At 37.9% G+C, this 285,066-nt stretch overlaps 9 protein-coding genes across 19 annotated transcripts; 4 read left to right on the top strand and 5 right to left on the bottom strand.

Moving 5' to 3' along the window:
- Positions 1–8,793: 8,793 nt before the first annotated feature.
- Positions 8,794–21,631, bottom strand: sccpdhb (saccharopine dehydrogenase b). The gene is made up of 12 exons (XM_049481062.1): positions 21,278–21,631; positions 18,448–18,557; positions 18,159–18,239; positions 17,738–17,867; positions 15,334–15,383; positions 14,696–14,826; positions 13,464–13,581; positions 11,064–11,183; positions 10,400–10,456; positions 10,208–10,319; positions 10,021–10,102; positions 8,794–9,861 (listed from the first exon to the last, which is right to left on the bottom strand). Exons 1-12 carry the CDS (start codon positions 21,477–21,479, stop codon positions 9,756–9,758), a joined length of 1,299 nt encoding a protein of 432 aa, XP_049337019.1. The 5' UTR covers positions 21,480–21,631; the 3' UTR covers positions 8,794–9,755.
- Positions 21,632–22,435: 804 nt separating this feature from the next.
- Positions 22,436–44,413, bottom strand: cnstb (consortin, connexin sorting protein b). Its single transcript, XM_049481060.1, has 10 exons — positions 44,256–44,413; positions 36,918–37,159; positions 36,514–36,617; positions 34,431–34,461; positions 33,389–33,475; positions 31,214–31,331; positions 30,524–30,545; positions 30,129–30,410; positions 24,535–24,670; positions 22,436–24,403 (listed from the first exon to the last, which is right to left on the bottom strand). The coding sequence occupies exons 2-10, from the start codon at positions 37,096–37,098 to the stop codon at positions 24,192–24,194; spliced, it is 1,173 nt and encodes a 390-aa protein (XP_049337017.1). The 5' UTR covers positions 37,099–37,159; positions 44,256–44,413; the 3' UTR covers positions 22,436–24,191.
- A 6,420-nt stretch (positions 44,414–50,833) lies between these two features.
- Positions 50,834–75,968, bottom strand: kif26bb (kinesin family member 26Bb). 2 transcript variants are annotated; one of them, XM_049481045.1, is made up of 15 exons: positions 75,904–75,968; positions 73,728–74,036; positions 69,711–70,070; positions 65,456–65,613; positions 65,113–65,278; positions 60,174–60,371; positions 58,552–58,645; positions 57,476–57,735; positions 56,428–56,611; positions 56,166–56,310; positions 55,894–56,053; positions 52,844–55,769; positions 52,570–52,742; positions 52,172–52,322; positions 50,834–51,647 (listed from the first exon to the last, which is right to left on the bottom strand). In XM_049481045.1, the coding sequence occupies exons 1-15, from the start codon at positions 75,940–75,942 to the stop codon at positions 51,448–51,450; spliced, it is 5,523 nt and encodes a 1,840-aa protein (XP_049337002.1). In that variant the 5' UTR covers positions 75,943–75,968; the 3' UTR covers positions 50,834–51,447. The 2 variants fall into 2 exon arrangements, with proteins under 2 accessions (XP_049337002.1, XP_049337009.1); XM_049481052.1 differs by lacking the exon at positions 52,172–52,322.
- A 7,427-nt stretch (positions 75,969–83,395) lies between these two features.
- hnrnpub (heterogeneous nuclear ribonucleoprotein Ub) lies at positions 83,396–92,124 on the top strand. The gene is made up of 14 exons (XM_049481033.1): positions 83,396–84,013; positions 85,349–85,463; positions 86,748–86,821; positions 86,941–87,080; positions 87,162–87,261; positions 87,604–87,716; positions 87,802–88,065; positions 88,170–88,289; positions 88,397–88,525; positions 88,624–88,792; positions 88,919–89,182; positions 89,332–89,612; positions 89,701–89,811; positions 90,084–92,124. Exons 1-14 carry the CDS (start codon positions 83,563–83,565, stop codon positions 90,132–90,134), a joined length of 2,382 nt encoding a protein of 793 aa, XP_049336990.1. The 5' UTR covers positions 83,396–83,562; the 3' UTR covers positions 90,135–92,124.
- Positions 92,125–96,395: 4,271 nt separating this feature from the next.
- lft1 (lefty1) lies at positions 96,396–99,223 on the bottom strand. The gene is made up of 4 exons (XM_049481026.1): positions 98,530–99,223; positions 98,165–98,408; positions 97,818–98,057; positions 96,396–97,024 (listed from the first exon to the last, which is right to left on the bottom strand). Exons 1-4 carry the CDS (start codon positions 98,786–98,788, stop codon positions 96,700–96,702), a joined length of 1,068 nt encoding a protein of 355 aa, XP_049336983.1. The 5' UTR covers positions 98,789–99,223; the 3' UTR covers positions 96,396–96,699.
- Positions 99,224–105,066: 5,843 nt separating this feature from the next.
- Positions 105,067–196,281, top strand: cdc42bpab (CDC42 binding protein kinase alpha (DMPK-like) b). 3 transcript variants are annotated; one of them, XM_049481003.1, is made up of 40 exons: positions 105,067–105,561; positions 133,943–134,034; positions 142,423–142,506; positions 142,875–142,970; positions 146,912–147,060; positions 155,505–155,598; positions 156,688–156,888; positions 158,580–158,828; positions 159,386–159,465; positions 159,729–159,889; positions 163,168–163,290; positions 163,850–163,983; positions 164,520–164,762; positions 165,572–165,682; positions 166,509–166,759; positions 167,606–167,711; positions 169,230–169,354; positions 169,871–169,976; positions 170,150–170,298; positions 171,125–171,216; positions 173,424–173,500; positions 174,635–174,673; positions 175,783–175,899; positions 177,356–177,433; positions 177,564–177,669; positions 177,925–178,061; positions 179,759–179,898; positions 179,994–180,075; positions 180,885–181,104; positions 181,352–181,414; positions 181,867–182,165; positions 182,759–183,053; positions 183,703–183,800; positions 184,808–184,892; positions 184,998–185,121; positions 186,227–186,344; positions 186,513–186,630; positions 188,044–188,207; positions 189,678–189,746; positions 193,695–196,281. In XM_049481003.1, exons 1-40 carry the CDS (start codon positions 105,384–105,386, stop codon positions 193,824–193,826), a joined length of 5,385 nt encoding a protein of 1,794 aa, XP_049336960.1. In that variant the 5' UTR covers positions 105,067–105,383; the 3' UTR covers positions 193,827–196,281. The 3 variants fall into 3 exon arrangements, with proteins under 3 accessions (XP_049336960.1, XP_049336963.1, XP_049336966.1); XM_049481006.1 differs by lacking the exon at positions 174,635–174,673; XM_049481009.1 differs by lacking the exon at positions 189,678–189,746.
- Positions 196,282–196,287: 6 nt separating this feature from the next.
- Positions 196,288–223,335, bottom strand: fzd3a (frizzled class receptor 3a). Of its 2 annotated transcripts, none has more exons than XM_049481017.1 (7): positions 223,045–223,335; positions 221,272–221,750; positions 211,718–211,914; positions 208,269–209,286; positions 201,759–201,907; positions 200,045–200,293; positions 196,288–198,379 (listed from the first exon to the last, which is right to left on the bottom strand). In XM_049481017.1, exons 2-7 carry the CDS (start codon positions 221,464–221,466, stop codon positions 198,127–198,129), a joined length of 2,061 nt encoding a protein of 686 aa, XP_049336974.1. In that variant the 5' UTR covers positions 221,467–221,750; positions 223,045–223,335; the 3' UTR covers positions 196,288–198,126. The 2 variants fall into 2 exon arrangements, with proteins under 2 accessions (XP_049336974.1, XP_049336976.1); XM_049481019.1 differs by having other exon boundaries at positions 200,045–200,290; positions 223,045–223,334.
- A 1,515-nt stretch (positions 223,336–224,850) lies between these two features.
- On the top strand, positions 224,851–241,770 carry fbxo16 (F-box protein 16). Of its 2 annotated transcripts, none has more exons than XM_049480995.1 (9): positions 224,851–225,183; positions 225,549–225,670; positions 226,039–226,074; positions 226,839–227,045; positions 227,467–227,631; positions 228,313–228,545; positions 228,820–228,925; positions 230,274–230,499; positions 241,067–241,770. In XM_049480995.1, exons 2-9 carry the CDS (start codon positions 225,578–225,580, stop codon positions 241,093–241,095), a joined length of 1,095 nt encoding a protein of 364 aa, XP_049336952.1. In that variant the 5' UTR covers positions 224,851–225,183; positions 225,549–225,577; the 3' UTR covers positions 241,096–241,770. The 2 variants fall into 2 exon arrangements, with proteins under 2 accessions (XP_049336952.1, XP_049336956.1); XM_049480999.1 differs by having other exon boundaries at positions 224,852–225,183; positions 228,313–228,539.
- A 1,163-nt stretch (positions 241,771–242,933) lies between these two features.
- Positions 242,934–272,446, top strand: fam49a (family with sequence similarity 49 member A). 6 transcript variants are annotated; one of them, XM_049480966.1, is made up of 13 exons: positions 242,934–243,044; positions 258,489–258,543; positions 266,162–266,241; positions 266,587–266,666; positions 267,615–267,736; positions 268,081–268,186; positions 268,278–268,414; positions 268,841–268,918; positions 269,023–269,139; positions 269,859–269,938; positions 270,988–271,114; positions 271,236–271,306; positions 271,696–272,446. In XM_049480966.1, the coding sequence occupies exons 4-13, from the start codon at positions 266,594–266,596 to the stop codon at positions 271,757–271,759; spliced, it is 975 nt and encodes a 324-aa protein (XP_049336923.1). In that variant the 5' UTR covers positions 242,934–243,044; positions 258,489–258,543; positions 266,162–266,241; positions 266,587–266,593; the 3' UTR covers positions 271,760–272,446. The 6 variants fall into 6 exon arrangements, with proteins under 6 accessions (XP_049336923.1, XP_049336926.1, XP_049336942.1 ...); XM_049480974.1 differs by lacking the exon at positions 242,934–243,044 and adding an exon at positions 257,372–257,533; XM_049480969.1 differs by lacking the exon at positions 266,162–266,241.
- The last annotated feature ends 12,620 nt before the right edge of the window (positions 272,447–285,066 follow it).

Here is a 285,066-nt window from a genome sequence, read left to right as displayed (position 1 = left end):
CAATGTATGACATACCTTTCTTTCTCAAATAAAAGAATTGATGCTGAGAAACAACAGACATATGATACATCTTACACTATAAATTGTAGTTGTACACACTATAGTATGAAAAATATTGGGTGACAACACAGCATTTGTAAAAGATGCCAAGTATAAAATATGTTTCAGGCCCACCGTGGTCTAAATCAAAACAGTTTATATTCTAAATACTGGAAAAGGAGACAAAACATGTTCATAATCACTACAATTCCCAATAAAACTCTAACTGGAAATGCCAACAAATTCACTAAGTAGAAGGGTAGAAGGTCTGGTACTAAGTGTAAGTGGGCTAAACTGGTTCGCTGTGGTTTGAATGTAACCCACCTCAACAATGCTGCATTGAACTATGATTTCCACACAATGGCGATGAGAGATGTTGGAGACAGGTGTTGCAATGCGAGGCAATTCACAGTGGATCACATGTATTATTCATTAACATAACAAAACTATTCACTACAGGCACAGAGGGGCAGCAGATTGCTAATACGACTCAATATTTCTGAACAAGGACAGGAATTCTTATATTTACGAGCTTATTTGTGGTCTAAAGGAAAATGTGTATTCATACTGAACCGTCATGGTACATGACTTCACAGATTAGGTCACAGTCAAATGCAGAATACATGGTATGCAATATAAGGGCAAATAAGTGACAAATAACATACAATCAGTCTTTTCTTTCTTTATTCTTTATTGACTTAAACATTACAAACATTACAATACTAACATTTCAGTATAATCATATATAATGATCTGTTCTATCTTATTTCAACACATGAAATATTAAACTTGCAAAGAATTGGAGGAGGAAGGAGTGTCTGTGTTGTTGGACATCTGTAGAGAGAGAGTGTGTGTGTGTGTGTGTGTGTGTGTGTGTGTGTGTGTGTGTGTGTGTGTGTGCAGAAACCCATGGAATATTCTAAATGTTTACATTTTGCTGCTTAATTCACTGTGGACGGTAGATGTCACCTCAGGGGGGGGAACTATACAAAACTAGGTGAAATAAACTGTAACTTGCACAACTGTTTGTTCAACATAAATGAAAAGAAACCTGAGTTAGTCGCATAGGTTTTTAATAATTAATTTATTTGGGAGGAGGAGGGGGTGGGATGCTTGTAACTGAATTGTGGTCCAAATTTGGATGTGTGAGTCAACATTTCTTTACTGTTTACACCCCTTGTTAAACGAATTTGAATATTTATTGTTATCTAGATCTACAAAGAGTGCAATAACTATTTATGACTCTTATCATTATGCATGGTATTGAAGAGAGCATTTCCATAAACTGAATCTAAACAGCGGTGCCATATTGCAGTGTCCCTGGAGCACATTTTGGGCCTTGTGCCTTGTGTCCTCAGAGGCACAAGGGCATCAGCATGCCAATAGACCTACATTCTGACTCAGGCATACCTGCTGCACAAATAGATAAAAGACAAAGACGCTGAATGTTATTAAATTAGAGTCTTTACACGAGACACTGTTTCTGTTTGTAAAGATAGACATCTGTTGCATTACGACATTGGCAGGGTACGACAGTACATGCCTCTGTTTTGTTCCTGGAACAGGCAGATGCATCTGGATGCAAGCATCACATCTCTTCTCTCCCGATTTCTGCTATCTCAACTGTGGGTGTGTGAAGCCCTGGCTCCCCGGCATAGAAGTAAATAGGATTTCCTCTCTCCCTCACACCATAGGAGGCAGATGAAGGAGCTGCGGCTGGCTGCGTTTGTGCTGGTGCGGAGGTGATTAAGGATGATGGTGATTTATGAGAGTGCAGCAGCCTCCTCCAGATGGAGGGACGGTTTCTGTATAACCTAACACCACCTGCCCACGTTCATCTTAAAGGGACATTTCCTCTAAAATTGTCAAAAGTAATTGGCTAATAATGAGTAAGCGGTAAAGAGAAAGGAATATGCTTTCTGTCCCCTGTTCATTTGGTAGGGCTAGCGTTAGCATTTTCGGTGAAGTATCCTTTTAGCACTGTATCCTTTTAGTATACCCCTTTAGCAAGAATGTCTGTATTTTGTGCTTCCAGAGCTCAGTACAGACATCCTGTTTTTTAACGCTCTTAGTTTTGTAGTGTCTGTGTATGTCTGCCCAGTAACATATTAAAAACATAAGCAGTTTAATATTATCTTTTGAGCAATTTTTATATTTTTTGAACAATATTTATTTATCTATATATATAACATTTTATTATATATTCCCTATATACATATTTAGAGAGAAAAAAAAATTAAAGAGACCTGTTTCTGAATCAGTTTCTCTGATTTTGCTATTTATAGGTTTATGTTTGAGTAAAATGAACATAGTTGTTTTATTCTATAAACTACAGACAACATTTCTCCCCAATTCCAAATAAAACTATTGTTATTTAGAGCATTTATTTGCACAAAATGAGAAATAGCTGAAATAACAAAAAAAAAGATGCAGAGCTTTCAGACCTCAAATAATGCAAAGAAAACAAGATCATATTCATAAAGTTTTAAGAGTTCAGAAATTAATATTTGGTGGAATAACCCTGGTTTTTAATCACAGTTTTCTTGCATCTTGGCATGTTCTCCTCCACCAGTCTTACACACTGCTTTTGGATGATGTTATGGCACTTCAGGTGCAAAAATTCAAGCAGATCAGTTTGGTTTGATGGCTTGTGATCATCCATCTTCCTCTTGATTATATCCCAGAGGTTTTCAATTTGGTAAAATCAAAGAAAATAATTATTTTCAAGTGCTCTCTTATTTTTTCCAGAGCAAAGGGCTCTACATATCACAGCATTTTGTGCTGTATCTTGTTGGAGTAACTGTCTTTACATTCTCTACTGCTTTTTTATATTTTAGAGCACTGCTGTGAATATTCCCTTGCACTTAGCACAAAAGCATTAATGAGGTCAGGACGTTAAATGATTACTACCCAAACTTACCCAAAACTCCTCAACTCAGACCACAAATCCTGAAGAGCCTTTTTTGTGTGTATTAGGGAAAGTGTGTAGACACTACTACACAAGTGCTATGATATCTTTTTTCACCCTTTTACATTCTGCTACCTCATCACAGGCTTCACTCTAATTTGTTCAACTGATGCTTCCCTTTTTTTCCCGAATGCAGTGCTGCATATTCCTCTCACTCTGAACCGTGTGAATACAGCATGTCAGGTATGATGGAGTGAGTGTGATGAGGAGGCCTGTAGAAGAGCACATACAGACCTGCTAGTGTTTACAGCAATATATTAACACAGGCCTTCCCACCCTCTCCAAACACAGAAGCCTGGCTATCATGACAAACTGCGAAAGGTCATGCGCAGAAAAGGAACAGGAGGACAGACAAAGAGGGGGCCATGAAAAAGAGAGAGAAAGAAAGAGAAAGAGAGAGAGACAGTGAAAGAGAAGGGAGGGAGGCTTATGTAAGGTTTTCGCAGTGCACAGCAAACGCCAGGCATTCTCACAGACCAAAGCTGAGAGAGGCAACATTCTTCCAGCAAGATGAAGAGAATGAGAGAAAGAGGGAGGAACAGAAGGAAGGAGGAAAACAAGGAGGGAGATATAGAGCAAAGCAAAGCACAAGAAATGCTTGGATAGGGTAGGCTGATAAGGTTTGGCTCACACTGCAGTGCCCACATTCTGGGGAGTAATCTCTAGAGAGGACTGAGGGAAAAGCAAACAGAAATGAGGGAGGAGGAGAGGCGGAAACCAGGAGAAAAAGAAATGTGTTCAGACCTGATGGCGTAGATAGACCATGTTAAAACATATGGCACATTCTAGAATGGGAGTACATCAAATATAGTAGAATTGTCACCTCTGTTATCATTAAACTGGTTAAAACATTTAACAGCTGATGGTAATATAATTTATAGTCTTACACTATGTACATCTAAAAACAAAATTTTAACAGATTATTATTAATTACCAAATCAGTGACTCATGAATAAATCGCCCAATAATTCATATACTGCTGGTGCATCCAAAACATTTACAAAACTTTGATATATTTCAGTGTCTTTTTCCTGCCAGTGGAAGTGACATCACTATGTGCAGGTCACATGTTTTTTCATTAGTACTATTTGCAGATGTTATTTAGCTTTACCTGTGTCTGAAATTTAGCAAAAGGACATCAAGTCAGCATTTCTTGTGTTTCAGACACAAATATCATTACATAGGTAACAGAGCTGACAAGGCATTGGGGACAGACATAAAAATGCTTTTCCTTTTAAATCACTGAAATCAAATAATTTACAAACAATATATTCTCTATGAAGTTTATATAATTGGCAGAAACAATTAACATATAATAAATTAGTTATTTAATAAAAAAAATCAGTAATGTGAGAATCAGTTAATATTTTGTGTATAAACTGTGCTTAAATAAATACATGATGCATCATTTTTTAAATAAAAGGCTTATGTGGGAGACAAAGGACAGTTTCTCAAACATGGCTTAAAGGTACAATAAGTAGTTTTCCTTTATAATAAATCATACTATTCATTCAAACTACTGGTCAAATGTTTTCAAACACCCACAATTTGGTATCTTTATATTTGCAATTTTAGCGCTGAGCTTTGGAAACAGATTTACAAATAATAATAATAATTTACAAAGCTTTTGTCTGTAGTTAAGCAGTGCTGGAACAGACTGTGTTAATGCACATCCTACTGTAGAATTTATACACTTACACACAGCACATTCACACTTACATCATAAATAAAGAAAGACACAGAAACAGAGATAACTCTAACATTTACAAGTATTTCTTTTAGAGGAATTACAGAAAAAGCCAGAGAGCAGTGGGTACTGTTTCCGACAAAAAAAACTCTTAGAATCCAGAGAAAACTGGTATAGGAAGAAGCCTGGCTGACCCACATGGCCACACTTTTAGCTCAGTTTAACATTAGACTAATTCTCAGTTTCAGCAGTAAAGAGAAGAACTAGAGATCTGACAGGAGAAGTGCAGTAATAAATTGATTGCTAAGATGAAAAAAATAAAAAAGCAGCTTGTCTGGGCAATTCAGCACTGCTACTGGACAACAAAAAAAGCAATACAAATGACTGAATCTTACATTGAATCCGTGTATCATTCGTTCATTTGATATTCAATTGAGAATCAAAATCGGAAAATTAAAAAACCAATTCGTTTTTTCGTTTTTGAATATAATACCAAAAAACGAATAACGGCTTGTATTTTGTATTTTTATTTGGTTATCCAAACAAAAATTGGAAATTTAAAAAACGGACCAGGAGCCGAATTTGATTTTGATTTTGAACTTGACCCATTTGTGTGCCCCGGAAGTTACTGATTTGTTTATTCTTGGTGGGTTTCTGTTGCGCGGGAGTTCACTGCAGTGTTATCTACACAGTCTGTATTGCTGTAGGCAGCATGGCCGGACTGGAACCACATTCTGGCCTAATTAAAGATCTTTTTGAAGGTGGTAAGACGCATGAAGAGATTTCGTGCACGTTGCAGCAAATGGGGATCCAGCGATGTTCTGCAATGAGTGTTAGAAGGTTCTGTGTTCAACACGACCTTAAGCGAAAAAGACATGTATCGAACACAGAATTGGAGAGGGCCGTTGAGGATGGAGAGTTTTATCTTGTTCAGAGGAACTAAACGCGTTGCAGTGAAAGAAGACGATATGACAACAGAAAAAATCGGCAGGATCTTTCAGGTGTTTGTCTAACGTTCCGTAGCTAAATGTCATATTTAGTAGGCGGCAATTCACAGAATAACATTAACTAAATATGACATTTAGCTACGGAACGTTAGACAAACACCTGAAAGATCCTGCCGATTTTTTCTGTTGTCATATCGTCTTCTTTCACTGCAACGCGTTTAGTTCCTCTGAACAAGATAAAACTCTCCATCCTCAACTCCATCCAAAGCCTACAGCAATACAGACTGTGTAGATAACACTGCAGTGAACTCCCGCGCAACAGAAACCCACCAAGAATAAACAAATCAGTAACTTCCGGGGCACACAAATGGGTCAAGTTCAAAATCAAAATCAAATTCGGCTCCTGGTCCGTTTTTTAAATTTCCAATTTTTGTTTGGATAACCAAATAAAAATACAAAATACAAGCCGTTATTCGTTTTTTGGTATTATATTCAAAAACGAAAAAACGAAAAAACGAATTGGTTTTTTAATTTTCCGATTTTGATTCTCAATTGAATATCAAATGAACGAATGATACACGGATTACATAGGGTTGTGCTGTGAACAGTTATTTACCAGCTAGTTATAGGGTCACATGTAGGAAAATGCTACATATAGTACATGTAAGATTAGTTTTGGACTACACAGCGTTATGAATGGAGATTTCCTACTGAATGGAATAGGAAAACCGAAGGGGTCCTGAAATGTTCCAGCAGTTATAGAATGACCCGTATGTTGTGGGTGGATATCAACACACGCAGGAAACAGAGATGATGGAGAGAGAGAGAGAACACAGGAGAGAGGGAACTGGGTGGGGCTCGGTTTCCATCCCAGAGACGCCACTGCATCTCTCTTTCTCTCTCTCTCTTCTCCCCCTCAGTAAAGCCTATGTGTGTGTGAGGGAGGGAGTTAACAGGCTAACTCATTATCATCACTTTGTCACCTACACGCTCACGAGCGCGCGCGCGCGGCCAGAGAAGCCCCCCTGACTGCAGATGAAAGTGAGAGTGGGTGGTGGGCGCGCGGGGGGTGTTTCAATCCCAGGCTGACTCATCCTCCGTCACGCCTGTCAGGTCTCTCTCTCTCTCTCGCGCGCTGCCCTGGTCGTGTGCGCTTCCCCTGCATGTCCACCCACACCGCCCCCGACACCACCCCGCCGAACTCCGCCTCAGAAATGCCACCGTCCGCCCCCCCACCGCAGAGACCCCGCACCGCGCCGCACCCGGTAACCTCTGCTGTCAGCTCGGCTCTCGTATAAATAATGGCCCGCAGAGCGAGAGAGGCGGAGCGCGGGGAAATGTCCCCACCCTGCGGCAGAGCCTGGAACTGCACCCCCCGCGCGGCGCGAGCCACCGTACCACCGGAGGAGCAGCCGCGCATCTGTTTCCATTAAGAAAAAGAGAGAGACTCAGCTGAGGAGGATTTACATAACATTAGTGAAGAACAGTACTTCTCTGCTGGCATCAGCGAAACAGTGTATAAACTAAAGAACACAAGAGAAAGGACACACTTAAGTGCTGCTTTTTAGGCAAAATAAGACACAGCAACCTAAAGTTGTGTTCACATTACCAGGCTACAGTCTGGGGTCCTCTCCCCAGTAATGTTAAACACCTATTTTTACCTACAAATGTAAAGTAATTCAATTACCCTTTTAGAGACTGATTCAACAATTCAGCAAGTCCATATATTCATCTGTCACACTTCATTACCATCAGTGACTTAGGTGATTTTATGAATACCCTGCTGTTATTTAAAATAAATAAGGAGTGCACAGTACAGGCCAAAGGTTTGGACACACCTTCTCATTTAATGCATTTTCTTTATTTTCATGACTGTTTACATTGTAGATTCTCACTGAAGGCATCAAAACTATGAATGAACACATGAGTTTTATGTACTTAACAAAATGACCTGGCCTTCACAGTCACCTGACCTGAACCCAATCCAGATGGTTTGGGGTGAGCTGGACCGCAGAGTGAAGGCAAAGGGCCAACAAGTGCTAAACACCTCTGGGAACTCCTTCAAGACTGTTCTAAAACCATTTCAGGTGACCACCTTGTGAAGCTCATTGAGAGAATGCCAAGAGCAAAGGGTGTTTTTTTTTTAAATACATAACTTCACATGTTCATTCATAGTTTTGATTCATTCAGTGAAAATCTACAATTTAAAGTCATGAAAATAAAGAAAACACAATGAAAAAAGAAGGTCCAAACGTTTGGCCCGTACAGTACTTTTAATATTTTCTTAACATTAAATTAACATGGCCTAGGGTTAAAATTGAGGGAATATAACTAAAGAATAAGGTTTTAGCAAAAGCTAGTTTGATCTGAACACTCAATTCAAATTATTTTGCTTTCACGTACCCTACAACAAACAATAACCCTGTAACCTCATTAAATCCAGAGGGAAATGCAAGGATCCAAAAAGAGTGCCAAAATTAAGTTACTGACATCAATCTTCTTAAACATTAACCCATGCAGATACATTTGTGATGTTCAGGTATGTGAATTTGATCTGATCTCATGCAATTAACAGTGTGAACAGTCATTAGCAAACAAATCTGACTTGCCTGAAGTTTGAACATAGACTTTTATGTGTAGTGCTAGATCAGACATCTTTATGATTTCTGGGCACACAATATGAATGTGTGTAGTTAGATTGGATTCTATGCATCTTTTTACCAATTAAATCAGCCAGCAACAGTGCAGTAGGAAATTCTGACTTCCTAACAGAATTGGACTCCTCTTTGTGTCACGTGTATATGCAAAATTCAGTAGTGTGTGCATAACAAATTACACCATAAGATTCCTGCTGTTTCCTTCACAATAAACAACAGATTGTTACTTAAATGGAGTCAAGATAGTGTTAGAAAGGTTAGCACAACACCGGTGTACTTCAATACAACAGAGATGATGTTCACATGCTTACTGATTCAGGAACAGATTTGTTTGAATTACAGACAGATGCAGGTAATTTATATTTATGAATGTGTACAATCAGGATATCTAAATTCGATCCAAGCTAACACAAACCCACAACCCTGTCATCAATAACCCAGTGCCCTAAACTATTTTTTTCTGCTGTAAAATACCATCACCACAAGAGAATCATCAACGTGGACAAATGATGGTTATTTATTTATCAATCAAACAGAAATTTCACTTCACAAATGAATTTAAATGTACTCTTGTAATTTATCCATTATCCAGATAAATAAACTAACACAAAAACTCCCAAACACTATTTTGTGCACATAGCTTGTCAGTAATATTAAACAATTGATTGACTAGCTCCAGAATTTTGAGGCCAACGCACACTAGAAGGTTACACGCAAACACTTATTCTTCATTAGGATACATGCATACAGCTGTTTCTCCTTAGTGTTCATGTGTACATATGTTTTTTTGGTTGCTAATAAAAAGTCATGTGTTTTACTGTGCCCAAAGCCTTAATACCATAAAGGTCCAGCCTTATTGAAGGCCTGGATGTGACTTGAGCAGCTGAGAAGTAAGTGGGCACACATTTACATAAAAAGCATTTAGGATGCTCTGCTAAAAAATAAAACAAATCTTAGCTGGTTTATACCAGCATACTAGTGCTCAAACATATGATCTTTCTTTGTTATTTGCAGGTGATACATTATGCTAATATCAAATGTTTTAGCAACATTAACCACATAGCCCCAGCAATCAACAAGAGAAGCAAAATATTTACACTAATCTTGGCTGATCCCAGATTAGTGGCAAATTGTACATTTCAACAATCATTCCCTACATGGAAGGTGCTTTTATATAGACTCGAACAAGCTTTTAAATAAATAAATAAAACATAAATATCCTATTTTAAACACATGCTGTGTAACAGTACACCAATCAATGAGAGACTGTATGACTATGGTTTTGATAGCACTTCTGATTAATATGTGCAGTTCCTTATAATCCAGAGTAAAACTGGAGGCAAGATGTGCAACATGGCTTCAGTGTTCTTCAACATAAAGGTCTTTTGAAAAGCTCAGCTCAATTGATAACCTCAAATTGCAACTGTGTTACCTAAGAAAAAAAAACAATCATTTATTTATGTCTTTTGAGCATTAATCAAACAAAACTGGACTCCATGCTTGTTGAGACGGTCAATCAAGGTCGTTCCTGCGAATGCAGACCCAGGAGTGTACACACCACCCCTGTTAAAACAAATTATTTATTATTTATTTATAGATACAGATACATTTGACCAGCCAAACAAGCAATACTCATCACTAAAGAACCCTATAGTAAATATATACATCACAAACATATCCAACATATTCTACATTGATTCATAAGAGGCTGAGAGGACATACGTTTTTGGGAGGGACTGTGGCTCATTGAGCAGAGTGATGGCTGCCTGCACCATAGTGATTGGAGTGGCAATGTAACCAGGCTCTGTAAAGCATGGCAACAGTAACCATGATCAACCATTCATAAGAACAATTGACATGATAAAACACCTTTAATTTTACTGAAGCAATAATACAGCTAAAAATATACCTGGGCCTTTTATCTGTGTGGTGATTGCAGCATCAGGCTTGCCATGTGAGGGATCCCGGCCATCTGAGTAACCTTCTCCAAAGAAAGAGAGGCAAAAAGAGGTTCCCTCCATCTGAAATCAAGACAATTTCTACATATAATATATGTTGTAAAATGTATCAAACTGTGATATTTATGATTAAAAGGACGTGCCTGCTTCTTCGATGGTCCAGCCTTAGAGAACACCCCAAAGGAGAAAACCTCTGGAAACTAGAAATAACCAAAAAAAGCAATAATAAATCAAGCTACAAGTTAACATGTCGTGTATGTTCATGTCTCTCCAGTCAGGGATGATATGGTTTCACATTTCCATAGTTTTCACTCACACATGCATTTAATTTTACACCATACACTCACATTATTCTATATTCTCTATTCTATTATGACAACATTAGTCTAGGAGCATCAGTCTTTTTTGTGTGTTCAAAACAAAAGGAAACAAAAGCCTGTGTACCACATAATGGTACCACCATTTCTATAAATAGGCCATATACTTCTTAGCAGGTCACTGTTTACATTTAAGCTGGTTGTTTCCATATTGCTAACTTCGAATATGGAAAAACAAATAAGCTCTTTTTGAGGCCTTTCCCAGCTCTGAGTAATCAGTGTTGCGAGCACCTATTTATCATTATTAGCCAACTATACTAAAAAATGCTTACAAAATAAATGCTTGTTGCTATATTCTGAATAGCTAAATTGCCAAATAGCAGTGAGGTTTTTAAAGAGTTATGGTTCATGGTCATCTCTGGCAGCCGCATATTAAAAGGTAAGGTCAGGTTTGTATTCTGGTTAATGGGCGAAATATTACAAAGTGTACCTGTACCAGAAGACTCCTGCCAATACTGAATTTGGTCATGAACCAAAACATCAGGCCTGCAAAAAGGGTCTTCACCACAGAGAATGCTCCACCAATACCTACATAAGCAGTGTACTGAACCTGAGAGAAAAAAAAAATCAATCACAATGGGGGTATACACAACTTCTTACTAGTTTGGATGTTCAGATGATTAAAAAAAATCACCCGAATAGTTATCATCAGTGTAGAAGAATAAAAAAGAAATTTTATGGCACACAGACAATACATTTTCCTCTTTCTGACATCAGATATAATATATGCAGTCAGTTATATAACGTCTCTCAATTCTAGAGTTAAAAGATATAAAACGAGGCCTGAGTGCATTGACTGAGGCAACCACAACTAATCTAAATCCATATTCATCTGCCCTCAAACCAAAATGTAACACATCGACATGATCTTTTTTCATTGGTATATATTAAATAACAAATAAATACCTGAATTACTCATCCCCATTATCCAGAAATTTAAACAGCTATGAAATGTAATAAAATATTATATTTCCCTTCACTGCATAGTGTGTTCCCTGTTTGGTCTGATACATCTGCTTCAAGACTCGTGTTAAGAAATGATGATGAAAGGTAAAGGTAAAAGAATCTGTGAGCCCACTAAGACCTGGCATTATTTTTTTTTAAATGATTGGATCAATTTTATTTGTCTGCACAAAAGCCAGGTATAAACATTACTAAGACACCGTGTCATCTGATCACAATCAATTAACTCAAAACACATTTGGAGGTGTGGTTTTCATCATCTATGACTGAATACAGTCAGAAAAGCAAAAATACATCAAATACATCTAAAAATAATTATACTGTTTGAGAGTGAAGAATATAAGATGAGTGAGATGAGCACTCAGCAGCATTACAAGCTTATGAATCACTTATCAGCAGCTCTCTCCATTTTCTGAATAAGAAGAGAAGAAGACAAGTCTAATTAAGTCTAATTATAAGTCAAAGTGTGGAGATGTATGTGAGAAAACACTAATAACATGCACAGCAATTCAGGAGGGGGTAAATAAGACTAAAAAGATGTGCACAAATCTCACAGGTTTGGTTTAATTACATTTTTATATTGCTAACCTGTCTTAATGTGAAATCACAGAGAAACATAATATGAAAGAAAACAGAAGAAAGGGTTTTTAAACATAAACTACTAAAATGTATTACTAATTAAACTTAAAATCAAGCCTCAAATGATTAGAGCATTATTAGAGAGGACATTGCAGGAATCCGTTTTATTTGAACCTCATACATTAGTTTGATTTGATCTTAATCGTTGAAGTGAGTAGATCAACATCAACTCTCTGGGGACTTTATAAAGAAAGTTGTAAATCCAGAAAAGTCCAGAAAAGTCCTTTAAAAAGCATGGTTTTAAATTCAGGAGGCATTAAAGGAACAATTGCCAATAAATGTTTAAAAAAAAGCAATTCAGCTGAAGATATCTGCTTTTTTGAGATACCCCTCGCTGCAGAACCACAAGTCCAGGGGGTGGGGCTGGATCTGATCCAACTCTTCCTACGTCGTGTTTTCATTGGTCTGAAGCAGATCGGACTCTTCCCCATCCGGTTTTACTCACTCGCCTTTCGGAGTCAAGTAAACAATCACGAACGGGGAAGAGGAGAAAGAAAAAATATAAATAACAATCTGGCAGTAACAACATCCTCATTCTATACTCTCAGTGTACTGGGCATTTTTCCAAGCTCTTTGGAAAATTATACATCGTTACACTCTTTTTATAGAACTCTGTTTTTTGTTCGCCATTTTGATTGTGTATTAATATCTGTAATAATAAATGAACATGGTAGCTGGTAGATAAGACACTCATTGGCATCCTTTATTTTAATTATTTATTTTTTATTTTATCTTTAGGCCCTTTTTATTAAAGATAAAAAATGAAATAGTTAATATTTATATAGGAAATGTACAGCATTTTATTATGTTTGTAATCACAGACATGTTCCTTCTTTTATATCTGTATTGTGTGATTTAAATGTGCTACGTAGCAAATAACATTTTCCAGGATTTATTTGATAAGATAAAAGTCCTGGTCGGGAAACGTAAGCGACACGTGTTAAGTTTAACGACGAATTGAAATGCGATGACTTAAAACCAATGAAAAGAAGATATGGGTGGTCAGGAGGTCAGGCTCCACCCCTTGGATCAGATCCAGCCCCACCCCCTGGACTTGTGGTTCTGCAGATCCAGCCCCACCCCCTGGACTTGTGGTTCTGCAGCGAGGGGTACTTGGCTTTTTTTGCTTCTTGCGGGTCATATTTTAAAATATATAGTTTAAATTGTATGAGATCTGTTGAGTTATTTGTGTTTCATGCTGCAGAGGTCAGTGAACTAGTAGGCTCACAGGGGACTGCTGGTGCTCCTGATGCAGGTAACGCTGGGTCCTCTTCACCACTGAGGGATCAGAACCCATGAAGGGAATGGAATACTGCCTTATCTCTTTACTGTAGAAAAAAGAACCCCTGAAGAACAAAAACAGAGACAAAAACATAAGTCATACTCATATATACAATGCACTGTGCATCAAGTTAGGGCATTTTATAAAAAGTTTAATTTGCATGTTTTTGTCAGTTAGCAAACCATAATTAAAAAGACGAGGTTTATAATGGCATATGTAAATCACCTTGTGGACATCAATAAAAAACACGAAACATGCCCCAACATGGTCTTACAGCAAGTTTGCAGCATTCTGTGTGTATGTAAAAACGTGTACTGTAAATGAAACAAAATTAAATATTCTTATAGACAGTTAAACTCATGTACAAATTTGTGTTTTTGGAGCCAATACCAATAATCAATCACCTTTCAGTTGATCGCCCATACTAATCAAAGGAGGCGCTGAAAGTAGCATTAACCTTCACAGGCAAAATTGGTGACACATCATTGGGCTTCTGTTTTGCACATCACTCACTGTGAGAGTCTGTAGAATCCAGTGCTAGACTGTGGAGCTTAAACTGTTGTTAATATATGCATTAAATTGATACATTTTGTAAGTCTGAGTCAGATATATTAAGCATTTAGCACTCTACACTGGTTTTAATGGAGTTTTGCCAAAGTGCGCAAAGCTCATATTGCTATCATGCAGCTAAAAAAGAAACTGCAAGGTCTTGTGACCTTGTGTAATGCTGCAGTAACTTGAAAAATATTTAAATCATATGATTTGAATTAAGATAGAATTCAGAATTAATTTTCAGCTGAATGTCCATCTCATATTTAGGCTGAAAATCAGCTAATACTGTTACACAACTGATCAATCCTTCTATCTCATTTAACTATAATAGAAGCACTGGTGGAAACTAGCATCATAGCATCATTATATCATAGCAGTAGTAATAGTTGGACTCAGCATCAAAATGATTACTTTAATTGCTATAATTTGCAATGTTTCTCTAAAAATCAAATTGGTTGTTTAATATATAAAGTTTTCCCAAACTGACTTTCAACTTTAGCTTTTAAAAAAAGGTAATGTCAGAGTTAATTTACAGAGTTTATGGTCAAAAGTACATAAACCCAGGGAAAGCAAGTAAACCACTGAACATTTGATGGACTCTTTAATAGACACAGTAAACCTGATACCTCTTTTTAATGGCTGCTCCCACAACAGGCAGAGGTTTATGGCCAAACTTCTTCCTCAGGCTTCTGAGACTGGTGCTGTCTGCAAAGCCAAAGATGGCTGACTGCCATGTTGCATCATGGATACAACCCCCCTGTTGAAGAAGACAGGCAGATAAAGATCAGCCAAATGCTCTGCGTGCCTCAAGCCAGGACAAATCACTGGACCTGATTCAAGCAACCTGCTATAAGTGCTTCATTTATCATCAACACTGACAATTTCTTTACTGTTGAAGAAGATGCATGTTAATACACATTTAGTAGCCTTATAAAAATCATTTTCATTGTAAAGATTATAAATCTCTGACTTTCCTTTTTAAATAAAAAAGAGCACAGGTCCTAAAAATATTTAGTTTTTATAACTACAATTCCCACAATACAGTGCAGGAGTAGAGGGCTTTAATAACCTTGTAAATTATTCATAAGCAGGTGCAACTTGGAATTCTCAATTTATTTTTCTATGACTAGATCAAACAAGATCTAGCTAGACACATCTTCATAGTCATGCAGAAAGAGATTCTATTTTCAAACGTGAATTCCCTTAATCCAGCCCTGGCAATCTGTCTGGATTAGAAATAGCTTTAGAAAATCTGTCTGCTCACCTCTGGTCCCGTGTTGACAGTTAAAAAGCTCTCCACAGCAGTAAGGGTTCCTATTAGACAGAAATGTGGGTTAAAAGGAGAGACGCTGTATGCACACATCTTAAAATAGCAACACACAATAGCAAAGCCACAACTGCTAATCAGAATTATTTATACTGTGTAAAGGTCAGAAGGGCAGCTGATGTTCAACACCCATGTTATGTATTCACTTGCAATGTTAAAAAACGACAGGTGGTACTAAATTTAACATGCAGCAGCACACAGCTGCATCTCTGAGTGGAAATATGAAGATGTATTATAGCTTGAAATACCTGCAATTGTTCTTATGTGTTTTTAACACAATGACTAAGCAGGATAAGGATAACAACACATCAACAAATAAAGGAGTTTATAGTAGTATGCACAAAGCACACAGTTTTTGTAGTTTAACCTTAGTATTAGTAGTTATCATTCAATACCTAGTTTAGGTAATCAATCTCACACATTAAGCCACGTCAGATAAGCTCCTGGTAGATTCGAATACATCTATGCATTGTTTATGGGCATCAAGGAGAAAACTAGAACCAAATCTTAGTTCTTCTGACTAGCTTAACTGACTGTTCGATAACAACTTATTTGTACACTTTAATTTTTTTCTACAGCTATCTTTACAGACAAAAAAACAGTTATGGAAAAAATGGTTTAACACTATGTATCTCTATTGTTTTAAAAAATATCTTGTTTAATACCAGCTGAGCTTTTTAAAAATATCTCTTTATGCACACATAAACTTAAAATGAAAATCAAACGTGAATTTTCCTTTTGTATAGAGCAAAAATAAAGGTGTAGCAGGACATTTTTAAAACAATTTGACACTGACACTTTCGCATGCTCACATTGTGATGGCAATACAATTGTTACAAGACTGTAAATATAAAAAATATATATATATATTAAAATAAATTAGTGCAAACTAGTGCCTAGAGAAAAAAAAAAAATCTCTTTCTGGATGCCATGGGGTTGTTTATGTGGCTATTCCGCTGACTCTGAAATTATTATTTCTAACTCAGTTTGGGAATCTTGTGTAATTTAATTGTGTTCATGGTTAACAATGCTCAAGTCAAACCTCAAAGATATTTTAAATATTTGCTCAAATTAACTCCTCATCAGATTCTGACACTGCTTGACTGTCAGTTATAAATGCAGTACATTACACTACTAATAACAAATGAAAACAAAAATGTACTACTTGAAGAACATTCTTAGCTAGTTTTCTATGGAATGAATTTTGTGCAAAAAGTTTTTTGCAAAAACAGAATATATGTATATTTATTTATACTTTATTACTTTATTATTCTCTCCAGTTTGGATTTTCTCTGTCTTTGCTTTCACTTTTGTGTCTTTGTAGATTTTGCTGCTTAAGACTTTTGCTTCTGGAATCTCTTGTTTGCTTGTTAATTTTTCTAAGTTCACTGGACAATTGTTTTGTTTATTGACCGATTGTCTGTAAAAATTGTGTACCCGCCTGTTTTTTTTTGCTTGAGTTTTGGCACAGTTTTCACAGGTGGGCGGGCCTTAAAAAGTGGCGTTCCCCTTGAATCTCCATTGGTCACCTGATTTTGAAGTTTTCTTCCAAACCTGGCGGAGTAAACGGGTTCCAGTGTGCAGCAGCAGCAGCAGCAGCAGCAGATACTTTTCCCGTTAAATTTCATACAAACGGTATGTTTAATGTTATACTTCTTTAACTGCCTAAATGCTGCTGGTCCACTCCCCAAGGCATGGACTCTACATGAACTTTGAAAGTATCCTGAGGTATCTGGCATCAAGGCAATGGCTGTAAATTTAATTTTAATTTAAATGCTGTAAATTGCATGTTAGTTCAGTCTTGGCTGAAGGCTGTTTCTGTACAGCCCACAGACAATTTTAAGGCAGACTTTGAACTCATGTTCCTCAAACCATTACTAATTAATGTGTGCAGTGTGGCAGTGTGCATTATTCTGCAGAGAATAAACAAACGTATGAATGCCTGGACCAGGGCTTCATTCAAAATGTTGCCCAAAGCATCAAGCACCTCCACCAGCTTATGTTCATCCCATGATGTAACACTTTACCAAGTAAACAATGCACAATGCATGTGAAAAAGAAAACAGAACCTGGTTGATCACACGACTATCTTTCATTGTGCCAAGATAAAGCCAGGATGACCTTCAATGCCATTAACCTGTTTGTATTTTGTCCGTCCTCTAACCACTGCTGTCCTCATTATTGTATATAAGAGTACCTTTACATGATGAGAATTTTCAATGCCTTAACCCTACGCCTTAGAAACAAAACAAACAAAAACTCAGGATTGATTTGTTGGTTATTACTCTTTATCTCAAGTTTTCCTGGAACAAATATTAAAACACACTCAAACACAACCTACCTTTGAACTGGCTTTTTGTGTAAAATATGCCCATATCTGCTGGGATGGAATCAAAGCCACAGCTCCCAATGACAAACACCCCCTCTGCCTCCGCTTTGCTGTGGAACTTCAGCTGCATCCCTTCTAAAAACTACAAAACATTCACATTATGATATTTTACCTGAGAATATATAGGAATTTAATTAATAATACAGCATAATGTACAACAATGTAAATATATAACTCTTGAGGATTACTGTAGACAATTTGGATCATTTTTACATGTACACCACAGTGCACAGCTGCATTCATAATTAATCTACTGGTCTTTCAGATGCTTTAATATGTAAATTAAAAAACAGGTATGGCAACAAACACTGGCATAAACAGCACATAAATATGAAAAAAACATAACGACTTGGCACTGGATAAAACAACCTACCTGTGGTTCTCCACAGATGTCAATGTAATGAGCCCCATTCTCTATGCAGGCCTTCACCACCGGCTCGCCATAGAACCTGTACTGGGAAGTGGATGAGCCCTAATTAACACTTAGAATTACATTCTGCACCCTGCAGACAGCAGGGTTCAGTATAAACAACTTATTAACCATCTTCACACAAAACAGCACCATCTACGTTATGTACCCAATACTCTCTTAGGGAAGAAAACGCTCTATAGGTGTGTAAATTACCCTCTGTGTACAGCTTCCAACATGCACTGCAACTTACCGGCCCCACGCAGTTGAGGACGATGGCACCTTGCTTGCACATGATTTCCAAAGACTCAGGGTGAGCCACATCTGCCACAATGATCTCCACACTCTTCAGCTCTGGTTTACCTTGGGAACATTGAGGTGTTAGGACAGCTCATGTCTATGTGCATTATGTCCATTACTAAGTCAAGGACACCCTAACTGAAATCCTTCACAACAATGTCATTACCTATAAGCAAGGTGGGATAATACAAAAGTGATATTCTGTGTATTACCGATCAGAGCATAATCAGATTATAATCTGTTGAGGACTTCTGCGTTACTGATAGGACGACAATAAAGTATGCAGAGAAACAGAAACTACAGTCTGTACCATATTTTTTGCTCTATAAGGTGCACTATCAACAAACATGTATTTTTTGGTCTATTTTTATACATAAGGCACATCTGATTATAAGGTGCATTATGCAACACTAGTAAGAAACAGGGGTGTCGCCATATTTTTCTTCTAATTCAGCAGGTCTTACCGCTGGGTGGTGTGACCTGTAAAGCTTAGCTAAGTTAACAAAACTATAATTCTTAAAAAAAAAAAAAAAAAACTCAAACGAGTGCTGGATGTTAATCAATACAGATTTCTCCCATGAAAACTGTTAATTTGGGTGACTAAAGCACTTCCATTTATTTACAGTAAGCTTCGATTTCCAGATTTCCACTAATACCGCCCGACAGCGCTACACCGAGGAACCCTCAATGTTCCAGTAAACCAGGGCGATATTAGCTAGCAGTTCCTCCCATATAGCTTGTTTTAACATGGTAAACAGTCTACAGTCTGCTATACTAGCTTCTGAACGATAAAAGAGCTAGCGCTTAGCAAATAACACTAATACTGATCCTGCCTCAGTTATGGAGAAACTGAAACTTCTTTATTACGCTATATTTCAGTGGCTTTATTGCCCCATACCAGCTGACTGGTAGAATTTATACATAAGGCACACTGTCAATTTTTGGGAAAAAAAATAAGAATTTTCAGTGCGCCTTATAGTGCGAAAAATACGGTTATTATGCTCAGTATAGCTCATAAAATGAACAATTAGAGCAAAAATAAGTTTGTCATAATATTGTGAAGTTACTGTGTATTATGTCATAAAGTCGATTTAACCATTAGTATACCTTTATGATTTGATGTCTTTATGCAGGAAAGGAATTATAAAGCATTAGATGATTCTATAAGTTGGCACACTTCTGCATGAAAGTACAGTTTAAACCCATTTTGGTGAACGTCTGTTAGAAAATTATTCCTGAAAATGATTACCCTTCCTTAAAATAATTTAATTTAGAACTGTGTCCTGGTGCTAAACTGATGCCAGTTCATCTTAGCATTAAGAACATCTTATTATGGAGAGAGAATGCTTAGCATGAAGCTCGCTTAGCCATCCAAGACTAACCTTGGTGCTAAGAACCTTTTGGGAAACGCACCCCAGAGCATTTGAACTATCGCTATGTCTACCTGAGCTGTACTTATCAAAATTCTCTGGATTCGGCACTGATTGTGGTGAATATGGTGATTCCCACCAATATAGATTGTTTAGGCCTACTATAAATCTCTGTGGAAAGTTTTTTTTGGACATGGGTTAAGCCTCATCTTTGATTGTAATGTAATGTGACTGGTTTTCCACTATCGAGGTCTAGGTTTAAGATCCATTATGGTCTTGGCCACCTTCAATGTTTTATTGTTTGTATACTTTCCAGAATTGTAAGAATAAGCTAGCCTATGAAGTTAGAAACCTGGCAGTGCTGGACTCAGCAACACCTTTAATGTTCTTTACTGTGACCAGTGGAAAAATAACAGGCCTTCAGCCATGCCTGCTGTTCTCCAAAGGGGAGATAAATACATTTGGTAGATTTAAGCATGGTTTGTCAATCCAGGCAATTTGAGATTATGACAGGATTGCCTAAATACTCTGCTCTCAGTCAACGACAGCCTACTCCCGACCCCTATAATCCTATGATATAATCTCAGTAAAAAAATCTGCTAAAGCATTTAATCCAATCTCTCTATAACTGCTTGTTCATACTTAGATAGAAGTTAATGCACACAAAGCAATACTTTGATTCTGATAAAATTACATCACAATACTTTCCAAATATATCACAGCACAACCAGAGTACTGTATTATTGATGTTAATGGTTATTTATTATAAGTTGTTTAGAGTAAAGCTCTTAGGACATCCTGCATAGCACAAGTACAATTTAAAGAAAAATAAATTATTAAACAGAGTGTTCCAGGCAGTTTTAATGTTTGCATTTGTGTTTTTACATTAATTACAAACCTAAGGCCCTTAAGTTTAGTTAGAAGGGAAGGGATTGTACTATGCTAAATAGTTTGTTTGGTTTGTTTAGCTTTATTTTGCTGGGTATTATACCTTATAGTAATTGTACTTTTTTTCTGAAAATGGAATACTGCCATACAGACAGCATTCAGCATTCCAAACTGGATTGTACTCCATGCTTGAAGCAGGAAGTGAGTCTATTCCCTGTGTCTCATGTCTGGTTTTCCATGCAGTGACACTGAACATAACATTAGATATTTATTATTATCTATTAAATACACTACAGTGTAGTATGTTTTGGTTGTGAGTGTGGTGAGTGTGTGGTGTGTAAGAGAGAGTTAAGTGTTTAGTGTGTGTGTCTAGTATGTAGTGTTGTGCAGTGTGTGTGTGTCTGAGAGAGAGAGAGTGTGTGAAGACACACACTCAACACACTCTCTCACACACTACACTACCCCCTCTATAGTGTGTGTGTGTGTGTGTGTGTGTGTGTATGTGTGTTTGTTTAGTGGTCGTACTGAGGTCTACGGCGGCCTGCTGCAGGACTCTCTCCAGTCTGTGTCGGTTTCTCCCGGCTACGGCCCACCTCAGACTGCCGCCCGGCCCCTCTGACGCCGCTCTCGCCACCTCCTCCACCACGAACCGGCCCGTGAAGCCCGAAGCCCCGAACACGATTATATGATACGGCCTGTCGCCTCCTGACCGAGAGCCCGCCGCCATCGAGACACCAGCCCGGAGAGACCCGAGAGAAGCAGCGGAGACTCAGAGCTGAAATTCAGGGAGCGAAAACACACAGATCCACACTGTGCAGCACAAGAGAGTCAAATCCGATTATACACAACAAACCCACATGCTGCAGGAGAACAAACCCGTCCCCTGATTAAACAGCGACACCGCGAGGACTGAGGTCAACACTGCAGCGCTGCCTGAATTTCCACTGAGATTATTATTATATCATATTATAACTGCACTGTACCTGACCTTAAACTGCGACTAGCAAGACCAGTTTAACCTTATGTGTCTTTATTCAGTCCCATATGGAAAATAATGGTACTAAAATCTGTGTAGATTATCACCCAGCACTCATTAGACTGTGCAATATATATTTTTTAAGAATTACAGTTCTGTTTACTTAGGCACCCCCAGCAGAGACCTGCTGAATTAGATATCGACACCCTTGTTCTTTACAAGTGTCGCCTAAAATGAGCCTTTGTCACTCAATGTCACTTTCATGTATTAAACTCCTATTATTCATATATGTAAAGGTAAATACAGGTTTCTATTCAACCATTTTGTCACTGTACCTTTAGGTGTGATAATTATTACACCATACCAACCACCTTATTTCCAGCACTGTGCTTCTCTCTCTGATTTCCATGCTTGGATTCAGGATTAAATGTCCCATTTTAGCTTGGGCGGAGTTTAATTGCTGCATTGCAGGATAAATACAAGAATGCACATAGGTAAAAAAAACATGTCTTTTAGTGAGATCACAAACAAAGTGACTTCAAAAAGTGCTGTCTTGTTCTGATTGTTTGAGATTGTTTACATCAAAATATTTAATACAAAAATCAGCAAGGAACATTTGTTTTCATATATGGGTCCTTTAACAGCAAGTTATCCTAATCCACTTCAATTCTAACTTCAAAAATAGATAATACAGAAATACCAAGATCTTTTCAAGAACAACAGATTTTATTCATACAAAACAGGACAATAAAAACAGATGACATAAATCTTTATCATTCAGATAAGAAAAAGAAAAATACATAGAAACCATTCTGGATGTCTTTATCAATTACAAGGAGCCTTTACCCATATGACACACACAAATATAGCACTACTGTTACAAAGATGCAGTTAACACTAAAATATACTCTCAGCCGTGCTACAATTATTTGCTGTGTCCAGAACGGACTGCAGAGGAAGCAATTAATTCATTTGCATCATTAAAATTAGGTGCATACATTTGTAACATAGCAACAGTTATTTTAAGCACCCTGCGTTTGGTGCTTATGTTCAATTGCATAATTAATGAATCAATGAACAAGTCATTCACTATATGTCCAAAAAAGTTCCAGATGCCCCATGTATAAAATAAATTCAGCTACATTATGGTGCACCCACTCTTCCTGCAGGCCTTCAACTTACATCTTGTAAAATATTTTACATAAATAAAAAAGCAGAGGTATGCTGGAGTAGCCTAGAGGGGCGTAAAGCCCCTCCAGATTTGGGCTGTGGAGATGTGACGCTTGTATTCTCAGCCAGTACATTTGAGAAGAGTTAAAGTGCTGATTGTGAACCAGAAGTTACTGTCCAGCAACACTACCTGACCTTCTGAATGCAATTAAATCCTTATAGCAATGTTTCAACATTTAGTGTAAACACTTCAGAGAACAGTAGAAGCTCTTACTGCAGCAAAAGAAAAAAAAACTCCTGAGCTGTGACTGAAACTGTGTCCTGTTCACTATATAATACACTTCTTGCATGGAAAACCCATAGTATTCAGTGCTCTAGCGCAGCTTCTCTAAAAGAAAGACTGATGTTCAGATTGTTTGTGTAATGCACATCTGCTGTTGTACATAACATTTCTAAATTCACTTGTCAAATTCTGTTTCCTATAATAGTATTTTAATATAATGATCTGGATTTACACACGTAGGGAAGAGTGAAAAGGGCATGGTTTTAGACACAGCTCATCAGTGACAGTGTCTGCAAATATTTGGACATATATATGGGTATATCATAGAAATAAATCTAGCACTAAAAAGCACTATATGTTGGGTTAAAATATTATTATGGATATATTCTCAGTAAATAAATTAATAAGGAATGTAATTTCTATTTGCATAATGTGTGCTGTAAATTGTAAATGAACTGCCATCAGTGCATAGAATTATTGCTCACTATCAGATAGTGGTTCATTTACTGTGAATTCTACAAAGATAATGTAGACAATCAGACCAAACCTACTGTATATCTCAACACAGTTTCTATACAGTGGTTTCACTGATGTTAAGGTCACTTTGGCTTGTGCATAAATGCAGCTGACCTAAAGGAAAAAGAGAGATATCCTTTTTACAGCTTTTTCAAAACATAAAGGCAGTAGGCAATACTCTAAAAGTGTGTTTCCAGTTGCCAGTTTATTAGCTAAACGCACCTTGTAGCAGTCAAACCATAGCCTACTGATTTACTCTGCAGGTTTGCAGTTACTAAATTCAGACCATCTGCTGCTGCTGCACACAATGCTTTACACCTCTACTCTGTCCATAAATGGAAAGGAACCACTCTACAACCACTGCAGGCCAGACATTATTTGGTTGATGGATCATTCTCAGCATAACAGTGATCTCATCAAGGTAGTGTCATGTTAGTGTGTGTTGTCTTAATATGATTGTATCAGATGCCTCTGCATTGTATTGTAAAATGAGGCTACGATGTGCTGGGAGTAAACCAGTGTGTGATACAGACCATACTGCGTCGCACAGGTCCAAAGTAAAAGTCAATGTTTTGAGAGAAATCTGTGCAAACGTTTGAATACGCCCCGCTTACAACACAGTAGAGTGCAGTCCCGCCCATGCTGATCACCACAGTTACCAGGCACAGGAGGAGAAAGATCAAACAAGAGGCTCCGCCCACTTCATCTGTAAATGACAACATGCGGACATTCACACAAAATGTAAACATTTCTGATAATGCTCAGAGACACTGTGTAACTCGCGGTGTATATCACTGTCAAATGTAAAGCGTAACAAAATTGCAAGCAATTTCATACCGTTATCATCATCTGTTTCCCTGAAGCGGACTTTGCGTTTGTCAGAGCTTCTGGATGGGGAGCAATTAGCAGAATCGTCTTCCTCTAGACCCGCTCTTCTTTTTAAGATGGAAACCAGGCCATTGGGAGGAAACATCTGTGATAGCAAGGAAAAATGCATTAGAACATGTGCAGATTTTTAGGGGGTTAAAGAGTTACACCCCTAATAAGTCCACCCCAGGCAAATGTAGATGTATGATGTAAGATGTATCATTGGAGCATATTATTTTCACCCTTTAAACCTGAAAATCTCACTCTATTCTACTGTAGCATTGCTATAAGAGGCAAATGGGCCACTGTAAGTATTAGTTTATAAGATTTGTATCTTACTCAAGCATTATATAAATGTACTGTAAACCCTCTTTAAAAAGAGGGTTATTACAAGTTCTTTAGCAGTGACAATAGGTTACAACCATGATAGTTTAAAGAATCTTTTGAATTTGAAAAAGGTTTCCGTTTGTTTACAGTTCAAATACAATTCACCCATATGCTCTATTATACGGAACCCTAAATTAAACACAACCAACCTAGTTATCTAACATTTTATTTTTTTTTACTTTAACTGTAATTCATGCACATTTTCATTTTGACATGTTTTTCCTTTCCCTTAAGCACACTTTTTATAAACATAATTTAGTCAAACATATATTATAATAATGTATATTATAATAATGATTTTAGCCCTCATGATTTGTACAGGTCTAATGAATTGAAATGACTTAAAATGATCAACTACTAATCAGTTTACACTTAAAACACTGACTTCACTTCACAGTGGGAACGTGCCACTGTGCAGAGTTTATGTTTTAATGAAAAAAGTCACCACATGGTGTCAGTACATGCAGTCATTCAGCTGAAAGAAATAACATTTACATTAATTACCTAGACACACTGCTTATGCATAATGAGTAATACTTTCACTTGTTTGCATGACACACAGTGAACATCAAATATTTAGAAATGTGGCATAGTCACATGTAAATAAAAACAAATAAACCTACAGCAGAGAGAATGAAAGATGAGAGCATATGTAAACTGGAGTATATATATATATATATATTTTAAATTGTACATATATATAAATATATATATATATATATATATATATATATATATATATATATATATATATATATATATATATATATGTACAATTTAAAATGTTTATTTTATATAAATGTAAATTAAGTGTACTGGCACTGTAATTTTCCTGTTTCAGATACACAGTACATGTTTTCAACAGCAACAGAAAGCACAGTGCTTGTTTGCTCCTTTTCTACTGAGGGTTGAGTAGTCATTGTGTTATGCAAGAGGCCCACGCCCAGCAGATCTGGGAGTCATACTCTAGCTCAACAAGTTTTCTACAAATTCCTGCAGCTGAGTCTTATAACTTCTGCTGGTGATATCACAACAATGTTGGGACACATTCCTCTCGCTATTTCTACCAATGGGACTTTATAATTAAAAGCAGATGCCTTAAGGCCAGGTTGTCAATGTCTAGGATGTGGTGCTGTTCCCTCCCTTAGACTTGGCCACTGAGAGATATTAAAACAATATGAGCCCCAGAGCTGAGACACACATGGATCTAATGTGGACACAGAATATACTGAATATACTGAGAGCAGTACTTGAAGTGGGCTAGAATTAAATAGTAAAAAACTCTTAAAATATTATATCAACTGTATTCTCCTGAGCTTTCTGCTTCAATCACAAGACATATTCAAAATTGCTGTATCACGGAGAAATGAGGAACAGAGAAGTATCAAACCACCCCATCTCTTTAAACTGCTACTGATGCAATATTATGTTACAGCTCAAGACACTTAGACAAGAACATTACCTACCAGTACAGTTACATCAGCTAACAAGCACCTGAACTGGCTAGCATCACACAGAGTGACGAAAGTAAAGGGACTGATGCCAATTAATGCTCTTTTGAGCCCCTGGGCCATGGTTCCACTGCACATTTTATTCAAGGATGCATTTGTTTATATTTGCTGGAAAATTCCTGGTAAACCGGAGATGAGTTTCTTAGCATGAATAGCCAACAGCTTCTTTATTATGAAACACATACAAAAATACACTCTTTTTCTTTCACAAAAATGAAAACTTTAAAAACAAAGACTGCTGTGTTTTTTATGCACACTCTCACACACGTGTATACTGATTTTCAAATCAATAGTATTTGTCTAGCACTTTTTACAACAGCTGTCGTCATGGGCGTGGTAGTGGGGGGAAAAGTGGACCTGACTACCCAGGGCCCAAGTAGGGAGAGGGGCCCATAAAAATCCTGATTTATTCATTTATTTTTAGTGGTATTTTTATTATTGAATTGGGCCCTCTAATTAACTATTTATTAATTAATCTATCAAACATTATTGATAACATCTACTGAGAGAATTAACTTTAGTTACAGTCAGGGCCGCCGCTCTGCATACGCAGACAACGCAGCCAGCGTTAGGCCTCAACCATTTTGCAGTTGCAGGGAGCCAAATTGACTGAGAATGAAATGTGTTGAAATTATGACATTATTAAATTTAAAACCCAATGTGAATTATTTATGATACGCTCATATTTTTTGTCTTTAAACATTGCATGGGGCACCTACTCTACTACTTAAAAGTGGCACGTTATTATTTTTGTGCATAATATAATGCCCCCACCCCTATTGCCTGAAATGGCACGGCTCGGTTTGCTCTGTTGGTTGTTGCCAGATGTGACATTTTCCAGTCAAATAAATAATCAAAAAATGCATGGAGGCGCTAAATCTTGCGCATGTTTAACCATTTTTAAAGTGTATGTGGCCATTCTATACAAAAACTTGTCCAGTGCAATATTTGTGTAAGTTAAAAACTTAAAATAAAATAAACAAATAGGATGAAAAATCGTAACTTATCTGGCAACCTTAGTCCTAACTAAAGTAGCAACGCTACTTGAGTTTGGCAGGAGACAAGTTCACAGCGCGAAGTTGCTACTAAATGGTAATTCAACTATGAAGCGACGGTTTGAGTCTGGAGCTGAGAAGAAGAAAAAGAAGCAGAAAGATGAGGCCCATGCATCCCTTTCTGGTGAGTAACTTCGATGATAAAGGTTTAAATAGTTTTGATTACTTCATGTTCAGTGGTGTTGCCTGAGCTAGTTACGTTGGCTTTGCTGATTTGGTAGCTTTAAACGCTTAACTAGAAACTAATCTGGGTATTGCAAGGCACGTGGCACGTTTGCAAATAGTAGTAGTGTAGTTTGAAGATTTTTAGTGACTTTAATAAAAAATTAATAAACAGAGTAGCCTACCTATTGACTAATGCCGTCAGTGCACTATCCAAATGGTCTGTATGACAGCAGGATCAGACAGCTCTATAGATTTTGACAGGCTGATATAAATACACCACGAATATAAACGATAATTTCATAACCTTTAAGGCTGGCTTGTGTAAAGGACGTGTCCACTGCTTAAAATAGACATGCATCGTTTCATTTATTATTTATACATTATAAATAGTACTCTTGTGCTGTTCTTCACTGTTATTGGCCTTACTTATAACGTTGTAAATATTCACAGTTACATGTGTAATTTTAATAAATAGTAAAATTTTGCGTAAACCTTTTGTGTTTGTGTGTGTGTGTGTGTTTTTTTTTTTTTTTTTTTTTTTTTGGGGGGGGGGGGGGGGGGGGCCTCCCTGACCAGTTATGCTTAGGGCCTCCAAAACCTTAGCAGCGGCCCTGGTTACAGTCCTCTCAACATATGGGACATTCTGGGAGCCCCCTCCTGGAGGCGCAAGATGGTTTGGTCCGCCCGACAGCGACCCGGCTACAGGTGTACCGTCAGTGAGCCCAGATTAAATGACCTGGGGGGGTTAGAGACTTCATGCTGCCCCTAAAACAGAAATCAGGTTATCAGAAGAAGAAAGAAAGAAGGCAGAGTGAGGGGAGGCAGCTGTTGACGGCTTTCTTTCCCAAAAGTGAACAGAGTTTGCTTGTTATGCTAAGTGTAATTAAAGTTAATGCAGTCCTCTCCACACAGCTGCTGCTGATGTCTGTAGGCTCACGTGAAGCCGTTAGCTTAGCAAATTACCAACCAGGCTGCTGCTGCTGTAAGAATAAAGGTAATTATGAGCCGCGTAATGTTAGATATAGACATTAACCGGTGTTAGAAACTCCCCCTTACGTTGGTATGTTGGTTCGAGAGAGAGAGAGAGAGATTTATTATAAGTTATAAGTTATTATTTTGGTTCAGTGCGTGTGCTATAGCCTATTGTCTACTAACACAGCAGAGCTGAAAGAGAAACAGTGCTGAGACTTAATAAATGATCCACCTAGCAATATTTCTGCTGCATATATCAACATGTAAATAGCCTACCAATATCTCTGTAGGTGCGAGTACACACTAGTAATATATTAAACAATAAAGCAATTGATTATTTTTGTCTGGTAAAAAGACTTAGCATTGCAGTGCAGTGCTTAAAAGCTATTATCAACGCTCAATAAATTCATGATGTTACCAAAGCCAATGAATAATCATGTTAAATAACTGTGATCTCAATATTAATCAAAAATAATTGTGATCATGATTTTTGCCATATATTTTTGCCAGAGATTGTAGCTTAAAACTTTATTAATGCTTTTTATTTTAGATAAATACCGCTTTTTTGCTCACGTTCTTCATGTACTTGATAGGGGCCCACTGACATTGCGAGTGTACAGGGCCCAGAATTTGCTGCTACGCCCCTGGCTGTCGTTACAAAAAAACTATTAAAAATCCAAGCCCACCCTTTTAAAATAAAACTGTATTAAGTATATTTTTTTCAAAAGTATACTTAACATGGAAAACTGCATACTTAAAATTAAAATATGTTCTAAAATACATTATTAATGTACTATTTTGGAACAACTTATGGCAACTTAAGTATATTTCAGTTGTAAATTAAGCTATATTTAAACACAACACAAAAGCATTAAGTTGCGCTTCTGAGTGCTTTTTTCTGTGAACATAAGTATATTTAAGTTTTTTAACATAATTTTTAATACACTTGATGCACATAATTGTACACCTTAATGCAACTAGCAAAAAATACACTAAGGTGCACTTTAAGCAGCATTTAATGCCACTATATATATATATATATATATATATATATATATATATATATATATATATATATATATATATATATATATATTCATGCAAAAATTGCAGCTTTAATTTAGGCCACAATGTCAAAATGTGTTTATATATGTTAATAGAGATAACTAGATAAATATTTAGTTTAAATGTGTACATTGTGTAAACCAAGTGAACCCAATTCCAGTTCAGTGGACTTTATTATTCACCAGACCTGATTCTTCGTAACTCCCAAACTAATAGATAAGCTCCTCATGTACAGGTTGAGGTGTGTTAAATTATAGTAAATAAAATAGGCAGAGCACAGTATGATACATTCTAATTCTGATGATCTACCACCATGGGGTGCTAACTCCATGGTTTATTAATATCATAAAATAAATAATAATAAAAAATTAAATAATCTACTGGTACACTACATCAGAAAATTTCCCACCTCTTTAACTTGAATGAGCTTGTCTCGTTCTTTCCTGTACACAGGTTCCTCTCCAGCATCCTCCTGTAGCTCTTCTATCAAACCGTCATCATTCAGAAGCTCTTCTTCCTCCTCTTCCTCCTCCTCGTCTTCTTCCTCCTCCTGTTCTTCACTCTGTGGCTGTAGGCTATTCTCTGTCTGTTCCTCTGTCCTGACTGGGTTTCTGATAGATGTCTCTTGAACAGTTCCACTGTGCTCTGCCATTTGCTTTAGGCTCTGTTTCAGCGGTAGGTCAACCACGTCCTACAAAACCACAGCCATGCTTACCACAGATGCCAAACCCATGTTTTCCACCATTGTGAAAGTAATTCTGTTTTTTATTTGAAAACAAAACAGAACCTTTTTTCATCTCTCACCTTTTCCGCACTGCGAGTAGGTCTGAAAAAGACAAGAAGGAGGGTTTCATTTGTTTTATTTACAGAATTACTATAACTAGTTCATCACACAGTGTGAAACGCAGCAAAACTGTGCCAAATGATTTTCTCTTCTGCAGTAGATCACAGCCTGCGCATAAAACATTCTAGGTGTGGTAGCCCTAAAGTAAAATGACGGAGTACAAAAAGACAGGCTTGTGCACTGAAGGAAAAGCCTAAAATAATAAAATCAGGAATGTGTTATTAATTAGGTGTGGCTTCTTGTCTAGACATGAACATTTAGTGGGGAAAAAGCTAGGTTCAGCCTTAATTTCATGCTACACTTAAGTGAAGGCTGTTGATTAGCTGTGTGTATTGTGTGTGCTTTTTGTGCAGTTTTGTGTTGTTTTATAGCTCCTGGGATCCCAAAACGGAGTTTTTCTTATGAATTTCTTTCAAAAGTATAGTAAACACCAACTCTGGAGTGTAAATACTCATGCTTTTTGTTTTCTATTTCAATTTGCAGAAGACTTCACTTTAAAAAAAATACATATAAAAGTGTTCCTCAGGGGCTTAAAGTTATTGTTGTCTTTAGGTTTTAAATGAATTCTTTATATAAGATTCATCGATTTAAACTTTGCCTCAAGCTTTCCACTAATTCTACAGGTCAAAGTTCTGTCTGTGTTGTGTTACCTCTGGTGTGTTCTGCAGATGTGGCTCAGAGAGTCCATGCACTTTGACTCTGTGTCAGTGCACTTTGTTTTTAAAGGCGTGCTGCTTTTGGCATCAGCGTCACTCTTCCACTGCGATTCTGAAACAAACCATAACAAGAGTTTAAATACAACACTTACCCTTCTCGCTCCACCTCCAGCAATCTTTCTCACTCCAGATTAAAGCCTATATTTATCAAGAATGGACAGGGTTTAGCTGAAAGAATGGGCCTGGCTGACTTTACTGGGTAAATAGTATGAATCTAGTCAGACTTTTTCTAGTTTGTCTTTTTCTTTGTTTAATTATACTACCTTTCCAGTGACTGTTTTTGACACAAGAATTCTTCATTTAACGATTACACAGATTCACAGTGGTTTGACGTGAAATGATTTATTGTTAAGAAACTTGCCAACTCAACTTTACAGAGGAGGCATCGTAATTGTTGCAGACAATAATCACTGTTTTTTTTTCTAAACCTTAAAAAAGACTTCTTTACAGACTATTATGCCTTACTATATCCTACATGTACCTCTCCTGCTGTGCAAAGTATAAATAGTTATTTCATGTGATAAAGTTCTGCTTTCAGGCATTAAACATATCCCTAGATCTTATCACCAAATGATTAAAAAAAAATTGTCTCTTGGCATGTCCTGGTGATTGTCATCATAAAGTTGAAGATGATGCAATACCAGCCAACTAGTGTTTGAAGTTTCAGTGTCTGGTATGTTTGTACTTTAACTTTATAACACATACTTTCTTTTCAGAATTCTGATTTCAGATTCCCTTTTAGTTTTACAGGGAGATTTCCACTTCTATCCAAGTACATTTCAAACACATTCAATTATGTTGAGGTCTGGACTGTGGGATGGTCAGTCTAGTGTTCTGAGAACAGCATCAGCTTCAGCCTTCTGATTTGTAGATGTTCTTTCTTTTCTCAAGAAGACATTTAAGATCAGCTCCACATTTTTACAGTGCTGAGCCCTCTTCTCAGATTGAAAGAACACAAACACTATAGCTTTAATTTGGACAGTCATTAATTTACTCTTGTTTGACTTTCTGCTAGTTAAGAGTTATTGAACTCTAAATAGCTCTATGCTGTGATTTCCTAAATGAAGTTGGTGTCTGACTTTGGCACAGTATTGTAGATGTATTTTTAAATGGTGTAAATGTTTTCTCTTGCAGCACACCATAGCAAATTCCTAACAACTTTGTGGTTGATGTTGCAACTTGAACTTGAACTCTATTTTCCACAGACATTTACTAACTGCTTCAGTCACTAGCTCATTTTTTTTATAACTGGCAGCATCATGGAAAAAAGTTTAATTGTTAAACAAGGATCAAGAATCAAGAGGACAATACGAAACTGTGAAAATTAAAAATGCTGATGCAGAACCTTTGGTTCAATAATAAAAATTAATCTTTAAATTGGTAAATGAACTGTACATGAAGGTTATTTATGCCTTTAAAAAGGTACTTCATATTCTGTGGCATCACTCAAATAATCAACATATTCAGTTACTGTTTTAATTAGCAGACCTATTTAATGTAATTTGCATAGAAAACACAACCGGTACCGGCTCATGCTCAACAATCAGATATATTGACAAATTATAACATTTAAATCATGTTTTCTACATTTATGTTTACACTAGATTAGAATTTGATTATTATTTGCATTATATTCTTAACAATTCTTGATATTCAGCTTTTTTGTGTTTTACTGTTCTGTTTACCATGTAATGGTCTGTTTATCATTCAAATACATATTTAAATTGTATTTGAAACTTAGTGAATATTTGAATATTTGCCATATTTGAACAAAATGTAAAGAAATCTCTGATCACCGAAACCCCTGATTCCTAACAGTGATTCCTTTTAAACATCTAAACAGTAGTGTACACATGCAGTGTAAATACTATTCATTTAAACATTTGAAAGATATGATGAAAGATAAATCAGACATGATAATCACGGTAAAATTTACATTATGTAACTATTTTAAAAATATTTAGCAGACACTTTTAAAATGTCAGATACATTAAACTATGATTCTATATCTTAAGGACTTTTATTTGTGGCTCTATTTACTAGCAAATAGTTAACAGGAAACATTGTATTGTGTTTATTGTTACTTAGTTTGAGCTACTCTCAGCTTACCCCACTCTTTCTGCAGGGAGGCCAGATTGGAGAGCAATCTTTCATGATAGAGTCGCTCCAAACTCAGAAACTGCACCGCCCATGGGTCTGCCATAGTCAGTGGGTTAAAGAGAACAGTACTGGAGTCATCTGAGGACCACAGCCTCTACCACATTTACAACACTGCATATCGTAAAATTCAAATATATTTACTGTATAAAGAATTTCAGGGGGGAATCCCCCAAGCAAGGCCATACATCACAGTCAATACAATCATTTTATCATAAAAAATACATTAAGCTTAGACTAAACACTCTTACTTCACTGAGACACTCGAAATATCAACATGGAAAACCACGCCCTCAAGAGCTTTCCTCCAGCCACATTAGACCGTGTCACCATGACTACAGCACAAACAGGGTGGTGAATTCTCACAGTCAGTGGCAGGAGAGGAAGCCGAAAGGGAAACGGCATAGATGAGTAGCCTATTTATTACTGTCAACAGATCTGAATCTGATCACGGATAATAGATTAGACTGACGGATTGGGACACAGTCGGGCTTCCCTATTGGGCCCCATCTTCATAAAACTACCTTAATCTCACACAGGTTGCACTGAGGCGGCATGTGCACTGGAGTTTTAATGCAACCCACCACCCAGTCTATTTATCTACTCCTAGAGTATGCATTCAAAATACTGGCAGCGGTTTAGAGATTAAATGTCTGTGTGTTGAGTGATTTTGAAAGCACAGTAAATGTACACTGTTATACAAGCTGTATACTGACTACTTTACATAGTATCAAAGTATCTTTAGTGTTTCCCATGAAAAGATAAAATAAAATACTTACAAAAATGTGAGGGGTGTACTCACTTTTGTGAGATACTGTAAAAAGAAGAAAATAAAAAATATAAATAATATATATATCCAAATTGCTTTCTATTCAATAAGTTCCAATATTGTCCCATTTGAAACAAAATAGGCATCCCCTAACTTTTGAGGCAGTGCAACCCTCTTATCAGCCATGTTTCTAAATGTGTCATCCAAATCCAGGCAAAAGGATACAGTCCTCTTCCAGGAAGTACGCTTCTGCTATCTGCAACAAAAGGAAGCTATTAGAGGAGAAAACACTAAGTTCTCTGCACCCACTTTAACCCAATTTCCTTCAGAGGAAATGTTTGGCAACCGGGTCCTTAGAGTCCCAGCTGATCTTAAATCAAGGCCACGTCTCCTTGTAGACCGAAGCATGTCTGTTTTGTAAATTAGAGATACAGTTCTAGGTCATGTGGTTTAGTCCTAATTTAATTTCAGCTCTTATATCAGGAACATGGGTTCTGATTAGGGCTGTAATGGAGTAATGCACCTGTAATTGTGATGACTGATCAAGTAATCAGGGTTTTAAAGGACAAGCAATAAAGTGAACCTAACAGAACTAAAAAAAACCTAACTGTGCTGAGAAATAAATAGGACAATTTGAATCAAAATTTAAATTCCATCAAAGTCATTCAGAGTGGTTAAATTTGAAATGTTTCACTGCAGAGAAACTCACTGACTTTACAGTGACAGGTTTAAACCAGAAGCCACCATGTCGAAAACGTTCATATTGTACTACTATCCTAATTTTATTTATCCTTCAAAACCACCAGTCAGCATTTATGTTTCCTGAGTTTATATGCAATGTTAATAGTAATAGTAAAATAATAGCCTTTATATATCAATTTAGTTTTCTTTGCTGCAAGACTTTAATTCCTTTAAAATCTGCATTATAACCAAAGCAAATGTATAATACTAATCATTGTGAATTTAGTGAGAGATCAGGTAATCAAGTAACAGGCCTAGCTCTGATTTTAGTACATTCTTACCATCCTAACCTATGCCAGCAGAGCAGTAAAGTCTGACCTTAACCCTAGGATGTTATGGCCACGTGTGAGCTTGATTTAATTCCCTAATACATATGTATGCTTTCATACTGTGTTTGCTCTTTTTCATACCTCGTATTAAAGAGTTAAAGTGTGGATATTATAATAGCTGAACTGGCACACTCATAAATCCATGCTAAGCCCTGGTCATATGCATTTACTGCAGAGCAAATCTCACTTTGCTAACTGAGAGCACCATAAACATACATATTGCCTGTTTGGGAGCGTGCCAGCTTTAAGCATGTGTGCAGTTTAATCTGCTGAGACGCTGCCAGCAGGTCCAGAGTTCCATTCATCACTGCAGCTTTTGAAGAGTATTTTTTTACAGTTTGCATTTTTTTTCTATATAGTTGATGAATAACAAGCAGTAGGATCTAATAATAAACTACCAACATTTTAAATCCATTTACTCACAAACTACCATTCTAAATAAGTTACCAAATGAACAATGTAATTGTGATTATGATAATAATTATGATAAAAATTAGAAACAGTTCTGATCTCACAATCTGATTGGTTGAAAAGTGTTCTACCTGTGCTGATATTTGTAATAAACAGCACAACATTCTCACACTAAATCTGTATCAGATGTTTTTGTATCATCACCTCCAGCAGCAGCAGCATTAGCTTAGCACAGGCTAGCACCCAGCCAAGACACGCTACTTTTTTTAATCTAACATTCGTGATGTTAGTCAATATAAACAATATTAAGTTTTGTAGTTACAGTTCTCATACAGTTCACTTGTTGTGGAACTACTTTTTGGCGGAAGGCACAGTCCCTATTAAAGCATATCTTTTATGAATTTCTTTAACTGTTGTATAAAAGCAATAGAACACTCAAGGTCAATCACTCGCTTTCATCTCGTGTCTACGACCAATTCACAGCCGTGATGTTATTCCCGATAACACACTCCCTCTCGTGTTCTATGGCTAAAATAAAAAAATTAAGGCAATCTGTTCTACTCAGAAATTATAACACTCCAACTCCATTCCCAACATATTAAAAACAAGCTATTAAATACTCTCTCATGCAAAGCACAGTCATTTTCATCCAGTTTTTGATTGCATTAAGAACAATAGGGTAAGGGTATATTATTCTGACCATAAACTTAACACTATAATCCCTGCTATAGACATTTCTATCTACATAACTACTTAACCCTTATGCATTTAATGCATTTAATATATAACAATCAACATTCTATATATTTAATCTGAATCAGACCCACCTGATGTAAGGAGTGGGGCAATAGCATGTAATCACTGTGTTCACCCAGAGAGTGCAGGGCTGCCAGTAAAGAGGGACTGGGTCCAGGAGCCCTACAGATATTACCTTAAAGAAATAACAAAAATGTAACACTGGTATCATTGATAACTGGCATAAACATTATACATGGGAGTGTTGTAAAGCTTCTGCAGCCATGAATGATGAATGTTTGGTATGTATTTGTATGCATGAGCTATTGGCCTGTAGGAAGAAAAGTGAACTTAGCACAACCTTTCAGAAGGTTAGTTATGTAAGAAACACACTAATACATGCCCTTAACTTGGGCTGGAAATGACTGGGTTGCAGACAATACACAGACATGTTTACCCAGCGTACTGCCATCTAAGGAGAGCTTTGTGAATTCACCTGCAGAATTTTCTTCTCGGTCTTCTTTCACTGCTCCCCAATCCATAGCTTCAGTCTCCTTCTGCTTGTTCTGGCTCTTCTCAGAAACAGACAGGTTGATCGTGGCCTCTTTGGATCCAGACCAGACAGTGGTACTGTCCTCTTTTGCCCTTGTGGCCTCCTGTGTTTTGAGGTCTCCCATAATTTCAAAGCACTCCTGTGGGTGACCATGAAGAGCCTCAGCCTTGATCTGAAGTTCAAATCTGCAAGAGATTAAAGTATCATAAAATATTTATTTTCTGTCACAGATAAAATCGTTCCAAAGGCACAGGGTGTCACCATGTTTTCCTTCTAATTTAGCAGCTAGTCCTATCGCTGGGTGGTGGTGGGGGGTAACTTAGATTAGTAAAGCTAAGCTACGTAAACAAAAACATAATTCTAAAAAAACGTTCTTTTAAAGTCAACGGTTTATTTGGGTGAGTAAAGTGCTTCCATTTATTTACAGTAAGCTTAGATTACCAAATTTCTCCAGCACTAAGGCTGGAGCATAAGCATTAGCCGCTAAGCGCTAGCCTCGACAGCGCTACACTGAAGAACCTTGAGTGTTCTGGTAAGCCACTGCGATATTAGCCAGCACTTCGTCACACGTAGCTTGTTTTAAGATGGTAAATGCTCAGTTCGATATACTCACCTCTAAACGTTGAAAGAGCTAGCTAGCACTTGGTTAGTGTGGTTAGTGGCAAATACTAATGCTGCTTCAGCAGTGCTAACCGGGGTTAGCAGCAGGTAACAGTTCAATAATAATACCTACCTCTGATCAGCGAAAGAGCTAGCACTTAACTGTAGACACTACAGGTGCTGTAGACACTAAACCTAAACTCCCTTATAATGCTGTACTTCATCAGAGTGGCTTTACTGCTCCTTACAACCTGACCTGAATTCATATATAAAATGCACTGGATTATTAGGCGCACTGACGATTTTTGGAAAATTAAAGATTTTACGTGCGGCCAAAAATATGGAAATGGGTGCCCATAGTCCTGTATTGGCATTGTGCAGATTAAACTGCTAAATCTACGTACACTTCTCTTCACATATACAATGTAGACAATCCATTTCACTTTTGAAACCATTGGTGGAGTGCAATAGGCAAAATGACAAAAACATATTACTGTACAAATACTTACAGACCTGGCTGTACTGTATGTGGTTTGTGGACATGATATGACATACTGTTTTTCATATATTGCTACGCTTTTTTTTTGAGCAACACTACATCATTCGTTCTATTTTTTTAACAGTATAGCTCTGTCCCAATTAGCACCCTAAGCCCTGTGGACCTCCTGCAAGACTGCATGTAGGTGATGTCATCAACATGTGGATGTAGAAGCATGAAACCTTGAGGGCTTTGGGTTTAAAAGTGTGCATGTGGGACAGACTCATGCAACATGCAAGTGGAGAATGTGATTTAGTCAAAATTGTTTTTAAAATTAGCTAATTTGCTGATATACTGCATTTTAAGCCAGGATACAAACATAATGCAGCTCAATTACCAGTAAAAAAATAAACAATATACTTTTCCTCTGGTTTCCCTGGTTATGGTCAATATTAGGGCTGCACCAAATGTTTGACAACCGAAGGTATTTGGCCAAAAATAGCAGAGTGTGTAAAAGACAATCACATTCATTTTAAGTGTTTCCTCTAATGGATTTTTTTTACCAGTAGTCTGGCTGCATTTATTTGTGTACATTTTAGCGCTGCAGTAACTAATCAAATAACTAGTATAAAACTGATTATTAAAATTGTTGATAGCTAATTTATTAATCAATTAGTCAGGACTAAGTTATTATACACATAAGTACCTAATGTGGGGCAGTAAGCCACCTAAAGCTGTAGCAGGAAAGCAGGAAATTACATGCACTGTTCTGTTATTATTTATTAATAATACAATTAACGTAATGTAAACACTATTTTTTAAACAATGTTAGGTTGTGTGTTTCTTACACAATTACAACATTAGTACAAAGTCAGCTTTTTGTCCTTTTTTTCCAAATAAGAGTCATTTAATCGAAATAATTATCTACAGGTACATTTATTATTAGATAGCACCGCTAAGGTACTTTTATGACTGGGATAGCACTGCTATCATGATTTTCATGATTAGAATAGCACTTCTAATGTAAATGTACTGTGCTTTATTGGTTTCTCTGCTGCGGTTTAAAAATGTTAATTCATTTAACTATGAAAAAGTGGCAAAACTAATAAAAACCTGCAAAATAGTTAAATATTTGGTCTTAATCCTTCGGCCACATGTTTAATCTTGATCGGTTTTGGCCCAAAATAAATTATTTAGGTGCATTTCTAGTTTTGTCTTTTATGCTTTGTCTTTTAAAACTGTAGAATAATTTTAGATCATCAACCGCCTTGTTTGATGGTAACTGACAAATGTTACAAGTGGGCAACTTGAGTATGGAGGTTTTTCCAGCATAAACACTGAGCATAGTCTGGTCATTTTCTTACTCTAGCTCAACTACTGAAGCTAGAATTGAACAAATAATTAGATAAAGCATGCAAAAGCAAGGAGACCACCAAACTGTGCTACATCCCAGCCCCCAGAACAGCAACTGATTACTCCAACCAATATCTTTGAACACCTGAAGATACTATTTTACGGCTATGACACTTTTATGAAGTAGGCTTCTGAGCACTGTGTGTTTTATAAATACATGATTTACAAAATATAATGTATAATACTTTTATTTACACAAGCCCTGTCAAAATAGCTACATTATCACCTTATAAATCAATATGTTTACTGTAATATTTTTGCTATTTTTCTCAATACTGACCGTTATGGTTTACTGAGCAAGAAAAGTCAATCAGCCCATATGTCCACTTCTAGGGATGTAATAGTACGTGTATTTTTTATGAACCGTCACGGTATGGGGGTCATGGTTCAGTTCATGTAAATGCACGCAGAATACACGGTAACATGGTTATAATGACGATTCATTGTTATTATGAAGTTAATAAAGGTGAGGCTATTCAGAATGCCCAGCCTCTTTATTTTTTTACCAACTGTACCGAACCGCAGGGTTTAAACCGGGGTGTGAACCGAACTGTGAATTTTCTGTTCTGTTACACCCCTATCCATTAATATTTGAAGTCGAATTGCTTATCATTCCATTATACATACGTTCATTATATCAGTGGCATGAACTGGTCTTATTAAGACAAATTTGACTGTTTATCACAATTATTTTTAGGACAATTTATCATCAGATAGAAACAGTTATTGTGACAAGCCTATTCACACATCATTCTCCTAGCTGCACCTTTGTGTTCATAGGTCTAGGTTCAATTTTGAACATCACATCAGTTTTGTGCTTTGTGCCTCACCTTGAAATCTCCTTAGGGATCTGTATTGTTTCCCAACCCTGTCCTCAGAGACCCACACACTAACCAAGCTCTACTCTTTCCCAGTTCACAACACACCTCAACCAGGCTCACACCTCTACAGTACTAATACCTGGGACAGGTGGGCTGGTGGGACTTGGGAGCAAAAATGGGCTGGGAGACAAAGCCTGAGGGCAAAGCCGTGCTGTCAAACTCGACTAGCCTGGCGGAAAACACTTACAGGCACCTTCATAAACAAGCAGCCGTAATGGGGGCTCTCTGAATTATTTATGGAGAAGCTTTTGCCTCTTGCACTTTGTCCAAGTGCAGAGTGGCAAGGAGAGCATGCGTGTGAGTGAGTGCTCAGTATAAAGTAACATGTCACTGTCAGGAGCTAGCCAAGGTGAACATGAGAAATGAACGCAGAAAGAGGGAGAAAGGAAAGACTAGAGGCGTGCTTCTCATGCCGTGTGCAGTGATGTCCTGTTTAATATCCAACAATAAGTGGCAAGCACACAGAATACCTTGTATATAAGCTTTTATTACTTGTGCTACATTAGCCTTGTAGCTGCAGTACAAATGTGAAGAAACAAACTAATGTGATGAAAAACCCACGGGTGTCTTGGACCATCGGTTCTGTTTGTAGATAAACTGTAAATGATTGATGTCATATTAAAAACTGGTCATTTGCTTGTTTTGCTTTTTTTTCCTCCATATGCCAATATAAGCTGACTTTAACATTGTATAAACATTTCATATCTAATGTTTTGGGAGTATTGGGCCTTAGTCTTTTCATTTACCATTTTTTGTGTCAGGATTTAAGGAAATTACTAATACATTAAGATAGTTTGATGTGTATACACATATAATGCTTGTATACAATGCTTATAACATTGTTACTATCTATACAGTACACTCACCAGGCAACATTTTAGTAACACCTTTACACTAGGTAATTGTGTGGCTGCAGAGCAAGATGTGCAGTGTTTTTTTTTTCTAGAATACTGGAGTTGTGAAGAAAACCTATCCAATGAGCTGCATTCCTGCAGACAGATACATGTTATTGATGAGAGAGGTCAACAGGGGGTTGTCCAGAACAGAAAGAGCTGACAGAAAGGCTACAGTAACTCAGACATGAGGCAGAGCTCCCCAAACAAATCTGCAGGAACTGACATTATCATGTCATTAACCAATGCTTGTGAAATCCATGCATATAGGGTTCTATATGAGCGTATAATGTTTTGCACTTTCACTCTTTCACTATGATTCAATTTCGAACCAAAGCCAGTCAATTGGAACTGCAGGTGCTCATACTTAAGCACATAATCCAAAACACAAATGGCTCCAGGCAGCAGTAATCATCAGCTCAAGCACTTACACATTGGTATTTGATATAATCCAAAGGCTTTACATGCTGGATGAAGTGAGTCGTGAATTGGGAAGGCAGCTACGAGCCTCATAATTAGTTTGGTAAAGATGACTGTTACCTCTCTCAGAAGTAAAAGTCAACATTCTACAAAGGTTGGTTATGTTCAGATAGTCTAATTATGTATAGAACGATTAAGGGCAATTGGTGGCTTGTACCATGTCTGGATGTTTTGAGATTTAATTAAAGCTCTAGAGATACCTTGAGGGTTTGTAACAGCTGCTGAACTAAAGTAGAGAAGAGCGAGAGAAGGTTTCAATGTTCAAGAAAAGGCACAACTTTGTGTGACAACGTTATGTGACAATCATCTGAAACGCTGACATTTAATTGTTTTATAGCACATGAGAGACCCCTGTCCAGAAACAGCTGGGGAAAACCAGCATGTCCTCATAAAAGGTGCTGCAAAGGTTTTTTAGTAAAGATAAAGTAAATAAACATGTCATATGCAGTAAAGTTTAAATGGTTAAAGGATATGTTCCATTATAGAAATGTTATTGTATATGGATTTCAAACAAATGTTTGATCAGATAACTACATCCCTGGTGAGTGAATATATGCAATGTAATGTCAGCTGTTTATTATGTATGTTTTTTTATGTAAACTCAAAACAGTAAATAAGGTTTAACTTGCCCCTGAGGCTTTGGCCTATTTTGCTCCACAGTCACTACACTCTGGATAATCCACTCACGTGTTTTACACACACTTCATCAGCACTTTTGACATAAGATTTAAAATGAAGGAAAATTACCTTCATGTGAGACTGATTACACTTTGTGCTCCAACAATTTGATGTTTTTCATATCATCCATATGCTTCTTTTCTCTTCAGTGAGATTACATATAAGGCTTACATAACTAAAAAATTATGTATGGTTGCCCAGATATGGGTGGTGATTCAACATACCCACTGACTCATCTTACCCTACTTTCCCTTTCATTTGTAGTTAGATGGTTACATACATTAATGGACATAAATGTTACTACAGTATCATGTTTGTACAGATTTTTTTACTCATTTTAACTCATCAAGGCCCATTAAAGTCATTTGGTGAACATGTTAAAATGTATCTGTTTTTAAAAGGTCGAAAATATATGTATCTGACCATCCCAACCACGTTTCTCTCTTCTGAAACTACACCTGCCAATATTTTGTATTTTGTAAAATAGTATGGTACAATTAATTATCTTGGATCTGCAGTTATTTAGAAAAGGCATCAATAACAATCATCCTTCTCAGATTTGTACTGAACTTTTCAGACTTTCCCAATGCACTTTGTGTTGGTCAATGCAATGAGTGATGTCAATTCAAACCCTTTTTAGCACAAAGAAGCAGCCTGTTATAGTCAATCACGATCACGAACAGGAAGTTAAGAAGTTAAAAGACACTTTGGAACTTTCAGCACCACTGAATAATAGATCCAGGTAGCTGTAGATGTATCTATATGTTTGACCCTGTGCAGATTTTAGCAAACACCGCCAACTAGAACACTCTATTTGGGATAGGCTTTACATAAGTAGATAAAGAGGACCAAGCTCTTTTATGTTAATATGTTTCCTACCATAAACTGTTTGCTGCAAACCTAAGTTCTTCCATAGTGTTTCTATTGGATCAGGGCTTGTTTTTTTTTTTCAAAAACATACATTTTATTCTTATTATTATTCTTACAACTTGTGTGCTTAGGGTCGTTGTCTTGCTGCATGTTGTCTTGAGATTCAGCTCAATGACAGATGTCCTGACATTTTCCTTTAGAATTTTGCTTTTATGGTTCCATCAATGACAGCAAGCTATCCTGGCCCAGTTGCAGCAAAACAGGCCTAGAACATGATGCTACCACCACTAGGCTTCACAGATATTTTTCTTCCTCATAATATAATTCAATGTTTCAATTTATAAACCATTAACAATATATGTTGGTTAATTTCTTTTTTTAGGACTTGTGTGAGGAATTTTAGGTAAAATGTTTGCAGAACATTCTAAAGGCATGCCTGTACATCAATATACCCAATAACAACCCCAGCCCATAATTTCTGAATACGTTTTATAGATTAGTGATAATAGATAGAATGCTCTGATTTTACAGACAGGAGGTGTTATTCTTGCACAGACCTCTATCCTCTTAGAGTGTCATCTGCAGCTAAACAGGCCCAAACCATGATACAACCACCACCATGCTTCACAGATATTTTGACAACAAACAGAGTCTCTCTGTTCAGCAGATCATCATTCAGATCGGTGAAGTGGTGGAGAACAGGGGCTGCTGAAGCTGAGAGGCAGGGCGTGCAGTGCTGTGCTAAGAGTCATTACAGTGCAGGAGCAGCAGCTCCTCGCGTGCGTTGTGTAAACCTGATAACTGCTCGAGCGGCACGAGCCTGCGTGTCTCAGTTTAGCTCCTTTATACACGGTAGACTATCAGCCTGTGTGCTCTAATACTAACAGCGCCGTAAATAAGCCTCTTCTCCACACATATACACACACACACGCACACACTCACACGCAGGCCGCGGCGGGGTCCAGGTTGATGTGTGTGTTATACTCACAGTTAAAGGACGCGGTGATGTGTCGGGAGCTCCGCGGCTGTGTGTGTGTGATGATGTGTGTACTCCGGGTGGTGTGTGTGTGTGTGTGTGTATTCTCCGCTGTTCAGCAGGACGCTGGTCTGGAATCAGCCGCACAGCTGTTGCAGATGTTTTTCAGCGCTCAGAGCCCCGCCCCTTCTGCTGCTGCAGCTCTGCGGGGGTTTTACTGCCCCCTTCTGGTTCACTGGCGCCACTGAGACTCAATACTGATATTCATGATTTGTTTTATACAGCCCACATTTCCAGGCAGTATAAGAGTCCTTCCTGGAATAAGAGACATTTAAAGCCCTATCCGGACGGGATTAGTTTCTCTCTTATGGGGGTCCTCTGTGATTTTGTTCCTGTCTGGAACGACCATGTATGTGTTTTTCTCAGACGTCCTCTGAGAAAATTACAGGCTGAATTATCTACTGTTTTTAAAGGTGAACTCCGTAGTCTTCTGGTAATTTTAGTCCCGTCTGGACACACATCTCTGAGTTTCATTACCTTGTGTTTAATAAAATAGCTATTTATCCACTGCCACGCATGGTAATTACACTTTGGGCACGCGTTTCCATGGAGATCTACATAAACACAACAGCAAGTGGAAATGGAGGAGCTACTGAACGTGATGTCACATAAACCAGAAAGCTAAAAACACTCACTGGTCCTCCTGTCTTTTTCAATTTCAGTCCGGATGCAAGACTAGAAATGTGAAATATTTTTCACAAACGTCCCCCTGAAAAACGAATCCAGTCCACATAGGGCTGAAGTGACTTTTAATCTTAAAAATATAAAAGTGCATGCATGATTTCTTTTTAATGTCAAAACATTTTAGACAATGTCCTTGTGCAATATACTGTAAAAGCCCTTCCAAGAAAAGAGATAAAATTAAATGTCTTTTAGGATAAAAAGTAATTCATAAATGGACTGTGTAAATATTTACTATAAATAGATATTTACAGTACCAGTCAAAAGTTTGGGCACACCTTCAATTAAGTGGTTTTTCATTATTTATTTTTTTCTGCATTGTAGATAATACTACAGTCATCCAAACTGTGCAGAAAAAAAACATATGGTATTATTTAGTAAGCAAATCAAAATACGTATAATTTATAATTTAAATTATAAAACGTATTCTGATTTGTTTACTAAATAATACATTTTTTTTCTGCACAGTTTGGATGACTGTAAGCAAGAGGTGCCTAAATAAAAGAATAAAAAGCTTTATGAGGTAGAGTCTCTTGGAATGGTTTTCATTTAACAGCTGTGCCTCATCAAGAGTTAATTCCTTGACTGTTTTGCCCTCTTAATGAGTTTGAGAGCATCAGTTGTGTTGTGAAGAGGTAGAATTGATATACAGTGAATAGCTCTATTAAATAATGTTCTACTCCATATTATGGCAAGAAATTCAAGAAATCTCAAGAACTTTCAAAGTATCCTCAAGTTTAGTCGAAATGACCATCAAAAATATTATGATGGAACTGTCTCTCATCAGGACTGCCCTAGGAAAGGAAGACCAAAGTTACCTTTTTGCATAGGATAAGTTCATCAGAGGCTGTTTTTTCTGCGAAATGAGGATCTACTAAGTATTGATGCACTTATTTTGTTGTAGTGCACAAATTTATGGCTACTTTTATTTAAACACTTTCTGTAAATCCTATAAACTTCATTGTGTTCATCTGCTATATGATATATTTAACTGAAATTGCTAATCCCAACAACCAGTGATTTTTAAAAGGAAAATCACGAAAATTATCAGGGGTGCTGAAATATTTTCCATGATGCTTGCCTTACAGAGCATTTGCAGGCCTAAATCCTTGAGCCTGGATGGCCATATTACTGCCTTTCCACCCTTTTGTTACGGCCATCACAGTCAACAGAAATCAAAATGTTTGAACACCTATAATGGATTGTGAACTGACATTTTAGACAGCACTCTCCATCAATAAATATTTATTATTGTTTTCCATGCCTTCAGTGCATTTTTAGAGATTTATTGAAGTGTTGAGATCGATTGTTAGGGGCCAGCACCTTACCAAAACACTTCATTTTGGAATGATCTCACACATCATTCTATGCATCTCTGTTTGGTTAAAATGTGCTGAGTCATAAGTATTGAGTGGCTTTCATTGTGCCACAGACTCCAATAAGTCCAGCCTGGCTCTAAGTGAGTCAGCCTCAGTTCATTGATCCTGCATGCATCGCCAGTATTTAATGCACACTATAATATAGAATATTACACAACAGTAGAAGAGTAGTAGATGAACTTTCCACACAAAACACACCAAATACCTGTTTAATAATTCAGTAGCCAGTAAGCAGCATTTAAATGTTGACTTAAAGTACCAATGTGTTGTATTTTTTATGTATTAACTTTTCCAAAAATCAGAATGTGTCGTATGAGATTAAGAAGGCATGGTCAGTTTAAGCACTGGCTTCTCCTCCTTTATGGAGCATCTCCATAAATCTGCTTGTGTTTTAACCTCTCATTCCACTCACTGCCGATTTCACAGTCTTATTTCCACACCATAGGTTGCCAGGTATAGAACAATACATCGGGCAAACACAGCATGCTGCAACCTCAGCATCCTTCCAAAAAGCTCTCTCACCAGAGAACTAGCAATAATAAATATTGGCAATGATAGATGGAGACATCTTAGAGTTCAGAAAGACTACAACATCAATGCCAGGCTAATACATTTTTCCCTAACCATTTAAGCACTGAGCTTTAGGTTTAAATATCTATCATAGCTAGATAAGTTATCACAGTCAATAGCAGAGAGGGGCAAAGCTCTTCAGAGTAATGCTAGTTAATGCCATTGTGCTACAACATGCTAACATGAACTACTGTCAGTCACAGTGGAGGAGTAGATGGGTCACAGCTGTTTAATACATTGGCAGCAACCATCATGAAGAATATACAACAGAAACCAAATTACTGGCTCTTATGTTAACGTATTTTAACGTATTCAGCCCCATCCTGGTAACCTGTGATGCATTAAACACAGCACTTGGAGCTATACTTCCACTGATGCAAAGTGACACAAAGAAGCTCATAACCTTCACTTCTGGGGCTTTTAGCCCAAGTAAACAATATGCCGTTGGGAAGTGTAGGGCATGTGCCTGTGTTTGGACTTTTAAACTGAGGAACAATCACCAGACACCATGACTATTATAATGTCCATCTCAGGACCACTGCGGTTACACCAGCATTTATCCCAGGCACTAGCAATGTTGTAGGAGACCTTCTTTCTTGCAGTCACTTTGCAGAGCATGTTAAAGTTCAGGCAATAAGAGCAAATGCCCCAACCCTCTGTCTCACAAAACCAAGTTTTCTCCCAGTTATACACTTTTATCTCAAACAGCTGGACAGTTCCATAGGAGCAGGTGGGATGCTCCTAAATCTGACAGGAACTGTCCTGCAAGAATGGATCTTGAGTGTTGTTTGGGCTTTACACAGTGGTTCTAAATGCCCTACATCCATGTCTTTAGAACAGGGTACACAAGGGACATTTAGGTATTGTAATGCACAAACAGTGTATGGTGGCTTTCTGATGTTTTCCTACAGCCTGGTCACTCACCACTGCTGGCTCTGTGACATATCAGGTTACTATGAACTTCTTGGACTCCCAAAGGCTTTGAATCACAGAAAACAACAGCCCCCAACTGGTCTCTGCAGAATTCACTGCCTACCTTACCGATAAGGGAATTGTGTCATGTGCACATTGTTTCTACCACTCTGAGGCAAACTGTGGTTTTGAGTGCTTCCATCAGTCAGTGACGAATGGCATCAGGGCACATCTTGCCTAAGAATGCTCCTTAAAACAAGCCATCCACCTTATTCTGTTACATTACAGGCCCAGACGGCATTTGTACGGTGGCCGAGAAAGCCCAGCGCAGTGCAAATTGAAAAGCGCTGCAAAAGCACAAAACACATCCATCAAAATTACAACACAGGCGCAGCAAATAGAAAAACGCGCTGCAACTAGAAAAACGCGCTGCAAATAGAAAAACGCGCTGCAAATAGAACCACAACACAACGGAAGTGAGTCACAACACAACGGAATTTCCCCGGGGGACCTTAAAAGATGCTGTACCAGCTGTATACAAAGGACAATAAGTGGCAAACAAGCTTCTGAAAAGTAAGTTATGTTTATTACCTGTGATTACCACGGTTGTGTGCATATTATTAAAAGTTCTGCTTCACAAAACGCCTTGTTTGCCACTTATTGTCCTTTGTACACATAGTGAAGTCCGAGACGTTACTGAAGACGCAGCTTAGCTGGTACAGTATCTTTTAAGGTCCCCCGGGAAAATTCCGTTGTGTTGTGACTCACTTCCGTTGTGTTGTGGTTCTATTTGCAGCGCGTTTTTCTATTTGCAGCGCGTTTTTCTAGTTGCAGCGCGTTTTTCTATTTGCTGCGCCTGTGTTGTAATTTTGATGGATGTGTTTTGTGCTTTTGCAGCGCTTTTCAATTTGCACTGCGTTGGGCTTTCTCGGCCACCGTACATTTGACCATGTAGTCCTCAATATATATTTAGTCTCATTCCAGCTAACAATTTTTGATTAGAATAATTACAATTAACATTCTTAGAATGTTCAATCTATCAAGTTTTCTAGATGCTCTTAGAATAATTTTCATTTTATCATTTTTTTAAAATGTCTCTGCTGTCAGTGTTTTAATTCATAGGTTTGGGAATGTTTCTATTAATGTATATAACACTAGTATATGTCTAGCTGGGAATATTATGTGAGATATGTTTTAATAACATTATAATCCAAACCATACTTATGGCACGTTTTCAGAACATTCCTAAAATATTGTTTCTGTAATGTTACTGGAAAATGCTATCTCTGGCTTGTAACACTAAAGACATTGCCTTAAATTAAGTTCTCATTATGGCTCAATTGGCCTCCGTCAATTCTTGCTTTGTTCTCAGATGCCCCTCTGTTTTTTTAGTCTACAGCTGTATGACATAATGCGTCTGTGTATTTCTGCTCCTGTCTTTCTTCTGATTTCCCTCTGTCTCAGTTGCCTCAGCCCTGTGCCTATTTCTTTCCACACCATCCTACTCTGTGACCTGTTTGCCACTGTCCATGACCTGGTGACCTTAAAGACTTGACTGGTCACCATATTTGACGTGTTTTACTCATTGTTAATAAACCATTGAGTAAAAAGGGGTAATCCTAGCAGTGCGCCTTTTAGCCTGCACTTAGTTACTCAATGGCTGTATTTCTGACTTGCCATCAGATGGCAGTATGTGGGACTAGGAGAGAAACAGTCTATGGTGTATCAATCCATGGTGAAGTGGGCAGTCTGTAACATTAGAGAAGACTGTTAGTAGAGAAGAATGTTGATCTCCCCAGTGAGGCGTGGCCTTAGTGGCAGTGTGCCCATGTGAGTATCTACAATGTCCTGTTGCTGCAAAAATTAAAGATTCCAATTAAACATTAAAGCACTAACTATAAAGATGATGGCAAACACTGACTTGATATAATTTTTAAAATTAGAACACATTTGTTAATGGCGCAGGTATAAACCAAATAAATGAATTTAGACACATAAAAAACATCCCATGCAAGCTGCTGCCTATTGTAACAAATTTAAACATTTTAACAGAAAAATTATATTAATTTCAACAATATTGAGATATAAATGTAAAACTCAAACTAAAATGTCCTTTTAATAGTGAAAAAGGTAGAAAAAGAAACACAGCTTTCTTGTAAGGAAAAAATTGTGCACTTTACAACATAATTACCACTTAAAATGTCTAAATGTCTAATTAGAATCAGGTACAGCACATCAGCTGCATATGATTAGACAACTGTTAGGACATTGGATGTGTCTGTCTTATTAAAATTTTATTTAAATATTATTTTGGTCTGATCTTGATGTACAGATACAAAGAGCTAAAGTTTGAGGGATTAGGTTTAGTCCTGGCCTATACTGTAATCTGAATGAAGATTAAAATACATACTGTATGTAATCTGGAACTAGGCTTCCTTGTTTGGGAACCTGCTCCTAAATGTTTTCACATAATTCAATGCTAGCATTTAAAATACCTGCACCATCGTTTTTTGCTCCTGAATTTTGAATGTGTCCCTCTGGATTTAAAAAAGGGGACAAAAAAAGACAGTAATATATGCTCACATCTGCAGTGCACTGTTAGCTTAGGGGAGAAATGTTAAATGAGCCCAAATGTAGGAACTGGAGCAGAAAGAGACAAACACCGCCCTGAAAGAAAGGGGAACTGTAGGGTCTTACTGAGTGCTGTAATGACTCTTACTTTATAACAGACCTTTTGTTCTCCTGAATGAACTCCATACAGCTGCTTTCCCTAATCTGAGCTCAGAGGAGTTCTATTCCTTCTGACAGCACAGTGAGCTGGACAGTTGAGTCACTTTATACATTTGAGGTTTACATTGAACATGGCTTAAAAATAATATTTTAATGTGATGCCAAACTTGGTTGTTACATCCACACATTTCTAATGCTTTAAATTAATGAAACGTTTTTTTTTTTGTGTAGATCTTAGTTAACAAAATTGCAGAGACATACATAATAAGTGATTTATTAGTGGGTAAGACTGAACATGAAATCACTAGGGTAAATTGTACACTGCATACTGTATACTTCACATTTAACGTCCAATTTCAAGACCAAACATTTATTAATTGGTTTAAAAAAGATTCACATTAGTGTCACATTGCATAAAACCTTTTTTTCGAAAAAGCGAATCTCCATTAAAAAACCTTGATATAGATACATCTGTTGACCGGCAATTGCTGGCCACAGATCCTGTAGCAGATAAAGATGTGTCGCAGGCACAGTAATTCAATGTTAACAATGTTGCATGGCTGTGCAGGCAGCTCAGGAGCTGAGGCATTTGTAAACTCATTTTATCGGTCAGCTTGACTCAGGACTTCCATCTGTCAAGTTCATTTGTAGCTCTGCACTCCAATATGTTGCTTTGACCCGCATCCAAGGCTATGCCGTTGCCAAAACAACGATTTGTTGTTCAAATCTGATTTGATTAGCACCAATGAGTTCAACATAAGGACATTGGTGGCATTTCAGAGGAATGCATGATATAATGTTGTATAAATAACAGTTCTGTACATTATTAAAAAGGATGAATTTAATTCAGGATGAATTTTCATTTAAACATGCTATATTCCCATAAACATTTTATATTCTACAGGTGGCCTGTAGCGCTTCTTCTGTCTGCGCTTTGGTGTAGCATCGAAACAGGTAACCATCATGACGCATGCTTTGCAGCGGCTGACTTGGCTCTCAAGCCGCTCTGTGACCAACTGCAGTGCCTCCAAGTGTTCCAGAGAGTCTACTTCGAAGGTCTGCCAGAGGTCAACTGTGAAGCCCAGAAGAAATATGTATTAAAGAATAAAATATTTAACAAAAGCAGTGCCTCACTTACAAAACAATGCTGATGGGCAACATTTCCAGTACATGCACTTGCAAGTAGTTTAACGTGAAAACATTATTGCTTCCCGTCGACTTTAAAAACATTGTGACCCTCCAGCTCCAGATTTAATCAATATATCACTCATGATATTTGATTATGTATCTGAATATGTATTTGGGTTGTACGGTAAGATGTTTACAGTGTAATTAAACAAGAAACTAAAAATATACATAATGACCCAGATCAGGCGAGAGAGGTATTTTAAACTTGAGAGAATGAACATTTGTCTATATGTATGGCATTTACTTTTTTTTATTTTGAACAGGTTTACAGTGAACTTCTGTTGATATTGCTGGTAGTTGTTTAAAAGCTAACTAGTTAATAAAACAGATGAAATGAAGCAAAATCACAAGAGTGTTGTTTAAAAATGTTAATAGAACAACCCTAAATTAACTTTTGTCAACACTCACACTCACGGGTCCACCTCCCTGGGTCCACCATGAGATGTTGTTTGGCTAGTTCCAGCTCTCTCTTTAGGGCACTGTACTTGGCCCTCACCTCTGCAATCCTCTGTTGACGATGTTCCAGGAATTTCAGCTTGGCACTGAAGCAGACCACACTCTGACAGCATGGCCGACATAAGGGAGAGGCTGGATTAACCTTAGCCAAGTCTCTAATTATTTGCCAATTTGAACTGAAATGGAAATTGACTTCTCTGGCTATACCAGCACAACAATTTGACCATACATTTAGTTCATTATCACCTTTACAGGGTTTTTTAGTTGCCAGGTTAAAGTGTTAACAAAAAAAGCATATGGATAGATTCATCAAATGACAGGCGATTTCATATTTATAGCTTGAATGTTACCTTGTTTCCGGCTTTTCCTCTCTTCTGCAAGCCATCCACGTTATCAATCTCATAGACTTTAATCTCATACGAATCTGGGGTGCCCCGATCTACCCAACGTATTTTTGCAGACCCACTTGCAGACCTCCTTAAAGTCAGGAGGGTGTCCTGTGATGGACGTCTTTGTTGGAGTCCTAAAAATAAAAACAAGTGATTAAAAAAATCATCATAGAAACTTAATACTAAAAAAGAAATTTCCAATATTGTCCAGTCTTCATATTTCTAGAAAACTTACCTATACTTTTACTTTTCTTAGAGATTCTGGCACCACTTGCTGCATTGAAGAAGCAGCTCTGGTCACTAATAGAGTCATGTATTGAAGTGCTACTGCATGTGGCTTCACTGTCTCTTACCATGCTCTCATAGCCACTACTGACCATACTGTTGCGGTTGTACAGCAAGGCAGTTTTGCACATGGCAGGGGGGAGTTCTCCGCTCAGGACACTGGTGTTGTCACTTGCATGCCCGCTGCAGTGGTTAGGTTTACGTGGGGCAGTGATTCTACTGTACGGGGATGGTAAAGGGCTATTCAGCGACTTCAGTCTTCCATTTGATTGTTCAGGTTCATCCATATCCAAGCTACCTTGGCTAGAGCTCGAAAGAGAGTCTCCACTTGCCCGAAGAAGCTCAATCCGTCCATTCAGCGCTCTGCTGAGAGGCTTAGATGAGATAGAGGCTTTCCCTTGCTTTCGAGATAAAGACTGAGAGGACCAGGAGATGTGTTTTATAGGTAAGCCATCAGGAGACAGACTCGAGCTCCTACTAATTGAGTGTCTACTAGATTTGGGGGATGGACATAGATTCTTAGGGTTAGCCCCAGACAACTTGCTGACCTTTGAACTGGACAACAGTTTGCTTCCAGCTGACATCTTTGATTCACTCCCTTTGGGCAGTTGGGTTGTGTCGTCTGCGACAGCATCGTACATGGGGAAAAATCTCGGAACTCTTCTGAAACTGCGACCTGCCCGAGACACACTGAGGTCCTCATTAAAAAATTCTCTTACTCCAGGTGGAGTCATACATTTGGCCTGAGCTAATGCATAGTCTCCATCCAGACTGGCCTTGGAGCCAAAAGTCATAAAATGACCCTGCTCAATATGTCTCTTCTTGATTCTTGGTGAGGTACAACAACTCCCCACCCTTGATGAAGATCCCTGAGTGAACACAGAGTTGCTTTCCTCAATGAGCTGTAAATCAAAGCACTCTAAATGTGATTTACTAAGAGACTGGTTTCTGTTCGCTAACTGCTCCAATTTGGCACTAAACAGCTTACTGCTCTCTTCAATAGGGTTGATCTTGTTAAGCATACTGTCTAACATAAGACACTGGGCTGAGCTGGGCTGTGGATGTCTTTCCATTCTCTTTGTGGACTTGTCTCTATCTGATTCCTGACCCGAAGACACTGATTCACTATCCTCCGTCCATTCTGTGTGACACAGGTTGACAGAACATTCCTCCCTTTCTAGTGTTGCTCTCGAGCTGTGTGAATTCACACAGGGATGAAGGGAGTCCTGGGAGTCATACTGTTTGTGTAAGCTCTGCCATTCTCCTGCAGGATTGGTCTTTCCAATGGATGAATTACTACTTACTGGATTTTCTGGCATTTTCATTTTACAGTCAGCTGAAAGTCTTGGTTTGACTGTAGAAATGTTACCACCAATCTCTCTTGAAAGCTGCACATTGCTTTGATCACACATTCTCTTTTCAGTAGTTTTCTGCTCTGGTCCAATCTCAGATGAGTACTCCTTGATCTCTGAGACTTCATATTTCAAAGTAAGGCATAAAGCATCTTCAGAGACATCTTTTATGATATTTTGGAAATCTTCTGGAATAGTAACAAGCTGAGAAGAGTCATTAACCTGTGAGCTGTCCACAAAGTTTTGAACAAGAGGTATGGTTTTGCCTCCAGATGATTTACAGACCTGGTCTAAAGCTTGAACTTCAGATAAAGAGCCAATTGAAGGTTGTTCCTTTCCTACACTGCCTATGATCCTCACAGTCTGCATCCCTGGTGGCACCCCCTCCAGACAATGGGGGTCAGTGATGCTCACTATTTTTGCAGCCTTGTTTTTATTATCTGCCCCATTGATTGTGACTTCCTCAATCACAGAATAAATAAGCTCATCGTGTCCATTCACATCCAGTGGCTGCTGAACTGTCACAGTGATCGTGGCCTTCATCTCGCTTTGGGTCTCCATGGGAAACTGTGGATTACTCTCACTTAAGGTGATAGGAAGTGAAACAGGTGACGCCAGTCCAGCAGAGAAAGAAGAGGATGAACTTTTACCCACAGGAGAGATTCGAATCTCAGAGGGCAGAGTGGAATCTTCTGATGGTATTTCCTCCACTGGAAAAGGTAGAGAAAGACTTGTGTCCATTGTTTCAATGAGGCTTTGGCATCCAGTTGCTTGTTCACACTGTACAGAGTTACTAAGAGCATCAAGTCTTGGTGAAAAACAGGGGTTGTTTTCAGGGTTGTTTTTGGCTTGACCAGAAAACCTATGAAGGGTTTCCTCAGTGTCCTTGACAAGTGTATCCTTTTTAAGAAGGTGTCGTATTCCCCTCTCACTAAAGTCTTTTTTAACTGGAGATCTGTGCACCTCTGATTCTCCAATAGGGACTTTAATAACTTTTCTTAATAAAGGTTCGGATTTGGTGACATTCTTTGTAGGCTGCTCCTTGCAGGAATTGAGAACAACCAAATCACTTCCATCTATACATCCCAGTCGATCCTGAAGCTCAGCAAAGGTGTTGCATTTGAGACACTCCAAATCAGGTAATGGCTTTTGGTGAATGTCCTGATTTTGTGTCTCTTTTTTCAGTGTACATTGAGAAATTGGCTTCAAGAAATCACAGTGCTTTAGGAGGGAGTACCCTTTAAAGTCAGTCTTACTCCTTTGTAAAGATGGAATTATTGGCACAAACTCTTGATTCCCTCTGTGTTCTTCATGAAGGCGCACAAAACCACTTGGATCCACACAAATGACAGAGTCACATGACTTCTCACTCTTAGAGTGGTCTTCTGATTCATCAAAAAGACTAGGCAAAGAAAAATCCCGATCTAATGTGCTTGCAGAGTGAAATGCTCTGAGCCTGCTGGAGTCATTTGCTTTCTTTTCTATTCCAGAGCTTCTCCCTCCAGGTGAGTTAGAGGAAGATTTCTAACAATGACAAAAAATGAAATGAATATTGGTATTCTTGGCAATTTACAGGAATCCCTCAATCTCAGATGAAAATAATGCAAACATGTAATTCATGTAATATGAAAGTATACAAAAAACGCACCCTTGACCTCCTTTGTAATCTTCTAATCTGAGACACTATCTGGATGGTGCAGAGAGTCTCTGAGAGGTCTTCAGGTAAGGTGGAAACATGGGCTACGATTGTAGTGTGGCAGTTGACATTGTTTAGAGACTCTTGCATGAGCATGGCCAATTTACTTCCCCTGTAACAAAAAAAACAACAGCAGAACTCAGTGTGCTGAATGCTCATATGATGTTCATACATGCTTCATATTATATGGCAGATTATATGGCTGAGATATTAGCTTGACATACTTTTTAGGTACATGTTTACGCCCATTCAGCTTGGTCATAATGACATTTCCGAGGTCAACAAGGCAGACTGCTGCATTATTCTTGTTCCTCCCTGTCGTACAGCAACCTAAGTCAATTAGGCTCAACTTGCTTTGGTCCACGCTCACTGAAGAAGGGATTTTTTAAAAGAAAGAAGAATGCAGTGGGTATATATGTACAGTATATATAAGAATAAAATATTATTAAATAGACAGTGAGAGTAAGATAAGATAATGTTCCTCACTCCCAGTTTTGGTGCTACCCTCTATGTGTTGCTGGCAAACATGAAGGGTATAGAACATGTGGCAATGATGCTCTGGTGTGCTTCCACCCCCAGCCCCGCCCGAGCCCCGAGAGGCCAGGGCTGCATCCAGCAGAAAAGCTGCTCTCTCGGCTGTAGGAGCACTCAGAACGTTGTTGTTGCAAACCTGAAATGAAATGACAAGTTAATTACCACATTCATAATGAGGGCTTTACAAATGTGTGCCAATGTATATTGATGAAGACATAATTAATTTTAAATGACCCTTTATAAATATATGAATATGTTAGGACAGTAAATGAATAATTCAGCCCATCATATGGTATGTGTGACGATGCTTTGCAGAATCCCATGTTGAGAAACACAAAGTCACCGGGTAGGTATGACTGAGTTGGAGAATGATGGCAAAATACTGATGGATCAGTTCAAAATGTTGTGTACTTATTTAAACTCAGTGATGAAAATATTTCAACAAAAATTTTAATTAAGAAATGAAACTATTTTAAATTATAACAACTGGCTCAGTAGCAGAGGGACTCCACACTGTAGCCTCCACTCCATAACCTGAGCTCTCCCACCAGCAGCAGGTGAGTTCCCCAGAGCTAGTTCCCCTGGCTCTTCCTTCCCCCACTCTTATGGGTCTAGCCCCACCCCTTCATATGGATTCTACCATTATAAATTACCCGGAGGTGGGCTGACCCACAAAGACAGGTACAAGAACAAAAGGTTTAAAATTAGCTAATGCTCTATGGCCTCCTACGAATACAGGTGAATGTATTTTAGCTATCTGTATGCAGTTTATTAATTTACATTTCCCTTTTCATATTTTTCAACCTCACCCCCTATCTAAACTAGCTCCCCAAGGAGTGTGTTTTCCTCCTCCACTCAATAGTAAAAATGACATTAATAACATAAACAGACCATTATCCAGGGTAACTGTTACAGGTACTGGTGATGGGCAATTAATGACATTGTCTTCATGCATTAATCTATTTCTTTCACTAAGTCAGACCTGAATTTGAAACCTTACCTGTATGCCGCAGACAGGGTCTTCCCGGAGGTAAATGTTTGGCTTGGTATCCTTGCAATCACCTGACTCAACATCTGCCAGTAAGTCCCTGATGACCTCAGTCTCCCCACACACCTCAACGGCTGACACACAAACAGAGATATTTGCCCACGTCCTGTCCTTCTTTTTGGTAATGAGCTTGAAAAGCCAAGAGATGGCACAAGGGATTATTCCAAGATTTGCTGAACAGTCGTCTCGCCCAATCATAGTGTAAGATGTTCCTGCAAACAACAGAGAAAAAAAGAGAGAATCACCGACAGAGAGATCATCTTAGTGTAGGATGAAGAAAAACTACCCGGCCATCTTTTAAATTATTTGTTGCTTGTCTCATCATCTATCATTTCTGAATACAGAATTAAAAAGCTTGAAAAAAACACTGCACATTTATGGCTTCTGCCTTTGTGAACACAGTTCACATATTTGAAAAAATGTCATGTAATGTCACCTCCAATTAAATGCACGCCCCCATTAGTCATAGATGGCTGCGATCTAGTTTAAAAGATTTATAACTCCTGGCCGTGAGCCAGGAACCTTTACAGATGGTCAGAAAATTCAATTAGTTAATAGCCAATGACGTAATGCTCCGAGCTGCGAGGAGGAATTGTTTTTCACGATTTTGGGTGGACAATTATTAATAATCTGCTAAGTGGATGTCCCCTAATGACCTCCAGTATAGAGACCACACTAAAGAAAGGACAACATTAATGTATATCCATTAAGAATCACCCCCCAGGCCACTACCAGTGGCATCTGTAAGCAAGACCGTCTCAATCTCAGCCTCTTTTTGTTGACAAGAGAAGTGGCACACAGTCCTATAAAAACACTTGCAATGTATAATTGATTAATCTCAGTTTATTCCTCTAAAACGTGAATGATGAAACAGAGGTCGAAAGCATGCACTTAAACACTTAAACACTTAAACGTGAACAGTAGAGAAATAGAGCAGAGGAAAGAGCAGTTCTCTCATATTAAATGAAGCTCGTGGACAGCAGCTTTCAGCAAAAGGTTTTAATAATAGTATACAGCTTCACACTTACCCACTTTAGTTTGTCCAAAGCTCAGGATGCAGCCATCAGATCCAGCAACCACAGACTGGAGAACCTCAAATAGACTCCTCTCACATACTTCAGCCTAGCGACAGGATTAAAAGGGGTAAAGCTTTTATTCAGAGTGATTTGCTTGTTGCCTTTTGTAATGCTCCCTAGAGTATCACAAACAACCTATATAATACTTTAGTTTAAGTGGCACAGCTGCCATATTTAAAGAACCACATGAAACTTAAATATTGAAGTCTATCAAGTACAAGCCTGGACTTTAGCTCTCATAGCTCTCAAGTTCTCAAAATATAAAACATTTTAGGCAAACTAGTTTAAAGGGTTTTTAAGAAAAACTCAAAAAGCACTATAAATTACTACCCTGCTCACAAAATAAAAGAAAGACTAATCAAGACAAAAGATTAATCAGGATTAATTGTGACATAAATTGTATAGTTGTTGTAGAACAAAAGTAACAAACCCAGACAGTTTCAATTTAAAATCACACCAAAAATAATTAAATGTCCACCAAACAGCATGCATGTTTGGCCTGGATAACCATGGCCATCACAGAATCCTCCTGCCATTCAAATCTGAACTGCTGACTTGAGTCAAACCTGGTCCTAGTAGCAGTTAATGACAATTACAGTCCCAGTGGATTCAGAATGCATGTATGTCATATTGATAATTTTTAATAATATCTATCTTTGTGTTTGCTTAGGACCAATAAAACAGATCCATAAAATGGACAGTTGCAGTATTGGTCGATTGTGCAAAAAGATGCCAGGTCATTTTTGCTGCACAGATCTATACCAGAGTCAGTGCTAAATGTGGCCATAATCCAGTGCTGTGTATATTTGCTGTCTGGGCCTAAATTTCTTCCTCTCGTAATCTAGTGTTGTTCCTCCTCTTCATCCTCACATAAAGGTTGGTTTGATTCACCTCTTATGCTTCTGAACTAGCATCAGTTGGTATACAGTGAAAACCCCTATTTGAGTAACGTTCTAATATTCTATTTTGGTTTGTTTAACACTTAACTCTAAGTTTACTACATGATTTCTTGTGTGTTCCTTCATAGTCTGGATGACTTCAGGATTCATTTACAATGTAGGGAAAAAAAGGAAACAAAATCCAAACGTTTGACTGGTATTCTATATATTAAGAATATAAGATATATTTAAGTATTTTGAACTGCAAAAAGGCTGTTCATTTGAATAGAACTGTTTTGGTGGGTTAGCAAGTTTTGTATGGTTATTATGAGCCCCAATTTATTTATATTTATTTAATTACTTATTGAGCTACAGTTTTGGAAACAGTTTCCTATGTCAGACAGAACTAAATGAAGGGTAGTGTCTTCCACCATGCTGTATACATGCTGTAATGGAAACATTCAGTATTCCCATCTGTGTTTTTGACAGTTGGACTGAACAGATCCAAGCTCAGCAAAGGCCAAATGTCATGTTTTTGACCATGTGGTGCTTTTCAACATGAACGAGTTTTGGTATAAATCCAAACAAATCTGCACGTAATGTTGATCAAATTGAGTTCATCTGAGCACATCCGACGTGTTTAAAAGAGAAACCAGGTTATCAGACAGAAACAACAACACAGTGTGATCGTTTGACCTGGGATGAATCAGGGCCAAAAGCAGCATCAAAGGTGAACGTCTTTGGGGTAAAAGTTGCACCCGCAGACGGTCTCTGTGTGGATTGGGTGGCAGGCTCCAGCACTGTGACCTGTTTCTTGCGTAGGTCCAGCTTGATGGCAGGTGACTGAGATGCTCCTGTCATCAGGAGTGGGCTGACTCGCAGCATCACTTTGACCTGGAATTGTGGAACAATCATAAAGCATCTGTTGGTGACGGACAAATGAAAAGCCACATACTGTATTTATTAGGCTGACCAACAAAATATACACAGTTTGTTGAAAGTTTGCATACATTTATCTTGGACATAAACGGAATGTCTATATTGGACCTTAAAGTTAAAATATTGAGTTAAAGTGATCCAACTCATTTTGATATTGGAAAATGACAACATGAGTGAACACGCAGTATGCAGCTTTTAACATTTTGATGCACAACATCGGTCAAAAATTTCCCGGCTGAGTTTTAATGTTCTTTTTATCTAAAAAATCTTTTTATTTTATTTTCCACCTCTGAAGTCTCCATTGCTCCACCAGCCGCTCACATTTAGTAAAACTCTGCTGGTTACTCTTTCAGAGGCTGCACGTGTGACGTAAGTTTGTAAAGACGTGTGACATGGCCAGAAGAACTCCCACGAACCGACACACCAGTTTTTTGAATGAATATATTATGTTAAGCAGGGTATCATTAAACACAATATTTTGTGCCTTCTTCACTCACAAGTGTTTCTGCTTTCAGTTTAGAAACTAAATAATGCGGACTGTCACTTTAAGAATAGTCTGACTGGAGGTGATTGAGACTAAAAGTTTAAAATGACAAAGTGACCCCATTGAGCTAATTTGCTGTAGAGAATTCTAGCTTGCTGGTGCATCATACCTGTAGCTAAAGCATATTTTCCTGTTTAATAAAAACTCCTGTAACCTGAAACAAGGCTGATGATGTTTTGCACTATTTACACTGATCGCTGTTGTCATCTACATTGGTAATCTATAAAGCCCTGTAAGTGCTTTATAGATTGAAAGAAACCAGTGCATCTCTTGACACACAGCCAACCTCTTACAAAGTAAACAGTGATGTGTGCTGTAGCCACAATTACTGGATCTTAAAGCAGAGCTGACAGAGACTAACAGTTTATGGAAAGTTGCAGATGCATGTCGGTATAACACATCACCATAATACGGAACAGACAATAGCACTGCTTTAACGATCTCTGCAGACCTTGTGTGCAGTGTGTATAATTTTGTGCATTGTTAAACCCATCGTACCAGCAAAAACCTTGGTATCAAGAGTGATGAATCTGAGAAACCCTCACAGTTACTGGTAGCAGCTTTGATTTATACCTCAGAGATGTTGTAATCTGATTTAGCTTCTCTAAATGCACATTTATTGTTTAACTGGCTAAATGTAAGCCATGCTTTATTTCTAGCCTTAGGCGAAGTAGATATTTCAGTGTTGGGATTAGATGTATCTCATGTTTGCTAAAGTGGCCTAATGTTAAATCAACCTCTGGGATTTTGGATGTTTAGTATTATTATTTAGTACTTGATTATTTAGGAAAGCTTGATCGTTAAAATGTTTTAGTGCCCTTTTCTAACCACAATCCATGTGCTGATATTTTACGCTAGAGCTTCTAATGTGTGTGGTGCACATGGTCACTGGTCACTAAAACCCAGGTAAGCAAATTTGTCAGATCTCTTGGATAAAATGAAGTATATCAAGATTGATTTGATGGGGTCTAGTAAATTTGGTCTTGTTTAGATTAAAATCACCTAGGATCAGCATTCCTGAGTTAATTAATAGAGATAAAAGCTTAGCCACTGACTGTTAAACCCTTTAACATGCCTTGTCCCGTATACAGGCTACAGGTGAGGGTGATACAAAACCTTTTTTTCTGCAGTAAAATAGCCTATTTACATTTTGAAACATGTACATGAAACATTTTGAGCTCTTTGAAATCTGCTACAGGACAGTTGGAGAAGCTGCCTGTTTTCTTTCTACTCCATGTAATAATTCCAGATAATTAACAGGAATCAACACAAATTCTGTAGGTTTGAAAATAGATGTAAAAACTAGACAAACATAACAAAACTAAAGGTTTGGAGGACATTAAAATTGTTTGATTTGTATTTAGAAAAATGTTGATTTTAAAATGAAGTTCAGAAAAAGAGCCAGTTTTCTGATTTTATTCATTATATTTTGACATTAGCAGATTTACCTTAAATATGTTGTTATATTTTCAATTACAATTACAATTATGATTTTCAGTAATGTTCCTTATCAAACATTAAAGCTTTTTATGTAATGTTATCCTTAAGATTTAGTGGTGTAATATCAGGCAGACAGTTGACAAAAAAAAACTTGAACTACTAAGAAGGCACTAAAGGAGGCATAAAGATCCTAGAAAACTGTGCCCATGCATGTTTAGGGATAACATTCAAAACACTTTTCTTTAGAAACTGCAATAAGTGTTTTAATTGTATAGTGGATTGCAGGTAAATAGCCACATTGCCACCCCCGCTTTCCTGTTTCCTGTTATCAATTATGGCTACTTCATCATCAAAAAACAGATTTAGCCAGGATTCATTCAGTAATACGATTTTGTGGCTCAGCTTGATAGATCAACCTTTTTTGATGATCCAATCTGTCTTTTCCAATCCAATCTACTCCATTTTTGTCCTCAAGCTCTACAGTCTTCTTGAGAAGCCAGCCAACAGTGACACAATTGGATGAAGAGATGCATGGTAAGGTCACTTTAACATTAGACGTAGAATATAGGATTAAAACCAAAAACAGATATAAGTTAATATAGCCTACCCTAGACTTGTGTTTGTTATCTTGCTCTGTGCTCTGCTCAGACACATCTATTTCACCCCTACTTGAGGTAAGAAAGCTGGTAAAAAAAAGATGAAAGAAAAATAAATAATTTAAAGGATCACAGTAGGGAAAATGCGAGAATATGTCTCACTGTGTGTTACCCAAATAAAAAATCAATGTCACAAAATTACAGAAAATATCTTTATCTCCACGGTGGTGTAAGTGTGTTGTGTGGCCGCTTTTCTCCAAACCCCCAGTGTATTTTACACCAGACTCTAGGACTCCTGGAAACTAGGTCTTATCTTGAGGGACAGTCAATGGCATCACTGCCACCATCATACAGAAACTGCCTTCACACCACTGGCCTGCTAGAGGTCAGCTTGCAGAAGGGTCAACCTTAAGCAGTGAGCTAAAAATAAAAGACCAAAAGTAAAGCCTTTAAATAAAGATTTGGTAAAAGACTGTGATCACATGAGTGCACAATGTTTACAAAAGGCTGATAATTATTCTTTGAATATTTTTTTTATATGTACATTGCAATCAGTACAGTGATATTTATGCACTTCATCACATAAAAAATGCAGTTAGTCAGTTCCTGGTGTCGTAGTGCTGTTAGCCAAACAGAGGCGATATGTGTGCATGTATGAATATTCATGAGCAAGAGCCAAATTCCTATCATCCCCCCACGCCCCACTCCTCCACCGGACTAAAGCAGTGTTATACCGGATCACCGGAGCACTTTTTTTTTCCAAAACCAGTATACATGGCACTCATTAATACTAGAGACCTCAACTAGACATTTTAAAATGAATGAAAAAAATAATGGAATGAGACCTTTAACAAGGCTGATAATAAGCAGTGAGAATAAATAATGTGCAAAAAAGTGAGAAATATAACTTTGCAGAGGGCTATATTTAGGATAACTTAAAAAATCTAATCCTTGAACTACAACAAAAAAAAAGGTTTTTAAATGTCAATAAGAGTGTTTGCTTCCCAACACTCAGAAACAAGGTGGGGCTAAACTGTGTGATGCTAATTGAGCAGGTACAGGTAATTTTATTTGTATTTATAACATCTCAAAAATAATGAATGTTTTTGCTGCTTAGTTTCTGTATATAGACTATATGAATTGTAAAATGAATGAAACACTGAAGCATAACTAAAGATATGGGCCTTTTAAAATTCATTCAGTCAGAACAATAATATTTCGGATGCAGCAACTGGCCCTGTGATGGCAAAAATGATTACCCATTACTGCAAACCTGAGTCCTCCCACCCTGAAAAATCATACTATTAAATAGCATCTCGCTGAATTGAAGTTGATGTTATGTCTGATAGGTAATGCACTCGCTCAGCGACTGACAGTATCTCCAGCTCTTCTGAGTGTCCATTCAAATTACGTTTCTGAGAGATGAATTATTTAAAAGTCCATTTGCTCGGCTGTACTTGCTGGATGAGTCAGGCCGAGTGGATGCTCACCACCAGGTGCTCGCGTGAGAGCTGTCTAATGTGAAACTGAAGAAGACCCTCCATCAGTGTGAACCGTGAGGGTAGTGTATGCACCAATTAAACTGAATTGATTTTCCTGCTCTTGGGATTCAGTAAAAAGAGAAGGACATTAAAAAGTTTCAGGTTAATGGGTATGAGGATATGAGTGTACTGTACATTGAGGTAATTAAAATATCTGGAACATGTAATAGAAGCAGCATAAAAGCTAATTATACAAATACAAAAAGGACAGACATGTTGAAAAGATCAATGTTTGATTAGGGAGAGAGGCAGATGTGTTTGAATAATTTTGGACTCATTCATTTACATCACTGATGTTGTACTGATGGTTAAGTAAATGAATGCATGTTTTTGTATTAGAAAAATAAATGTGAATACTTCAGTCTTAATTCAATTAAGACTACTGCTAATATATGATTCAATTATATTACATTAACATAAGTAAGTTTGTGTAATATAATATTTTTTTATCTTATATTGAAATGGTGTACAAGTTTAAAACAAACAAATAATATGTATATATTTTTTTAACAGATAAACAAACAACCTTTAAAAAAATATATATCTATATGGTCATAAATGCAGGTCAGCTGTACCTTTCCCGTCTCTGAAATGTCCCTCCCCTTGCAGGCTGTTTGTAAAAGGTTTGAAGGTGCAGGAGGCGGAGTCCTTTGTAGGAGGCCGCTGAAGTTGGTTGGATAGCGAGAACAGTAATTGCTCTGCTTCCTCCTTCTTGCGGTCAGGTTCAACTTCTGGACGGCCCTGCGGACATGTTGGGTTTGTTATTGCTAAAAGAAGCTGACAGAACAATGGCAGTTTGTCACACTGAGGCTCACACTACTTCAATCCAGTGCATTTCTACGCACATCAAATAAAAACAGGCTCAGACAGATAAAAACGGCCTCCATTGTTCTGAACAAAAGATCTGTCTGTTGTTACCTGACAATGAAAGATACAGCGGCGGAGGTTCCAGCAGGAAGCAGCGTTGTAACTCTAGAAGCGTTAAAAGGCAGCGGACTGCTGAAGTGGCAGAGAACTGTGGAAGATGATGTAGCCTTTTCATCCTCCTTGTTATTCTTCAAAGCATCCTGAGACGTCTGCAGAAAACCACAGGACCCAGCTGAGACATTTCCACAGTAATTCATAGCCGCGGTCAGTTATTTATTCATTTGGTTACAGAACGCATGAATCATGTAGAGAGCCTGTACAGCGGAATCTGCCCTAGATTGTAGCATTTTCACTGTTATCTAACAAAAACGTAATGTGTTGAATTTGCTTAATTTACTTCAATAAATACAGTAACTAACACATAATTGTATGTTGAATTTTGCATTAATTGTGTTGGTGAGATTAATGGTCCTAGTCTTAGTTTTATCAGTGATTTTTTTTTAAATACACAAAACAGCATTCTGTTTTAATTGATGTTTGTACCGCTGGTAAAATGTGTTGATATTTCATCCTAAAAATATATATGTAGATGAAAGCTAGATTAAACTGTCAAAACTAAATTTGTTTTGTTACATAAACAATATTTTTTTCCAAAGACTGCAATGTACAACTGCTAATATTGTTTATGGCTGTTTAAGACATTACTTAATCAAGCAAAATCCAATGCATCTATTTCTCCCTGTGCTAATTGGGACCCCAGCTAAATTTTGCTTTCAGCATTTTCACAAAATCAAGTTTGACAACAGCTGATTGCATAACCCTGATTATTTTGACCTACTGGCTATTTAAAGGTGTGCACTCATATGAACTGAGTGGAAAATCATACGATGAGCATGAACCGACTCAAAGATGCTTGACTAAAATCGTGAACTCTCTGAAATCTGTCCCACACTGGCACAAACAAAGTGGCTGCCCGAGGCTATGGGCGCTGTCTGAAGTCACCGTCTCTCCGCATCTGCTCTAGCAAAGCCATGGTTCACCCGCAGTCATGCATACAGAGCTGACGATGAACGCTGGGCACTCTTAGGGTTAGGCTACGTCTCATCGATGTTATATTCCAGCCATGCGAAACGAGAGCCCTCCGTTTGCACTTGCCGCAAAATTGCAATGCCATGCTGTAATGCCAATTAGTGCCAGGAGGGACCCTTCGGCTGCAGAGCCTATATGAGGAGAGTGGGGAGGGGTTGGGGTAGATGCTGAAATGGAACTGCTGAGGGTGATTCTAGTGATACTCCCTCTGCTCGACTTTTCTTTCCTCTGGCCTCTGTCTCCTCTCACTTTGCCTCTCTCCTCCAGACACAGGGAGGAGGGTGGGGGGGTTGAGGAAGATTTAGTTACATGCATGCTGTACTCCTGCAGCTGAACTCCCTGAATAGTGAGCATATTGGTGCTGTCAGATGTCATTTAAATTAAGGTGCTGTCACAAGTGCCTCTTGTGATTTACTTTTAGATAAAAGGTGCCACTTATTGTTCTCTAAAGAACCTTTCAGTGAATAGTTCTATAAAATCTATATCTATCCCACTTAGTGGTCATTCTGGCAGAATTGTATTGAAAGTATTTTATGGATATCATCAAAAAAATTGTCTTCGTAGCCTGATGTTGACTCTCTGTTGAGCTGCTAGTGAGCAATGTGGCGTTAAAGAAAAAGAGACGGACCTTGTATTAAAAAAGCTACACCCCATTCTAATGGGGACCAGAGACTGTAAAAAAGATGGGCGCCGTGTCGCCTCTCCCATTCATTCAAATTAAAATCTTGCGCCATGTTGGCGATTCTGAAACCTGAGTCTGCGCACTAGAGACCAAAGGAGGGAGAAAGACTGTGGAGAGACAGCCTACTCATTTAAATAAACCCCCCCTGAGGGCTGCCTCCACAGAGCTCACGCAGTCTATGGTCCCACCCAGGCTAGGTGTAACCCAGCCCTTTTACAATAACCACACCTTTTTTGAATAGAGCTTAATAACATTTTTAAAAAACAATTCTGTGAGGATATAGAAAAATTGACAATATAAGCAGAGGTCACACTAGCTGTTACATTTAAATAATGGAGGTAGAATTACAGTATATTGGGAAAAAACAGGATTGAAAGTTGTCTGTTTTGCCCTTGAAACCTATGGGGATGGGTGGGGTTACACAGCTTTCTGCAACCGAACAGCAGGGGGCGCCTGACCTGTGGTGGCTTCACTTTTGAGAGACGATGCTCTGTCCAGCTATACACAGTCTATGATGGGGACAAACTGCATAGTCCAACTATGGGGCTACTAGTGTATACCCACTTCCTATATTTAGGAAGTTTTATATGTGTTACGCCCTCGCTATGTTTTCCTGTGTTTTCCCCGTTTCCTAGTGTGTTTCTCTAGTACTTTTCCTTCACGTGTGTGTAATTTGTAGTTCCGCCCCTTCCCCAGGTGTTCAGTGTTTCTTGTTCCTATTTATAGCACAGTTTAGTCCATGTTTAGCCGTCGGTCTTTGCACCTTCCCCCGTTGTCTGTCACGTCACGTTATTGCTTTCTCCATGTTTCATATTTACTCGCTCTTGTTTATTGTCATTCACGTTATTTCTAGTCACGTTTATTTCCTGTTTGTTTCTTTGTTTATTTTGTATATATTTACGTATTTATCCTTTGTATATATATCCCTAGCCCTGTTTGTTATTATCTGTTTTACGTTTCTCCCTGTTGTTTGTTTATGTACATAGATATATTCGTTATTCCCCTGTTTGTTTATTTGTTTATTTGTTATTTATTAAAGTATTGGTCTTACCCGCATATAAATCCGCCTCCCGTCTCATCCCCGCGTTACAATATGTAAGAATACATTTTGTCTTCCAAATCAAAGATTCTAGTTGCAAATTCAAGTGCACAAAGTCTCTATGGCTGGTTTGTGTAATGAAATGGGGCGAGGCTAATGGACCGAGCTTGTCGTCATGCACTATATCCAGTGCTACATAGAAACCTCACTGCAGCAGAACGCATTCCTGCTTCATCTTTATTTACGGCCCAGCCCTGCGAGAGTATGAATATTTCACTGGTCATTAAATATTACAGTGATATTGATCAGGCCCCTTTTTTGACCGCCTGCTGTATGACAAGAATAAATCAAGAGCTCCTTTACCATTAACAATAGCCACACTGTAGCTACTGCTCGCAATCTAATTGAGGCCGATTAGAGAGGCTGTGAATCAGCGGCTGAAACACATGTGGCCCAGCTCTCTTCAGAGCACACATAAAATGAGAGCAAAGTGACATGCCATGAGGAGATGCATGGGGATAGTCTTTGGAGATAATGGCTCTTACTGCTTTAGGATGGTTCATGTGAAGAGCAGGGTAATGTAATGGATAATCATTAGATTGCAGGGTTAGGGTCCTTTCAGATGGGAGGTTTCTTTGGTTTATTTGAGGTATCAAATACAATATTCCAACCATATGATCAGAATAAATTATCCATTAAAGATGAGATGCCAGGATTTATGTAATTTGGAAAATAAATGTTAATTTGTAATCTTGTAAAAGACTACAAATTAACATTTATTTTCCAAATTACTTCAAATATTAGGCAGTCACTTGATTCATTACATATAATTATCTAATTACATCTAAAATCCTCTTTTCAATAAATTCCAAAGTTTAAGATTTGATGTTTTTTATTCTTAGTCATATTTTCTAGAAATTTGACTTAAAATAAGATATAAGTAAGTAAGTAAAGAGAAGTATGCTATTATTATTGGAAGTGTTCGAACAATCAAATCTTGTGTATCAGCTGCTTTTTTTTTACTTCAAAAATGCCTAAAGTTTAAAATGAGCATTTTTTTTATTGAATTAATGAATTCAAATATCTAAAAGTAGGCCACTGGACTCAAACACACTACAACCTCACTGAAAGAAACACCTAGCTAACAGCTGAATACCCTACAGTGTGAATCTGCAGTTTTGGGCCAGATTAAGTACAGATATAGATCAGATCAGATATATGATCTAGTAGTTTCTGCTGATACAGTATTTGCCCAATATTGATATCGGTGGCTGATACTGAAACACCACCTACAATGCTACCAGTAAAAGGCAGAGAGGGATGGATGCACCTATTTGCATTTTAATGGGAAGTAATACACATCTTGGATCCTTCAACTAATCATATAAATACTGCACTGATTGCTTGATTATTATCAGAGGTCACAACCACTAACCTTGCTGTTGATATGCATGACTAGCAAAATGACTAGCATTTACTAAAGAGGATCAGCCTACCTGAGCAAAAGAAGGGTCCCCATCTTCTATAGATGCCGGAGGATACAGGGTCTCAAAATGCTGCTGTTCTCTGACCCAGCTGTCTGTGCGCAGGTTGCTGGGTCTGTGGCGGGGGCTGGGTCTGGGAGATTGTGAGCTGCAGGCTCTGGGCAGAGTGTGAGCGCCCGAGGTGGAGCGGCCGGGTGAGACGCTGGCAGGGGAAGGAGCGGGCCAGATGGCCCGGTTTTGGGTTAGAAGCATTCGGATAGCCTCCCGCTTTAGCTGGCTCAGGTGAGTGGAGCAGACATCACAGCGGCCTGCAAAGCTGCTCCAGGCAGGGACCTGCACACTCTCATAAAGAAGCACTGAGAGTTTTGGGTCCTGGAGAGAAAGAAGGACGAGGAAAATTGGAGACAAATATCATTTTCTGTCATTTTACAGAAATATATCCACAGAGCACTTACATTAAGTTTTAATGTCAAATCAAATGTATTTGTAGAACAGTGATGTTGACACAAATGCCTAATGTTTAATGTCAGTTTTTCTGTCATAAGAAAAAACTACTTACATAATCTTACATTCTGTTAACAAATACAGAAGCCTACAAAAGCTAATTATCTTAGGTCCCTGTGGATATATGGACCAATGCAGGACCACCAAAGAAACCAAACAATAGTAAATCTGCCAGTGTTAAATCAACACTAATTAATTAAGTTATTAATTAACACTGCAATTTCTAACATTTAAGAAACACTGTGTAAAATAATGTTCATTGTTTCCCTTTCAAGTAAAGATTTACCACTGGCAAATCAGCTGTGTGGGGAAAAAGCTGCAAGTAAAACATATGTTTGGTATGGTACACAAATAAGTGCTTTACATTTCTGTATTGTTTCCCTGGTCAAATATGCTGTCATTTTAATGTAGTTTATAGTTGTTTAAAGTTTCCAGGAGTTTAGTAGGAGGTTTGGTGGATGGTCTGGGTAAATCTTGGCTTGGTAGATGGGAAAAAGTGAAAGTGATCTGTCTGAATGTACAATGCCAATTATCCCCCCTCCACCAAACGGTGGCCCATTACCGGGAAAGGATCTCTTTTTTTCCACAATTCATGGCCCAGGTCATGGCCAATTCCACCCATTAGCTAGGTCACTCACCATAGGGATGGAATGGCTGTTGGGAGGACTGAGCCAATTCCCAATGGGCCACTGACAGAGTACGAAAGAACACTGTATTCTCAGTGCATGGCCATTGGCCAAGCAGGCAAATGCTATCTATTGTTCCAAGGCAGAATTTTGCTGCCCAGTCCAGCCAGGACAAATTATGCTACCAAACGGGAAGGGTGAAAGCTACAGTATCTCATGCCCCCTCTGATCCACTGCTTCTTACTAAACACTGCTGTTAACTGAGCATTTACCTACAGATCAACAGGCTTGCAGAGAAACACTAAATGTTGACTAAAGGACCATCTGTACTGGCCAACATTGCAGGGGCAATCCACTCCAAGTAGCCTAGACTGTTGTAAATGTTCAACCATGTTTTGCAATTACACCACCGAAACTGTAGTTGGTAGAAAAGGGGCAACGTGAAGGTGGGAATGCAATGCTCAGAGGACCAATCACAGTTGCTGCAGTCTGTGTTGCCACGAGTATGCTTAAGCTACAGTGTTAATTCAATGCAGACACATGAATTGGTCGTAATGCTTCTAACTTTATGGTTGCAGTTTAAGATTTAATAGAAATGAACATGCAGCCATTTTCCGAAAGCTAGCACAAAGTCTCCCAAAAGAATTGCCGGCTGGTACTGCAGCAAAGAGAATATAACACCATGTCAGTACATGTAGATGCTTATGTGTCCACATACTTTTGGCCATGTAGTGTGGCATGAATGCATTAATGTAATAAAGATTGGCCTTGAGTGACCTACATGCAAAGTCACATCCTTGCACATGTATGATTAATGAATGTCTGTATAAATCACTACATACTGTATGCACTTCATTGCAAAGGACATGGAGTCTAAAAGTCTAGCAAAAATGTATTAATATGAATGACGTAGGCTGCTGCATGATCCACTAACCTATTTTCTGTATTAAACATGCACACCAGTAGCCAATGCCCGCAAACACATTTTTCTTTCTTAAATAACATTACATTTTCATTTTCCTCTCTGTAGGAAACTGGGTTTTCATATTCCGCCCATTATATATCTCATGTAATGAGAGTTGGAGGGTAGACATGTGAGCCACGCTCCTGCTACAGAGGCTAATCGATTTAAATTCGTTTCAGACAGAGAGAGAGAAAGAGAGAGAGAGAGGAGCCTTGCTTCTGTTCGTAATGGGTATCTGAGACAGCAGACTGGCTGTCCAACGGGTGTCCAATGTCATTTGAATGTGTCACTGTGAGGGGCTGTGTCTAAAGTGCATGATGTATATTAGCCTTCCCCTTAAAATGTGCACAATTATAGCTGGGTGACACAATTCAATATAATGATATCTTCCAAATATACCACTGTATCAGATTACAGTTGTGTTAATATTATCACATAGCATTATGTTTCCACATGTTTTATGTTTCCACATTATGTGGTTAGTGTATGTATGTGGGTATTAGGTAAAAAAATGGCAAAAGTATCAGTAGCAGACTACTAATAGCTTACCTATTATATCAGTGATTGTCCGATAATTTAGCCAACAATGAGAACTGGCCACATCATATGATACATACACTGTATTTTGTGAATTGCTGTAGTGTTGTGTGAGGTCACAAGACCATGCAGTAAGATGCAATACAGAGCTTATGGACAGCTGCAGAACCCCATTGTAGCCAGTGTGGAAATCCACTCCATGTGCTGAATGATGTAACTGACTCAATCTCACACAAGAGTAAATAATTTTACTTCTAACTGGATACACCTCTCTAGAGTACATCACTTAGCATAGTGCAGGGGGTATCAGCACACAACAGAGATAGTAAATAAGGCTAACAACTCTTTGAGCTCCACAGTCCTATTCTATGCAGGACCTAATTGACTCTTCACAGCATATTAAATGTGGTTGATCTGTAAGGAATAAGGTACATTATATCAAACACTAGACAAACCTTGCATAATTATGCATTTCCAAGTTTCCCTGAAAGGGGTCATGTGGCCTCCAACCCTGTCCTCGATCTGTATCAGCCTCAAAAGCAATGATTAATATATCTTGAATACTTATCTTGTCATTCTGAACAACCAGCAGCACAACGGATTCCACCTGTTAAATCAGTGGGTCAGTCTTAAAACAACTGAAATAAAAATACTGAAACTAAAACAAAAAACTGAACATCCTGTTCTAACCTTCTTAACTTTTCATAGGAGTAAATGTCATAGTTTGGTTCTGAAAGCTGTTTTTTATGGTGCATCCAAATTTAGTATGAATACGCAAATAGACAAGTGCTAAAATGACCTGTTTTCAATCGACTTTCATTGACAGTTAAGATGTTGTTTTTCCCTATTTTGTAAAGTTGCTTTTTTCGAGAAACATGGTGTTATATGGAGCGGAAACAATATGCTGTACATATTATTTACACCATCCAATCTTTGAGGTACATCTTCTGTTCACTGTCCACCTGAGGAGCGCCACAGGCGTGCCTACAGGTCCACTATAGAGATGCATGATTACACACTGTAGCCCATCTGTCATTATGCACAATTTGCCCCCCTCTACCTCACTCATCATTGGTCACTTTCTGACCACACGTCAAGATGTTATGTTGGTGGTCTCAACACATCACTGATACTGACAGTTGCACAGTAACTGTTGGCTTGAGAGTGCCCCCTTCTCTCAGAAGCATCCAGCTAAGAGCAGCACTGTGGTCAGAAGCTGACCACTGAAGATGGGTTAAAGCAGATAACGCAGTGCATCAGCAGATAGAACACAGCCTCTCACTGTAATCCAGCTAGTTGGGACTTTAGATGGAGGGTTGTGTATTAGACTAAATGATTCAGTGAAGCGCTGTATGTGTGTGTTTAATTACTGATACTGAGGATTATGGATCATCTTACGCTGGTGTTAAAGTGTCCGGAGCTGAGCAGCCTCTGCGCCTCTTGCAGCAGTGTCTCCACACGGGACGCGCACTCCACACACAGGCGCGCGCTGTCCAGCCTGCTCCAGCTCTCCACTTTGGTGCCCCAGGGCTCGGTGGGCACTCTGCCTCCGCGAGCACAAACCCGAGGCGAGTGGTCCCCAGCGCCGCGAGGACCGACCTGCGACTCGCCGTGGATGCCCGCGCCTGCGCCTTCAGGGGGTGGTCGGTGTGCGCGCGGCACGCTGCTGGAGCGCGAGGCAGGTTTGGCGCGAGGCGCGCGCGTGAGCTGGAGGGAAAGCGGAGCGAACCCATATAAACACACACACTTCACACAGCAAGCCCCTTTTCCTGCAGGTGCTCATAAGCATACCTGTCAAGTTTTGGACTTAAAAATAAGGGAAATTTTCCATTCACCTGCTTCGAGTCGCCCACCAACCCAACCGAGGTTCAGAATCCCTTATATTTTAAGACAGGTTTACAATAAATCTAAAATAACCACCTGGGAACCTTTAACAAACTACAATTAGATTATCAGAATCTGACAGGTCTATCTTTGTTGACACTGAAATATTGTGGACATTCCTATATATGTAATTCTTATACTACAGCCTAAGTAAAACCCTTTTCTAGACATTTACATGAAATCATCAGCTTTTACAAAAAGGACATGGACCAGATATATTGCATAAGTAAATATTAGTCCAAAGGGGCCTAAACAATTAATAATTTTATTAATACTTCTTTCTATTGATCAATTCAGTTAATTTCAGCCCTCTTCACATTTTCTCTCTCTCCAGATCAACCATCTCTTCTGCCCCTTCTAAATAATAAATTACACCACAATACTCTAAAACTAGCCCCGAACTAATAAAATAAATAAAGTTTCGTTCATTATAGCTTACAGTAGGCCTGCAATCCTAAATTAATAAACACAGTTTGAAAATGAAATAGTTATTGGCTGATCAGGGCAGGTTGAACATCTAATTGTAAAGTTAAGCTAACTGAGTCACAAGCTGTATTTTCTTAAGCACACAGTCGGTTTGATCTGTCTGTTTCAGAAACAGCGTCATCCTAGTTTACATGTTTAGCTCCGTTACCTCGCTGTTTATCCAGATATGCTTTAACGTCAGCTGCTCCGACTAGCTCTCACAGCGAGGGGGGCGGGGCTTTCCTACAATGCGCTCCGCAAAACCAGGAACCTGATTGGCTGTTTCACCTGAAAGGCGGGACTTTCTCCTTGAACCGGCACTACCATTGGTTAAGAGACACAGTGACCAGTGCCCTGTCGCCTCAATAATAAAGTTTATATATATATATATATATAATACGGGAAATTTACGTGAAAATACTATTACGGGAGGACGGCGGGAAAGAGGAGTAAAATACGGTAGTTTCCCGGCCAAAACGGGAGACTTGACAGGTATGCTCATAAGTAAAGGTAAAATGATTAAATGATTCTTTGTTTCTTTAGAATACATGTTATTTGTATTAAAGGAATATATAAGGGAAATGTATAGTAGGATTAAAAAATATTTACTGGACATTTTTAAACAAAAATATATTTAGTAATAAATAAGAAGATTTTCACTTTTTGAGCTACTTATTCTTAGCTTTGAAAAAAAAAAGTAAAAAGCCACACGACTGAGCATAAACATACAGAAAAACACAGAAACGCCATTAAAATAAATGTTAAACATCTAAATATAGGTTATTTCTCAAAACAAGCCTGATACGTCGCCACAATTCCATAAATGCAGTTTAATACTTTACAAATGTAACATTTAATTTTTTGGTAATAGTAATAAAAAAATCTAAAATAATTACTAGAATGGCATAGTGTAAACATATTAGAAATGCAACAGGCAAGCAGGTTTTAGAATAAAATAAAAGCATAGCCTACAGAAATATATTTTTACATATTTAGTGTCTAAAGAAATCAATCAAACCTTAAAACACAAATGATCTAAATTTAACTCCAAAAAGCTCATTTTAAGCGTTATGCAAACTTAAATGCAACATCTCAAACAATTAATTCTACATTCAATTCCTAAAAAACACGCATAACCTACAAAACATACTGTTAAATAGACTAATCCCAATGCATGAAACAGTCACAGTCAGTTCCGTGTATATTACAGAGATAGGCTACTTACGTATCCTTGGCTCCTGGCTACCTCAGAAGAGCCCATCATTTACAAAAATACAATAGTCCAGTTTAGGTCTCAGCTCTTAGGGTGAGGTTTTCTTTAGCAGGTCCTATATTATCGCTCTACGCATCTGAAGTGTCCTTCACTGTCCGCTCAGCCAGGAGAGAATAAAAGAGTAATGTAAGAGAATGAGAGCATCCGGGTGAAGTTCTCACTCACTCAGCTCCCACAGCCTACCCCTCATCCTCTGAACTCTGTTTACTGCTTATATCCCCCTCAAACTGCAGCACGGCCAGCATCACAGCATCACAGCATCACAGCAACAGTTCCTCTGAGCGCCTTTTCACTGCGTGCAGCGGGGTGCCACCCTCTTATTGTCAGGAGTCCAAGCCTGGAGATAGACAACTGTTGTAGAAACCGCATGGTGATGGAGAGCTGCACGTGGAAATAGCGCCCCCTGGAGCAAAGACTAAGCCATGCACAGTCATGTTCAAAAGTCTGCACACACCAGTTTCTCTGTTTATCCACTCTTTCTTCTGAAATCAAATAATAAAATTGTGAATTTATCCCCTTTTGCTGCAGTTTGAATAATCAAAACAAATTCAATCAAATTTAAATGTGCTTTTTCTGTCTACGGTATATTGGTTTAAATTATATACAAACAACACATTTTGTCCACCATGTCATCTTGGGATAACCCAGGTTACTTTACATAAGTAACCTTTAATATCATTGAAATTTTCGATATTTTGAAGGGTTTACACTAGATATTGGAATATTGATGTGGGGGATTTGATTGCATTAAGTACCAATTTAAGGAGATTATATCTGGATCAGAAACACCATCCAACTATCCAATCAAAGATAGTGGATAAAGCTGTTCCAATCACTGTTCCAATACTCCACAATGCAGTGGTGTAAATGGGCATAATGACCTTAGGCTCATGTGCAGTAGTTCCAATATTTTTTTATGAAAACTATGCTAGTTGATTTGCTATTTAAAGGGGAATTCCAGGTGGTGTGCTGGTTATGTACCTCTTCATTATAAATTACTTAAAAACAAGTTTTAGGCCCTAACCTTTTTTTTGACTATACACATTGTAAAGTTGAGCAGGTCCATTTTATGTGTTTTCCTTTCTATATACTGTGAAGTTTATTTGGCAGTAAGAATCATTTATGCATTTATGCTTAACAAGCTTTCATAACATGTAAAATAGTACACTGGAGCCATTTTACTATAGTTACACTTTCCCCTATTCCTAAAAACATGTATCCAGTATGTGATGATAAATGGATTTAATTAACTACACCGTGTTCCAAATTATTATGCTAGTGATATTTTTCCTCAGATTTACCTAAACACTCAATGACGGTTAAGTCATCACCCTTTAAGTATAAATCCATTTTAATTGAACAAAACTCCCAATAATAACAGTATTTTTTTTAAATAAAACCTCAAAACACATTCTAAACTATTAAGCACAGCAGAGTTTCAAAACATTTTATAAGTTGTAAAGAACTGCAAATGGTATTTTCTTTTTATTTGCAGCATTAAGTTCACTAAAATCAAAAGATATTTAAATAAAAAACATCTGAACAGGTCAAGATACATGTTAACATAGGAACCTTTCTTTGATATCACCTTCACAATTCTTGCATCTATTGAACTCCATTGTTTTTGGAGAGTTTCTAGCCTCCCAGAGCTGCTGTTTTGATGTGAATTGCCTCCCACCCTCATTCTCTATAGGGTTGAGGTCAGGGAAAGATGGTGGCCACACCATGAGTTTCTCTCCTTTTATGCCCATAGCAGCCAATGACACAGAGATATTCTTTGCAGCATAAGATGGTGCATTGTCATGCATGAAAATAATATTGTGGCGCAAGGAACGTTTCCTCTTTCTGTACCTGCTATTTTTACACCTTCAGGGACCCCAAAGGAGCTACATCTCTTCCCATGATTCCAGCCCAAAACCTGACTCCACCACCTCCTTGCTGACGTCGCAGCCTTGTTCGGACATGGTTGCCATCCACCAACCGTCCACCACTCCATCCATCTGGACCATCCAGGGTTGCACAGCATTTATCAGTAAACAAGACTGTTTGGAAATTGGTCTTCTTGTATGTCTGGGCCACTGCACCCATTTCTGCTTGTGAGCTCTGGTTAGGGGAGGAATAGTAGGTTTGTTTATAAATGCAAGCCTCAGGAGGATCCTACACCTTGAGGTTTGCGGGACTCCAGAGGCACCAGTGCTTTGTAATGGCATTTTAGCAGCTGCTCTCTTAATCCAATGGATTAGTCTGGCACAAACCTTCCTCATGTTGTCTTTATCTGCAGAAACCCAAATCAGCCACAAATATCTTGAAATATATTTTCATGTAATATATAATATATGTTTCATACCTTGTCCAAAGCATTGCACTATTTCAAGCTTTTCAGCAGCAGAGAGATCCTTTTCCTTTCCCATATTGTTTGATACCTGCTTAACAATGTGGAACAGTGCTTTTTTTGTTTTTATTACAAAAAAATAAATACTGTTATCATTGGGGTGTTCAATAAAATGAATAATTAACGGGTTATGCCTGACATTATACTGACTGTCATTTGCATTGACCATTTAGGAAAATGTAAGAAAAATATCACTTGCATAATCATTTGAAATACAGTGTATGTGCACTTTGGCACTGCTCATCTTATGCTGTTACTTATACTGATCCAAACATTTTGGTATTGCCTATAAATGCAATGACATTATTGCCCATTTAGTGCGTCATTAGTTTCTCTTTTAACTGTGGAGGCCAACTTTTCTGCCTATTGACACCCTCTTACTAAATGAAAAATACTACTCAAATTGAAAAATCTCCATTATTTCTCTCTCATACAGCACCAGCCCTGTAAACAACCTCACTTATCCATCACACAGACTCTATTCACTGATGCCGTCTGGCAGAAGGTACTAGAGCATCTAAGCCTCTACTGCCAGACTTTGCAACAGCTTCATCCCCCAGAACATCAGACTCTTCATTATGACAGTACTGTATTATTCAGTAACTACTAGGTTCATGTGTGTTATGAACTGATTGCTCAAGCCTATATGTCAAGGCTTGTTACAAAAAATTGCATTTTATCTTCACCAACTCACATTCAGTAACAAATGTGGTGTTAAAGTTTTACTATCCTGTTTGTTTACTGTGTCTTTATATATATTTTTCTAGTTTAAAGTTTGAACTTTGCAATAGAAGCTGTATTGTTTTGATTAACTATAGGGATGCCTTTTTACATGTCAAAAGAACATCATAATGATATTGAACCTGTTATTTTAAGTAAAAATGTTACAATGTCCTCAATGCAGACTCTGAATGAAAATTTTAGAAGATTTGCGACTCTTGTAACATTTGTTTTCAATTTACCTTTATTATTATTATCTCCTCTTATTTATTATTTCTTCTCATTGTTTGTAAATTAGATTTTTTATTATTACTTTGAAAAATCCTGTAAATAAAAACTAACATAGAGAGAATTATTTGTAAAAAACTACACATAATAACTATAGCTTTTAGAGGCATTAAACACTTCACACATCTGATGCTTACCACAATCATTCTGAACAAATTTGTAGTAAATAAAGTAAATCTAAAATATAGATTTTCTTTCAAGAATATAGCATTTACCCTCAAACGACTCTATACATATGTAACTATGTAATTCAGTAATTTAGCAAAACTGTCAGAATTCCCCATTAAAATAGCAGAATGGTTATGTGGATACTTAGTACTTATTTTTGCACAAACTGCATTACATAAGAGAAAAAAAACTTAATTCAGCTGTGGCAGAAGGAATAACTTAATTCTCATGTTTTAGTCATTGTTTGCAATGGTGTGTACTGTAGCAGTGTAAAACAATTGCATGAAGGCTGGTAAAATGTATTTCTTTTACGTTGGCTTGCATCTTCATCTCACCAAGCCCTGTTTGTTTATAATGAGATATGCTATATTTAGAAGAGACATGATGACTGCTGAAAATATACCAAACAAACTTCCAGAACATTAATTTGGTTTATTTGCAAAATGCATTTCAATGAAAGCAAATAAGATAATTAATTCAGTAACAGTGGAGGGCTTTCAAGCATACACTTTCTGTTTAGCATGCTGCCACAACATATCAATTGGTGGACCTTTTCTTCAGTTTTGCTGCATACCTCTGCTGGGACTGAGCTATAAATCAAAAACTGATTGCTGCATATTCACCTACTGGATTTTTGGTGCAGAATTCTTGATTCAGTAAATTATTAAAAATTAACCCAGGCCCTGAATCATCAAAGCACCCAAAACATTCATGCTACCACTACTACTTATTATGGAATGTTATAATAACTTTGTGGCAGATGTAACAGAGCAATATTTAATGTCATAATAAAATATGTCATAAATTATGTTATTCTCTGAGAAAATAATTGATGTTTTCTACTTTTTATTCTTAAAGGCTCTAACTGTAGTTTTCTGGACCAGAGCATTACAATATATTTGTTCTGTTGATACTGACTTTACTATGAAGAGATTATTAATATTAAGTAGTTATTTTAAACCAGTGAAAATGTACCAAAAAAACAAAACCTGTGCCTGAATGTCAGCTTAAGGCTCCTCTAGCTTCAACTGCATGTTCTACTGTTAAGTGCTAATTGCTCAGTCTTCTCCCTGTTTCACTAAACATGAATACCCTAATGCGATGAGCCATCACAAGCTATTATTACTCCAGGTACTGGGCCTATAAGACAAAAGAGACATGTCTATCGCCTGTTAAAAAGAGCTCTCAATTGTTCTTTAGAAAATGCAATACTTACATTTTAAACTGACCACATGAAGAAACTTGCATGTGTAAATATTTCTGTGCATTAATTAATTATTCTGTTTTATGATGATTAATCTTCTGTATGAACTCAGACATCCACTGTAGCAAAATTTTTTATTTGCAATTTAGCATTGCATATCTCTGGAATCTCTAAATGCCACGCTAATGATATCATAAAATAGTTTGCAAAAATTCTGTAGGAGGTACAACATTTTTTATGTGACAGTGAGAAGACACCAAAAATATTGTGAACAAACTTTGTAAAAAAAAAACAATAGTCAGGTTTCTATTGAAATAGCTCAGATTGTAAATAAAAACACAGAGGAGCTAAACATATTTTTAGGAGGAGTGCTCTGGCCACACAGAGTTTTTCTTGCATTTCAAAATTACATTAAAAATTATTGGGTATTTTTTGAGAGACTCAAAAATAATACTCAAACTGTACAAATAAATAAACTCAAACTAAGCAGCATAGAAAAAATGGATTTACTCTGTTTTAACTTCTGAATCTTTGCACCTTTTTTACTATATATATGTGATTTTATAGTGGACTTGGTGTGTAAGATATCAATTGAGTTGTCTTAAGTAATGAGAAATAGTTTGTATTTCCATGTAATGTGACCAAAATGAGGAGTTTATTAGGATCAGTTCAGTTAATGATTGATAAATCTTACTTTGTGCCTTTTAATCAGAATGATACTGGCACTATAAATATGTCAGAGTAAGGAAATGTGCATGTCCATGTGGAGAAGTTTTGAAACAGTAGTCTGCCATCCCAGGAGTAGACAACCTCATAAAATATATCCAATATCAATGTTCTAAAACATCCAGTAAGTGACAGGAATGATCACCGCTAACAAAGAGCAGTGTTCATTCTCATCATAACTTTACCAATTACCAGAAACGATCCGTTAAAAGGAAAATCATCTGCAATGGCCTAGTCCTGACTTAAATACTGAAATGTTGAGGGAGTACAGAACAGTTCATGTTTAAAGGCCTAAATATGTCACTAAGCTGAAGTAGCTCTGCAAGAATGTGTAGGCCAAAGTTTCTCTAGGGATTCATAAGACCCTAACAACTAGATACAGAAAGCATTTGGTTGCAGTAACTGCTTCAAGTAAGGGGGTGGGGAGTGTAAATTGCTATTGAAAGATAGGGGGCAATCACTTTTTCACACTGGGGGTTGGGTGTTCAGTATCGTTTCTCAATAAATACATAAATGACATTAAATCACATTGTTGTGTTATCCTCCCTTAAAGTACATTTTAAGAATTGTATTTGTTATACTCACACATTACAACATAAAATTAGACTTTGTTCAAATTAAAAAGTTATGACTTGATAAACCATTGTTGCAATAGCTCAACATTTTATAACCAGGGAAAAAATCCTAAAAAAAAAAAAAAAAAAAAAAAAAATTAATCAATGCCTGGGTCTTTAAGACTTTAGATTTTTTTCAAGAGTAATATTAATAATACTAATAACAATACTAATAATATTACTACTAAAGATAATATTTTGGTAGTATGTAGACCATCTTTAAGACACACCTACTACTACTGAATCAGTTTAACTACTGTAAAACCCCTCCAAGAAATAAGGGCTCCGAATTAGGTTAGGGAAACATGGCCCTAAAAATAATGTTACAATAATTCAGAGTGTTTCTGTGATATGTGCTACTACAACAATAAAATTAGCTACCAAAATACTACTGTGGAGAATATTTTGTGCATGCGCATAAACTGCAAACATAAAAATATATAAAAAATAACATTAAAGTTTTACAGTAAATAGCAAAACAAATACAAAATAGGTTGCTTTTAAGACAGACTAAAGCTAGTTTCACAATATGGATTTTGTCATTGTTTTAAAATTAAGACAATATTATTGTGTATGATAAGACATACCCCTACTGCAGATATAATGTTTATTTTGGTGCTGAATGGTTGAGCAAAATGTGTGTGTGTGTGGAGGTTTTGTCTGTTTTAAGCTTCATTTCTATTTTTTTTTATCTGTTCATTCATTAAAGAAGTAAAAAAAAGAATCCTCTGTACTCATAGACCATGTAGACCATCTTTAACACACACCTACTGCTACTGAATCAGCTTAACTACTGTAATCCCCTCCAAGCCCTAAAATAATGCTACAATACTTCTGCAATATGTGATACTGCAACAAATTAAATGTTAAAGTTTTATTTAGTAAAGAAGTTTTAAACATTCATTAGGATTTTTTTTAAAATAACCATGTTATTAATAGAAACAGTGATTTTGAATTAAATAATGATAATGTTACAAAAGAACTAACCAAAATATCAGCTAAAAATACTACAGTGAATAAATTACACAGGTTGAATGTCACACATTGTCCTTTATCGTTCGCTGAGTGGCCCAGTTACACACAGGTTAATGTAAACGTGTCTAAAGTGAGTTATATTTTATATTGTATGTCACGCAGCTGGTTTTGATTTATTACATACTGATTAATGTGTATGATCTATTAGGTGATTTCATGTCTCCTTGATTTTACGCTCTGTGTGTGTGTGTGTGTGTGTGTGTGTGTAATTGTAATTGTACACTCTGAGCTGATGTCACCTTGGGTGTTACCGCTCCTCCCCCGTTTTCCGGGCGGGAGGGGTTTATGAGGGTAGGCTCCGTCCAGAAGCACCGCGGCTTTGGCGCAGCTGAAGTGAATCCCAGCAGCTCTTTCTGAATCGCCTCGTCCTGAAGAAGAACCATCCGAGAGAGCGCGCGTTCCGCGTTACTGTTTTATACTAGTGAATTCTGTGAGTAATCGTGATTTTTTTTAAGGCTGCAGATATGAGTGCGATTAACGTGAAGAAGCTGAAAGTGAACGAGCTGAAGGACGAGCTGAAGAAGCGCCAGCTTTCAGACAAGGGGCTGAAGGCCGAGCTGATGGACCGGCTGCAGGCCGCGCTCGACGCCGAGGCCCAGGCTGGAGGAGAGCAGGACGGCGAGGAGAACGGGGCCGAGGACAACAGCGCCGAGCTCGAACCGGAGCTGATGGGTGAGGAAGGGGGCGAGAGCATGGAGGCCGACGAGGGGGAGAACGGAGGCGGCGCGGATGAGGAGGCCGCAGCGGCCGACTTCGACGAGCTCGGCCAGGACGACGAAATGGCCGAAGACGAGGAGGACGACGGAGACGCCGCGGTCGACATGGACAAGGCGCTGGAAGACGACGACGAGGATGAAGACGAGGCAGATAAGATCGGTGATGAAGACGGTGAGCAAGAGTCCCAGCCAACAGAGGGTGAGTGCATCAGGAGCCGATTCTGAAGCTCGTAGTTTAACCTAGCCAACCAGCTAATTAATGTCCGCCGGCCGGGACTGCCGCTAACCTAGCAACACTCTGCAGCTTTAGCGCCCTGTAGACTGAGCTAGTAGATAGATAGTTACCGGCTTGTTAGATATTGAGAGGAAAAAAAGCAGGTTCGATTTTAATGAATTATTTAGGTAGTTCGTTGTGTAAGGAGTTTGGTTGGTTTATTTGGTATTTTAGTATCAGTATAGTCGTTTTTGGCTCGAATAGTCAGCTCGTCTGTAGCTTTTGTTTCCTCTCAGCGGTCGTGTGCGAACCCCATCTGTCGTTATTGTTTTATGAGCTAGTCAGGCTAGGCTAGTTAGCGTTAGCCCGTTAGCTAGAGCTGTCCGACCGAAACAATAGGTTGCCGGTTTTTGCAGTACTAGAAATTTAATATTTGGCTACAAAACTGTGCACGAATTGTTTTTTCGCGTTTCTACGTCCAACACGGGGATTAATAGCAGGTTATAGGGTCTTTTGTTAGCCTCTCCGATATATTTCGGTTAGAGGGTAACGTTATCCGGCGGGCCGCGCGGGTTAGCTAACTAGGCCCTGGCGCTGCTGCGACGAGCGATCTCCACGAATCCGTATGTAACATAACGTTAATACGATCTTATATAGCTAGCTAGAAAGCTAAAGCTAAACTCAAGGTAATGTGGTGATTTAGTGGCTATTGTTTAATTATTTAACCCGAGCAGGGAATTGTTCGTTTTAATTTGGGTTTTTGTAGCTTAGCATAGTCTGAAGTGGCTTAGCCGGGGCCGTGAAGGAGCTGGCTGTATTAGCAGAGTTAAGCTAACTGCTAATTTGTAATGAAGCAAGAAGGTCAAGAATCGTTTACTGTGAGTTACGTTAACTAGTTAGGTTAGGTTAATGGCTGTGCCGTTTTTGTGGCCGTCGAAGTTGATTTTATCTAGTTTAATGTGTCCCCACACATATTTGATCGTGTTCATTCAGCAGTATGAGTAAAAGGGACTAGCGTAGCTAAATATAAGCTGCTGTTCATCCTCATCACTCACATGTGAAGAAGAGACACGTTAAGATCTCACATTTGGTTCATTCTCCCCGAATGGGCCAGTTAACAGTAGTACACACAGCATGAATGCACATCTTTTTATACATTTTTATATTATTTTAAATACATATTCTGTCTGATCAGAGGTGGTCAACTTGAGTGTAACTGGGGCGGGAGGAGTCCGAGAACTCCTAGTCGTGTGGGACCACCCTTAAAACCAGGGTCCAACACGCACGAGCATTTCATCACTCTTTGTTTTATTTCCAAAGGAGATGCGGACAAAGACAACAATGCTGATCAGAAGAATAAGAAGGGTGTTAAGAGACGCCGGGAGGAACATGGAAGGGGCTACTTTGAATTTATTGAAGAAAGCAAATACAGCCGGTAAGGATGGGAGTAATGGCCTTCGTCATCCCAGAAGTGCCACTTTTAATATGTATTGGCTTTAAGAGCCAATGCTTTACTTGTAGGAAAAACACCCTCACATGTCTCTTTTAATAAAGTGTAAGCCAGTTGAGGGTCATCCTTGGCTCATAAAACCTTACCTTGCAGTGCTTTTGTATCCTTCTGAACAGGCTGCAAACTCAAGACATTGATCAGATGTGTAACCTCTAGTCTCAATCATCATGACTTGTCATTGTTCCTCACACACTGTTTTGGCAGTTGTACGCGCGTATGGCTGTGAAAGCATCCCTTTGGCTCAAAGGGACAACAGGAGAGTAGCAGCTGTCTCATGACGGTGGGGTGGGCAGTGGGCGTTTATGTTCAGACCTGCAGCGTGTCATATAGCCGATCACATGTTTTTGGGGGGCGATTAGGTGTTGTATTCTGATAATGACCCAGTGTGGGAGAAGATGATCGGGAAGGGATGGTCGGGGCATTGTTTCAGCGTTCACTCGTGCCTTTTGTTTGCATGCTGCATTTAGCTTGTCTTCTCTGAATAAATGTTTTCTTGCAGGATTTTTTTTTGCTGTTCAGGAACGTGTGCTGCGGTCTTCCATTTCTTGTTTTTGGTGTTTTTTTTATTTTGTTTGTTTTTTTTTTCATTGTGTGTCTTTGTGTGTGTGTATAAGAGAACACAAGTAAGACTGATTTGTTCTTTAACAGTGGTTTCTCGCCATTTTTTTGGCTGGGTAAGTACTGTTCTACCCTTTCTGCAAGATTTAGCAGTAATTTCTTATTTATATGGAGTGTTGGAGGTAAAAAGGTTTTGCTTTTATTTTAAAAATGTATTACTGTTGTCTCAAGTTAGACAGTATATCAGTGGAGATCTCTGAAGTCCTGGCTTGTCTTGACCTTTCCAGAAGACAGTCTGAGGATATAAATAAACATGGAGGACTTTGTTTAGTAACTTACTGGGACTGAGAAAAGTGAAAGACCTCTATTTACACTTACTAGGTGGCACTGCTTAAGATTTTCACTTTCTTTGGCACAGCAGGCATTTAAGGAGCCAAATCCATGGTTGGGTATGAACCACTAATGGTTTTAGGTTGTGCCTGTTTCTAAGCAAAACCAAGCCAACACACTTATGCACGTGTAATGTATTGCCCCAGTCTTTCTGTGGCATAAAGGCTTTACCTAATCTGGATGGGTATTGTGCTACATTATCCCAACGGGGTCTCTCTGTGGTATTATTTGTGCTTTAATAGCTCTGTTTTTCTCTTTCAGGGCTAAGTCCCCACTGCCACCTCTGGAGGAGGAGGATGAGGAGTATGATGACACCCTGGTGTGTCTGGATCCTTGTGAGTGTTTTAGAGTGAAGCTTTGAGGAAGAAATATTTGTATAAAAAAAAAAAAAAGATATATATATATTTTTTTTGAAAGCACAAATTAATCTATTTATTTGATGGGGGTTTTACAGACAACTGTGACCTGCACTTCAAGGTGTCCCGAGACCGTTACAGTGCCACATCCCTCACCATGGAGAGCTTTGCCTATCTGTGGGCAGGAGGCCGTGGCTCTTATGGCATAAACGAGGGCAAAGCCTCCTTTGAAATGAAGGCAAGTTGTCTTTCCTAGATTCACATTTCATAAACTGATTTTGCAAAGAAAATTCCCAACTAAAATTAATATAAAATTTAGGTCATTGAGAAGATCCCTGTGAAGCATGTGAAGAGCAAAAGCATGGATGTTCATGATGTTCAAATTGGTTGGTCACTGGCAAATAGCAGTCTGCTGCTGGGTAAGTACACCAAACCCCTTTTGGATGATCATTATTAAACACCCCTCCTAAGTCAGGGTGACGTTACTCTAGGTCAAGGCATCAAATTCACATTAGTTTGATGCCTACCTGTTAAAGTAGTTTTACTTTTCATTGTGTATTTCCTAAAGTGCAGAGAGTGAGAAAGTTCTCATTTATGGTGCCCTAAGCAACATGAGTGCCGTTTGTTAATATGCAACCAAACCTGTATATTTGTTCATGTCAACTGACAAAGCTTAAACCCAAAGGAAATAATACCCATGTCAATTGATTAGGGTTGTGCTGTGAAAAATAAAAACATGTATCTGTGATTATTCTGTATAGGCGAAGAAGAGCATTCTTATGCCTTTGGTCTGAAGGGAAAGAAGACGACAAATTGCGTGACTGAAGATTATGCAGAGGCCTTTGATGAAAATGATGTCATTGGCTGCCTTATTGTAAGAATTTTTACAAGAAACATTTAAATTTTGTGGTAATGTACCCTGTTTCTTATTCTTAATTAATTTATGTTTTTCTCTTTAGAATTTTGACGGGGATGAAGTTGAAATTTCATATTCCAAGAATGGGACAGACCTTGGTGTGGCATTCAAAGCCAGCAAAGAAGCACTGGCTGGGCGTGCACTTTTCCCCCATGTTCTCTGCCACAATTGTGCTGTAGAGTTCAACTTTGGCCAGAAGGAGGCGCCATATTTCCCCAAACAAGAAGGATTCACTTTTCTTCAGCAAATTCCTTTGGAGAAGCGTGTGCGAGGACCTAAGGGCCCAGAGTCCAAGAAAGACTGCGAGGTAAATTTAAGAGCTTTTACAGTCCAAAGCAAGACCTGTTGAATGAAGGGGATGTAGATATTGGAACTTTTCATCGTTTGTAACGTGTTTCTAATCTTGTGTAGGTGATTGTCATGGTTGGCCTTCCTGGGTCAGGGAAGACTACATGGGTAATGAAGCACATTGAAGAGAACCCTGGAAAATACACCATCCTGGGAACCAACACCATTGTGGAGAAGATGATGGTGAGTGCTTTTTGCAGAGCTATTTGGTGTTGGGTAAATAAAAATTCTTTGATGTATTTCTGGTCCTTTTGTGTGAAGGCTGTAGCTGAACCAATTTACATTTACAGATTAACAGTTTGAAACGGCAGAACAAGGACACCACAAAGCTAAGCGCTATCTCCCAGAGTGCACCACTTTTCCTTGGCAAGTTCATAGAGATTGCTGCCCGCAAAAAGAGGAACTACATCTTGGATCAGGTAGGAGGACCTCACCAACTGGTGTGCATGTGTTGCAGAAAAATTTGATTAAAAAAAATGCCCTCGAAGCTTATGTCCAGTCTTTTTTCTTTTACAAGACCAACGTCTCCGCTGCAGCCCAGAGAAGGAAGATGTGCCTCTTCGCTGGCTTCCAGCGCAAAGCTGTGGTGGTCTTGCCCACAGATGAGGCCTACAAGGAGAGAACGCAGAAAAAAGCTGAAACTGATGGAAAAGATGTTCCTGAGCATGCTGTGCTGAAGATGAAGGGTACGACTACAATCCAAATGCAATTTTAGCAAGACCACTTGAAAGAATGCTGATGGCAAAATGTATTGCCTCTTATAGCTTCTTCTGCTTTGGTAAACAATTTTTTTTTACCTTTTTGATTTACAGGTATATATGCTCTCCCAGAAGTGGGTGACTGCTTCTCAGACGTCACCTATGTGGAGCTGCAGAAGGATGAGGCCACCAAGCTCTTGGAGCAATACAAAGAGGAGAGCAAAAGCGCACTGCCCCCAGAGAAGAAGCCCAACCAAGGGACACCCAAGAAAGGAGGCCCTCGCAACCGAGGAGGCAAGAATCAGTTCAACCGAGGTGGTGGCCCAGGCCCACGTGGAGGACGAGGTGGCTTCATGAACCGTGGAAACTTCAGAGGCTGTAAGGGTGTTTTGCTGTTTTATTTCTTGTCTGAAAGTAGTTGCGCTTACTATAATTCGCCCCGATGGCAAAGAGTTAGAACTGCAGTCTGATATTTCTTACAGGAGAAGTCTGGTTCCTTTCTAATAATTTTCTTTGTTTGAAACTAGTGCCTGGACCCCGTGGAGGTTTCAGTCGCCCCCCGCGTGGGGCTCTGCCTCCACCTGCCTATCGAGGAGGTTTCCCAAGCCGTGGCAGCTTCAGTCGTGGTGGTGCTGGTGGAATGCCCAACAGAAACATGCCCCCTAGAGGACCTCCTTCAAGGGGTGGAATGGGCCACATGGCAAACAGGGGTGGAGCTATGAGCCGGGGAAGGCCCATGCACCGAGGCAACATGAGCCGTGGTCATGGTGGACAGGGCGGTGGACCCCACAGGGGTAACTTCAACCAGGTGGGTTTAACTAACATGCGCCAAGGTAACAGTCTTTGATTTGGTTTTAGATAATGGCTTAACGATTTTCTTCCATTTCTACTTGTAGAAATTCCGTGGTCGGGGAGGAAACCAGCAGAATCGTGGTGGATTTGGAAACAGAAATGGCAACTATGGCATGAACAAAGCCCAGGCTTTTAACCAGAGTTGGCAGCAAGGGGTGAGTTGATTACTTTACTTGTGTAACATGGGTTTTTGTAGTGGCTTCAAATGATTTGGAAAATTAGATTTACTATAAGTTCTAAACCAATTGTATTGAAATGTTTCTATAAAATTTGAATCACAAATAAAACAGGAACTGGTTGAAGGCTAGGTTATTATAAATGGGAAAGATCGCAAAACCAAGCAGCAGGCATAGCAGGTCATGTTATTAATTTTACATTGATTGCAAGACATTTAGGTTTGACTGACAACACTGTTTTTGACCCTTAGTTCTGGAACCAGAAGCCATGGAGTCAGCAGTACCACCCAGGATATTACTAAGTGGGGTTTTGATTAAAGACTGGTGGCTTGTGGAAAAGCTTCCTCCAGTGACCACTGACCCCCACTCATACACTTTTACCCTCTTTTTAAGAAAAGGAAGTAAAATCACATTTTAAATCATTATGAACAGACAAACATTCCACATCCTGATATCCTGGGATATCCCATATGTTCACAATGGATTCAGTTTTTCACTTTTTTGTAAATTTTTATTTTCCTGTTTTTATTTTTTTGTTTTATTTTAAAGCCCATGTTTTGTTCTCAAGAACCACAGCTTTCATTCTGTGTGGGATGCTTTTGATTGAATTTCAGGGTTGTGCTTTTTATTCTGTATAACGTCATTTTTACTCAATGTAAATTATTCTTGTTTCTTTTTTTGTGTAGAATTGTACCATTTTTTTGAGAATCCACCTGATCAAAAAATTCTCCTTTTAGAAACTATAAAACGGTAATTGTGATAATTTAGCAGCAAAAAAAACCCTTTCATGGTTCATGTGAAAGTGTAAAATTGTTACTATCCAGTTGTTTCTTTTCCCAAACTTCATTTTGTGTATCAGTCCAGTGTGTAATAGTTGAACTCCATAGGTTTACAAATAAATGGGTTATTTGCTTTTGTACAACTTGTATTGCCTTTTGATTGAGACCAGTCCGCATCAAAGGTGCTAAAGAGCCTTTGAATACGTTGATTTATATTTCTCTTGATCCCCTCACTCTATCTTGCTGTTATCTAATGTGTAGCACTTTACAGAAAAACTAAAGTGTTCTGGCTTTACTTATAGTATTTATGCTCAGCTCCATTGACTAAACAAATAACTTTTCCTCTACTTGACTATAGAAAATTCATACAATTTAAAAGGATCTGGCGTATAGGCTGGCTTTTAAAACTTGCGTGTCTTTTTATATATAAAAGAAAAAAACCTGCATGTTTTGCTTCAAATACTCAAACCCAAGTCATTCAATGTTTATCTAGTGGTGGTTAGTCCCGCTTTGCTTGGGAGTTCACTATAATTTTTCAGGTATTTACTGTAAGTTAAATCGTTTTTAAAGAATATTTTATACTTCATGAAACAAACTACCATAAGTAGTACCCTCCAGTGAGTGTCCATATATACATGTAATCTTCAGGTAAAATTTTTGATGCCTTTTTATTTTTTTATTTTTATCGCGACTGTTCAAGTTGAACAGGTTTTTACCTGTAGTTACATCACTGCAGCTCTTAGTATTTTCAGGTCAGTAATACAGAAGTATTTTAATGTTCAGATCATAAGTACAGAATACAAACACTACGCAAGGCGTTGCTCAATCTTTAATTTACTTTGTTCATAAAATGTAGATTGAAGTGGAAGTAACGGGTGAGATTCATAGTCTTCCACTTCTGTAAAATTGGCCAGTATAAAACCATGTTTTATTTCCCTATTTAAAGTGCTGTTGTATCATTTACTAAGTTCATCTGCAACCTGGTGCTCTAAAAGAAGGAAAAAACATTGTGGAGAAACCTGATGGCCACTGCCACCCATTTGAAGTTCTGTACCTTTTTGAGTTAGGAAAATATTTGGCACTGAGTGGCTGCCCTTTTTTTTTCCTCTGGTGGAAAACAGCCACCAATGTTACGGCAGCTATTGTTTTTAGTAGAATTGTCCCCCTCGCTAATTGTTTTACGTAAATTATGGCATGTAGGCCTGTTGTGATGGACTACTTTTTACTGACATCCCTAAAAAAAAAAAAGCAAGAAAGTTTTAACATATTTATGGAAAGCATGATCTAGAAGAGAGTAGTATTGATTGTAATTAGTGTTCACAAACTGCTGGAGTTGTAGAACAGGCGTGTTGTACTCGAAACTACTGCAGCTCTGTGCTTCAAAAAAAGACCTTGATTTAATTTATACCGTTTTGTATTGTGGTATTTATTTTTCCAACGATGATGACTGTCCAGGTTTGATAATGCAAAGATGCGTGTGGCGTAATAAACTGTAATAAATCTCTGAAATGTTTTCATGTTTGTTTTGGCTTTTTTTACTCCATTTTTGCTACTTTTAACATTTGTATGTTCAGAACATTTTTCACAATTTCTTTTACAAATTTTGTTAAACCGTCTACGAGTAGCAATTTTTTTAAAACAACTGACCACAAACTTGTTGTAGCCCTAAGCTAACATTAGGTAACGTAAAAAGGGTACTTTGAGTAATGCTATAAAAGAACCAACCCAAATCTCAGAGCTTTTCTAGATGTTCTAAAATTTCCTCCACAGGAAAGTTTTCTTGCCTATGGCTCTTTCATGATTATTTAAGGAAGCAATGCCTCACAGTGTAATGTTGCACCATGGAAAAATTTTAATGCTTGTGTTTGGTGCTTATTTAAATGGACGGAAAACAATAGATTTGTTTGATATTAAAAGAGAGCATTTCCACAAGAAAAGCAGCCTCAATTTGCGAGGGAGCATAAATATTAAACCCTCGATTAATAGAAGAAGGTCATATGATCTGATGAGTCCAGATTTACTCTGTTCCAGAGTGATTAAAAATAATGCAATGTTGACTACTATGTCAAGCATCATGAATAATTCTCTAGTAGGACTGGACCTTTGACTTGAAGAGAATAAGGAAACTGCACTTCAGATAAAATGTGTTCCATTATGTTTTGTGATGGAACTATAAATGGGTGAGTAGAAAAATTAAGCACAGTACAATATACACACATCTAAATTACAAAAACTCAAATTTATAAAAATGACCGATTCTTCCATTCCATCATGTGCCCCCTCTCAAAGTCTTAGTTCACTGCAGAGGCATGTATTTTGGTCAGAATCAACAAGAGGTACCCAAGAACTACCCAAGTAGCCTTTTTATAGGGCAGCAGGGGAACTTTGGAAAAAAATTTTACACCTTCTTGTGGCAAGACCCAGTGTCTAATCAGACCACTTTGTTGCATGCTCCACATCCATAAAACTTTGAAACTAGTGTAATCCCTGGTTTCATTTAGTAGCAACAGTACAATTCTTTTGAAATCTCACTCAAAGATGTGGCCAACCAGGTATTTGTCTGTATTTTACTTTTAATAAAATGTTTCGTTAGCTAGGCTGAGCTAATATGGTTTATTTTCTCTTTAATACTTTGTGTTTTCATGGGGGATTTGGAGAGCCCTTTAATAAACAAGTAGTGAGAAGGTGTGTAAATTGTGTGTGCATGTGCTTCAAGGAAGTACATATCAAATTTTTTATTACTGTTATTTTTTAACTGGGTTTGTTAGTGAACAAACGTACTGTATAACATTTAATTTATTTAGGTAGGAATGTCACCATCAGAATAAAACATTTCTTAAACATAAATATGACTGGGGTAAAAATAGATGCCTGGGTACAGAATTGTTCCTTAAATGTTCCATAATTTCAGTGGTTCCTGAGAGTTTGTCTCTAAAATACACTGTCTGGCCAAAAAAAATTGTGTGGTTGCTGCAGTTGGTCCGGTCTGGGTTCAGCAACAGTGTGTGCTGAAAGAATGAGGTCAGCTGACTACCTGAATATACTGAATATTGACCAGGTTATTTTATCAACAATGTCAGGATTAATGGGGCTGGAGTTGTGAAAGAGTGATTCAGGGAGCATGAGATCATCATTTTCACACATGGAATCCAGAGTCCAGACCTTAACCTCATTGAGAATCTTTGCGGTGTGCTGGAGAAAGCTTTGTGCAGCGTACAGATCTTGGCGAAAAATTAATGCAACACTGGATTTAAATAAATCTCGCAACATTGCAGAGGCTTATTAAAAACAATGCCACAGCGAATGTGTGCTGCAATCAAAGCTAAAGATGGTCCAACCAAATATTAGTGTGTGTGACCTTTTTTTAGTGGCAGCATTATTTTTGGCCAGGCGGTGTAAATGCCAAATAAGGTTGAGACAAGTGGGTAGTCAATTATGATTCTTAGTGAGGCAAAAATGCTGTGCATAATAATAGACATTTTCGGCATAGAATGAGTGTTTTTCCCACAGTTTTTGTAGTCTGAGTGTCCTTATATATTCTTCAGAAAGACACATGCGGGAGCATCACATACAACCTGAAAGGCAGGATTTCTCTTTCGTTTTAAAATCCTTTTTCCAGGTCAAAATCGAAGTCTTGTCACAAAGTCTTGCACAAGCGCATCTAGTGATTCTGTTGTTTGGTTGGAACAAAACAAGATCATGAAAACTGGGACATGTTTAAATTTCAACTAGAATAATTGTCCAATCTTGCATGGTGAAAGTCTTGAAAAAAGGCAAGCCATCATTGTTAACCTGGAGATCCATAAGGTGTGTTATCTGTACCATATGACCATATGTGTTGATTTGAGAGATGTATAACAGACTCAATCATGTCAACATTACAACATCCTCCTCCGTATATGTCCTATCCTACAGCAAATTTTGGTAGCATTAAATGGACCCACTGTTTAACTTCAGCCTAGTGTTTAGTGGACTATCTTCATTCTAGCAGTGACACTTATCAGCGCTAAGGCTACCGGTATACTTATTAACACACGCTTGCCTCAACAATGATGCGCACGCGAGGTGCAGTCCTCAGAATCAGAATCATCAGTAGAGCGGGGGGTGTTAAAAATGGCTGCTCCGGTCTGTATGAAGTGTCCTTGCCGCCGGGGCAAGTGGAGGCCTCTAGTGGAAGTCTCCGGTAATACATGCAGCACAAAGGTAATGGCCAAACAGCTCGTTTATCTCTACCAGAATCAGCTCTTAACTACCTAACTGTGTACTAGCAATGTTGGCTAACATTCACCTGTGTCCTTTGTCATTATTTGAGCCATTTTTTTGTATTTTTCTATGTGTTCTGTTTATATTTCAGTGTTTATTTTAAGTGTGGGCTTTTAGATTTTTGTTTTTTAAATGTGCAAGCTAGTTTAAGTGAGTATGACACTTCTTTTTTGAGACACTTCTGAGTCCATAGTTCTGCCTGAATGTATAACATAATGCATAACATAGTGTGTATTTTCTTCCATATGTTATTGAGGTTAAGCTTAAGATGTTTACTCCATCATGGTCAAATATCACAATAATTAAAATAGTTTTTATAAAATCAAAATGAACAATTTTAACATATAACAAATGTTAACACATTTGTTCAAGATTTACTCATAGTAAACATTTACGAATATATAAGAATGGTTTACTTTAAAGTACATTTTATACAGATTTACTAAATGTGGGCTGGTTCCCAGTGCTGCCTGGGTAATAACTGAATTATTTATTAATTGGTTAATGGTTAAAAAAGTTAATCTAAGTTAACCTAAAACAATTGTTTATCCATTAACCAATCATTATTTTTTTCAGGGATTACCCAGGCAGCACTGTGAAACTGATTAAATCTTGAAAATGATTGTTACACTGTGTTTGTTTTAAACTTTTAACAGTTATGCTGCGGACACATTATTACTGATCTGGGGACAGCTTTGGCATTTGAAGAAAATGTGATTAAACATCTTGAATTGTTCACAAAGACCTTGTGTTGTTTCAAATATACATTTGATTTTCATAAATTATGTTACTTAAAAATATGTATCAAATAAAATATTAAGATTTTTAATGTGTCAAAAATCCATTCCATCCTGTCATCATTGGATAACTGCCCCTTTAAGAAACTAACCCAGTATCATTATCAGTAACATCACAACCTTAACACTTTTTTTTCCAAGGAAATAAATACACTTCATGTACAGCAATTATTAATATTAACTCCACTTATTTTTTCTCATAGTCTCCATGCTTAGCTAAGGGAACATAAAAGCTGTTCAACCTGCTGTGGTAATATATCAATGTTATTCAAATATTTGTAGAAATGTATATTTAAAACAAAAAAATGATTCAATATGTTCATTAAATTTTCAGTAAATGTCAATTTTCACCTGTCAATTATCCTCACTGTCATGCAGCTTGCCTTGACAGAGGAGACACATGACATGAGATCAAAAGTAATTATGCCAGGAAAGTATGTAGTCTGAAGTATTTAAAATATATGTAAAAATCTTAATTCATTTTTTAAAGCTAATTACCACTCCGCTCCAGAATGGGGGAGCGTGTGCATCCAGACAGTGCTAATGATGGTGCATGCAATGGTTGGTGGTCGTGTATGTAAAACAGAGCAAACACAGCTCGAATGGCTGGCTTTGTGTGCTGAAGTCTGTGGGTCTGAATTGCCTGCAAACACTGGAATACCCAAATGCTACAGACTGCGTTTAGAAGCAACGACACACAGGCTAGAGAGATCTGAGTGAAAAATACTTTATATTCTAGAGAAAATACAGAACACATCCGGGATATTTACAGCCCACCAGGACGGGTACATGTATCCTCATCCGGGAGCACACACGCAACATTTCATCACAACAATATATACAAACTAAATACAAAAAGTGCTTGAGGTGTTTCACCAACAATCTGCTGTAAGTACTGTGCGTCATTTCTGTTTATATATAAGCCTATATCTTTATATTTATGTATATATATATATATATATATATATATATATATATATATATATATATATATATATATATATATATATATATATTTGTTTATGTCTTCAGACCACCGAAATGTTGTCCACTGCGCAGCCGCACTTCTCCACTATCATGTTGGGGAACTCGGCCACCTCTATCTCGGTGTAGTCGCCCTTCTTCACCAGGTACATCATGGGCAGAGGAGCGCTCTCGGCCACGGCGCAGCGCCTCTCTCCGTACCCGTAGCTCCGCTCGGGCTGCCGGCAGCCTCCCCCGCAGCGGAACGCCTGATAGCCGGCCGGCTCGATGATCCAGTACTGCGTCCAGGTGAGCGCACGAAAATTAATGAAGAACTCCTCCCTGCAGCACTGACCCTGAGCCCTGCCCACAGCACAGTCCCCGCTAGACCTGCACACAATACACAATAAACACACACGGTCAGTCTTCTGATAGAGTCTTCTGAACATGCTAGATATCAAATAATAATATATTTTCATTTGACATGTAATTGTATAATTGACAGAATAATTAAGACAATCATTAAAATGTTGTGTATTAGGTGTATATATAGGTTGAATTAGAAATTATATCATGTTTATTTAATAATAACATTATTTTTACATGTTTAGTTAGTTCATTTTAAAACAGCATTAATTTTAATTAATTCCGATTAAATATAAATGTATACACATTTAACCGAATATATTATATTATCTCACACTAAAAAACAGAGGTACGATATAAGTACTTTCTTGTACTCAAAGGTACACTTTTCGTAATTGTACAGAGGTATACAATTGGTCTTTACAGGGTCAGGTGTGTCTTTCCTTTCCATTTAACCAGCCAAAAGATACATTCAGTATTCTGTATCACTGTATTAATAAACAACATATATTTTTATTTATATATTTAATTATACATTTTATACAATTTGTAAGCCAGACTTTTTGGATTATCAAGTTTTTGACGCATATTCAGTTGATGATAATGTTTATAGTCTTTATCATATTTACTGGTACAAAAAAAACTTTCACTGAAATGTACTCTCTTGAACCATATAAGATATAGCCTCAGCTATCTTTTAGGTACAAATCTGCACTTATTTTTTCAGTTTGTAATTTATATACAGCATATACCATACATGCACTGTCTTTTTAGTATAATATAATATAGTATAATACAATTTAATATAATAACTCACCCATATTCTTCGAGGTTGAGTGTGTAGAGGACCAGCTCTGGTTTGCTCAGTGAGTTATCGCTGGGGTCCTGGCCGGTGAAGTGAACGGTTTTGGCCATCTCAGCCGCGTAGCTGCCCGGTCTCTCCCCCTCGATCCACACCTCCAGGTGCATGGGGGTCTTCTGCTGACTCTTGGACCAATAGTGCACAGCCTGCGTCACATCAAAGCTCTTCCAGCCGGTCTCGTGAATGGGAATCAACCTAGAGGATGCGATGGACGAGAGACCGTTAGAGCTCGTGCACCGAAACGCCAATAAGCAGCAAGTCTGATCATCTGATCATCACCATCAACAAGCTTCAGGTCTTACCTTGAGTCCACCAGGGAGGTCCTGTTCCCGCCGGTCTGCAGCACCTCCACCCAGTAGATGCTGACCCGCGCGTTGTTCACCGGCCGCTGGCCCTTCCTCTCGGGCACGGAGCGCTTGTGGGGCGCGGTCTTGTAGAGCTTCAGCTCGGCCATGGTCACCTCGCTGTTCTCCGGGATCCTCGAGTCCATCTCAAACACCACCCGCTGTCTTGTGGTGTCAGAGTACACAAACTCTCCCGCGATATCTGAGATCAGAGATAAATGAAGGGTTAAATGACTGCAGTTAACTATACTCAGTGATGCTGATAATGAATTATTTTTGCTACAGCACAGAAAGCTGGTGGTAAAGTAAAGAACGAGATGTACCTGCATTGCCAGGGATGCCCCGGAGAATGCCCGCCAGGCTGGGCAGCGAGCGGCGCCTCCTCTTGTTGTGGAGTTTCAGCAGGTTCGTGTATTTGGTCTTGATGTGCGCCGGGATCACCAGGTTCTCCACGTCCCGCTTGTGGATCCTCGGCACCTCGCTGAGACCCAGCTGCTTCAGCATGGCACCTTTCATGTCTTCATGGGTGAAGCCCTCGGTCAGCGCCAGTAAGAGCGCGCACAGAATGAGGCACGAGGCCATGGCAGCTCTAGTCCTGGAAACTGGAGGAGCTCTGGAGAAGGTCAGAAGTTTGCAGACCTAAACTTCAAGCAGTTTGAAGCTGTAGAGGTTCCAAACTTGCAAAGATACAAGTTCTGAAGCTGGAGGAGATCTGCAGTTGTCCTGTTCACAGTGTGAAATGCTGTGTCTTTGACAGGGACCCCAGTGCTTATATCCCCCCCAACCCCCGGGCCGTTTGCACATTGACACTAGGAGGGGGCGGGGGGGAGGGGGCGATATCAGAGCAAAGGTGCAACATGAACAGCCACTTTTCATCGGAAAAATAGAGACAAAATGCTCAACTTCAAACCCAAGCAGTCGCTTATGAATCTGCCTGTAATTCATTTCATGTACTCAATATGCAGGCCTCAAAAGACCCTTTGAAATTGTATTGGATAGAATGTCAGACAAACTGTGTCAAAGTAATGAATCAGAAATACACTAATGACCACAGAATACAGAATGACCACAGTCTGGACCCATTTAAGATTATTTATTTCAAGCATATGCACCTGTAACACAACTATTCAGTGAACAAAGTATCATAAATATACATGAAGTATGGAAAAATATAATGTCAAGTCTCATAAAAGCCAGTAACAATAATATGTTATGTCTTACTGATATAACAAGAGTATAAATGAATTGTCATAGAAAAAATATCAGGTAAATTAATTGATGAGTCTCATATAAACAAATACACTAAGTAGAATTACAAGAACCAATATTATATAAATAAATACAGCCAGTAGAAATTTAAGAACCGGTCTCAAAAATACATACAGTCAGTGGAAATTAAATTACATTTTTAACAAAACCTTGGAATATAAATGGTATATAAAACCCATACAATGTCCATACATTGAATTTCATTACCTTTGTACCTGTCTGTGCACTTGTATAATGTATAAAATTATATTGATTTTTATATTTATGCAATTACATTTCTGATGCATGTGAACACATTCCTTTAAACATCACAGCCATTATGTGCCCATTCAGCTCATGTTTATTAATGGGCCTTTAGGCACAGTAAAGCTGGGGTGTTCTCTCTCACCCGGCCTGGATTTGTGTTGCTGTACTGCCCTTGTTGCTGGCGTGTACATTCCCCTGGACACTGTAAAACATTCCTAGTCTGGCTTGAGATGGCTCATATGTTCTATGATTAGTTTTCATTATTGTCTAGTTTTAATCATTATGAAATGAGTCTTTGGGGAGAAGAGGGGAGGCGATTGGATGTTTATTCCAAGACTACCACCCATGCTCCTACATCCCGAGATTAAAATTATTAGTCAAACAGACAGTTAATCCAGGGAGGCCTAGTGGATGTGGATTGGGGAGCTCTTCACAGGTTGGTGATCAACTGATTCCATTGCCAAATTTGCCATGCCTTGTTTGGTCACACAAACATAAGAAGAGGGGCTGGTGGCACTGAAGGGCCACTGTCTGAGTTTGTGTATTGGCCCCTCTATTTGCTCTAAGATGTCAGACAGACCAGGGGAGCCCACAGGAAGGCAGATGACTTTTCCTGTGAGCTGAAGAGGAACGAATGGAGTGCAAATATAGACGCAAGACCAGCAGCTGATTCTATACAACTTGGTAGCAGACTTTATTTATATTCAAGGCACACCCTTTGCACATTTTAATGGATTATTTTTAAGGAGATTAGTGTTTAAACGCATGCAGGGTACTTGAGGCACAGCAGCCACACTGGTTCATGCAGCAAACCCCCTTACATTGGAAATAGCTACAGTAGCTGTATAAAGTAAAATAATCATAAGCCATACACCTAATATGTATGTATGATGTATACCATTGTAGAATGATGTATAATATATAACAGCAGCTGTATATAATGTATGTGTGACCAACACATCAAATCATCAAAAACTTGAAATTCATGAATTAATCAGTAGTTTTGTATTTACAGTGAATTAATAAGGAATTCTGACAATAAAGCCATATCAATAAAGCCACCCAATCAGTCCATTTCTTTCCTCTAGTCTGTTTTGTACAATACACACTCAGCACACAGCAGTAAATTAGAGGGTTGAAGCCTTGTGTGATATGTGTCAGTCTTCTCCCCTTCCCTTGTCAATTATGTAGAGCCCCTTTGGTCAATACAGAGGAACTTCTAATTCTCGCGGATGCCATAGTTCTTAATCAAAGGGCTGAGAGAATCGCCAATCCACAAAACACGTGCTAATTAACACCTTCACCTAAGAAACCTCGGCCCATTTAAGCGCACTCTCCGCCTCTTTTGGATAGAACAAACAGCAAAACAAGGACAATATTAACGTGTGTGCTTGCTTTATTCAACAGTTAGCAAACAAATGAAATATTTTTTTTATGAAGAAACAACATCGTTAGGAGGAACGTTTAACTCTCGGCAAAGATATTTCTGAACGGTAAGATTACTGAATTCTAACTTCCTGTGCCTGTGTTTCTTCCAGACTCTTATCTTACACTGCATATTTAGACATGAAACACACGATTAACACCTTATTAGTCGTGCTGTTAGTGGGACTCGCCAGATCTGAGTCTGTTTCAAGGGAGTCGTTTGAGGTAAAATTAGAAAAGAGCCGAGTTAGGTTTATAAATGGAGATGCAACATGAATATGAAATATGTGGGTGGAGCTGAGAGGTAAGGGCTTTTTTACTTTCTTTATACTGAAACTAGAAGTAGTAGATTAATTTAACATTTTACAAAAATATAGAAATAAAGAAATAATTGAAAATATATAGAAAATCCTTAATTACAAAGCAAGCACAATGTAAATAATTTCTGTTTTTTTTCTCATTAAATCAAATTAAGAAAAAAAATTGTATTGTTGTGGCTAGTGTTAGCTTGGTGATTTATATTTGATTGCCAGGTGCATTCATTTCTCTGTAATTTCTAAAAAATATATATTTTTTTAATTGTAGCTTATGAAATCAAATCATTCTGAATCATTACAATCCTACATTTATTTACATTTACTGAGCTCTGTGTCAGGAACACCTGTGTGCCAACTTAGTTCCAGTTATCTCATCAGCCAATCACGTGGCATCAGTAAAATATATAAAGGTATGTAGATACTTAAGTGAAAAAAATAAAACCTTAAGAATGAGAAACGTGGTCTTTTTGATTATAAGCATAACTTTATCTATTGGCACAAAAGTATAAGTTCCTAGAGGAACCTAGGGTGCTTTGTAGAACTCTTAAAAGGTCCTAAAGGAACTTCATACATTTAACAATGGTGTGGAAAAAGTGTTTTGACCAGAATTGCATCTTAGAGTGACAAAAATGTCAAACCTTAAGGCAGATAAAAGCTGAAGACTACATAAGGTGTTACTGTTGTCTGCCAAGAACAGAAAGTTGATGCTGCAGTGGGGACAGGCAAAAAACTACAAAAAACTTTGCTCGGGCTCGGAGATGGTAAGCTTAGTCATTTAATGCTAACAGCATCCATGGACCCAACTAGTCTTGTGTCAACAGTCCAGGATGGTGAAGGCGTAATGCCTTGGGGAATTTTATTTGGAATATTTTGGGCCTGTGAATACCAATTAATTATTGACTGAATACAACATGCAGTTTAGATAATGTGGCTGACCATGTGCATCCTTTCATGGCACCATTTACCCATCTTCTAACAGCTTGATTCAGCAAGATTATGCATCATGTCACAAAAGGAAACTGTCTTAAACAGATTGTATGGAAAGAACACGTTAGGAATGTGCTTGTCCAGTTGATTCACATAACAACATCTAAAAAATAGCAGAACTTTCTGCCACAGTAATATCAACATGGACCAGAATCTCAAAGTACCATACCATGCAAAATTGAGGATTTTGAGAGCAGAGGGGTTATACCCTGTTCCCAGCATTGGTATTGTAATGCTAATTGAACTGTAAGTGTATTGCATATTAGGGAGATGCAAAACGGCAATCATGGGAATCTAAGCAACTTTAACAAGGGAAACAAGCGAAATTGTGGTTGATAGAAGATTGTGCATTTCCAAAAACAGCAGGTCCTGTGGAGTGTTTAAGTGTTTCCATTTAGATCAGGTAACTAACACATTTGGTCAAGCAACCTAACATTGCTGTTCAAGAGGACATTGATGCACATAGAGGGCAAAGGCTAGCTCTTCTGGTCTAATCTCACAGAAAAGCTAATGGAGCACAAACTGCTGAAAAAGTTGTTGGCTATGTCTTGTGGAGTCCATGCCTAAATAGGTCAGAGCTGTTTTGGTTACATAAAAAAGACCTCCCTAATATTACACAGATAGTTTTAATGTTATACTTTAATGAGGCATTGTGCTCCTTTTCTTTTGCTGGTGCCCTTGTATACGCTGTATTGTAAGAGGAGAAACCCATAGTGTCTGCATGTTAAAATAAATAAATAAAACAAAATCTCACCACACTTGAGCAGTCATTCCTGTCAGGCAGTCCGCTGTCTAGGTTTAGGCTGTACTGTATGATTCTGTGCACCAGGTGGCGCAAAAGCTCATCTTTCAAGCAAAAATGCAGAACTTACAGAACGGGACTTTTTAAAAGTTTAATCAGAGCACTTTTCTATATGAATAGAGTGACCTCAGAGAAAAAAGTTATTTCAAAAGAATACATTTAAAAGCTTGCACAGCTGTAATAGCTGTGATATCCTGTTTTTTATTACTATATAAGTTTTTTGCTTATGTATTACTAAAATAAGTTATAATAAAATACATAATATTTAAATATTAATAGCCCTGGGCTGCTTCATTGTACCCTTATTAATTTGGATTTTTTGTCCTAGCTGATTATTACAATATACATTTTATGTATTTGCATAAAAACACTACGTCTTCAAAATGCATACAAACATGTACGAATAATATTATTAATGTTAATAATAAAAAGGATCAGATTTGGGGTTTCTTGCATAAAGCAGATGAACATTATGTGAGGATGTGTTTGAGCATTATAGTTAGGTAGGTGAACCGTTTTCTTGATGAATGAAATTATCCCTTCCATTATCCCTCATCCCTCTGACGGCAGTGTGTGTGTGTGTGTGTGTGTGTGTGTGTGTGTGTGTGTGTGTGTGTGTGTGCGTGTCGGTCGCCATGAAGAGCTCGGATTTCTTCTGCGGCACAGAAGCTACAGGAGAGAGAGATAGGAGAGAGAGCAAGAAAGAGAGATAATGAGAGAGAATAGAGTTGAAAAGAGAGAGAGCAAGAAAGAGAGATAATGAGAGAGAATAGAGTTGAAAAGAGAGAGAGCAAGAAAGAGAGATAATGAGAGAGAATAGAGTTGAAAAGAGAGAGAGCAAGAAAGAGAGATAAAGAGAGAGAATAGAGTTGAAAAGAGAATGAGAGCAAGAAAGAGAGATAATGAGAGAGAATAGAGTTTAAAAGAGAGAGAGAGCAAGAAAGAGATAATGAGAAAGAAAGATAGTAAGAGATAGAAAGAGCACAGGAAAGAGAAAGAAAAATAGAGTTTAAAAAGGAAAGAGAGAGAGAAAGAGTTGGAGGAAGAAGAGAGAGAGATAGTGAGAGAGAAATAGAGTTGGAGGAAGAAGAGAGAGAGTGAGAGAAATATAGTTGGAAGGGGGAGAGAGAGAGGAGAGCAAGAAAGAGAGTTAGTGAGAGAGCTAGCACAGTAGAGAAAAAAGAGTGAGAGAGATAGTGTTGTAGGGGAGAGAGGAGAAAGAGCAAGAAAGAGAGATAGTTTGTGTGTGTGTGTGTGTGAGAGAGAGAGAGAGAGAGAGAGAGAGAGAGAGAGAGAGAGAGAGAGAGAGAGATGGGAGGGGGTGAAGCAGGGAAAGGTTTAGCAGAATGACATGAACAAGGAGGCGTTTTCTTTTCCTCTCAATTTGCAGCAGAACTTTACTCCGCCAGCAGAAACACACAGTCACAAAAACACTCACACTGACTGACTGCTTTTTTCGACATGAGGACGTGTCGAGAGGGAGCTGGTTTGTGAGGAGCGGGTTTTGAAGGAGCTGGCTAAGCCTTTTCGTCCTCTCGTTTCGCAGCCGTCCTCCCAGAGGAGGGGCATACGGGCTTTTGTAGCATTGCAGATCCAGCGCTGATGCGTGTTTGGAGGTTACTGCAGGATGGATAACCGCCCGTGTGGAGGAGCAGCAGCAGCGAGGACGGCGCTTCAGCTCCGAGTGCGGGCCGGGCGGTAGCTGATGCCCTTGGGGAAGGAGGCGGAGGACTGGGGGAGTGCGGCAGAAAGACTGAGGGAGGCTCTGAGCGGCTGGATTTACGTTAAATCCACCGGCCTGGGCAGGGTCTGCTCCGGTTGCAGGCTTATCGAGTCGTGTTTACTCCGGTATCGAGAGCTGAGGTCCACCCTGCCATGTTCTGTGTGACCCCGAGACTCCACCGTCTTTCCGAGGTTTTTCGAGGAGGGCCATGACTGACCCGGTTTAGCCGGGCGGCGGTTTTCCTGCCCCGAGCCCGTGTAGCTCTCAGTAACTAAGCGCTTTAAAGGTGAGCTGGCTCCAGTGCTAGTCCAGCTAGCTAGGTTGGTTAGCTGAGCACCGCTGGAAATAATAACAGACCTCCACCATCTCCTCCACTGAAGCTAGCTGCTGTTAGCGAAGTTTGGAGCCATGTCTGGGGAGGTTCGCTTGAAGAAGCTGGAGAAGCTGGTTCTGGACGGACCCTCTCAGTCCAACGGCCAGAGCCTGAGTGTGGAGACCCTGCTGGATATCCTCGTCTGTCTCTACGATGAGTGCAACAACTCCCCTCTCAGAAGAGAGAAGAACGTACTGGAGTTTCTCGACTGGGGTGAGACTCATTTACCTGTCTCTCATACAGAGATTAACAATGTCTAAGAAATAAGAAATGTCAGCTGAGCAGAACAACCCCTACCAGGTCTACACCGGCCTGGGCTAACGTTAGCCAACTAGCATTGTCAACAGGGACACCTAGCTACTAGCTATAGGTGACAGCAGACTGCAGAATACCAGGACTGTAGGTTAAGTTACCTACCTAAAAAACAACAGATACACTAATTTATTAAATTAGAAATGACTGTATTTTAATGCTACAGTGTACTGTTAAACACATAGTGAACAGTGTACTAGTATGATACTATACTAAAGTAAACAATTCTACATTATTTACTATACTATCTAATGGTATTAGTGTTCTCTGTTTGTCAGGTTTGTTCTTTTGTCATACTAATACAAATTTAACCATTGCACTTTTAGAATATCATAATACTTTATGAATGTAGAATACCTTTTAAATGTAATTAGAATAGCTTTAAAAGGTAAATGTTTCCTAAGTACTGCACCTCCTCTCTGAAGGCGTTTTTACAGACCTGACTTTTGGACCATTTTGAACTGTTTTCACTATAAAATATCAATAATCTAACCATTACTATGACTGAAAGCACATTTTCACAAGTCATTAAAATTAATTATCTGTATTTTGAAGACTAGTCCAAGAGAAATGACCCACATTGCAGTTTACTTGGACGTCTTGGAGACCACCAGATACTATTTATTAGATTTTAGTCTATATCATGAATGTGATTTTTATCACATACTTAACTAAAAACATCTAAAAAAAAAAAAGACGTCACAAGATATCCATATGTCACAAAATATCAGTATTCATGATCAACTAGCACTAGTTCAGCACCTCCAGTCCTTTCCCTGTCAGCAAGAACAATGAGGAGGTTCCCTAATTGGAACAACACAGGTAGCCTGCTGCTCTTATTGGCAATGGATGGACACCAGTGTATTGCTGCTAAAACATGTTGGATAATATTATAAAGGAAATGTGTAGGACTCCACCTGAGAGAATACAAGTTAGGTCTGAGTTGAGGAGAGGGAAAAAAACAGAAGTGAAGGATGATGACATCACCGCCGGACTGGTTTGTGCATGAATGTGGAATGCAGCCGGCTCACCTTATCCAAGCCTGCTGCTTTAGGCCTACTGGAAGAAAGCTTAAGGTAGAAGGTTTGTTACTCAACAAACACGGTTATGTGTGCTAAAAGCCACAGTCTTGACGTTTCCAGTGCCCGTTCCTGTCTGACAAATATGTAGCTTGTCTTATTGCATTTTAAAGTGTAATAAACACCAGGTTTAGGTACAGCTTGCATGAATTTCTCTAAATAAAGTGTTCAGCATCACTTATCATGTTATCAGTTTACTCAGTAACTACCTCTTCAGAAACTTTGTTTTTGAGCCAAAAGATACGAGCTGCAGAGCTAGGATAGTAACATTAGCTGAGGTAACTTTGTCTGAGAGGACACTGGTGTAAAGGATCCTCTTCAACACAGGGTTCAGGACATCCTTGAGAAGGCATGTGTGTGTGCCTATGAGTGTGTCGTTGCATTTGTGTGCCCGTTTCCTGTGGGTCGTCTCAGTAGGGCAGAGTCAGGAAGCAGTGTGGGGCCACTGGACACATGATGATGTCATAGAGGGAAACGGCCGTGCATTGTGTTTGTCCGCTTTGTGTGTGTGGCTATTTAAAGAACTGTTGGACAGATCCTTTACTCATGCGTTTGTTAGCACACACACACACACACACACACACACTCATTCATTCATTTACTCACTTCAGACATTTCATCGTATGGCCCTGCAGCTGATTGTCTAAGCGGATGTAGACATGGCCATGGAGTTTGGAAGGCAAAGAGAGGTTTGTAGTCACTGAGGTCCAAGAGTGACTTCACCAGGGACCCTATGTCCTGTCTCTTTACAACAGAGCAACATGCATTTACGTCTGTGATATTTCACGCAATCTGCTCCGGCCGGAGATCCGTGCACATGGAGAAGGAGCACATAGATAAATTTGGTTTTATAGACACGGAAAACCCAAAGGCTACATCTGTTTTTCCTCATAACATCTCCCCAAAGGGCACGGCACCAGTTCATTAGCTCCTTCAGTGGACATTGGGTGCTGTGACTGACCCCAGACTACTGCCACCCCCTATTTTCCCTCTGCTCGCCTCTCTCCTCATGTGAACCCAGAAGGGACTGCAATTGACAATTAAAGCAAACTGTTGCCCATTGTGGCGCATTAAACTGTTCCAGAGCCTGCTAAAATGTTTACATTGATGGTTCAGTGAAGGGCAATGATTAAGTGTGTCTCCTAAACTCACTACAGCCTGGGTAAGAGATGTCTTGAAACCATCACTATGAAGAATTAGAGTCACATGTCAAAAAAAGAATCTTCTGTGCTGTGCTTAAGTGAAGAACTCTCCGGAATGCTAAAAACAGCCAGAAAAATGTACGGCTAGGCTTAAACAGCAGAGAGATGAATGATTCATTCACTTTTCGGATCTTCGTTGCCAGCTAAATCCAGACTGGTGACCCACAGCCATCTTGTTTTGGTCTAATTATTATTTCACTTGTGAAAGGGTGAATTCATGCAGACTGCCATTGCTTTTCTCTGAATTGGATCTACGGCCAAATGGCAACAATGCTTAAATAGTTTTTTCCCTGCTTCTTTCATTTTGTTTTCTCTTCAATGAATCCATAGAGGATTCAGTCAAGAGCAGCATGAGGATTGATTTGACAGTCCTTGTCTTTAGCAAATACTTACATTAAGAGCTGTATGTGAAGCAAGCACTTGTGTGCTGTTTTCCGAATAGAAGAAGGATTAAGGCCTTTGTTTCATGTTACAACCCAGTTTTTCAGTCTTTTATGAAAGTTGCGTATTTAATTGTATATCTGGAGAGGGAGATGCATTGAAGGATGCTTTGTGAAACTTGTGAAACCGCATATGAATTTCTGTTAACCCTTTAAGTCCCAGGGCATTTTAATTTAACAGGTTTTATGAAGACCTAAAACATGAATGAGCATAAGCCTTTACCTAAGTAAATGATGAATACATGTCACAAGTATATCAAACTTGCTTCTTAGTAGATGGTTATTGCTCTTATTTGTCTAATCCAAGTGGTATTTCACTGACAGATTCCCTTCCAAAGCATTTTATCGCTATGACATACACTCATCTTTTGGAGATTATTGGAGTAAAATCAGCCAGCGCCTCTTGTAAAATTGCAGCTGCTGCATTACTGGGTAGCCAATGTGTTTGGCAGAAAGTGCAGCAAGCCTGCTCTGATACAACCGCTAAAAGACACTTGTGCACCATCTACCCACTCTGAGAGCAAATGGCCAAATGTGCTGTCTCAGACTCCGGCTGCTGATGGCAACAACATGATCTGGGATATGAACATTCTGACCCTAGTAAAAGCACCTTAGCTGGACCATTCTGAACCTCCACATTAGAAATGTACATTTTCAAATATTAAAATTTAGCCTTTTATTTAACAGGGCTGTAAAATTATATTGGTGCTGAACACACATAATGGGGGAACTCAAAAGCAAACAGGAAACCTGGGATGTGAGTGAGTGCTAGTCTACTCTGGAATAATAAACCAAAATAGTAATAATAATTAGTTTTTATACAGTATGCTATGATATATTTAAAAGCAGATCTAATCTTTTATTTTTTCAGAAGCCCACCATACAAGGAAAATCAGTGTGGTTTATTATAAGGTAAAATTAGATGATCTTAATGAGCATCTAAAACCAAATCACATGCTTACTGTTTTTACATCAAAGAGCAACTTAGAATAAATGAATTATCTACGGCACTTTTAAAAGCTATTTGGGGAATCAAATACAAGTAGTTCTCCGTAAGAGAGAAGAAGCAAATAACCATTTAAACGTTTAGGCCAGATATAAGGGATAGAAAAGCAAAGCTCTTCTTATTTTTCTGTGCAGGAAAAATGTTTTGAGACTAATGTAAAGTATGGAATCTACTTTTGGTTCTTTTCCAAGATAAGATGTTTCTCCTAGTGAAGGCCTGGCACTGAGGACCCAGAAGTAATAATACAGTAAAAGCCAAAGTATTCATTTTTGCTCCCTTTCCTACTTTCCCCCCCCTCTCTATCCTCTTTTCCATTTCTGTTCCACTCACTCCACTCACGCTGTTAAATATACAGCTCTCAGGAATTTTAGAACAGAGCTTTCTGCCTGTGTAAATACAAGTGTTTAGAACATGGTGTTTTAAATCGATAAGCACTGGTAAGCTGTGGTTTTGTGCCTCAGTGACCAGATAGTCAAATACATTGTAGTCTGTTCAGACCCTTTAGGGTGTGCTGTAGGTGAAGCATCGCTGCATTCTGTTTAAGCCCCAGTGCCTCTTTAGGGAGGAGAAACTGCTGACTCAGAGCTCTGCTTCAGATCCTGAAGAAGCGCAGCAGAGTGAATGTCCACCACAACACACAGCTAGCTATGTGATTACCCCTCCCCCACACACTCTCACTATACAGCGTATAGTGATATAGATATAGATAGAGAGAAACAACTAGAGCTTCAGTTAAGGTTACCTTAAATCCAAATACACTCTAAATAATAAATTAGCTTCAAATGATTCTTTGAGCTACATTTTAGAAGAGCCACTTTTGGTTCCACAAAGAAACATGTAGGGGTAGAGTCGGTAACTGTAACGCTACATGTACTGTGATGGTTTGGTAAAAACTGCTTCATGCATGTGATAGCATGGAAAATACATGGTTATTTATGGAGGTTTGGTACTACACAGTACTAATATTAGGAATACAGTAATTTTACAAGTGTACACACTGTACAGAAACCTTAATCTGAAAGGCACCGACATTTTGCTGGCATAAGTCTGGTCTTGTATTTTGTTTCTCTCTCTGTTTCTTTGGGTGTTGTGATGTAGGAGTTGATGGCATATCAGTATTAGTGCTTATGCTGTTGAGCTGCAGATAGATGCTGTGGAAAATTGCTGGGAGAAGGAAATGAATGCAATTCAACTATGTAACACATCTTGCCCAAAGCAGCAGAGATTAATGTTGGTAGGAAAACATCAAATATTTAGCAAAATTATTTGGCTGAAAATAGCAAAAAAGCATTTTAATTGTTAGGTTGAAGTGAAAAGAGTAAGTTAAATGGTTAATACTGAACAGTGAATTTTAAAGTGTATGTTTAGAGCTGATGTCCGCAAGTTTTGGGATTGATGCCCTCTCTGGTGAGAATGGGTAATTGCACCGAGCATGTGGAAGAATCATTTTAAACTGGGCGGGTGTGATGCGGTCTCCTTTCAGAGCAGATGAATCCGATTCCAGGTTATGTTCAGTCAGAGAGAGAGAGAGAGAGAGAGAGAGAGAGAGAGAGAAAGAGAGCGCTAAGTCAGAAACTTCACTCCTTCGTTTCTTTGGTTTTCCTATGAGTGATTGCATTACTGAGCTCTGAGTTTCCTCTTCTGAAGTCTCCATTGCTCCACCAGCCGCTCGCTTTTAGTAAAACTGAGCCGGAACCTCTTTTAGAGGCTGTACGTGTGACGTAAATACGTAAACATGTGACATGGCCAGAAGAACCTCTGCAAAAAACGACCTGACACCCCAGTTTTTAGAATGAATATATTAGGTTTAGAAGGGATGGTTGTTCCAGCAAACTGGTACCATGAAACACAATATTTTGTTCCTTCCCCACTTAGAAATGCTTCTACTTTCAGTTTAGAGACATACGGATTGCCACTTTAAACAAAATGTCCCAAGAATGGTCATTCTGATTCTGGTGGCAAAGCAAATGATAACTTATCAACTACTGCAGTGCAACCATCCAACATTAATTTCTGACTTTCCGAGTAGAGAATTCAACTTGTGGGGGCATTTCAGTTAAAATTTCTGGCTTGGAACTAGGATATTCTGACTTCTGATTTCAAATACAACACAGCCTTAATCTTCTAAGTGGTATACATCCTCAAAATGAGGGTTTCTGATATAAACCAAGATTTGTGAATATCTATTTCGTCTCTCTCTGTATGTTTTAGGTGTTGATGAATGAATGCTGGGGGACTGAGTCAGTCTTGACAGTGCAGATGTACTGAGCAGTGGTGTTTGGTGTCCTATGACGCTGCTGACTCACTGTAATGCTGCATACACCAGGGGCTCAGCTGGTCCTAGACTCTGCTGTCAATTGATTGGTCCAAGTGTGTTTGTGTGTGTGTGTGTGTGTGTGTGTGTGTGTGTGTGTGTGTGTGTGTGTGTGTGTGTGTGTGTGTGTGTGTGTGTGTGTGTGTGTGTGTGTGTGTGTGTGTGTGTGTGTGTGTGTGTGTGTGTGTGTGTGTGTGTTCACAGTATAGGCTATTCTCATAGTGCTTTGTCCTTGTTTTATGGTGTGTCCTTACAATAAAGGGTCATCTGGTCTATTTTTGGTCTGCCATGCTGCATGAAGAAAGATGCAGGCATGCTCCTTCAGAAGTTCGCTCTTGCTTGATGCAGATGAGACACAATCAAAGAACACAAACAAAAATCTTATTTGATTTCAGTCATTTGTTTTTGTCTTATTAAGCATTGAGATGGCATCACTGATTTTATCTAGACAATAGTGTTTTAATATAAAGGTTAACAGTATTTCGGTGGCTGATCATTTTTAGATAAATGAGAAAATTATAATTAGTATTAGAATGGCAGCTGCTAATGGTAATCAATAAGACTATAGTCTTAGTCTTTTTCACACAGTAGGTAAAAGTGCGCCACACCTTATGTGTCATCATATGTGACAAAGATATGTTATGTATGGCAGTTTAAATGGCAAACATTACACTAAATCTGAAAACTACCAGTTCCAATAGCACTTTCATATGTGTTATTGATGTACTTTTTTTGTACTTTTATTTTTCTGCTCACATCCTTAAAACCTTTGCCATTGCTAGGTGTACATTATTTATGTTCAGATAAAGCTACTAAAAAGAAAAGGATGTGGATGCAACCATGACTGACAAGGAATCAGCACAACTTATGATCACTGCAACACACATATACATGGCTAGCTATTGTTGCATATACATGTGAAAACGCATAGCTATAGGTATCTGTGTGTGTAGAGATACTGTTCACACACAACATACCAGGTGAGAAGTTAACACAATTTAATTATCCACACTATTTACATCTATATCAAGTCAAAGTCATGTTTCCCATATCTTTGGGAATTGATATCTTGATTTATGACCGGGTGGCCCTAACTGCTCTAGGAGACACTCTGAAGATAAAAGATTGTCTTCACAGATTTTAGACACACCAGACTACTGGATAACCTGGAAAGATCAATAATTGGTCAAAAACATGTCCTTATTACAGTGAGCTTGAACACATTATCAAATATGAAACTGAAACTTTATGTAAAGCATTACTCTTTTGTGCATGCTTTTTCGTTTGAAACACTGTGAACTGTTAGGAAGATTGCTGGCTATAGTATAAAATAGGGGTGTGACGAGACACTAATATCACGAGACAAGACACGATATTGGGTTCACGAGAACGAGATGAGATTTAAAAATAAAATTTTAAAGAAAAAGTCAAAAATGAAAAATGGCTTGAAAACTACAGTTTTATTTGACAAAATCATATAACGCAAACTTAACAGACTGGTTTCTCTCACACATTGATTTCTATAAGAAATAAAAATAAGAATAAGAATAAAAAATAAAAATAAAACTTTTCTAGGTCTTTATATAGAGCAAACAATAAGTGCAAACCACAACCAGTCATATTAAGAGAATGGTTTGTGTTTTTTCTCCTAAATCTCTTGTAATTTAACTATTTATAACCACAACCAGTCAAATTAAGACTATGCTTGAAGTGCATTTTTTTTTTAATACAGTACAGAGCTAAGGGATTAGTACAACTGCCTATGAAACAGTCACGTGTACGATTTATTTACAGTATTTACACATGGTTTGTGTCTTGTTGGTCACTCTGGCTGCATTTTGGCTTTCCAGTGGAAACAATAAATGGTAACAGACATACAACTTAAAAGTTGCAGAAGCATCTTCTATACAAATGCCCGAATTTTCCTCTACTGCTATCGCTACTTGGTTACCAGATCCCTCTTAAGTCCACACTTAGCTGTTTTTTTGCTCCGCGAGACAGATTTAAGCCTGATGAGAAATATCGTCAGTTTTAATATCGCGAGATCTCGTGCCACGAGATCTCGTCACACCCCTTGTATAAAAGTGTAGCAATATAGTAAAATAAATAATAATGTATTTGGTGAGAAAATCCGTCCACTTCAAATGCTGTGTCAATGTATCCTTGGAAGTAATCATCCCACATACTGATGGATGGTTCCCTGTGCAGGCATTCATGAACAGCCCTGCTGTACCAGTAAGAGTCTTATAAGGCTACTGACATTACACTCACTGGTCATTAGAAGTGGCTCTGAATAAATCCATATTCCGTTAACATGGGTATACCCTGTGGTCAGGCAGTCCTTCATATTAATTGTCAGTCGCAGTGTCATCCATTAACAGTATTCTCTCTCGATTTCTCAGCACATGAGAGTGAAATGAATTAGCCTGATATCTCAGAGGAATATGCTCACCACCTAGCATCCTCGCCTAACCCTCTAGTTTCCCTCGGGGTGCACATTACAGAATAGCTTCACACTTCTGTAAGTGTCATGCTTCAGGTCTCCCCAGAGCGAGGTATTTCTACAAACCATAAACAATAACTGTAAGCAGTTTATTATTTTCAACCCTAATTGACCTTACTGGAGATGTGTTGCTGCTGATGGTTGGGGTAACAGTATGAGGTTATGGCTGCTGTGTTCTGGTTCAGTGTGGTGTGGGAAATTAGGGATGCACCGATGTGGGAATTCTGGGCTGATGCTGATATCCAGTACTACTCATGTATACACCTGCCAATGCGAATACACATTTATAACAGGCAGAGAGTCTAGACATGCCACTATAACTTTGGAAACAAATGGAACATTTAATGCCTTACGTTTTAGCTTTCAACCAGCTGTATTTAAACAATACAATAAAACGTGTCTCCTGAGAAAATAGTTTTTGGTTTCACATTTATTTAACTAAAAACAATAGATATATTATAATGAATAGTAGTGAGCTTAAATCAATGGCTTTTAAAGTAGAAGGCCAGATTTAATCTTTATTTAAAGCATTTCTTACTAAATCAAAACCTTTTATTCTGTTGCTTTAAGAATTCACTACTATTTTTTTCCTAACCCAAAATATTGTGCTACTAAAGTATTTCACATTTTTACATTGTCTACTGAAGATAGATGCATGACTCAGCTGTTCAATATATCATTTATTAATGTCTATTGACTGGCACTGGAGCGAATTTGTGGTGGGGGTGGGGGAGTTTAAATCTTTGTACTGAATATAATTGAGGTAATACTACTGGAAAGCATACCATTTGATCATTCTTGGTTTGGTTCACCTGCTTTTGCTTGCTGGTGTTGGTCCTCCCCGCATGTCAGAGCGAGTCTGCACCCTGGTTGACTGGTGCTATATTAGTCCGAGGCCATTTACCATTCTCGTGGTGTCCTCTGTGTCCTTGAATGCCCTGCCTGCTCTGCAGTGCCCTAATTTAATATTCTATAACTGACGTGATCACGTTCATGTGGACTCTGCAGCGGTGATGTGCCTCTGTCTGATATCTGGTGTGAGATGAGCTTGTCTGTGCTGTGCAGGGCGAGTGTGCAGAGTGTGTGACTGGTGCAGGCTAGCTGGCTGCTGTCTGTGTGTTTGGCGCTCTGGCTGCTGAGCAGATTAGAGCCACTTTTGATTGCTGTCACATGTTGTTGATGGGAAGGTCAGTGAGGAGTTTATGTGTCTCATTATGAGTGCTGTCAGTGCGTTTGTGGTCTGCTGCTGGAAGGAGGAGGAGGAGGATGGCTGGGTTGGGGTGAGCTGCTCTGTTCCTCTTGAGGGGGATGGGTTTTTCTTTTTTTTTTTTTTTCTTCTCAGGAGGGTAGGGGGTTGAAGCATTCAGGAGCCTGTACATTATTAATGCAGCGTGAAGACACGGGCACCTCCAAATTTAACTCTGGTGCAGCTTTTAAGGCTTGCTGGCAGTGCGATATCATGCTTTAATATGCACAAGAAATGAAACTAAAATCAGATCTAGTTGTATGTATCTGTATTATGTATTATTTCAAGTATTATCCTGCATTACTGGAAGGACATAAATTGTTGCCCCTCCCTAACAATCACCCATCACCCACCCCCTTTTACTCATCTGTCACCAGGCGAGGAGTTTTGCAATGTCTCTTTTTCAAGCCTCCGTGCGCTCTTGTGTGTTTTTACTTCAGCACTTGTCAGGACTTGTTTTGCCATAATGCATATTTTTGAGGATACTTGTGGTTTCAAGTCCCAGCTCTGACACCTTTCTTCTGCAGGTTATAATTAGTACTTGTTTCCAGCCTAAGGGATTGGTTGTGGCCTACAAAGTGTCTGCACTGGAAGACTGCAGAAGACTATGCATATGCTGTATGCCTGCGTGCATTTATATTTATATATTCCTTGGTGTTATCGTTAATTCTTGTGGCTGTAAGCTATAATTGTGGTTTCTGCAGCCCTCTGACATAGGTATCAGATATATAGGCTTCTCTGCATCTTGTTACTCAGATTTTGTGTGATGTGGAAAGAAGTTAATATGTTGAGAAGTTGGGGGTGCAAGTGCTTTGTGTAGCACAAGTAGCGTTTACCATCAAAGATATCTTCTTTTGAAGCGGAGTTGTTTTAGATGTATGCAATACATAAAGCCCATGTTAATTGTCTTCCCTCACAGACTGAAGTAACCACACCAAACCTTTTTCAAAATGTGAACAATATGTTCTTGGCTGGAGTAAACTTCATGGGTGGCTCATGTGTCACAGTAGGTGTTTCTAAGGGAAGTACATGGGCCTTTAAAGCATTGGGTAACCATTCCAGGCAACAGTACTTTGAATAGGTAAAGCATTTATTTAGTATTTATGTATGTTCTGTCTAACAATAAAAAAGCAGAACTGATAAAATACATGTAATGTCTTTTTTGTTATTTTTTAGAAGAAAGTCGTATCTAAGCAACACCATTAAGAAGTTTCTCATGCTTCAGTTTGACAAATGACAAACACTTAATAAATTTATGTAAGACAGTGGGATGTGCTTTGTCGTGGATTTCTTCAGGTGATTGATTCTGTAGTGCAGGAGTGTCAACCTGACAGACATTTTTTTGACTGACTAAATCTAACTTTCAGCACTATGTGTAACATTAGTCATTGCTGTAAATAAATAAATAATTTTGTGTACCGTATCAGAGGTTGTTTTGCCTTTTAAAGGGTGTAAACCAGGCTATATTTAGGTAGCTAAATATTTAATGCCTTGAACATTTAAAAGAACTGTAGCAATTTTAGCAAAGCAGTGGTATCAAATACTGACATTAGTATTTTTCACACAGTGTGAACCATCAACTGTGAACAGGTGGTGCATACATATTATTGTTTATTACAAGTAAAAAGAGAAAACGGTTCAAAATTAGCAAGTTGCAGCAGTCACACAGGTTTAACTGTTCATGGAATGTCCTGACCCTCAACTAAAATTGGGATTTTAATTGGTTTTGCCAGTGATTTTGGCTGTTTTGTAGTACTCACCCCCAGCAGAAACAAATTTTGACTGGTTGTGCCTCTGGATTTGGCTGTAAATGTAAATTTTAACTGGTTTTGTTTTGTTGTCCCGATGCCTAAATAAAATGGAGATTTGAACTGGTTAAACCACAGGATTTGGCTTTCTTGTGCTGATCTCCAGCTAAAATGGAGATTCTGACTAGCTGGGCTACAGGATTGGCGCCTATAAGTCAGTATCTGAGGCTATTTTCACACAGCAGGTAAAAATGGCCCAAATCAGATTTTGTTTTAAATGTGACCCATGTCTGACATTTGTCTTGACGGTTCACGCTTTGTAAGTGACATTCATGTTAAGTTTCACTGTAATCCTGTCCAGAATCTCAGGTGCTATGAATGAGATCTGTTATCTTATTTTTCTGCCCCTGACAGCCTCAAATCAATGCTGCTGTCAATTTTCCTGCTGTACTCACTTTTTTCTTCACTTTGCCATAAAGCCAGCATGAATTCCGCATTGCCATAAATCGAATATGTATCAGACTTAATGAACACGTATTGAAGTCGCCCAGATTGGCATTGGACTTTTTTGCTGTTCACTAGGGCTGCAAAGATTAATTGATATAACCGACAATGTTGATTATTTAAATTTGTCGAATACAAATTTAATTGTTGACTAATCGTTATTTGTAGCAGTACCACATTACACAAAGTGCTGGGGACAGAAGCGCAATAGGAGATGGGTAAAAGGCTCACTTACATAGTTTACACTCAACTTGTGCATCTCCAAAAGTGCCCAATCACAACAGATTACATATTTACTCACAAAAAATTCAGTACTTTCCAAGGTTAAACCAAATCTAGACATTTGAATGCCTTTTAAATCTCATGTTGTCTAATAAGTATCTGGCTGCTGTATTTTGTTGTACTAACTCTCAGCTGAAATTAAGATTTTGACTAGTTCTGCCGCTGGGTTGTTTGTTGTGCCGAATCCCAACTTAAATGAACCTTTTTGACTGTTTGTGGCACTGTATGGATGATCTGTTTGTGCCTATAAGTCAGTATCTAGCCAAAAATCAGCAAACACTTGGGCAAGTCCTTGCAGTTTAGAAGATGAATTGTGCATTTATTTGGTGTGTTCTTTTAGAATTTTGTCTGCAGTGACTTGTCTAGTATATTTATGACCATATAAAAAAAAATCACAAGGTGTAAATGTTAAACTATGTGTTCAAGTCCTGTATTGTCCACTAGGCATCACAGCACAGTGCATCACAGTGCAGGTTGCTTAGAAGTGCCATGAACGTCTCTCAGATACAGTATGTAAAGTTGCCTCAGTCAATCAGTAGGACTGATAATGACTATACAGTCCAAAATAGAGGAAGGGAATTTTTCGAGCCTCCGGGTCTTCCTGTCTTCCATGATGCTTCATTCGCTCATCTGTTCTCAGAGAACAAATGAGTTTAGTATTACATCTACAGTGGTGTATTTTGCTGCAGGGCAGTGAGTCGATGGTATTATGTTGAAGGGAAACTGCCAAGTGACCCCAATGGGAGGTGGGCTTAGCTTTTTTTTTTGTGGAAGGTATTCAGAGGTTTTATGTAACTATCACCTCATTGACTCATTCAGCCTTAAAATTATTATAATCTTCTGTCTACAGCATACGTTAATCGTAAAATATGAATTGGAAAACCTAGTTTCTCATTACAAGGACCTGACAGACTGAATTCATGTGCCAGGAAAAATGCTTCATTACATGGTAATTGTTTTTGTAATACTTACAATGAATAGTTCTCAGCAGATAGTCTACCTTAACGGCTAGCGGAAGCATAAAACATCAGACTTTATGCTCTGCCTCTGAGATAATAATTGTCCATGTTAGAGACCGACCGATATGGGTTTTTCTAAGGCCGATGCCGATACCGATCATTAGTGGTCAGAGTCAGCCGATGGCCGATGTGACCTGCCGATTTTTAGGGCCGATATGCTATCGTATTATATTTATTTGGCATGCTTAAAATCATACTAGTAAGAGGAGGCACAACAGTTGTAAACTTCACACAATTTATTGAAAATAAGGTTAGCATTTTATAGTGACTTTAATGTTACTATATCACTATATGTTAATAAAAAAATATTAATTTTATTTAGATTGTATTATCCATAACATTTTATTTTATTCATTATATAACATATGTTCTATATACACTATAAATTCATGTTTATAGTAGAAATATTATGTTGGCTATTATATAAAATTTACTGTAGGGGCCTACTAATTAACAAATGTATGACTTGTTGCAGTCTGTTAGTCTATTAATTATTCATTTTAATATGTTTAACAGAGTGCAAGAAGACTTCCATAATGTGACAACTTTAGATAGTTACTCCAAAACGGCAAAGCTCATTTCTTCTTCAACTCCATGCAGTTGAAAACGAATGGACATGGGAGGACAATGTTATAAAATGTTCACATTAGGGCTGCAGCTATTATTTTACAAAAATGGGTGACGTTTAAATTAAGAATAAAATTATAAATAATGCAAAAACAGACAGGTGCTGTAATTTAAATATAGCTTTATCTGTTTTTTTTTCTTCTTCAAATGAGCTCCTTAGCCAGAGAAACGCGTCTCATCAGCTGTACTGGAGGTTCGGTGCGTGAGCGGAAAATGAGTTGAGAAAGCTGAAGAGCGCGGACTTTATAGGTTCAGGATAAAATGAGCTTTTATCAGAAAAGTCTGGAGGGGGTTCTAAAGTAGAACCCGACAAAACAGAAAATTCTGCTCATCGTTTCATTTAATATCTAACAGCGCAAACCGCTTTAAACGGGTGAGTTTTACAGCAGAACAGCAGGAGGCTGCATGATTTAATGTCTGTTTGTAGTGAAGGAAAAAGAGATGTTTTATTTTAACTCCATTATTTTAGAAACTATTTGTTTTATTAATTCGTTTACAATAAAGCTTATTTATATACAGTGTTGGGAGTAACGGCGTTAAAACTAACGGCGTTACTAACGCCGTTACTTTTTTTCAGTAACGAGTAATCTAACTAATTACTATGACTGTAACTATAACGCCGTTACCATTTCCGACACACCGTTACTGCACGGTTACTTTAGCAGCTCAACTTTTTTTTTTTTATTTCGCTTTCCCTGGTTAACCCCTCCTCTGTCCGGTGAACTTGAGCTTCTGGCCGCTGTGCCTGTGGTTTGGCGTGGTGAAGTGAGGCACAATTGTGACGATTTGCGTGCTCTAATCAATTCAGTGATTGCCGTGGACAGCCCAAGCTCCGAATTAAGGACGTTAAGCTCTTTTTAGCTGCTCCGGTTTTTGTGGTGCTGCTGCTTTCTATTTTAGAGCTTAGATTCTCTGCCCGAATCCCACCTGACCTGAGGACCGACCCGAAATCAGGCTCCTATTTTTATTTTATATAAAGCTCTGGTGTGATAATCACAATGTTGCTAAGTAACCAATTATTATTGTTCACTAAAGCGAACGAAATAGCGAAAATTGAAAGTGAAAAACATTTGTGTTAACTGAATCTAATAAAAACGGTAATTAAAAGGAAAAACATAACTATCTCGAACTGTATTTTGTGTTTATAAAACTAACTAAAACGAACTGAAATTACTGATAGAATACCCTCATTTTTGTGTTTAATTTATTTATAAGCGCTGTTGTACAGCGGAGTTGTACAGCGGGAGTTGTTGTGCCGAGCGCGCGGCACTCGTGGTCCGTTAGTTCTTGTGTAAAGCGCTCGCGCTAACAAGCCCACCCTAAAATGAACAGAAAAAATAAAAACAAAATAAAATTAAACTATAATAAAAATGAAAACTGTAATCACGTAGCTCTGGGCGCACGTGAACGCCTCCGCGTTTGACTCGCAGCATTGTGTGTAGCTGTTCTTAAAAATCATTTAAATTAAATAATAGTTTTATGCTATGTTACAGTGTTAATTAACATAATTCTGATCATATTTCGCTCATTCAATCAGCCCGAAAACAGACAGTTTATGGGGCGGATCGGGTCAGGCTCATAATGACAGTGTATGGTTCGGGCTTGGGCAGAATGTGCACGGGCTCCGGCTGGGTCGGATTTTTTGGGCACGATCTAAGCTCTATTCTCTTTTGGTGAAGCTGTTATATTAATACCATTTTAACGGGCATTAAATTGTTGTTTTTGTCCATTATTTTGTTTTATATATACATATTTCTTTTGAGTGTGGCTTGGTTTGTTAAATTTCATCCCCAGACGCGTTTTTCCGCTTTTTTCAGTATTACAAGTTTTAGTAATTTTCTTTGGTTGTGTGGAGAATTTCGTTTTATTTTTTTGAAATTCGTTAGATTATATTTTTGTCAACATTTTGGGTTTATTTTCGTTTGTTATTTTTTGTTATTTTTCTAATAATAATAGTAAATGCATAATTGATTTCCTTTTTTTGACGGGCGAATAATAAAAAGTAACGCGATAGTTACTTTTACTGGTAACTAATTACTTTTATAGTGGAGTAACTCCGTTAGTAACTCAGTTACTTTTTTGGAGAAGTAACGAGTAACTATAACTAATTACTTTTTCAAAGTAACCTGCCCAACACTGTTTACATATAAGGAGAAGTACAGTCCTCTAATAATCCTGACTAACCAGTAATTATTATTTCAGCGCAGCTGATGCTGCAAATATCCTTAAACAGTTTCCTGCCCTTTTTCATTTCGTCTAAAAATAATTTAAATACTAAAAATATCAAGTGTTAATTTGATTTTATTTACTTAGATTTTCGTTTCTGAAGAAGAGACGTCAGTTATTTTATACTAGAGCTTATAGATAGGGCTTGCCTTGCATAGTCAGGGCGCATTCCAAATGCACTCCTGCCATCAATGCTAAGCATAGTTTCGTTTGGAGAGAAATGCTACAACACCATGCAGTTGAAATTCTATTCTTTTTCAGTAAATGAAGCAACATCACAGATTACTAATCATGAGAGAAAATATAGAGTTTGGGACACTGGATTGTAAAAATGGATGCCTTACCCGTTGAAAGTCTTGCTCACTCTTGAAACCTTGCGCTGCGTTCCAAGTAGCTGCCCGCAGATGTGCCGGATTAAAATCGGCGCGGCCAAATAAGAAAATCTGCCGATGCCGATTGATAAAAAAATAACAAAAATCGGCCGATTAAATCGGCTGGCCGATCGATCGGTCGGCCTCTAGTCCATGTTTTAACACAGCCCACAGATTTGTTTGGGATTGATGTGATTGAGGTGGCTTAACTCTAGTTTAGCAAGATGTAAAAAACTTTTACAAACTTAAGAGCTGCGTTTAAATGGGAATAAGGATAGCAGATTTGAAAACAGAATATTATTTTTTTTTCATAAACCCAGTTACAACTGGATTGGGGAGAAACTGTATGGTATTCTCCTGAATCACAGTAAGAATGGATCATTATTATTTTCATGTTCTTGTTAAATTTTGAATGAGACATTAGTTCTAAGACGTGAATAAACTGATCATCAGTAGTGTGGGTGTGGGTGTGGTTTCCATTCCATTTATAGGCAGCACCTGATCAGACATGAGCTGCTTTTGCGTCATATAATAACAAACACCATGTGGAAAGTCATGGCAAGGCAAACCCTGTCATAAAATGATAGAGTTGAAATGTACTGTATGAGCAGTATGTACACAATGGCCACAAAGTTTGTCATAAATAAGAACATTTTCATCACAAATAAGCTGCACAAGAATTTTGTAGGTATGTAAAGATGTGTAATGAAAGGTAAGCACTAGGGGTGTGCGATAACGTATCGTACGCAATAATATTGCCAACATTTTTTAATATTGTGAATGATATTATACCATGAAATACCGTGCCATATCACCCACCCCTAATTATTATATCATGGTGCTACTTTTTTGCACACTGTTCTTATTACTTATTACTTATTACTTAGTATTTTTAATATCTCAGGGTGTGCAATGTGTATGCAATCATAACATTTCATTTTCATTTTGTTGCAGTAGTCTATTCTTAAAATATATATATTTTTTATTCAGTGTTTTGTCGTATCACCAAGAGTACTGTCATCGCAAAAATGCCATAAAATATTGTGATATTATTTTAGGGCCATATCACCCACCCCTAGTAAGCAGATACATCAGTAGCGTCCATTCATAACCAATAAAAAGTTTGACGAGAAACACTCACAATTACATCACAGGAACAAGGGGAAAATTTGTTACAATTTCTGATTCACACTAGGGCTGCAACGATTAGTCGATATAATCGACAATGTCGATTATTTAAATTTGTCGACAGAAGCACAATGGGAGATGGGGGGGAAAAAAGCTCACTTACACACTTACACTTAATTTAGTCTGTGTCTCCAAAAGTGCCCAAACACAACAGATTACACATTTAATCATGAAATATCAGTAATTACCACATTTGAACAACATCTAGACTTTAAATGCCTTTTAAATGTCATGTTTAGCTGTTTCTGATGTTTTTAGAAATATTCGCTGACTAATTGACTAACCGAAAAAATAATCATCAGATTAGTCGACTAGCAAAATAATCATTAATTGCAGCCCTAATTCACAGTGGCTTAATGGGTGAACAACGGTATTACAAAGAGTACAACAAGCAGTCAGTACATCTGTTCTTGCTTCTCTTCTCTTTGTTGGCCTTCAGCCTACAGTCATTCTGCCCAGTGCTCAGGGATGATGAGTAGCCCATAGCAAGGTTCCTCATGTTCATACTATGTTGTTCCCATTAGAACTTGCTCAGAGTGCATGGAAACAATGGTAAGATGCCAGAAAAGGAGAGCAGGAGGAGTTGGCTTTGGTTGGTCATGTGACACAAAGCGTATGGTTATGTTACATTTTAAAATGCTTTGTTCTTAGTAGTGGGATTCCACATTTCCACTGTTCACCAGTCCTGAGCATATGTTTTAAATTACATAATTTTTTTTACATTATAATTTGCATTGGATGTGTTCAGTTCCTTTTGCAGTGATACTGACTTGTGGCAGAAGAAGGCAGAAAGCATTAAACACTACTAAACTGAAGCACAGCAACAGCATGTTTGGCGCTCGTTCAGCACAGATCCCTGGAGTTTCTGACCGTGGTTAGGGTTTCTTGGCGTGGTCACTCTGTTTGCATTTTTCCTGGATGAGGGTTCACACAGGAGTTCTTGACACAATCTAGATCTTATCTCCACGTTTGTCTTTCTCAGTTGCGTCTTCTTTCCGCTCATTTTTTTTTATGGTACTGTATAATATCCTGTTTGTGCTTTTGCAGATGCTGAGATGCTTCTTCTTCTTGTGCGCCCAAGGCCAGGAACCCTCCCACCCTGCCCATTGGGTTGTGTAGAAGAGTGGTGGCCCTTTTTTCTGCAGGGCGCACACTGCTTTGGGAATTTTGGTGCTGTGGGTGTTCAGTGTAGCATTAAACCCAATTTAACGCCCCACCGCATATTTATCCAGTATGAAAGTGATTCTGTTGCATGTTTCCATACATATGAAGCTCATGAATGATTTACAGCTTCTTCACACCATCACAAATGGGTGTCCATCTCCAAAAACCTTGTGGTCTTCCCTGACTCCAGGCCTTCTGTTGGCATTTGATATTTTTTTAATACCTTCAACCACATACATATCATCCTCTTCTGATTAAGAATGAAAGCACAGCTTCAATTTACATCTGCAGTCCATCAATAGAGTGCCATGAGCTACTGAATATGAAGTCAAACTCTAGGGATTTGTCTCACTTCTTGCTTTTGATGGGTCATTTTAGCCTGAAGCAATGATCAGTTCTTTCTGCTCTCAAGTCTTTTCATTTTAACCTAGTGAGGATACAACTGGAGATCTTAGATGTTGAGCCTGACATTGCTATTGTTTTGTTCTAAAAATGGACTTTTAAGCATCATCTTGTCTTAAAATATGTGTCTGCAACTGTGTTCAGGATCAAATAACAATAATGTGCTTTGTTATATATTAGATTAGTGCATACTTATACACTTTGTTAGGCCCAACTGAATTTTAACCTCATTATTTAGACATATACACCAAAACATACAACATTCTATTTTAAATACAGCACATATCATAATATTTTCATAGCTTATTATGTTTGATTCTTTATAACAAAAACATATTAAAACGGATGAATCATATCACTCCGCAATATGGACTAAAAATATTTATTTATTTATTTATTTATGGAACACTCTGGTATAAAACAAACTACGCTCCACAGTGCCAAAAAAGTGGGCCAAAACTGCTTCAGGTTGAAGAAAATGTGATTCTGCTGATTTAGCAGTGCTTAGACAATAGTTTTCTTTTAAAACAACTGTAGCTGTTTGCGCTCACTTACTGTGGCACTGTGACTGTTTTTTTTAACATGCATTTTTAAAGTATTTCAAATTGTTATTTGGTGTTTAATTAGTAAATGTGTGTCTTTGGTTGTGTTGGAAAAGGCACAGATGTGGTTAAACAATACTATTTGTAGCCCTGTCATTTTCTGTTTTATAATGAAACACTGATTTTCGTTTTTATGGTAGCCTTATTAGTGGAAAAAAGATCAACTTTGTTTCTGCAACAGCTCACAGCCACATAGCATGGCTTTAAACACTGTTAAAAGAACTTTGTAATTTTTGACTTTTACTGGATAGAGACACTGTCCTCTCTCTCTCTAGTGTGTGTGGTTTGCTAGCTGAAGTGATTGTTGGAGAGTATGCTAGAGTTATCTTTTAGCCTAGCACAAGCTGCTTCACCCAGCTGGCATAGCATTAGCTTTTTCCTTTTTTTTTTTTCCTTTTTTTTTTTTTTTACCCTCAAAAGCATGATGCTAGTGGAGTGTGTGTGTGTGTGTGTGTGTGTGTGTGTACATGTTGGAGGTATAAATATTATGTCAAGCCTGTTGTTTAACAGTTTTGGGGTTTGGGAATTGGCCTGTTTTGTATCTGTACTTTTTTACTTTTGAAGGAGGACACAACAGTGTTTGAGGTTTGGGATTTGTCACTTCCATGTTTGGAACACTTGTTATTTATCTATAGCAAGAAAAACAGAGTCTCAAATTAATAAACGTCATTAACTGACTGGTCACTGATTAAGCAATTATACATTCTTGCTATAATGTGTTGTGTTATAATATTGGCACTGCTGTTTATTGAAAGATTTTGAGTTCAAGCGAATGAGAATATACGATCTGTTTGGTTATAAAAACTCTGCGAGTTAAAATAGTTCCATTGCTGCTCTGTTTGTAGCTGCTCTGTTTGGTTTGTAAGCGCTGTATCATTGCTAGGTTACCTGTATGTGGCGGAGTAAAACATGAATAGCTTCGGTTACAGTGCATTACCGGCTGATAACGACACTCATAGAACGCCTCTCAGCCAATCACATTAACATTAATCAAAACTAACTGTGGAATAATTAACGTTATAATATATAAGCTATGAACTGGATTTTACCAACTGTTGGATATAATAAAAGGTTGGGGCATGGTTAGCTTAGCAACAGAGCAAAAAACACTTGGGTGTTTGTTTCAAATAATAGCATTTCTGTAATGTGATAATTGTAAGCAATGTTTTTAATACTAAATGACACTGGCAGTTACTGGACATCCTTTTTCATCTTCATGTGATGTTTGAAATGCTATTGATTATTGCTTCCTTTGTAGAAAACTCTGAAAGCTGTCAAAGTACAATGATGCTAATTGTGGTGCTGTAAGAAAGATATATATGGTCAAGTTTTTCCACTAATAAAAGGATTTTGAAGCTAATGCAACTTGAGAGGCCCAAAACATCGCTGCTGATATGTACGCTGGTTCAAGGGCAGTCCTATTGCCATGCAGTTGATCTGTTTCCACGAGTACAGCATAGATATACTCTACTTTCCCCAAGGCTATAGTATATTAGTGGTACACAGGCATGTAATATTATATTAAAGTCACATTAGTGGTAGCTGTGCCAGACGGTCATGCTGATTCAGTGCACGTCTGTGCCCCGCTGAAGGCCTCTAACCTCGGGATAGCGGCGAGGGGAGGCCATCCCCAGGTCTCTGGGAGCTGGGAAGCCTTCTCCTGGAGGCGGCATTTTTGTGTCGTTACCTCACTGCGGCCGTAAATAATCTCTCTTATGGCTTCCAGATGTCCCCTCACCAGAGCTGCGGGATAGCGTACGCACGCACGGACACACATGCAAGCATGCATGCTTCGTAGGCCTTTCAGCATCCCATACCGTACACACCCCAGTCCCGGGCTATAGGGAAGGCATATTTAGATCTGCACACACCACTTCACTACTTCACATGTACGCCTTCAACCAGTCTGGCTGGGGGTGAACGATAGAAAGTAAGAGAAAGAAAGACAAGGAGAGAGGCAGACATTATTTTTTCCAGTCCTGAAGTGTAGCCACTTGACTCAGTCACTTCCTTGCAGACGCACTTTCATTATTTAATATTTCATCCTCTTGCTTTTAAGTGTCTTTCTTCTGCTCTTTCAACTCTCAGCACCAGAACACCTCTTTAAACAAATGACCAGATGATCAGGCTGCAGTTCCACAGAGTGCTGCAGTGCCTCAATAACATTACACATTGCTTCACACTCCCCTTTGTCATGGCAACTGTTGCTATGTTTGGCCCGACTGTATTTTCTTTCTATGGAGTCATTAAGGTGTGCGGTTACTATATGGCCATTGTTCCTTTGCTGTGCAGCTTTGGCACAGCGTCACTTAACAGCTATTAATTACCCTGAGCTGCTTGTTGTAAACTGAAAGGATTGAGGCCTATTGCATCCACACACTGATCAGCCATTCGATTATAACCACAGACTGAAGCTGAAGTTATTAACTTTGATTATTTGGTTACATTGGCACCTGTTGAGGGGTGATAGTTCAAGGATTCAATGGTTTAATTGTCATCTGCACAGCAGGGCATTTATTACACTGTACAAAGATATTTGTTTTATATAGCTGTTGAGATGTGTAAACAGACTATACAACATATGTTTAAAAACTACAAATAAAATACATAATACATACATAATAAGAGGCAATTAAATGTATATAAGATAAATAGGTAGCTTAAACTGAATTAAATTAAATTTAAATTAAACTGAGCATTGAGTGATATTGTGATATTACAACAGTAGTATGGCATTAGCAATAAAAGTAATAATGCAATAAATGCATGAGCATAGGTTACACTGTAGTTTAGGCCCGTCATAATTGCATTTTCGATTTATTGTACAGCACAACATATGAATATCATGACCGCAATCGTTTTTTCTGACCTTGACATATACAATATATGTATTCTAATTCCAATGTCTGTTCAGTAGTTTAATACTTTAAAAGACTGCAATTGCATTATTGTATTATAATTAAATCAGAGGCATAAAATATTCTTGAAATCACATTAATGTTTTTAATATTGTTTATAATCCAAAAAAAAAAAAACAGTTATTGTGAAAGGTCTAATATAGTTACTATAGGTACTATTTGCTTATTAAACAGCAGTCAGGTCAACTTTTTGTCAAAAACTACATTGTGGTGGCGAGATGTCTGGGTCAGGGCCTCTTCAAAATAGAAAATAGCGGGTCTTGTGGGGTGTTTCTGGTATGCAGTGGTCACTACCACTACTACCTACCAAAAGTGTTCCAAAGAAGAGCAACCAGTGATCAGCAACAGGGTTATGGGTGTCTAAGGCTCATTGATGCACTCCTATGGATGCTCTCCTATCTCCAGCCTGCAGGACTCTTGACCCCTCACATGTAGCAAACATGCAGATGTGTAGGCTGCTTGCTTGATGCTTCCTAAGATGCTTACCATGCTAGTTTTAGCTGACCAGATTGCCCTGACACAAATAGAGGAGGAGCTTTATACCTTTATTATACATCAGTACCCATAAAATCTCATAAAAAATGTCTGAATTTTATCTGAATTTAAAAATGCTTACGTACAGTGAGTATGTTTTAGGGTCTAATGATGATTCAGTGTCTTGTTTTAAGCACTTTTCCATACAGCAAAGGAAGTTGTCACTGAAACATTATAAAGAGCAGTATTTGAACAGAATTTTAAGTTGATATGTTAGTCCTGGACTAGAGTGTTTACCCAAAACCAAAAATATTTGTCTAAAAATGGAAAAGCATTTTTATGCTCGATTGAATTAAGTAAAAAGACTTAATTTATATAAATAATTTATATCTAGCAATGACTATTTTATTTTAGGTGTTTCCTTCAGGTTTTCTTTTTTTCTGATGCAGCTCAGAAAATGGTAAAACCACATTGTGGTTTAAACCCGGTTGTTAGCAATTGCAGGCAAACTGCTGCTGCCCAGGAGAGACTGGCTGCTGTGTCTGCATCCCTCCTTTCAAATTAAAAGCCCTCTGGAGGGGCTTAATGACGTTTCATAAAAATCTGAAGTAGCTGCAGCAACAGGTTTGAAGCGATCGCCACAACTGCAAAATGTACATGCAAAATGTACACATTGCATTGTGCTTTTTATTGGTATGGTATTTTATTGGTCTGCTGGGAAGTTAAAATTGTTTGCTGTTCTATAAATATTTATAAATAGTAGTTTTGTTATTGCTTTTTCTTTGATAACAAGACGAAATACATATAGGCCATTTATTTTATGCAGTGGTAAAAAAAGATCTGCAAAATCTGCTTTTTTGTTCGCTTTAATTTTGTTTTAGAAATGTTTATTTCAGTGCCTCACTACTTATCACAATACACAAAAACAGTACATTACAATTTGTACCATATATGTATTTTGCATCAGTGTCTTCCAGAAGTGTTTCGTAAATTGTTTCAGCTGTCATAAGGATTAGTCTATAAGAATAAAGTAGGCAAGAGATTTGTTACATGCATGGACGTGTGACTAGGCTATTTTTTGTCTTCAAATGACTACTTTAAAATTTCTATAATGGGTGTTTTTCTATATCATGGACATAATAGCGTTCAGAGGCATGCAGCACATTCCTCCAGAACCTCAGCTACACATTGTGTGTGTATGTGGACCTGTGAGCCAATCAATATCAACTTCTGAGCAGTAAACAATAAGGAAAATAGGGCTGCAGAGCTTTTCAGAACAAATTGCACAGTGTGCCATAATTGACGGCACGAGGTAGTAACAGTAGTAGGCTGTTAAACACGTCTTAAAGTGCTATTAAATGTAATGTGGAATTTGCATGTTTAGACTGCGCCTATAGCGTGCTGTATATTGTGCCGTTACGCTAAACCTCTGAGCATGCAGGGCTTTGATGTCCCCACCCTTCCAGTGCAGCTGCCACATGTGAGCTGAATCAGTGCAGAGGGGCTGAGTTTGTTTAATTTCACAAGGCATTTCCTCCCCCCACCTTTTCTGGATCTCTCCTCTAAGCAAAATCCAGTGCTGCCATGGCAACAGTGCTGCCTCATCCTATAAGCTGCTCGATGATTGGTGGTTGGGGGATTTGGGCCTTCTCCTGTATATGTGCTGGGAGTACTTTCACCACATGGATACTTGAGTAAAATAGCGTTTTCTTGTAACTTGTGAGTAACATTGTTCTGTAAGGTGAGGCATTGTTCTGAGAGATGCTAACAAAGGGAGGTCTCTCATCTCACATAGGAAGGCTATCACAGGAAGGCTTCACACACCGGAAAAGGTGCTGGCAAGAGGCGTGGGCTGTGTGCTTGTGTTCTTGATGCAAACAAAGGCTGCCGACTTTTCTCCTTATCAAACCACAGGCTTGATATCAACCTCCATTCTCAGTTCCCACGTTCTGCTGCTCCTCAGAGAGCAGGACTAGGTATAGGCTGCCCTGGTCATGCCCTGATCTGACTTACATTCTTTTATCTAAAAAAAATATATAAATTGTAATAATGGAGCCTGTCCAGTGAAAAACCATGTATTAGGCCTTTCTAGTTATTTTTTATACAGCGTTGTATTCCTAGTATTTAAATAATAAAATGTGTCTTATTTAAAACTCTTTCTTCACTTCTTCATGTTTGCACGTAAAATGTTTCTAAAAAAGAAAAATATATATGATTGCTTTCGTTAGAAAAATTATTTGCAACAATACAATGCATTGACTGCACTAATTTTAGAGGTAGAGGTTGAATGCTCACATCAAACTATCACACTCTGCCTCATTTTGCTTCGCGCTACTTCACTATGCCTCATTCTAATTTGCTCTGCTTCAATCTACCTCACTCTACCTCATTGCCTCGCTCTATCTTGCTTTATCTCACTATGTCTTGTTCTGCTTCACTCTGCCTCGCTCTGTCTTGCTTTCTCACTGTGCTTTGTTCTGCCTCGCTCTACCTCGTTCTGCCTCGCTCTGTCTTGCTTTCTCACTGTGCTTTGTTCTGCCTCGCTCTACCTCGTTCTGCCTCGCTCTGTCTTGCTTTCTCACTGTGCTTTGTTCTGCCTCGCCCCACTTGTTCTGCCTCGCTCTGTCTTGCTTTCTCACTGTGCTTTGTTCTGCCTCACCCCACCTTGTTCTGCCTCGATCTGTCTTGCTTTCTCACTGTGCTTTGTTCTGCCTCGCCCCACTTGTTCTGCCTCGCTCTGTCTTGCTTTCTCACTGTGCTTTGTTCTGCCTCACTCTACCTCGTTCTGCCTCGCTCTGTCTTGCTTTCTCAATGTGCTTTGTTCTGCCTCGCCCCACCTTGTTCTGCCTCGATCTGTCTTGCTTTCTCACTGTGCTTTGTTCTGCCTCGCCCCACCTTGTTCTGCCTCGCTCTGTCTTGCTTTCTCACTGTGCTTTGTTCTGCCTCGCCCCACTTGTTCTGCCTCGCTCTGTCTTGCTTTCTCACTGTGCTTTGTTCTGCCTCACTCTACCTCGTTCTGCCTCGCTCTGTCTTGCTTTCTCACTGTGCTTTGTTCTGCCTCGCCCCACCTTGTTCTGCCTCGATCTGTCTTGCTTTCTCACTGTGCTTTGTTCTGCCTCGCTCTACCTCGTTCTGCCTCGCTCTGTCTTGCTTTCTCACTGTGCTTTGTTCTGCCTCGCCCCACCTTGTTCTGCCTCGCTCTGTCTTGCTTTCTCACTGTGCTTTGTTCTGCCTCGCCCCACTTGTTCTGCCTCGCTCTGTCTTGCTTTCTCACTGTGCTTTGTTCTGCCTCGCCCCACTTGTTCTGCCTCGCTCTGTCTTGCTTTCTCACTGTGCTTTGTTCTGCCTCACTCTACCTCGTTCTGCCTCGCTCTGTCTTGCTTTCTCACTGTGCTTTGTTCTGCCTCGCCCCACCTTGTTCTGCCTCGATCTGTCTTGCTTTCTCACTGTGCTTTGTTCTGCCTCGCTCTACCTCGTTCTGCCTCGCTCTGTTTTGCTTTCTCACTGTGCTTTGTTCTGCCTCGCACCACCTTGTTCTGCCTCGCTCTGTCTTGCTTTCTCACTGTGCTTTGTTCTGCCTCGCTCTATCTCAATCTGCCTCACTCTTCATTTCTCTGCCTTACTCTACCTCATCTTAGGGTTAGACAGTATACGCCTTTTTTTTCCATCACTCTGGGTCAAAACATTACAGCAGTATGTGGTATAACCATGGCAGAGATGTGTAAGCTGCTCAAGTCCTGTGTATACATGATAAATTCCACCAAACAATTCTGGGTTATTTTTAAACTGAAGAAAATATCAAATGCAAAATTTAGTTTGATTCATTAAAAGGCTATTAAAATGTAAAAATACCACGGTAAACTTTTTTTTTCCATTATACCACCAAACCCTACCTTGCTCTACCTAGCTCTACCTCACTCTGTCTCTCTCTGCCTCACTCTACCTCCAGCCCAGTTATGTCAAGTGAGCACAGTCAGTGTGAATATAGTTGCACACCAGTAATGCCATTGATGTTATTGAACAATGTTATTGCAACTCTTTCAATGTGTTTATCTTGACACAAGAACAGTAAACATGTGATTTATAATACAGCAATGATTCAACATAATCTCTTTGTAGCCACCCAGTCTGTTTCAATTGATTGTACAGAAATTTGAACTCCTTTCCCTACACTTCCCTACAGAAACTTCACAGGAGACCAAGCATTTGTTCTTGGATTATACTGTGCTGGTTTTGACCAAATTCTCAGTTTTAAACTGATACAGATAGAACTCATAAATTTGTTTTGTTATATACAAAACAATTGCATTGTGAAATCACAGTTAATTCTCTCCACATCAGTTGTTAGATAATGTTAATGACTTTGTATTTGTAATTGTTGTTTAATATCACTGCATTATATGTAAGCCTATATTCATTATCACATATAAATAAATATAAATATAAATACTTTTTAAATTTCAGTTAAAGTCAATGTTAAAAGATTTTTCACCATGTAAGGATCTAAAGGTAAAAAAACAATATGTACAATACATCTGCCAGATTTACAATATGTCAAAAGGTGATGATGAAGATGCACATTTTTTGAATGAAAGAGTTTAGCATCCTCTTTTAGCCTCCTGTACAATTTGCAGATAAATAACACTGTTTTTTACCCACTTTCAATCATTATTACCAATTTTACCATTTGGGAAAATTGTGTTTTCCTGTTGTAAGGCACCCATTGCCACTCAGTAAGTGGCAGTTAATTAACTGATTATCTGGATCAGGTGTGTTGGTAAGGAAAACACCACAGTGTGCAGAGAGGTGGTTACTGCATGATCAGGGTTCAGATCCACCGCTTTAATAAACTAAAAATGGAAACATCTATCAGACATAAAAAAGGTTGACATTCTGAAACTGACTGTAGTAAAGAAGTGTAGTGCAGAATGTTGCTTATATTGTCTTTGTGTTTCCTGTTTCTGCAGCCAAACCCTTCACCTCCAAGGTGAAGCAGATGCGCCTGCGTAAGGAGGACTTTGAGATCCTGAAGGTGATTGGCAGAGGGGCATTTGGAGAGGTATGTATGCAGCTCAAGCTCTGAGTTACATCAATACCAATAACAAGACCTTTCTTCTCGTAAAGGCCACCGTAGCATTTAGAGCAGAGGTGGGCCGTATATAAACAATTTCACTATTCCTCAGAGATTTGTGTTAAAACGCCATATAAACAAAGACAGCCATGCTGTACAATAGTAACGTTAGACAACAGCAAACTGAACTTAGAAATCCATCTAGATATAAATGCTGAATATTGTAAATTTTGTCTGTGTTTTACTTAATCAGTGAGAGAGAGGAGCCTTAATGGTGCATGTACCAATAATACGTTAATCTTTATTGAATGTTTTCGATATGACTGTATTTTAGAAATACAGAGACGCTTTGTGAACAAGTCAGCGTATAGTGCAGTTGTGGTTGGAAATTTACATACAGTCATTAAAAGTCCAGACAAATTGGGTTTTTAGTAATGTCTTTCAATTTGATACACAAGGTTTAATTTTTGGAGTCTTTTGTACCTGGGGAAGACACTTACTAGCATTCAACAAGCTTCTAACTGAATATTGGGTGCATGTTTAGCCACAGTTCTTGACAGAACTGATAAAGTTCCGTTTAGTTTTTTTTTTTTTTTTGGCACAGACCTGACTTAAAGCACATTCAATATGTTTAATGTCAGGACTTTGGTTTTGCCTGCTTTATACATTCTACAACCACCTCTGATGTATATATTTGGGGTCACAGTCCTGTTGCAAGATCCAACTGTATTCAAATCTTAGGAATCAAGAATGTTGAAGAATTCTGAGCCTTCCTTTTTCATTATTCCATCCTCTTTGTGTAATGTACAAATTTCACTAGCAGCAGAACATCCCCAATAGAATGATGCTACCACCACCATGCTAAACAGTTGGTTTAATGTTGTTGAATGCATCATTTATTTTCTTAAATAAATTATATTTTTGGTTATTGTGGCCACACAGCTAACGATTTATCCCATTTATCCATGAAACTTTAATTAAGATTACTTTTTCTTTGTCAGTGTGGTCATCTGTAAACTTTAGTCCAGCTTGAAGGTGTTCATTTTGGACCAGGGAAAATTCTCCCAAAAATTAAAATGTGTTCCAGATTCTTGTTTGTTTCAAATAAATGAAGTATTGCCTTTACATGATAAATGAATGTAAACTCCAAGCACAAATATAGCCCATAAACATCAGTGACATTAAGACAAGTCCAGTAATAATGTCATTGATGTAGTTAAAAGTATGTAGTGATGTTCAGCTTTAATGAAGTGCAGATGTCATATGCTAAAATGATAATACGGTATGAAGATAATTAAGCTTGCCCGTCACAGTTCCTGAGTTTTGTTTTTGAAGAGAGAGAGAGGAGGGGCCGTGTGTGAGAATTTCCCTCACATGTTGAATGCACTGTTGGGTAAAGGGCTTTCTTCATGCACTGCTTGTGTGAAAGCACCTCAGGCAGTTAAAGCATTTTCGTAATGTCACCAAACATGATGTAGTCGCTGGGGAATGTTTGGTAGACAGGTAAGTATGCCAAAAAAGCCACTGCTATTGGATTACACGCCGAGGCCTAGTCGTTTAGCATTGGTTCTTTGAACTTGTTGGGGTGGGGAAGTGGGGGTCTGGAGAGGAGCCCGGCGCTTAAAACCCCCACGGCTTGCTTAACGGAGCTTTTTATTGGAGTTTTATTTCACGGTGACTGGGAATGCGGCTTCATGCCACCCGGCCCGTGCCAGCTTTGCCTGGTGTGTTGCTTTAACATGCGGGGAATGTTCTGAAGCCTCTGCTGTTTTTGTTGGAATCAAATCCTTCAGAATTCCTCCTTTAAAAAAAACTTCCGGCTGAGGAGTGCCGTGCTCCAGCTGCTATCCCATATTTAAGATCAGGTTTAACAGTCTCAACAGCTTGATTTACTTTTACTTTTGATTCAGTTATACCTATTCCCTATTATTTAAGTAATCACAGGTACGTAAGTAGATGTAATAATAAATTATATTAAGTGGACAATACTAAAAACATGCCAACTCTCCAAGAAGGTTAAATAAATACGTTTTATAGATCAATCTTTTTTTTTTTGACAGTCTTACATTTGTAAGATATTTTATATATGTGCCTTCCACAGCTGTATTTGCATTATTTTTAATAGATAACTGAACATAACTGAACTGTAATAATTAGGCATGTGCCAAGCAATATCTGTCACATGTTATTAGTTTTACCATGTATTTTAAAGACGTTATTTTGCTGTTGTTGATGTTTTTTTTCCGTTTTGTGTACTTTACTGTGTGTTCTTGTACTGTCCCTTTAAATACCTACTACTGCATATGTAGGTAATTTACACTGGCCTGTCCAGACATAGCAACTCAAACTGACTATACTAGGGCTGAGCGATATGGATCAAAACTAATATCTCAATATTTTTTTGTAAAAGGCAATATATGATCTATATCTTGATATTTTTCATCCCTTACGGTGAAAAAATATAATTCTAAGACAAAACTACATGTTTATTATTTTTTTTTATTCTAATTTAGCTGTAGGTGAACATAAGATTTATTCTGGAGATGGAAACATCAGTCTGCGTTAGCATTAGCCACTAACCGCGCTAAGCGCTAGCTCTTTCACAGTTCAGAGGTGAGTATATCGGACTGTAGCCTGTGCGTTTACCGTGTTACAACAAGCTATGTGGGACGAACCACTAGCTGATATCACCCTTACCGGAACACTTAGGGTTCCTTGTGTAGCGCTGTCGGGTGGCATTAGCTGCTAACCGCTAGTGCTGCTAGCCACTAGCGCTGCTACTAACCGTGCTGTTGAAAATATTGGTAATCTAAGTTTACTGTAAATTAACCGAAGCACTTTATTTACTGAAATAAACAGTTTTTAGGAGAGAAATCTATGTTGATTAACATCCAGCGCTTGTTTGACTTTAAAATAAAGTGGTTTTTTTACAGTTTAGAAGGGAAACATTGCAACAACTTAGTTCCTTACTATTGTCACTTAACATGGACCTTATATTCCAATGCGATTTATGTATGAAAATAGACCAGAAAATTGATGTTTAATTGAAAGTGCATCTCATAATACTGTGTGCTTTATAGTGTGAAAAATGTGGTAATTGGATTGCAGCATAGTCTATATCGATATAAACAGTATTGTCTCGTCTTATATGTCTGTATGAATGAAAATATATAGATAATTCTTTAAAACCAAAACATACAATGTCTGTCGCACATTACAAGAATGAATTATAAATTGTAATTTTGATTTGAAGTCATATCAAGCAGTTCTGCAAAAGCACACATGTAAAACATTCCTCTAAATGTCATTTGTTAACTTTTGTTATATTAAACTTCTAACAGTATCCTCAGTACTCTATAATGCAAATCACATGAGAAAAGACAGCAAAGCGATTTTGCCTTGAGCTGAGAAATATAATAACATACTAAAACAGCTGAACAAACATCTCATATCATTATGTGACAGCGTACTGAGAATCTGTGGGTGTGAATCTACTGTATACATAATATTGTGCAATACCTTATTACTGATTGGCACATATCTGTTAATAATAATTCATTTCCTAAGGAAAAATCCAAAATAAGTTATTTTCAATACTTGCTAAAGCATTCAGTGAGCCTTACTCACTACTCCTCCTCTAAAGCAGAGTTTCTGACAGACATGCTGCTTTCTGCTGGGCTTTTCCGGCTCTGGTTCCTCTCTGTGTAGTCCAGCTGGAATCAGTAGCTCATGGAAATCTAGCACAAAATCGCTCCCTCACTTTCCCCCCTTCTTTGTGCGTAATACGTGAAGCCATTTTCAGAACAGCGCAATAAAGGAAGTGAAGCTGTGGGAAAAAAGTGTAGGAAAAATGAAAGGCAGGTTGAGTTTGGGACAAGTTATACTTAACCTCCTGGTGGATTAAATGAGCCGAAAAGCTAAAGCTGGATTGCTATGTTTGAACGACCATAGCTTTAAAATTGGAGGACATTTATAGCAAGTGTCTCAGATTAAGACTGTTGTCCTAGTGTACAGTAGCAGTAAATGTTTGGACACACCTTCTCATTCAGTGTTTTTCTTAATTTCTTTATTTAATTTATTTCTTACATTGTAGATTTAATATTAGACATTAAAACAATTAAGAGCACATATGGAATATGTAATAACCAAAAAAGTGTTTGTCCTCCACAAGCCAAATTAATCTTAAAAACTTCAGTTCTTTACAGTTTGACATCTGTGGTCATGGAAAAGTGTTTGCATAGTGATTGGTCTGACTGTTTTGATCAGTAATTGTCAATCCAGGATTCATACAAACATTCACTGCAGTTCACACTTAGAGTTTCCTTAATAAAACAAGGCAATTTCGAGCTCATCCACTGCACTGGTGCTAAGATGTACTGGGATTTTGGGAGCCAAGATTTATACACTGTTCCACTATAACCTGTAAACAATCAGTTTACTTCTTAAGAAGAACAAGTCACTTATCACTTATCACATTTAATCATAGAATATTGTCCTGATTTAATTAACACAACTAATAGTAATACATCTAAAGGTAACATTGTTAGTATGTATTGAAGCTGTCAGAAAAAAAAATAAAACCTTTATCTTTCTTTTTCCCAGTTTTTACATCTTATAACATTTTGAAATGGCTAATTATTTTTTCTCCTGTAAAGTTGCCATTTTGGGCATGTCATTGCAATAGCTCTAAAGTAAATATTTCTGCTGAGCCACTTTACCGGTATAAGACTTTAGAGTAGTCTTTAGTAGTCCTTTAGTAAGTGCAGAAAACGAAACACACAAAAAACCCCACAATTTGAATAATTAATTGTAAAGCCAAATCATTGTAACTGAAAGAGACATATTAGGTTGTCCTGCGTTATGTGCAACCAAAACAACCCGGCACAGATCTTTTAAGTGTTAAGTAGTTTGTGAGGTGGGGCTGCTGTAAGTAAGAGCTTTTTATTTCGGGTAAATGGCGCACACACTGGGTGTCCAAACTGTGTAACAGATATAAGTTGAGCAACCCAGGATGCTTCACTCCCTACTCAGTCCACAGTTAACACCACCATTGACCAAAAATTGTTTCTGAGGAGCCCACTCCATTTGTTTTTCCATAATGATCGGGTCTTTACACCTGCAAATTTCTCCCTCATCCAGCATGTCGACTACAATACAGACTGTGTATTTATACTAGATAAATGTTATTCTCACGTCATTTGTGAATGGTCATAATTTCTGGTCCCATTGTTGTGTTCACATGACATTTCATAATTTATTTGACAGGCCTTGCAACTCTGTTTGTTCTTGTTGCTTGGTCCTGGTGTTTATAAGCTAGGAGAGGTTGTTACTGACTGTTGCATTGCTTTATAATGACGTACAGTCTTATGAATGCTGTGTGTTTGGTGGGACTGGACTGACAGAGGGCTCAGGTATGAAACTGACAGACTAAATGATAGAACAAACACAGAGTGCTGCCCCATCACTGGTGAAACAACCAAGAGCAGTGAGCTTCCTCCTTGATCAAATCACTGTGAAAAGAACAGAGACCCTGCCAGAGCGTTAGTGCTGTTACCTCAGCACTGGAGTGGTATTATCTAGAACTGACAGATTGAAGACATCTCAGGCCTTCTCAGCTGCAGGCCTGGTCTTGTGTCTAGATGTTGTGCAATTTTAGTATTCCAGCAGCTAGTCAAAGCTCTGATGTTTTGTTTTTATAGCAAAAGAATGTGCCACGAATCACGTTCTTCTTCTGGCATGCTGACATACACAAAACATCTTTTATTATTTTGTGTTGAAAACATTCCATTGTTTTATATTTATTGTCTTAAGTGATATCAATGTTCTAACAGTTCTTTCACTGATCTGTTAGTCCTTGTTTATTAATGACGCAGGAAGAACTGATCATTCTCAGTTAAAATCAATTGTGCGATGCGTCACTGGATGGTCATAAATAGATATAAGCTTTCCGTTCCTAACTCAGTGATGAGGAACACACTTTTCACTCTACAGGATATTTGGACTGGTTTTTAGAAGGCGATTTAGGCTTATCGACATTTTTAGATTATGCATATATCTATCATCTATACATAATATATATGATCATATACATATACATAATCTATATAGATTATGGGCTGTGTATAATGTGATATTAGCCCCTTGAACTGCTCACCGCACTTGTTAAACATTTTTAGTATTCCAGCCTCAGCATCCTATATATGGAAGGAATTCTTATTCCTTATTATTGCTCAGTCAAACAGCTTGAAATTTGAAAGGTAAGTTTTAATGCTCTACTTACTGAAAAAAATGTCGGATATAAACCAAGCTAGGGTTCGTGATAGCAGTTTAAGGCCGTGTATATTATTATATTCTTTTAAGCTCTAATAGACATCTACTGCTCTGAGAATCTGAGATGATCCATATTTATTTTTAATGAATTGAGTAATGTGTATTTTAAAGACTTGAGTAGTCTGTGTGTATGGAAATTAATATGTCCACGAACAATGTAACCATCACTGCCAACATACCTCTATGCTTTCTTTACATTGACATAGATGTTAAGCAACTGCCCAAAAGGAAAGTTCTGCATATAAGGTTCCTGACAACAACAAAAAAAACATTGTGATTGTGAAGGAGGTTGTGATAAACTTACTGCAAAAAAGATGAAAGAGACAGCAGTGTGTAGACTGCTGTAAACTGCGTAAAAATATTTCTTTTCTGACTGAGCTTTTTCCGCACCGTGTCAATATTGCAGTGCTTGTGATTCACTTTAACGATTTCCAGTCATAATGATTTTACTACACCATATTCGTAAGCTTTTAGAGAGCATGCACAAATACGGATAAAATTAACGCAGACATGGCAGTTCCATATTAATCTTTAAGCATAAATGAGTCTTAAGTCTGGTCGTGTCCAGTCCTGTGTTTTTACTGCCGTGTGTTAGAGATGGAATAAATATACATTATCTATATCCTGAAGCATTGAGGCCTGTTTTTAGAACTTAATGCAGTTTAAATATGCAACAAAAATATTTGAGAACCAACCAGTCATGTGGACACTAGGGCTGCAATTAATGACGATTTTAGTAGTCGACTAATCTGACAATTATTTATTTGATTAGTCGATTGGCCGCGATTATTTTTTGTCATGCCCTTCATTTGTACTTCCTACTGGTGAGGAAAGCTAAACATTTAGACCCCAAGACCAAATTTGACAGTACATTTGATAGTTTGGCGTTCCTATATTAAACAAAAAATTATTTATAAAAAGTATTTTATAGGAAGAGCTGGATGTTATTTTCAGGAGATTGTAGGATACCTGATGTATTTTTCACATTTTTTCGTACTTTTTTCCAACGAAATACCTCCCTGAAATGTTTGTTTGTCTACGAAAATAAAGTTTTTTTTTTTTTTAATTTAAGTCTGAAGTTACTATAACACATTTCTTCATTTTAATGGAGTGAACAGAGTACAGTATCTTTCCAACACTTAGCCAGAGAAACTTCATTGACCAACTAAGCGTGAGGAGTGGCTAGGCCTGTCACAATAATTGCAGTATCGATTTATCGTACAATAAATAAGAATGACCTCAATAATTTTTGATAATCGTGATATTGTCTATTGTGTTTATTTGTATGTTTGTTCACACATATAACAGTGAACAGTATTTTAGCCAGTCATGCTTTAATAACTGTGACTACATACACACAGTGTGGACTAAAGTAGGTTAAGTAATAAGTGTATCATTCCCAAACTAATTATTAATGATTAGTTAATAAATAATTATGAATATTTTTTTTTTGCCGTCTTGAAAAGTGTAAAATTACTTTTTTTGCTATTCTGTTATCATTATGTAAGTGCCATTTAATAGTCTTTAAATTACTAAAGTATCCTGTATAGCAATACTTTCTGGAACAATATATCGTCCACAAAAAAATCTTATCGTGACAGGCCTAGAAGTGGCCAATCAGGATGCTCAGGATTTCGCTCACTCTTTTCTCTCTCATATGCTCTCTCTCTCTCTCACTCTCACTCTCTCACTCTCTCGATCCATCACACATTAACAACCAGTCAACAATGAAATTCTGTGTCGCTAAGTTTTTTATAGTTGATGTGGTCAATTACGCTTTGCAGTCCTAATGAACACATGAATCTGTTGCTGATCAGTCATTTTTTATATATGTTTTTTTTTTCTTCTTTTTTTGCGGTTTTCCCCAAATGGGAAATACACTCCTATGGAAATGTTCTGAAATTTCTAGAATTTCCCCTCGGGGATCAATAAAGTATCTATCTATTCATCTATCTATCTGTCGTGTAGATAAAGAAAGTTTGATAGTTGGTATGTTTTTTTGTCTCTTGAACTTGCTATCAGCACTGATGCTCCTCTTGTTCACAGGTGGCTGTTGTAAAGGTCAAGAATGCAGACAAAGTATTTGCCATGAAGATCCTCAACAAATGGGAGATGCTCAAGAGGGCTGAGGTGAGCATGATTTTTGGATCAGAAAGTGATGTGGCTCTGAGCCAAGAAATGTTTGAATGATTTTGATTTTTATAACCGTAACCAATGTGTTTTCCTCATTCATGTGTTCAGTTTATTTGTCCATGTACATCACCCTCATGGGGTGTCATCCTTTAGTCTCACAGAGCAGTAATATCTCTTCTGTCTTGTGACGTGACGTGGGAAGCTTTAAAAAATGATAAATGTGCTCTGCACCATAAATATATTTATGTTGTACAGGTGAAAGATTAAAGGATATGTATGTTGGTAGGGGTCAGCCTAAGAAATGGGGTATACACTGTTAACTATAAAAAATGGCCTCCTGAGAAGTGTTCCACCTCATTTCTCAGACGGCATGCTTTCGGGAGGAGCGGGACGTGCTGGTGAACGGGGACAGCCAGTGGATCACCACGTTACATTACGCCTTCCAGGACGAGAACAACTTGGTGAGGAATTCTTTCTCATTTATATTGTTTATTAAAATGTAATAAAAAAAAACTGGACACTTACAGTGCATTGATTGTATTGTGAGAAATGTGCTGCACTATATCCAGTAGTAAGATATAATGATATTATTTGCACATTTTTCATTTAACATGTGGTCGGTTGGTCAGTGTTAAGAAAATGGTAATATTAATGGTATATTAAGTAATGACAAAATACCATTGTGTTTTCTACCTTTATATTGAAAACACAAATTTGCTTGTTCAATTTAAACCATAAAACCATGTGGATTTGTGGATTTTTACAACAAATTTAAAACAAATTTCATTGGCAAAAAAAAAAGAATCACATACTGCAATGTGTCCCAATAATTTTAACTACTTTTTTAAAAGTACAATAAAAAAAAGAAAAAAAAAAAAAGAAAATAATTGTACTCAGTGGGCTTCTCAAACAACATTTCAACAGAACGTATTATGCTCTCTTTGCTATATAACAAGTAAACTATTGTTCCAATCATATAAACTGTATGGTCAAAAAATGCTCATGGTGTTATTTATCATGATAATCATAAAATATTATCTTCTGTCACCGCGCTCTCTACAAATAAGTGCTGTAGAACTGGCATGGGACATTCTGGTCCTCGTATTTGGTGGCATCACTCCCAGAGAGTTCAGTGTAAGCATGAACGGGAAACATACTGCTTACCTTCTGCCTGTTCATGACAGATAAGCTTTTTGGAATTGGAAAGATGTGCTGCTTTGTGAATCCGCTGTCATAGACAGAATGTTTCAGGGGGAAATGATCTCACAGCTGGCAGTGTGTGTTTAGCTGTCTCAGACCCCCACGGAGTGAGACACATTTTCCTGTGTCTGTGTTTATATATGGAGCAGTGGGGAGGAGAAAGATGCTGTGTTATAGATTATCTGTGCGAGTTACAGCGGCACAATTTCAGCAGCTAGTGAATGTGATTATTTGTAGAGATATGAAGACATGCCTGGAATGGCGTTTTATTGCTTGGAAAAGGAATGAACAGTCTGGGCTGACATCACAAACCAAATTTACAAATTTAACACCTTCCTGTAGCTGCTACTAATACTACTGATACATAATGTCATCTTTGTATTTTTTTGTTGTTAAACATTTTGAAAATTTAGCATTCAGATGAAAAAAAAAGGGGTTTTTAATCATTTTACAGGAGAATGTAGGGGCAGCAGTACATAAACTCAGTCTGAAGAAACCTTGTGTTATACAACAAGACAATGACCCAAAATGTTTGCTGAAGTCTGGGCTTAAACCCTAACACTATTGATTGAATATATTTAAAGTACAAACCCTTAAGATGCCTCCTCATTTGTATTAAGCTTATTAATATGAATGCTATTAAATTTAAGGATTTGCTTTTTCTAGCCTGCACTGTAGATGTTTAGTCAGTAGGGATGGGACAATTATATTAATATCACAATATATTGTATAGTTTGGATCATATTGCATTGAAATATTTTTATTGAAACCTATGCTCTCCATAAACTCCCTAGAACTTGGACCCCAGTTTGATTCCACCATTAAGCTTATCAAATGAATAGGGTAATCTAGAGGTGAAGGATGTTGGTTTAAACTGACTGGTATTTATTTGCTTATTTAGAAGTATTTTATTCTCTTCTATAACACAAATACTTTGAAGTATCGTAGAGAATTGTCTTTAGATACAGCTCTGAAAAAAGAGACTACCTAAAAATGATGAGTTTCTTTGATTTTACCAAATTGAAAACCTCTGTAATATATATTTCAGAGGAAGATGGATGATCACAAGCCATCAAACCAAGCTGAACTGCTTGAATTTTTGCACTAGAAGTGCCATAAAATCATCCAAAAGCAGTGTGTAAGACTGGTGGAGGAGAACATGCCAAGATGCAAGAAAACTGTAATTAAAAACCAGGGTTATGGAATCTTTGCATCTTTTTTGTTATTTCAGCCATTTCTTATTTCATGCAAATAAATGCTCTAAATGACAATATTTTTATTTGGAGTTTGGGGGAAATGTTGTCCGTAGTTTATAGAATAAAAAAAAATGTACTCAATACTAACATATACCTATAAACAGCAAAATCAGAGAAACTGATTCAGAAGTGGTTTCTTTATTTTTTCCAGAGCTGTATATGAAGTATCGCAGAATTATACTATCGTGATTTACTGTTATCATGAGCAACATATCATAATATTATTGTATCGTGAGATGCCCTGTGATTACACTCCTTATTACTAATTGTGCTTAGTAAAAGACATGAGCAGTACTGAGCAGTGTTGTAGTTTTAATTGGATTAGGTCTATATTTAATACTTATATAACAATCAGACTACTTTTCATTAGTTATTATTGTACTAAAATAATTCCTGGGTATTCCTAAAGGTTCTTTTACATTTTCTTGTAATTAAACACAAGCATTACATGTAGACTGTTTTTGCAAAAATATTTTAATAATAATAATAATATGAAAGAAAATGCTGTGATTTCAACTGTAAATCTGCTGTTGAATAAATGAAAAAGGCGAGTGTTGAGAGGATAAGAGGTCTGAAATGGAGTGTGAAGGAGAGAGTGAGGGAATGATGGCAGACAGGAGAGTGGGCGAATGAGAAGTGGCAGGTAGCTCAGTGAGGCTGGAGTGGATGAGAGGATTTTTTTTTTCTCCCCTGGTTTGAATCTTGACTGAGGCAAGAAGGAAAATGGCACTGTAAAGGTCAAACCGGAGGCGGTGGACTTTAGTCAGGTTGGAAAAGTAAGGGGATAAAAACAACAAAAAAATGAGGATAAAGTGTACATTTTTGGTGGTGAACACTAATATAGTGATTTGATATTGATTTAATAATAAAGTAGTCTATTGTTGCATGCACAAGTTTGTGCTTCCCTAGTCAAACTATTTGTTAGTGTTAACCTTGTTAAAAAAAATGTATCCACTCGCTGAAGATCTTTTGCGGTCAAACAGGACATTTGATTTGTTTTTCTAAAACTTTCTTTTTAAATAATGTTTTTGCAGATCTTAACTTGAGCCCCACTGTTCCTTTTAAAGTGATGTGCTCAGTTATTATAATTATTAATAGTAATTATGATATGCAGTTATACTTAAAGAAGCCCATGGGTGCTGAATGTTGGGTCAGATGGTTAGGGACTACCAGGTCAGATTTGATAAGTTATTAAAACAGTGCTGATATGGACCCACTTTAGCTGCACAGGCTCAGTATAGACATACAGTGGCCAGCTGTTGATTTGGCATGTTGAGAACTTTAATGATGTGACTAAATGCATATTAATTGGTGCACATGTGTCAGACTCTTTACAGCTGGGTATGTTGATAATATTCATAATTATCATGATAATTTACATTTAATCATAATATGTCTTGTAGTGTGCTATTCTGATATGTTAACTACTTTTATGAAATTGTGCTTCTGTATGTTTCATTACAACAAAAGAGAGGCTAATTAATCTTGGTTCAGTGGAAATGCTGAATGCTGAATAACGATCATTTGTTTTTATATTGGTTTCCATTCAAATAAAAAAAAATATATGATGTGTATTTTTGTTATGTCACTCTGATCATGTAAACTGCTATCTAATCTTACAAATAATATAGTATAGTTTAACCAACTGATTGCAACTGATGGCTAAAAAGGAAAATGCAATGAAACTGTCAGTAACTGATGATAGCTCAGCTAAATAAGTGAATACAGCCACTTGTTTCACACGCTGATGGTAATTACAGCTGAAAAGGCATAAACAGTGAAGTGCTGTGGTCTCTGATGATGATGATAATGGAAGACAGTATGGGGTTTGGAGGGAGGGCAGTGAAGGATAGGAACAGTACAACCCTGGAAATATTTCTGTACGACTGTCTTGTGAATTCACGTTCTCCCCCGTCATTCTCTGCATGTGTACTCTCTTTCTGAAGTATTTGGTGATGGACTACTACGTTGGTGGAGATCTGCTGACACTGCTGAGCAAGTTTGAAGACCGGTTGCCTGAGGACATGGCCAAGTTCTACCTGGCAGAGATGGTGTTGGCTATCGATTCTGTGCACCAGCTGCACTACGTTCACAGGTGAGCCTTTTGCTTGAATTCCAGTGCAGAGAATAAAGAAGTACTCTGGAGTTATCTGTTTTGGGTTGTTTTGTTTAAACTTGCAAGTGTTCTGAGTAAAAAATCAATGTGTATGTTTATTTTAAAATATCTATCTGAGTGTGAGCGCACAAATGTGAGTTTTCCACAGTTGGAAAACTCCCTATAACCCTGATACAGTGACTTTCCTGCAACTTTGGGTTTCAAGTGATGTTAGACAACACAACAAACACAATGCTTGAATATGAGTATAGAGGGGTTCTGTGTGAGCTGAGAACTGTGGGACTGGAAGTCCAGCTGACACCCACAGAGAGGAGAAGCGGTTCCTGCTCATTTGCATAATGATAGGCACCAGTAGCTTTGGAACCCTGCCATGATTGATGTGTTTGCGCTCGTGAGGGGCGGGACTTTGGGTGTGCCTGTAGATTAATTGATCCCACAGAGAGAAACACACAAATCCCCGCCCCCAATACACGCACACACGCGCACACACACACACACACACACACACACACACACACACACACACACACACACACTCACTTGATTACACTTTTTCTCATACATGTGCACTCATTTACTTTTGTTTTTTCTTTGGGTATGCATACACTCCCAAATACTTACAGTACATACACATATATACTCTTTCTTAGTGGATATAAATATACACGTCTTCTCTTTCTCTCTCTCTCTCTCTCTCACACACACAAACACACATTCTATTCTGGCTGTGGTAATTGTATGCTGTTTTTGGGCTTGTGTGCGTAAGCTGGCAGGGGGAGTGTGTGGAGTGTGTGAGGCAGTAATGATGGGGTAAGAGGTGTGGTCAGATCTCGTCCTGTGAGAGTTTGGCACGCCTGCATTTTGGAGGGTGGGGATGGTGTGGGCAGGTCCCCTGAGAGAAGCGTTGGAAGAGGGTGTTTTTGTGTGTGTGTGTGTGTGTGTGTGTGTGTGTGTGTGTGTGTGTGTGTTTGTGTGTTTGTGTGTTTGTGTGTTTGTGTGTTTGTGTGTTTGTGTGTTTGTGTGTTTGTGTGTGTGTGTGTGTGTGTGTGTGTGTGTGTGTGTGTGTGTGTGTTTGTGGGTGCTGGTCCATGTGCTGAGCAATGTGTAAAAATAGCCAGTTTGTGCACTGGCATTCACATTGTGTTTCTGTGTTGATTTGAAACCTGACCTGGTGCTGTGTTGCATATATATTTTTCAGCATCAATTTATCTCTAGCGTTTCCTGATACACTGATGTATACAGAAATTCAGCTATGGTAAAGCGCTATCACTGGCCGAGCTAACCTCTAAAAGACCTGATCAGCTTTAAAAACCTAAAACAAGAGATTTCAGAATGTTAGCAATGTTCACAAACACTAGCTTTTATAGGTGAGTTAGCTAACATGCTAATTGCTATTGGCAGCATATGTATATTTATATAGAGATCATCTGACCCGCTGGCCAAAAAGCACCTATTTTGGTGTCTTAAGTACTAAAATACCACATTCATTATGAATTTATTTAAACAAAGGCAAACAAATTGCACAAACCTATTTTAGGACAATATGTTAAACAGAAATATTGCTTAGTCAAAGACATTTTTGTATATTTAATTGTAATTTACCATTAAATGTATGTTTTAATCTATGATTAAGCTTAATCTTGGTCGGGGTAACCAACCTTTATGATAATTAAAGTACATTCTAAATTTTTAAAACATGAACCACAAAATTGTCCAATTACCTTAAGCAAATATAGTTTTTTTTACTCTATAGGTCACTGATAGGTCACCACCACTATGTATGCTCAGCACTATGCTCTTAATGATGCCATCTTAACTCTTATTTTTAACTTTTATTTACAACTTTTATTTACAAGAGTTAAAAAATATTTTGGCCTTAAATGTATTTTAAACATCCATTAATGAACATATACGTTTAATAAAACCTGAAGACATGTAATATATGCTTGTGTTGTGTTATGTTTCTATACACTGCAATTTTGATATTGAGTCTTAATCATAATTACAAAAATGGATTTTGTTTTACATCCCAATCTTTTAAATAAGCAGAAATTCTGAAATATAGGGCAATATTCTGGTAAAAATATTATAAAATTAACAGTAGCCACTAACGCAGCACTAGCTTTTTTGAGTATATCAGACTGTGCGTGTATGCTTTGTTAATACAAGAAATATGGGACAAATCACTAGCTGATCGCACCCTGGCTTACCGGAACACTCAGAGTTCCTTAGTGTAGCGTTGTCAGGCAGCACTTACTAGAGTCTTGGACAAGGATTAAAACTAGTTTTAGTTTTTTCAATGGAAGCTCTCCAGTCAAAGTTCTGTAAAGACGAAGGCTAGGTTTGATTACTGTCTGAGAAATGGTTGCACTACAATTCTCTACAATTTATGTTAAAACTTTGTTTTACTTCTCCACCATTTATATATGCAGAAACTCTGAAATATTGGGGAATTTCACTTTTTGTTAATGAGATGTGCAAGTTCTAGCGTTTGTGTACCAATTTAAGTTTTTGTAAACCTTACATTTCAGCTTTAATAAAGTTTTCAATACTAAATGTTGAGATATTTAGACGGGTTATATAATTTAAATTGTAGACATCAAGGCTGAGCTAGACGTCCAGGCCTGTAGCTTGGCATATGCTAATGCTAGTGCCTTCGTCAGACAGGCAGGCTGGAGGCTGGAGGAGGGGTGGTGGTGATTGTTTAAGTGGAGGATTGTGCTTGTAAAGTAGTTTTAAGCACCCAGCTCCTCGTGGCCAAGATATTTGCATGAACTCCTGCTGTGTTCATTAGACCCTCGATGAGGAGCAGCAGCCAATGAGCTGCTGCCACAGCTGAAGACCACCACACAGCTGCAGCACTCCTCTTTTATGCATTTGTGTGTGTTCAGGGGTGTGCGACCGCTGCATTGTGTGTGCGCCGCTGACTATTGATCAGGGCCATATGGGGGTTCTATTATTGATTTGTGCCATGTGTGACTTGTTGGGTTCCTCAGTGGTTCTCATAAAGGGACGTTGCATTAGCAGAACACGACCTCCTCAAAAAAAAGGCATTGCGTGTCTCCGGCTGCCTGTACGGCTCACCTGTCAAGAAGCGACGGGTACAATCTTTGCCTCAGGCTGCCGGCACATTCATTTAAAAGCGCCCGAGCATGCGGATGAGCTCATAAACAGCTTTGTATGCTGACATCAGCAGCGGCCCCACCGGTTAACTAAGAGGCACCTCGCTACCAGCCAGAGGTGGATAAACTGGATGTTGTAGTTTTTTTGAACAAGCAAAGTATAGTGTGAAAAGAAGTCAGTTCACTGCCCTGAGTGAAACTGACCTCATAGCCATTGAATTAGCTGTTGCTTAATGACTAATAACTGGGAGTAGTTAATAAATAGACTTTAGTCAAAAAATTAGTGTGTAATTAGCCTGCAGTTTAAGGCTTAGATTCACAGTCTCCAGTCATCCAGACCTTCTGCTTATGCATGAATATGGTAAAAAAAAATGCCTAATAAGGTGCTGATAAGAAATTAATGTTGTATGTAATGTTGTAAGTAACTTTGAAACCTTAGTTGCTACTAGGGCTTGGCAATGTGACTAAAATATTTTGTAGGTTTCAGAAAAATATTATTTTTTAAATATTCTATATACTGAAGTATTGCAGTATTTTTTATTTTATTTTTTTGCAATACTGTATCGCACAATATTAAATTGTAACTCCTGTATTGGGATACATGTTGTATTACTTAATTAGGACATGATACTATATGATGAAGCCGTAACAAAGTGTAATGTTACTACCATATTTTTCCTAAAAATCCTTTAATTTTCCTAAAAATCATCGTCAATCATCATAGTTCTCCAGCAATATTAGCATTAGCTGCTAGCTGCACTAAGTGGCCGTCCAGAGGTGAATATTATTGGCCTGTAGCCTGCTGCTAACCCCTGGCTAACACGGCTGAAGCAGCATTAGCATTAATGTAGTGTAGCTCTGTTAGCCAATAATGCTAACGCTCCAGCTTTAGTGGAAACCTGTTAATCTAAGCTTACTGTAAACAGAAGCGCTTTACTCACCCAAATAAACGGTTTTCAGGAGAGAAATCTGTGTAGATTAACATCCAGTTCTGGTTTTGTTTTTTAATTCTCATTTCTTGTTTTGTTTACCTAGCTTAGCTAGGAAGCTGCTACATTTATTGTGACATTTCTGCAACATAATTTGAACAAGATTGCACTCTGTTGCATGTTATCCTTCCAGAACCTAAACCATTTTTACACAAACCACCTATTTATGGAAATAAATAGCATTTAGTAATACGGGTATGGGATCTACGATATTATACTTGTTCTTATTTTTTTTCTGTATCTTGAAGTGGCTTAAAATATATAATTAGGATTTACCATATATTGCCCAGCCCTAAATCTAATGGATTAATATGTACTGTCTAGAAATCTAGCAGAGTTTTCACCTCGACCCTCTCACTCTTTCTCTCACACTCTGAGTCATTTCTGTCTTTTCTCAGGCCTGGTAGGCATGCGGCAAGTACATATGGCTCTCACAGATGGATTCTTTGGTCTTAAAGGGGATTACCCTTCCTCCTGCCCTCAGCATCACTGCTCCTTAAGGCTGCAGTCTGGGACAGAGCAAAGCAATTGGCGGCTGTGCTACACCCCCTGCTGCCTCGGAGCTAGCCTTTACAAACAGCCAGCAGGCAGGAAGCCTGTAGCCTTGTCCACTAAGCTGTGCATAGAGGCTAAGTGAGCAGGCTAATGCACTGTGCAGCTACGGCTGCTCTTTTTGGTGACCTAGCTGGAAGTGTGGTGAAAATATGTTGATGATAATTGAAGGACTAATTGGAGAAATTGTGTGAGAAATTGAAACAAAATAGAAAACATTTTTTTACTGGATTTGGAGCTGTTTCTGACAACTGGTTAGCTTTGTTTAGGGTTAAAGGGATTTCTCCCTCTCTCACAGTCTTTTTGGACCGGAATTAAAATTAGTTTTAGAGTGTATTTTCCTTTCAGTGAAAAGTCTCCATTTAAAATGCTGTATAGGGTTAGGCTTAATTCCTCTCTGGGAAATGGCCCCCTAGTGTTTCATGCGTAAGTGACTCCTGAGTGTTCCCACCTTGATAAGCTGAAACTGTGTAATGATTTGTTAGCGTAAATGCTAATGCACGGGCTTCTGCAGCAAGCTTGTTTGTTTGATCTGGGCTTGTTAACGGCTCAGCGTCTCACTGGTTCTTTAATTGGTTTAGCTGCATGTCGTTTGCTGTGTGATGCTGGGCTGGGCAGGTAAAGATCATAGTTAAACAAAGCCAGTTCACTTACTGGAAAGTAAAGAGCTGTAATAACTGCCTCTGAAAAAGAGCAGCTTCGGTAACTTCACTATTTGATGACAGACCAGCAGCATATTGTTGCTGTCCAAAAAAAATATGTACCTACGTTTTACTTTGGCTTACATTAAAAAAGTAAGGAACTTCTAAATGGTTTAGCCTCCTCTTAAAGGAGAAATCTGGTGTAAAATGGACTTGGGATGTAGTAAAACATAATAACAAATACAAACGTTTGTTGAAAAACCCATCTGTTCACCCCCAGCATTCTAAAACACAGCTCTTTTAGCCAATGCTCCCAACAGGCTTACAATGGTATCAATAGGGGCATAGTGTTGCCCCTGCAAGGAAATGGCTACTTTTACCACATTAACAAAGTCAAAGTAGCTCTACACATTATTGGTAGAATTGAGGGCTCTGACATTTAAAACAAGGCACTGAGAACTTGCACAAAAATTGCACAGTTAGTCTACTAAAAGAGACTGTTTATACACACATGCAGCCATATTGAAATTAAGTCACAAGTCAACTGAAGAACATGAACGAACATTTAGCATAGGGGAACAGATGGCAAAATTAATTCTGTGGAAATGTGCTTTCAAAGTGCTCCAAAAAGTTATATTATTTTATTATTTTTAACTACAACCCAAGTCTATTTCACACCACATTTCTCCTTTAAGTTACCATTTTCTATTTTTTTTTTAAGCCTTTGGCACTTTGGTGTTTTTTTCCTGTTATGTATTATCCAGTGGACAGAGTTCAGATCAAAGAGGAATCAAAGTGCAATGTCTAGGCTATGAGGTGGTCATCTATTACCTTTTAACAACTCAAGAAGCCTCCAGTTTTAAATATGTGGATCAAGTTTAGACATTACCAAACCGATGCCACTAAAGCACAGCTTTTTACCTTTTGTTATACTGCTTAGCAGCAGGAGGCAGCCGTCCTCATCTCTCCTCAGTGCAGTGTACAGCTTGTGTATGCACAATAGCTCGTCTAGTATACTGCACACTCCAACAACTCCTACAACAATCTTACTCAGCACCTCAAGTTAACAATCAACACCTGTGGACAAAAATGTCTTAAAATCTTTTTAAAGCTACGTTTATTGGTAGATTCTGCGTGTTAGGACTTTTGATTAATGCTGACTCAGAGGAAGGGTGTACAGAGTAGATTTGGGAGAAGCTGTTTGAGTGTATGTGGGATGCTGTGCCAAAAGCTCTAGAAATGTAATATGAACTTGATCTTAAAGTCACAGACTTTTTTTTATTTTTTATTTTTTATTGGTCAATTCACAAAAAGTCTTTATGTTTTGGAGGGCAGTTTGCCTATTACATAACGAAGTATGAAATACTTTACAAACATACAAAATGCACTTCTTAATTTGCTCAGTTTACATATGATCTATGTAGTTTGTAAATACTGTATTACTCAATCCAATTGCACTGCTGGAGCAGCTCTTTTGCCGTTCAGAGGCGAGTATAACGGACTGTAGTCTGCGTGTTTACTGTGTTAAAAGCAGCTATGTGACGATAAAACGGTAGCTAAAATCACCCTGGCTTTCCAGAACACTCAGGGTTCCTTAGTGTAGCGCTGTCGGGCGGCATTTACTAACTCTTACCTCGGTTAGCGGTTAGCCACTAATGCTAATGCTGCTGCACCCAGCCTTAGTGAAAATCTGCAAATCTAAGTGTACTGTAAGTAAACGGAAGTGCTTAACTCACCCGAATAAACAGTTTTTAAGAAATAAATCGGTGTAGATTAACATCCAGTGCTTCTTTGACTTCAAAATAATTTTTATAAATTTATTTATTAAGAATTACCGGCAGTTTTTTTTTTTTTTTTTTTTTTTTTTTTTTTTTTTTTAAACTTAGCTTTACCTCAGTTACTCCACCACCACCCAGTGGAAAGACCTGCTGAATTTAAAGGAAAACACCCCCGTTCCTAGCTAGTGTTGCATAATGCTCCTTTTAATACTTAAAATCCTTATGTATGAAAATACACCATAAAGTAGACGTTAATCGCCTTATAATGCGAAAAATACGATACATCCCCATGCACAAGTGAAAAAGTAAGCTGGTAATGGCTGATCCAAAGAAAATGTATAAATATATATGCTAATGCTAGTATGTAACAACAAAAGGACATATCTAGTCTAATCTAGTGCACTTTAATGTGTTTTTACTCTTCATATATTATGTAAAGTTATTAATGGGTACCTGTTTTTCTAGAATATGCAACATTTGCATGATGTACTGTGTGAGAAACTCCAGTAGTGCAGTGTGAATTACAGTGCTTTATCGTGGTAGATGGTTTGTTCATATCAGGCTTATTACCTAAACCTTACCATTTACACACAGTCTATTTGAAATTTCTACAAGTAATATCTACAAGTAAATTCCTTTTTATTACTAGAATTTACCTTGTAGCCAGCACTAGTAGAATACACACACCAACACGCTGAAAAGGTCATAGAAATGCAGGCATACACAACTTAACACTCAACAAAGTGACTCATTCTCTTTCCTCCTGAGACCTTTCAATCACCTCCCCTTCAGGACAGCTGTCCAATTACCCATCTACACCCGAAACAAAACACATCTCAAAACTCTGTCACTGGCTCTACATCACAGCCGTATTCACTGTGTATCACATATATTATCACAATCCTAAAACATAACCCAGTTTACTCCAAAACATTTTGTAATTTATATGAACACTGTCATAAAAGTGTGCAGCTGCAATTTGTAGTTAACGTGGCTGCACAGCTAGTTTGTAATTAGGTGACTAAATGCTGCCAGATGTGAAACGTAAGCTTAGCTTAGGGGCAGAAATGGTGGTAGTGAAAAAAGCATGGTGAGAAGCTGTTATTAATACGGACAGATTTGACCACGTTTCCATTGGAGTATAAAAAAAAACTACAAAAGTCTACATGCTAAACATTTAGACCGAACAAACATTTTAATGTATAAAACAGTAATTCTGTTAGTTTTTTTAATGGAGAACCAGTAGATTTAACTTTTTCAGTTACAGCATAAAGGATAGTGAAAAGTGGAAGGTGGTTTTGAGGTCTAACGTGTGGTGTGTTGTATTATTTGTATTTTCAGAGATATCAAGCCAGACAACATCCTGATGGACATGAATGGTCACATCCGATTGGCTGACTTCGGCTCCTGCCTCAGACTTATGGAGGATGGAACGGTGAGTTCCATGTTCAATAAGCTGCTACAATATTGAGTGATCTCTCCAGTCGCCAGAGTTGAGAGTGATTTTTTTCCTCATGCTTTGTATTATCCTGACTTTAGAGTGTTAGAATATGTTGATGTTAATAACCTTGGATACCATGAATTGCTGCAAGATTTACCATGCAGATATGTAAATGATTATAATCTGATTAGACACAGAGTCTTGCCACAAGAGAGGCAAAAGTGCATCCCCCACTGCCCTAATTAAAATCCGGGTAATTAAGTTCTGAAATTGTCTTAAATTTACTGTAAATTAGCTGTAGGTAATACATTTTCAGACTGTGCATTTAATGCCGGTGGGAATGCACATGCTAACTTTAGCAGTGAGTTAGACAATGTTACTGGAAAGAGGACTAAGGTTAAAGGTGAGCTAGCTAACATTAGCTTATCGCTACTTACTACATACTAACGTTAGCAGCGAGTCAACTAGCTAAATTTCTAGAAGAGAACTAAGGTTAGCGGAGAGCTAGCTAACATAGTAACATTAGCGACAAGCTAGCTAATATGCTGACATTAAAACATTAACGGCAAGATAGCTATGTTACCAGGGAGAGAGCTAAGGTAAGTGGCAAGCTAGCTAACATTAGCCGCGAACTAAATAACATAGTAACGTTAGCAAAAAAGTTACGTTTTGATTTTTAATACAACAAATTATTTTCTAGCAAATATATTATATATATTTATTGTGGTCTAAAAAGTTTTAAAAAGCATGAAATTAGAAAATGATGCAAGATTCCTAAAAAAGCTTTCAGAGGCTACATTTGGGTTGTGTACCTCTTGTTGAGGAACTTGTATGAGATATGCCACTGTGATGCACTTGAATACATTTTGTTTAGTTTAACAGACTTTGTGAGGAAGCACATAGTTGTACTGATAGGAGTAACATAGTAATTTCTATGAATATATTGAACTAATTGGGGTCTTGTTTATTCAAGTTTATGTGACTGGTATTAAAAGACTTACATTCTGTAACAAATGTAATTTTATGGCCTCCTTATTTAAGTCCAGATCTCTTATCCTGATTGTGTTGCTGTACCTTTCTCAGGTGCAGTCTTCTGTTGCTGTGGGAACACCAGACTACATCTCCCCCGAGATCCTGCAGGCCATGGAGGATGGGAAAGGCAAATACGGGCCTGAGTGTGACTGGTGGTCTCTGGGTGTGTGTATGTACGAGATGCTCTATGGTGAGACGCCTTTCTACGCTGAGTCACTGGTGGAGACCTACGGCAAGATCATGAACCACAAGGTAAACAGATGTGCACTTAATTACATGTATTGCTCATTTAAATAAGTCAAGCAACGTCTTATTTGCATAGCTCTAAGTTATTTACAATACACTTTATCACTGCCTCTGTAAAGTATAAGTAAGCTAACTAAAAGAATGAAAGAATTTAAATGTTTGAGATATGTAGATATATTTACCAGGGATGTCAAACATGCTGCCCGTGGATTTTAGTTTTAATCTCAGCTGCAAAGTAAATTTAGAATCCATGTTCTCAACAGAGAAAACTTTTAATTAAGTTCAGCCACTTATTAAAAGAAAATACTTTCTCTTTACCAAATGAACAGGAAGACCGTCCAACCCCTCCAAAACAACCAATCAGATTATCCATTTCAGCTGAAGTGAGACAACACAGTTAAAATAAGAGGCAGAACCAATTAGAACCTGACTCTGGACTGCATGTAATGTGGCCACATACCTGAAATGATATTTCCCAAGCCCCAAGCTTCATTGGAAAATGAAGTGTGATGGGATGAAGTGCTACAGACTAGTAGCTTTACAGCCCAGAGGGTTGTTAAACCAAATTGCAGAACAGTTAAATACAAAGCAGGTAAACCCAAGAAAAAAGGAAAACATAAATAAATAATCGCACCGTTCCTCAGGGATCGAACTCGTGTCATCAGGGTCGCGGTCCAATACACTACTGCTGCCCCAGCTAGTGAAAAAATGCCCTTATAAGGAGATACGGAGCCCAAGAACGGGAGGAAAAACGAGAACGGGCGGAAACTAAAGTCACGCCAAGCGCGACAGAGAGACAGGGGAGGATGAAAAACAAAAGCTCAACAGAAAAGCATTTTATTATTAGTAGTATTTATTTTCATTATTGTTCATTATAGTTCAAACAACCTCACGGGTCAGATGTTTCTTGCTTGCGGACCACATCTGGGCCGACCCCTGGTGTAAATATAGCAATTTTATTCACTTACCAAAACCACCATTGAACCTACATGCGTCTGTTTTGCTCAAGAGTAATAAAGATAGAAGTGATAAATTCAGCTTAAAATCATCTGTTAAATTTCATGTATCTAATAGAAAAGCATCTTATAACATGCTGTTGTACTAAACAACATTTACTATACATATTATTATTATTTTTTTTTTTTAGCTAAAATGTTTACTATTTTGCTGTACAATATGTATTGACTATCTTTAATAATACCAAATGCTTTTTAAACGTTTGGGACATTTGCTTCCTATCAGGAATCTTGTATACAATTCTGACACATTCATTTGCTTCATCCTAAAGTTATGCCGAAGTTAAAAAAACAAATGTCATTTTAACTAGATGTGGATTAAAACTAAAATGTAACTGTTTAATTGTGCACTTTTATTATAATCAAACATGATGAGCATGAAAAGATCAGTTCTCTATGCATTTCTTAGTTTTAGTTTTCTTTTAAACACTCTCTTTGTTTTTCCTTCACTGTATTCTGGATTAGTCATCTCACCCTCTGAATGAGGTAATTATTCTTCACACTGTAGTAGTTTTACACAAAATGTAGTTTTGTGTGTCTTTGGTCCTAAACCACAGGTACTGCTAGTCTAGTAGATCTTTGCTTAACAGTCAACACTAGCATCTTTAAGCTCATCTTAGTTTAGCTGCACTGGTGACTAATATCTTCTGGCTTTCTCTCATATCTGTATGATTTATGTAGGAGAGGTTCCAGTTTCCAGTGCAGGTGTCAGACGTGTCTGAGGAAGCAAAGGACTTGATGCGAAGGCTGATCTGTTCTCGAGAGCACCGGCTGGGCCAGAACGGCATCGAGGACTTTAAAAAGCACCCGTTTTTCTCAGGCATCAACTGGGACAACATCCGCAACTGTGAGGCCCCCTACATCCCTGAAGTCAGCAGCCCCACTGATACCTCCAACTTCGACGTTGAGGACGACTGCCTCAAGAACTCGGTTTGTGTTGGAGCTTTTAAATTTTTGCTCTTTAGTGAGATGAGAGCCTGGTTTCAAGCTTTCCATGAGGACATGAATCAGTCCTTTGATCTTCTTCTTCCATGAATTTTACTCATCTAATGTTTGATAAAGACTAGTGCAGACTTTTTAACATGCAGCAAATGAAAACTACTATCATGTCTCTACTTATTTTTTAAGTTTAGATATAGATTCACAAGCATTAGGAGACTTTTGGTATGTTGGTTCAGTGGTAACACACATCTGTCCGTATGATGAGACTTTGTACTTTAGATCAACAGACCAGGATTAGCCTTATTCTGCTTAGCTTGGTGTTTTGCCTGCTCTAACACACCTGGGATAAGTAATCCATTAATTAAAGAGGATTGTTCACAGAAAATAGGAATTCCACCCATTTTTGTAAAAATGTAAGCATTCAGAGTGGATCTTTTGTTTTTGTTTTAGATAGATTTAATTCAGTTTCATCTAATGGTTGATTTTCTGTCAGTTGTAAGTTCTTGATTTAAAACCTGTTAATTAACTTGGCTTCTTTATTTTAGGAGACAATGCCGCCCCCCTCCCACACAGCATTCTCCGGACACCATCTCCCCTTCGTTGGCTTCACGTACACCAGCAAATGGTAATCATTTAAAGCTTTTCTTCAGAATGCAGCTACTTGAGATCTACACTGGCCTGATGTATACATAAATGTCATAAATGTATGGCAGTTAAACAATCCAGTTTGCTCTGCAGTATAGCAGGTACAGCGTGCTTCTAGTTGTCTACAATTACCCTGCTTTTGATATTTGGTATATTAAACTTGGTAAAAATTGGTAGTATTGGTGTGTGTCCATTCAAATAAGATGTTTGTGCTGCTGATGCTGCTTCTGTTTGTGCGTGTAGCTCTCTGTCAGACCGGGGTTGTCTGCGGGAGGCCGGTGGCTCTGACCAGGTGGATGCTGGGATACAGAGGAGTTTAGAGGACAGCCTAGCCTCTGAGGCATACGAGAGGAGAATCCGCCGTCTAGAGCAAGAGAAGACTGAGCTCAGCCGCAAGCTTCAGGGTGAATAGAAGCAAACACACGCACACACACACACACTTATTTGTATTTGTACATAAATCCCTTGTATTTTATCAGTGCCTTATCAGTTACACCAATGAGACAAAACATTATGACCATTATGACCTAAAATGTATTGCTCCTCCACCTGCTGCCAAAATAGTTCCAACCTGAGGAGACTTGGACTTCAGAAAAACCCAGAAGGTGCAGCAGATCCTTTAAAACCTACATCAACTGCACCCTCAGTATATTCAAAACATGCATGTTAGGGCATCATGAACACGTTGAACAACCAATTGGAGAGGCTTTCTGCTGCAGAGGTTGCCATGGTGGTCAGTGGGAGGATCAACATTCAGAATAAATAAGGAAAAATCCTCTTTACTGGGCAACATGGTGGCTTGGTTGTCAGGACTTTTAAGTCCATATCTGGGTGGAGTTTCCATGTTCTCCTGCATGGGTTTTCTCAGGAGACTCCAGTTTCCTTCACAGTACTTGAAGGTCTGTCTGTATGTAAGTGTGTTTGAATGCTCAGATTTAGAAAGGTGTTTGTAGTATCAAAAAATGCCATAATATGTTAAAATGTGTAAAATGCATAAAGTGTACATAACATCCAAAACACACCAAAAGTGTCATTTGACACTAAAGTAACTTGATCATAATTAATTCAGATTATTTTAAAAAGTATTAACAGGGGCTCGGACTGGTCCAGCGGGCTAAGCGTTGCCACTATAATCAGGAGCTCGCCGGTTCGAATCCTGTTCATGTAGCTTGCCATCGGCTACCAGAGCCCTGAGAAAGCACAGTTGGTTTTGCTCTCTCTGCGTGGGTAGATGGCGCCCTCTGAACCGAGTCGCTGCGCTTTCCTCCGAGCGTCAGCGCTGTAATGTTACTCGGTAATGCTGCATCAATAGCAGTTTGAAAAGAGGCGGAGTCTGACTTCACATGTGTCGGAGGAAGCATGTGCTAGTCTTCACCCTCCTGGTGTTGAGGCATCACTAGTGATGAGGTGAGTGCTAATGAGTGGGTTAGGTATTTGGCCATGTAAATTAGGGAGAAAACGGGAAAACATTTGAAATAAATTATATAGATAAAAAAAATATTAACAGAACAATTAAATAATAAACATTACATAAGAAATAAATGGAACAGATGCTTTCAGACATTATAGTAAGTGTAATATTGTAGTAAGTAAGATTATTATAGTAGAGTTTATGAGCACGACAGCCATGCAAACGTTGACGTGAGCCAAGCAGACGGTCCCAAAATTAGGTAATCTAAAACAGTTCAAAGGGTTAAACAGATTGGAAACCAGGAGGCAGGCAGGGCTCATAAGTAGTATGATAACAAGTAGGCATTACCTAGCAATATACACACAAACAGACTAGTGTGTGTAATAGTCAGAAATTCCTGATGTTATGCTGCTGCTGGACTAACCAAACAGAGCTCTGCAGAAAGAATGTTCGAGAATGTTGTAGAACAAGTACAGCTCTACAGGCATTTTTATGACTGCACTGTAAGAAGCCATAGAGACATTCACATGGCTCGAAACTTCTAGAACAAGTTGCAAGTTGCATGTAAACACCCAGAGAGTTTGCACAGGTTTGTGCATCATCTGCAGATTCATAGGCTAAGGTCTACTGTCAAAGTATAACTTTTAGCCTTTAGACAAAAAATGTGCCTAATGGATCGCTATATAAAGTTCCCAAAAATGAGCAACTAATCTATATAAAAAAATTAAAAGCTGTGTAGTTGAATGGACTTTGGTCCATGAAAGATTAAGGAAACTATTGGTGTCCACTAACATACCATATTGTTTCCACTATAAGGTGCACTGGATTATAAACATCTACCAGTATTTTCTGGACTATTTTTATACATAAGGCACATTTTATGCAAGTCTATTAAGGAACAGAGTTGTCACAATGTTTTTCTTCTAATTCAGCTTTAGCTAATAAAGCCAAGCTAAGTTAAGTAAACAAAACTTTAATTCTTAAAAAAAAAAAAAAACATTTCAGATGAATCAAACAAGACAAAAGAGCGCTGGATGGTAATCTACACAGATTTCTCTCCTGAAAACTGTTGTTTGGGTAAAAAAAGCACTTCAGTTTATTTACAGTAAGCTTAGATTTTCCAGATTTCCACTAAAGCCGGATCATTAGCATTACGCGCCTAACCATTAGCGGGTAATGCTATTCTGCTCCAGCAGTGCTAGCCGGGGTTAGCAGCAGGCTACAGGGCAATTATATTCACCTCTGTACGGCCAAAGAGCTAGCATGTAGCGCGGTTAGCGGGTAATGCTAATACTGCTGGAGAATTATAAAACACACTGACAATTTTGGGGAAAATAAAAAAAAAATTTTATTGCGCCTTATAGTGCAGAAAATAAAGTATATATGTTCCGCTCAAAAATCTAGAATTTGGTAGAACATTTTTATGGAAGGTCAGTTTTATGTGTAATTATCTTGTTGAGTTTGTTCATGTTTTTAGACAAGACAACCATATTTATCATACTTGTGCTGGAAGCACAGATGAAATGTGGCCTCCACCTTTAACCCATCTGTGCCGTGGACACACACACACACACACACACACACACACACACACACACACACACACAGTGAACTGAGCAAAGATGTACACAGAGATGTACATTGAGCATCCAGTGTGCCTGCAGCAGTGAGCATTCATCACTGCAGCATCAACAGAGGTTTACAGGACTTACAGGCTGCAGATTGTGGAACCTTTAGCCCTCTCAGCAATAACCCAGTGCTTTAACCACTGAGCCACTACTACCCCTAAAGGTTTATTAAGATTTTTGAAGATTTCCTAAACTTGCCCACTGCCACCAGGGAATACCAGTGAACTGAAGGGTTATCACTGGCCCACAATAAAGCTGTGGTGGTCCACATGAGACGTGTGCCACAGTACTCTGCTGGCTTTAACCAGACTGTATAGCAAGGGTGCTCAGCAGATTGACATTTTTATGAGAAAATACAATAATTTGCTTCACCTATGAAAGGTTATAATGTTTTGGCTCATTATGTGTATATGAAATGTGAGTCTTTCTATGCTGATCTTCACATCAGCAATATACAGTAATTAATTAGTTATGCCTTTTCAGTTTTAATCAAATGGAACTTTTAGCATTCACAAATGAGAAGACATTTTCGTGCTAAAAAATGCTCTCATTCTCAGATGCTCATTGCTTACACACACACACACATGCACACACACTCTGAACTCAAACAGATGCTGATTATGACTCATTCTCTGTGCCTCAGAGTCCACTCAGACAGTACAGGCTCTGCAGTACCCTAATTCAGATGTGCCAGTCAATGCCAACAAGGAGGTGGAGATAAGAAGCCTGAAGAGTGAAATAGACATCTTAAAAAAGCAAATAGCAGGTAACAGTTTCACACAAACCACTGTGGTCCAGATCTCGCTCTACACTAAAAATACACCAGTCTCCAGTGCATTTGCTTAGCCCACCTTGATGCTGCTGCATTCTCAGTAAATTATATTGGATATATCTACCACACTGGTGCACAGTAACTAACTGTCCCCCAGCTGTTACACAAAAGTAATCTAAGCTATATCAGAACTTCTGTTCATTCTAAACATTTCCAGTAGTCAGTTGTCCACTCAAATCTGCTCACTTTTTACTTGCAAGTAGTGAGTTAGTATAATAGTAGTCCTCAAGCTACATATGTCATGCTAATAATGTTCCTACTGACCAGAAACTGACTGCTGATGAGGCTCATGGATGACTTACTAACTTAATTACTAATCCTACTAATTGTGGATCTTTTGTATTTAGTTATAGATATATGTGTATATGCCTACAAAGTAAATGTGTCTAAGAATGTGGCCATTGACTGTACCTGTGCTAATGAATGAGATGTATATTGCAGACCTTTAAAAAACAATGTGTCTGAAGGTACCTGATCATTTCTTTCATTTCAGATTCTGGTCAGCTGGAACAGCAACTGGAGAAAGCTAGCCTTGCACGAAGGGATCTAGAAGATTCTTCCAAGACCATCAGGACTCTGGAGAAACAACTCAAGAGTGTCACACAAGAGAAAGAGGATCTGCACAAGGTAAGCATTCTCTCTGTGTGTGGTAGCAGTTTTTGTCAATTTGTAATTCTAATAATTTATTGATTTTAATTTACATTAAATTATACCACAGTTAGTTCCGACCCTGCAATGTGATTGGCTGAGAGGTGTTTTATGAGTGCCGTTATCAGCTGGTGTTGCACTGTAACCAAAGCTCTCCATGTATTACTCCATCACATACAGGTAAACTAGCAAAGATGCAGTGCTTACAAGCCAAACAGCGCAGCTACAAACACAGCAGCAATGGAACTTTTTTAACTCAGATTGTATTTTCTCATCCGATTTAACTTAAAATCTTTTAATAAACAGTGATAATGGAACTGGGGTTTAATCATAATAATACACTCGAGGTTTGTGCTATAAAGTGTAATATTGGCGCTGCTGTTCTGATCTACAGTACTCTGCCTGTGGCCTACACACTATACCACTCCCTCTCGTGTAGTATTTCTTAAGTAATAAATACAAAGAAGTACTAAGTGACTAAATAGACTAAATACACTGTCTCTGTGCCTTTCCAGGAGCTGCTGGTATCGGAGGAGAAGCTGAAGGCTCATGGGAAAGAACTGAAGGAGGCACACAGTCAGAGGAAGATGGCCATGCAGGAGTTCTCTGAACTGAATGAGCGCCTTACAGATGTTCGCTCCCAGAAGCAGCGGCTGGCCCGCCAGCTCCGTGACAAAGAGGAGGAGATGGAGGGCCTGTCTCAGAAGGTGGAGAACCTGCGACTGGAGGTGCGCAAGGCGGAGAGAGCACGCAAAGAGGTAGGAGAGTCTCTCCTGTGCTTTGAGGCTAATGGGCTAAATAGCTTAGCCTCTTTCAACCTTCCTGAAAATCACAAGCCTATTTGATTCGTCTGCTTGAGTATAGTAACCTTCACTCCTGGTTTGAATTGTGTGTGTCTTACTTGCCAAATTTCACAACTCTCTTTTGGGAGTTTTGGGTTTCATTGTTCTGGTTCCACTGTATAAAATTAGTATTCTTATATTCTTGCTATTTTGGCTCACATTTAAAAATGTTCAAGAGTAGATCGGCTACTCTTTTATTTTACCAAATTGAAAACCTCTGGAAAATAATCAAGAGAAAGATGGATGATCACAAGCCATCAAACCAAACTGAACTGCTTGAATTTTAGCACCAGGAGTTAAGTTATACAAAATTAAGTTATACAAAAGCAGTGTGTAAGACTGGTGGAGGAGAACATGTCAAGATGCATGAAAACTGTGATTAAAAACCAGGGTTAATCCCCCAAATATTGATTCATGAACTTGTTTTCTTTGCATTATTTGTTCATCTGGTTTGTTATTTCAGTCATTTCTTATTTTATGCAAAAAAATAAATCTGTAAATGTTGTCCATAGTTTATAGAATAAAACAACAATGTTCATTTTACTCAACCATATACCTATAAAAAGCAAAATCAGAGAAACTGATTCAAAAACTGAACTGGTCTCTTAATTATTTTTCCAGAGCTGTATATCTGTTAAAAGTCCCTAAATAAAAAAAAAAAAGATTAAATCTCTGTAGCTCAGGATATTTTTCACAGAATAATTTCAAGTTGACTTTATTAACAGCTGGAAGCACAAGCTGAGGAGCAGGCGGCCGAGGCTCAGAAAGAGCGGAAGCTGCGAGAGAGGAATGAGCAGTACAGCAGACAGCTGGAGGAAGATCTGGAGGGCATGAAGGTACAAAGCTTCCCTTTTATCTGTACAATTTCTGTGAAGAACATATACGTTTATTATTGTTTTGCAGTTAGGGCTGCATTGCTGTTATGCTTTGTGATGCATTAATGTGCCAAATAAAGTGAATCTGGTTGGACTTGGGTTAGTTGTTCACACCAGATATCAGCATCAGCTGGTTTAGCCATAATTAAAAAAATATATTGGTTGCTGCTGCTACAGTGTCTGCAGTCCCTGTAGCGTCCTTTGTAGTTCTGATTTAAATGCAGTGTAATAAATTTCTTGCAAAGGGAGTAAAAATTATTATTGACACCAGAAATCTGTTTCTTGAGTGTACGGTTGAATACTGGCTCATTAGGTTCTGTTCATTAGGAGTGCCCACAACGCCAATAACACCTGTTCCAATTTGGACTTGCCTTTTGAGAGCATTTAAATTTTATATTAAAGCAGTGTGATATAAAACATGCCATACTTTTGTGTACATCAGCAATGAGCATTCAAGAAATGTGCAATCTGATTATTAAAGCAGATTATTGTTTTTTAGGATTTTTCTATTTATTTATGTATTTATTTATTTATTTTTGCAGTGTTTAAAGGCCTTTCTATGACCGATGGTGACAGTCCATTGTTTGTTAGCAGCATTAATGTAGCATCTTCCTTTGTAAACTAATATAAAACATGTTGTGGCTGATTGACTGCATCTAAGGTCAGCGATAAATCATTCATTTTCACCAAATACTGCCAATATCTAGCCTTACTCTTTAAATTCTGAAATTTAAGACCAGTTTCGATACGCATGTGTTGACCAGTCTTTATAATCTAATTGTTTCAGGAGTTAAAGCAGACCGGTCCCTCTCATGCTGCTGTGGGTTCGGACCAGCAGCAGGAAGTTGGGCGTCTGCGGGCAGAGCTGGAGAAGAAGGGAGTACAGCATGAGGAGGAGCTGTGCCGGCGAGAGACACTTCACAGCACGGAGTTAAAGAGCCTCAGGAAGGAGCTCCGTGAAGCAGAGGCTCAGCACCTTACTCTACAGAAAGAAATCCTCATGCTCAAAGACAAACTAGAGAAGACGCGCAGAGAAAGGTAGGATTTGCACGGGCATTGACCAACTCCATGCTTGTCAGCCTCATATTGTGCTTAGTGGTGAACTATTTCTGGATTCTAGTCATTTAGTGCCTATTAGTAGCTGTTAAAGTGATCAATCAGTGAAAAATCTCATTTTAGTCTCAGATAGTTTGACTCAGACCTTGGTTCTGTGTTCTAGTTAGTACTAGGGGTGTTGTAACAGTACAGAAAATGTACGGTTCGGTTCACACCTCGCTCTAAGCCCTACGGTTCGGTACGTTTTCAGTGCGGTTGGTGGAAAAAATAAAGAGGCTGGGCATTCTGTATAGCCTCACCTTTATTAACTTCATAATAACAATAAAACTTCATTATAACCATGTTTTATTTTTTGGGATGAAATGTTGTAAAGGGGCTCGAGCTCTTTTATTAAATGCTTGAAACCAGGGCTCTCTCCTACTGTCATCATGACAGATCTCTACTTTATTGTGAGAGAGAGAGAAGGCGAGAGAGAATCTCCTATTGGCTGTACCATGTATTCTGTGTGCGTTTACACAAACTAAACAGTAACCCACGTACTGTGACAGTTCACAAAAAATACACGTAGTGTTACACCCCTAGTTAGTAGTATGAAACAGTATACAGAAGAAAACACAAGAGCGGGTCTAATTGAGACAGTCAATTAGACAATTTTTCCATGTATTTTATCTGATATTTTTACTTTAGTGTTAACTTTCAAGTGCAGCCTGTTATAAGTACCAACCCTAGATCTTTAGGGTAATGTATGTCTCTGTTGTGAGAAGATTGAGCAGGTTTAATGGTAATGGAGGTAAAAATGGAGAGTTTTTTGTGTGTGCGCAATTTTAGCCAAAGTGAACGTGAAGAGCTTGAGGCTGAGTGCAAGCAGAAGTATGAACGGGAAAGAGTGCATCTGATGGACGACAACAAGAAGCTCAACAGTGAGCTGGAGAAGGTGAGAAAAATTAATGTTTAACTTGTATGCACACAAGAACCAAATGAGAATGTGAGAGTGATACATTATGCAAATTACATGATGTAGGGAGTTGTACATCCATCTTTGTTTTAGTCTTAACAATTGTGTACAAAAAGCTAAATAAAACTTGCAGAAATTAAAGAATTACTGGGCAGAAACAATATAGCAAACATGTTTTTATGTCACAGAGGAGGTAGATAAGATTGTGTTTATTAACACAGGAAAAATGCAGAAAAGTTAAATTGCAAATAGGTGATGACAGTGGAGTGCATTAGAACTGACTTCTTAAAAACAAATTGAGAAACATTTAAAAGGCTGATATGTCCTATAATTCAGAAACCATATAGTCAGATCTGTTAGCCTGTGGACTGGGCATGATCTTGTTTTAATAATTCTTTGCTTGACAATCAACATGAAAACCAAGAATGAAAACCTGCAGCCACACTGGGCCAGTGTAGACACGTATGACACCCCTGGTTTAGGCCGTCAGATTCCTTTACACCAGTTTCTAGACATGGATTAAACTTTATTCAGTATATGAAAGCAGTGTTGATTTTTCATGGAACATTTTTTTAAACAATGCGATTTATTACATGTGTTTTTCTCTGGGTTAAGCTGTTACAGTATTTGGTTATGCTTACAGGAGAAAAAAGATGAATGAGATTTAGAGCGAATGAAGAGATGTAATTTTAAGTTGATTTATTATACAAGATAAGGATGAATTGTTGCTCTGTCTTTTGTCTGTTTGGGTTCACAATGGCATGTTGTATTCCCTCTTATTGAACGGTCTTTTTTAATAGTCTGCGTTATTAGCGTGCTTATGCTTTAGAATTTCATTGATTAAATCTACCCTAGTCATCCTCTCTTTCTGCCATGCATTCCATGTTTATTAGCCTTACTGGGAGTGCTTTGTGAATATCGAGCAAAAAATTAAAGGTGTTTTGCTGTAATAGTAATAATGTTTTTTTTTTTTTTTTTTTGGAGGGACAAATGTTTAGTTTCTGTGTTTGATGACGTTTATAAGGGGACAGACAGCAACACACTTGACTGAGATACAAAAATGCATCAGCAAAGGATACACTTGTCTAATGAAAATGATAAACTCAGATAAAAAACACACAATGACTGAATCAAAACTGATTAACATTAGAGGTTAGATACTTTGGTTGTAAGGGTAGACACTTATTTAATATAAAATGTAAATACATGTAAATATGTTTTTATTTGAAATGTGACCCACATACCGTACTATGGAAGTCTTAATCACTTAAGAAAATGATATGCAAAGCTCGTTATTTGTGATTGTTAAAAAAGCACAAACATGAACAAAACTATCATAATCTTCCACACGATCTGAGCTTCATCCTTATGTCTTGCTCTGTGCTGTACCCCTACTTCATCTCTCACTCCTTTCCTCTTCTTACTGTACTCTGTTCATCATTCTGTCTGCTCCCCTCCAACATTTCTGTTTCTAACACTTTCTTCTCTTTCTTTTAGATCACCTCCCTGTTTGAGAAGCTGAGCAGTAGCCACAAGCAGCTGGAGGAGGAGATGAAGGAGCTGGCTGATAAGAAGGAGAGTGTGGCCCACTGGGAGGCCCAGATCACAGAGATCATTCAGTGGTGAGTGGAGCCCCCTGTCTTCTGCTGCCTTGTATTGCAAACATCGTCACCCACCAATCTCCTTTAACAAATGCTGATGTTTTTGGGCATGCTTACCATCTCCACACACTGACTGTCAGCCAAGATCCAATGTTTGGAATGTCTAGATTGTGTTCAGGTTGATTTTTGATGGTTGGGACAGACAGAAACAACATGAAATACACATAATTTTTTTGTAAATCAGGTTCAGACTCATTTAGGTTGTGATTAAAATTGGATTTACTGGATTTACAATTGAATGCGTTCTCAGTCTGGTGACCTCTGCTCCAGGTTGCTAGACAGTCGTCATTCAGAAGACTTTCCTGTAAATATTTGAGTGTTTCCATATCATTGTAGACATTTTTGACTTGGCGTGTATGATCTGTATGAATAGATCTCTGTTAGACTACACAGAAACTTCTAAACAGTTTTAGCTAATGCTTTATGCTAGTATGATCAAAGAGTTTTTTAGTTTAATTGATTTTTTTTTTTCTTTAGGGTAAGTGATGAGAAGGACGCTAGAGGATACCTTCAAGCCTTAGCCACCAAGATGACTGAGGAACTTGAGGGACTGAGGAACACCAGCCTGGGAGCCAGAGGGACAGTGAGTGTTTGGTCTTAGTTGCTGGCAGTAGTTTTTTTTTTTTACCTTCGAGAATGCCCATTTTTAAATGCACAATAAATGCATATATTGATAAATAAATAAATTCAGTCTAAGAGACTTCAAAAAACAGTGAGGGCTACAAAGGAAATCTTTTTTCTTCCTCCTATTTCCAGGACATGCCGTGGAAGATGCGTAGATTCGCTAAGCTGGACATGTCCGCACGTCTGGAGCTGCAGTCTGCGCTGGACGCTGAGATCAAAGCCAAACAGGCCATCCAGGACGAGCTAAACAAAGTCAAAGCTTCCAACCTGTCCACAGAGTGGTACGATTACAACTCTCACACACGCACTATAGGACATAGGGCCATGTAGAGTCTTGCAAGGTCATAAAATAGGTCAATAAAAAAATATATCAAACATTTTGCATTTCTTTCATTGGTTACTGCCTGAATTATTCATTTCATTGCATCACTGATCTACTGTACTAGACACATTATGACAGTCAGAAGGTTATAGTCACATTAACTAAAGGTCCTGGCCAAGACAGTTGCATGTGAAAGTGTGAACATTTTTAAAGTGTCCTAATCTGAATTTAAAACAAGCTGTTTTCACAGCTTAATTCCCAAATATGTACTGGATTGTATGGACTGGGGAGTGAACAATGCATTTTGAAACTATATTTCCCAAATACTCCACCATTTATTAATTATTTATTAGTATAAGAAGAGAGTTCAGTTTTCCCTTATGTTTTTCAAATTTGTGTTTTAAGTCAGGACTATTCGTTTCCCAGCACAATACTTTCTCTTGTCCCAAAAATGTACAAAGCACATTTATCAGCATTTCCTTAGAGGCCAGGATTGTGATTTCTCTAAGACTTTTTCCTGTGCTTTATTCTGTACGTTTTGACTTTACTGAGAGCAGAAATCAGAGCAGTACTGGAAGGCCTTGGCAGTTTTTGCTGTGAATGCAGTTTGCTGTTTCCCTGCTGTAGCAGCCCTGAATCAGCAGTTAAATAGAGACTCACTAAATATCTGAAGGGTTGAAAAAAGGATATCACAGCAAAGAACGCATTTAACCGAAGCAGACGCCTGATTTAGAGCCATCTAGGGAGTCTTCATAACATCTTTGTTTATTCTTTGTGTTTTTCAGCAAATTACAGGAGTCTGAGAGCAAAAATCAGGACTTGCTGGCTGAAATTGAAAAACTGAGGAAAGAGACTGAGGAGCTCCGTCACAGGAGGGGTCAGTGCCATTCATTTAAATATGTGTGTGAAGAGTTGGGAGGGGGGTTCAAGTTGTTTTTTCCTTTCCTTTTCTCTTCTTTTCTTCGTTTCATATTTCCAGCGTAATTAGAAATGTTATGCACAATTTCCTGTAGTGCTTTAGTGAGGAGAGTTCATAACATCTTTAATGATTGTATGATAAAGCCAAAGTCGCCACCAAAAAAAGGATCACACACTCTAATATTTGTTTGGGCCGCCTTTAACACACATTCACTGTGGCAGTGTTTCAATAAGCTTCTGCAATGTCACAAGATTTATTTATTAATTTTCACCAAGATCTCGCAGCATTGATGTTGGTAGAGTCTGAACACTGCACAAAGTCTTCTCCAGCACATCCTAAAGATTCTCAATAAGGTTAAGATCTGGACTCTGTGGTGAACAATCCATGTGTGAAAATGATGATCTCATGCTCCCTGAATCACTATTTCACAATTCCAGCACCATGAATCCTGACACTGTCATCTTGAAATATGCTCGTATCATCAGGGAAGATAAAATCCATTGATGGAATAACCTGGTCTATATTCAGTATATTCAGGTAGTCAGCTGACCTCATTCTTTCAGCACATACTGTTGCTGAACCCAGACCTGACCAATTGCAGCATCAAACCCACATCATTTACTTACTTAAATCCAGGTGGAGACTTTTTCGGCCAGGCAGTGTAGATAAAGAATAGAAAATTTTTTTTTAGAAAGATTTTTTTTAAAATAAAAACATAAAAAAACAATATACAATCCATTGCTTTGTGGATGGCACTTTATGAATTAGAAGAATCCATATTTTACAATCAAGCTATAATGTTATCTTGTACCTTGAGGTGTATCTTGTATTTACTTACTACTCTCCAGTTCAATTAGCTAGTGTTGTTCCACTGGCTACTCAAACTGTAGGCAAATAAGATCACCTCTAATCTAACTGCACTGGACAAAGCTATTTGACTTTTTTAGAGTATTTTCTTGCTGATACAAATTCAGTGTTTGGTGATAAGTAACAACGTTCCTATTTTAACTCTGTGTATAACATTTAAGAAAAGAGACGTACTTAGGCAGGATTCTAAGGCAGAAGGGCACCCAGTCATGTCTGAATCGAAGTTCCGTAATCAAGCCTTTTACTTTACGGTGCGGTTAATGGCAACACAGCAAAACACTCATATCTAGCAGTGAGCTGTTCATACCTTGGCAAAGTAAATATGAATGGTTGCCTTTGTGCTTCAGTTACAGACACCTTTATGACTACACTGCCTTCTGAAGATAGCATGATAAGCCAAGCATTAGTCAGTTAGCTGCTTCTAGTTTCAGACACAGCTTTATAAACATTCTCATAATTTTGAGAATATATAGAGATATTCTGGGGAAAAAGGTCAAAATTAACTTAATTATAATTCAGACTACCAGTAGACAGCAAGGAGCAGCTGAACAAGATTGCCTTCTACAGGCTCCAATGTACAAATATAACAAAAATGTAATTACACATTTGATTATCAAGCAACAAGTAGACATGTTAAACAGCAATGACAGACATAAAATATATAAAAAACTAGAAAAATAATTACGTATTGTATAGAATATTGCATTTTATATGGAGTGGAGGTGGTATTATTGCACATTACAATAGGAAGTGTAAACAAGATGAAGTTGAACGAACACAGATAAAGGGCCCTATTTTAGCAATCTATAGCGCACCAGTCAGTTGCGCTTTGCGCAGGGTGATTTAGGGGTGTGTCCTGTGTCTTTGGTATCATGAGGGCACAAGAAAAATACACCTTGCGCAGCTCGGAATGTGCAAAAGGCATGTACTAATTCTCTTAATTATTCATGGATGTGTTTTGAGCCTAACGTGAAATAAACCAATCAGTGTGCCAGTAGTCGTTCCCTTTAAGATTCAGGTGTGCTTTGACTTTGGCATGTTGGGATCCTAAGAGTGGCTGACTGGGCCTTTACACTGTGAAAATATGCCAGCAGCTCATTTAAGAGAACAGCAGTGTTATTTTATTCTTTATTCTCTTTATTGTTTATGCAAAAGCTGGGTTTGCAACACTCACTCACTGACATTGAAACAACACACCAAAACCTCAACCTATATATTTGACAATATTTGATTAAATGCATTTTCAACACATTCATCCCATCTGCTGTCCGACTCATTTTGAAATGATTTGTTTTCAGGTGTGAAGCACCAGGACTCCCAGAACTCTATCTTTGCCTTCCTCAATGCTCCCACCTCTGCACTGGACCAGTTTGATGTGAGTTACATATCAGTGTTATCTTTTTCTTTTCCCTCCAGGATGCCATTATCTTGTCAATCTACAGCTGTAGACATTATGTTCAAGCTTCCTGACTTTAATCTGTTCTTTGCTCAGTTAATTTGTGAGGAACATTAACTGAGATCTCCCTCTTTTCACATGATAGTCTCTTGTGTTTTTTTTTATTATTATTTTGTCATTTAATCTGTATTGTCTTTTCTTTTATGTTTTTTTTTTGTCCATCAGGACTCCTTCTCGTCTTCTTCTTCCTCTTTAGTTGAGTTTTGGGAAGATGTAAGTTTACTTAGGTGTTCTCTCCAAGAGCCTAAGTGTATCTGTGGTCTTCTGTAGTCAGTCAGATTTGTTCATTAGTGCACTCTTGGAAATGAAGGTGCTTAAATTGTTTTTTAAGCTATGCTGCAGCAGAACCCCTGTTTGCACAAGTTATGCCATGATAACCACATGGCTCAGAGCACCATTAAAACTTAGATTTTAACCCTGCAGAACACACACACATACAATTCTGACTCCTAACGTAATTCATGTCCATTAGCAAAGCCAGGATGTATGACCCCTCCTTACATTCAGCTTTGCCAAAAGTCAGTCTCTGAGCCTCAGTGGATTATGCTCGAGCTGCCCTGAACAATCTGATTCCAGCAGCCCATCACAGTAGGTGGAGAACAGTGTGTTTGTGTTTGTTTAGAGATGTAGAGGGCATGTAGGTTCATACCTGTGTACATATTTGCCCTTAAGGACTGAACTTTTGCTTTGGCTTTTGCTCCTTTCTGTCCTGTTGATCCCTCATCCAGCTGTTGAAGGTGTGAAGTAACTAAGCGTGTCCTGAGTAGAATGCCTATTCATTGCCTTTGTGATCTCCACCCCTCTTTCTGTTAGTAACCCCTGCTACACTTTCTCATATGTCCTGATACCTTTGTGCTGTAGGCCTGGAGAACATCCAGAGATCCAGCAACGTGATAACACATGTTCCAACATGCTTCTCTTCCCCTACTTTACTCCCTTTTAGCTGTTCCACAAAGCATTAAGCCCTCAATCACAGCTTAGACTGTTTCCTGCGTTTGTCACTGTACTTAATAATAATGTGATATTTTTTTTTTGTATTCTCTCTTATCAAAGCGCTCCCCTTCTTGTGGTCCGGGAAGCAAAGGCAGACGTGTAAGGTCCAGTTTGGTTTCTGCGTGGGTTAATGTAATGGTTTGGTGAAAAAAAAAAATCTAATTTACACAATTCTCCCCTTATTACACATGTTGTCACATTTAAGAAATAGAGGTTTGGTCATCACAAATATAGAAGAACTCATCACTTATATATTAATATATACTAATGTATTAGTTTAAACAATTTCCTACACAAAACATAAACGCCTTAAGGCAGTGTTTTTTAACCTGAGGGTTAAAAAACCTCTGCCTTCACTCATTTCCTAGGCTGTGACAGAGAAAGCAAAGCCAAAATACCTAAGCTGTAGCTTTTACTGTTCTAGCTAAAAATAAGTTCATATTTTACTGTTAAACACATCACACAAGTTTTTATTTTTGGGTACGAGTTGGGTACCATTCCTTGTTAGCAACATTAGCCTAATTAGCTCCAGTTTAAAAGGATGCTAACACATGCTTTGCGTAATCAAATGCATTCGATTAAAGGGGAAACTTTTGTGAATAAGATTTTAGCACCAGACTAACACTTTAGCAGTTGGAAAGAATCTAGAACAGTGGTGCCGTGTTTTTTGGTTTTCTTTACAGTTGTGTTAATGCATTCTGAACCCTGCATGGGTGGTTGTTGTGTCTGTGCTGTATTCTCCACCGCATGGGAAACTTGTCATAAAATAATTTCTGACGGTTTGTGATCATTACTTGTCTGTCACTACAATTCTGATGCCTTTTCAGATTAAGTATCATTGTGTATTTGCACTCGTTTTTGTTTCCTTTATTACTGTACGTGGTTAATGGGTTCATGGTTGGCCGGGTTCCTTTTTTCCTTGGTGTTCTGCATGTCGGGTGGGTGTGCATTGTTTTTTTTGTTTTGTTTTTTTCTCTGTGTCTTGGACTGAAGCCTGGTCGCTCTGCTCTCTGCTTTGTTCTGCTGTTTGGTGGGATTTCAATAAACAATCACTGATTCCAGATGAACCTCCATGGACTGAATGCACCCTGTCTTGTCTGGGTTTTAGTGCTGGGTTATGTTTTGGTCATTTATTAATGCATGGTGTGAAATCTGCTTACCTTCATTTTGTGGATTAGATCGTTTTTTTTGTTGCTCTCTTTCTCCAGCTCGACTCAGCTGATTTCACTCCCTCCAACACTCCGTCACGAGACGAGGACTCTAAATCTCGCCGCATATCCCGCTCACGCTCACCCTCTACCGCCAGTGACTTGGAGCCCATTGAGGTAACCTATTAGATCTGACTGTAACACGTGTCTTGTGTTAAAGACCGCTCCTACTTTTAACGCTTATACTGTAGGTATTGTAAAAGGAATGCTAACATCAAGGCTCACAGTAGAACTGGTAGAAAGTTACAGCGACATTCAACCAATGTTAATATTGTAATATTGCACATGCTCCTGACTACACATTTTTATTTAAGCTTTTCCTTTTGACTTTTATAGTACACTAGAATGCTGTTCCACAGCTGCAAGCATCCTACAAACATGTTTCCCGAAATATTAACATTCTCCAACTTAATCGGCCTCTTCAGACGAGTAAGAGATAGTAACATAAAACATTCTTCTTAGTGAACCAGAAAGCAGATGTTAAGCTCCTTATGGACTAGGGCTGGGGATCGATTTAAAATTTTCAATACTGTAATCAATACGATAACCAAACAAAAATTTTTCCGATACCTTTTTCTAAATTGTAACCATAAAATACAAAAAAAAAACCAATATATTTATTTAACAGTCATGAGTAACAACATTAGTAATCTCATTCCTATACTATCTTTCTGGATCTTGTTGGAACAAACAGTGATTTACATGCATTTAAGTTTTAAGAGTTCTTTTTAAAAAATATCAGCCTTACATTAACGAAATTAAAGTAAATTATATTAGTGAAATCACTTAAAATTAATTATAGTAATGATTCTTTTTTTTTTAATGCTGCTATTTCTTTTATTTTTGAGAGGGGCAATAATAATGTAGTGTGGTTTAGATTAAGCAGACTACAGCTTTTATAATGGATTATAATATCTCAGGAGATCAAATTTTTATACCCAGCCCAATTAAGGACACTATGGAGCATCAGTTAAATATAAAATCTTGATTTCTAGTGTTTTGAGTTCCTTTCCTCTAGACATAATGATGTAAATTGTGAGTGTATGGTTGATACTTGGCTCCTTGTCTGTTAAAAGACAAGGTATGGTATGGTAAATACACTCCTGGCTGGGTTTGGCTGTTGAATTATGGCTGGTTAAAAACATCTGTAATACAAAATACTGTAATAAAAGTATGCTCATGACACTATAACACAGTAAATAGTAGTTATTTCACATAAATAATTAGCAGAAAATGAAATCTGTTCACTGTGTGTACTACAATAGGCGACAAAAATAACATGGCTTTCCTGAATCATCAAGTTATATACTGATATTCAAGTAATCACGAAAGGCTGGCATATTGTATTATAAGATATCAAACACAACATTAGATATTAATTTTGGTATGTCGTACTTAAGTGATGTGACTGTGTTATTTAAAAACAAACAAAGATCAGATTGTTAAAGGACTGTATTCAGCATTAAGAAACACTAATTTCATCAGAGGGATAAATATCTTAGATTGTTTGTGTGAATGTGTCTCATTTGGAGCTTCACTGTTTATACTTGTATGTTTGTCCTCTTTTCCTCAGCTGGTGGACCACCCTTCCTCACGTCTTCAAACCCCAACGGGCCGATCCTACAGCAGCCTAGGCCACTCCTCTCCTAAAGTAAGAACATTTAACTATGTTGTGTGAAATGATACATGGGTTAACATAAAAAGTTTGAATGTAAAAAATGTGTTTTTGATGAGGCTAAATTATAAATAGACAATAATGAACATTGTGTTTACTTTTGCAGCCCAAGGCCCATCAGTTTGTAGTGAAGTCCTTCAGCGTTCCCACTAAGTGTAACCAGTGCACCTCACTGATGGTGGGCCTCATCCGTCAGGGCTGCACATGTGAAGGTGAGTGAGAAGGAAAACAGTCAGTGGTGGATGTTGAAGAGATGTTGTAATGCAGCTTTCTGAAATACACCACCACAGCTTGCATATTTTAATACAAATCAGTCCTGGTTAGTTAAATTTAAAGCTAATATTTAAATCTGAATTAGAGTATTATCTCCTAATAGCAAATCTGTTTATGACTTGATGAAAGATGTCTTTATTATTGCCTGGTTATGCCTATAAGTCTCTAAATATGTCCATCTTTCCCCCCCACAGTGTGTAATTTCTCCTGTCATGTGACGTGTGCGGACAAAGCCCCCGCTGTGTGCCCAGTTCCTCCTGACCAAACCAAGGGTCCTTTAGGCATCGACCCACAGAGGGGCATCGGCACTGCGTACGAGGGTCACGTCCGGGTGAGCTATGCACACAGTACTGTAGTCTAGGCATAGATAAGATAATACTAACAGATTATTTAGAACTGAACAGATAACACACTCTGAACGGATATAAAATCAGATACAGATAAAAAACAATGTAAGGTTTACTTACTTGTAAAATACACCCAATTTATACCTCTGGATTCACAAGGACCACAAATATTACGATATCAGCATGGTTGAATGTCGCTGTAACTTTGATCCACAACATCTGTGGCTTAATCTAAATAGTACCTTGAAACTTCCTTTATTATCTTATAAATAATCTGTAAAGGACAAAAATTAACTAATGGGTCACAACTAAGGGTGAGGGAAATTATTTATTCTTTGATGCATCTTGATTCAGACGTGGATGATTCTGAATCGGGTTTTGACTTTCGTGAACCGATTCAGAATCAAGACGCATCTAAGAATAAAAAATTTCCCCCTCCCCTAGTTGTGAACCCAATAGTTTACTGTCAAAGTGAACACATTTTAAGTAACGGGTATGCATTTTGACCACTCTTACAATTCTATGTTCCCATTTCCCTTATTTTGTCCCAAGCTTGTGTGTGAGAGTGTGTTTGCAGCCGATCATGCTCTCCCTTATTTATTTATTTAGTTTATTTTCTTATGTAAAGCTCCTTTTCATTTAAAAAGCATAAAAAACTACCCTGATATATTGTAATACAGTAAAAAAAAACTCTATTATATTTTTTGCATAATATTTTATTCGCAAATCAAACTACAGATCATCCATTAAATTAAAACCATCTTCATGTATACATTACTCTGGTATATGGTTTCTGCTTTCCTTGTAGCTGGTTTTAAAACAACTAAAATCATTAATTTTAATCCTTTTTGTATTAATCATTTGATTAATTGAAATAGTAGAAATAGTGCCAAAGAGCCTTTTAAATAGCATGATTCAATATGGATCATTACAGATACTTTACTTTAAAAGTAGTCATGCAATGAAGAAAGAGATACATCAGTATACATTAATAATCGTTTTATAATCTCATTGCATTCCTCTGAACCATAATCAAATCAAATCATAAGGTGCCTACAGATTCCCACCTCTAGTCACAACCAGCCGTGAGCTGTTTGCCTAAACACTACTGCTCTGAGCTACAAAATAAAAACAGAAAATACCATATTGCACCAAAACAAAGCTGTGCTGCTGTGTTCTCTGTGTTCTCAGAGTTGTTCTCTGTCTGTGTTTGTCTGAACTGGTTCTGATCGTGTATAGTTTATAGTCAGGGTCAGAATAAAGCTTTTGGCAGCTTTTGTCCAGCAGAGGGCGCCAGTGGTGCTATACTAAGAACTTAAGAAACCAGTTGTGAGTGGATATTGGCGCATTCACAGCAATAAGTAATAGTAATAAATGGGATTTAGAGTGTGAAAGTGTGAAGAGGTGGTCTTAGAATCTTTTATTTTTGTAAGATCTTGAGCTTGAGACATTTTACATCTAACTTTCATAGACACTTAGATAATCATAAATAATTATTCAACATCCTTACCTCACTATTACTCGTAGTCACTGAATGCAATTAAATTCTCACAGCAATAATCCAGAATCTAGTAAAAAAGTCTTGCCTAGGTCAGTGTGTGGGGTTCCAATTCATATGTCTGTCTTTTTGTGTAGCTGCAGTTATACATTGTTTAACTCTTGGTTATCTTGTCTCTATCAGGTGCCGAAGCCCACAGGTGTGAAGAAAGGCTGGCAGAGGGCTCTGGCCGTGGTGTGCGACTTTAAACTCTTTCTGTATGAACTGGGCGAGGGCAAAACCACACAGCCCAGTGTGGTGGTCAGCCAGGTCATCGACATGAGGTGAGAAAAATCTTTCCTCAAACTACAAGACCTACAATGAATTTTTAACGATTTCTCGGTTTATGGTGTTGATTTTTTATTACTTGTTTGCTTAGGGATGAGGAGTTTTCAGTAAGCTCAGTCTTGGCCTCAGATGTCATCCATGCGAACAAGAAGGATGTCCCCTGCATATTTAGAGTAAGGAAGTGTGTTTGTGTGTGTTTTTTTGGTTTCTGTGTAATAATCTAATCAGTATAACTGCACTCAAATGTGAAATATCTACAAATGAGTATATTCCATATAAAAAGATATGATTAAAACATGTATGGTGACATAAAGAACTATTTTTATTCTTTTTTTATTATTTTATTCTTATTCCAAAGATATCAATTGTATATGAAATGTGATTTGACCATACTTTTAGTCGTTCAATATAATAATCAACATTTGTACTAAAATGTGTTTCAAGAACCAAATTGTGGGTGTATAGTTAAAGACTATAGTTCCGTTTGTAAATTATATCTCATCCTTCCTTCATTTTTTAAATTGTAACTATGGAATAGGGCTGGGTGATATGGCTCTAAAATAATATCAAGATATTTCAGGGTATTTTTGCGATAACGATATACTTGGCGATATAGGAAAACTAAAATAATTCATTCATTTCAGGAATGTATTATAATAGTATAACAGAATAATCATAATGTGGCAAAATAAATAATATAGCGTAAAATAATATAATCCAGCAAATAATATTGCAGAATATTTAGTGCATGCATATAAACTGCAAACTAAAACAATTATACAATAAATACACCTAAAGCTTCACAGTAAATAATAGACTACTTTTAAGACAGAACAGCCCTATTATCACGATATGGATTTTTAATATCATGATATTTCTGTGTCACGATATATTGTATACGATATAATATTGCCCACCCCTACTTTGGAATGTATTAAACATCCCTCTTCATGTGTTTCTTTCTTGACTGTTTGTTCTTCAGGTAACAGCATCTCAGCTTTCACCCTCATCCAGTCAGAAAACATCCATACTGATCTTGGCTGACAGTGATCATGAACGCACAAAGTGGGTGGGGCTGCTAAACGAGCTGCACCGCATCCTGAAAAAGAACAAACTGAAAGAGCGCTTCGTCTATGTGCCTAAAGAAGCCTATGACAGCACTCTGCCTCTTATCAAAACCACTCAGACTGCTGCTATTATAGGTACAGAAACTTAAGACATTAACAACCATACATGCTGCCACACTTACAGCAACATCTACTGATATCCAAGGCCATTCAAATGGAGTTTTTTGGACATGATTTATATAGCTGTTGAACTTAACGAACTTCGGCAACAAGCATTGATCTCTGTATTATTTATAAAGCTCATGTCTAAACCATATGTTATGTAAAACATTTTATAAACTAAACAGTGTCTTTTTCCTCTTTTGTTGTTTTCCCTCATAAGATCACGAGCGTGTGGCTCTAGGCAATGAGGAAGGCCTTTATGTGATCCACGTCACCAAAGATGGTAAGCTTGTATCTTTAGATGTGTCTTTAACTACAATAAGAAGCAAGTATACAAGCAACCTGAAAATGGGTCGTTACATTGAGATATCTTATGTGTGCTATTGCTGAAAAGTCAGTCCTGTCTTTTCAGAGAGAGTGAGTGCTTTAAACTAAATATCACCTGTATTGATTTTAGTTTATAATTTTTTTGTTAAAAATGTAACTAAGCAAAAGAATAGGAACCCACTGGAACACAGTAGTTTAGTTTAATTACATTACTAAATATTGTAATCCATTATATAAGTTCTCATTAGTTTCATGCTTTTTAATACTAATGTCAAACAAAAGGACATTCATGCTACGTCTGCAAACTAACATTTTGTACATGCATTCGACATTAGTAATAGTGGATATTGAAAAAGACATCGCCTGTGTTCATCCCTACATGTACCTTTACTCTGCTTCTCCCCTCAGAGATCATCCGGGTGGGTGACAACAAGAAGGTGCACCATGTGGAGCTGCTGCCCTCCGAGCAGCTGCTGGCCGTCATCTCGGGCAGGAACCGCCACGTGCGCCTGATCCCCATGGCTGGTCTGGACGGACGGGAGACTGACTCCTTCAAGCTGCCTGAGAGTAAAGGCTGTCAGACCCTGGTGTCTGGAACGCTGCGCAATGGCGCCCTCACCTGCCTGTGTGTGGCCATTAAGCGTCAGGTCATCTGCTACGAGATCAACAAGGGCAAGGCCCGACACAGACGTCTCCGGGAGATCCAGGTAAATTACATATTGAGTATTAAATTACAGCTGACTAGATTCAGTGCTGTGCAGAGGTTTTAGGTACAATATTTAAAAGTAGGTAAACATAAATACAGTAAAAAGTAACAAGAATTTCTCATTTTGAAGAAAGTAGATGAGATCATGGACATAAATGTATCATCATAAATCTTGTTTCTAGAGCTCTGTTCGGTTTCATCGCCAGCTCACCTGATTAAACACCATTAAGCATATGACTATACAGCTCTGGACAAAATAAGATGAAAGACGTATGTTTGAGTAAAATGAACATTTGTATTCTATAAACTATAAACAACATTTCTCCCAAATTCCAAATAAAATATTGTCATTTAGAGTGTTTATTTGCAGAAAATAAAAATAGCTGAAATAACAAAAAAGATGCAGAGCTTTCAGACCTTAAATAATTAATGCAAAGAATACAAGTTCATATTCATAAAGTTTTAAGAGTTCAGAAATCAATATTTGGTGGAATAACCCTGTTTTTAATCACAGAAAGAGATTTCACTCTGTAAAGATTGTGAAAATATTTTTTTCTATTTATGCTCACAGTCCTCCTCTTATTTTTGTGCCAGGTCCCCGGAGTGGTCCAGTGGATGGCGCTGCTGAATGATCGTCTAGTGGTGGGCTACCAGGCGGGCTTCATGCGCTACAATGTTCACACTGACAGTCTAGCAGTAAGTCTCCTGCACCCTGAGGACCACACGCTGGCCTTCATCGGGCAGCAGGGCCTGGACGCTCTGTGTGCCGTGGAGATCTCCAGCAAGGAGCTGCTGCTGTGTTTCAGCTGCCTCGGGGTGTATGTGGACACACACGGCCGGCGCTCACGCCAGCAGGAGCTGATGTGGCCCGCTGTACCCACAGCCTGCTGTAAGTGTATCAGATTAGCTCTGTTGCTCAGATTGGGGAGGTTGCAGTTTCATGCACTTTCATTGTTTTCTCCACAACAATTTACATGACAAATTGACAGTTTTATTAATGTTGTGACTCAAACAAGGGTCCACGAACCTTTAAAGTTACTGCCTTTTCCTTATGATCCTCCCCCTCTCCTCTGTGATGTGGAAACTGTTTTTGTGACCCACCTTTTCGCCTTTGCAAATACTGAAGGAGACGAAAGAAGCTGCTTAAATTCCTTTAAAGCTTCCTACCCAGAAAGTCTTTTTTTTTTTTTGAAGTGACATCAAAGAGCACAGCAGCATATCTATATGAATTAATTAATAAATGTAATTTTGTGATACATTGTTAAGAAATAATTAGTTAAATATAAAGATCTAAACTAACATGACTGTAGAACATAATCACTTCTTATGGATAAGTAAAATAACATATTCTAAAATGTCATTATACAATTTTATAAATGTAGTGTTTTCTCTGCAATCAGCATTCTCAATCAACGTAACGTAATGGCGGCTTGCAGCAGCTGTGATTGGCTTGGCAGTATTAGGGGTAAACAAAAGTGAATGGTGTGAAAGTGCAAGCAAGTGTTGCTAATTTGTGTTATCCTCTGAACGTGCTACAGGCTACAGCGCCCCCTACCTGTCTGTGTACAGTGAGAACGCAGTCGATGTTTTTGATGTGAACACTATGGAATGGATTCAGACCATCCCTCTTAAAAAGGTAAGAGGAATTGTTTATTGGTGTAAAGTGTTCTATTCAGGGCCAATACTGCTGTTTAAAAGTTATAGCAGTAGTGGAATTGTGAATGTAGACTGTTAGATTGTAATGATAACTTAGTAACTTGTCTTAGTAACCTTGATTTCTATCTCTCAGGAGTAGAACTGAAATAAATACACTTTATTAATAATACTTTTAATTTCCAAATTACCAGTCCTGTGCACATGAAGCTGTTAAGCATTATATTTTAAATGGATGTGAATAAAATATAATAAAATTCACAATCAGAAAGACTCCTATTTAATAGGTGGTGAATAGATGTTGAGGATAATATCTGAAGAATTAATAAGTATCACATGACTTTATTCACAAATTTAATATGTAAAATGACTTTAAGGTAAACAGAAATGCAAACAACCTTGCATATTTATAACGTGAACAGTAAAGTGTTTTACTGTTATACGTGTTAATTCCACATAATTGTGACTTTGCAGGAGAATATTTGGTTATTCCAAGTAATTTAAAAGCATTTCTGTTGGTCCATTCATCTAAAATAATATACAGAGTGTAAAAAGCAGCTACAGGGTGAAGAAAACTAAAACCAGACACAAATGCGGACACTTGCTCTTTGTTGTACAGCAGTGATGTTAGTTTGTAGCTAAAGGCTGGATTATACTTCTGCGTTGAGTCAATGCGTTGTCTAAGGCTTAGCCTGCGCACATAACCTACACCACTGCCCACGTTTTTATGTCTGTGGCTCTGTTGTGTTCTGCAGTTTACAATGTGAGGGCTCAGCTGACCAATCCTAGCTGCTGCTGTCACAGAAGCATATATTGGCCTTCATGTGTTAGGTTGGCCACTAGTATAAAACATGGCTTTTGTTTAAAATATTTTACTTTTACAGTATTTACTTATGTATTATTATTATGTATTATTATGTATTTTTTATCTTCACATCTCAGGTAATTAAATTAGTTGTAATGTTTAATAATACACTTGTGCTGTTACAGGTCCGGCCCTTGAACATGGACGGCTCTCTGAATCTGCTGGGCTTAGAAACAGTGAGACTCATCTACTTCAGAAACAAGACTGCAGGTATGATCCACACCACCTGAACCCCTGATTAAACCTAGTGGACTGTTTTGGTTTGGAGTGCTTTGTGTGTCTGGTCTATAATCTTGGTGCATGTGTGTTTCTCAGAGGGAGATGAGCTGGTGGTTCCAGAGGTGTCTGATAACAGCCGGAAGCAGATGGTGCGCAGTATGAATAACAAGAGACGCTTCTCTTTCCGCATACCTGAGGAGGAGCGACTGCAACAAAGGAGGTATAAATACACACACACATGCCTGCACACACTTACAGACACTCACAAACTCAACTCACAGTGAACATCTGTCTCATTTACTCCGAAAGCTTTACACATGTCTTGGGGCTCACTGTAGAGCAGGATGTCATTTGTGATGCTAGACGTTCTCTCTGCTTTATATTCTCACAAGGCTTAACCCAGTTGTTTTCATCTTTTGTACTATAAGATCACATTAGATAGGAACATTTTTACTGTTCAGCTCATCTTAGACTTGCATAGTTCTTTACTGCAAAAACTGTTTTAGCTGTTGTCCATACACTGACTAGAGGTTGCACGACAAGTATTTTTTTTACTAGTCAATTAGTTGTTCAAAAAAGTAGTCGACTAGTCGGAATTTGCATTATTAAAGCAAAAAAAAACTCAGAAGATCGCTAAATTCATTTATTTATTTAATTTAACTGAGTCTGATGCTGATTAACACAAACTAATATGTCAAATATTATTTTAAATAACAGCTCTACAGGCTCTAAATTACACCTCCATATTCAGTGTTTTTTGTCAGTGGCTTTAAAATGAAAATTAATACATTTACAAAGTAATACAGCTGCACAGGATCTCACATCTCGTTTCTCACAGTGCATATTTTAACATAGAACACCATAAAATTTAAAATAAAAAAAAATTCTAATTGTGCATAAAATAAAAAACTCCCACTTTTAGCATCATCACATGAAGTGCTCAACTTGCATTATTGGTTTCCATTTAAAAAAAAACATAAGAAGGATTTAGGCTGGATCTCTGTTGGTTACGTTTTTTCCCGCTAAGAAAAACTCCTCGTACTCGGGTACTGCAGGCTGGAATAGCCAGATCGTTTAGCACAGTGTTTTAAAGAGCTAACTTCTATTCTAGTCTATTGATTCCCACGATGACGACTAGTGGAAGTGCTAGTCAACTAGTTTATTCAACCCCAAACACTGACTAGATCCCTAGTGATGCTACAGCCATCCACAGAATGGAGCTGAAAGAGCATAATTGTCTTCACTCAGGAGGTCACACTACAACAAAGCACTGTTGGCATTCTTAGATGGCGTATTTCATTGATGTGTCTTGTATGTTTATTCAGAGAGATGCTGCGAGACCCTGAGAAGAGGAATAAGCTGATTTCAAATCCCACCAACTTTAACCATGTAGCTCACATGGGTCCTGGCGACGGCATCCAGATCCTTAAGGATTTGCCGATGGTGAGACACATCAGCACTCACAAGCCTTTTAAAATAAGCAGCATGTACATGTGCTGTATAAGCTGTTTACATAATACCTGAGATTTCACCCTTCTGTTGTTTGTCTGACAATCACCATATGTGTATGTGTGACTCTCTCTTGTGTCTTGTGTCTCTTTATCTGTGTAGAATGTTCGTACCCAGGAGAATCGGCCTGGTTTCAGTGCTTCAGTCAGTATCCCGTCCATGGCTAAAACTCGGGCAGAACCAGGCCGGTCCATGAGCGCCAGCAGTGGTCTTGGCATACGTGAGTATTGCACTCTGGCACATACTAACTACTTTCTACAGTTCAGGACTCTGAATGCAGTAAACTGATAGCAGGGTCCTGTAATGAACATCAGTCAGTAAGAGATGTTGTAAACACTGTATATCTCTTATAACTCAAGGCCATTTTTTTTGTTTGATGTTCCTTTGTTCGCCTAAATGACAGAATTTATAGGAGACAGGTTATTTTCAGGAGATTGTAGGCTACTTAAATATGTCTTAAAGAGTAACTACACTCTAAGACATTTTTTTGTACATTAATAGATGAAATATGTTGCTCTATAACATAAGAGGCTTAAAAAGAGGTGCAAATATTAACTGAATTTAGATATTTGACCATATTTTATATATTGACTATTATGAAACTCTCAAAACACATTAGCCTCAGTAGCTAACGGCTAACTGGTGATTCAGTCACTGTTTTAATAACAGATTAATGTCTTTGTGCTGGTTAGATTAGCACTGTGTTTTTCACAATATAAGGCAGACTTAAATTCCTTTGATCATTAGTGCTTCTTATAATCCGCTTTGCGTTATGTATGAATTTTACTAGTCAGGTATTAAGGAGCAGTAAAGCCACTCAGCTGAAGTACAGAGTTATACAGGAGTTTCAGTTTCCAGCAGCATTAGCATTACCTGCTAACCGTGCTAAGCTCTAGCTTTTTTGCCGTTCAGAGGTGAGTATTATCGGCCTGTAGTCTGCGTGTTTGCTGTGTTAAAACAAGCTACATGGGACAAACTGCTAGCTAATATTGCCCTGGCCTACCAGAACACTCAGGGTTCCTTAGTGTAGCGTAGTGTTGCTAGTGGTTAAGCTGTTAATGCTCCAGCCTTAGTGGAAATGTAGAAATCGAAAGGTTAGTGTAAATAAACAAAAGCGCTTTATTTACTCAAACAGGAGAGAAATCTGTGTAGATTAAAATCCAACTCTTGTTTGACTTTAAAATATTATTATTTTTTAAAGAATTACATTTTTTTCTTTTTTCTTTTCATTTCTTCTGTTAGTAATGCTAAATAATGTGTTTAGTTAAAATAAAAAACACCGGCCTGTGGTTAACCTTGTGGATTAATGCAGAGCTCGGGCGGGGTCTAAATGTGAGATTGAAAAAATTATATACACGGTGGTGTCCTACCCTTAGATCACAATATAGGCCTAATGTCTGTTGTTAAATGGCTAGATTATTTTGGCATTAAGAAATAGCATGCACTCTGGAGCCCTGCAGTTGCTTTATAGAGCAGGCAGCTAAATACTAAAATCTCCCCCTTGTGGAGAATATTCAACCTACTAAACATTAGGGAGTGTGTGCATTACAAGCCAGGTTCATTAAGTACTTCAGTCTAAAAAGCATGATTTCTCCCTTTCGATTACTCTTCCTCTCTGCTATCCCCCTCCCAGGTTCTTCAGGTTCATCACAGAATGGCAATGCTCTAAGGAGGGAGCTGTCGAGTGGAAGCTATAGCTCCAAGCGCCAGACAATGACTTCTCCATCTGAAAGCTCACTGTCTTCAGGAGGAGGAATGGACATAGGAGATGCACCGCTGTCCCAGTTCGACAGAGAGGTGAGTTCTCCTTAGTTGACGGTGCACCTCCACATTCATGCTCACCATTCCAGAATGCCATGGCCCACCTTACCTGGTACCTTTTACTGTCAATATATTTATACACTTTTACAGGACAAAGAAATTGTGCTCTTCTTATAACCCAGCATATAAAGCCAGGGTCAGAGTGCAGTGTTAGTCATGCTTTAGTGCTGCTGGAGCTGAGAGAGTTCAGTGCCTTGCTCAAAGTCCCAGCAGTGGCAGCTTAGAGAACGGGGATATTGAACCTACTACCCTGTAATCAGTAACTCAGTAGTAACACAGATTTCTTTACCCCTTAAAGCGCAAAAGCCTGCATAAGGGCTCTTACTTATCACATCTATAATATACCACGTCTATGTCTTAGTAAACTAAACTTTTTTGCTAGCTTCGGAACAAAAGTTCCCCAAAAGTACCCAGATGAATTGCTTGCATCCCAGTCCCCCAAATTCTCATTTTATAGTGCTCAAATCTGCATCACGAAAGTCAGGAGTAGTTCTCCAGCCACAGCCACACCACATACAGCTTAGCCATGCAACAGCAGCCATGTCTGCCCTCTGCTTTCTCCATATCTCCTAGCCCAATGGTTCCTAACTCTAGCCCAGGAGTACCACTGTCCTGCACATTTTTGCACTTTTGTCCTGCACTTTAACTGTACTTTGTAATGTTGTTCCACACAAAGGTTCCACTGACTGGGCTTGGTAGTCAAGTACCAGTACTAGAACTGGTGGCTTAATGGTGGCTGGTGACTGGTGGCTTACTTGGTGTTGAGTTATCATAGTGGATAAGAGCACAGCACCACATACTAAACACAAAGTTTGATTCCCATTCTAGACATGAGCTTTCATATTCTAGCATTCCAGCCTTAGATAATGTTTGACCTGTAACATTTTCCTTGTAATAGATTAATACCCTTACAGTAAGCATGTTAGCATATAGTAAGGTACTAGTAAGGCTATGCTGCTAATTTACTATGTGGAAATTGCACTTTCAATCACCCCGAAAGGACACACATTAGCTGAGAGTTACAGAACACTGACAATGAAATAAACCTGCAGATTAAAGTAGCAGACTAATATGACTTGAGTAGCAGTGATAAAGTCCCTATTCTCCTTTTGACAGGTCCTTTTTTTAGTGTTGCTTTTAATACCAAAACCTGTAGACTAAGTGTGTTGCAAAAGAGTAAACCCCAAAATATGCGGGTCTGGGGTACTCCAGGACCAAGCTTAGAAACCGCAGTCTGGTCTAGCCTTTCTCCGTATGGCTTCCATTCCGTCCCATCCCTCCCAAGCAAAAAAGCAGCCTCCACTGGGCTTCATCTCAGATCACCCCTCTTTACCCTTGCTACGCCCTACATCCCCATAATGTGACGCATCGCCCCTCCTTTCTGAGCCTTCCCCAATGTGGCAGCCAGTCTCTGGCTCTCAGTGTGCCTTTCCTCCCCTGTGGCAGGCTGTGTCGCCCTCGGAGAAGACGCCCGATCTGAAACGGGCGTTGAGGACTCTGCTTAGTAAAATGAAGGTAAAGTTTACACACTCGTAGCCGAAGTACACACGCACTGCCTCCATCACCTTCACAGTCGGGTGCATCTGCAGAGTGCTTCTCCCCCCAAGAACTTCCATCACCATTATTTTGCTTGATTTTGAACCTTTTCAAAGCACAATCCCGCAACACGCTGACTCGAGTAGGATTAAGGATCTCCAGGCTTGCATGATTTTGTAACTTTTGTTTTGGAATGGCAAAGCCCTGCCAACACGCACCCCTCCATACCGACCCCACTGCTCTCTTCAACTGTGCTTTAAAGCAGTAGGAGAGAATGAAGAATAACTAAGGTCTGGAGTTATTTTATGAGCTTCTGCAGAAGCGGGCAGAACACATCCATGGCTTTGCATGTGTGCGAAAGCTCACTACATTGCTCACTATATCATTATGGGCATCACTTCCCTAAGGAGTCACTTCAGCACTTTTGAATCTGTGTTTTTGAGGACGACCACTTTGTTTAATTGTATTAAAGCTTTCCTGCCTTTGCAGTTGTTGCAAAGTGTCCTGTTCCCAAAAACACCAATGGGTGATACCTCACTAAACTTGTGCATTGTAAACATGGCATAACATATACTGTGTTATATACTATATACTATACATTTCGGGAATGTCTGAAATGTAGACATGGCAAAAATAACAATACCCTATTTGTCACACTATAAGGTGCACTGGATTATAAAGCACACTATCACTATTTTCTGGTCTGTTTTCATACATAGGGCACATCAGATTATTAAGCACATTTTAAGAGACACTATAAGGAAATTAGAATTCTGCAGGGGGGAGTTAGATAACTAAGTTAAGTAAAGCTAAGATAAGTAAAAAAAGACTTTCTTTTAAAGTCAAACGAGTGCTGGATGTAAATCTACAAAGATTTCTCTCCTGAAAACTGTTTATTTGGATGAGTAAAGCGTTTCTGTTTATTTACAGTAAGCGTAGGTTCCCGAGCATTAGCATTAGCGGTTAGTGGCTAATGCTACCCGACAGCACTACGCTGAGGAACTCTATGCTGTGTTCCGGTAAGCCAGGGAGATATTAGCTAGGGGTTTGTCCCACATAGCTTGTTCTAACACGATAAACTTGCAGGCTGATAATACTTACCTCTGAACGACAAAAGAACTAGCGGTTAGCAGGTAATGCTAATGCTGCTCTAGCAGTGCTAGCCGGTTAGCAGCAGGCAACAGGCCGATAATGCTCACCTCTGAAACGAGAAATAGCGCTTAGCAGCTAATGCTAATTCTACTCCAGTCCCGGTGCTGGAGAACTAAACTGAAACTCCTGTATAAGACTGGCTTTACTGCTTCTTAATACCTGACTGGAAAGGTTCATTAATAAGGTGCACTGGATTAAAAAGCGCACTGACAAATTTTTGGGAAAATGAAAGAATTTTAACTGCGCCTTATAGTGTGAAAAATATGGTAATCTTCTGAAATAAAAGTGTTGCATTCCGTTAAAATACTCTTTAATACAACTTTTAAAGGTGCAGTAGAATGCATTTATTCAGTGCTTCACATTATTCCCTTATGTGTACATAGAAAGTTATGTGACTTTATAGAACATCAGGACTTTAGCACCAGGCTAGCTCTCTAGATGCTCTCCAGGATTAATGATTTTCATTCTGTGGAAAGACTGTCTCCAAAAACCAACCACAAGTATCAATAGTGAATTGACCATCGTGTTTGACTGTATCACATTAAAAAAAAAAAGCTTTTACTACTGGGTTGGGCTTATGTATTTATTGAGGAAGCCTTTCTAAGGGTTTTTTGGGACTGGTCTATTTAAACAGCCCTGCATTTGTTTTGTTGGATTCTCTATTCAATAAAGAGACAATCGTGTTTTGACATTTACAGAATGTCCGTTCTACGTACTGTTTTTTTATCTGGATCATTCTAGTGCACCTTTAAATGTCAGATGTTTGTTTTCTGACTGTTAAAAGTTTTACCAAATTGGTTATCAGTTGAACTATTCATATGAGTTTGGTATTTGAATAAACATTTAAAAATTAATGCGAGAACACTGCATAAAAGAGAGAGAGAAATCAGGTGTGAAGTTTACTTGCGGTTTAGTGAAATATGAAAATGAGTACAACACTTTGTGGAAAAGCCCACCTCTGTGTTCCTCAGCATTCCGTAATACAGCAGTTTTAGTCAATGGTACAAACAGGCTTAGAATGCTAGTGATTTTTTATTAAAAACCTGTGCACTTTAAAATTCTTAGTGGCTTGTTTGTGTGGAGCTACTTTGAGCTTGTCAATGATGTGAAAATAGCGATTCCTTTGGGCGTTAACTTTGAATGTAGACATGGCAAAAATAACAATAATTTTCTGAAGTGAATTACATTTTTATTAAAATACTGTCTAACAGATACTCTTAAATGAGCAGTAGAATACATTTATTCAGTGCTTTTTTATTCTCCTACAAGTACATAGAAATTTACAGTCTAGCTCTCTAGATGCTGTCCGGTATTAATGATTTTCATTCTGTGAAAAGACGCTAATGCCCCTATTGCTAGCATTCTAGAGCATCAGCTAAAAGCTCTGTATTTCAGAATGCTGGGGGTAAATGGAGGTGGGCTATTCAACAAAAGTTCATAATCTCACTCAAGTTCAATTTACTTTTTCGCTTTTGTGTGTTAAAACTTTGTGATTTGTGGTTTAGCAGTAGATCAGCCGTGTTTACGAGGCTTAGACGAGTGAATTTAAAAGTAGTGAAGTATCAGTATTACAAGATTTAGCTCTGGGTCTTTATGTATTGCAGCGAGATACTATTCTTTCCCCTGGATCCCCTGGACTGACTTTATTTCATACATATGAACCCTGAGCTTAAATATTTGTAAGACTTGCGCATGTTCAGATAGAGCCTTCAGATATCCATCCCACTTACTGCTTTATTTAAGTGTGTCAGATGTAGCCGTGTGATTTCTAGTTTATCCTGACTCCTTTACTGTAGCTACAGTGCTGTGCTGTGTGTCTATATGCTGATTTCAGGGCTTGGATTGCAGACAGTAAAGCAGACATTTCAAGCAAATCAATAAGCTTTAGATGCTGCAGTGTAATATTGTAATAAACTGATTTTCTTTAATCTTGTAAAATCTAATGGGATGTACAGTGGTATGCAAAAGTTTGGACACCTCTGGTCATGTGACATGCTTTATATTCAGTATATGCACAGATCTTTAGAAACATTAACATTTTAATATTTTCTAAATTCATAATCTGAAGGCGAATATAGAGATCTGGAAAAAAATTAAGAGACTACCAGAAATGATGAATTTCTTTGATTTTACCAAATTGAAAACCTCTGGAATATAATCAAGAGGAAGATGGATGATCACAAGCCATACAATCAAGCTGAACTGCTTGATTTTTTGCACCAGGAGTGGCATAAAGTTATCCAAAAGCAGCGTGAAAGACTGGTGGAGGAGAACATGCCAAGATGCATGAACACTGTGATTAAAAAACAGGGTTATTCCACCAAATATTGATTTCTGAACTCTTAAAACATTATGAACTTCTTTGCATCGTAGTTTATAGAATAAAACAACAATGTTAATTGTACTCAAATATAAATAGCAAATTCAGAGAAACTGATTCAGAAACTGAATCTCTTATTTTTTCCCCAGAGCTGTATATTTGATAATAGATTCAGAGTATAAAGTGGCTCTAACATGAAAATCATCTTCTTTAAGTTTTTTACTTAACATGTATTCACTCAGAGCGAACTTCTGTGCCAACTTCTGCATATGGCTTGTAATGGTCCCACCTGTACATTTGTCATTCTCTTCACTACAAAACATAAATATTACAGTAGTAATTATTAGTAAGGTGTGACTGAAAGCAGCATGTATTCATAAACGCTTCCCCTTTATGATTACTGTTGTTGGTGTCTCCGGATTTGCTAATACTGGTGCTTCTGTTTGGTGTTGCAGGATTCAGATTCTCCTCGACACTCCACTGCCTCCAACAGCTCCACCTTCAGCAGCCCACCAAGCCCCGCCTCCCCGCACAAGACCAAGTCCCTCTCACTGGAGAGCACGGACCGCATGGGCTGGGACACATGATGGACAGCAGATCTAGACCAATCACAACATGCCCTGGCCAGGCTTGACACAGGCTCCTCCTTCCCTCCCTCATTCCTGCCCATGGAACTGCACCCAGCACTCTAGGCCCCTCCCACTTCATTCTGCGAGCGGTTCCTGAGTAAGGAATACACAGGGAGGAGGATGCTGGACTGTGAGCAGGTGTGACTTGTGCGAGTGAGTCAGTGAGTGCGTGTAAATGTGTGTAAGTGTGTGTTTGAGTGTGTCGGTGTATGGCCAGGGCGTTAGTTAGAACTGGAAGTAAAACGTTCCCTCTACATCTGGCTTTGAAGCTTTTGACTGGTGAAAAGCAGAAGCTTCAGAGCGTTACTGGCTGGACTTCAGCCTCTCTCATTCCAGACGGAGAGGGAGAACCTGTGGGTTTTATCTGGCATTTGTATATAGACTGGGGTGTTTTTGGGAGGGGTGAACTTATTTATTTCTCAGTCCAACACTATAGCTGTTGAAAAACAGTATTGTTTCCTTCACTTCCATCTAACAACTGTGGACCATACTGACTGCTGCATTCGTGGAGAGAAGAAAAAAAGACCAAAACATGGCAACCTGTAATTCCTTTGCTCTAGAAAGTGATTCGTGCAGAGACTTCTCATTGGCTGCAGCTTTCCTCGTGATACGCTCCCATCACTGCTTCATCACTCGCGTCCTGCTGTAGAGTCCTGCGCTCCTGTAGAAGCAGAAGCTTCTCCTCCTCTCACTTTGTCTTCACATCTTCAGTTCTTACCATATTTTTCAGACTCGACACAAACGGAAAACTTCCATAGAGCACCACTGACCTGTGAAGCCAATTTTCCATCACAATAATGTACATAGGTTAAAAGTATAGTATAATATATAATAAGGAGATACTGTAGAAGGAACAGAGAAATCCTTTTGTTTAATTTAAAATTGTTTAATGTACCCAGGCCATTATTTTACATTTTTATTTGCATTTTGTCCTTTTATTTGACCATTTTTTTTTCTCTTAAAAAAAAAACCAAAACATTTGTTTTATGATTAAAGACTTGAGTCATTGTGTTGCTGAATGTTTAAACTATAACGGGGGAAAAGAAAATGGAAGCATCTCTTTATTGTGATCCTATTTTCTCTATTGTAAGAGATAGCACTATGTATTAACACATGAGATTAGTATTATTATGAGAACACCAAACAATGTTTGTATTGTACCCCAACAAACGCTTTTGAAAATCTGCCAAGGAAGAAAAAAATGTAAGAAGAATGTTTGTTTAAATTTTTGTTTAAGGTTGTTTTTTCAGCCAGTTTTATTTTATTCCCAAAGATAAAGTCGAACAATGTAGCCACTTGTTGAGAGAGAGAGAGAGAATGTGTGGGGGAGACAGTGTTGTTGATCCCGTTATTTAATTGCACATCCACTACCACTTTACTACTATTGTGAACAGTTCACAATTCTACTTTATTATTATGAACAACAAGCTGGACAAGAATGCTTTTTTTCTCCCTGCACAACTTTGAAGAATAAGTTGTTGTCCTTAATAGCCTTGCCTTGGTGTTTAACAATAAAACCTCCACCGACCTGAGGGTTTTCATATTGTATAATATTATATTAAACAACACTCTGGAGAGCAGTTAGTTATGTGGAACCTTGGGTGGAAGCCTCTGTTAAATTCCCCACTGAATATTGTGTGTTAAGAATTGCACTCAACCAATGTATTTAGATCATGGACATCTACTTACTAATTTGCTTGTAGGACTGCTGGTTGTTGTTTGTAGAAATCCTTAGAAATCATTAGATCTGTACGTTTTTATTCTTTTCTTCTTGCTGAGAAAACATTACTAGCGATGTTCACTTTACCCGAGTCCAACAATCTTCTGTTGCTGTAAAATCATGACCAAGAGGGAATTCTTCCACATGCAGTTCTAATATTCCAGAGCACTTCTAGAGGCTCATCAACTGGCTCTCAACTCAGGATTTCTCAATACCATTCTACCTGTAGCTCCTGCTCACGGGTGAAATGTTGAAAAAGAGAACACCCAAGGCAGCTTTTACCCAAATGCAGTGATGTTTATAATGATGCACACGGGCAAGGGGCCATTTGAACAGTCAGTCAGAGGAGCCAGTCCATTAGAAAATGCTTCAGCGTTTCAGTGGTCTTATCTACTTTACCTTTAATGTGCTTTCATATATCACCTTTTTTTTTAGAATATGTTTTGTAATAATTTGTACAGTTTTGCATGTCATAGATGTATTAATTTCTTGGTTTCATTCCATGGTTGTATTCAGTTTTGTCACTATGTTTTGGTGGGGGTGTGTTTTCCTGCGGAGAGCACAGCGAATTTAAAACAGGAGGTGGAGCAAACAAATGGATTGAACTGGCCACTAAGCGAATGTGGAGAACAACGTATTATATTAACCTGACTTCGATATAATTCAATAAACGAAGGGAGACGAAACATGCGAGAGCCCTTGTTGTGTTGTGTTCTGTTCTACATTATTTAATTTTTGCCAAGAAATGACTCAAGACGTTTTTCTAGACACCTGTACAAAAAAAGGTCTTTGTTACAAATTTCACAGTTTACAAAAAAGACGCACACAGCCGTAATAACTGCTTTGTTAGTGCTAGACTGTCGATGAGAAGAGGAATTCAGCTGGAAGATTCCATTTTACTTCTATCTGATTATGCTAAAGTAGAGGGGAAGAACTTTTACAAAACCTATCCTACATTTGGAACAGCAATTATAAACATCTGCTCTTTACGTGACCAATGCTTTTTACCATTTTAACAGGCAACTGTCAACCATGGTTACTCCTGTTTGTTACCCAGTAAAGTAACCATTGTTACCCAGTAAAGACATTATATTATGACCACCTCTTTGTTACCTTGTTACTCACGAAGCTTAAAGTTTTCTAATTACACACTGTAGTCCTGTATCTGTTTCTCTGCATACTTTATCATCCTCCTTTAACCCTCTTCTTCAATGGTGACGTGGTGGTGTGTTAGTGTGTGCGGTGCTAGAATGAGTGGTAGTACACAGCAGTGCTGCTGGAGTTTTTAAACACTTCAGTATCACTGCTGGGTTGAGAAACACGAACTGTACAGCAACAGGTGAGCATCTGTCTCTAATCTCGATGATCATACATCTACATGGTAAAGGAGCGAGGTAGCAGTGTCTAATAGAGTGGACTGTGTGTGAGTGAACACAATGTTAAAAAATAAAACAGCAGTGGTCCAGGACTAAGGCACTGCCACTATGATCGGGAGATTGCTGGTTCGAATCCTGTTCATGTAGCTTGTCAGCAGCTGCTGGAGCTCTGAGAAAGCACAATTAACCTTGCTCTCTCTGGGTGTGTAGATGGTGCTCTCCTCCCACATCACTGCGAAGAGTGATGTTGATCAGCATGAGGCGTCTGTGAGCTGATGTATCAGAACCGAGTCGCTGCGCTTTTCTTCGAGTGCACTGTGATGCTACTCGGCAATGCTCAGGTTGTGTCTGACTTCACTTGTATCAGAGGAGGCATGTGCTAGTCTTCACACTCCTGGTGTTGGGACATCACTAGTGATAGAGTGAGTCCTAATAAGTTGGATGGATAATTGGCTGTGTACATTGGGGAGAAAATGGGATAAAAAAAAAAAAAAACTCCAGCAGCACTGCTGTGTCTAATCCACTTGTACCAGAACAACACACACTAACACCTCATACACCACCACCATGTCGGTGTCACTGCAGTGTTGAGGATGACACACCACCCAAATAATAGCTGCTCTGTGGTGATCCTCTGGGGGAGGATAATAAATGTATGGTGAGCTGTAAGACTAGCAGTGAATGTAGTAACAAGGAGGTGGTCATGATAAGTGGAGGAAATCTTATTGAAAGTGCAATAAGAAGTAATGGAAACCAAATTTGTTCACTTTAGCACCAGTTTTAGAGGTTTACAAAGAATAATAGAAAATGTACAAGAAAGATTGGGCCTGAGCATAAAGCAGCAAGTGCTTCTGCACATGTAAGTAATGTATATAAAGCCCTTGCAGTTTTACCCTGTTTGATGTTGGAGCCCTTTGGTCAGCGGGGCTTCGAAAAGTTGCTACTGTTCTGCGTCCCGTTCAGACTTTGGAAATGTGGAAGTCGCAGGATTGGAGTGCAATATAAAAACAGTACAGTCAATGTAGTCCAGTGTAGTCCATCTGCACAGTTCTATCAGTCCTGACTCTCCCACCATTAGCCAATGGATAACCTGAATTCCATATCCTTGCGCTTCCTCTGCTGCACGTGCTCTGATTGCATCCTTTACAGCAGCTCTTAAAGCTCAAGCCGTGGCTCCGTCCTCCTCTGCGACGCGGTGGATTCCATTACCAGGTCCGCTTTGCACTGCCTGCGGCGTGCTGCTCAGGTCCCGGACGCTGCTGTGCCGTGATTGGCTGTCCAGGCGCTGTGAGCCACCGTGTCGTGATTGGCTCTCCAGGCGGTTGGTGCTGCTGTGCTGAAGCTGTTCGTGCAGGCGCTGCATGCTCCCGTGGGGGAGGCGCTCCTCAGCAGCGCGGAAACTACTGGCGGTGTACCTGCATCAGGAAGCACAGACACTGCGGGTTAGTGAGCTGGAATTAATGCACCTGTTTTTAAGAGTAAGTGAGTGGGTGTAATGCTGGAAAAGCTGCTTGAATTGACGACCTACAACATTTAGAGGAATACCTTAACGTTACCAAATAGAAGTTAGGCTCCTCCCTATATACAGTATATAGACAAAAGTATTGGTACACCCGCGCTCAGTCATTGTTTCTATTGAAATCAGCTGTAATAAAATACTTTATCCTTATAGTTGTTGGAATAACTGTCTCTACTCTCCAAAGAAGCATTTCCACCAGATTCAAACTCCACAACCCGTCCCAAGAGCACTGGATGGAGCACCAAACAGACAACCACCAGAGAAAAAGGTTCCACAGCTCAATTCTAAGGATTTAATACCCTATTAGACATGATGCCAGTAGGTTCATATTTATCCCCTTCTGAAAGTCCTATTCTATTGGCAATACTTCTCCACAGGGACCAGACATGTTTTGTGTGCATTTGTGTCACAAAAAAGAATGATTAAAGCTGAATGTATTCATTAAATGGGGTGTCCACAAACATTTAGACATATAGTCATAAAAACTAACCCATACAAGTTGTGCAATGTTTTAGAATTTTTCATAGTATAATAATAGTAACGGTATTATTATCATTATTATTGTTATTATACGTATTATTATTTTTATTAGAAGTAGTAGTAGTAGTAGGCATATTAGTAAGAGTTTTATTATACATTGACCATGTATTGAAATAAAAACAGGGTATTTTTGGTTCAACTAAAGCTTTGTGGTAAAGTTTTAAAAAATGTGTAACATATATTAATTTGTAAAATTTATCAGAACGCTGCATGTAAGGAAAAGCTCTTTTGTATATTTTTATTATTTACTAATAATTACTTTCGTTATGGATTAATCTGCTCCATTCATTGATTGATTTGTTTTTAAATTCAGAACATTCTCTGTTCAGCCACTAAACCCAAAACCATATTTTTTCCATTAATAGCTGAAAGGTGTTCGTTTGAAGTAATAAAACATACCACTCCTGCCTAAAAAAAAAAAAAAAAAAAAAAACATTTCATAACCATTTCATTTCATAAAAAGCTTATATTGTGGTAATTTAAGGTTTCTGTCTACTTTGGTGTGTGGACACTCACATTATGCAAATCAATCTGCCCCTAAACCCATACATCACCCAGTGTCCCTCCCAAACTACCCCTCCCACTTTTTAGCCTTTTTCAAATGTGAGATGAGGGTGAACTCAGCAAAAATCAGGGGGGTTAGTGCCCCTTTAAACCAAAAAATAAATGAATAAATAACTACATTTTCATAATATGGTGAACCTGACTGTGGCACACTGCTGCAACCCTACTCTATACATTCTAGTATACATGTATAAAATATAAATATAAAATAGTGAGTACAACCTGCTGCCACTATGATCAGAAGATCGCCGGTATGAATTCTGTTTATGTAGCTTGCCATCGGCTACTGGAGCACAATTGGCCTTACTTTTCTGGGTGGGTAGTTTTATACAATGTAAAATAGTCAGTGTACAGCTTGTAGAACAGTGGGATACTGTATGTTTATAATGTCCAGACAAAAATGACCCATGTGGGAAATCTGGGGTATCTAGAATGTAGAAACAGGTTTATTCCCTACCTGCCGTCTCGTGAGCGGTGCTGGCTGCCGTGGAAGCTGCTGGCCTTGCTGCGCACGCTCCCTGCGCGGCTGGTGCTGCTGCTGGCCGGCTCGTCCAGCATGGCCAGGTGTGTGGAGGAGGCGTGGGTGGAGGTGCCCTGAGTGGAGGTCCCTCGCGACTTTCGGACCACCGGCGCCCCGGGCTCGCGCAGCAGCAGCTGGGTGAAGTCGGGTTCCTGCAGCACCTGCCTGCTCTCATGCACCGTGCTGCTGGGGACGGGCGTGGTGGAGAGCGTGAAAGAGGGTGACAGTGGCAGGGCGTAGGGGGGAGCGGAGGGGAGGGAGAGATGCAGGAGCGAGGGAATAGAGAAGGGGAAGACGGCAGGGCCGCGGGAGAGGTGGGGGAAGGAGGAGAGGGTGGAGCAAGGGGTGGGAGAGGGGATTAATGCACTGATACAGGGGGAACCGGGGATGTGAGAGCGCAGAGATGGAGGCCTTTTCACTACAGCTACCAAAACTCTCACTCATGTACAGTACCATCACTAACACAGGATACAGGGGTCACACATGCTGTGATATGATATCAACACTACTATATTATATTATATTTGGTCAGCCTTCTGAACTTAAAAATGGGTTGATTTACAAAACAATTATGAGAATCAGTTTTGCAAGAATTTATTTCATTTAATCTTGTTTTGTAAAAATAAATATTACATCAAATATTAAAGCTTGAACAATAATCAGTACTATGCAGAGGTTTTAAGCTTCATTTAGTTGTTGTTTATCTGGACACTATTTGCTCATTTGCTCAAAAAAAAAACCCACTTATATTCGAATAAATACAAATAACATCATTCAAAAGAAGTCTAGTATTATTATATATATATATATATATATATATATATATATATATATATTATTAATAGCTGGTTTGGTAAATCACTGTTTGATAATGGTAAATCATGTGTGTCGTAAATGTCCCCGTGCAATTACAACCCTAATTTTTTATTAATGGTAAAATGTCTCATTCTCAGCTTCTGATATCTATTCAATGTTCTACTGTAAATAAAAATGTGGATATATGAGATTTTAAAATCATTGCATTCACTTTATTAGTAGCACTATATATGACCTCATTCCCAACTCCACAGCTCAATGCTAAGTGATTTACACCCTTTAACCCAAACCTGGCATTAAACATTATTCTATTATAACGTTTTATTCTACTGGCAATACTTTTCTACAGACTAGCCAAGTGTAGTGTAGTGTCAGCACTAGATCTGACCTTAAAGTAGCTAAATGCATTCATTATAAGGGGTGTCCAAAAACTTTTGGACATATCGTGTATATACAACTGTGCATATCATCAATGTCCAATAAAAAACATGTTTCTCCAAAACAGCATCTCTTTACAGAAGAGAGATTAAACCTTGTTATCTTGAAATGGAAGTATTTTAAAAGAGTTTATCAGGAAATTTTGAAACAGTGTAAGGGACTATTTGGGTGTTGCAGTATGATGTAGTACACATTTAAAATCGACACAAAAAGAAGATACCTGATACAAATGTATCCAAAAATGCATCCTTTAACATTATTCACAGTTTGTCAGAACACATTATCATGTGACTAATATAAATAAACCCCAGTCAGCTCTCTAGTGTCCAGAAAACTGACCAAATCTTATATTTCTAATAAAGATCATTTGTGGATCAGTTTGTTTCAGGAGACTCACTCTTTTCTCCGGTGGCCGTGGAAAAAGCTGGCCCACTCAAAGCAGGTCTTCTTGCTCCCCACCCAGAAGACAGAGGGGATGCCCACCACCAGCATCATCAAGTACTTAATGAGAAAGAGGGAGATGTTTGGCCTGCTGGTCTGTTCCACCTGTGCAAGGAAGAAAACATACGGCAATTTTAAGATGTAAATCAACCAAAAACAATAGAACCCTGCTGCTAATGATGCCTGAAAAAGCAGAGAACCAGTATTTCTATTTAGATATGGTGTAAGCCACATTACCAAAGTATAAATCATGCAAAAATGTTATTTTACGATGATAGTAAGAGAAGAAAAACTCTAGAGACAGTTTAGATTTCATTTGAAATACAGACGTGAATGACGTGAGGCTTGCATACTAGTTTGTTTAGATGAACATTTTCTGATAGTTTATAGTTAGCTTTCAACAAATCAATATCCGAGCATTTAGAATTTTCCAAGTTTGTCATTATGGAAAAACAGTTTTTCTTACTTTGCTTCTAAATAGATTACAGACAGTATAAACCATATATGTTTTATCTGGTCAAATTCATTTAATTTGCTCTTTATTTCATTCATTACTGCATTTTATTAGAAGCAGTGACGTGTCTGGGCTTGAAAGCATCAGGGATGGACCATCACACAGTGGAAATGAATCAGTATTTTAGATCTTTTTTTTGGATTCTGTGGATGCTAGACCTTCCAGCAACATCTTCAAATGTCAGGGTCTGATATGTTACAGGGGATCAATATACTGCTGTGATGCAGCACTGAGATATTATATAGCAACATATGCTGCTTATAAAATTACGTATTTTCCATGAATATTTCTGTTTTTAAACAAGACAATACAAGAAAAAGCACATGCTGCATATATTACAAAGACATGGAGACATGGCTGTGGAACAAGAGGGTTTGGGTACTGGATTGGCACACCAGCAGCTCTGATCGGTCCCCTAACTGAGAATATGTGGAGAAATTTAAACACAAAAATGTGACAATAACCCTGTACTTCTAAAACACCTTGGTAAAGAATAACAATTTTCAATGCTAAATGTCTAGCATTTGTTAGACATTTGTTAGCATCTAAATCCTTTTTGGAATGTGTTGCAGGCCTGACATGCAGGAATTGATACATACCAACAAAAGAAATTAAGTCGATAAGACAAAATATGAAATATCCTGGATTTATTCTGTCTGAATTGAAATGAATTTTTTCGAATGCGTTTTTATTACTGCCCCATCCTTTTCTGATTTAGGGTTGTATTGCCTTTCCTATAAACCACTTGCAATTGTTTCTTAGCTGTTTATGTCAAACTCAAACAATGCTGGGTTCTTCCTTGACCCAAATATTTGCCATTGAGATCCACTGACTCAGTCCACAGCCTCTTTTTAATAGACCTTCCCCAGGAGACCCTGCACCGGGGTGCAGCTATGTGACCACAAATCTGTTTTTTGCTTGTTTTTGTCCTGTTTGCTTGTGTTTGGTGAATTCTGGGATCCTAGAACGTTAATGAACAGACAGATTTATCACAGAATATATTCCTCCATGCCATTACACACACACACACATACATACACAGAGTTTGTTTTTGGTTGGCTTTATTAGCATTAGGAGTTAGTAATGCTGGAGCAAACCTGATTTGTAATCAGATCATGCAGCTGCCTTCTCCTCAGAGAGACTGCAGTGTGTAGCCATGTGACTTTACTGTGTGTGTGTGTGTGTGTGTGTGTATTTGCTCAAGATTGCCTGCGCATGTCACTGTAGGTTTGTGTGTTTGTATGTATGTGTGTGTATGTGTGTGTGTGTGTGTGTGTGTGTGTGTGTATGTGTGTGTGATTGTGTGGACAGGATGCATTTTTATTTCGGCTCAGTGAGCTGAGCACAGTGCTGAAGGCATAAACAAGGCTGCAGTCAACGCAATGTCTCTATTCTCTCTCTTTCTCTCTCTTTCTCTCTCTCTCTCTCTCTCTCTACCTCTCTCTCTCTCTCTCTCTCTCTCTCTCTACCCCTCTCTCTCTCTCTCTCACTCTCTCTCTCTCTCTCCCCGTCTCTCTCTCTCTCTGTACCCCTCTCTCTCTCTCTCTCTCTACCTACCCCGCTCTCTCTCTCTTTCTCTCTCTCTCTCTCTCTCCATACCCCTCTCTCTCTCTCTCTCTCTACCCCTCTCTCTCTCTCTCTCCCTACCCCTCTCTCTCTCTCTCTCTCCCTACCCCTCTCTCTCTCTCTCTCTCTACCCCTCTCTCTCTCTCTCTCCCTACCCCTCTCTCTCTCTCTCTCCCTACCCCTCTCGCTCTCTCTCCCTACCCCGCTCTCTCTCTCTCTGCGTCTACATTCAAAAACAGCCTTGTACATCAGCTGCGTAGCAGAAACACACACTGCATAATTAGGACACACTCTACAATCCACAATGCAGCTCTATTCTGTTCATTACCATATATTAACCCTCTCATTAAGACTCAATAAAGCAGAACAGAACTGAGAACAACATGATGTATAATAAACCTATACACAGGACCAGGACTGCATGACCCAGTCTCAATAATGTGCCTCTATTCCTGTCTGTCTTCCACATCTAAAGACACTGTGGTAAACATGGACTCATTAAAAAAGCCCTGTTACAGCCTCAGGCAACGGACACGGACACACACACACATACACAAAAACACACCCAGTGACACTCCCTTCCTAGACTGTAGACAGAGCTTGGCTTGAGTTACCGCACAACAAATCTGTCTAAGCATTCCTTGCTCTTAGCTGTCATTCACACTGCAGTTCCCTCCCTGTTGTTTCAAAGGGAGCGCGCTGTAGACACAAATTGTCGAGCACACAGCTGCCTGTGTTTATCCACTGTGGGTAAATCCAGTCATGTTCTACCAAGCTCACGTCTCTTTCTACAGACAATATGGCATGGATGCAGGATTTCCTCCTGTACTTATTACATCCTTAGTTAAAATTGCATTGCTATACAATTTAACCTAATGTTATGACTGTGCATATATATATATATATATATATATATATATATATATATATATATATATATATATATATATATATATATATATATATATATGAGAAAGAACTTAGCAATATGATACACATCCTGATAAAATATATCACAATATATATTGTGAATCTGTAGGCAAGCCTATATTAGGATTGTATGAATCAAATATTATACTATAAATACTATATATTATCTGAATAAAGGGAACGTTTATTTTTTATTTTATGTAATTTAATTAGAATTGTGGCCTGTGTTTTAAACACAACACTAAATTAGCCACTGTGGTACACCAATCTCTACACGTTAACTAATAACACGTTGTTCCAGTCTGCCTCTGCAACATGGGGGTGTGGTTGCAGTTTCTTGCCCTTATTAAAAGTACATTCCATGAAACATTGTTGATAAAAATACTAGAATTGAGTTGTGTGTGTATATATATGTGTTTGCATATGCCTATGTATATATTGGTATTATTTATTTATTTATTTTTCCTTTATGCTTTTCTCTCTCTCTTTCTCTCTCTCCTTTTTTTTGTTTTGTTTTGTTTGTTTTTTTGTGGTGAAGTTGGAAGAGTTGGGTGGTGGGATGTAGGAGGGGTTTAACAAGTAATAAAAAATAAAGTATTTTTAGTCCTCCGAAGAGGGGGGATGGTGGCGGGGTGAAAAAAAAAAAAATAATAATAATAATAATAACTAATAATCAGTACTGTTTTAAAAAAAATAACCTTCCAAATTAAATATTGTGATAATTCAATAAATTGATTTTTTCCTACAACCCTACTCTAAGCACTTATTGTATATGTCAGACTAGGTCTGTCACAATGACAGTTTTTCGTCTAAACGATTTATTGCACCAGAACTTATTGCAATAAAACATTACTGTCATTTTAAGCACATTTAGCCCAATGATGCAAAATTCAACGCAATTACACCATTTCAAAAAGTAATGAACTTTTATTTATTAAAACTTTATACTAAAACTGAATTGTCTACATAAATGTAACATAAACAAAACCCCTGTTTTTAAATAAATTTGACACACCAGCTCATTCAGGTTCATGGGCTTTTCTCATAAGAAAAAAAAACTGCCAAGACTGTATAATGGGTTATCAAAATGAATAAAGTCATGGCCATATATTGTACGATAAGCCGATAATGTAATTATGGTGACAGTGACAAAGTGTCTCTAAGTACACTGCATTAAAATTAAGAAATGAAGATGTGACTGAAGTGTAGACTTTAAGATTTAATTCAAAAGGTATGATCAAAAATATTGAGTAAACTGTTTAGGATTTACAGTCTTTTTCTTTTTCAAATGGTCAAAAGTAATTGGACAAACTAACAACACTGTAAATAAAATGAATGATTTAGTTTAACCTTAATATGTGAACAAATGCTGAATTGCACTGAGGTCAGGTAAAGTGACTTGGCTACTGAATACATTACAATTATTGGCTATAAGATCCTCTAAGGCAGCGTTTGAGGTGCAATACTGTGAAGAACCTTCCCAACAGGAATTTCTCATTTTCTTCACCATACTCAAGTTAATCTCAGTTTCATCTATCCAAAGGATCATTTTCCAGAACCCATGTTTTATATATTTTTTTTCAGAAGTCTAAAGTTCTTCAACATGCCTTACTTGTGGACTTTGACATGGCACAACACCTCCTCAACTTCACTATGTGTTTCAAAGGGTAAAAATTCTGAGATCATCTATTTTTGTTTCATTCTCTGGTTGTCCAAATTTTTTCTGAGGTTTCTGAGATACACTACTATTTTATTTAAGAAATGTACAAAATTATTGATTCCAGATAAAGTTTAATTTCTTTCTCTCTGTCTTTCTCTTTCTCTGTGTCTTCTTGCGTTGATTGGTTTTGTTTAGGTTTTACAGCCTTTTGAAAATAGGTTTTGATGCAGGTAAATTAATGAAAACTACGTCATTTTAGGTCATTTACCTGCATCAAAACCTATTTTCCTATAGTTACCTATTTTCTACACCTATTTTATACACTCCTACAATACCCTACTTAATATTTGAACTAAACTCTAAAGTATCTCCTTCATTCGTCAATAAACTAATAGGGAACTGGTCTTAAAAAGTAGTCATTTGTTCCATCATTTCTTTTGTATTTTTGAGTATGTTAAAATGGTTATAACTCTTAATTGGGTAATGCAATACTTTTCCATAAATCCCTTGAAGCTTTAAGTCTACACTTCAATAAATGTTTCCTTTACAGAGGCAAAACTACAAACATGGGTCTCTGTCAGTTCTGTTACATGAGTTAACAGATGCCTACACTGGCTAACTTCAAACAAAGTGATGAGGTGGCCATACTTTGATTTTAAAGCACAACCTATTTTGGAGGCACTCAGGAGCATCTCTCTAAACAAAACTCATTCATCGAGATGAGAGAGAGACACAGACAGAGTGAGAGATGTAGAGCAGGTGCTTCAATGCATAGAGTGGGTGTGTTTAATTATTAAAGGATAACGGAAGAGAGAGGAATTTGCTTGAGGCTCAAGGGTACCAGTAAAACGCACAGCAGAGGGGCTAAAACCATCCTGACAGTGTCAGAACAAGAGTTTAAATATTGCCTATAATGTTTCTCATGTGGACTAGGTGCAGTCTGCAGACTCAGTATACATTCAGAAAACGGCTGTAGTTGTTTATTTATGCATCATCACCAAAGAAACATTATATAATTATTTCACTACAATCTAAGGGTGTAAGAGAATGCTGATATTGTATCATACTGTGATATTAATTTTTGCAATACTGTATAGTTTTTTTTAATAAAAGTATTGATTTTTAATTATCAGTTGATATGTTAAGATTGCTTTTTTTATTCTTATAATTAAAATTTGTTTGTTATTTTATAATTTTATTTAAACAGTTTCAATATATTTGCTTACAATGTGTACATCTCTATATATTTGCTATATCACTATATATTTAGTGGTAATCCCTGTATCATGATACCAAATTTAAATCCTCTGGAATATAATAAAGAGGAAGATGGATGATCACAGGCCATCAAACCAAACTAAACTGCTTAAATTTTTTGCACCAGGAGTGACAAAGATATCCAAAAGCAGTGTGTAAGACTAGTGGAAGAGAACATGGCAAGATGCATGAAAACTGTGATTAAAAACCAGGGTTACTCCACCAAATATTGATTTCTAAACTTTATGAATATGAACTTGTTTTCTTTGCATTATTTGAGGTCTGAAAGCTCTGCGTCTTTTTGTTATTTTAGCCATTTCTCATTTTCTGCAAATAAATGCTCTAAACGACAATATTTTTATTTGGAATTTGGGAGAAATGTTGTCCGTAGTTTATAGAATAAAACAACAGTGTTCATTTTACTCAAACATAAACCTATAAATAGCAAAATCAGAAAAACTGATTCAGAAACTGAATTGGTCTCTTAATTTTATTTTTTCCAGTATGCACACTTCTAGCTAGTTACTCCAGTTACTTACCTTAAATGGACAGGGAATGTGGTACTCCCTGCATCGCTCCTGCACCCAGGTTATTTCCCATATCGGTCTGTAGCTCTGCTCATACAAGTAGCAGCCAATCACTGCCAGCAGTGGCACCAGGTAGAGTATGGAAAACACCCCGATCCGGATCATGAACTTCACCAGCTTGTCCTGGTTTTCCTTCTCCAGGGGAATCTCCATGCGGACGCGGTTGAGTGCAGCAATGCCAGCCAGCAGCAGTGCCACTCCCACGGCCACATCCAGCGCCAGCGGAGCGAGAAGAAACCAGCGCAGGGCTGAAAGATCGTAGAGTCCCACGAAGCACACGCCGCTCACGCTGTCACCCTCTACCTTATTTAGAGCCATGAGGGCAACCGTGAGAGCACCCGGCACACCCCACGCTGCTGCGTGAAACAGCAGGGCTTTCTTCTCAATGGCCTCACTGCCCCACTTAGGCACAGCTGCCAAGAACCAGGTGATGGTGAGGACCACCCACCACACGCTGCCAGCCATGGTGAAGAAGTAGAGAGTCATGAAGAGCAGCGTGCAGGCCTTGTTGTGTGAGCCCTGAGTGACGGTGGCAGCGCGGAAGCGTCCCGGAGCCGCCCGGTTACAGGCCACCCGGTCCTCCAGCAGAAAGCCCAGGAAGAAGACCAGGGACACCATCATGTAGCAGACGGCGTAAAAGATGATGGGCCGCTCTGGGTAGCGGAAGCGGCTGACGTCAAGCAGGAAGGTGAGGAAGGTGAAAAGCGTGGCTGAGAGGCACACTATAGAGACCATCCCGATAAAGTAACGGGCAAACAGAAGCTCATCACGGCTGAAGTACATGTTGGGGCAGGGGGCAGAGCAATCGCGCGCACTCAGGAACGAGTAGCCCAGCTCCGGGTCCACCTTCAGCTCACGAGGACACCAGAAGCCGTAATCACGCTGCACCGACACTGCCGGCTCCTTCGTAGCGTCGGCACTTGAGAGCAGGTCCACAGCTCGAGGGTAGGACTCATCACAATCAGGAAACCTGCAGGAAAAATTACTGAGTTATTATGAGTAACATAATACCTAACATTACTGTATCATTATTTATGTATTATTATTATTGATAATCATAAAACTTACTATAGACACACTATAAATAATTTAGTATCTGCTATGTACAGTGCCCTCCATAATTATTGGCACCCCTGGTTAAGATGTGTTCTTTAGCTTCTCATAAATTGAGTTTTGTTCAAAATAATATAGGACCACGATGGAAAAAAAGAGTAAAATACAACCTTCAAGTGAATTTATTCAGTAGGAAAAAAATCCCACATTAAGAAATAATTATTTAACATCAAATCATGTGTGCCACAATTATTAGCACCCCTGATGTTAATACTTTGTACAACCCCCTTTTGCCAACAAAACAGCACCTAATCTTCTCCTGTAATGTTTCACAAGATGGGAGAATACAGAAAGAGGGATCTTTGACCATTCCTCTTTGCACATTCTCTCTAAATCATCCAACGACCTGGGTCCTCTCCTCTGCACTCTCCTCTTCAGCTCACCCCACAGGTTTTCAATGGGGTTGAGGTCTGGGGACTGAGATGGCCATGGGAGGAGCTTGATTCTGTGTGCGGTGAACCATTTCTGTGTAGATTTGGCCACATGTTTAGGGTCATTATCTTGCTGAAAGACCCAGTGACGACCCATCTTCAGCTTTCGGGCAGAAGCCACCAGATTTTGTTTTAAAATGTCCTGGTATTTTAGAGCATTCATGATGCCATGCACCCTAACAAGGTTCCCAGGGCCTTTAGAAGAGAAACAGGCCCACAGCATCACTGATCCCCCGCCGTATTTCACAGTGGGCATGAGGTGCTTTTCTGCATACTCAGCTCTTGTGTTACGCCAGACCCACTTAGAGCATTTGTTGCCAAAAAGCTTTATCTTTTTTTCATCTGACCAAAGCACACGGTCCCAGTTGAAGTCCCAGTACCGCTTAGCAAACTCCAAACGTTTGCGTTTATGATTGTGAGTGAGAAATGGTTTCTTCCGTGCATGCCTCCCAAACAGCTTGTTGGCATGTAGATAGCGCCTGATGGTTGTTTTGGAGACTTTGTGACCCCAAGAAGCTACCATTTGTTGCAATTCTGTAACAGTGAGCTTTGGAGAACTTTTTATTTCTCTTATCATCCTCCTCACTGTGCGTGGTGGCAAAATAAACTTCCTCGTCCAGGCTTGTTTACCACTGTTCCAGTTGTTTTAAACTTCTTAATAATTCCTCTGACAGTAGATATGGACAGGTGTAGGCGAGTAGCGATTTTCTTGTAGCCATTGCCTGACTTGTGAAGGTCAACACACATCTGCCTCACTTGAATGGTATGTTTCTTTGTCTTTCCCATGTTGAAGATAAATGGCCTCTGTGTCACGTCATATTTATACCCCAGGGAAACAGGAAGTTGTGAATTACTAATTAAATGTTCCTACATACTCTGATCAACTTCGTAAACTACTGTAGAAGTGACAGAAATACTTTTATTAAATTTATTTCCTAAGAATTGTTAGGGGTGCCAATAATTGTGGAACAGGTGATTTTATGAAGAATAATTATTTCTTAGTCAGGGATTTTATTTCCCCCTTAAAATTTACTTGAGTTAAAGGTTGGACTTTACTTTTTTTTCCCATCGTGGTCCTATATTATTTTGAACAAAACTCAATTTATGAGAAGCTAAAGAACACATCTTAACCAGGGGTGCCAATAATTATGGAGGGCACTGTAACTAGTTTGTTTCAATAATGTGTATTTATAATGTGTACACTGCCGCCTGAATGTGAATAAAGTTTTTTTTTTGAGTCATGCAGTCGTATGCATTTGCCTTGTCATTACAGTAATCTGGGACAAAATTATTTGAATAAATTAAGTGCATCATATATCTTATGTCAGCATATTTAAGACCTCTGCAAAATTAGTGTAATATTTAAACAAACAAATTGTCTTAACTATGTATTATGTTATAGCAATGATAAATATTATAATAATAGGATTAGATTAAAGAAAGTAAAATAAATATAATTAGATCCATGTTTTTTGCTCTCTGGTGGATTACTCAACACTGCATGCTCCAGAAAGATACACTCAAATTTCTGATCATAAGGGCCTAAATATTTTAACTTTTTAATGTTTTAGTTTGCTTAAAAAAAAGTGTTGTAAACAATGACTTACAGATTTATATAATCACAATTTCTTTTAATAAATAATTATAATAAATGCATATGTAATCAATTATTTTCCTTTTTTTTATTAACTTGGGTCAAAAGATCAAAAAACCCTGCTGTACCAAATATTTACTTAATTACCTGAATGACTTAATTGCAGCTTTAAAGAGTTAACAAAAATCAAAACACATTTAAATAACCTTAATTAATACGCTTATCTAATCTCTCTTGGAATTATGATATCTGATATACTGTACCTGTTACAGGTCATCTCGTCAGGCCAGGTCACTCCAAAGATGTCCATGAGTTTGTAGCAGTCACTTTTGGCCTGCTGGCACAGACGGCGGCAGGGCAGGGTCACGCGACCATATTCAGTACACACAGGAGCGTACAGTGCACACAGGAACGGCCGCAGGTCATCAGAGCAATCCAGGTTGACCATGGGGTGAAAGGGCTGCAGGAACAGAGACAAGGAACATTTCAATTAGAACATCACTGCTAGTTTATATAATTAGGAAGGTGGATCAGTACAGAGTATCATTAATTTTTAATGTTGGATAGTGTGTGTTGGGTAGCTTTTTTGACCACTGTGAAGTTTAAATTATTAGCAATGTCTCAACTAGAGCATTTTTAGGGGAGCACATGAATTTTTCATCATACAATCTTCATTTATTTATTTATTATGTGGTACATTGTAGACTCTACAGTACTTTTCCGTACGATTGCCCAACTGAATCATCAGTTAAAGAGGAGGATGTAGTGCTGTTTATAGGACTGGCATGTTAAGAAAACCCCTCAAACCACATCCCGCTCTGTAGAACAGTACTGAGAGAATGGAGTCCAGGGATGCCTTTGTGTGGGGCGGGGAGACATGCTGTTCTTTGAGGCCCACTTTGCCAAGAGGCATTATGGAAGTACCACCAGCCAATGGAGGCTGGACTTAAATATGCAAATCCTCAGTAGGGAAGGAAAAGAAGGAGACTCCGCCCAAGACCAGACAAGACAGTCTCGTCCTGCAATGGAGCAGGTTGAGGTTTTGTTTTAAAAAGACTTTGGGGGTGGAAAATGTAACACAATCCTGGTTCAAACATTTATAGATGAGCTCACATTTGTTTCATGGTCCAGGCAATTGTTTTTTTTAAATTATAGGCATTTTAGGTATATTTTAAGGCACATGGTTTAGCATTAAGCATTAAGTATTAGCATTAACCTCTTAACAGGTCAGGAATTTTGTCAACTGTCTGCCTGACATTACACTACTAAATCCTGAGGATTTGTATTCAAGCATTACAGAAAAATCATTACTGAAAAGCATAATTTTAATTGTAACAGAAAATATAAAAAAATATATTTAAGTAAATCTGCTAATGTCAAAATATTATGAATAAAATCATAAAATTGGCTCTTTCCTGAAGTTCATTTTAAAATCAATATTTCCTAAAAAACAAATAATTCTGTTTGTCTAGTTTTTACGTCTATTTTCAAACGTACAGAATTTGGGTTTGATTCCTGTTACTGATCTGTTATTATTAAGTTGAGTAGAGAGAAAACAGGCAGCTTCTCCAAATGTGCTGTATGAGATTTCAAACCCCTTACATTTTCAGAATCTAAATAGGTTATTTTAATGCAGAAAAAAAGAGTTTTCTATTACCTACACCAGCAGCCTGTATACAGGACAAGGCATTTTAAGGGGTTAAGTATCTAAAATTCCTAAAAAGTAGAATCTGTAACATGTTGCACATGGCGTGTTTAATTAGGGCTGTCAACTTAAAGGCATTAGCACACGCAGTTAATCTGTAAACTTTAACACATTAATATTTTTTTTTAACACAAAAGCCTGGTGATGCATTAGCAGTTTTATTTAGTAATATAACACAGCAACACTTACTGCTGAGTTCAGATGGCAGATTACCTTTTACTTACGCTGAGGTTTATGCTCTCTTTCTTTTTCTCTCTCTCACACACGTGTGGTCATGCACCCAGAGAAACAGCTAATGGCATGTTTTCTCTTTTTAATTTGTTAAAGGTGTGGAATATGGAGCTACATTAGCATTTTTTTTCTGCATTAATACTCTAAGATAAACTCAGTAACTCAGAACATTACAAAATTATAGATTAAAAAGCATCAGAGATATTATTACAAAATAAAACTCCACTGACATCTTAAAATACAGTAAAACTACTCTATGATAATATAATACAGTAAAACTACACTGAGATAATATAATACATTAAGACTACCATGAGATATTATAACACAGCAAATCTACCCTGAGATATTATAATACAGTAAAACTACACTGAGATATTATAATACAGAAAAAAGGATCCTGTCTGCTAGGTGTAAATCACACCATTATTACTGTTCCCTTCCCAAAAATACAGTTAAGTACCTAACATTAAAAAAAATGTATGCGTGATTTTATCCATGATTAAGTCACAGAATATTGCTGTGATTAATACAAAGATTGTTTGGGGATTGGCACCAATAATACAAATCTAAGTGTTTCTAACATAATTTTTTTTATTCACATTTAAACATGCATTAACAAAAGCTCAGTCTTAAAGAAGAAAAACTGTGATTAATTGTGCTTAATCACAGAATTCTATTGTGATTAATTGGATTTTTTTGTATCGATTGACACCACTAGTTTTAATACAATCGAAAGGATCATAAGTAAAACATATTAAATTCTATTGTAATTAATTCGATTTTTTTTGTATTGATTGACACCACTAAAAAGGAAACCTTGAATAAAACATATTAAATGTAAAGGTCCCTAAGAAGCAAAGCATTATTTTAATTCAGCACCTGAGGTAAATAAAGAAATTAGTCAGAAATGATAGACGCTAATGTACATATAGCCATTCACAAATTCTACATGGCACAACCACCCACAGCACATGTGGAATATAGCCGACCGTATGTATGGTTATAACCCGATACCGGCATTGTTGCTACCAGATTTTCTCAAAGCTGCCACCCAAACCGTCTGTAAAAGGGATTAGGATGGATGTTAGTCTTGCCCATTTTGACACAAAGAATCCACATCAAGTCATCTTTTCCACACACCTAATCCATATTTAACGCAGTATATTCTGCATGGCTCGACATTTCCCGCAGACATGACATACAAAAGGGATGGCTTAAGTGTGTGCAGCTTCACGCAGCTGTTTACATACACACATTACAGTGCTATGGAGGAGAAAGGCCTGCTCTGTTGTAGTTCTTACATTATAGTTGCATGCCTTATCCACAGAATTGAAAGTCTGTGCCAGAGGGTGATAAAGCTTCTGCATTGTAAATAGAGTATGAATCACTTCTATGACTGCCATTGATTGATTGTTTTACAATGCCACCCCCACCCCAAGCTGTGGTGAGGGACCATAGTCCACTTTATACTCACTGTATGCCCTTAGCTTGAATGTGAGTGTATAGTGCTATTTCGTTTATGCTTGTGTAGTGAGCAAAATGACCTAGGTAACCTTGTTGGTGTGACTTAAGATTGTATTGCCATACACCACTCTGGAACTCAATTGTCCAGATCAAATAAGTGGACACTTACTTGTTTGTAAAGAGAGTTATAAATAAAGTGGGTGCCCTGGTTCGCTGGTCCACTGGAGAGCATTATCTCATCACGGCCTGTCATGGCATATTACATGCACTAGGATGATCTGAAGAACTCCAGTGTGTGCATCTGTGTGACCCTGGGCTGTTCTTGAGGGAAAACTACTATATAAGAATTGTCCTGCCCACAGTCTCCTAAAAGCGTTTTTGTAAGCTACAACTCAAAACATAGAGCACGCATATGTATCATACAAGCACGATAGCTCTGTGAATGATCATAAATTATGTAGGATAAAATACATATGGCTCAAAGTTCAAATCACGACCTTTACACATCAAAACAGAGCTTTGATACAGTAAGTGCTTTCTAAACATCTAATACAGCAGGGCTCTCCTCACCATGCACAATGTGACCGACACATTCCCGAGCTCTATTAAACAACATGCTAATATGTACTGTTACATGCGATGGTAAATTTGTTTCACACTCACAAAGGCAGCCATTGTCTGTCAGGTGTTGGGTGACTTAAGCCAATTAGTCTAAATGCAATTGCAGTCTTAAATATCTGTATAACCTAATTGTAGACACATCTTGTGAGCCGATGCTGAACAATTCAGTGTTTCCTGGCTAATGTGTATGTGTATATTTATAGACATTCACCAAACACTTTATTAACAAAACCTGTACATCTATTAAATCATGTAAATATCTTATCAGTCAATTATGTGGTACAAAATTATATAACCTTCTGTTGGGTAACCTTTTAGCCTCATTTCTAAAGGTTATAAGATTATATTTTTGCTCTGCTAAATGTGTTAACATGTACTGAGTACTGCAGTGTTCCCTCATCAATTCCAAAAAAATTAAATGCTCTTAAATAAAATAAACGATTTTATAAATAAAAGGTTTTTCACATTCAGATGAGATTTGGAATTAACACATATGATTTGTTTGAAATAGCAAGAATAAATAAGTGTTTCTATCAATGTATTTGAGCTGTTCTAACATCTAGGGCCCTATTTTTTAAATCTGTAAGCGAACCTCAACTGTGCACAGTGCAGCTTAATTTAGGGCAGCAGTGCCTTTGGCATTATAAGAACAGAAAAAGTATGCCTTGTGTGGCTTGAAACTCGCAAAAGACATGAACTAATTTTCTTAATCATGGCAGTGTTTTGGGCAAAACATGAAATAAACTAATCAGCAGTTCACTTGCCCTTCCTTTAAAGCAGGTCATTTACGGGAACAGTAATGTTATTTTATTTCGTTTTTTTTTTTTTTTATTGTTGGTGTAAAAGTTGGGTTTGAGCACTGCTGCGTGACTGTGTGTAATTATCGGTGGTGTTTGCCCATTGCCAAGATAGCGATGAACGCCTGAGTGTTGACTGTTGTCATGGTTTTAATCTGTCGGTGGTGCACCTGTGTTTTCTCTTGCCAAGAGTCAAGTCAAGTGGCATAAAAATATGATAAAATAGTTTATTGTAATAAACCCTGGGACAATTTATTGTCCGTTTATAAAAACATTTATCGTGTCACGCCTAAACTTTATATACTTCCTGCCTCCCAGGCCTTCGTTGTAAATATCATATGTGCACTAGCATACACTGTAAATTAAAAAAATTAAAATTAAACAAATACACTAAAAACCTAAATTGCCTATAGTGTCACAGGCTGAATTCATACTGCCACTTCCTGATGGATATTATCTTATTTATATTTTCTCCACCCCTTCTCTTCAAATACGCAGCACATTTTAAAAGCTCCTTTCATTCAAAGCGCTTCATTAGGAGGATCTTAGCTCTTTAAAGCTCACTTGGCCCTCCTCAGCACACACAGTCAAGACATCATCCAAAATTAAAAAGCTTAAATTTGTTCAGATCAGATTCGGCACTCTCCCTCTGCCGCTCTCATCTCCCTGCTGCCCGCTCCTTCTGCTCACGGCTGCCCAGTGCTCCGCATATCCATCCCACTGCCATGGCAACCGGTGGGTGATACACCACGGGCCGGCGTTAGGGAGGGGTCTGTATGGAGCGGGGTCAGAGTGCATGGTGTGGGGGGTGGATGAGTGTGAGTATATGTGTGTGTGAGGACCACCTCCTGAGAGAGAAAGCTCTGCTCTTTTGTTGCAAGACAATTGGGAATGGTTTCCAAAGCAACGGCACTACCTTATGTGGGGGGAGGGATGGAGAAGGAGAGAGAGAAAGAGAGAGAGGGAGGGAGGAGGTGGGAGAAAGAGAGAAAAAGGACAAAAGAGTGGAGGAGAGATAATGGGTAGGGCTCACTGGCTTCAGATAAACTGTGATGAATGTTTAAGCTTCAGACTAGGTGTAAAATAAGTGCATCTTCACAGCCTGAGACAAAATGTCCAAAACGTGGTGTCCTTTAATGCACTGAAATTGTCTTTAACCTGACGTTCCTCAGCCAGTCTAGAGTATTACTGTGGCATCTGGATAAAATTAAAAATTTAATACAATCAGAAAAATTATGTTCATTAATAGAAATATGTTTTGTCCCTAAATGTACAGTTTGGGTTTTATAATATATAAATATATTGTTATTTTGATAAATGATACCCTAAAAATTAAAAATTAAAAAGAATAAATCACAATGTTTAAGCAATGTTAGTATTTTATTATTATTATAATTATAATTATAATAATAATAATAATAATTATTATTATTATTATTAATAATAATAATAATAATAATAATAATAAATATTATTATATCCACCCATCACTATTTTCTTTTGTCTCACGTATGTCTATCTGTGTCCTTGTTGTAATGTAATGTCTCCTATTCTTTTATATTTATAATCTTATTTTCTGTACTAGCTGTAATTTTTGGGAAGGAGAGTAACATAATTTCAATTCTCTGTATGTCCTGCAGATTTGCATTATTGACAATAAAACTACTTGACTTGACTTGACTTATTATTGTTGTTTTTTATTATTATTAATATTATAAATATTATCATGAACATCTCTTTAAATATTGTAACAGTATTTTTACCCAGCTCATGTGTTATAAATTCACAGGAATAATCAATTATTGTTATATATAATATAGAATTCTTTATATAAACATAAATTTTTACACTCATTAGAAATAATGATGATAATAATAATAATAATGAAGAGTATAGATTGTATTCTTATTTAACTTTTTACTTGGCCATTAGTCTTGTAGATTTGGTGTGTTATACTACATATAGCATAGCAGCAGTTTAGACAGAGTGGGGGTCAGTGGCCAGCCATAAAAACATTAAGCATTCAAGCTTTGTCACATTACAGCGCTAGGATCTAAAGTGTGGATTTTAAAAACTAAGGCATAAAAACAAGCCTCGCATTATACAAAGGGTAAGTAGTGAACAGCATTTGCTTGACCTGTCCTTTTAGACCACGACAACGCAAATCTTGCTCAGCTATCCCTGTCACTCTGTAAACACTGCAACAGTCCCTCATTCCCATCCCTCAGGCAAGCGTCCCATTTCACAAATGAGGTTACACAGAGTTCAGGCCAAAAACAACTGCACTGTGCAGCAGCCCATTTGAATCTGAAAGGCTCGATCCTTTAATCTGTTTCTGTGGTGCCAAAAATAAAATGCTGTGCTTTAAAGAAGTTGGAATTTTTTGTTTTATTAAATTCTGTTTGATTTAAGTAAACCAACAAATGAAATAAAAAATGGTGCACAGATGGATCAAAAGGAGCACTTTGGTCTTTCTAGTCATGATCACGGCTTTTCAATGGATCTAATTCGCGTTTAAAGTCACATGTCAGTCTTCAGAGGGCTTTTCATTGCCCATTAGTTTTGCATTCTGCAAGACCTGAATTGTGCCAAAAAGGAAGGGACTAAAATGGGAGCTTTAATAATTGAGTTCTCTCATTTGCGTGAATTTCTTTAGGATTTACAATAAGCAAAAAAGTAATATGCTGCTTACAGGTCACTCTATCACTATATCATGGTTCAAAAGTTGTTTTCATTCTACATGAATCTGCACTTTTTAATGCATACAAGCGCTCCTACGTATATTTACAAATGCATATGGACTAGCACCAGCCTAATTTTCTCACTTTTAGCATTGTAATATAGCAATGAGCTCTAGGAATGAGCATTGATGTGTGTTGACTCAAACGTCTGCAAATAATTTTATGAAACAATGTGAATCTACTAAGCTACATAGATGTAGATGTTCCATAAGATATTCAATAATACCAGCCAGTAAATGCTGGTCATAGTAAATGCACTGGTGCTGTTTTTGATTCTCATTTATTTCTTTAAGACAGATTCTTTTTAACAGCAAATACAACATAAATGTAGTTATTAGTTATACTGAGAATAATGAACACAATAGGAAGAATTCTAGCACATGTTGGTGTGAGATGATCAGTGTTCAAACTTCAGTTCTGTCACTTCTAACTCGTGGTTTTGCTGTATGTAGGTTAAGAATGATCCTTAGATCCTAGGCCCTGCATGTGAATGCTTCTGTGTGAATGTGTGTGAGAAAGAGAACACACAGCTCTAAGTTGTGGACATGGCTACAGTGCGAGGAGTTACATAACTGGCTTGCTACACAGATAAACAGGAGGCTGAGCAGATGGGCGTTCCGGGCTCATCTCCATCCTTTCATTCCCTCTCTCCTTGTTTTTTTTTTCATCCCTCTAGCACTCTGCATCCCACTTTCATTTGGAAAGGATGGGCAGAATAAGGCCATGTGACCAACAAAAGCATTGTGGGCCATCAGCAGAGATATAAGACATACCCTAACAAGCTAATGCAGCCGCTCTCTATCTAAATCAACTGTACAGTGCAGTTCAGCAGAGAAGATTAACCAGCACCCGGCATCATTCCAGTGGTTACAATTGCAGATAGTGAGATAGCAGTGCATACAGGGTAAACAATGTGCCTAAACACCATTAAGCATCAGCCAAAGACACTTATATATATATATTTTAGAGGTGTGCCAAAAAATCGATTCACATAAGAATCTTGATTCTCATTTACTACGATTCAGAATCGATTTAAAATGTCCCAAAATCGATTCTGAGGGGCGGGTTTTAGACTGATTTTGGGCTGGGTATTTTTGTTGGACCTGGCAACCCTGGGGATAGCGCTTGTCCCTTTGGAGATCTTCCAGACACACACAGAGCGTAGGTGTTTGAGAATCACCGGTAAGATGGCAGAACAAGCACTATATTACCTTAGATTAACGTGTAGTTTCAATGTTTTATGGCAGAATGCTTCATAACAAGCATAAAAAAGATCGCTAGTAGTTAGTTTCAGTAACTGTTAGCTAGCTAACTAGCTAACTTTCCAGTTCCACCTTAAATAACGCTACAGGTGGCAGCGGGCTGCAGCATTTAAGGCGGAACGGAAAAATAACAATAAGCTAATCAGAGCTAATTTCAGCTCCTCATCACAGAGGAATTAAGGAATGGACAATATGAATTAATTTCTCCACCTCCTGCCCCCTTTCTGAAGAAATACAACCACCTTAAATTAACTAGTTAATCAGCAGCTGCTCCTGAACTTTAGCGCTCCACTGCTATCATCACATCAGCCCAGCAGCGTCACCTACACACCACCGCTAGTAGCCTGGTAATAAAGCAGTGTTATTTATTTATGTATTTATTGTTCATTAACGTCATTGTGATATCCCAGTGATTCCTCTGTCACTGAGGACCCACATTCCTGCACATTTTATTGTTTTTGTAACACATTACTTGCTCCAGGACCAGTGTATATTATGGAGGGTTTTTTTTCAATACGATTCATAAGCCAGAAGCAGAAATATTTATAATTCAAATCGTTTTGAATCAAAAATCGATTTTGAATCGAATCGTGGCCCCCAAAATCGGAATCGAATCGAATCGTGAGATAGTAATCGATTCCCACCCCTAATATATTTATATATGTGCATGTCTACATTTACAATATAGGATGTAGATTAACAAACAAAATCTGCATTAATCATTTTTAAAGGCATATTGTCTCATTAAAGAGGTTAACGCAGGTTATCCTCAATTCTGCTTGTGTCATGAAGCATGACATAAGCTGCTTAAAATCAGTGGCTTAGGACTGCACAAATGAAGAAGATCAGATTTGTTTCCCTTTCAGCATTATTTAAACGTGAATACAGTGTTTGATGCATAAACAAAATCTCACCAGCTGACTGATCGTTTGCTCAATTACATCAAATTGCAGGTTTTCAGAAACTAAAATGCTAGAAACTAAGATGTTTTACCTCCATGGCGAGGGCTGCAGTCTGCTGGTCATAGTGGTTGAGCAGGTTGGGCATAAAGGTGGTGTTGTAGGAGAGGCCCTGGCACATCCGGAGTGTAATGGGCTCGCAGGTGAACGTGCTGTGACTGCCTGTAGACTCCATGTTGATAGCCGAACATGTCGTCAGCATGGAGATGAGAATCCAAAGGAGCCCCATTGTGTGAAAATCAGCTCAATGCCTGGCAAGACCGGTCAGGTCCTGCTCTAAGCCTCTGTATCTCTGTGAGGATAAATGTTAGGAAGGCTGGAAAGCATCCATCGACTCACAGACTCCAAAGCTGACCTGGGTGTGGTGGGCTGTCTCCATTGTTGCTTTGCAGAGGCAGACAGGTATTAGCTGATCTCCATTATCTATCAAAGGTGGATGTTTGGTGGACTTTCATGGCTTTCCTCGTGGCTTTCCTTTCTTTTGTTTCTTTCACTTTCACAGTCTCGCCATACCTGTGGAGAAAACAGAGGCATTAATAGTAACCATGAATACACTGGCAAATAAATAGATATGACAATATTTCAGCTATCAGCCATTAAGTGTAAACGATTAAAACCACCAGGACTTAAAAGTAACCCATATAAAACCTCTTACATTGTAACAGGTGTGATTAGTCTAGAAATTATGGTAAAAAAGATGTGGAAATCTCATTTCTGTTAAAGACAGCTTATCAAAGGATAGACAGACAGACAGACAGACATTTTATTGATCCCACAGGGGAAATTCAAGGCCAAATATGTCTGAATGCTTCCTTTCAGAACAAAATGTAAGTTTTTTTTCGCTCATGCTACCAGAACTGCATGTTAGTTGGAATGTAGGCTATTTTAACCCACGCATAATTCCAATATTACATTTTATATTGACTTAACAGAAAATTAAAATGAAAAAGAAAATAGACTGACAACAGGACAGTACAACAATTAATTTTCAATATATATCACAATATAAAAAGTTTTAATAATGGATAAAACATTTTTACACGAAATTTAAAAAAAAATGCAACAACTGTCACTGACTGATTTCCATTACAGGTCACAGCACATGAATTGGTAAGTTTATTTGTCAGAGGTTTGTAAATACAGACATCTGTTGTGGGTGTTCTTAACAGTTTTGTGTGACTTTTACGTTGTTATTATATTGTAAGAACCGAAATGAAACTGTAAACTCCGTAAAACGTGTGTAACTGTAGTGTTGAGAAGGTAAAGCATGCAAAAACGTCTTGTCTCTATAAGTAAGTGGTATGGAGTAAGTTATCTCATATGAACATATGAGTCTAGAGCAGGAGTGTGGTTTCTGCACAGACAGCTCGAGGGAGAGAGAGATAGTGCTGTTATAAGGTTTTCTCTGAGTGTTGAGGGAGAACTGGAGCACCACAGACCCCTGTAGCCCACCAGCCTCCAGCGGGAGAGCGGAGAGCACAGTCCGCACCTCCACAGCAGAGTCCGGGTCCTCTCCTCAGCCCACAGACCCGCCGCAGCTCTCTGCCCGGACTCAGCCCCAGCCCCAGCCCCGCTCCCCCGCCGCCAACAATAGAGCAGGTCTCCCGGTGTCGGAGCGAGGCGGCCGCGCGCTGAGGTGATCCACACACACTCACACACCGCTCACTCCTCCCGAGTCCCTGTCTCTCTCTCTCTCTCTCTGTCTGTGTCTGAGAGCGGCTCGCGGTTGTTCAGCATTAGGTCTGATCTGTGTTAAAGCGCTTCTCTTATTGATAGATAGATATAGTAAATGGTTTAATGGTCTTACCTCTCCTCCGCTGCTCGTTGCGGTCGCTTCACGTGTCTCTGAGCTGCTGCTGCTGCTGCTCCTCAGCGGCGCTAACAATAACCGCCCCTCTCCACCAACACCCACCCCCCTCCTCACACACACACACACACACACACACAGAAGGAGAAGGACTCGCACGGGCGCGCGCACTCCACGTGAACGCGTCCGGCCAGCAACGTTCCTGTCAATCAGTGCAAAGTATGTTAAATGAACGTTGATTTTCCATCTCTGCTGCTTTAACCCTTTCAGACCCTGCATCCACTGTAATGGACTCGGTGTGTTCTTCTTTCACTTAACACAGATTGAGACCTATTATTCATCAGAATAAACATTTTTAGCCAATCAAACAGCAGTTTAGCCCCGCCCACTGCACTGAAAAAAATCTGCACACTAAAGTAAATCATGGGAGCATCAAAGCTAATGTGGCAGAGTAAATTCATTTTCCCATCCTGTTAGGATTTTTTACTGCTTAGAAATAATTTGTGAAAATATAGACATATATATTAAAATGTGCGTAGAACAAAAAACGTTATATGTCATATGAAATTAAAAGATAGCAGTGTTAAACCAATGGCTGCACTGCAACGAGCAGACAAAACACAAATATTATGTTTGATTTTTATTTATTAATTTATTTTATGTATTTATTTAATGAATTTATATATTTTTTCATCATTAAATGTTGTTTTTTCATTAATGACATTAAAGAATGAAATGCAAACTATTGTGGACAAAACTCTCCCATATGGATGCGCAGAAATGTATCCACCATTAAAAATATCACTACAGGTCACATTTTAAGCTCCAAACACCACATTTGGTACAGTCATAGAATTAATATTGTAAGTTATGCTTTATGTTTTATTAACCAATTTGATATTCAATGTTTTGAAAAATCAGTGTACATTTTTCTCATAGCAATTAACAGCAGAATGTTTAGCTCTTCCACACACCAGCTGAGAATGTGCACAGCACCCTTTCTCTCCATTGCTCTTCAGGTTTGTCTGTGTATGGAGGAGCACTCGGATAAACCAGCTAATGGGCGTAGGTTTTAGCCACATTTTAGGCAGAAGATTTTGGACACTGCTCTATCAGCCAAAAATATTTACATTTGACCATTTAGTCAAATGTTTGGACACAGTTCTTTTAGCTAGATATATCTGCATTTCACTATTTAGCCCAATGTTTTTGCACTTCAACATTTAGGCAAAGGTTTCTGGACACAAGCATATCATCCATAAATATATTTTCTTGCTGAAGTTTATAAAATGTTGTTTTTAATTTACTACATAATTAAAACACACAAACACCCTTACACTGTGTCATTAATTTATTGATGAATAGACCAAAATAAATTGTCCAAAATTACCTAAAATAAACTATTTTAACAGTGACTTCCTTTGAAAGTTAAGAGGGTTTTATATCTGTTCTGTAAATTTGCTGTTTTGGAGATACATGTTTTTTTTTATTCATTGTACAGCAACAATATGCATTCCACCTATCAACCAAATGATTTTGGGTTGCAACGTTTAGCCAAATGTCTCTGGACTTATTTATATTCCATTATACACCTTAGCAACTTACATCTGTATGACACCAACATTGCTCCAATGAGAGTTTCTGCAGAAACTGCACTCTAAAATATATATTTTAAATCTAATAAATGTTCTGTACTTTTATTGTCATTGCAACATAAAATGTTTTAAAATAGTTCCAAACAAATCTTATGTGTGTGTTTCTGGCAGCCAGTAGCACAGTTGTGGGCTGTGGCTGATTTACCTACCTGTGTGAGTAAGGGATCAGTAATGTCTCAGGAGAGCAGGGCTGGTGGGAGTGAATGCTGCAGTAACCAGAAAGGCAAGAAGTTCTCTTTGAATGAAGGTCCTGGAGGACGTGGAGCGGACTGCTATTGGCCAGTCTGTTTCTTGAAGCGCGTTTATTGGCTGTGAGAGTTCAAAGGGGCGGGGCAAACAGTGTCATCGCTATGGGAACCCGACAACTGAAGACACATTACAGGCAACGAGAGGAAGCCTTCGATATCAGTGGTGTGTGAATGGAAATGGTGCACTATGGAGGATTATCAGGACTAGGACTGCATCGACACCATCAGTACTGAGGGTATGATCTCCACTGATCCTTCTCCTAGCTCTGTTCAGTAACCCAGGCTTTAGACTAGACTGTCTGCACCACCTCTCTAAATCTGAGTGAGTGTAAACAGGCAAATCCCCTGTGCTGAATGAGCTCAAACAGTGTTGATTCAGCGCATACAGTATTACAGGGTTAACTTAGTGTGCTGAAATACATCATTCCTTTGTCTCTGTGTGCACAAAAAGCTTATATGGAGATTTGGTTCCTTTGCTTAGCATTTATGAGCCCAAGGCAATTTATTCTGAACAATTGCATGTTATCCTAAAACTTATGCAGCACAGGTTATTTTGAAATAGCTTTTTTTTCTTTTGTTTATGTATTTGTTTGTTTTATAGGTATTCGTGGAAGGAGCCTGGGTCATAGGATGCCCCTTACCCTTAGAGAGAAATCTGGAGCCAAAATGCAGACCAAGCGGAGTGCCTGGACCCCACTAAACCACCACCTGATCAACAACCATGTATGTGCCTCTGACCATCCATTCTTTATCCTTTCTTATGCCAGATTTTAATAATCTTCCTTGAATTTCTATTTGTAAATTTACTAATCGTATAGGGCCCTAACCTTCACCTCCTTGCTCCTTGGTGCTTCAATGATGACTGCCCACTGGTTCAGACACGTGTCCTCACAATATGTCGTTGTGCTCACTAGTGTGTATGTGTTAGTTCAATGCATAAATGGAATAAAGGTAGAGGCAGCTTTCCATCTCTGTGCTTCCAGCACAAGTATGGTGAATTTGCTTGTTTTGTCTTGTCTTGTCTTGTATTGTCAATGCTGCATTGATTGTCTATTAGAAGTGTTTTTAAATGTGTATAATCAATCCTGTAGGTTTTTGAAGAGAGGAGAAACCTTCTGGGAAAATGGGTGAGGAATTATTTTTTAAATAAAAGATTAAACAGGTTTGTTGAATGGACATTATTTTGAGTACAATTTCCAGTAAAACATTCTGTCATTTTAAGTAAATAACATGCTGGACTGTCCTCTAGCTTAACCATGACTAAGGCTACGTTCACATTACCAGGCTGAAGTGAATCAAATCTGATTTTTTGCTTAATGTGGCTCATATCTGATTTTTACATGGCTGTGTGAACATGCCAAATCCATTTTTTTTAAAATCAGATTTTAGTCACTATGTCATATGTGGTCCTAAATCGGTTATGTATCTGATCCATGGACATGCGATATGAATGTAAATGGTCAAATCGAATTTTTGCTTTTTTTTGCATGCACTATGTGCATCTCTTGGTGCAGCTGTGCAGCTATAGCTGCAAAATCAGCAAAAGCAAATTGTCTGGCCTTTTTTCACCTCCTCGACCTGAGCATGTACTTCAGACCAGCTTTTTCTCTCCACTCCAGCAAAAGATGCTCCACATATGAGCTGCTAACGCATCTATTTCCCTTTAAAAAGCTACGAGTCATCTCACAAATATGACGTTTTCTGCAGTTGGTGACATTTATATGCCTTAAAATGTGCGCATTTGAGGCATTTCAGGGACAGATTCGTTCATATTACACACAGATACAGGTCACATACTTTTGTGAATGTGAACCGCCAAAATAACCTGTTTCTTTAAGTCTAGTTTATTTGTGGTATCTGTATAGTCATTCCTTGTTTATTTTTTCTTTAGTTTGATAAGTGGTCTGACAGCCAGAGGAAGCAAGTGCTGCAGGATTTCTTCTCCCGGTGTACTACAGGCCAGCTGAAGTATCTCAGACAGACTCTGTGCAGCCAAGTGCCAGAGGCAGCTCTGGACTTCACTAATGTTCTACCAAGAGTCATATGTCTCTATGTTTTCTCATTCCTGGACCCCAGGAGCCTCTGTAGATGTGCACAGGTAATTAATGCACATGAAGGCCAACCCTTAGCATTCAAACACTGAAGTACTATGTTAAACTGCATAATATTTATTATAGCTATATAAAGAAAAGCAGATTTAGGTTTTAAAGTATCTGATACTATTTAACTTGGTTAAAATGCTAGAATTGTGAATATCAGTATGAAATGCACTGTCAGGATCCAACCAAAGATATATAACAATTTCCTACACGTTTTCATTAAATCTGAAGTACAATTTAAGCATCTAGCTGGTTCTTTGAGTTGACATGATTCTACACAAAAATAATGCATTCTGTGAAGAACCCCTAAAGAACCAATTTTGCGTGAATTTAGTTACTGTTTATACTCTAGAGTACACACACAATACTATTCATACATAATGTGTACAGCATATTTTGTCTTTTTTGAACCCTTGGCAGGTTAACTGGCACTGGAAAAGCCTGGTGGAACTGGACCAGATTTGGATGCCAAAATGTCTGAGACTTGGTTGGTGTATAACCTTCACTCCTACACCATTCGAGCAAGGCGTATGGAAGAGACACTATCTAGAGACAGTGCAGGGGCTTCACATAAGTGGACCCAAGGTGAGACTCAAAAAGAACTAGACACGGTACAATGGTACATTTTTCTTTTTCAGTAGCAGTGTTGAAACCTTCTGATAAAGAACTAATATTTCTTTAATACAACCTACTGGGATTTAGCTGTTTATAGGTGAAGTACTAAAAAGCAGCCACAAAAATGTACTTGGTTGGGTAGTATATATTACTCAAAGAAATATATACTACCCAACAGTAACATTCAGCTAACAATAGTACATCTCAGTATAAGTGTTTGCTAATTTAAACTAAAATTATAATACTAATAATAGTGATACCTATCAATACTGATACGCCATTACTAATTCCATTAGTATCCCGTAGAATTCAGTATTTGCCCACTTTTAAAATAGTCAGTGAAGTTTAAAGGGACAATCATCCATTTTAGGAACAAGTTTGCAAACTGTGCAATTTTTAAGTTTTTAAGTTAAAATTGAATATGAAATTCAAAATTGGTTGCTATAGCTATGCAGCATATTTATGTTCATAATTAAAGACAACAATATGTAATATAGTATCATACACCACGAAAACCAGTCAGAAATCAGACTTAACATGTCTACTTTTTGTTTTCATGCTAACTAGTCAGCTTTATTAACTAGCAATTTTACCGTTTGTAAAATGTTCACTGTGGTATCTGCTATGTTTGACCCTTTCTACTTTTTGTAGACACCTGCAAAGGAAGAGTTCGTAGTTCCAGAGGTGAGAGTGATTAGCAGCGACTTGGAGGAGACTGGCTACCAAAATCAAAGACCCAGTCAGGGTACTGGGAGGAGTTTAACTGGGCGTGGCTCAGTAACAAAAGGACTTCCACCTTGGAGGGACTCAGACAAGCACCCCACGGATACAATACGCTTCAACTACTTAGAGAACCTTGACCCAGTTGAGCATGCACGGCAAGTGTAAGGCAGTTAGAATAGTAACAACTGTCCTGACCCATTTAGTCATACAAACACACACAGGCACACACACCATGCTCACACACTACTGTGCACTGCACACGGCATGATCCAAAAATAATATGTACTTTCCAATCCTCCCTGCATCTTTTCCTTCTCCACGATTCTGCTATCAGTCCAAAAAATACTGTGTCTTATAGGGCTTATTATACAAGTACGGTGTGTGTGTGTACTAAGAGTGAATCTGGGGCTGAATGTGTCCTCGTTATCTTTGCAGACAAGCGAGAAGCAGAAGAGCTAATCCCAACACAGCAACACAAGAAAACACAAAGAAGAAGGCCCTGTCTGCCTCGTCATACAGGCTGCGCAAAGCCAAATCTTTGGTAAGCTCTCCCAATTATCATGTGACCATCCCACCGACTCTCGCTCAAATCAAAAGAGAAAAGAGAGCAAGGAGGCCTTTAGAGACTACATATCTGAGAGGCATTATGCATAGTCAACAGACTTTACACAGGAAGTAATGTTAATGTGGTGCACAGTGGGAGTATGAAGGCAGAGGCAAAACTAAAAAAAGACTGGAAGAAACTGGGCCTGGAGACGCTGGAGACATCTTAAAGGAATACTTAGAAAAGATGAGAAAAAATTTGCATTTAAATATAATGAAATTGAAATCATAACAGAAGCTATGAAGCACTCTGGTTCTATATTAATCCGGTGAAAAAAACCTACCTGGTAAAAAAAGAAAATATATTTAATTGAACACAAAACATATTGAGAAATGTACTTACTTAAAATATATTAAAAGTACATTAATATTATGCTTTAACGTTTAGTTTAACGTAATTCAGTATACTTCTAAAGTACCTATTTTCAAATGTATTTTGTAAATTTTAAGTGTATTAAAAACAGCTTTTTAGAAAGTAAATTAAATTACTACTACTATTTTTAAAAAAGTAAATTTGTAACATGCTAAAAATTGTAGTACAGGATATTAAAATATATCTTCATACCCAACAAAGTATACTAAAAGTGTGCTACTTACAAAAGACAGGAACAAGAAGCATATTTGTACTCTTCTGTAAATATATTTAACATCAATTTTTAGTACATTCCTAGTATACCTGGTATATAATAGAGATACAGTTGTAATTCTCATTAAATGTACTATAATTTGACAACGGACAATATGTTTTAACTGTACATTAACAACTTGAAAATTGTGACGCTTCAATTAATTTTTATAGGGTTAATAGAATTTGTATTTGTGACTGCAACAGTCTACATATTCGTTCATTTCAGATGTCGGTGCTGCATCACTCTGCTTGCCAGTAAATGCATGTGTAGAGCATGGCCTTGTGGTGGTAATGGTGGTGGCGGGGTGGCTCAGTGCATCATTTGCATTTCTTATAGTTCAAAAGAAAATTAAAATGAGAGTAAAAATAAATTACACTCCCCAACTGTAGTAGGAGCACCTGAAAAAGAAAGAGCTTTGTTTATACTACAGCATTTATTTTACAGCACAATGCTATTTTATTTAGCATTGTGCTGTAAAATAAATGCTGTAGTATGTGATTGGTTTAGATAATTGCTATATAAGTATAATATGTACTTTGTCACTGCATTAGGATTTGCCTTTTCTTGTGGGAAACAGGTGACAGTGACAGTTCTTAAGTAGGACACATGGTGTTAAATGATGTTATAATCTACTGAATGCTGTGTGTCCTTTCTCAGATGTTTTTGTCAGTGGACCTTGCTGCAGATGGCAAGAAAAGACAGAGCAGGCCACAGTGGGCGACACAAAGTTTAGCAGCTCTCTCGGCCAATAAAGATCCAGAAAAGAGGCTTGGCTCAAGCCAGTGGAATGCTGGGATACGGCCAGGTCCAGTCAGGTCGCCAGTCCCGAAACTGAGCCAGGAGGGGCTCAGAGCATCTCAAAGATCCCACAGGAGCACACCAAGTAAGACCACTGCTGTGTATATCCACTCATAAAACGCCCATTCTTATCCAGCTGTAGATTAACTAGTGCAGCTGATGTTTTTTTTTCATACATTGTGACACACGCTAATGTTAAAAAATCTCATATTACATTGTATTAATTTGTACTCATTCATAGCTTATATTGTAAAGATTAAAGTATTTGAACAGTTTTTTTTTAAATATAGCTTAAATTACCTCTTTTTTAACAAAAAAGCGTCTGTTAGCCATTTCATTTGTTTTAGGAACAAGAACTCAAATTTAATGATTAATAATATACTGTTTTTATCTATTTACAGTAAGTTTTGTCAAGTTTTCTGCATCCAGTTCGGATTACCACAGTTGTTTCTGAATATACATGTTGTTGTAATTCCATCCGCTGTTCTTCATTCAGCTTTTTATGTCAGTTTTAACTCATCCACACAGTCTTCCAATAATTATTTAAAACTAGAGAATTTGAACATTGCAATTATAAAGTACTGTAGTCACGTTAGACATTTGTCTTTACATTAGAATATTATAAACACTGATATCCATACTAATAAAATAGTGTATGACAAAAGTAATGGGACACCCGCTCATTCATTATTTCTTCTGAAATTAAGGGTATTGAAAATAGTTTACTATTTTAGGCTTAAATTTAGGGAGCAAAAAGATTGGACTCTGGAGCATTGAAAGAAGGTCATGTGGTCTGATGAGTCCAAATTTACCGTGTTCCACAGTGATGGAAGCATCAGGGTAAAAAGAAAGGCAGTGATGATCCAGAATGCAGCAGCACGTCTGGTCTTCAACCAGCCAAAATGGGCAAATGTCACTCCGCTGCTCATTGAGCTCCACTGGCTACCAGTTGTTGCTCGTATCAAATTTAAAGCTCTTACAATCGCCTACAAGGTGATGACAGAACAGCTCCTTCCTACCTGCACTCGCTCCTGAAGGCTTACGCTACCTCCCTGCCGCTGCGCTCCTTCAGTGAATCTCACCTCGCTTTACCAAACAACAAACTAACTACTTCTAACCTCATTTCCTGTTTTTACCTTCTATTACATTTGTACTTCACTATTGTAAGTCGCTTTGGACAAAAGTGTCTGCCAAATGTTATGTAATGTAATGTAATGTAATGATGTGATGCAGTTGACTACCTGAATACACTGAATATAACCGCGGTCACGCCATCTGCACTTAGAAAACGCTCGGTCGCGCTATCTACACCGAAAACTGAAGTGCACGTCTAAACCGTGTTTTACTGTAGCAGCGTGCACAGCGCACCCGGAGGAGCGGAGACTGGCGCTTCTCGTGCAGAGACTTAAAATGGAACAGAAACGAGTTTTACACCTAAATAAACATGATTTAACGAGGTCTAATCCACAAATATACACCAGGAAGACCACTTCTTATCTGTAGAACAGTGTAACGTTTTGAAAAGGTTTGGAGTGTTATTAAATAAGTAAATCAAATTGTTATAAAATCACATCCCTAAATTCTTAAAGATCTTATTCTCATGTATCCCAGATATATGTTTGAAGTGATATTACTGTATCATTTTTGAGTAATTGAATACCAAAACTATCTATTCGGTTTTGTATAAAAGGGATTTTGGAGTGCTATAAAACCACAAAAATCTAATTCTTCTTAAATCAGAACATGAAATCCTTAAAGAATACCTTCCATACTATTTATGTCATGCATGTATACTGATTGTACAGTATCATTTTGGAGTAAATGAATACCAAACTTAGGAAAAATGTATATTCGGTTGTGCATAAACCAGATTTCGGTGTCCTATAAAACCTTCAAATCAAATTGTTATCCAATGAAACCAAGAAAGTCTTGAAGAAAACATTCCATTCTATTAATGACATGAGTAACAAGTGATATTACTGTATCATTCTGGAGTAATTGGATACCAAACTTGGAAAAATGTCTATTCGGTTGTGCATAAACCACATTTCAGAGTCCTATAAAACCAGCAAATCAAATTGTTATCCAATGGCACTAACAAAGTCTTGGAAAACACATTCTATACTATTAATAACATATATATCAAGTGATTTTACTGTACCATTTTGGAGTAATTAAATATAAAACATACAAAAAATGTTAATTTACTTTTGCATAAATCAGATTTCAGAGTCCTATAAAACAAGCAAATCAAATTGTTATCCAATGCCACTAAGACATTCTTGAAGAACACATTCCATTCTATTATTAACATGAGTAATAAGTGATATTACTGTATAATTTTGGATTAATTGGATACCAAACTTAGAAAAAATGTCTATTCAGTTGTGTATAAACCAGATTTTAAGGTCGCATAAAACCAGCAAATCAAATTGTTATCCAATGCCACCAAGACAGTCTTGAAAAACACATTCTATACTATTAATGACATGAGTAACAAGTGAATTTACTGTACCATTTTGGAGTAATTAAATATCAAACATACGAAAAATGTTGATTCACTTTTGCATAAACCACATTTCAGAGTCCTATAAAACCAGCAAATTAAATTGTTATCCAATGCCACTAATAAAGTCTTGAAAAACACATTCTATACTATTAATAACATAAGTATCAAGTGATTTTACTTTACCATTTTGGAGTAATTAATTATCAAACATACGAAAAATGTTGATTCACTTCTGTATAAACCAGATTTCAAAGTCCTACAAACCATTAAATCAAATTGTTATCCAATGCCACTGATAAAGTCTTGAAAAGCACATTCTATACTATGAATGACTTGAGTAACAAGTGATATTACTGTATCATTTTGGAGTAATTGGATACCAAACTTAGGAAAAATGTTTATTCGATTGTGCAAAAACCTGATTTCAGAGTCCTATAAAACCAGCAAATCAAATTGTTATCCAATGGCACTGACAAAGTCTTGAAGAACACACTCTATACTACTAATAACATAAGTATCAAGTGATTTTACTTCACCATTTTGGAGTAATTAATTATCAAACATACGAAAAATGTTGATTCACTTCTGTATAAACCAGATTTCAGAGTCCTACAAACCATTAAATCAAATTGTTATCCAATGCCACTGATAAAGTCTTGAAAAGCACATTCTATACTATTATTGACATGAGTATCAAGTGATTTTACTCTATCATTTTGAAATAATTGGATACCAAACTTGGAAAAAATGTCTATTCGGTTGTGCATAAACCACATTTCAGAGTCCTATAAAACCAGCAAATCAAATTGTTATCCAATGGCACTAACAAAGTCCTGAAGAACACATTCTATACTATTATTGACATGAGTATCAAGTGATTTTACTGTATCATTTTGAAATAATTGGATACCAAACTTAGAAAAAATGTCTATTCAGTTGTGTATAAACCAGATTTTAAGGTCGCATAAAACCAGCAAATCAAATTGTTATCCAATGCCACCAAGACAGTCTTGAAAAACACATTCTATACTATTAATAACATAAGTATCAAGTGATTTTACTTCACCATTTTGGAGTAATTAATTATCAAACATACGAAAAATGTTGATTCACTTCTGTATAAACCAGATTTCAGAGTCCTACAAACCATTAAATCAAATTGTTATCCAATGCCACTGATAAAGTCTTGAAAAGCACATTCTATACTATTATTGACATGAGTATCAAGTGATTTTACTCTATCATTTTGAAATAATTGGATACCAAACTTGGAAAAAATGTCTATTCGGTTGTGCATAAACCACATTTCAGAGTCCTATAAAACCAGCAAATCAAATTGTTATCCAATGGCACTAACAAAGTCCTGAAGAACACATTCTATACTATTATTGACATGAGTATCAAGTGATTTTACTGTATCATTTTGGAGTAATTGGATACCAAACTTGGAAAAAATGTCTATTCGGTTGTGCATAAACCACATTTCAGAGTCCTAGAAAACCAGCAAATCAAATTGTTATCCAATGGCACTAACAAAGTCTTGAAGAACACATGCTATACTATTATTGACATGAGTATCAAGTGATTTTACTGTATCATTTTGGAGTAATTGGATACCAAACTTGGAAAAAATGTCTATTCGGTTGTGCATAAACCACATTTCAGAGTCCTATAAAACCAGCAAATCAAATTGTTATCCAATGACACTAACAAAGTCTTGAAGAACACATGCTATACTATTATTGACAAGAGTATCAAGTGATTTTACTGTATCATTTTGGAGTAATTGGATACCAAACTTAGGAAAAATGTATATTCGGTTGTGCAAAAACCTGATTTCGGAGTCCTATAAAACCAGCAAATCAAATTGTTATCCAATGTCACTAATAAAGTCTTGAAAAGCACATTTCATACTATTATTGACATGAGTATCAAATGATATTACTGTATCATTTTAGATTAATTGGATACCAAACTTGGAAAAATGTCTATTCGGTTGTGCATAAACCACATTTCAGAGTCCTATAAAACCAGCAAATCCAATTGTTATCCAATGGCACTAACAAAGTCTTGAAGAACACATGCTACACTATTATTGACATGAGTATCAAGTGATTTTACTGTATCATTTTGGAGTAATTGGATACCAAACTTGGAAAAATGTATATTCGGTTGTGCAAAAACCTGATTTCGGAGTCCTATAAAACCAGCAAATCAAATTGTTATCCAATGCCACTGATAAAGTCTTGAAAAGCACATTTCATACTATTATTGACATGAGTAACAAATGATATTACTGTATCATTTTAGATTAATTGGATACCAAACTTGGAAAAATGTCTATTCGGTTGTGCATAAACCACATTTCAGAGTCCTATAAAACCAGCAAATCAAATTGTTATCCAATGGCACTAACAAAGTCTTGAAGAACACATTCCATACCATTAGTGACATGAGTAACAAGTGATATAACTGTTTAATTTTGGAATAATTGAATACCGAACATAGGAAAGATGTCTATTCGTTTGTGCATAAACCAAATCCTATAAAACCAGCAAATCAAATTGTTGTCTAATAAAACCAAAACAGTCTTGAAGAAAATATTCCAATCTACCAAGAACATTAGTCACAAGTGATATTACTGTGTCATTTTTGAGTAATTGGATAGCAAATTTAGAAAAAAATGCCTGTTCAGTTGTGAATAAACCAGATTTTGGAGTATAAACCATCAAATCAAATTGTTATCCAATGGAACCAAGTCCTTCTTGATAAACACATTCCATACTAGTTTTATAGGACCCCGAAATCTGGTTTATTCACAACTGAATAGACATTTGGTATCCAATTAATCCAAAATTATACAGTAATATCACTTGTTACTCATGTCAATAATAGTATGGAATGTGTTCTGCAAGACTGTCTCAGTGGAATTGGATAAAAATTTGATTTGCTGGTTTTATGGGACTCCGAAATCTGGTTTATGCACAACCAAAGATAAATTTTTCCTAGGTTTGGTATCCAATTACTCCAAAATGATACAGTAAAATTCTTTGTTACTCACGTCACTAATAGTATGTAATGTGTTCTTCAAGAATGTCTTAGTCGCATTGGATAACAATTTGATTTGCTGGTTTTATAGGACTCCGAAATCTGGTTTATGAACAACCGAATATACATTTTTCTTAGGTTTGGTATCCAATTACTCTAAAATGATACAGTAATATTCTTTGTTACTCATGTCATGCATAGTATGAAATGTCTTCTTTAAGGCTGTCTCAGTGGCATTGGATAACAATTTGATTTGCTGGTTTTATAGGACTCCCAATCTAGTTTATGCACAACCAAATAGAATCTTTTCCTAAGTTTGGTATCCAATTACTCCAAAATTATACAGTAATATTCTTTGTTACTCACGTCATTAATAACATGGAATGTGTTATTTAAGGCTGTATTGGTGGCATTGGATAACAATTTGATTTGCTGGTTTTCTAGGACTCTGAAATGTGGTTTATGCACAACCGAATAGACATTTTTCCTAAGTTTGGTATTCAATTACTCCAGAATGATACAGTAATATTTTCAAGAATTTTCAAGAATGTCTTGGTGGCATTGGATAACAATTTAATATGCTGGTTTTATGGGACCTTAAAATCTGGTTTGTGCACAACCGAACAGACATTTATTCTAAGTTTGGTCTCCAATTAAGCCAAAATGATACAGTTATATCATTTGTTACTCAAGTCATTGATAGAATTGAATGTGTTCTTCAATAATGTCTTGGTGGCATTGGATAACAATTTAATTTGCTGGTTTTATAGGACTCTGAAATCAGGTTTTTTCACAACTGAATAGACATTTTTCCTAAGCTTGGTATCCAATTACTCCAGAATGATACAGTAATATCATTTTTTACTCATGTCATTAATAGTTTGCAATGTGTTCTTCAAGACTGTCTTGGTGGCATTGGATAACAATGTAATTTGCTGGTTTTATGGGACCTTAAAATCTGGTTTATGCACAACCGAACAGAATTTTTTCCTAAGTCTGGTATTCAATTACTCCAAAATGATACAGTAAAATCACTTGATACTCATGTCAATAATAGTATAGAATGTGTTCTTCAAGACTTTGTTAGTGCCATTGGATAACGATTTGATTTGCTGGTTTTATAGGAGTCTGAAATGTGGTTTATGCACAACCGAATAGACATTTTTCCAAGTTTGGTATCCAATTATTTCAAAATGATACAGTAAAATCACTTGATACTCATGTCAATAATAGTATAGAATGTGCTTTTCAAGACTTTATCAGTGGCATTGGATAACAATTTGTTTTAATGGTTTGTAGGACTGAAATCTGGTTTATGCAAAAGTGAATCAACATTTTTCGTATGTTTGATATTTAATTACTCCAAAATGGTACAGTAAAATCACTTGTTACTCATGTCATTAATAGTATGGAATGTGTTTTTCAAGACTGTCTTGGTAGCATTGGATAACAATTTGATTTGCTGGTTTTATGCGACCTTAAAATCTGGTTTATACACAACTGAATAGACATTTTTTTCTAAGTTTGGTATCCAATTAATCCAAAATTATACAGTAATATCACTTATTACTCATGTTAATAATAGAATGGAATGTGTTCTTCAAGACTGTCTCAGTAGCATTTGATAACAATTTAATTTGCTGGTTTTACAGGACTCCAAAATCAGGTTTTTGCGCAACCAAATAGACATTTTTCCTAAGCTTCGTATTCAATTACTCCAAAATGATACAGTAATATCATTTGTTACTCATGTCATTAATAGTATGGAATGTGTTATTCAAGAATGTCTTAGTGGCATTGGATAACAATTTGATTTGCTTGTTTTATAGGACTCTGAAATCTGATTTATGCAAAAGAGAATTAACATTTTTTGTATGTTTTATATTTAATTACTCCAAAATGGTACAGTAAAATCACTTGATATATATGTTATTAATAGTATAGAATGTGTTTTCCAAGACTTTGTTAGTGCCATTGGATAACAATTTGATTTGCTGGTTTTATAGGACTCTGAAATCAGGTTTTTGCACAATCGAATAAACATTTTTCCTAAGTTTGGTATCCAATTACTCCAAAATGATACAGTAATATCACTTGTTACTCAAGTCATTCATAGTATAGAATGTGCTTTTCAAGACTTTATCAGTGGCATTGGATAACAATTTGATTTAATGGTTTGTAGGACTTTGAAATCTGGTTTATACAGAAGTGAATCAACATTTTTTGTATGTTTTATATTTAATTACTCCAAAATGGTACAGTAAAATCACTTGATATATATGTTATTAATAGTATAGAATGTGTTTTCCAAGACTTTGTTAGTGCCATTGGATAACAATTTGATTTGCTGGTTTTATAGGACTCTGAAATGTGGTTTATGCACAACCGAATAGACATTTTTCCAAGTTTGGTATCCAATTACTCCAAAATGATACAGTAAAATCACTTGATACTCATGTCAATAATAGTATAGAATGTGTTCTTCAGGACTTTGTTAGTGCCATTGGATAACAATTTGATTTGCTGGTTTTCTAGGACTCTGAAATGTGGTTTATGCACAACCGAATAGACATTTTTTCCAAGTTTGGTATCCAATTACTCCAAAATGATACAGTAAAATCACTTGATACTCATGTCAATAATAGTATAGAATGTGTTCTTCAGGACTTTGTTAGTGCCATTGGATAAAAATTTGATTTGCTGGTTTTATAGGACTCTGAAATGTGGTTTATGCACAACCGAATAGACATTTTTTCCAAGTTTGGTATCCAATTATTTCAAAATGATAGAGTAAAATCACTTGATACTCATGTCAATAATAGTATAGAATGTGCTTTTCAAGACTTTATCAGTGGCATTGGATAACAATTTGATTTAATGGTTTGTAGGACTCTGAAATCTGGTTTATACAGAAGTGAATCAACATTTTTCGTATGTTTGATAATTAATTACTCCAAAATGGTGAAGTAAAATCACTTGATACTTATGTTATTAGTAGTATAGAGTGTGTTCTTCAAGACTTTGTCAGTGCCATTGGATAACAATTTGATTTGCTGGTTTTATAGGACTCTGAAATCAGGTTTTTGCACAATCGAATAAACATTTTTCCTAAGTTTGGTATCCAATTACTCCAAAATGATACAGTAATATCACTTGTTACTCAAGTCATTCATAGTATAGAATGTGCTTTTCAAGACTTTATCAGTGGCATTGGATAACAATTTGATTTAATGGTTTGTAGGACTTTGAAATCTGGTTTATACAGAAGTGAATCAACATTTTTCGTATGTTTGATAATTAATTACTCCAAAATGGTAAAGTAAAATCACTTGATACTTATGTTATTAATAGTATAGAATGTGTTTTTCAAGACTTTATCAGTGGCATTGGATAACAATTTAATTTGCTGGTTTTATAGGACTCTGAAATGTGGTTTATGCAAAAGTGAATCAACATTTTTCGTATGTTTGATAATTAATTACTCCAAAATGGTACAGTAAAATCACTTGTTACTCATGTCATTAATAGTATGGAATGTGTTTTTCAAGACTGTCTAGGTGGCATTGGATAACAATTTGATTTGCTGGTTTTATGCGACCTTAAAATCTGGTTTATACACAACTGAATAGACATTTTTTCTAAGTTTGGTATCCAATTAATCCAAAATTATACAGTAATATCACTTATTACTCATGTTAATAATAGAATGGAATGTGTTCTTCAAGAATGTCTTAGTGGCATTGGATAACAATTTGATTTGCTTGTTTTATAGGACTCTGAAATCTGATTTATGCAAAAGTAAATTAACATTTTTTGTATGTTTTATATTTAATTACTCCAAAATGGTACAGTAAAATCACTTGATATATATGTTATTAATAGTATAGAATGTGTTTTCCAAGACTTTGTTAGTGCCATTGGATAACAATTTGATTTGCTGGTTTTATAGGACTCTGAAATGTGGTTTATGCACAACCGAATAGACATTTTTCCAAGTTTGGTATCCAATTACTCCAGAATGATACAGTAATATCACTTGTTACTCATGTCATTAATAGAATGGAATGTTTTCTTCAAGACTTTCTTGGTTTCATTGGATAACAATTTGATTTGAAGGTTTTATAGGACACCGAAATCTGGTTTATGCACAACCGAATATAAATTTTTCCTAAGTTTGGTATTCATTTACTCCAAAATGATACTGTACAATCAGTATACATGCATGACATAAATAGTATGGAAGGTATTCTTTAAGGATTTCATGTTCTGATTTAATAAGAATTAGATTTTCTTTTAGATTTATAGCACTCCGAAATCCCTTTTATACAAAACCGAATAGATAGTTTTGGTATTCATTTACTCAAAAATGATACAGTAATATCACTTCAAACATATATCTGGGATACATGAGAATAAGATCTTTAAGAATTTAGGGATGTGATTTTATAACAATTTGATTTGCTTATTTAATAACACTCCAAACCTTTTCAAAACGTTACACTGTTCTACAGATAAGAAGTGGTCTTTCTGGTGTATATTTGTGGATTAGATCTCGTTAAATCATGTTTATTTAGGTGTAAAACTCGTTTCTGTTCCATTTTAAGTCTCTGCACGAGAAGCGCCAGTCTCCGCTCCTCCGGGTGCGCTGTGCACGCTGCTACAGTAAAACACGGTTTAGACGTGCACTTCAGTTTTCGGTGTAGATAGCGCGACCGAGCGTTTTCTAAGTGCAGATGGCGTGACCGCGGTTGAATATAGACCAGGTTATGCCATCAATGGATTTTTCTTCCCTGATGGCACGAGCATATTCTGAAATGACAATGTCAGGAGTCATGGGACTGGAATTGTGAAAGAGTGATTTAGGAAGGGAAACAATGCCACAGAGAACTCGTGCCGCAGCCAAAGCTAAAGGAGGTCCAACCAAATATTAGTGGGTTTTTTTGAGCCAGGCAGTGTATGTACTGTACTAAAGAAAATGTGCATGAGGTCCTGTGCATGTTCTTCTATAAAGTAATGTACAAAGAGTTCTCATTGACTAGAGAGCTGTGTATGGTCGTGTAAGAAGCTAAACTAACACTTCTATATTCTACTGCAGCAGTGCCCCTGTTCGAAGGACAGCCCTGAAAAATGCCAGCTCCAGATGAAGACTGATGTCTGCTGCCCTCTTCTGGATAATCATAGAACAACACAATGTGCTAATTTACATTTACCTCAGGATTGTAATCATGTTTGATCTGAACATATGTTTGGTTTAATCTACCATTGGAGGACAACAGCATCAAATGCAATTCTCCATAATTGTCATATTCATGTCATCAGTATCTGTAAGGTTATAATTATGTGCTGGAGACAATAATAAATTAGAAACATATATAATGTGCTATGGTAAAATGTATGTGATTTAGTATCATAGGCTGTGCAGTTTATACAAAGCAAATTGTCTACAAAGTATTTTATTGCATTTGTTTGCATCAGAAAGTACTTTGAATGTGCCTTGCCATCTATGGCCACTAGATTTCACTGTCTACCATAAACTAGTGTACATATAAACCAGGCCTGCGTGCGACAATATTTCAGAAATCTGTCATTTAGTGCTCTGTCTAATGTAATAATTAATGTGATATTTAGATCGCACCCCTGTTCCTATTGTGGGAAAGAATTAATGAAGTTATTAAATTGTTAGTGGAAATAAATACACCATGTTTCACTTGTAGAGTTGAACCATGGCATTTTGATTTTTTTTTTTCAACTTTATCAAAGATATTCCATTAAAAATAAACAATAAATTATTAAAATGAATGGAAATGTGCCATCATTTAATTGGGCTTTATGGTATATATGTGTCTAATTTTTGGCTGAATCATAAAATAGTCATAAAATAATCGATCAATCAATAAATCAACATTTATATTCACTTGAGAGTGACCCTCGTTTACAATTCCGCCGAGCATTTACAGTTTTAAAGGGATTGAAAAAATAAGAATTTCGAAATAAAAAGGAAAAAAATGTAAATAAAAGAAATACACATTTTAAATCGACATGTAATATACCTCTGGAATATAATAAAGAGGAAGATGGATGATCACAAGCTATCAAACCAATTTTTGAACTCTTAAAACTTTATTAATATGCGTTATGTGAGGTCTGAAAGCTCTGCATCATTTTTGTTATTTTAACCATTTCTCATTTTCTGCAAATAAATGATCTAAATGAAAATATTTTTATTTGGAATTTGGGAAAAATGTTGTCCGTAATTTATAGAATAAAACAACAATGTTCATTTTACTAAAATACCTATAAATAGCAAAAACGGAGAAACTGATTTAGAAAAGTGGTCTCTTAATTTTTCCAGAGCTGTATGTCCAGTAGTGAGGCAGTAGGGTTTTTATCAGTGTTTTTAATGGGCAGTAAGGGCCTGTATTTTGAAACGACAGCCACGCCTCGAAGCCTTGTGTAGGACGTTTGTGGCTCGATCCCGAATCGCAAAAACGCCTCCTTTTCGTTTGCCTTCGACGTTCAGGAATAGAGGAAAAGTTAATCCAGGACTAATCCAGGACCACACAGTAAACAAAATCCACCCCATGGTTTTATTCCAACTGTACTAACGGCTCTGCTGTAGCTGAGCTGCCCTGGCAGTTGGACCAAAATCCTGATATGGATTTTTTTATGTCTGGATCCGGATTATCTATCTTCCTCAGTTTTGGAATATCCAGTGTTTTTACGATTGTAATCTTTTCTTTTCACATATAGATTTGAAACAAGGCTTAGATTAATTGAACCTAACACTCTTAGGAGTCATTTGTGTGGCTCTATGTTTATCTATATTTTAAGATAAAGATAAAATATAGATACACTTGATAAGCCACTTCACACCCGCTCTTAAGGGACTTCCCCTAGATAGTGTAGTGTAGAGGGCAGTGAGGGGTGGAGTGAAGGTTTGTAGAAATGGAACGAAGCCGGAGCAGAAATTTCAGAACTGTGGCTGCAGGCAGGAGAAGGTGGAGCAGAAGAGCGGCAGCAGCAGCAGTGGAAAAAATAAATCTGTGACAGAACCGCAGTTGGGAAAAACACTGGTAAGTCTCTAGTTCGCTAATACTGGGACTTCTTCAGCGGTTTTTACAGCTGAACTGAGCTTCTTTTAAACCGCTTCAGATAAAAACAGCAGTTTGCTGGTTAGATAACCTAGTTAGTTACTTGTGTCCAGCGGCTACACGCGCAGTTAGCCTAGCTAACCCAACTAGCAGCCCGAGCTACACACCAGCGAGCGGGCGAAACCCCCAGGAAGTCCGCCAGCCTGGACCCCCAGCCTTTTCTCTAATGGAGAAAATTTCTCAACGAGCTTTAATTTTATACAAGCTTTCCCCCTGTTAATCTGAGTCCAGTCCTGCCCTCGAAAAACATCCAGTGTAAGTGGTGATAGTTTAAAGCTTCTCCCGGGAGCTAGTTAACGCGAGCTGCACTGAAGTTCTATGGGGGCGAAGTTGACAGCTCGGCTACCCCTCTACTGACCGACTGAAAGCGCACAGTTAAAAAAATGACATAGCTTAGAGCTAACTCTAACTAACAATAACATTAAATTATATTAAATAAACCCTGTAACACGCGTTTACTGAGGTTACATGTTTATTGTGTCACATTACGAACTGTTTTCTAACAGCCCATAGTTTTAAGAAAAGGGGTGAGACGTTAATATCAAAGTTAACTTACCAATTAACGTAATTTTTTCATTCCTTTTAAGTGGAAATTATAATTTATACATTTTATAACATTAATTAAAGGCTCTTTTATAAAGGCCCCTAATTTAAGAGACCACTTCGAAATGATCAGGTTCTTAGATTTTACTATTCATACTATTATTTACTGTTTTATTTATTTTTTACTATTTATTTATGAACATTGTTGTTTTATTCTATGAACTACTGACAACATTTTGTTTGATGGCTTGTGATCATCTGTCTTCCTCTCGATTCTTTTTTTTGTCTGTGATACACACAAATCTATATTAATCTTAAATCCAGTTAATTTAAATAAGTAATTGTTTCTATGTCTATTTGATTCGAAGCCATCACAAGTCATCCCTAAACACTAAAATAAACATGAAAAAAGTGTTATAAATCATACACAATTATTAAAAATGAACTATTTTAATTTCCCTCTTTGGCTCTAGTGCAGTTTTTTTCCCAATGCAGTGGGCAGGGCTAAGCTATTGTTTCATTGGCTTATAAACGTTTTCATTGTCTTATTTATAATCTATTCTTATTAATAACAGGTATCAATTAGTGTTATGTGAAAAACATTTGGAAAAAATAAGAAAATACATGATGTCCTTTGTAATAGATGCAGGGTCTGAAAGGGTTAAACATCAGCATCGGCCTGATGCGTAGATTTGAGTGAAACTTAAAACTGACATTGCTGATGGAGTTATTTATTGTTGGCTAAAACAGGACCAAGCAACACTGGCTGCATTATTACATTTGGCCGACACTGTCCAAAAAATGTCAAAACTAAAAGTATACTAGAAAAAGTTAATTTAAGCCCCAAACCAGATATGTTTAATGACTAAATCGACCTGTATGTTTTTGTAGAGAGTCCTATAAGGATCTGTGCTGCTCACTGATGGGTAAGATAGCAACAAATAAGATTAATCAAGAGGCAGCACCTATTTTACTCTGTCAAATTGTTGAGATGCTTCTCTTCCAGTTCCCTCTGAGCTCTGTGTTCCCTCAGTGTGCTTTTCTGGCTCGCCAGAGGTTTTCCTGATTTATTATTGTTATCCCAGACCCATTGTGGCAGGCTGCCTGTTGTCAGACGTACAACGACAGCTGCACTACTCGGCCCAGTGGTGGCTGGGCCTCTGGGTGTGTGTTTGCACCAACTCTCTGAGAATCTGAAATGCAGAGGATCTGATTACAAGTCAGTTTGTCCCGTTAGCGTTTCCGTCATGGTGGAACATTTTTTTAATTGTTAAGAAAATCTGCAGACACCCTCCACCTCTGCAAAAAACTGAAGTTTCAGCAGGTACTTTGGATCATGTTCTGAATCTTAGAACGGGTCTGTGTTTCACCTTCTTTGATTACACAGGCTATTTAAAAAAATCTGTAAATGACTAACCGGAACATTGGATGTTGAGGAGATAGGTTGTAAATGTGGAGTGTAAATGAGCCTCTGTTGTGGCCCCCCGTGTTCTCTTTCGAGGTTCCAAATGCAGGCCAGCTTTGACTAATTGATTAATGGAAGTCGCTGTGTTAAGCTTTCATGGACAATTCATGGCGTGCTGAGTGTGGCGATGGTGGGTGTGAAAGAGAGTGCAAGAGGAGGTTGTAGAGGCTGAGTCTTGGCAGTGTGTAAAATGTATTGTGAGCTGTCCAAAAAGCCTTCGCTGGTTCATCCAGCTGGCAGCCAGGCATGTGTAAAATCATTTGTTAAACCACTGATGTTCTTCATTCAGTGCAGTGCGTAAGTAGCAGGAAAAACGGAATGCTGTTGGTTGTCTGCATTTCTAGCTGTAGTGTGTAAACTCAGTTTCTTAGACTGGAAGTAAGAAGAACTGCCTGCCTTTTCTCGAAAAAATATGGACTTAAAGGTGCCCTAACGTGGAAATCCCATTTACCTTGGTATAGTTGAATAAGATCTTTAACAGGTTGCTATCAGATTCAGAAAAGTGGGATCAAAATAAGCCATAATATGTTAATGGCAATCTGAAATCAACTGTAATATTTGGTTTTTATGTGTCTCCGAATGTTATTGTTAGTTTTTGTTTTTATGTGTCTCTGAATGTATTCTGATGCTGGAAATTATTCTATATTAACCTATAATTTCCCAATTTTTTATTTTACCCATCCATTACCTTCCATTTATATTTTTAAGCAGTATATCCTTAAATCCAGGCAATGCATTTTATACTGGGCTATTTCAACAGTGTGGCAAATCACTGTAGTTTCTGTTAAAAGAAAAACTGCACTCTACTGAACAACAGCATTTGCTGGTATTGCTCATATAGGAATCAGCCAAAGTGTCATCTGGGATTCATGCCACTGAACAGATAGCACTCTACCCCAGCTATTTTACAGCTATTTTACTGGATCTGCAGCAGATGGACTCCTGTACTAAGCATGTTTAGAGCTAATAGCTTTGAAGCCTAATCTTTAAAAGAGCAGATTTTACCTTGTTACTGTAAATTGCTCAGAGTGGAGTTTACCTGGATTCATCACAGTATAAACATGTAAAAACAAAATCATAGTGCGCATAGAGACCTTCTATTCTAAATATTATTTTAAAAATATGGACAAGAATTTTTCGTTCATTTTGTCTGGCTTACTTATAAGTTCCTTCAGCTTGTTCTATAAAACATGGTGAACGTAAATTGCTATTTCATATGTATAATATAATATAATATAAAGGTGCTTTTGAACCAGCTTTGACCTCAAGTTCCACCATAGTATGTGAACTTACTTTTTCCCCTTTTTCTTTTTAAGAAAATGTGGAAGTGAATGCTGAGCGGTACATTATAGTATTGCGCACTTCAGTACAGGATAGTGTGAAAACTGCTTGTTTTCTCTCTTTCGCAGCACTTCCTGTTCTCGTTTCACTTTTCGGATTTACATCCTGTGTATGAGACAGAGGAGACTTCATGCTGACTTTATGGGGTTAGTCAGAAAGGAAATACATTATGTGAAATGCAAAGTCTGTCCTGTTGATATTGAAGTACAGTGTCATTGGGGAAATATGAGGATCTGCTATTGGCTTTTGTATTTTTAATGAACACGGTTCATCATCTATTGATTGGTCAGCTCATGATGCTGCACGTGTATTGCTTGTTTTCTGATTGCAGTGGGTGTAATTGTTCTCACTGGCCTGCATGCATTGCTGCGTTACTGAAACTGTCTTGTTGCCAGATCTGACTGCTCAGCTGGCATGATCTTGACTGGATCTTCTCCGTTCTGCTGCACTTTCATTGATGTCAGCAGCTGCTGGAATAATAAGATTTATGGTGTTTTCTCTCCATGGTAACAGTCTGTGAAAGTTCTAGGAACATAATACATAGATGTGCAGCTTTTTTGAAGGTAGGGTTTAATAACCCAAATGGATGAAAAAGGCGAGGTGGCATATAAAAATGGATTTAGTGTTCCTTTGTTAGAGCTGCAAAGAGGCTCTCAGCCGAAACCCTCAGTCTTGCTTTTCTTCTCAATGATACACTTTTTATGTATTTATGTAACTTGGCCCTCACTTTTTTATTTATTTGTTTTTGGGTGTTTATTTGGGCAGAGAGATTAGCCAAATACCAAACACTTCTTTTCAGCGACGTGGTGTAATGCAGTGGAGAGACTGGATGACCCAGATATTCTTTCTCAAGGACCTAGTGTCAGGGTTAACTAAACGAGGTGTGTATAGTCAGTCATAGCTTTTAGCTCCTTGCTAAATTTTGCTAATAAAACTTTAAATTGGAACTTTTTTAGTGTATGAGATGAATGTGTGAGGAGATATATCCACATCATATAAATATTATGAAACAAGCAACTATGTAGGTACCTCTATTTCTTATACTAATGCAGTCTTTAAATTACTGAGTCAAGTTGATGAAGTTTGTCTAAAGATGTGAGCCCACTGATCTCAGCAGATTTCTTCCTCTTTTTTTTTTGGAGGGACACAGAGACAGCAGTCAACTAGAGCCTGATATTGTGGCACCCTTAACAGTGATGTCTCAGAGTGGGCTTGTTGATCAGTGAAGACCCTCTGTCTTCTCCTAGACTCTGAGACACGGCCCTTTTGTATGCCACTGCTTTTGAGATGCGGAGTTCGCAGCACAGAAGTGTCCTTTCACGCTAGTGGCCGGCTGTAGGAAGAATTGTACGCCTCTGACTCCTACACGTTTTTACGACCGGCTGTGGAGACCCCCTCTGAATACCAACCCCCCATTCAGTGACCACACCAAAGCTTTTCTGCTGATCCTTACAGCCCTTTGCTACCCGCCTGAAAGTCTGTTATTAAAAAACAACACTGAAAGCTACATTCGCATAATTAAAGTGAAGTGAAGGGAACCTTCTAACCATTTTAATTAACTGTGAAGCTGAGAAAAGAAGTCTCACAGCAGTTACTTGCTATCTTTCCCGCCAACCAATGGCTCACAGATGTGTGACCACGCACTGTGTATGGAGCCTGTTGTTCAGGACATGTGGGTCTGCCCCAGCTAAGTGGGGCGTTGAGGAGTGTGATATGGCAGAAGAAGCAAGGCTGCCATTGTGGAGTTGGTCTTGTTACCCCTTGTCTGCCCCCACCTCCAGCGCCCATATAAGGACAAAATTGAGCCTGCCTCTCTGAAGCCCAGCTCAGACCTCTGTCACATTTGCTGGAGCCTGAGGGAAACACAGTTCTCTTAACCCAATTTTAGTTTTGTTTTTCTCCTCAGTCAAAACAGAGAGTGCTTTAAAAATGGATATCTAAAACCATGAGGGCTTTGCCCTGCAGAACTACAGTTTTGATGTGTAGGGTGGAGCTGCTTGTCTCTTGGTTGGATGTTTATGTTCTTTTCCTTCTCTGGGGAACAAATGCATGTTATGCATTTCAGTTTACAGCACTGCATATAGTTCAAGAATAGTTGTTTCGTCAGCTTAATGAAGCCCATGCCTCATTTCTCTTGTTATGTATGTATCTTTTGTATTAGTACTACTGAAGCTGTTTTGGTCTGCTTTGGTTTTATTTAAAAAGTGATAGTTTTTAAAATAATTTTCTCAATTAGCTCAGCCAATTAACCCACCCACCCATTAGGACTCCCCCTATCACTTGCAGCACTTCTTCTCTGATACATTTGAAGAGATGCATGGCCAGTTGTGGGGTTCTGGTTGTTATGACAAAGCAGCATGACCCTAGAATGTGTCAATTGTTGGAACCTAGTTTTTAGTTGAGTCATGTGGAACCCAGAATTTGTTTTGTTGCTGAGGTCCCCTCACAAAGATATTGCAATTAGATTTTACTAAGATTTTGTAACGGTCACAATATTTAAATTACTGACTTTTTGTAGAATTGTGAAAATAACCTCTTTTTGCTGATTTCAGAATTGTCCTTTTTGTTTGTTTAGCAAGAAAAGGATTTAACCTTAATAATCTGTTTTTAAAACTGTGGTCTTGTTTGATTTGTTTTATTTGTTTAGATGATTTTGTGTACTAAAAGTTTCATGTCCCTGTATCTGTTGGTTCTCCTGTTAAGAAATAACATAAAAAGGTCAGTGTGCAATGATTTTATCCTTTAAGACACATTATTAATATATTATATTCACTCTGCTGAAACCCTCTGTAGAACCGCTATATATAGACTTTGCTAAACTGTGGTAGGCTGAATAGATATATTAATGAGTTGGTTCTTGTGGCATTAGAGAATCTAATCTAATAATTCATTCTAAATAGGCTGCATGGATCAAGTATTGAACACATTTTTTTTAATCTTAGCAATATTTAGATATTACTTTGTTAAAAATGCAAGGAAAAAAGTTTTCCAAGATAGGTGAAAATTAAATATGTGCTTACCAATTACAACCAATAGCTATTGCATGCTCATTTAATGAGACATCTGACATGTTGTACAACTCCTTGTCTTTTGTACATACTGGTCAGCAATGGCTGAGGAGAAAGCTTGCAAAATGGCCAAAACCTCTTAAGAGGGAAATCACATTGACACTTACTATCCAAAAGTGTGACCTTAAGCTGAAGTTAAAGAACATTCTTTAAGCTGTTATGTTCTTGGTCTTCCCCGAGTGACACTTACCTCTGCATCTCCTGTAACCAATTGCCTTTTTTTGTCCCATGTAGTTAGCAGGGGTCTATATTGTTGCATTACAGCCTTCAATCTATCTCCTTCAAGTTTATGAACATTTATTTAAAGTGTGTGTGTGTGTGTGTGTGGAGATGTTTTGAATTCTTCAGTGTGCTTGAGGACATTCCCAGAAGTGCTCTTCTTAGGCCTACTTCCGCAAGCAGTTGCTGAACCACTATGCCTTTTGTTTTGGGTGCAGAATGCCTTTTCACGTTTTTTCTTTTGTGTTTTTATAGTATGTTGTGTGCCTTATTGTACAGTGACTCATTTGGGCATAAACATATCTAGAACAACTATACTGACTATGAGATCTATGCCTCAGTAAGAGCTAATAATGTGAAATCCAATTGTAAAATTCCTTAGTGCCTAATGGCCCCAGCCTTGCTGAGTCATCCTGTATTATTGTTACATGATCTGATCTGCTGTTGATCGATGCATATCTGTGCATATCTGCAAAATTGACTTTTCTCTTCTGCATTTAGAGTAATCTTGCTGTCTCAGAACTACGCCTAACAGTGGGGTGCGAGACTGTTAAATTTGTTTTCTTCAAATCTGCCCGACAGCAGCAGAAGCCTGTCACAGACACAGAGACAGGAAATTGATGTTTTTTTCTGTCTCTGTTATTGGCTTGACTTTGGTCTGTATTATACAATGTTGTTTGTCTATCACTAAATCTGTGCACCTCTCTGGCTTTTAAACTGTAAGGTATAAATATGTTTATACTTAGCTTATCTATCCTGAACAGAGAGATCCTGAACAAATTAAAGGCATGATGCATACATGGTATAAACTCTCAATTTCTGCTCTCTTTTCTCTGATAGGATGCTTTTCTGAGTAATGGGGGTAACAGTAACACAGTTTTAAACTTTAGTTGTTTAAATGGGTGAGCTAAAATCTTTTAGAAAAATAAAAATAGAGCAAACAATAGGTCACTGTGACATTAAATGTATTAATATTAAGGAAGTGCTTGCACATGGGTCTTAGTAGGGCAAAATTTCTGTCTGTGCTGTGTGTGTTTCTGGCTAATCCAGAGAACCTGATACCAGGGAGGTTTTGTTTTCGGCTTGTGTGCTGCCTACTTGGGTCAGCTTGTTTTATCAGTATAATTAGCTGTGTAAAAATGTATGTGTTTATAGGCAAAAAAAGCTTTAAGTCTTATTTTACTGTTTTTAATATCACATTTCTACAGGATAGGTTATCAATTCTTTTCCCTCTGCCCAGCTTCTATGTTGAACAGAAAGCTTTTTGCTGCTTATTTCAGTACCAAATATTGTTGTTGGCTTGCTACTATCAGGTCAGGGTGGGGGATGTTCTGTATAAATGCACACATGGACACACTCTCAGTTTTATCAGTATATTATCGTTGTGTGCTCTGTGCTCCTTGGAGATGTAGCTCTTATCCAACCACCATTTTATTAGCTTTCACCAGGCCTTGTGTTCTGATTTCCACCCACAGTTGTTTACTCGTGGGATTTTTGAATTCTACAGTTCATTGAATCTTCATGCTGCCTAACCTCTGGTTGAACTCTAAAAACTGGCTCTGCTAACAGCGAATCACTGATCTGTATGAGTTAAGACACTTTGCCAGCACCAGAACTTGCCAGATGTTTCAGATAGCAAATGGATGTCCAAGGATCTTTATGGAACACATAGGCTACGTTTAAACAGCAGGTGAAATCCAATGTTTATTTTATGTAAATTTTTTATGTGACCCATATCTGACATTCTTCTGAACAGTCTGTGCTGATTAACAGATGAAAAAAATATGGAATCACTCAATTCTGAGGAAAAAAGTATGGAATCATGAAAAACAGATAAACAAAAGATGATTCAAAATACATCACTAGTATTTAGTTGCACCACCTTTGGCTTTTATAACGGCTTTCAGTCTCTGAGGCATGGACTTGATGAGTGACAAACAGTATTCTGCATCAATTTGGTGCCAACTCTCTTTGATAGCAGTTGCCAGATCAGCTTTGCAGGTCGGAGCCTTCTTGTGGACCATTTTTTTCAATTTCCACCACAGGTTTTCAATTGGGTTGAGATCTGGACTATTTGCAGGCCATGACATCGACTGAATGTGTCTTTCTCCAAGGAATGCCTTCACTGTTTTTGCCCTATGGCACGATGCATTGTCATCTTGGAAAATTATTTCATTATCTCCAAACATCTGTTCAATTGAAGGGATGAGAAAACTGTCCAAAATGTCAATGTAAACTTGTGCATTGATAGAAGAATTAACCACAGTCATCTCCCCAGTGCCTTTGCCTGACATGCAGCCCCATATCATCAAGGACTGTGGAAATTTGGTTGTTTTCTTCAGGCAGGCCTCTTCATAAATCTCACTGGAACGGCACCAAACAAAAGTTCCAGCATCATCACCTTGTCCAATGCAGATTCTTGACTCATCACTGAAGACAACTTTCATCCAGTCATCCACAGTCCATGATTGCCTCTCCTTAGCCCACTGCAGTCTTGTTCTTTTATGTTTAGGTGTCAATGATGGTTTTCTTTTAGCTTTCCTGTATTGAAATCCCATTTCCTTTAGGCGATTTCTTACGGTTCGGTCACATACATTGGCTCCGGCTTCTTCCCATTTATGCTTCATCTGTTTAGTTGTACTTTTTCGGTTTTCAAGACAAATGGCCTTAAGTTGCTTGTCTTGACGCTTTGATGTCTTTCTCGGTCTACCAGTACGCCTGGCTTTAACAACCATTCCATGCTGTTTGTATTTGGTCCATATCTTGGATACAGCTGACTGTGAACAGCCCACATCTTTAGCAACCATGCGTGAAGAGTTACCTTCTTCAAGAAGTTTCACAATCCTCTCTTTTGTTTCAAGAGACATTTCTCTTGTTGGAGCCATGGTTCTTGCCACTCTAATTCGTCCAGCAGCCCTCCAAGGTGTCATGACTGCAGGTGTTTTTAACTGCAGACTAATGAGCAGATCTAATCTGAGGCAGGTGTCCATTTAGGGAAAGGAAATTGACTGGGTGTGTCCTTATTTTCTACCTTCAATTTGAGTGATTCCATACTTTTTTCCTCAGAATTGAGTGATTCCATATTTTTTTCCCTGTGGTTGGTCAATAAAAGTAACATTCACTGACTTCCACAATGTTTTTTCTTCATTTCTTTGAGTGTTCCTGAAAGCCAACAAGTTGCACTTTGGAATGACCTTATTATTGTATCATGTTTTTGATCAGAGTTTGTTTTACAGAATGAAATGTCTGAAGGAGTGCTCATCCAAGACTGGTGATTCCATACTTTTTGCCAGGGGTTGTATAATGAATAAAATAAAAAAGTGTCTCTTTTCTGAACTTCATTTTAAAATCAATATATTCCTAAGAACACAAATCAAACTGCAGAAAAACAGGGTTTTGTATCACCTACACCTCTAGCCTGTATACAGGACAAGGCATTTTAAGGGATTTCTTGTCAGAATCTTGAGCTTTAAAAAAATTCAGGCTTCATCACTGAGAATTTGTTCCACCTTGCAGAAAAAGTGCATTAGGACATGGGGAGCCCAGCCCAGTCCTCTCAATAGCCTTTTTTTCCATTTTTCTTTTATAGATTTTTATGTCCTTTGATGCTGCATTTGCATCCTATGCCCATGTTTGCCCATTTTATTAGAAACACAGAATGGTTGCGACATAAGGCTTGTAATAGTATTAGAACAGCAACATCGGTCCAGCTTTTTTTTTTTAACCTCATTATCCTTCCAGTGAAACCCTATTCAGAGCGGTTGTGTGCACAAACAACCCAGTCATATAATATATGGTGTAAGAATTTGGGTTTGGACTATATTTACCTGCTGTTTGAATGTTGTCAAGATGAGCAAATATCTTGGTTAATGCAAATATAGTTGAATCCTGGTGGACATGTAGGGCCACAACTGAAGTTCTAAAGCAGTTTGTAGATATGTTTTATTATTCTGCCCCTGGATAACTTAATTACCACCCTAATGAAAGATAATGTGAGCTTCACAGAGACACGAAAAGGTTTTTTAATTGAACAGGCATGCCAATAGCCAGATCAGCTTTAATTATTTTTTTTTTTTTTTTTTATTCAATCAGTCACTCTTTGGGTATGGATCACCATCTGCTGCTTCACAATGGACTCTCTTATTAGGTCTGACCATTCATCTGCAGCATAGAGAATTAAGTAAAATTTCTCAATCTACTGGTTAATCACAGTAGTTTGTCAGGAGACATCATCCTTGAGGTTGATTTGTTCTGTTCTCCAGCTTCTCTCATAACTATTTTTGTTATGGACTTACTCACTGTTGGAGTAGCTTGGATGGAAAGTGTCTAAACGTGGTCTTAGCCTTTTCAAAACTGGGCTGTGGAGCTGTTTTTTGTGAATATATCATTTTACTTGTTTGCCTAAAATCTGCTGGAACACCACAGATCGATTTTCATCCAAATCACAAAAGCTGTGCTCAGTTGTGCAATTTCTTAAGTCAAATATTTTCATACACTACAGTTATGCTTCAGATGATGTAGGCTACAAAGATTAGTAATGGGATTGAAAAAAGCTAAATAGAGATTTAACTTTTAATTTTTTTTTCTTTTTGGTTTGTTGTTCAGCAGTCGCTTACTTAGAGAGGCAAAAGACAATCCCTGGAGAGCAATGTATTTGTTTTGCAGTTTGACTTTAGCAGTATTCTGACTTTCCACCTGATTTCATTCATAGTGAAAATCATTTTGCAATATAAAAAATAACTTGGAGTACATTGACATTGGAGTGTCCAAACTGTAGCACTTGATCTGACCGTTGACATTCTTGTTTGTAGAAGTGGGGAATTCAGTTAAACGATTTACAGTTTCTCTTTTAATTTTGGTCAGGCACTTGGGAATCCCCTTTAAAAAATAAGAAGTGATGGTTGTTTAAAAAAAAACAGTGTTAAACACGTCAATACTTATGTACTTTTTTCAGCTGCAGTTAGAAGTTGGGAATTGCATATTTCAAAAGTTAGTATCTGCATCAGCACTGAAATGAGGTCTGTTCAGAGTACTTGCAGTGGTATTTAACTAAGGATTGGTGTGCCAAAGAATTCCTCACTTGCTTTAAAGTCTCTTCCTCTCATTCTGTCACTGAAGGACATGGTGTTCCCTTACTCAGACTCCTCTGGCTGCTGTGGAAGAAAGATGTCGCTCAAATGTGCTTTCTCTCTAATGACTTTGTTGCCGTGGATACTGTTGTCACGCTTACAGGAGACGAGAGGCTGCAGGCAAGATGTAGTGTTAATGTGTGTCAGATGGAGTTTATGCCTGTGGTTAACAGGAGAGACATAACCATGGCAAACCTAACCTGAGGTCAGAGGTGGGAGAAAATCTCACAATCATATTTAACCAGATGTACAAAAAACTGAATGAGTACCCTGTTAGAAGGGAAAGGCTCTTTCTGTTTTGTTATTTTCTTTCTCTCTTTCTTGCTTTCTCTATTTCGTAAACTTGAATAAAGTGTTTCTCATATTTCAGCACATGTTGCACTGTTCTGCTTGTCAGGAGCTGTTTAGTGTGTGAATCGGTTAGCTGTGGAGAGTTATCATGTCAGATTAATCTCAAAAATTCTTATGGCAGGAAGATCATTTTTGGCCCAAAGACTCCAGTTTCAGTGTTGAGCAGCTTGTATTATTCAGGTCAATGGAACATTCCATTGCAGGTCCTGAAAAACATGTTTGTTTCCTGAGATTTGAGCTCTTCCTGATTCCAGTACCTGGAGCAAGAGAGGGGAAATACCATAAATAAAATATCATTGTCACCATCATCACCAGCAGCAGCATCACCACATGACATCTCTCAGGTCTTCACAGATGCAGGTTGATTTTTAGTTGGCTGTTAGTTCCTCTCTGTGTGGAAAATTATTATGATTTACTATGTAACATTGTAGTTTACTCAAGGATATTTAATATTGTTTACAAATATTACATTTCTTCTCTTAGTGTTCCTAAAGTAAAGATCATATCAGTGAAGTGTACCGAATTAGTTGTTGGGTCAGTTCCTCGCTATAATAATGATGTAGATTGCAGTGGTAATAATAATAATAATAATAATAATAAAATGGCCGCGCTCACATCTGAGAATTGCAAAATGGTGTATTTGTTAGTTTAAGGAATCCGTGTATTATTCATTCATTGAATTTGAAATGAGCTATGATACACGGCTTGTAAAGTAGTGCAATTCACTGTTAATTTCATTCATTTGAGTTTTGTTGTGATGGTTACATTACATATTTGTTTTTACTTCTCCAAACAAACATTTGAAAGACATTAAGAAATTATGCTTAGATAAAACATTTATTTACCCAGGGTCATCATGTGACAGCAGGACCACATCAGCCAATCAAATGCGATTTCATGGAACAAACAGGACATAAATATAATGAGTGGGAGGGAGCTGAGAGAGTGTTAAATGATTTTGTCATACTAAGTATGTTTTGCTGAGCGGCTGGGGTTTAGACAGTTGTGTTTTTTCTCGATCTCTCTTTTGCTTGCTTGTTCCTCTCCTGTGCTGTGGATCTGTGACTGGATATATAACTCTGGTTTTTGAGACACTGCAACGTGTAACTGCACAGTGAGTCTGCTGATACCAAATAAAGAGATGGATGATTCTTTAACCCTTCAGGCCAACTTGGTAATGCATCATCGTGCGGGGCTTCAGTAATGTTCCTGCATCGTCTCTCCAGATAAATGTACTCTACTTTTTTGGAATCAATCACTTTTAATGCACTCTGAAATCCCCATGCAGAACTACACTTTGGACTTCACAGTGAAAAATACATCTGACAATAAGGCTGCTTGTCTAGTGCTAAAAACTTGATTACTTTATCAAAGGATTCCTTTAACTTTCTTTAAAGGACTGTTGCTGCTGTACTTACTTACACTTTTTTTATTTACTAACATGATCCCAAAGGAAGTTTAGGCAATGTAGGTTTATTTTGTGGTTATTGTGATCTGCACTCTTTGCTGTTTTGTGTAGTCAGTGGTATTTCTTAGCTCTGCTGTGTTATGATACTCGCTGTACTGGACTAAATGTACTCTTGAGAGGGGAATCCAGTTATTGTTTCCCCCACAAGATGTTAATTTTACACACTCTACTAGGCCTGTCACAATAATTACATTATGGACTTACTGTACAATAAGTGGACGTTACCTCAATAATATTTGATAATCATGATACCGTCTATTGTGTTTATTTATGTGTTGACATATATAACAGTGAACAGTACTTTAGCCAGAACTGCTGTTAATCCTTAATACGGGATATGATCTGATTGGCCAGTCACCAATTGCTTGTTTTCCCTTAAAATTGTCTGATACCAATACATAAATATAATAAAAGGCTGCTCATTCTGCAGGTGTGTTTGGGAGTCTCATGACCATGTGAGGACATAATGCTTTATGGCTAGGTCTCCTCGTGGGCTCTGTCCGAGCCTCTTCATCATCGCCGGCTGTCCGCACGTTGATGAGCTGTGGTGGGCACTTCAGGGCTGGCTGTGAGCTTGCATGGGCTGTGGGGGAGGGGAAGGGTGAGGACTATAGACACTGACAGATGGAAGGCGAAGTGGAGTGAAAGAGAGTCTTTTATCTCTCACTCTCATCTTTCAAGTCCACATTTGTTAATGTTGTTGGTCTGCTGCCATCCATCAAGGTGAAAGAGTTAGATAGATGAATTAAGGCAGTTGACTGTAGTCTGTAGAAGCTGTACAGATCACAGCTGGATGCTCTGGAGCCAGAACGCTGTCTGGAGAGATTGTGAGTACCACTGCATGCCACTGACAAAGGAAGTGGGCTTGTTTGGAAATGCTCAGGGAAATAATCTCTGCACATGTCCGCTATATATCTGGTTTAATTACATTCACATCCAGTTAATTCTTTTGGTCTGTTGTACTTTTTTTTGTGCATTTACAATGAAGGTTCATTTTACATTTGTAAACAAATGCAAATGGTGGATGTGGTTAAATGTTATTGCTTTTTTTTTTTTTAAACACTGGTTTTGGTTTTCTGAAAAGGTACTAAGACTAGTCATAGACTAGGTCAAACTCTAGACTTCTATATCTGGAAACTGACACTATATGAACTTTGTGTGTGTGCCATTTCACTTCATTACAACCTGTATAAATGGGGCTTTTCCCAATTGTAATTAATTATTAACCCTTTATTAAGTTCAGATATTTTAGCACAGTAAGTTTTACATTCGGTATAAATGTATACAATGTATGTACGTTAGTTCAGAAGAATCATCTGCTGATATTGACATTATTCTTACATTGTGCGCCTATGCAAAATAGATACTAACTCTACCTTTTGAGTGTGGTGCTGTGTGAATTTTGTTTAATTTCACTATGTGCTCATTTAAGATATTACATGTTTTAAGGTATTACTCATTTAAGGTCTATTCTCACCGTCTCCTCAGGGATATAGTGTTCATGTCTGACTATCTAGTTCCCCACTGAATGGGTTTGAGTTGCCATTTGCTGTGTTTACTGAACCCCACTGTCACTTGAAATTTACTACCCCAGTTAACATGGAACAGCTGATCACTGTTCGTCAGATTATGATTAAGTGATTATGATTAGGGTTTGTATAATGAGGACATTCTTGTTTGTCTGTGAAAAAACAATTGGGGTGTGTGTGTGTGTGAATTTTGTGCAGCTTAACAAACAAATGCAGTCAGAAGGCTAATTGAACCTCTGCTTTTCTCTTTTAGAAATCAAGAGCAAGCGGATGATCTAGAAGGACACAGAAATTCTCCTCCAGATAAGGTACAGTTTATTAATATTTCATTCTAGTAGAGTTCTTTAAATACTATTCGGTTATTTTATAAATATGTTTATTATACTTAAATAATGCGCGGTTTGTTCAGTTTTAGCTTTCATGCACTTACAGTGTTTGATATTTATTGCTATTTTTTTTTTAAATAAGAATTATTGGCCATAGATCCATTATCCATACTACAACCATTTATTTAAAAGAGACATTCTCAGCAATATTGACTGCTCTAGTGCATCCTGTTAGTGTGGAGGAGTGATTTGTACTGATGTGGATACAGGACAGATTGGTCAATATTTTTTTTTCATTCTCCTAGCAACCCTCAGCCAAGTTACTTAAGTAGTATGTATGGAGGCCCTAGCACCACTGTTCAGAGCTGATTGGTCGTATTATAATGATTATACCTCATGTTTTTGGGTGTCATTAGAGCTGAGAAAGGATGATTGGTGAGTAAACTACATAGCAGCGACCTCCAGGAGAAGGTGCAGTTAAAAACCTTTTAATGTAAAGTGTTCATATTACAGTTAATCGGTCAGAATCTTTAATCCCATTTTGTAACAGCCACTGCTGGCTTTAGTCAACTGTGAAGAAAATAAACACTGCAGTAAAATGCTTTTGAGCAGGGCTCAAACATATTTACTGTGTTCAAATTGCTTGTTTATTCAATCCAAATGAGCCTCCTAAAGTGAAAGTGATTTAACTTTATCAAAGCACAGTGGGATGCAAGTGGAAGGCATTAGTGTAAATTCTGTAATTAGATGCTTTTCATCAACGGGGTGAAGGAAATACCTCTGGTAATTTTTGATGGAGGATATCTTTTTAAAACATATTTATACATATAGGCATTTGATCATCATTTTACAAATATATTGTATATTGTAATCCTATTAGTAATATGGCTTAGTATAGAATAGGAAGAGAAATAGAACAAATTAGTTTTGTTTTAATCATTTGTTTATTGATTGCAGTTTTAACAAATGCAACAAATTAAAGGGTTAGAACATGCTATGGCCTAATACATTATTTCAGCCAAAGAGGGGGGGGGCAGCTAAGTTAGACATTTCCTATAGCCAGTCACCAGTCTCTGACATTAACTGGGAAAAAGTTTCCACTCATTCCTTCATGTAGAATTATTTTAGCTCTGAAATGCTTTAGCTTCAGGTTTTGAAAAGATGGTCTTACATTCTCCTCAAGCCCCCTCTGATGCAATAAATGATTCATATTGAATTCACTTATGGATTGTGCCAGGCCCTGCTGCAGTAAAGCAGCTACAGTAATGATATTTCTTCCTCCATACATTACACAGTGGATTTGGGTTTTTGTAATTTTGTTCCTGTTCCAAATAATTCAACTTGATTCATCTGTACATTGTTCCAGAAGTCCTGGACTTCATGTTTAGGTGTTTTCTGGTCATCTTTAGTCTAATGCTTGGTAGTCTTATACCATAGAAAACAAACTTGTGCCATCATATTCTGATGCTAGATGCTGTACTTTTATAATCAACTATGGCAGCAGTTACCAGATGATATTAATTCATATTAATTTCCTCCATGTTTTTGCATATTGGCAGCAACATGTGGCCCAGCTTATCTCTAATGTCAGGAACTGTTACTGTTTACAGAGAGGTTTAAAGTTTATATACCTACACTGGCTATTACAAAACTGGTAAATTTAAGCCTAAATTTGATGCATTTAGTGGACACTTTTATCCAAACCGACTTAATTAATGATTAAGGACATACAGTGTTGTGAAAAGTGTCTGCCCCCTTCATGGTTTCTTATTATTTTGCATGGTTGTCACACTTAAATGTTTCAGATCATCAAACAAATTTAAATATTAGTCAAAGACAACACAAGTAAAAACAAAATACAGTTTTTAAATATAGATGTTTATTATTCGGGGAGAAAAAAAACCTGCATGGCCTTGTGTGAAAAAGTGATTGCCCCCTAAACCTAATAGCTGTCGGGCCATGCTTAGCAGCAAAAACTGCAATCAGATGTTTGCGTTAACTTCCAGTGAGTCTTTCACAGCACTTGGGAGGAATTTTGGCTCTTCTTTACAGAATTGTTGTAATTCAGCCACATTAGAACATTTCGAGCATGAACGGCCTTTTTAAGGTCATCTCAATCAGATTCAGGTCAGGACTTTGACTAGGCCACTCCCATATCTTCATTTTTTCCCAGTCATTCAGAGGTAGACTTGCTGGTGTGTTTTGGATCATTGTCCTGCTGCAGAACCCAAGTTAGTTTTAGCTTGAGGTAGGCCTGGACAATAATTCGATATCGGTATTTATCGCGATAAGAAATGTTTCAATAACGGTGATATCATTTTTGTGGTATATCGATATGTATTATTTACAGAATCTGTCACGGACAGGCGTTTTACTGGCGTCAGCTCACCGCACAGCTGAACACAATCAGCCTCCGTAGCTGGACTATCTCTGTGCGTGATGATGTAATCGCATAGGCACGTAGCCAGATAGGCTAGGCTAGGCTAGATTTGGCTAGGCTAGGCTAGGCTCGGGTCCGCTACGCATCTAAAATGCCTCGCGCTGGAGCCAAACGGAGCCGGGACGAGCAGATCCAAGGCTAAGGTAGACTCGGTTCGCATCTGAAATGCTCCGCGCTGGAGTGGAACGGAGCGGAACCAAGCCGAGCCTAGCCTAGCCTAGCCTCGGGTCCGCTCGGTCCGCCCACGGGTCCGCTCGGTCAGCGGTCAGTCGCGGGTCCTCTCGGTCAGCCGCGGGTCCTCTTGGCTCCCAGCACGGGACATTTTTGATGCAAAATGAATGCCCCTGGTTCAACTCTCGAAGGTCTGCTAAACTTCAGTTTGCTGCAAATTGTGCCGGAGAGTGGAGCAGGTTAGCCGCGGTAACGTTAAAACATCTAATCTGTTCCACCACCTCAATCAGTTCCACTACATACAATATTTTCCTTATACTGGCTGAAGCACTTTTATAGCGTATGTTGTAAGTTATTTAAGTTATTTATAGTTGATAATGCCTATAGGTTTGTTTATTTGACGGGAAAATGTTGTTGCTTTTATTTATATAAAGGCTTCTTTTATTCTTTATCCTAGTTGAAACACTTTTGTTTTGATCTGTTAACTTTGTTTACAAAAGAATAAGAAGCTCTGCTTCTATCCTAATTTAAAGTTATTTTTATTGGTAATAGTTATATAGGCTTATGTTTGACAGGGATGTCCAGGGTTTCCGCCACGTTCATTTCAGTGCGGCGGTCCGCCACGCCTTCGTTCTTCCCCGCCACCCTTCGTGAAAATTCGGAGCCCGGCGTTTTTCCCGCGCTTGATCAGCGTTGCCCCTTCGGGGGTGGAAATCGGTAGTTAGTCATGCAGTGCCAACATAACGCGCGCGCGCGCGAGAGAGAGTGTGAGTATAGGACACAGCGAGAGAGAGAGACTGAAACATAACGCGAGAGAGAGAGAGAGAGCGAGAGCGCGCCTGTAAATAGCGAGAGAGAGAGACTGAAACATAATGAGAGAGAGAGAGAGAGAGAGAGAGAGAGAGAGAGAGAGAGAGAGAGAGAGAGAGAGAGAGAGAGAGAGAGAGAGAGAGAGAGAGAGAGAGAGAGAGAGAGAGAGAGAGAGAGAGAGAGAGAGAGAGAGAGAGAGAGAGAGAGAGAGAGAGAGAGAGAGAGAGAGAGAGAGAGATGAATTAAACAGTGATTAAACAGCTTCAACTTACGCAGGTGTCCACTCAGGCTCACTCACCTGGTGGAGTGAAAATCACGCTATGTTTCTGTTTCTGGAGCTGTCATAAAGCAAGGATGTAGGGCCCTAGAATAGAGGCACCCTAGAACAGCTCTGTGATGCATTTGTTTTCACGGTCCAGTAAACATTTTATTGTAATTAAATTAAAGATTAAAGATATTATTTGTCTGTTTTAATAAGCACAATTTTTAATTAAATTCAATAATATTTTTTATTTTATTTACTCATTCTCACATTTAAAATACCTAATACAGATAAGAGCGAATAAATAATACATATATATTCTGTTGTGCCCTTTCTCCTCTGTTATGTATAATTTAACATTTTGTGTTGCACACTTTTACGTTTACCGTATCTGAAAAAAGAACAATAAGGATTTATTTTAAAGAAACCTACTTTTTGCAACTTTTTGTTTTAAGTGGGCATTTTTCAGTGACAGTTGGAAATAAAGAAAATAACTGGAAACGTGTAATTGTGTTATATCGTGATATCATTAACGTGATATAAATTATCGGTTCCCAACCGGGGGGTCCTGCCACCGCACCTTCAAGGAAATCCTGGGGGAAACCCTGGATGTCATGTTTTTATTTTGCTATATGCAAATAAAATTGAGCATTGATTTATCTTGACTATTTTTTATTTCTTAAGTATTATAATGTTTTCGTGAAAGGAGGTTTCAAAGACTTAAATTAAATTTTCAGACAGTAGTAGGTACATATTTCCATTGCAGGGATTCTTCGCAGTTTTCTGTGGCCTTCTAAGTATTTATATCGATATCGAAATTATATCGTATCGACCGAAATTAAGGAATATATCGTGATATGAATTTTGGCCATATCGTCCAGCACTAGCTTGAGGTCACGAACAGATGGTCGGACATTCTCCTTCAGGATCTTTTGGTAAACAGTGGAATTCATGATTCCATATATCACAGCAAGTCTTCCAGGTCCTAAAGCAGCAAAACAGCCCCAGACCATCACACTACCACCACCATGTTTTACCGTAGGTATAATGATCTTTTTCTGAAATGTGGTCTTATTTTGTATCCACACCTTCCAAAAAGTTTAACATTTGTCTCATCAGTCCACAGAATGTTTCCCAAAAGTCTTGAGGATTACAAAGATGTTTTCTGGTAAAAATGAGACTAGCTTAAATGTTCTTTGGATGTTGTTGTGGGGTCTTTTGTGACCTCTTTGATGAGTCATTGCTGTACACTTGGGATAATTTTGGTCGGCCGGTCACTCCTGGGAGGGTTCACCACTGTTCTACAATTTTGCTGTTAGTGGAGCTATTGGAGCTCAATTACTTTATAATTTATTTGGATCTCGGCGTGATGTTTAGCTTTTGAGTATCTTTTGGTCTATTTAACTTTGTCAGGCAGGTTCTATTTAAGTGATGTCTTGATTGAGGACAGATGTGGCAATAATCAGGCCTGGGTGTGGCTTGAGAAATTGAACAAAGGTGTGAAACCACAGTTAAGCTGTTTTAACTGGAACACCTTTTCACACAGGGCCATGCAAGTTTTTCTCCCTTAAGAATAACCTTCATTTAAAAACTGCCAATTGTTTACTTGTGTTGTCTTTGACTAATATTTAAATTAGTTTGATGATTTGAAACATTTAAGCAAATATGCAAAGATGCAAAAAATAAGAATTCATGAAGGGACAAACCTATTTCCACACCACAGTTGGTCTCATTTGTTACAAGCTTTAAAATATATTAAATATATTTTAGTCATTTTATATAGATAATAAACATTCAATAAATACATTAAATGTTAAATCTCTAATATTAACATATTTTAGAGCTTGTAAAACCAAGCCAAAAAAAGCACCAATGCACTTAAAGAGGATTTTCTGCTTGAACCAAATGTGAAATGCGTTTTTTACTAGTTTACTAGTGGGGGGGTGGAGTTATCTTAACAAAAGAAAATATGTGCAGGTGTCTCATGTTCTTCCACAAACCACTTCCTGGTTTTAACCTGCCAGACTTGTCAAAATGTACCATCCGGTAAGTCTAGAAACTGATCCAGTGTAGAAACCAGGAAGAAAACCAGTAGTTTCAGACAGCATTCCAGCAACAGATAATGATGATGGACATAAATTAAAAAATTGCTTTGTGAACATATTCTCAAACCAACATGTAGTGCATTTGTCATGCTAACATCAAGCGGAGTTAAACATGAAATACATTTACAGTAGTACGAAAAGACATTTTGCATTGTGGTCCACTCTTGGCCTAGATACATTAAACAGGAAGTTGTTTTGAATACCAACCCCTCACCAACTTTCCTTGTTCTCCTATTTATCGCAGAAGTAGCACCCTAGGTAAAAGCAACTGCTCTCTCATTCTGAGCTCATTTGTAGCATTGGTGAATGGCATATTGTGAATGGTGTCGGATTCCTCCACAAACAAGTCCTTCAGTCCACACGCTCACCTCATTAATAACAGGCTACTTAAGGTGTGTGTGTGTGTGTGTGTGTGTGTCTGTCTGTGTTCACTTCAGCTCAGGCTTGGTTATAAACATACCCTTTTACATGTGTCTGGTTTAGCCTGAAAGCATGCATGTGTCCTACAACACGTTCTCTTGTGTCTGCCTTGCACTTCTAAGGTCCACACATGGCGCACACTCAAGTGTGAACCCTAGAAATGCTAGGCCGACATGGGTGAACGTGTTGTAGGATACATGCATGCTTTCAGGCTAAACCAGACATGCTATGCCTCCAAATTAGCAGATGTATATAGTTCACCGGGGCTGTAACATTTGGTCAAGTTTTTTTTTTTTTTTGAGAGAGAGAGTAGTTGTTCTTGCAGCTGGAGTAGTGAAGGTGTGACAGGAAGTTTTAGAATCTGCAGCAGCCTATTGTAACATGGTTAACCACATACACAACAGAAACACTTCACATCCTCTTCAACAAACGTGCACCTTTGGTCTTAGTCATTTTACAGTGCTGCATTAAAATTCTGTTAAACTGCAGATCTGTCAGCTTTAAATAAATGAAGCAGATTTCCTTAATATGGGTTTAACCCTAGTTATGGTCAAAGTGGTGATTTCCCCATATTAAAGCTGTTTTAGCCTAGGTTTAAAATTAATCTGTCTGCAAAACTGTCCAACGGGCTTATAAGGTGCTTTTGGGCAGTTCAAGTTGCTGCACACCAGATTGATTTATAAAGGTTTTCATTGTAAGAAACAAAAAAAAAAAAAAAAGCTGCGTATTACTTTGCTGTGATGCCCTCTACTGGACTGCCCAAGATTCATACCATTGATGGCACAATTTTATACTTGTCTTCTATTAAGAATCATTGTGTCCAGTATTCAGTAGTGCAGTTTCAGTTACACTGCTCCTGTGGTAAAGACCTGTTTTGCAGCTTAACCACAACTGATACTAATGCCAACGTTAAGCGTGCTCCTTTAAAGTACAGCGTTTCTGTTTGGAAGTAGGAGCTTTAATTTATTCTGAATGGGTAATAAGGGGTTTGTATACCTGGTACACAGACAGACAGACAGACGCTGTTCTGTATCTACCATATTCCACTGTGTATGTACATACTAAAAGTATGTAGTGAGAACCTTTTATGAAACAATCAGAGAGATAGACTGGGTCTTTATCATATTAAAGTTACTATATCACTTTGGTGTAATAGTAGAACACTGCTCTCTTTGACCTGAGCCGTTTACTAGTCAATTTTTCTTTTAAATTTTGCTAAATCTAAACAGCTTAAACCAATATTCCACTAAATACTGTCAGCACTGTTAGATGTTCAACATGGGTCTAATATTCGTTGAGACCTTGTTGATTCATTTGATCTTTGATTAAATTGTTTTATACACTTTAGCCTTTGTTTTATAAATTTCTTTTTATCATTTATATCTTGATCAGGTTTGCTGGAATGGGTAATCTTCTAAAAGTCCTAACAAGAGAAATAGAGAACTATCCCCATTTTTTCCTGGATTTTGAAAGTAAGTTTGAGTGGAGGTGGAGTCAGAGTGAAGCGTGTAACCACTCATGTGTTTCCTCCATAGATGGAGAAACTGGCCTGCCCTGACTGAGCTCTCTCGCAGCAAACAGCCTCTGTTTTTCTTGGTTAACGCTGATGAAACGCATTGTTAATGACCTTTAATTCTTTAAAAAGGTATTTCTGTATGTCAGTTTTACAGAACAGCGTTCACCAAGGAAAATGCTATTTTATCTGAGCGTGTCAGTCCTGCAGCAGCCAACTCGAAGACCTGTGATTTTCCTTGTGTTTTGTCTGTGACATGCAACACCTCTCTCTTTCTCTTTCTCCTCTTGCTCTTCTCTTCCAGAAACCAAATGGGGAATCTTTTAAAAGTGCTCACTTGCACAGAGCTTGATCAGGGGCCAAACTTTTTCCTTGACTTTGAAAGTGAGCAGAGCTTTTGCCTGGCCTGGTCTCCCTGTCCTTCCTGCTAGCTACTAACCCAATGCATGTCTTAAAATCCCTATTGTGTGTGTATTTGTGTACATCTGCTGCTCATCACTGTGTAACACCAAAAATGTACAAAAATGCACAAGTAAATTCTGTTGTAGGAACGTTCTTGGAGTTTCCAAGAAATTTTGCATGTGCAGATAAAAGGTCTGTAGGCCTGTGTTGTGTAGTTTTGCATGCATTTTGCACATGCAAATTCTTATAGTCCAATTCTGTAGACAAAAGCAATGTATTTCAAGGCCTTTTTGGCTGTGAGTTTTGTTGTCTACACAAATGTGCATGAGCAGCTGAATTATATGTGACTAACAGTTTTAAAATGGTTATTAACGATTATTAATCTGCTGATAACTTACTGGCTGTAATGAAGGTTTCATGATTCCTGGAGATTCTGTACATAATAATGTGTTTATCGCTTGTTATTTACAGAAATTACTCGCTTATATGTTTCTTTGCATGCTGTAAAATCTTTTAGATCTCTCTCTGTCTAACAAAGCTCAGCCTGTCAAACATTTTAATACTAATACTAATGCAGGTCATCTGATAGATGTCATTTGTTTTTCTGCTTTTTGGTGTATTCTTTAGCGGCCCTGTATTTATTCAAACTACACTCAGTGCATAAAGCCTCATTTCTAGACACTTGTAACATTGACAGAAACCCAAAATGAGATTAACTGCATAAATATGTGCTGCATTAGTTATATTGAAGTGTTGACAGAACTTGAACCAATATTCTTTTATATTATTAAATACTTATTTAATGCATTTTTTATATGTTTTAGTGATCAATGATTGTCAGTGATTATGTATTACATAATATCTGCTTTGCATTCAGCCGTTGTATGACAGTTGTGTAACAGGTTGTCTGTATTTGTGTGTGTGTATCAGACGCACAGCCGACAGACTGTGAGCGAGAAGTGTGGAACCAAGTGAACGCTGTGCTCCAGGAATCTGAGAGCATCCTGTCAGGCCTGCAGGCTTACAAAGGAGCTGGACAGGAGATCAGAGATGTATGTCTCTCTTACTCTTGCACAAACAAACACAAGTGTGTGTAGTAGATGTTTTATGAAGTTCTGTTGATAGGCTTCTGTTCCTGGAACTGTAAGCATAATCTAATATCCTGTCCTGTGTAGACACAGATCTTTATTATATCTTTGTATTTAGTGTGTTAGCAGTTGGTTTGCAGTCAAATTTGGATTAATTACCATTGTAAAAGATGTACTGAACTGATAAGACTCTTCCAAATGTGAGCTTTGCTAGGGCTATGGTATTAAGGGCATGGTCCACATAGATAGAAAATGATACTTGTTTATGGAATGTATTTTAATGAACTTTTTGCTTGGTTTGTTCTCAGGCCATCCAAAATCCTAACGACTTGTTGCTTCAGGAGAGGGCGTGGAACTCAGTGTGTCCTCTTGTCATCCGACTCAAAAAATTCTATAGCTTTTCGTTGAGGCTGGGTATACTTGCTTCTCCTGTACCCTCTCATGCATTTGAATGTGCACCATGTGCAACAGGTGCCTGATGTGTTTTCTCCTTTCATCCACACAGAGAAAGCACTGCAGAGCCTGTTAGAGTCTCTGACATGTCCACCATACACTCCCACCCAGCACTTGGAGAAGGAGCAGGCCCTCGCCAAGCAGTTTGCAGAGATACTGCATTTCACCCTCCGCTTTGATGAACTTAAGGTGCTTCTAACTTGTCAACACACTACTCAACTAATTATTTAACGTTGTCATTTCAATTATGGAATGGTAGTAGGATTAAAAATTAAATCCATTGAAAGTTAAGAAGGTTTTATCTTTCTCCTGTTAACTTTTCCTCCTTGTTTGTTTAAAAACCAAAACATATCAACGCTGTTCAATGAGGTTGGAATGTATGCCATTCTCTGCTGCACCAAATCGAGCTAAACAGAATTAATTATGGTCGCTTTTTAACTGAATATATGCATGTCATTTATCATGATTAAAAATATAGTATTGCCCAAATTATATATGCAGGATTTGTCAATTTCCTGTATTATATTACTATTACTTTTGTGTAAATAGAAATAAATAAATAAATGTCTTCACTATTTAAAAAATTACTAATCAAAACTTTTGTTGCTTCCCCAGATGAGAATTCCTGCCATCCAAAACGACTTCAGCTACTACAGAAGAACGATCAGCCGGAACAGAATAAATAACATGAATGTAAGAAATTTGATTTAGAAGTTTGATGTAATAAATTGGCTAGTTTTCATAGAATCGGTTACAATTTGACATTCGTTACATTGTGCTTTTCTCCTTTTTTGCAGTTGGACATTGAAAATGAAGTTAATAATGAGATGGCAAACAGAATGTCGCTCTTCTATGCTGAAGCCACTCCAATGCTGAAAACTCTTAGTACAGCTACAACAAACTTTGTGACAGAGGTAAAGCACTGTTTTAAATCCGGTTTAGCTCAGAGCTGCTAAAGCTGGGAGAGTACTGGTGCGCAGTTTAGTGTTTTCGTCATATCTCTCACACTTAAATTCAAACTCTTTAAACTTTTAGACTTTTAGTGCCATTGAAGTAGTTTCGGACCTCGCGAGACTAATTAGCGTTTCCTCCTGTTGATATAAAAATAATTTTAAATGATATAAAATTAAATTTAATTTGAGAAGGGGAATTGAGAAATTTGAATTTATTATGGGGAGCATGCTTTTTGCATATCTGGCTTCTAGAACTAGACAGTTTATTACATTTATTATACATCAGTTCTAAACAGTACAGAAAACATTTAAATATTAAAGTAAAATGATAAACTATATTTTGGCATTTTAATGTAGTAATGTTTTTAAGGAACTAAAAGCAGTTTAGCAACCCTCGCAATTCTGAGTGAACACTAATGCATTTTACTTTTACTTTTACCTGGAAGTAATTTTTCTACTTCTCTTTGTGGTTGGATTCAGATGGGAAGCTTATTGTTTAATAGGCATAAAACACAGAGTTCCTCCAGCAAAATATATGCTAGTGAATTAATCTGCTAGTGTAGTTCATTGTCTAATTATATTTTAGAGCCAAGTTTGCATCCTCATAAACCTGTGGGTATTAAAGCCTCAGTAAGGAATAGGTATATGGTGACCTAACACTCTATTACTTCTCTTTGTAGAATAAAACATTGCCCCTGGAGAACACCACAGACTGTCTGAGCACAATGGCCAGTGTGTGCAAGGTCATGTTGGAGACACCGTAAGTATTCAGTCTGCTGTCCCTTCATTTCAAACATGGGATGGGAAGCTTATTGTTTAATAGGCATGAAACATCTTATTTCCGTAGAAATAAGAATTAATCTGCTAGTATAGTTCATTGTCTAATTACATTTTTGAGCGAAGTTTGCATCCTCATAAACCTGTGGGTATTCTGGGTCATCAAATTTAAACATCATTTGAAAGCAAGTGTAATGTGCAACTGTCCTGCCTAAACAGCTAGAAAAACACCCCCAGTGTAGATATGACATATGAGGAACTGTTAACCTGAAGTTAGACGTATTTTACACCTGATTTCACAAAACTGGTTTTGAGTCTGCTATAATTATGTATTGTGAAAACAAAGCATCCAAAGGTGGCCATTTAGAAATACACATAGGTCAGTGTTACATCGGTGGGGTCTGAGTTAAAAAAAAAAAAAAAAAAAAAAAAAAAAAGATGTCTGAACAAAAAGTTGCCAGAGATTCATAAGCATTGAAGGGGTCCAAAAAAACTTAAATTTCGCTTGTAGTGTAAACCCTAAAACATTAAGGTTAGCAGCTGGTTCACTTTCAGGTTCATTTCAGCAGAACGGAGTTTAGTTTAAAGCTGCAAAATATATCGTTTCAGCATCAAAATCGCAATTTGTGACACACAGTAGACACAACTTAGAATGTGCAATTTCAAATAAGGCTAATTTAATCAAACTCAACAGGCCTGTGCTGCATGATACAAAAGGAAACATTTGCACAATTTTATTTATGAGTTTCAGTAGAATCAAACATGAAATACTTGTTTTTGTAATTTTGGCCCTTTCACACAGACTAAAGCAGAATTTATAGCAACAGATACCTGTTCTGAGCTTTTGGTTAGTTTTTTTTTTTTTTTTTTGTAAATATGATCCAGATGATGCTGTACCTTGTTGTATATATTTTATTTATTTATTAATCAATAATTAATTATGGAAAGAGTTGTTGGTTGCAAAATAATCGAGAGGCTGGTAAACTGATCATTAGTGATGGAAAAGCTCATGACTTCTTGTTTCTTTCTCAGAGAGTACACGAGCCGGTTCAACAGTGAAGAAACGCTTCTCTTCTGCATGCGGGTGATGGTGGGCGTCATCATTCTCTATGACCATGTGCATCCCAACGGTGCCTTCAACAAGTCCTCTAAAATCGATGTGAGAACCTTGACCTTTTAAAAGTTGCTCAGTCGGAGGCTTTTTTTAATCTAAAATATGCATTTATGGATTTTCCTACCAAACATTTTATGATCCAATCAATCTTTTTTGTTTTCTGCAGATGAAAGGGTGCATAAAGGTCCTGAAAGATCAGCCAGCTGATAATGTTGAAGGTCTTCTTAATGCCCTCAAGTAAGTTAATGCTCTCTTTGCACAACCCAGCCACCACTCATAACTGAGCCTGTTCACTTACTGTATTTTACTGCTGTGAATTAATAAACTGCCCATATATGGAAACTTAAAATAAGAAATTTAAAAGAAGAGTTTGATTTTATATGTAAACATTTGTTTAAATATTAAAAATATATACTCTTTGGTCTATAGTGTATGTATGAAGAATTGAATCTGTATGAAACAGACAATCTGCAGTGAGATCACTTTCATGCATCAGTCTGTGTAATTTAAAGGATAAAATAGGTTGAAATAAGAATAATAAATTAAAGTAAATTAAGTAAAATAAAATATAGACCCCTTACAGAGCTTCACAATTTACACATTTCCTTTTTCTCTGTTTGTTCCAGATTCACCACAAAACATCTGAATGATGAATCCACTCCAAAAAATATCAGAACAATGCTCCAGTAACCTTCTTTTCTGTTTTTGTTTGTTTTGTATGTTTGTTTTTGTTTTTTAAGCGAAGAGGATCAGTGTACAGACCTCAAAAGATGTATATGTTTACATTTATTTAAGGACTTGATGTTAATACTTGTGTGTATTTACATAGCCATTCCCTCCAATTTACTGCAATGTAAAAAAAAAATACCTTTATTCAGAGCTGAACTGATTGCCTTTACTGTCTTTTAAAGCACAAATTAATGAAGCCTCGCCGCCTTACAAAAAGCTCATGATATTGTTCTCCATGTTTTTTTTTTTGTTTTTTTTCCCCAATCAAAAAAAGGTGATCATCAAACCAAAGGGGCTAATGTGTTGTGAGGAGTGTGTGTGTTCAGGGCAAGTGTTGTAGGGTGAGGTTAGGTGAACAGAAGCTAAACGGAGGATTTACTGATTTAAACGGTGCTTTTGTCTTGATTGGAGAGTGAGAAGGCAGTTCAGTAATGCTAGAGAAAGGAATGATGTTACCAAATGCATTTCTGTTTTTTTTTTTTTTTTCTTTTCTTTTTTTTATTGTGTTTTGGCGAAGTTTTTGTTGTATTTTTTTTCTATGTGATGTGTGCTCTTCTTGTTTGTGTGCCTCTGTGTCTAACACGCATTCTTTACTCATCACCACAGCTTTAAAATTTGAAATAAAATGACATTTTGAGTATATTTTAAGCTGGGGTAATTAAGTATTTATTCAGTGTACACGCAATTTTACACGCATTTTAGTGCATTCCCTATTTCATATATAAATATCTATACACTTATAAAACACTGCCTCCTTCTCACACTCGTTGCAGATTTGCTTGTTCTTTGTTAAATGAAGACAACAATTCTCAAAACAACTGTTCTCATGAAAGCAGCACCCTGGTTCCCTATTCACAAACATCTGTTTTGAACTTAACCTAAATAAAAAACCCTTTTAGATTTTGTAATCACTTTTTTAAGCAGACTTTACACACAAAATCAATTTCAGTACGAATGATTTATTTTGCTGTTAATAAGGGAAAGAAATGTTACATGAAAACTGATGTGTAACAGTTTATGTTAAGTGATATAATATGGTGAGTCCTCACAGGAATTAAAGCTTGATAGTTTAGGTGGAGAAACAGAAGAATATCATCCCTGTTTTGACTTGATGTAGCTGCCCTGCAGAGGTTTCAAGTAACGCAGTACAAATACGTTGTTACTTAAGTAGAGATTTTTTGGTTATCTATACTCAAGTATAAGTAAATAACGTTCAGAATAATTGTAACTTCTACTTACATTTTCACACAATTATCTGAACGTGCAACTTCTTACATTTTAAGGAAATAGTCTTGTTACTCTTTTCATTTCAGCTTGGTTATAGATTTTCGTTGTTTAAAAACCCCTATCCAGATAAATCTCTCCATCTGGATATAGTGATTCTGATTGTGGTTGGATGAGAAGTGTAAATGTATACTATTCCAATTCCCTAATGGTTTAATATGGGTTCATCACACCTGCACACGTCACGTCCCCAACACTTTAGCAAGAACATGTCAGACGTATGTAGCCTAGTATGAAGATGATCCGTGCAGAGACTCAAAAGAACTTGAGACAACTGTCCAACTAAGCTTCTTTAATAGATTTGAATTGTACTAAAATATATTTACAGTATTTTCAATGGGCATATATATGCAGCTGAAACAGGCAGCCTAGTGCCCCCCAATTTATAAACATTTTAATATAACATTATAGTCATTATGGCTTTTAGAAATAAAAGAGTTTTGGGGAGCAGGGTAGAGAACTAAGCTTTTAATATTAATTATTTTTTTTCCTTACATTACTTTTTCTTTTAGACTTTAAGTAGATTTGAAACCAGTACCAGTACACTTTTTTTAGTAAAAAGCTTGATTTGATACTTTAATATCTACAGAACTATTTTAAACTCTATCTATACTTCTACCTTAGTAATAAATAGAGATACTTTTTACAGCTTTGCTCCCCTGTATAATGAATCCAGAAGAACCATGCTATTACACGTTCTAACACATGATGGCAGTATTTCACCACACACTGCAGCTGATCAAGCTGGCAGCTGGAATGGGAAGTGTGGGAAATGCTTTTTGTTCTTTACAGTGTTCAGTGATGTCTGTAATATGATTCTGTTCTGCAGCCCGGTGTTTTGACACTTTAAGAGATGGGACAGAAGCTTCACTTGTGAGGCAACAGTTCACTCTTGCTGGAATGCAGCAGTGATGGATGAATGCAGCACTATCCATGTCAGCTGAGGCGGTACAGGCTTTCAAATCAGTGCAGCTGAAACTTGGAGGACGGATGTGACAGCACAACAACGAAGAGAATGGCATCTGGATCCTTTTTCCCCCCATTATGGGACAGTTAGAATATTGCTGTGAACTGGCCCTGTGTCTGTCACTGTTCCTTTTTGCCACAATTCATTTTCCTCACTTGGTTTGGCTTAGTGATGAGCTGTTGGGCGTCTTTTGTCTTTTTTCTGCTTTTCTTTCCCCCTGCTGCTGAACACATCTACCTCCCACCAGCATCCACCCACAGCTTTAGTCCCTGCCAAACATCTCAAATCTTGAAACTTAAACACGTCATGGCCTTTCTTCTAGTGTGTTGAATAATGAATTTGAAGCCTGTAGCCGCTCTGGTGGGGAAAATGCCACGTGAAAAATGGCTGCGACACTGAGAAACGATAAGGGACCTAGATGCACTGAGGTCCTCCCTGTGGTCTTGCTGCACAGCCTGCAGCTGTACAAGAGCAATTTCTATACTATCTATTAGTGCTGGGCTGGATGACCAAAAATGTATATCACGGTATCTTTCAGGATTCTGACAGTTTCACAGTATATCACAGTATTTTTATTATTTTATTGTTATATTATATATATTTTTTGCAATATTTTTAATATAGGTTTGTGACTTACTGCAGGAGTGCATATACTATGAAACACTTTTAGTATAGGGTTTACTTTGTCCCACAAAATTACACAATATATTAAGAAATCAGACTTTATTTACAAAAAAACAGCTAAAGAATGTAAAAAAACAGACCTTAAAGAGAGATATGCTAACCACTTTAAGAGGCATTACAGTTTCCCTTCTTTCTCCAGTTAACAAATAACTTACATTCAGTTCAGTGTGCTTTAAAATGATCCTTCAAGCTACAGTATTATTATATTTAAACAGGGCCATAGTCACTGCTCACTTGTAGGCTATAGCGTAGGTTCGATGCAGAAACAAAAATTGGCTTCAAAAAGCTGAGCTTTTAGTGTTATTAGCTTGTTATGCTAACTGGCTACCAGTATGTAGCAAGGTGTCCCAGTGTGCCTCTTTGGTGATGTTGCTGTACCTAGCGCTCCACAGCGCCTCTAGTGGTGTGGCGGTATGAAAATTCAGCACCTTCGCCAAGAAAACCCCCTCTCGGAGCGTATTTCTAAGTAAAGTGCTGCTGAGAGGTGGTGCTTTTCATGGCGGGAGGTGCAGATTTAGCACCCCCGCCAGGAAAAGCATCCTCTCACTGGAGAGGTTGCAGGTAACATTACTAGTTTTCATTATTTCTCAGGAGTCAGTGTAGCTTGGAACAGCAGCTTAGGATATTTTCAAGCCAAGAAGACGTATGTGCACACTCCCGACAGGGGATGCATTTCCTGATGGGGGTGCACCATAGTGCCGAAATAATTGTAGACATTCAGTGAGCAATGATGCATATATGCATCTGCATATATGCAGATCATTATTACGATTGCCCTCAACACCCTTATGTTATGTCAACATAAAATAAGACTGCAATGGTGTCATGCCAGACTGTCATGAAGGAATTTAGAATACCAGTGAGTCATCTTTAGAGAAAAGTTGATAATACCAAGGAATCTGTGTGGAGGCACGGAGGGTAGCAAGAAAATGAACGGTTTGTTGTTTGTTTTTAGTTTCTGGTTTATAGTAACATTTATCTTAACTTCCTTTTGGGTGCAACTATTATTTATTGATCACTTTATGTATAAAGGTTTACTTTAAAAATGGATTTAAAGCTAAAAAAAAGTCTTATTGTGTTGTTTGATGTAAAATGCTTAGTATTGTTTACAGTAGTGGTGATAAAACAAGGTTTAATTATTCTGAATGTTATTTTGCAGAAAGTTATTACATAATATTTATGAATACACCTCTTCAGTACCTAATTATATAGTTTCATAATAGTGGATGCTAGATTTGATGAATATCTGCATTAGACACACACTAGCGTTGATTTATTGGATGTCTTGGACAGTACATAAAACAACAGTATTTGTATCACTTGCAAGTACAGATTGAAAAAGAAATAGAAACAGAAAGGTCTAGTCTTAGGGCTCTGAGTGGTCCAGAAAGAAATGTCTTGTCTTTTTTAGTTTTTGGTTTATATGACATCACAATTGTACAAACATTTGAAAGAGTATGTTTCTCTTTAGTGCACTATTTCACAATGATGGATTTTATTTGTCATTCATTAAGGTATTCATTTGTAAAGAAAAGGTGGAATTTTCCTTTACTTTTTTAAAACCTACAGTGATATTTAAACGCCTCCACAGAACATCAGACCTATAAAACGTCTCCTGGCTTCTGTAGGTGTTGTGATGAGGTGGAGTAGCACTGCAGTGAAATTGCTGTGGAAGTGAGTGGTGGGCAATTCCAAAAGATTAAGTAGCTCTATAAATTGCTGCAGACTGAAATGATTCCTGCGTTATTGATAGCAACAGTCTTCTTTTGTGTCCCAATCCACGGGCAATCTAGAGCAGAGGCTGTAATGATTGGCGTTGTGCTGGAGTCGAGATGAGAATAGCGCAGGCCTGGGACCGCACAGCCTTTCAAGTGAGGCACTTGCGGCTTTGCCTCTCACACGCTTTGACTGCAGGATTCTGACAGATCTTTGTGGATTGCTAAACTTGCTTGGTTGGCCCTGCTTTGTACAGCATTCCGGCTGAATTTAAAATGGCCACTAGAAGACTTTATATTCTGCATTTGTAATGTTTTTTTAGGCTTCAGAGGACAGTTCATGCTCTTCTTCTTCTTTCTATTTATACTTTGTTCAAAAATAATCAGACTATTCAGAATAGACCAGTATAGAGAATGCTCCAGAGATACAGGTAACGAGTGGAACAGGAGAACCCTGTAGTTGAAGGGTTAAACCTGCTGTACAAACACAATATACGTTCCACGGGTCCCATAGTCAGAGGTGTAAAATAACGGACTATAAAAACTTTGTTAATGTACTTTTTAAAGTATCTGTACTTTAGTTAAGTATTTCTGTCATTTAACACTTCAATTACCTCTAGTCCCTACATTTCACAATAAAAATCTGTACTTTTTATTCAATACATTTCAAACGAGCCTCATTACTCTAATTGTGCAAATTTTTTATCAGGCAAAAAAAAGCACATTAGGACTCCCCCTATCACTAGTAGTGCCCCAACACACCGGGACGGTGAAGACTAGCACATGCCTCCTCTGAAACACATGTAGTCAGCCACCGCCTCTTTTCCAACTGCTGCTGATGCAGCATTGTCGAGTAGCATCACAGCGCACTCGAAGGAAAGCGCAGTGACTAGGTTCTGATACATCAGCTCACAGGCTCCTTGTGCTGATTGACATCACGCTTTGGTGTGATGTGGGTAGAGAGCGGCATCTACCCACCCAGAGAGAGCAAGGACAAATGTGCTCTCTCAGGGCTCTGGTAGCTGATGAAGCTACATAAACAGGATTTGAACCAGCGATCTCCTGATAATAGTGACAGCGCCTAGCCCGGTGGAGCCCCTTATAGCCCCACTTCTACACTTTTACTTAAGTAAAAAATGTAAATCATATTTTAAATTTTACTTTTTTTTTTTTATTATGGTAGTATTTCATTGCTGTCCAATGAAAAACAAGTGTTTCCCAAACTTCAGAAACTTTACAAGAGTGGGCTAAAACCTTCTTAACTTTCAAGAAAATTCAATGTAAAAAGTGTTTATTTCAGGCAGTTTTGGAGAATTTCGATTGGTTAATTCATCAAAAAAAAAAAACTTGGCACAGTATAATGCACTTTTTGTGTGTTTAAATTAAAAGATACTTGTTTTTCGAAGTAATTTGTACTTTTACTTCTGTATTTCTTCCACCTCTACCCAGAGATTTTTAAATCCAGACCTTGAATTCAGTTTCCATTAAGAAACCTTAATAGTTGTTAACTACCACTGATCATCAGGGTCATCAGTTCCTCCACTGAGTTCCTTTCTGGATAATCGTTCTAATTGTCTGAGTATTCCCAGGCCAGCAGTGACCTTGCAGTAAGAAAAACAACACGATGCACTGATTATTCCACCAGAGAATACTCCACGCTCTGATATTTAGTCAGAAATCTAGTCTCCTCCCACTGATAGATAGATAGAGTTGAGGGGGCTGGTATTTTGAGCAGAGACAGAGAAACTTCTGTCAGAAAACCTACATAGTGCATCTACAGTCAGCCCAGAAATACAGTTTTCATAATTTTGCCTCATATTTAAAACGTAAAGAGGCTTGAAAAGTATTCACACCCCTTGGATTTGCCAACTTTTTTCATTTTACAATCACAAACCTAAGTGGAGTTATGAATATAACTTAATTTTGAGAGATTGAGCCGTGCCCGTACGTATAAACCATCACTTCCTCTCTACCTGCTTGTTGAACAACTTGGCACCCACCTCCTCCCCATCTTCCTCCTTCATTCCTTCTCTTTTTTCTCTTCCCTTATCTCTTTTTCTGGGTGAAGTGAAGCTGCCCCAAACTCCTGCCCAAAACCTCTGAGTTTTTTTTTTTTCATTTCAATTCAAGGGTGTGAAAAATACTAGCAAAATGTATTGTATTGAGTGTTTTTGATAGATCAACACAAATTAGCACATAAATGATGAAAAGTCACTGAAAAGTGAAAAGTGATGTGCAAAAGTATTTAGTCCCTTATATCAATACTTAGTAGAGCCACCAAGGCTTTTGGGCCATTCTAACACATGAATATGTTTAGGTTCATTGTCCTGCTGGAAGGTCAATCTCTGTCCAAGCCTCGAGTCTTTTGCAGCCTCTAACAGGTTTTCTTCCATGATTACCTTGTCTATTTAGCTCACTTAAAATCTCTATAAAATACAATTAAGTTTGTGGTTGCAAGATTACAGTTATTAAAAGAATATATGTGTACAAGCATCAAAAGAAGGTTTTCATGGTATTGTTTTTTTTATAAACGATTGGTTTAAACATTTTGCTCTTTAAATTTGCAGTCTTGATTTGAAAATGTTTTAAAATGCACAGTCCTAATAGTTGCCTTTACACACTTTCTTTATTAGTCGTGGTAGCCTATGCACATATTCACAGCACACTAAGTACCATAATATTTTCCAATGTGCCCCAGAGCTTAATATATACATCTAAAAAAAACAACAGCACTTACATTTAGTCAGATTCAGACCTTTTTTCCTTAAAAAATTACCAGTTTTAGGTTCGGGCGTATAAAAGCTGTTTCCCCTTTAACAGAGTTTGTGTTCCTGCAGCAAGGTCCACAAGGTCAGCATGAAAGTTTATCCACGTTTTGTGATGCGCTAATCATGCGCTGCCTGATTAATTATTAAGCTTCATTATTGATCAGACTATTCATTATTTCATTTAGTTCATCAAGAATCTAATGAAAGCTATCACTGCTGCAGAGTGGAGTCACTAGCACTGTGGAATTAGTGGCGGCTGGATTTGGGTCCAGTTGGGACATTCAGTCCAGCTTAGTTCAGACAGACTCAGTGTCAATTTCAGATTCAAAACTTTCTGTCATTTTAATGAAACTAAAAGGGCTTGAGTACTACAGATTACACTCATGATTTAAGACACTGTTCTTCACGAAGTGGCCATTGATCCCATATCGTTGAGCTCCTTGGGGCATCTGTGCTGTTGTGCTGAATGCAGCAGCATCAGTGAAAACATGGCAGAATCCCAAATGACCCTCCATTCGACTTACTGTGCACTATTTAGATACAGAAGCCATTATTTCATGGCCTGTGTCCTGAGATGTTGTGGAAGCTGGACAGTCATTTGGGATTTAAGAGCAAATCTCTACTGTAATCAGATTATGTTAATTATGCTAAAGATAATGTATTTGTTTAGAGTAGATCTGACTAAAGCCAGAGCCTGAGCTCAGGTTGCATTGTGACCCCCATAATCCCAACAGCTGGACATTCATTTAGAAAATTCATTTATTACGGGAGCAGTTAATGCTTTAAAATTTACATTCCAGCTCATTCTAAATAGTTCTTAGTCCTCTCAGGCCCAGTTTGAACGCTCTCCAGTTATGCCATTAGAAGCAGGCTGAGCGGATTGGGCAGATACACAGATTTGAATGAGCTGATGGCTAAACCTGATTGCTGGCAGTAATATCAGTGTTCTGTCAGGACTGAAAAGGTCATATTATATACCGCTCTGGGAAAAAAATTAAGAGATCACTCCAGTTTCTGAATCAGTTTCTCTGATTTTGCTATTTATCGGTTTATGTTTGAGTAAAATTAACATTGTTGTTTTATTCTATAAACTACAGACAACATTTATCCCAAATTCCAAATAAAAATATTGTCATTTAGAGCATTTATTTGCAGAAAATGAGAATTGGCTGAAATAACAAAAAAGATGCAGAGCTTTCAGACCTCAAATAATAAAAAACAAAGAACAAAGAAAACATATTATATTTTCATATTATAAAGTTTTAAGAGTTCAGAAATCAATATTTGGTGGAATAACCCTGTTTTTAATCGCAGTTTTCATGCATCTTGGCATGTTCTCCTACACCAGTCTTACACACTGCTTTTGGATAACCTTATGCCACTCCTGGTGCAAAAATTCAAGCAGTTCAGCTTGGTTTGTCGGTTGTGATCATCATGAAAAACAGCCCAATAAATGAACCTAAAAGTGCGGAGACAGAAATGATTTGATTTATTGAATGCAAACACATTTGTGATACCACTGATCAGGGTATCACCTCTGAACAAAAAATTCTGTCTATTTCATTCACTAAAGCTCATGTTGAGACAAGTCAACTGAATCCAGTCTGCTTAACACCCATGTTTGCATAGCTTTGTGGAGTTCATGCAGCTCAAGAGCACACTGTTGTGAAAGCAAGTGGGCCATCAAACAAATATTAAGAAATTATTTTAAAAATTTTATTTTCAAGCTTTTCACTCAGTGATCTCTGCTGTTTAAAGGTGATTTGTATTAAAAAGTTTTGAACTGAATTCGAAAGGGAAGCAAAAGGAAAGCGAAATAAAAGCATTTTTACTGATAGTGTCAGACTTTCTGCCCCACTAATTGGTTTAGTTGAGAGACTTTAGTTTAAAAAATGAATAAGTCAATATTGATCTAACATGACTTTTGTGTCTGCAGCATAGTTCTAGCATAGTAACTCTGCCCTTTTAGGAAAGTAACATCATAACTGAAGAGACTAAAGACAGTTGCTTCGTGTTCTGCAGTTACTAATTTTAATTTTACTTAATATTTATCATATTATCTCTATACTTAGCTGACCTAAAGCTCGAGTTGTCCAACTTGTCCCTGTAAAAAAAAAAAGTAATAAGTAAAAATAAAGAAAAAAATAATAAAATTTAGAACTGAATATGCTCAGCAGTTCAAAATGTTTGCATCTCTTAGTCAACCACAAATTTGTTTAAGTTTGTTTTTGATCAAATTCTCTATCCTGTTGTTCAGCTTCCTATGACATAGTGCAGGCATGCATGACAGGAAATAAAAAGCAATTGAACTTGAAGAATATGATTTCTGTGCAGTTTGAAAAATGAAAAATATGATGAATAGTCAAAAGAAAAGTTATGAAATGGCAAAAGGCACAGTATTCTGATAATGACCTGAATAAAATTCTTCTTTGGCGCACACCCCAGCAGTGAGCAGGACTATACGAGAGGAAAATGAATGCAGGGATTTGTTTGTGGAGTTTGGTCGCTGCTGTTATATATGCAGTCACCTGTAAAAAAGCATAAACTGGAGGAGGAAGAAGGATATTTCAGTCTGTTTTCAATGATACATTTAAAATTCACATCACATGCTGATTGTCAGCAAGAGGAGAATATGTAAAGTAAGAAAAGCTGAACAGCGTCTCCACGGACTGAGGAATATATCGATAAGCACTTTGATCTCAGGGCTACAGCTTGCCAAGCTAAAGGGCTTCTAATGTGTTCTAGGCAAAGCTTGCTGGCTCTGCAGAAGCAGCCTGACTTAATAAGAGGCCTGTGTGAGCTAACGCACAGATTTATCTGAATACATGATTATGGATTTGAGCTACAGTATATTTCATGTTTGTGCAGAAGCCTCTTCTTTGGATATTTATCTGGTTAACCCTGTTCCAAACCAGCAACCAACTGAAAATTGATAGGTTACTGTAGGTACAACTGGTGTAAAGTGTAATGTGTTAGTATGTTGCCTAAATCTTTATTAAATAAATGCTCTAATAATATATCACTCTTCATAATAATTCCCCACACATGATGAAATAGCAGAAATCAAAGGACACTTTCTGTGCTGTGAAAAAGAACTCGCCCAGTTTATCTTTACATGTCTGATTTAGCAGCGACACATACAGAGTAGAGATTTTGACACTATTATTTGTACAGTAAATTCATATGGTAAATAACTGTTTAATAATGTTTCATTGTAAACCTGTAGAACGCATATTGTGTGAAAACAGCTGCCACCTCTACATATAACAGTAACATTTGGGTGGTTATATATGTAAGATGTTCCCAGGAATTTACTGCCGTGCTGTGAGATTCAGAAACTTCCCAAATTTTAGACAATAATAGACTGTAAAAAGTAACATATAAAATCTACTCAATACATTTGAAGCAACATGGTGTTCTGGATGGTTCTGGTTCACGGAGTTTAATCTATATTTTAAATGAATATTATCCAAATTAAATAGCTAAAAAAAAAAATTCTTAGTATGTCTTTTCTATTGACCCCTGACACACGTTATTTGCATAATGTCAGTGTTCCCCATTACTAATTCATCATCATTGTGGACTCTTGCCTACCACGGCTACTTTCCGTTAGGTGTTCAGTTATATTGTATATAATGGGTGATTATTATTATTATTATTATATTATATATAATAAAGTGCAAGTTACTGTTTTTTTACTGCCAAGCATGAGAAATGCAATGCAGTAACATTGCAGCAAATCTGCTACTAGTATTTACTGATCATTTACAGTGTATGGCTACCTATAATTTTGCTAAGTGCGGACCACGCTTTAGAGAATTAATGGAAAGAAAAAATGTGAGTTCATAAGTGGAGTTCTGTATCCATAACTAAGTTTTGGGAGTTGATCCACGCCCTCACTCCTCCCACTTCCTTCCCTATTTAAATCGTCACTTCCTCTCTACCTGCTCGTTGAACAACCTCGCACTCACCTCCTCCCCATCTTCCTCCTGCGTTAATTTTATAATTTTTCCTCATGTATCTCTTCATGAGAGGGGGGGCTTCGGCTTCACGCTTTACAGCGAAGCTGCCCTGAACTCCACCCCAATACTCTGAGTTCGCTCCCCCTCTTTTCTTCTTCTCTACCCAGTCAAGGGCATGGGTCAATACTAGCAAACTGCTTGCAAAAATCTTTTAATCATGTGCAAATACTACAATTCTTTTGAGAAAATCACTTTCATAAGTTTTAGATGTTTTAAAATAGCAAATTTTAGTCCAAAAAGACTGATTGCTGTTGGGCCGCCAAAGCTCATCAATACATGAGGGCAACAAATCTGTCTATCCAGAATGGATTCCTTCCAGGATAAACCGACTAAAGGACTACTGTGGAAGCAAGTCACAAAATTCCTGTCTTTATAATTTTAGTTTAGTGAGGAACAGCTCACACATCCACACTCCACAGCACATCCTACCCTGATATATAGTGAGCTGCACAGACGCAGAGCGGTCAGAGTGACCCTGCCAACTAGTGAACACTGCTGAAATCACCTACAACGAGCACATAAGGGCTAGAACTGGACCTCGGGGCAATATAGGAAGGTCACCTGCCACTTTTTTTTTTTTTTTTTTACATCACCACGTGGATGGCAGAGGACATGTGTGTGCTGTATAACTGGGAAAATGATCGGACTGTGGGAAGATTATGTGTGTGTGTGTGTGTGGAAGTGTGTGATTATATTGTAAAAATTATATTTTATTTTCTCCAAGTTAGTCATGAAATTTTGTTTCCTTTCTCTAGCATATCCATATATATGCTTCAGGATTTATGAGCACCATGACGTCTTTCGGAACTACTGCTTTAACAGCTGAAAACACTCTGAGGAGAACACTAACTGCCAGTTCTGTTACATCAGCTAACAGATACCTGCACTGCATAGAAATTCACTTAGTGTTTTAGGGAGAGAAGGGTTTATAGTAAAAATGTCTGTGTATTTGATTACATTAATTTAAATTTTTTATGTTGTTTTTATCATGGATTGCCATTTTTATCAATGATTTTATTGGTCTCAAAAATATATATCTTACAGTATAGTTTTTGCTCTTTATATTGACAGTAATGTGTAAAGGTTTCCTAAAGTAATGCTTTTTATAGTCATTTTTATCATAGCACAATGATATAACAACAATTTAAAAACTGAATAGCAAATTAATTGAAATAAATATGCAAGGTCAGAAACCAGACAATACAATGCTCCTTGTGTCATACTCTGTGGAATTATATTTTATAGAGAGCTTTATTTGATCTCTTCTCTTTAACAGAACGGTTTTATACAGTTTATTATCATATCCCTGAGTGTCTGCTTCATCCTGCTTTGGGCCATTTTATTCAGAATTTTACAAAAGCAAAAGTTCACATGCCTCAGGAAGTCTTACTCATCCCAGTTCACGGCTGCAAACTCTAGAAACTCAGAAAAACACAGTGAAGCACTTAAAACACACAGTCTAATAAATAATACATTCCATTTTTTATTCTTGAAATATACATCAAAGGCTCCAGCTGAAGTGTGCCGCATTACATAACCTGGTGAAAGCTGCGTTCCCAACCTGGCCTGTTCAGTGGTACAGCCCCTGCTGAATGGTACATTCCCAGTTCCACCCCGAGTCGTTACATAACCACAAAGAAACACACGTTGAGACCTTCGGGTCCTCGCCTTGGCTTTTGAATTTAAACAGTTTTTTTTTTTTTCCTCAGAGATGCTTCACATGCTTGCGCTTTTTCACAACTGTTAAGCATTATGGCCACTAATTCTCACCCTGCCTCCACTCCTCCCAGTTCCCTGGAATGGTAATAGTAATCACTTCATTAGGCTG

Source organism: Astyanax mexicanus, chromosome 1, assembly GCF_023375975.1.
Source record: "Astyanax mexicanus isolate ESR-SI-001 chromosome 1, AstMex3_surface, whole genome shotgun sequence".
Taxonomy (NCBI): Eukaryota; Metazoa; Chordata; class Actinopteri; order Characiformes; family Acestrorhamphidae; genus Astyanax; species Astyanax mexicanus.
The sequence above is the reverse complement of the archived record's forward strand: the minus strand, read 5'-3'. Positions and strand labels throughout refer to the sequence as shown.

Coding starts and splice junctions, on each gene's coding strand:
- sccpdhb (XM_049481062.1), bottom strand. CDS start 21,479: ATGGCGGCGGGCTCTCGGTCAGGAGGCGACAGGCCGTATCATATAATC. Junction 18,558..21,277: donor GCAGGCCGCCGTAGACCTCA/GTACGACCACTA, acceptor AATGTTCCCAAG/GTAAACCAGAGCTGAAGAGT. Junction 10,320..10,399: donor CTGGACCATCGAAGAAGCAG/GCACGTCCTTTT, acceptor TCTTGATTTCAG/ATGGAGGGAACCTCTTTTTG.
- cnstb (XM_049481060.1), bottom strand. CDS start 37,098: ATGGGAGACCTCAAAACACAGGAGGCCACAAGGGCAAAAGAGGACAGT. Junction 34,462..36,513: donor TGCCCCACTCCTTACATCAG/GTGGGTCTGATT, acceptor CTTTTGTTGCAG/ATAGCAGAAGCGTACTTCCT. Junction 30,411..30,523: donor CTACTCGCAGTGCGGAAAAG/GTGAGAGATGAA, acceptor GTGGTTTTGTAG/GACGTGGTTGACCTACCGCT.
- kif26bb (XM_049481045.1), bottom strand. CDS start 75,942: ATGATGGGCTCTTCTGAGGTAGCCAGGAGCCAAGGATAC. Junction 74,037..75,903: donor TAGCCAGGAGCCAAGGATAC/GTAAGTAGCCTA, acceptor CTTTCCCTCCAG/CTCACGCGCGCGCCTCGCGC. Junction 52,743..52,843: donor TAAGAAAAGTAAAAGTATAG/GTAAGTTTTCTA, acceptor TTTTATTTTTAG/GACTCCAACAAAGACGTCCA.
- hnrnpub (XM_049481033.1), top strand. CDS start 83,563: ATGAGTGCGATTAACGTGAAGAAGCTGAAAGTGAACGAGCTGAAGGAC. Junction 84,014..85,348: donor AGAGTCCCAGCCAACAGAGG/GTGAGTGCATCA, acceptor TTATTTCCAAAG/GAGATGCGGACAAAGACAAC. Junction 87,262..87,603: donor AAATAGCAGTCTGCTGCTGG/GTAAGTACACCA, acceptor TATTCTGTATAG/GCGAAGAAGAGCATTCTTAT.
- lft1 (XM_049481026.1), bottom strand. CDS start 98,788: ATGGCCTCGTGCCTCATTCTGTGCGCGCTCTTACTGGCGCTGACCGAG. Junction 98,409..98,529: donor GGGCATCCCTGGCAATGCAG/GTACATCTCGTT, acceptor CTCTGATCTCAG/ATATCGCGGGAGAGTTTGTG. Junction 98,058..98,164: donor ACCTCCCTGGTGGACTCAAG/GTAAGACCTGAA, acceptor CGCATCCTCTAG/GTTGATTCCCATTCACGAGA.
- cdc42bpab (XM_049481003.1), top strand. CDS start 105,384: ATGTCTGGGGAGGTTCGCTTGAAGAAGCTGGAGAAGCTGGTTCTGGAC. Junction 167,712..169,229: donor TCAACAGTGAGCTGGAGAAG/GTGAGAAAAATT, acceptor TCTTTCTTTTAG/ATCACCTCCCTGTTTGAGAA. Junction 180,076..180,884: donor ATGTCCCCTGCATATTTAGA/GTAAGGAAGTGT, acceptor TTTGTTCTTCAG/GTAACAGCATCTCAGCTTTC.
- fzd3a (XM_049481017.1), bottom strand. CDS start 221,466: ATGGGGCTCCTTTGGATTCTCATCTCCATGCTGACGACATGTTCGGCT. Junction 211,915..221,271: donor CTGCAGCCCTCGCCATGGAG/GTAAAACATCTT, acceptor CTGTTCCTGCAG/CCCTTTCACCCCATGGTCAA. Junction 209,287..211,717: donor GACGAGATGACCTGTAACAG/GTACAGTATATC, acceptor TTTTTCCTGCAG/GTTTCCTGATTGTGATGAGT.
- fbxo16 (XM_049480995.1), top strand. CDS start 225,578: ATGCCCCTTACCCTTAGAGAGAAATCTGGAGCCAAAATGCAGACCAAG. Junction 225,671..226,038: donor ACCACCTGATCAACAACCAT/GTATGTGCCTCT, acceptor TCAATCCTGTAG/GTTTTTGAAGAGAGGAGAAA. Junction 228,546..228,819: donor GTTGAGCATGCACGGCAAGT/GTAAGGCAGTTA, acceptor TTATCTTTGCAG/ACAAGCGAGAAGCAGAAGAG.
- fam49a (XM_049480969.1), top strand. CDS start 266,594: ATGGGGAATCTTTTAAAAGTGCTCACTTGCACAGAGCTTGATCAGGGG. Junction 268,919..269,022: donor ACAGAATAAATAACATGAAT/GTAAGAAATTTG, acceptor CCTTTTTTGCAG/TTGGACATTGAAAATGAAGT. Junction 269,140..269,858: donor CAACAAACTTTGTGACAGAG/GTAAAGCACTGT, acceptor TTCTCTTTGTAG/AATAAAACATTGCCCCTGGA.